Genomic DNA, 255,803 nt, shown 5'->3' with positions numbered 1-255,803 from the left:
CCACTTGTTTAAAGAAGGCTTCATTCAGCTCTTCCTCTCAGTCAGGTGGTTCGTAGAAGATGCCCACCATGACACCCTCTTTGTGGGCCTCCCCACTCTGATCCTGACACACAAGTTCCCAACATCCACTGCTACTCTTCTGCACAAAACACAACCCTCTCTCCTTGTTTTCCATGTACATCTTTGTCAAAGAGCCGTATCCATCCATCCATCACAACACTCCAGTCATGTGAACTATTCCACCATGCCTGCCATCCCAGCAAACCTTGATTAAAGCCCTTGGTACTAAGGTACTAATTAAATAAAAGTAGTGTTACATACATTAGGTGAAGCAAGGCACACAGATACTAAGAGGGCAAATTGCCCAGCACCAAGTGTTAGTGACAGAGCTGTGAAGACAAAATAGGAACCCAAACTCCTCATCTTACATGTTACCTTTTAGACTAAACAGCCTTTGATGATGCCCTAGAGGGCAAAATGAGAAGGAAAGCTTCTCATGGAGAACAGTCATGTGGGGCCAGATGCTCAACAGATCAAAATTGGTGAGCTCCACTGCTTTCAATGCAGCTATACCAATTTACATCAGTTGACGATGTGACCTATATAATGAAAACTAGCTTGAAGCAGCTAAGGAATATAACCTTGATTTATTCCAAATACATTGTATTTAACGCTGTCACTTGTCTTTTACATGCCAACATGCAAGCTCAGGAGACAGACACATTTGGATACTCTCAGCTGGGAATCATGTTCTTGCAATGCTCCTAGATGATGCACATACCATCTCTATTTGTGTTCACCCTTTCAGATGGCATGGTGCCCACAAAACAAGCTGATTAGCACTTGCCCTGGGCTATCAAGGCAAGGCAATGGTATGTTTAGACCAGCAAACTGCATAACAATATGTCATCTATTCTACAAGAAGCTTTGGCAGTATTTGCATCTTGTGCTTCATTGCATGTATGTGCCAAAAAGAAACTCAAAGACTTGCAAAAGAAAGACAGGCATGGGATTCACCAGACCTCCCGGTTGCCAAAACATGCTGTATAGCAGTAGGTGCCTCATTATAATCCCCAAGGACCATCTACCGGGTGTCAGATTGTATGTAACGTGAACACTACTGGTACATATATATATAGCCTTTTTTGTTCAGCCAGGCTCATAAGCAGAAAACGAACCACAAACAGTGTGTCTGGCACAGTTCAAGACAAGATCTGTACACTTGCCCAGAAAAGATGGCATCCAGCCTAAACAGAATAGCCCTGGGTGGTCACTAGCTGGTTGTGCAACATCTTTGCTGACGGGTCAAACTGTAGCAATACCTAGCAGATACAATGGATAATGGGCTAAGGACACCGAGTTTAGGACATTAGCTGGAGTGCATGCCAGGCCTCTAATGGCCTGGCACTCGTTAGCATTTGATTGTTACTGGAGACCTATACAACACGAAATGATGGTCTCACTCCAATTCCTGGTGAGCAAATGTCAGCACCATTATCACAGTAAGCATCCATCTTAGCGGTCTTACCAAAGAAGCCAAGGACTGAATGGGAAGAAAGGCTGATCTATGTCTCATTGTCAGTGGAGGGGACTTTCCAGGACAGAGCTGGGGTGAACTAGCAGGGTTCAGAACTGCTGCCTCTACAAGTCCTACTTAATTTCTTTAGCAGATGGGACAGGATGCAGAAAGAGGAGATACAGTGCAGGAAAGATGCACCAAAAGAGAGGGAATGCTGTCAGACAAAGGTAGAAAAGACAACTCTGCAGATAAGCAGAAAAACATCATGGCATGACATGGTAAGCGGATAGCGGAATAACACACTCAGATCATCAGAAACAGAAACTGCATTGTAAATACATAACTAAAGAGCACACTATAGCAAATTCAAGGAATGTTTACTAGATTTCACAGGTCTTTCTCTGCAGTTTACGTTTTGTTCACACACTAGGAACCAATAGCAGTGTTACAGGTAAACCCCTCAACCTTTCTGTGTCAATTAATCCAACAGCCTGACGCCGAGCTCTCAGCGCTCTGGAGTCTTCCACCAGTATCCTCCTATAGGAAACCCAAGAGCTTTTTGCATAGTTTGTAGAAATTCACAACCAAATGCTTTATCCTGACTAATTATTAATGACTATTATTTGCTTTATCGAAGTTTTATTTTCACAACAAACATACAAACCACTTGAACTAACTGTGTTCCAACCACTGTTTATGAGCGAGGCTTCCTTCTCTGAGATACTCCTTCGTTGTTCTGTATAACCTCACTGCACTTCTATTTCATTATACAAGTCTTTGGTCAATGCTAGAACCATAGCACAGACAGTAAGACTACAGAGTGACTCTCCTAAGGAGATTATGCAAAGTGTCACTTAGCATTAAATTTCTATTTGAAAATGGAAGGCGTTTTATTCTTAGTTATGCTAATGAAAATCAGAAAAGATACTTCATATTTCTAATATTAAAGTGGAGCCCTTAACTTTTCGAGAATCCTTAGTCATGCCCTTCTGCTATTACATATTCCTCATAAATTCATATTTACAATACTTTATGTTAACAACTTCTTTTATTTCTGAAAATAGAAATCTGTCTGAAATGCTTTTGCTTGGTTAGCAGTATCCAGATGCATTAAACTTCTATTACATAACAGGATTTGTACTTTATACTCAAGTTTTGAGGATAGAGATATTTAAAAGATTATGAAATATGCTTGTGGAAAAAAAAGAATGTTGGAACATATCCATCAATATTTCAGTATAAATTCATGAAGCACCAGAATTACACGGTGCAATTATCTTTCAGAATGTATAGCTCCTAGCACTGATCTTTACGTTTAACAGAAAAAATGGTTCAATACTTAGTAAACGAATGTTAATTAAGATGTTGGGAAAAATTCTGTCATAATTGAACAATGAAACTAATGCACCTTGTACATTTGTTTAAAAAGTCTCTGCCACTCTGACTGTATCAAGCATAAGTGGCCTTTTATGTGATATGCTTGCCAACATAAATCTTTATACAAAGTCTGATTCTTTCTGACCAAAGATCAGATTTGGACTCTCACAGCAAACATTGCCATACTGTATATGAAATCTGTTAAAAAGTCAGTGGTACTTAAGATGAGCTAGGCAACTGGAGTCTGGCTCCAAGAAAGCATTATATAAAAGGACTTGGATTTCTCTCAAGGGTTTTGGTTTTTTAAGAAAAAACAATTAGAGGCAATTCTGTTAATATGTCACAGAGTCAGTCATTTTTTGTTTGGCTTTTTTTCCCCTTATATTCAGCCTTTGCAGAAATAGTTCCAAGCTGCCTATCCATTGATCTACCTATTTTCCAAAGTGTTTGACAGATCAGTCTGGGGTTTGATCACATACCGTGTCAATACTAGGTCCATTTATGGCATGTATATTTAAGATGATAAACAGGGCAGGTTTTGCAATGGTAATGTGGGACGTAAGAAGAGCCCAAACAAAGAATCCCATTGACATAGCTGTGTTTCTGATCAGGCTCACTGTGAATTTGAAGACAGAATAAGAAGCAGGATGGCTACTCCCTTCCAGTAAATATGCAAAGTTCTCTTCTCACATACAATGGAAACAGTTTTACACTGATGTAGATCATGGTCCATGGATAATCAGCCCACTATTCACTTCCCCAGCTTTGCGGAAGCGTAATCAGGAAAGCATTATGAAGAAAAACCTGCCCTGCAGGGATAGACTTGCTTTAATAATGTTTATGACTTGTCCATATTGTATTTATGTCTGGAAGTTGATTTCTTGGGTTTTCCCACCCTTCCCCCACTGTCAGCCCCAAAGACAATTTGCAAGCTGAATCCTCCACCAGGATAAATGGGGGAAGCGCCAGTGACTGATGGACAGTACTCTCCTCTCTATATGCTCAAAATCACATCCAGAAATAATGCTCGATTTTATCTAACACACAGGTCAAAGCTCATCTTTTCCTGAAGCAACTGGTCCAAAAACAAGCCCACGCTTCACAAATTAACACGTTTGGACTGAAAGTGCAACACTTACTCTGGTCAGCTGCTGGCCTCTTGTCACACTTGTCTTGAAAACAGTCCAAATTCATGCCACAAACGGCAATAATAAAAGAAAATGATTGAAGACTTCCCCAGTATCTGCCAGGCTCACAATTTTTATTGAGCCTTACAAATGTGTCATCAATACTAGTTCCTTTAAAGCCATCAATCTCAGTCACCCAAATCCATCACAGGAAACAAATCCCAGAGAGGAACCAATCTGCAGAGCAATTGCAGAAAGACAGGCTGTGAGAAAACCCATACAGAAATTTGCTTTGTCTATGTACTCCCAGACACATTCTGCAGTCAGAAATCTGCTGGGTTTGCTTTTGCTGTGTTATTCCATTCTGATTTCACTGCTCGCTTTTGCAAAACCTGCCTCAAACTTCCCCATTTCCTGATGTGTTCAAAAGTCACCAAACACAGAAGCTTGATGTGGCTTGTGTGGCAGCTAAATTTGATGGCATTCAAATGCATGCACTGAAATGAAATTTCCAGGGAAGAAGGTATATAGCAATTGATAGGTTATAGGAATTTCTTGGGCTTTTTGTTACTTTTCACTGTTGTCAAAGTGCTTCGACTAACACTGCTATAAGCTATGAAAATTCCCAGGTACCACTAGTTTTGTGGGTGTATGTTTGCTTAGATCCAAAGCTGACTGTATCCAGGGATGGCTTAAGTCATCAGACACAAAACTTTTCAGACACATCCCCTACCCAAAGGGCTACTGGCCTCACCTGGACTCAGAAACAATCAACACTCCTGAAAATAGAGCACAGCCCATTTTAACACAAACACCCCAAAATGAGGCAAGGCCATCTTAACCATTTTTGGACCCAACCCATGTTGAAGCATGGGACTGTGTTTGGGCTCCCCAAACTCCAGGCTGCTCTGTGGCTCTTTCCAAGCCCCGGCCCAGGTGCCCGCTTGCACATAAACACCGTGGAGAGCAGGCAAATCTGATCCTGAGAGGCTGAGCCTAAGAGTCCACGGAACTGCACTGAGCAGAGCTGCAGAGGTCGCAACCAAAATGAGAAAGGCAGCTTTTGTTCATGGCCTTGGGGCACTGCCTGACTTCTGCAAGGAGATGGAGCAGCAGGAGACACTTGCAATGGGTCTGATGACTTCTTCTTGGCAGCAAGTGTGCGCATGCAACCAAAGGTAGGTGGAGGGGAGCATCTATGGCTCTTGTGCCTCACAGCTGCACTGGACTTAAATCTTTGTTCTGTTTTATAACACTAAGGTTCTTCTAAAAGACATAAAATAAACAATAAGTCATGTTTTCACCCTCCCGTGCACCGCTCGGCACCCATATTTGTCTACAAGAAAAGCCCCTGAAAGCCACAAGGTTTCTTTTTTATTTACCTCTTTTATCTTTGCTTATTTTCTATGAAGAAAAGTAACCCAACCTTGGCTTAGTATAAACCCATCCAGAAACAAAAACCCTCTTGAATTCCTCTTCATTATAAATGGATTGTCAATGTGTTAAATAAATCAGTGAAAATGGAAATCCAAAAATAAATAGCCATCCTGCTGTTGCTATGACAACTCAAATTTTTTACCTGGACAGAGATTTTATGTTTCACAGTTAGTAATCACTGAAAAGGAGGGTCACATTTTTTTAATCTTGGCACATTTCACCACCTACCCCCAACATAAAAAAAGGGATTATTTTTGGTTACTTTTTAGCGAATGAGGGAAGATCAAAGAGAAGAGCTATTTTTCATTCCAGACAGGAGAGACAAGATACACATATCATGTACAACAACATAGCTTATAACATCTACTCAGCCCAGAAAGGACACAGAGCACAAAACATTACAGTGGGATTTCAAAGGCTTTAATGTGGCCCTGCTCTGCAAAAAGCACAGCATGTATAGAGTAAGATTAACATAGCTTAAAACTATATTTTTGCTCATACGTTAAGGCAATTTTACTATGCTAAAAAGCAACAACGTCTCAGAACGTCAGCAGGAAGTAAATACTTTGCAACTTGTGCCACCCTTCATGCCAGTGAAATGTATGTCTAAATGACCCAGCAGTCAAGACTGCAAAGTTAATACGCTGCCTAGTCCTTAAAATGGCAGAAATCAAGCCAGTTCCCTCAAAGTCCATGGCTAGGGAAGGCCCAAAGCGCGGAAGAATCAGGGCCACACATTACAGTGGAATTAACTTCTGGGTTATATCTGCCATGTGTGATGGGAAGAAACACTCTCGTCCTCTGGGATGGTAAAGAGAGGGAAATTCAGCACAAAAGAGAGGAAAGAGACACTAAGGGGACAGCAGGTCTGACAGAGCTTCGAGCTGGTATCACCTTGGTATCCCTCAACCATCCCCCAAAAGTCATATAAAGGTCTTTTATTTCATTTTGCCTGCCGTAAATAGTCTACTTAGTACCTCCTCGTCTGGAGGCTGGTGGGTGGATTCACTACGGAACGGATCAGATCAGAGAACACCTTCATCTCTTGGCTAGTACACGTTTGCAAGCAAGCCTTTCCTTCACCCCAAGAGGTGAGAAGAAAAGCCAAGATCTCTAAAAATTTCAGAAATTCAAAACACAGTTAAAAAAAAACCTCTTGAAAATAGTGTCACTTCGGTATGTTTCCATTGGCCAATGTCTTTGTAAAACGTTTACAGTAATAAGATGAATTTCTAAAACAACATTGTCTTGACCAAAATATTTTTCTTCAGTTTGAAACTTTGTAACTTTTTTCCAAAAAAACATTTAGAATCCGGGGGTAAGGAGAAAGCAGCACAGAACCAAACTGCTTCTCGTGAAAAGTCTCCATAAACCAGCATTTTCCACAAAAAATACCTCTTGTCAGAAAATGTCTTGACCTGCCTTAAATGGAATTAATTAATCCCAGTCAAAATCTAGCCTAATGACAATAAAATGCTAAATACTCCCCAAATCAGACATAATATCCCCAGCAGTAAAGTGATAAATTCTCACAGAATCGTACACAACATATCTGGCCATGTTAGATATTTTTTACAATAAAATGCTGGCACAGTTTTGTTACCAATGTATGTTCCTACTAACCCAATTCTGCATCCAGCTACTCTTATTTTATATAGATACGTATACACACATACGCACACACACTGTGGTTGTGAAAGTGCTCTAAACAAATATGAGTGTTCGCATCCTGACTTGCCCGAAAAGCAAAGCAGACTGTTCAAGCAGCAGCCGGTGAAAGCAAGCATTGAATTCTACTCAGAGGCTCGTTTTCCTCTAAATGGGCCTCTCAGACTCAGTGACAACTCTTAGCTGCCTGAGAAAAAACACTGGAATAAGAAGAAGAAAAAAAAAAAAAAAAAAAGGAACCTATTTTCCAGTGCAAAGTAATCCCTGTTCCATTGCCATGGCACCAGACATCCGTCTCTTTCTTTCATTGACCAGACGAGGTCCTCCTCAGCCCCTAGTTTCTTTTAAAAAAAAAAAAAATTTTTTTTTGTTCATGCATGTGTGTGTGCCTGAATTTGTTTCCTTGGTAGGAAAAGGAGTCATTAAAGTATTAGTTTAGGTTGATTGATTCTTCGGAGACAGAAGAGCGTTCTGGGGCTTTGTAATCTCTGACATGATCTCAAAACAGAGGCTCTTCAGCATGATACAATATTGAAATAATAAAAGGAAGATGCAGCTTGCCCTTTGGAGAGCCAAACATCACAGTTTACAGGCTGGAAGTCGAATCTCTCCCCAAAACTTTGTGATTTCTTCAAGGTATAATGAACGTTAGTGAAATAAAGGAAAAGTATAATGTAATCTCTTTTTCTTTCAACTTTAGAGCAGTTTATACACATGGTATGATTCTGAAATGCCCTCCACCATGGCAGCAGCTGAGAACCGGGCTGTAGATTGCAGCAAAACATAAAAAGAGAAGAAAAGCAAAAAATAATAACTGAGTCAGTTTAAAATGAAGAAGACAAGAGGGGGGTGGGGGCGGAAATCTATGCTCAAAGACATACCAGCGCTGAAAAACATAAAAATACTGCAGAGGTTACCAAAACCACCTTAGCTCAGCCCCCGTATTTTCAGATACCCTCCTATCCTCTCCTACTTCCCCAGCTAAGGAAAGCCAAGTGATTTCCAGCTTCTTTGGGTGAACAGAGTAGTACAAAAGTGCTGGGTCATGACTCAGCATCTGTTGTTTTGTTTCAGTAGATTATTGTATTAGGTAAGTTTAAAAGACAGAGCTGATCGCATCTCAGTGGCTCTAGGAAGCTGCAGTTCGCCCTGTATGCGGGGGATGTTGCAGGTGCTTGGCTTTTTCAGGAATGATTCAGCACCTTGGCAGGATCAGGCTCTCTGGCGGCAAGAAAAGAAAACACGCATGCAACTGGGTGTGCTCTGTGTGCTGACTTTTCTTTAAGGGAAAGAGAACCTGTGCTTACTGATGGGTTTTGTAGGAAAAAACAAAAGAAAATTTCTCTCTCACACAGAAGAATACATCTTTGGCTGCAATTTATGTGGCTCTTTATTAACGAATAATTCTAAATAACTATCCCGTGTGCCTTCCCTCCAACAAGAGTCCTGACAAGACAGATAGCTCAGAGTTGCCTAATGCCACAGTTCACCTTTTTATTTCATAAAAAATCAATTTTCTGTGGCATCCACAGGCCAATGCAGGAGGAAGCAGAGAAAGGGAGCAAATGTATATGCAGCACACACACAGACTGCGCTGCTGACGGCGCACGCGCCAGCACACACACACACAAAATTGATTCCCTGTGGCTCCTGCAGTCTGATCAATTTTGCATTCAGTGCAGACCTAGAGTGAATTTATTACTCCTCGGAAACTTTCTAGCAGAAAGGGAGATGGATCCATTATGGCAGAGCCCAGGGTTTCAATCAGACATCTCCTGCAGTCCCCATGCAGTTTTTGACTCATCCCTTTCTACAGTGCTTCCCCTGAAGGTAAGAGGGCACCTGATTTAAGACCAGCAGGTTCAACATTAAGGGTCACACGAATGTCACTGGCATTATGGCATTTCCCAGAGGCACTATTTGGCATGGAGGCCCCATTATACTACATAGATTTCGATACTTAGATTGCAAGATACAGCAAGAGGAAAGGGAGAAGGAGAAACAGAGAGGTGAGGTGACTTAAAACACACTGATGACATCACCAGCAACAAAACCGAGACACTCTGAGTCCGAACCATTTACCGATCTGTAGCCCATACCCAATTCCTCCTACTCAAGGCCAAGAGGACCCTTTTCTTGGACACGTGGGACAAAGTTACCTTGCAACGTTCTGGATGCTTTGGCATTTACGCCTCTCAGAAATCATGTCCCACTCCAGAAAGGAAAATATGTCTCCCCCAGTTGACACAAGTGTGAAACTAACTTCTGTCTGACACTTCCATGTGTAACAGGAGCACACACAGAAAGCCAGAAGAAACCTTCTTCTATGACAGAGCTCCATTTCAGGGTCAGGATTTCTAGGGCCCTAGGAAACAGAGGATATTTTTGTATTCCAGGAGAATCTGGGCTCTAGGAAGATTCTCTGGCTGATTTTATACACAACAGTGGGTTCAACATCCATGTTCAATCTCTTTTGCCATGCACAACCAGGAATTACAGTAAACTGAGCCCAGGAGGGCTGAAAGAAGAGGAAAGACTGTTCATCTCATCACCCTCCCTGGAAAGGATCGGTAACAGCAAGGGAATGTAAGGGAACAGTAAGGGAAAGTAAGCTTCCTTAAGGTGGGGGGGGCATTACATGATCTCTCTTCACTTTTAGTTCTCTCTTTCAATTTAAACCCAGTTTGTCATTCAATACCTGCCCCAGAATATTCTCCTGCCTCCTTTAAAATGTCTGGGTAGAGGTTATGAACTCCAATGTGATTACTGCTGCAAAAAGGAAGAGGAGTACGATGGAGCAAGATGGCAGATGTTAGACAATTAGTCAGGAACATGTTTGTAGCTCAATTACCTTTATGATTAGACTCAGTTTCTGGAAGATGAAGCTTGGATAGGGATATAAAGCTGGCTGCTCACTCCTACCTCTGCTTTGAGCCAAACAAAATCTCGGTACCTACACCCAGAAAAATATTGCAATACTTCCAGCCCAGAAGTTTCAAACCTGATCTCCCATTTCTTTTTCTCACCCCCTCGTACTGTGATGGATTTGCTCTTAGCTAGCAAGACCGTCCATGCTGATCAAGCAGCTGATGTGAATTTTTTTGCCTGTTGTCTACTCATGCCTCACACAACTCCTCCTGAGGATGCTCTAGAATTGGCTCTAAATTGCCTTCTACCCATCATGATTTTTATCTAGACAAATAAAATTTAAAGCACTACCAAATCAGAATGGCAGCATTTCACACCTTGACTTCTCATAGGCACAAACGACGATGCCAGGTGCCAGACAGGGGAGAACTAGTCTCCCCCATTGTCAGTCCTGCAAGACGCACTAAAAACAGAACTGCACCAAAAATAGCTGAGCTGCATCCGGCTGCATGCAATTCAGCTCCTTTACGCAGCGCGCAAATTAACACCAGCAAATGAGGTACACCGGGGTGAATCTGACACACAGAGAAATTACATTCTGCTATATAATTCCAAAAAGGTGTTTCACCAGGATAATGAAAATGATACCCCTGCGAGCAGATTTGCCAAAGTCCTATTGTCTGTGCTAGTCTGCAACACTTTCCTCCCTAGCCATTTCCACAGACTACCAGAAGAGGGGGATCACATACAGCACTGACCAAAAGGTGAGTTAACCACCAGAATCAGTTTTCCTTTAACAGATTTCTTACTAATTTAATTTTGCCCTTTCCCCCTCCAATTCCCACTGGTGGCAGAAAAATAGGAAGAAAAAAAACCTCCTTTCCAAGAATCCCTGTGCCATGTGAACAAAGCTGCAGTCAGTGAGGTAAGGCGATAACATCATAATTTATTGTGGTTTTAGTAGGAAAAGGGTGGTTTTAAGTTAAACTACACAAAATTTAAAAAAAAAAAAAATATTTAGTTCCTAAGACAAAGTAATAATGGAACAAAAAGGAATAATAACAGAAAATAATGGGCCTCTGAGCAGCTTTTATAGACCTGATTCAGGTTCCACACATAAAGTTGCAATAAAGTAGTACAATGCTGACAAATAGAGCCTGGCTGCAGTAAGCTGGTGCAGAAATCAGACCTATTGATCTTTTTCTTCATTTTTTTGAGAGAAAAGGCAATCCAGCACACAGACAGAATTGAGCAGAAACTTTACCAGTACTACCTGAAGTGGAGGAGAACTCAGTCCCTGGATTGGCCCAGACTTCATGTACCCCACAAGCAGTGAAACTCTTAAAATATACTGTTAGAGCCAAAGAGAAATCCTAGAATTCGAGGAAAAATCTTGAACTCTAAAGCCATTAGTAGACAATGAAGAATTTATCAGCTTTTCCTGCCCCAGGTTGCAGTCTCATAAGCCATTTTTTAGGTAGTGGGTTGGCTGAAATGAGTTCTCACTCCCTCCCTGTTGTCCATCCCCTGACCCTACACCCATTTTCCCAACTCAGACATGCCAGGACACTGCGTAGTAGCCAGATCCCTGCTTTTTCAAACATCCCAAAATGCTCACTATAGCGGCATACCCGGCAAGGTACTCCAGTGCCCTAAAGGCACCTGAAGAATTGCAGTCATATTGACAGAGAGGGGTCTCACTTTGGTTTACAGTGATTTATCTTTTTTGATTTGAAGAGCAAGAATGCCTAATTTAGCAGATGCTGGCATAAGAGAGAAGTGGATCAGGCACCCAAATCCTGTAGACTGTCACACAAATCCCTGTCAGTCCATAACTTTTTCCCCATCCCTTCTAGCAGGTCGATGCAATGCATTACCATGCAGCAAATGAAAAAATTCTCTTTAGACATTGTGGGCCAGAGTCTCTACTGATGCAAACCAAAACTAAGGAGGGATGTACACTGATTTAGTCAAGGTGGGGGCAAGGTGCCTCCCAAAAAAACCTACCAAAAAATGAAATCTATTTTCACTGGCTTGCTTTCACAGAAGAAAGAAGCCAGCTTCAGATATAATCCAGCCAGACCCCTGGGGAAACGGAGAAAAAAGCAAAAGCAAACCAGGCTCCTTCTGGTGTTCACAGCAGCCACAGTACAGACTGGGGGTGGGGGGTAAGTCTGGCCTGGGAAGGGCTGGGACCCGGGACCCCAGGCTGGACCAGGCACACCCGCTAACCCCCGAACAATCGGATGAGCAATCTTTGTCAGGAACAAAAGACATCTGCTGAGTAAAACAGGAATTGACTCAGAACAAGGACAAAGCCAGACAGTATCACATGACACGCCAGTCTGTTCCAGCAAGATGCCAGGGTCAACGGCAACTAATGCACCCAATAAGTCAAGAGGAATCAATAATGCTAAATAACTCAGTGTCTTCTATACGAAGCAAATCAGTGCAAATGCAGTTAAAACAGGCTCTGCGCTCCGCACGCTGCAGACTGAAATCTGATTGAAGTCCGTCATGTGACACGTTGGCATTGGCAGTCTGAGGTTCCCACAGCTGCGGTAAAATGTCTTTTCAAGCTTGATACATGCATAAGGCAGGTTTGAATATGGATGCTTGTTACCCATCTTTTTTTAGAGACCTAAAATGGGAGGAGAGCAAGGAGACACTGGATTTTTAGAAACACACACATATTGCCCACGCAAAGAGGCTGTTTAATAACAAACCCCACTTCCAAACCACCCCCTCACCATTAGAAGTATATTCCAGCTTCTAAATACTGTCTGTGCATTTGTATGTGCATACTCATACATACTCATACAAGAAATACATGCCTACCCAAATCATGCATCAAAAACCAGCCAACAATACAGATGTTGCAAGCAGAAACGACTGTGCCACGAGGAAAGTCTGAGCCTAAAATTTGCAAGGGTCCTCATTCAAGTCCCTAAAATGCCATCATGCTCTGTTTAACTTTGGGTCAGGTCACTTAGCCCCCCTGTGCCTCAGTTTCCCATATGTAAGGCAGGACACCACCACTGCATTCCGCCTTTGGGATGCTATGAGAAGAATACATTAGCAAAATAGGACACACCCTGATATTACAGTAATATAGGCCAGGTGAGAACCTACATTTACTTGAGAAGAATTATTACATGGTTTAACCCAATTATTAACAAATCATTTACTCAAAGTTAACTACAACTCAAGAAAGTATCAAACTCATATTAGCTAATATTTCAACAGGTCCTTCTCTTTCTCCACGGCAGACTTGGCATGCAGATGATTTTGCACCATCATGATGCAAAATGGCTCACTTATTTCAACTTCTCGTTCTGAACTGACAGGTGATATCCTAACTATTGTCCTCAAAGATAACACTATGAACAAATATCCCCTCCTTACTTTGGATTCAAACTCAGATTATATCCCTTGGGAGCAAGCTCAGCATCTCGCTTAGTAACTTTTCTGACCACCTGTAATTCAGCACAACAATTCCATCACTGTATATTGAAAAAAATGAACACTGATTTTCCCTTAATAACTCTCACAAAGCTGTGGAAAGATTACATGCCCCTTGGAAATGTTCTGAAAACTCTAACATTTATTATATTTCACACTTTGGGATTTTTTTTTAACTAGATTTTCCTTCTAAAACCACTTGCTCCAGGTGAGAAAGTTTGCAAAGAATATAGTATTTACAAGTTTCATTTTCTACTTTTTAACACCTCGTCTTTTATTACTATAGACTACTATATGCATCTTTCCGTACATGTTCAACAGTTCAGTCCACCTTCCTGGAAATTCCTGGAACTATAACATGAATTTCGTTGTTAGATGGCACAGCGCTGTAGGGAAAACCACAATCCAAAATACACGAATGAATTCTAACCAATTCAAACCAAGAAATACAGGAAAGGGAGGCAATGCAGAGAGAGGCACTACTCGGCAATCCACATCTAAGAAAGTAACTGAATAGAAGGAATCTGAATCAAAGAGTAACAAAACAGCATCACACCACACATTACCACTTTCCCTGGCATCTCTCTCTCAATCATCTAAATGGTTCATTTAACCTGTTCCTAAGTGCCTCTGTGGAAGAAAACGCAAATTTTTATGCAAGTAAAAATGACTCATCACTTAAGCAGGAGGATCTTAACCCAAGTCAGCAAATCAGTTAAAAGTAAAATTGGTAACTTAGATAAGCTGCAAAGCCACGAGCAAAGATCAGTATACATCAAAGGGTGGCATAGAAAACACATCTTAAATATGTTAACGAGTGCCAGAAAGTCATGTCTTGGCCTGAAAGAGTATACAGTTCAACACAGAGGCCTGCTACCATCACAGCAACCAAATACAGAAAAACAGATTTCTGCAGCCAGCAGCAAAAAACCTCCTGTGGGAGACAGCATGCATACGACAGAGAACTGCCGTCAAGAGGACAAGGCAGGAAGTGTTGAGATTTCCCCCATTTGATTTCCTGCTTGCCCGTCAGTTCCACTCTCAAATATCACAAAGTATGGCTGGCCTTAGTCATTCATACACATTTCTCTACCCCACAAGCAACTGAAATTCAGGACTTTCAGGTAGAGAAAGGCAGATGAATGCTTCTCTACACTCCAGACATAATAAAGCACAAAACACTGCACAGAGGCTTTTGTAGAGCAGGAGAAGGAATTAGGAAAACTAATACCAAAGAGGCCCCAACGCTACTTTGAGCTCTGTAAAGCAGCTGGGTAAAGTATTTCAGGATGAACAGGACTAAGCACAGATATTATTGTTATTATTTATTATATAACATCCCATATTGCTGCATTTTCAATTCACCCACAACCACCTCCTGGAGCACTTACACTGTCACACTCTGTTCTTATGTTGCCCTAGTTTTCCAGCTTTCTTCTATCTAGGTAAATATAGAGGCCCCATCTCTGAAACAGCTGAGTACCTATTATATCCTGCTGTTTCCCCCTTACACTTATCCTATTATGCTATTACAGCTGGTGTAGGGTCGTGTGTTTTCTATTTTGTGACATAATATTGTGGGCCCAATTCCACCATCACTAATATGCTATATAATAAGGGTGAGACACACAGGAGTGCTGGTAAGAGCACTTCACGTAGCAGGAGTCAGGGCTACAAATGGTTAGACCGCTATCACTTGGCAGGAACCAGGATCTGCTCATTCCCACAGATACTGTTATGCCTTCCATTTATATACAAATTACCATTGTATATATAAAGACAGTACCAATGTAAAATAACAACCGTAGCAAAAACAGTCACCTCATATGTGCAAATAGAGACAACTTGGATGCATATCAGAATGAATAACCTCTCTCTCTCTCTCTGCCTTTTAAGCAGAGGAAAATATTATATCAGGACTTCTCTTCTTCTCAGCTCCTTTCACCTTCTGCAGCTGAAGGTACCTCAACCCTGACCAGCAAAATGGGAATTGAGCAGCGCCAGTGGTATATGGGTCTTTCCCTTCTCCCAGACTCTGTGCAAGGGAATTTTTGTGACCTTTTGTCCTTAAGGTCTCCAGTGATATTTTTGTTCTTGGAACGAAGTCAAAGTGACCCTCTGGGATGCTCTGCAGTGGTTACTGGGTCCAGCAGCAGTTTGTTGTGCCATTTTGAGTCAATGTCCATGAGGGTTTTGAGCCTACATACATTGGGCACCTGAGGCCAGGCTAAATTTCAGCCTACTGCCAGCCCAGTACACAGGATGCAGAACAGCTGATCAGGAGAAGCTCCAAGCCAGATTAAAAAGCATTGAAAAGAGACAGGATTCAGCAACTCGGAGTTCTCCACTAAAACAGCAATGCCATTTTCAAGCCCAAGCTGGTGTCTCCTCGACATCAGGTCACGTAGAACAAAAAAGTAACTCCCTGCTGCACATGGAATACCCAGAAGCAGCAGCTACAACAGCAAACGACAGAAAACCAAAAAAGGCTGTATACCTGTGAGCACAGGTACAACATACCACAGCGCAGTAGGACTGAGCGGAGACACAGGATCTGGTGACAGCAAAGGCTTTAGCCTTTCACCTCTGCCTGAACAAAATACAGCACAGGCAATGAGTATGACCTGTAAAATTACCACACAGTCCCTGTGACCCGTTCCATAAATATCCAGGGTTTATCATTGCTGTTACTACACATGTAGAAGATACCAAGCAAGACTGGGTGGTAATTCACTAAGCTTTACAAAGAGTAAAAAACTTTGAAAGCAATGGGAACTACATAGTTATTTTTAAGAACATAGTAAATTCCTAAATCTCTTCTTCAAAATGCTGCTTTCAGGGATTCGCCTATGGTCACAGAGAAAAGGCACTGCAGTGCTACCACACCCAGATCTCCGCTGCTTCAATTTCAAGCCTTGGCAACAAGAGCAAAGGTCCTGGACCAAGACTGACATCATGGACAAGGAATAATAAGCACATTTTTATCCTATTTAAAAATATAAAATGATTGCAAAATAGCGTAATTATTGATTAGTTAGGGCCTTTTGTCAAAATCTTCAGGTTTTTTAGTAAGGACTATAATGAGAATATAAATTAGATTATAAATATTATGTTGAATCCATATCTTCTGTTATGGTTATAGAAACCTGCTTATCAGAAAAAAAGAAGAGATATGCAAGTTGATGAAGAGCAAATTCTGCTTTTGGGTTCCTTCTCCTTCTCTGACTTTTAAAACAACCTGCTCTAATCTGTCTCCAGTGCCACTGAAATAGGGAAATAAATCAACGAGGCTAATTCTTAATTCTGAAGAATATGGAAGCTACTGAGCCAAAGGAGACCAGAAGAGCATTAGAAGAAACCATAAAGGGGAAGGAGGGACATTTGTGGTACTCAAGGGCTTTTGCTCAAATCGGCACCATCCCTGAGCTCAGAGGATTATCTGCACTGAGATCATTCTGTAAACTAAATAAAATAATAAGAAAGTCCTTCATAATTTCAGTTAAGTGCTAAGTGAATTAACCACCATCTGTCTGGACCAGACTAACTCAGGGAACAAGCTGAGGTATTCCTGTATCTCTTCCTGTGAATGGTCTTGAGGACTAAACTGAAATGTGGCTCAACTGTCTAGGAAAACTCAATAGGAAATGAATGCTGTTGACCTGACAATGACTTTCCTGGCATAGCTGAAATAGGCTCACTGAGTAACAGTGATGCAAAATGCAGTATCAGTTTACTGAGAAGTATTCCAAAGAGTCCAGTGCATTTTGAAATAGTGAGATTATCACGGGGAGTCACTTTGTCTACTGTACCATTTGGTGGCTGATTTCAGCCAGCAGCTTCTTGTTTAGAGGGGTGAAAACCCCACTGTAATTAAGTAGATATAGGATAATCCACATATTAGGAAGAGTTTGATCCAAAATCCATTGGAGCTCCCTGAAAGACTCGTACCAGCTTGTTGGCTGTTGAATCAGCTTCCATGAAGTTAAACCCTTCTCAGTGAAGACTCTTAAGAGGGAAACAGTTTTTTTAGTAAAGATTGCCTGGATTTGACAAAGATTTGACTGATGTAAAAGATGTTAAATCTCATGTTATCTTATTCAGAACAGTCCTATTGGCAGCAGTGACACATATGGAAAGTAGAGTCATTCCCCTCAATCACCCCATAAACCAGACTGCCAGCTGTGTTCAGCCACAATTTCAACCATGCCATCCTGGGTGAGGATCCAGCCCAACAGTTTTACGGTGTAATGCTGCTGAATTTTTGCCACAAACTATGCAATCCTATTGAAACATCACGGCTTAACAAATTGTACCTTACAGAGATCTTGACATCAATTTCCCATTCTTTACTGTTGGTTTGCACTTCTTGCCAGGGTCAGTCAATCTTTTACTAAAGCCAAAATCAGTTCCCAACAAACACACCAAGCTTTGGACTTCACTGAAATCCATCCAGAAGACATCAAGAACAGATTCGTAACTAACAGTAATTTCATAACTTGAGCATCTTGTGTTTTGTTCAACAGTGCATGTGGCAAGCACAGCCATGTAAACTGAAGAGCAAAATCTGCACTGCATTTTAACTGAAGGATTCAGTAATAGCACAGTGAAGAATGCATTTATATAGCTCCTGCTTGTTGAAAGAGCAGAGATTTTAAGCATACTTAGGCAAATGCCAGTTTGCACAGCTATCCCATCTCTTTTTGATTCTTTCTTTATTTTCCAATTCCCTACAACCTTCAGGGGGGGTGGTGTCACTGTGATCCACTTTCCATAATATCATACATTCCTTTACAACCACTCTAATACCTTTGCTTTATAGCCTGTAATGGAGAATCCCACTGAATTGAAATGATGTTACAATGAGAGACAAAGCAGTGAGAGATGAGAATTAGGTTTACTGTTTCTATTTCTCTTGTAATAAAACCAGTTAGCATCATAATCAATGCCCATCTTTATGGTGGATTAGTTCATGAAGACATCTAAAGTCACCTCTCCTCTTCTTATAGTCAGCCTGTAATGTCACAGACACAAAATTATATTAATAGGTCATAAGCTTGTTATGTACAAATGTGCAGCCTAGGGCTTTTTAGCTTGCTAGTTCATCATAGCTACCTTGTTTGGCTATCCTGGGACTGCACCCAGAACCTCCAAAGTTAAACCAACAATTCTTTACACCCTGAGCTGCAGGGTCAAAGTCTAAGAGCCAAGACAGATCCAGATCCTCTGAGATTTGGGCACTCAAGGGATGCAAAACACACACACTGATCAACAGACTATACCCTCCTCTGAACAATAGAGACTGGCCTGGGGCATCTCTGTTGAGCTTCCACTAATTATGATGACTACAGTGTTGGCCAGAACACACAAGTAATTACAGCTTGACCTAGAGTTGGGGGACTTCAAGTAAGTCTCCATTAGCAGCACCGTGCCACATATCTGAGCTAACTCCAAAAAGACCTATTATGCCTCTATATCTCAGCACTGCTCCAGGGACAGAGATCAGTTCAGGACCTGAAAAATATAATGCCGCATTAACCTGGCATAATTAGCCTCTGCATCAGCCAGGATGGTCCTGCTTTGAGCATCTGAACGAACCCGTCTGCAGTTTGTTCTCTGTACGTTACAGATACCCACTGAGTGGAATAGCCAGCTGGTGAGTGCAGGGGCCAGATCCAGTTCACGAGGCAGAAAATCTGGTCCCTGGGGAGGCTGGCTGATCAACAGGCCGGACAAACTAGTATTTCTGTGTGCCTGCTTAAGTGCGTGAAAGGGCAAGACACAGGTCAGCAGCACTTATTAAGCTGCTAATAAAACAGGACACACATCAGACACATACCAGTGGGTTACGCAAACACGTGTTTACAGAACTTGACTCACACGTAGTTTCAATGACTTCAACTGGACTGTACACACGAGCAGAGTAACACGTGTGCAGAAGTATCTGTAGGATTACGGACTAATTGTGTGCATAGCCAGGCCCCATATGATCTGTACATTAAGAGAAAGATTAGCATTTGATGTCTGTTTCAAATTGTAAGCAGCCCTGCTGCAATTAATCACAGCTTGGTTGATAAGGCATACTGCACTGAAATGACAACATGCATCCTGGGAAACTAACACTGTCATCTTTAGCTGCAATAAGTTTATTTTAAACCTCAGAACAATGAAGGTTTGTCACCGAGTCCCTTGTCTGATCTACTCTTCTGAATGCAGCTTTCTAAACAAGTAAGAAGCAGATGGCCCAAAAGATCATTTACCAAGGTTTAGATTTCTCTATCACATTCAGGAAGGAGGCTTCCAAAACAGGGATCTGTGTCCTTGGAAAAAAAATATTGCCTTAATGACTGAAACTATCAGGTTGATATATGGAACATAAACACTAAAGAACACCCATTCATCAGCACTCAAGGAAGAGAGTATATGCTACAAGATGCGTTACCTTTCTATACGTATTTAATTGCTGAACACTTACAACATGATTTTATTAACTACTGGATTAAACTATATACTGGATTAATTACTGCCTTTGAACTAATGCTGGCATTTCTTCAATTCTCTCTCTCCCCATTCAATTTTTCCTTTTATAGCATTTTACCTACTTTACCTACAATAGTTAAGTCCATCCTGGAAAGCATACAAAGCTATGTAACCATCCTAAATGATGTGAAATGACACATAAATGTTTGCTTTTTTCCCAACATTTTTTAAAACTTTATCAAAACTGAACTCTTTCTCCCTTTCTTTGCATGAAGATATTAAAAAAAAGTCTCTCCCAGGATTTAACTCACTAACCTATTATAGTTTTCAATAGAAAAATGTATTACTGCAAAACTCCTGATCAGCTTTTGCTTTAAATTAAGGTCTTAGTTCTTATCATGAGCTGATACCAAATCCACTGCTAAAAACTGGTAAATCATTTCTCCTTTCACTCAGTTTCTTCAGGTGTAAAAGAAAAAAAAAAAAGGCTATATTATAAGGACAGCTATTACAATGAAGAAATGTTCCGTGATCTAGACCTATTTCCTAAAGCCCATCTTTACGTCAGAAATGTGAGATTTGTGCAGCCAAATTCTCCCAGAAAGCTAAATCCAAACACTTTGCTCCAGAAAGCACAGGCCAATCATCAGAGTCACGTGATTTATACAACCAGTCGCAGCTCAAAAAAAAGGACAACATGACAGACGTAGCCTTTTTGTGAGACCCTTTCTTCTTCCCCATCACAGGCTTGTCATGTGTAGGCACCATGAGGAGTGTGCCACTATGTTGTGTGGAAAAAAAAGTAGTAGTCCCACCAGCCACAGAAGTACAGGCAGAAGGTACCTTCTGCAGCTCCAGCTATTGGGAATTTAGTAGGTATGGCTACGATAGATCACGTAAGAGAAAGACTGGGCAAGTTTCTTCCTGGAGGAGCCACAAACCTACAGCTTGTCCTATAGGATCTGTAACAGATTCTTTGAGACCTTTAATGTTTGGTAGATTATTTGTTCTACCAGCTATTAATATGTTGCCTGATAATTCAAAGAGGGAACACATGCAGTAACTAAAAAGAACAAACATCCCAATAAAAGATAAAATACGCAAATAGAAAAATGCATATTCATCAAATAAGCAGATAGGGGCAGTGTGACATTTGCACGCAAGGCAGATTTCAGGACCTTTAGATATGAGAATACTGTCCAAAAAGAAAAAAGAAATCAAATTAATCAGACATGTTACTCCACCCAAGGTTCTGACCCCTTCTTGGCTTGGCCTCAACCTATGATATTTCCCCAGCCCTGCCCCAGCCAGCCTCCCACAACAGAGCCCATGATAGCATCGGCCGGTCACCCATCTACCACGTCCATCAACCTGGAGCCTAATGACTGGCAGGCCTCCGCAACAATTTAGCCGAACCTCAGCTGGTGCAGCTGGAACATTACCCTCTACCCAGATCCAACGCCAGCATGCACTGGCAGTTGCTATTCGTCCGAATCACTGTCTCGTACCAGAGATGAGGCTGCTTCTGACGGATTTCCCTAACATCATGCACAGCAATAACAAGCTGCCAGTAGAAAAGGTGGCACTACGTACAAGTTCAGTGCTTACAGGTAAAAACTGTCTGCTTTTTTAACAGGCCACATTTCGGAAACCTGCTCCTTCCACTGGCTCAAGTTAACGGGTTTGGATAGTCATAATTTCCCAGCATCAGGCCACCTACATCCACCAAATCATAGGATAATTCAGGTTGGAAAGGACCTCAGGAGTTCTCTAGTCCAACATCAGGCTCAATGCAGGGTTAGCTCTGAGATCAAACCAAGTTACTCGGGGCTTTATCCAGTCCCTCATCCACCCTGTTGCTTTCAGCAAGACATAATCCTCCACTGGTAATCATCACCGCTGTTTGATTTCCATTGCCCACTGCATGTTGCTGAATCTTAATGCCAACTGGGCATTTTTCCGAGCTGCAGCTTGTACATGAATTAATTTTTTTTTACCACTTACCTATTACTTATACAGAATTCAAAATGTATAACAAGAATAAATGAAAACACTTGACATGATGTCCTAACTCAAGCAGTTTATCGGCTTATTTCACAACAAAACAACCAAATGAGAAAGTTAAATAAATGAGGGAAAAAGAACCATGGTTACAGTGAAAATATCATGCAGTTCATTTAGATATGTGCCCACTGTCTAGCTAATCTATCTACAGCCTTGACAAATATGCGGATATATTAGAAGAATAAATCATTTCATGTGGTCAATACTGAAGAACTGAGATTTTAGGAGGGATTTGCATGTTGAGAAGGTGATGACTTGGCAAAGACTGGAAGGATTTTCTATGCACAGCAGCAATATGAACCAGAGATGGATATCAAGGTAGCTATTATCAGCAGAATGGAGGGAGATATAACCAGAAACAAAGTCAGAGGTAAATTCTGTAGGAAGAACATGACTTACAACTGGTTTATTGCTCTCTCAGCATTTAAAGCTAAGGTTGGCAAATTCCTTAGGCATTTGGGGCCAGATCACACCTGTGTTCAGTGTCCTCTCAGCTGATTATACCTTCTCACTACACAGCATATTATGCAGTCTCTTAATCTCATTTCCTTATTGTTTTGCCAATTAATACAAGATGAAGCCAGACAAGACAATGAAAACCTGTGAAGGACAGGAAAACTATTAACAGTGCAGAGCTTGATTTTTGTTTTGATAAAAGCTTGAACAGGCCTCTGAACCTTACAGAAATGACTGCACATTCTGTAGCAACTGAAAAAAAATAGACCAGGACCTACAACGTGACAAGGGCCTTCCATTAGACTTCAACCCCTTCTCAAACCACGGACAAAAAATGTTGAAAAACCAAAGGAACAAGTGGCAGGTGGAAACACAATCTGTGTATTGCCCTTTTTAAACCTAGAACTCACACCGAGGTTAAGTCCTTCATCACAGTCAAAAGCAATGTAAAGAAACAAAATAATGCCCACAATTTTCAGCACATGCACAACACTGCCACACCGACTACCCTGGTTCAGAGAAATGTATTCACATAAATAAAAGTGGGAATTCCAGACACAGGTTGGAGAAAGCAACTGAGTAGACTTCAAGCGTATAAGTAAAATAGAAGTTATACTGCAAATAATTTTCCTACCAAAATCACCTTGTGGCAAAGCGATATCCTGCAAAGATGAAATGATGTTCTGAAATCTGAATTCAGACTGATATTTGAGCATACGAGGCACTTCTGACACAACATCAAAATATAGCAATTGCCCTGAGTTAGAAAGAAAGCAACTACTATTAAAAAATTCTTTTCTCTTTCTTGCCAATATTGTCACATGAAAGTTTTCTGTTGTGCTAAAATACTAATGGCTTTCAAAGTCCTGTTTTTGTTAAACTATGTCACGTATTTTGAATAAGGAAGAATGAAATCTGCCAGCACAAAACTGTCTCAGCCTCAGGGAAGACCAGACCAAGCAGGACAGAGTCCCTGACAGTTTTACACAAGAACTTCAATCTGCCTCACATCCTGCAGTTGAAGCAGATCTCCATCTGATGTTGAACACTGTGGCAGTTTTCATCAGATAAGGGTCTGTCCCCTTACACTCTCTGTATTCAGAATCTTTTCAACATAGTTAACCACAGATTTGCACTGATTTACTGAAAACCAACATAATCTTACCCATTAGTAGAATAATTGCCTGGCTAGTCTTTCACTCCACACTTCTCTCCCAGCTTCCCATGGCTAAATGAGTCCCTCCAAGCAGGCTTTTCCCAGTGGAAGATAATGTGTTCTTCCATGTCTTATTTCAGATGCTTCCACTTTAAACAGGGCTGCAACCATCCAATTTTCTACCTGTCAAGCTGAAATCACTTTGCTCCCATTGAATAATACCTAATTCTATAAACAAGCATATGGAAACCAGTGACAATCCCTGGGGAAGATGCTGCCCATGACATGCAAAGCCTACCTGGACACAAAATTCATTGCAATGGCTTGGTTCTGGTGGTTTGTAAAACTCAAAAGGCCAGCAAATGCAGTGGGTTACCTAATCAGTGATTTAAAGCAATATTGCTCTACATATGTGCATCTCAGGTGGTAACAGGATATGGATTTGGAATGTGTAAAGGGTTAATAATCCAATGGTTCAGCTTTTCCTGACATTACTTACTAGGGGTAGCTCTTCTTGCATTTTGGACTATATAAACCCGCCATATTCATAAGCGTGTAATGCCACACAGGGCAGTGGCAGGCTGTGAAAGAACACATTGGGGTACAAGAACCTGTCCTCTGATTCATTACAAAACTTTACTGACAAGATTTATATGTGTGAGAAGCAAGCAATTCTAAGGACTCACCAGTGAAGCTCCAACCAGGGGAAAACGATACTTGCCTGAACCTCAGTCCAGGATGGAGTCTCTGGAGAAGAGGCAGTAGGTGAGATCCTCTTCTTGTGTCTTGGGTAGGTCTTTCACGGAGACTTCTGGCCCTGACTCTTACCTTCAGAAGAATCCAGATGACCCTTTCTTTCTTGTTTATGAGCAATTCCCACTGAAGTCACCAATTTACTCCTATAAGGGGAAAAAAAAAAGGACAGAGAAATTTATTTCTATGCAGAGCAGGACTATAAGGGTCATGCTTCACTGAAATCCCACAGGGAAAAGTTAAATAGGTGCCTGGGTCTTGAGCTGACACTGTACACAGAGCACTTCAATGTCAGATTACAGAATGGATCTGGGGGGGGAGGCCTTTTTATTTTCTAATACTAAAAGCAACATGAACGCAAGTTGTCTTGATAAATAAGGAGATAAAATTAATTTTAAAAATTAAACACTGAGCAAAGTTTTCCCTTCGCTACCTGAAACAGTTCTCTCTTAATCCCAAGCCTGTAACAGTTCTCCAGTCAATCCCCTTGAATCACCCTTTTTGCAGCAAAACATATCTGCGGGGCCAAATGTTTCTGCTTTCACTGTGAATAAACTTCTTTTTCCTCCCAGGTAGACCTAGCATCTCAGCCACCAGCACCACATTCCCACTGACACTGTGGAATGTCCAGACATGCAAAATACCTCCCCAGTTCTTTGGAGAGGATAATATTTCCCTACCCAGACCTACCTAAAGAAAGCACATCAAGTTATTCAAATATTTATTCCTAGATTCTGGAAGGTCAGACCGATAACCACTTCTACAAGCGTGAGTCCAGAGTAATGACTGAAAGTCAGGATTTACACCCATGTGTTTGCAATCAGCATGAAGTCACTCAGTGGGCATCTATCATCAGAAGTGTAAAATGAGAGCTTTGCATGCATAAAGCACTGCAAGATAAGCCCACAGTCTCAAAAAGCAAAGAAATGAGCCAGGCCTGATTCTGATGCTGCATCAGTATTCAGCGGTGGTTTCAGTGGGACAGCTCGGTATTTACACTGGAGTAAGGAAAATCAGGATTAGGCACCATCTGTCTCAGAGAGTCAAGCGACCAGAATTGCTCTACACATTTGAATCCTCTTCCCCATTTCTTTAATCTCTTGCACATTCCAGGTTTTCCATTCAGCTCCAATGACAAAAGATTTTACAAGATGACAGTCCAGATTGAGAGAACAGAAATGACAACCTCTGACAAAAGAGATACCAAACTTTTATCAACGATAAGTGCTCCTTCCACACAGACAGTGGTCTGCAATGGTAAATATAAGGCAGATGTCGAATGGAAATTAAACATTGTGCTCCCAGGGTGGCCTCAGCTGCATTCAGAGTTTGATTTAAAACAAGGCCAGAGTTCTTTCATCATTTCTTCAAAAAGTTTCAATTCTAAAGATATTCCAAACAGACACATACTTGACCTAGAACTTGGCAATGCAAAACAATATATATGTGTTAAAAGAGCTAATATGGAGAATATAAGGCAAAGCAAGTTGTCTGTAGGACGGACTAAGAGAATTTGTTCATCAATTCACTTATATTTCAGCGTTCTGAGAGTTAAAAAGTGAATTTAGGTGAAATATCTTTTCCCATTTCTTTCAAAGTAAATTCACAACCAACACTTATCATTTGGGAAACTCAGACAACTAGATATTCTTAAACAAAACCAAAACAGGAGCCTAACTATTCAGCAGCTTACGGAGTATTTCTCTGCAAGCTTCTTTAAGACTTAAACCATATTTACATCTGTGAAAGCGCTCTGCCTGTTATTATTAGACATGATAAAATAGCACTAGACATTTGCAATGACTTAGACATTCAGACTCAAGAAGCACATATTTGAACGGTCTGTAGTGTTTTCTTTTTATAATTTCTGATAATATAATAGCTCAGTCAAAATAATGTAATAATAGACTTTTAAAAATGAAATCCCCAAAACTGCTAAATATACTGTACAGTAAGGAGAGTAAGTATAAATTTAAGGGTTGAAAAGATGCCCGTATTTACAAAACCAGTTAAAAGCATAAACCAAATTGCATTTGCTTCTCTTTTACTTTGTTAGATTTTTAAGACAAAAAAAATACCGATAGTGAAATTACTAGGTTATTTACAACTTGAATACGTAAATATGTTTGTACTCTTCTTGGAAGCCATATTTTAGAAACAGTTTCTTTTTCTAAACAATTTAATATCAAACGCAGTAAAACAAAAAACTTTTGAGGCCATGACTTTGTAACCTCCCTAAAGTTTTGAACACCAGAAAAGCTGGCCTGTTCACACAAGACAATCAAACACATACTTAAATGTCAAGTAAAGTCCTGTCTAATTTTTCCCCCCATGAAAGGAAGAAATTGTGACAAAATTTTACTTTTAGATGACCTGATAAACCAGCACTTTCTGGCACGAGCAGGACAGTCATTCCCCCTTCATTTCCCAGTACAAGATTCAATCACCTGAAACACAAACCTCATTCTACACTGAGGTATTTTCAAATAAAACCAAGTTGCAAACAGTCTCTCTGGCCTTTTAAAAAATAATTTTCCATTGCTTTAAAACATAAAATATAGATGGATGAATGAATGAATGGACAGCTAGAGAAATGCTTTCAGTCATGCTTCCTCCCCCCCCACCCTTAAAACTGAAAAGCATCAGTATCCAAATAGCAACAGGAAATTTTTACCTTGTGGCTAAATAGCTCACTGTTCACTTTGCAGCTGCCTCTATTTTTTGCTGGGCAAAACACCAATACAAAAGTCTTTCCTAAGAAACCAAGCTTTTGACATAAGGGCAGTGACAAACGCAAACCTACAAAGAATTTTTCCCCCGTCCCGTCGTTATAATTCCTAATTTTGTGGGATGTATTGCTGGGCTGTTTATCATAACAGTGTGCAATAAAAAGGACGACTAACTCTTGCAATTTTCTCCCTACTCCTCCCCTTGACAGGGGCCACTGATAGGGAAAGAGGCTCGGAAAAGCAGAGCAGTGAAAGGCTAAGAAACAATAGGCAACCATGGCTTTGACAATGCAGCCCTGAACCCTTTTTGCTCCCGCTGTGACACTTGCATTCAAGAGCAAGGGCGGCTGCCATCATAAGAATGGACAATGGCATGAGGAATACAAGGGAGAGGGGGGATAAAAAAAAAAAAGGAAATCAGATGAATTCAGAGCTAAGATGGCAGAGCTCTCACCTTTTCCGCTTTTTTCGAGTAATCTGGATGGAGACGTCCCGCAGAGAAGAGATAAAAAGGGTGTGCTGAACTGTTGGATGGTTCTGAAGACTTCTGCATTTGCAAACGCATTTTAGAACTATTTGTAGGGGTATATATGCTGCATGCCATCTCTCTGTCTCTGTCTCTCTCTCTCTCTCTGTGTCTCTCTCTCTTCTGTTTTATGTCCTGCTATCTCCATCACACACCTCTAATAGTATGAAGACTTTCTGCCCATGTAAGTAAGTGAGAGTGTGTGTTCCTTAATGTTTGAATCAAGACACACGTCTGCATGCATTTCTAATCTAAGGAGCCTATAGCAGTTACTACAACTATCAATTAGTCAGCAATAGCTTGAGATCCCCATGTGTCTGGGTGAACAAAGGTGAGAAACACATGCAAATAGTACTACAGCACCTGGGTCACGTACAGTAACTTAGCTAGCAACAAATAATTGCATCTGTTTCTGCCTTTTCGATGCTTCTTGCTCATTGTTATGTAAAGTTACAGGTTATTAATGTGAATAGTAACACAATTAGACATGGCATTGTATATTTTCATTTGAACGACACAATAAAAGGAAATTAAGCTTAACTAGATGGAAATAAATGGTGACTTAAAGGCTTTAAACTAAAAGATTCTCTGATCTGTAGCAGTGCTTCCATTTTTTGATCAATTGTTCCTGAGTTAAAGATGCAAATGATGTAGATGTATTTGGTCATTTCATATATATTAGATAAGAAACTGATTATTCCAGAGGAGACAGAGTGGATGTCTAATTTCCTGAAGTTAAGTCCATAAAGAGGGTAAGCTAAATCTGTTACTATTTTTTTTTAATTAAGCGACTGTTACTTTTAGGATAATTTTAAGGGTGTTTTTTCAGATGTTTTAGACTTAAGCCAAACAATTAAGAAGAAAGATACGGTACCTTTTACTCTCTCCTTCTTCTTAACCACAAAAAATGAGCCTTACCTTTAAAAACTGTCAGAGTCAAAATGGACTAAAAAAAAACCAACACCCTGAACAAAATCAAAAACAATAAAATGAAAAAGCTCCGAAATCCAGCACCACCCTGACTCCACCACAAGAAAAGACAGAGCTAGGTTGCTATCCATGAGCAGAGAGCATTTCAAAGGTGACAACACAGTCTGTGGACAATGTTATTTACACAGATTTGATAAGAGCGACTACGGCTCCAAACTGTAATTTAATTTGCAGAAATTATACCCCACGTTTCAAAGTGCACGGAACTCCAAAAATTAAGCAGTTTGACAGAAAGAGTTTGTTGCTGAGAAGGAAGCATTTTTTCCTCACTTACAATATGCTCACAGAGTCCTGCAAGGATGCACGCTGCATAACTCTCTATCGTTAGCTCTCTTTCTACTTATATCAGCTTCCATGGGAGGCTAATTAGTGACACCAAAGGAAAAATATTCTTCCCAATTTGGGGCTCCGAGAAACTGTCAAGTTTATTTAGCTTTAGACGGCATAAAGAAAAAAAATTAATCTTAAATTTAAAACAACAGAAATACCTCCTTAAAGAAATAACTCCCCAGCTCCCTCACCTTTTAAGAACAGGCTAGTGGCTAGAAGATTACAGCCGACCACTGCTAACAACATAGAAGGTGCTCATAATGAAGCAAGATTAAAGAAAAGCTGCAGTAAAACAATGTTTGCCCAGAGAAGCCCTGAGTGCAAGCGTCCCAGAGCTGACTGTACAGCGTAAAATAAAGCAATAATGGGCTTTAAAAGAAACGGTGCTAAATGGGTGTTGTGCTGACCCGCCATGCAGTTTCATTTCAAAACTTAGCTGTTGGGAATTGCAGGCGCTATGGAGACAGAAGATTTCCAATATGCCAAGCGCAGAGTTTATCGTAGGCTCTTTGCTCTCTGAAAGAAAGACACCGCATAGAGGACTAGCACAACACAGAGAGCAGTGGCCGGCTTTGCAACTCCACCAGAAACAACCACGCTTGCGGTCCCTTTGCCAGAGGTCCTATCAGGCAGACAAAAGCATAACAAAAACTACAAAATAATCTCGCCCTTCGCCGAACAATGAGACCTTAAAATATACGTACGGGAGGGTATTACATGCAGAATAGGCAGGGGGAGGGGCAGGGGGATGAGAACAACATTTCCCATCAATGCGTTTTATTTCTTAGTGTCTGAAAAGGCTGTTTCCCACTTTAATGTGAATTACTCATCGCTTTTATCGGGCCAGTCTGTTGCCTGCAAATGTACATCTCGGGTGAAAAGGGGCATTCGTTTAGGAGTTCAAACAGAAACTAATAGCTCGATACTTATCTGGGGTTGAAAAGTAGTTGAATAGAATAGTAAATACTGTAATCATTCCCGTGGCTATCTATCTACTAACACCACTTGGGCACGCAGGTCCGTCAGACAGTAAGGTAGCTAAGGGAGGAAGGCGGTTAAACCGGAGCTGGATATTTTTACTACTGTATTTTATGACCAATTCTTCTAGCTCCTAGTCCAAGTCCTGATACCATCGCTCCTTCAAACATACCACATTCCGATAAAATAAGTCAGCTATCTTTAAAAAAAACAACAGATGAATAGACACCACTAATCAGATGTAATGTAATCGAATGCTCTTCTTCATCTAATCTGTCTACTCCGTGTAATCTAGCTATTCTACCAGCTCCAGCATTTGTAATAGGCATGACACTGATTCAGATCTCATATAATGTTATTTCAGTATTTTATTCTTAAATGAGACTACAAGTTGGGTGGCTACTTTGCATTCAAAACTCTTCATCGACTTTGTGAACGGTATCACGTGTAAAGCAAAGCTGAACTGCACCTTTCTGCTACTTTTTAATTGTTACGTTTTGTAATGTTGTAGACCATTCTCAGCGCATGGCACAAATTTTTAAACAGACAAAAGAGCAACAGGAATTTAACAACAGAACTGCCCAGGATCAACAGCAAAAAATGAAAACCACAAAGCTATTTGATAAGAACTGCCTTCAGACACAAGCTGGAAAAAGATGAAATCTTGTCAGCATACAACACTGATATATTTTATGTTTTCTAAAATGCAGAATGATTTCCTTAAAAACAAGCATTTAAACAACGTCCACCTAGGTCTTCCCCAAAGAAAAAGAAAACCTTGTCTTATTTTACAGGAGAAGCAGGATTCACAGATTAATGGACAAATCGGTCTGCTAGGTAAATGACAGCAGTGGAAAGAACAAACAAACCTTCTCATACATACAAATATATTTGAATGTAATAAAATGTTGACAACAGTTATGTGATTAAAGCAATTGTTTTTTTCATTTAAGGCCTTACCATTGGAATAATTTAAAATTAAGTGAGAAACATCAGCCCCTTGGGTTTTGCAGAAGAGATTTAATTTGTAGAAATAGTTGTGGGTTTTTTTAAACGTAGCTATTTTCAACGTTGCAAGATAAAGCTCTCTTTTTTTTCTAATTTTATTTTAAGAATAGACCCCATTTAGGATTTCACATTGTAAATCTCCCTATGTCTGAATGCTGTTACAAGGTTTGACAATGAAAGAATAATTCATGTCAGACAAAAAGAGCCCTTCAATCAGCTTCATGCAGCTTTTCTCCTGCAGGGCTATGCCAAAACGAATGTGGAATCCTGAACTGAACCATCCATCACATTTCCCGAGTCTTTCAATTAATGACACTGCAATCAGATCGATGGCGTGTAATAAGAAAAGAGCTTTGCATTTCTATACCTATTAATTCGCTGAGTAACTCCAGTGGTAAAACGTGACCAGAAAGGGAAAAGAAAAGAAAATTTCATCCTCCTAGCAAGATTTTGGGGGATGTTTAAGCCACCCTGTACAAGCCTCGGTTCTACATTCCTGTCTTACCCCAAGTCCTGAGTGCTCAAGGCAAAAATCACATAGGCTTTTTTGCTTAAAAGCAGGACAGTCTCCCTTCCAGACAGGTATTTTCTCTTCTGCTGCTAAGCACACGGAGCACTAAGTGTTTTCTTGGTAGACGCTCTAGATTATAGAGAGGAGTCCATTTTTCTTCCAGGCTCAGACTGGTCAACCCCCACCAGAGTCTTCTTAGCCAGAAGTGTCCTCTATGCAATTTGAGCTATGGAGGAGCAGTCACTTACAGGGCAGGACTCTGCAGACTCGTTCTCCGGTGCGAAGGCAGTAATTAGCGACAAAATTTCCAGATCACAGAACATGCCAAGGATGGAGTTACCTCACGCAGTGATTAACCTCCAACAAAACGAGGTGGGGGAGAGAGCTGGGCAGGGGGTGAGGGCAGCCGGGACAAAAAAGTCTACCAGCAACCATGGGATGAAATTAGAGTGACCTCATGTCAGTGAACTGGCATAAGATTTTGGATCGATGACAAAAATTATCGAGGCTTTGCAGAATGGAGCTGCCAAGCACATTTCAATTCCCTTACTGCAAACATTGTGGGTATTGTTTGGAGAAGCCAAACGCTACAGGAAAGAGAAAACTGCAATTAACCAGAACATTGTGATTATTAAAAGGATTTAATTTGGAATTGTCTTTTCTTCTAAAAGGTAGCTTTTTGGTCTTAAAATGCCTGTCTTACAAAATACCCTCTCTCTGAGTATTACGCAGCCGCGCATTTCCTAAAAAGCTACTGAGTCTCTCCTTTCTGGGTCGCGCTGGGAAATAAGAGCTCAAACCAAAAGGCTTTACCACCTTGTGGCTGACGAGCAGCTTAGAAGGAAGGAGTGATTTGGAGGACCTCCCAGGAGACAGGGGTGGGTCACAGGCGATGAGAGACACATCTTGCCTACCGAAAGATCCCGTTGTGTTGCCTTGGACAGGAAACTGGACGTGAACTGCCACTGCCAACGTTAACCCCTTCCTCTGGATCAGATGAAGCCTTCAATCTCCAGCGCTGACACTTATTTCAGCAGCTTTGGCTTTACCTCAAAGGAAGGAAGCTGCAGCTGTGATAGGAGATGCACCCAGGTCAAAACCTACAAAAAGACCTTCTTTTGGGAGCAAGACTTTCAGTGAGGTTGTGTATTTTGGAAGTCTTTGGAAAGGGAAAAGAAATCTTTATGAGAGAAAACAAGAAACGGAACAACAGAAAACAAGGGAGGTTTTTAAGGTTCACTTCACCGATCCTTTCAAATATCAAAGAGTGCTTTTAAAGGACCATTTCTGGCTTTGCCTCTTAGCATCTTTTATGATCAAATTTCAGCAATTCCAAATTTCAGCAGCACCTCAAAAAAAAGCCTTGTTAATGCTGCATCTGAATGTACCCATGCATGCCACACATGGAGTCAGACACAGTCTGTAAGCTTGCGGGCCTAGGAGGGGAACCGAAAACACCATGGCAATAAGTGAAATGGGACAATGCCCATGAGCTGACTTGCAAAATAATTGCAACTAAAGCACAGTGAGAGATGCCCACTCACTGGCAGACAAACAATAAATAAATAAATCATGTAGAAGCAGAGACAATTCATTTACAAATAAAACATGAGAGTTGAATGCAGGCTAAAGAAACAGGAAAAAAGAAATCTAGGATGCGAAACCTGTAAAACTGAAAGGAACTTTAGGAAGCCAACTGCAAAATATTTATATTGCATATCACTGCTATCTTTCCCTCTCTCTATAGAGCACGTAAATGCACACAAACCATAGGTGTCTCAGGATCCCACCACATTTCAGAAGAGCAGGTTTCAGAGCGCAGTCGCAGCACACACACCTCAGTGACCTCCAAGGTACAACCAGCCACTCAGGTTAGAAGTCAGCCCAGATCACCTCTCCTGACTTACAGGACACGTTACATCGACAACAACCCCAACCAGGTTTTGTGCATATGTCAGCATCTATACACAGGGAGGTGTCTTTAAGCCCAGGGAGGTTGCAGGAGTTGGGGGGGATATTTCTGACATTAGACAAGATTCTCACAGTGAATACGTGACTGGAGATTTACAGCTCTGAGCAGTGCCCTGCACTGTCCAGTTGCAAAGCCCAGTATGTGCTCCACAGCTTAATAACGTACAAATGTCTTGTCTGCTAGTAGGTCAGGGAGAGAGGAGAAGGGGGTGCCGCCTCGAGCCATTATTTCAGCACTGGCTGCCTTCCAGGAACTAACAGAGCTTCAGAAGGCATGGGCAGGCTTGCTTACATCTGCTTCCCTCTGCTGTAGCTCCAGACAGACTTACACACTGATATTTTCTTTCTTCCTTTTTTTTTTTCTTTTCCTTTTAAATGGGTTTGGACAAGCTTGCGGTAGGTATTCTCAGGGTTCTTTTCCTCATCTCTCTCAAAGGAGCTTTGGGAGCAACCACTGCAAATGAATTTGATAAAGAGAAGGCTTCTATAATTGTTTGTCTTGTTCGGTGGATGGAGCAACGGCAGCATCTGGCTTTGTGGTAATGCATCTGTCTACAAAAGCTGTGGAGCCTCTGTTAGCCCATCAACAGAAAAAGTCAGCTACCTGTCTTGTTGCTGTACAGACAGGCAGACAAAAAAATCCACCTGGACTGCTCAAAGTCATGACCAAATCTAAGCTTTGGGAGTCAAACCTTGTCCCATGTGGTGGGAGGCATTTCTGGAAATTTAGCTACAGAAACACGGAGCTTCAGCTCCCAAGGTCCTGGGTTCAATCCCTACTGATCACAGCATTTAAATAGTCATTATGCAATTTCCTTCTTTCTACTGAAATAGTAACTAAAAAGACACCTTCACAATGCTCCTGGTGCTCTAGCACATGATTAATAGTACAATTAAATTTCAGCATTAAAACAATCAATTCAACAAGGACGCTGCTAGTCAGCCACCACCTATAAAAACTCCCCTGTGTCTCCTTATCTAGGAATCCTATCCTCAGCTTTCTCCAAATCCCCATTCAAACCATAGCACTGCAATCATTCCTTTCCATCAACATAAAAGTAGGTATATTTCAGTACCTGCATTTTACAAATAATTATCTGACAACAGAGTATTATTAAAAGGTAGGTAAGGAAATTAAAGGAAAACCTGAAGGTAAGTGAGATCATAGAATCAAAGAATGGTTTGGATTGGAAGGGACCTTGAAAGATCATCTAGGTGCTAAAATATTCTGAGGATGCGTATGGGATTACAAGGCTGGAAGAGGTCAGACATGGTTTAAATTCTCAAGTAAGGGTGGGGATTTCCAAAAGAGGCAGGAATGTATCTCAGGACAATTCTACATTTCCTAGGCACCTAAATGAGACAGGCACACGGTCCTTATGAAAGGACAGTGTGTTGCCCCTGGAATGAAAAAAGGTTGAGGAGCACTGGTTTAGGAGTCATAAAGATCAGGATGGGGTGGGGTGGAGGGTGATCCCAGCTTCACATCCCTCGTGATGCCATCGAATCAAAAAGAGCACTTTAGTTTTGTTCTGGGTTCTCCCCACGGACTGATCTCATCCTCAGATAAAACAATAGAATCACATACACAAATATTGGCAGTGCTTAGCCTTGTTTTTCACTGCAAGCCCAAAGGGCACGTGGCAGTGAAATTGCAAGCTCTTCTGAGCATGTCTAATCAGCTCTGCCTGCCAGATTTTCAATCTCTGGTGGCCAGTTCTGTTCCCAATTTATACAAAAATGCAGCTTCCAGTACGCATGGTGTTCTGAGGACAAGCTCCGGTCCTCAGGCCCATCTGAAAGAGGAGAACACACACGGAGGGAGTAGGCACAGAAAGGAGTTTATTAATTGGCCTCTCTTGATCTCCCTGCTGGGACCTCTACTTGAAGCCATGGGGCATGGTGAGAACAGCTCTCCAATGGATTTATTTTTCCACTGCGCCTCCTGGAGGTATAACCTTGGACGTATAGCACAGAAGGTGGAAGACTAAATCATACGAGGACTCCCAGCTGCTCTGCAAGTCAATGAAATTTGGAGACTGCTCCATAGCAGAGAGCAAAAAGAACCACCCTACACACTCCTCAGTCCCACCCAGCTCAGAAAGGAGCAGACAATAGTCCATCGTCACCCAAACAGAAGCAATTAGCTCTTGTTCCCTCATCAAGGGTGTTTCTCAGTCATTTAATTAACACCAATAATTCAGTAGTGCCAACTTGTTTTAAAAGAAGAACAAGCGAGCTTTTTTCCTTTTTTTTTCTTTCTAGAGTTGTGTAAGTGCCTACAGATGCTATAAAGATTTTCAGAAATATCCAATAAATGGGCTCTATTTAAAAACAAAACCAAGACAGACAAACAAAAAAACCAGTGGGCCTTCATCTGCATCTTTCAACAACTAAACAGCTTTTAAAATATCAACACTACATGTTTAGGGTTGACACTATACTCATATAACTTTTGATGTAAAAAATCAGTTGCCGAAACTCTTCACATAGTCTCCCTCTACAATGAAGGGCAAGACAGCACTTCCAATAGGCAATCCACTTCTTCCTAACACAGGATCTAAAATAGCTAACATCATTCGCTCTCTGGACATGCCCCCTTCTCTCCACTGGTCAGAAGGAGATCCTGACTGACCAGCATAGCCCTAACCTACTAATTTTAGACATTTAAAATTAGACAAGATTAATCCTCACCAAAGTGTCTAGCCCTTGAATGACTAACATGGGGATTTCCTACAGGGATGTAGCAGCCTAAAACTGATAAAACCCTTGAATATCCTATGTCATTTGAAAATAACACATTTCAAAAGCCCTAGCCAATATCTCAACTGTCCCACACAACTTTTTGACATACAGACTGATACGACTCATGCATTCCTCTATTATCTCAGGAGTGGAAACTTGTGAGAAAGAGGGTATGGACAATGTTACTTACGCTACTTAAGCAAACCTCTTCTTAATTTCAAGTGCCTAATCATTTTCTTGTGCCTGTTTCCTTGGTTCTCACCTTCTTATTGTTCTCCTACCTCTGCCACACTCGTATATGTACACACACACACACACATACACATATATATTTGGTCTTGACAGATATGGAGATAACTCTTACCAAAAGGAGCTTAATCTTAAATAATGCAAGATACAGAAAAGAAAAACAATCTATTTACGTTTCTGTGGGCTAAGAAATAAGTCTTATTCACTCAAAAGCTGAGAGGTGGGATAATTTGAGGTACTATCAGATGCTTATCAGATTTATGCCAATGGTTAGTGAGCCTTAACTGCAAACACAGACATATCAGTGTTCTTGTAAGTCAGCTGCTGCATGTTTTAAAGGGAAGTCACCTCTTCTCCAAGAGTACGTTAGTCACATGTAAACTGTTGAACCTGGATAAATAAAACTTTCCTGATGGTCACAGTAGTCACCTTATGGAAGACTTTATTACCCTTACATTAGCCTGTAAAATAACCATTATTACTGAACTCAAAACTAACCACTGGTGTTTCGACCCAGCAGCCTTCTGCAGCAGAATCATAGAATCATAGAATCATAGAATCATTTCGGTTGGAAAAGACCTTCGAGATCATCGAGTCTAACCATTAACCATGCCCCCTAAACCATGCCCTGGAGTACCCTGTCCACTCGCTTTTTGAATACCTCCAGGCATGGTGACTCAACCACTTCCCTGGGCAGCTCATTCCAATGTTTGACAACCCTCTCAGTAAAAAAATTTTTCCTAATATCTAACCTAAATCTCCCTTGCCTCAACTTGAGGCCATTTCCTCTTGTCCTATCTCCAGACACCTGACAGAAGAGACCAACACCCACCTCACTACAACCCCCTTTCAGGTAGTTGTAGAGAGCGATAAGGTCTCCCCTCAGCCGCCTCTTTTCTAGACTGAACAACCCCAGATCCCTCAGCTGCTCCTCATAAGACTTGTGCTCAAGGCCCCTCACCAACTTGGTTGCCCTTCTCTGGACACACTCCAGCAGCTCAATGTCTTTCCTGCAGTGAGGGGCCCAAAACTGAACACAGCACTCAAGGTGCGGCCTCACCAGTGCCGAGTACAGGGGAACAACCACCTCCCTGTTCCTGCTGGCCACACTGTTCCTGATACAGGCTAGGATGCGATTGGCCTTCTTGGCCACCTGGGCACACTGCTGTGTATTCAGCCGGCTGTCAACCAGCACCCCCAGGTCTTTCTCTGCCGGGCAGCTTTCCAGCCACTCTTCCCCAAGCCTGTAGCGCTGCATGGGGTTGCCGTGACCGAAGTGCAGGACCCGGCACTTGGCCTTGTTAAACTTCATACGATTGGCCTCAGCCCATCGACCTAGCCTGTCCAGATCTCTCTGTAGAGCCTCCCTACCCTCAAGCAGATTGAATACAACAGGCTGACCGTGCACTGTGAGTATGATTCATACCTTCAAAGGCAGAATATAAGGATTATATACTGCTTCGGCTCACTGGAGGATGTGCATAAGTTTAAATACCTGTGTATTAGAGTTCAAGAGAAACAGATTTTTGGTTCCCCCCGAAGTATTCTGAGACCAACCATATTTGGTCTGAAGTGGAGTTATCAAAACTTTATATTCTAGTGGAAACCTGATAAAACCAATATCTTCTAAACAGTTTTTAGCATCTAAACCCCTACACAGAAAAGATGACCCTACAGAACAAACACAGTGAGTCTGAACTCTTCAGTTTACCTTGAGATCTTACACAGATCTTACAGAGTCCAGAGGCCATCTACACTAGAGAAGTCTGATACAACTCCACTGTCTGTTTCCTGGACACTTTCAGCTATTTATACAAGCGCTAAAACTGGTTACTGGGCTATCGTACGATTTTCCAAGTTTTACAATCCAGTTTCTTTTAGGAATTCACCTTCAGAATGTGTGGTGAGAAGATGATACTGTAAAAACAGTGTTCCCGCTCTGTAACTTGTTACACCTATGAGCTTGCTCAGAGCTCAAAGAAAATGCCTGAAGAACCCCTTGTAAACCACGTTCAGCCTGGTATAAGTAGATGGTTTCATTAACAGTAGTAAGGTTTTGGCCCATTTTTTCAATTGAAAATCTGGTACAATGAAGCCTGCAGAACTGAAAAAACATATACAAACCGTGATCAGAGACATAGGTTTCTAAACCGTATTGAGGTTGCAAAAACAAATTGACATCAACATATGGGGAAAGTCTGAAGTTGCAGCAAACATTCACATATGTGAGAAACTTTGGCATGTAAGAGTCCCCATTAAATTCAAATATACAATACACAAGATTAAAGTTATTCAGAGGCATTAGTGTTTGCAAGATCAGACCCTGAGATTTCTCTGTGTAGTAACAGTTACTTTAGGTTTAATCTGTTATTGCATTAATATCTATAAAGAGCATACATAAATACAAATCAGATGGCAGCTGCAGTCTTACTGAAGAAAAATAAAAAGATTGGAGGTCTAGGGGGGAACTAAAATTTCCATGATGGCAATTTCCAATGCCACGTATTTTGGGATTATCATCCTGCTCAAACTGCAGCTATTTTTTTTCCATACACGATACACACATGTATATAGGAGAACGAAAAAGGCAAAGAAATTAATTCAAGAAAGAAGAGAAGGACAATACTGATGGGAAGAATTGCTTCAAAATGGACAGATTGCCCTTACACAGGAGCAAGTGATAGTATTAAGTATGGCAACCCCCCTCAGATTTCTGTGAAAAGCCTGATGTGCTCTACTTAACACTTAAGAAAATTCACTAGGGAATAATGACCTCTAATTTATTTTGGCTACAGTGATCTTCATCTGTGCTCCTGTTAATCTCACTCTGAAGATTTCAGGGTACTTTTTAACTAGGGACTGACTCATTCTCTAGCTGCCTAGTAGTTAATCTGCTCAGATATTTCCCCAAATAACCATCTGCTCTACCTTGTATTTGTTTCACTCTCTATCTTAGTTCTTGGTCTGTCCTGCTGGCTTATTCAGCACTCTTTAAATTTCTCCTCTGCCCTTATGTCTGGTTGCTTATGTTTTGGACAGACAATAGAGGTGATACAGGCCATTATTCATGAGAAGCTTCAAGTGTAACGTGAGAAACATCTCATCTCCTGACCCCTGTTAGCATAAGAATTGCTGATAAAATTCTGGACTGAAAGAGAAGAATCTTCTGGGAAAAATATAGGCAAAAGTTTCACTTGAGAGATGTGTTTTGTAACAAGATTCCAGATTAATTCTCTGCCTAAGGACCAGATCTAACTCCTAGTGCAGTTACTGGGAAGCTAGAGAGATAGTGCAGGCAAGACCTTACATGCTTGCAAAATTTTAAAGAGAAGGATATTCTTTACCACTCCTACAGCTCTGTGCTCTTGCATTTTTTTTTTTTTCATCCAAGGATCATGAAGTGATTTGCACACTTCAGTGAATTAAGACTCACAATGCTCCTGGAAAGTGTATAAACGTAGTTCTATTGATTCCACATCTGGATCACCTAAGTTAAAGATTGAAGAGATCTCCTTGGATCATGCATTTTCATGCATCATCAAGTTACCAAGTTTTAACCAGTTTCAACTGATTTTAACAGAGTTACATCTGAAAGAAGTTGGGGTGACGCACTGGAAAAATCACACATACTGAAAGCATAGTCTCTGACAAAGGATGATCAGACACTAAACTGAGGGTACATCTGATCATAGAAAGCAAATTTTGTTAACGGTAGAGCATATATCTGCAATTTAAAAGCAAAGGCAGGAACTGAACCACCCTACTGTCTGCTGATGTACCTATGGAAAACCCATAGATAGATAGGTAGACAGAGAGATGCATTTGTCCTGAAGCAACAAATGCCATGCCACAATATACCTACATAGCATACTGAGGGCCAAATTCTTTCTAACAAAAATTTTCAGAGCTTATTGACCTTATCCCCATTCATTCAATTTACACATCTATCAGTGGCCCCAGCAATTTTGTAACACATTTGCTACAGAACTCACCACTGTTAACACTGCCCATGTGAAGAAGAGCCTAACACAATATTGAACTGGAACTCCAGTGGAGTGGCATGCACCTTACCCAGAAGGGTATCAGATAGCACTGACAGGCAGACACATCCATGGGACAATTTTTGGTAGAAAGAAGTGCTATCCTGCTTGCTGAGACAGGATGAGACAAAGTGTTTAGGAAACCCATTCCATCCTGTGTACCCTGCAACTGGGATAAATGACGTGACTAAAGTTTTTCCACATCTAGCTTTAGTGATTCTAATCACAGTTACTTTTTCCTTTTCCTCGTTTGCTTGGAGACACTGTATCAACCCCAAGTAGCCTCACAAGCAAACTCTTGATGCTGTTTGTACTTCCACTGGGTATTATTTCACACCAAAACTGGCACAATTGGCATCAATGGGGTTGCCTTAGCAGAAGTAGAGCACTAGGCCTACCAACTTCATGTTATTTTTATGAGATATATAGACAAGATAATGGGTCATATCTCAAAGTGGCAGAGAGATGTCTAGTCTGTCAATTCACATCCTCAGCTTTAGCTCGTAGAACTGCACAAACCAAAACTGAGATGGTTTATGTGCTGATTCACCACATGATAACAGACTACAGGATTTGCACGTGAACCTCATTGAAGCTCTTTAGCTGAACACTTGTCACATCAGAGCACAACCCTTCAATCTGTTTCCGTCCTCCACAAATACTTAAAGGTTGATCATGCATCCAAACTCAACAGCGTTAAGACCTGGCAGAGATGTAATGGATGCAAATGAGTCAAAGCAACTTGCAACAGATGGTCCCACTTCGTCTAACTGGAGCCCAAAGGGTTTGTCATCCAGCCACAGAGCCATGCATGGGATTCAAAAGGCAGGTGCACTCCCAGGATAGCCTCTGTGCCTCCACTGCGCGATCCCAGAGATGAATCTGGGATGATTAGCTCAAATCTGAGGTGAACATGGGCCAGTAATAGAAGGGGATCACTACCCCTTTAAAGATTTTCAAATGCATTGGAGCCCAATTCTGACAAGCAATTTAACTGTTTAGCAGCACAAAGCTGTGAATAATAATTCACACATTTGAGAACCTACACAAAATCACCTCTGAAATGCACCAAGCTCTGCGATTTATAAAATGCAAGCACTACAATTTTAATATCATGTTGTACCAATACTATTTAAATAAATCTTACCATATTCATGAGGGGGAGGTGCAACTTTCACCCTTTTACAGTTGGGTGAAGTGAGATGCAGAGGTGCATAATCTGACCGAGGATATAAATCATGTCTGTATCAGCCACAGACCACAATAGTTCACAGATTTCAGGTGAGTTTTCAGTGCAATAGATCCTACTGGCTTTCACCCATGTACTTGATTCAGCACAAACTAAACCAATACTACTTTAAAGGAAAAGTATTCAATAAATGGCAAACAGCAAACCAAATGGGCAATTAATATTCTTGGATGGATTAAAGGAAAAACCTACATGTACATACCCAAACTATTCCAAAACAAAATCTAAACATACTGAGAAATGTTTATAGATGTTCAAACTGCTAATGGCATGCAAGAGGCTTATCTTTCAAATATCAAAGGTCAATGAAAAGGAATATGTGAATTTCCAAATGCTCCTTGCTTGGCTGATCCATCAGTATGATAACTAATACACACTTAAACTCCTCAATGTACTCCCTGAAATTAAAACAACCGGATAGCACAGAAAGAGCTTAAATAACCATTATCAATGGATTACAGATAAAAATCAAGAAATAATTTCAGAAAGATCACCCAACACAATCAAATGAAATAGCTTTGGAAACAGGTCAGGGAAGTGTGAGCTGGCAACCAATTACATTTTGTATGCAGAGGCAGTTCAGCCCCAGATTAAAAGTTTGACAAAGTTTGTCCAAGCTACGCTCCTCACTAATTGATGGGGAAAAAATCATCAGAAAACTCACAACTTTCTACTTACCAATAGTGTTCATGACAGAGTGGATGTTTGCTCGGAGATAGGGTTTGGGTAGAGGCTGCACCTTTTCTCTCCTTGTTTTGGGAAATCAGGAGTGGCTACTTAGCGGTCCCCACTACCTCCCAACCCACGCATGGCGCACACGCAGGCCAGGACACACACCCCTCCTTGACCCGTAACATGTCCCCAACAAATGACAGCACCGGAGGCAGGATTGCTGGGCATCCTTGTGTCAAGTATGGGCTAACAGGAGCTCAGGGTACCTGTACCATTGTGTTGCCTGCACAATCAGCACAGCCCACAGCACAGCAGTGGCACTCCTGACATAGGATGTTTTGACATACACGTTGAGTTAGGCAAGCTGACTACCCCTGCGTTAAAGCTTAAGGGAGAAAACAGAAAAAGCCTGGAATGCTTACATAGGTTTACAAGTCACCAGCAGTTTAAAGGCATTCAGGGTCCTAAAGATAGTGCTAGGAACCTCACTGAATCGTCTGCAACGCTGAAACACTAAATCCCCATTTATTTCAAGAGACACTAGACACCAAGCCTTTCCTTTGTTGTTTGCTTTTATCTTATTTTCCACCTATCCCTGTCATTATCAACTGAACACCTTTCAAATTCTGGCCCTTAAGCACTTTTGTTGTTTAAAATAGGAGTTGGAAGTCCAAGTTATTTACATGGTCTTATAAATACTACCCTGCTCTCAGCAAAATAAGAGGAAAGTCCTAGAAGACTATGGTACAGAAAAGAAATTCACAGTATGGGAGAAACGAAGGAAGGCCATCAAGGAATTAACGTGTTGCCTGCATGACAGCACTTTACAGGTTTCATGTGTGGAAATGCAGAAACACTTCCACTTTCCTTTATAAATGGTGTTATTTTTAGTATCATTCAGAGGTTCCAACTGAAATTAGGGCACCTCAATGCTACTGACACACTCCTGTCACTCTACAATCCAGGTCCTTAAGAAAAATATCAAACATTACTCATTCACCACAAAAACATGTAAGTTAGGAGCACTGGAAGAACAGTCTCACTAATTAGTTCAAGGGAAGGCATTTCAAAACAAGGCAATTGAAAGCATGGGTCAAGGTTAGCACTGAATTCACACACATGAAGTTTGAGAGAAAAATGCTTCTCTCTGGGCTTCTCTTCCTGTTAATCTTGTTTCGGTGCTGGCTGGCCTGGCTGCCTCTGGCACTCTCCTCTCTCCTGGGCGGAACCCTGCAGCTCTTTGATTTCCTTTCATATTTGCAGCTATGTCATTTCTGGCTGACCCTTCCCAAACCTCGGATGTTTGCTTCTTGGAGCTGCAGGAGCACTATGTATGCTTATCAAGAGACCAGCCTGGAGCAGGGCTAGTCTTAAGGCTTTGAGGGTCTTTAGCAACTTTTTGACAATTCTGAGAGGTTGGGGAAACCAGGAGGAAAGACAGGAGCCATTTTCCCCATAATTTTAGCCTTTATTTTGTTTTCCCCTGACATGCACCCAGAAAGATAACATCACATATTTTTCTGGCTGTAGTGCCATTACTGTCTTGGATAATGGGACAGTTACTCACAAACATCAGTTACTGGAAATCGTGTACAAAATTGTCCTGTCTCCACTTCCTGCTCTTCTCTCCCCCTCCACACAGAGTCTCTTCTAAAAAGAGCACAAATGACTATCATTAAAGATGAAGCTTGTGGGTTGTGAAGTTTTGGCTGCTTTAAAAATCAGACAGACCAAGTCAGCTCAGCCCAGCTTAAACTACAGAACCACGGGAGATGGCCAGGCCACCATGGGCTTTCACAGAGAGGAGCCCAAGCCGCACATCTGCACCACAGTTTGAAACCTTGGGTTTTCATTTGGGGTTGCTCAGACCTAGACTATACGGTTTAGCCACTTCTCCCACAGGAAATTTGACTCCTATATGGGTGTTGCATTTGGGGGTTTATGGGAGCTATCAGGACACATTTTGGTTACTGGGTGAGAAAGCCCTGATAATCAGTATTCCCACAGGATGTGTCTCATCCTTCCTGACTCCCAGCGCATCAGAAGTACCATCTTATCAGCTGCTCTTGAAGCGTTGCAGCAACCCACTCTGCTTGTGCCTGCGCAGGACTGGTCAACAGTACCACACAAAAACCTCAATGGGAAACACTATGAACACCAGAAGACAGGTCATGCACAGACCCTAGAAATGCCACCCATGAAAGCCTAGAACACCCTCATTTCATAAAAATGAAAGTTAAATGCCCTTTGTTAATGTTACTAAAGCTTACTCATTTAAACACGGCATCATCCATATTACACTCAGAAGCCTACCAATACAATGCAAAACCACCACTTTTAGGTGTTAGCTTCTTTGAAGGGGCTGGAGCAACATAAATTGGTCCTAAACATCTTGGATTTTCCGAGGAGAAATATTTCCATGAACAAATGAAGAAAACAGACTCCCAGGGCCCCTCATAAATTCTGGCACAGAAAGGCATGTGCTTCCATTGACTACATTTCAGAACAATATTTCCTGAGGCATTTCTGAATGGTATTGATTTACATGCAAAAGATTATGTCTGCAGCCATGCAAAAGGACTGGATGACAAAGGTGAAAGAACAATGCATCAAGAAACAAATGTAGACTTTTTTTCTTCAAGTTAATTAAAGGAAACTAGGTCTGATTCCCTTTGTTTGACACCAGTAGGATACCATTCACTGCTCAGGAGTTAATCCTGATTTACTGCAGCAAATCAGAGCGATACGCACTCAGCATATGAGCCATTCTAAGTTGCAATCAGACAGAGACTTCAGCACAATGCTCCCTACATCTGCAACAAACTCAGATCACATTTTACTAATCACCTACCTCTTTTCAATCCATTATGTTGACCATTAAGATAATCATATGAATTTGTAAGTCTGAGATGGGGAGCCATGTGAGCCTCCATGGTTGTGTTTCTATGGAAACAATTCCCCTGGCATCTTCGGTCCACATTCGGTATTCCTGTCTGACTGTTCATCTCATTCACACACTTAAAATCCCCATTTCCCAAACACTCATTTCAGGAGGGCTGCGTTTTCTTCTTTTTTCTATTCATCCATTGAGCTGGATATCACAGGGGTGATGAAGTATCTGGCAGGTCACTGTGCCCCACTCCTGACCCAGAGAAATCAGGATGAAGGCAACAAGGCAGCACAGTCTCCACAGGCCCTTCTAGCACTTTTGCTTTTTTGGTGCAACTGGCAGGACTGAAAATTAGTCCTAATTATGTTTTAGAGGTTTCGCCGCTTTCATCCCTCAGTGAAGATCATACATGAATTACAATGGAAACTGATGTCTGTAGCAACTTCCATCCAGAATCTACCGCACTCCCATCTCCTTCCTCTGCTCTCTGGCAGCTTCACCCATCTCATAAAAGCAATCACTTAAGTGAAAGGTGGCAGCTTCTGAACTCCATGCGCAGCCAAACCACACCGCACTTCAGCCCGGGGACAGGATAACTCCCCACCCACCTGGAACAAGGAGCACGCAAGGGAGCCAGAAATTAACTTCTCAGTTAAAATTTGGCCATAATGCTTCAATTAACACTCCATCCTTATGAGAAGTACCACATCCCAAGCAACAGGGCCTCCATCACTTCCCTTGTGAGACTATTTCACAGTACAATGGGCTTCACACTTAATTTTCCTAAGAGTCAGCCCACATTTTTAATTGCTCAGTCTCACTGTAATTCAATCCCCGTGGACCATCGGGAACAATTCGTTCCTTGTGTCTGCAGAGTGGCCACCATCTTGATCGACTCAGCAAGGACGGAACTAAGGGTTTCTAAGGTTTTCATGAAAACATGAGCTGCTATACCCTATTCCAACTAGCTACACTCACTAATTGGGGTATTTACAGACTGCTCCTCTGTGTAAGTGTTGCAGAGAAGGAGGCATGTCATATACATTCAGCAGTGGATTACACCTGCTGCTTCTTACTACCTCTCATGGCAATGTCCCTCCATTTTCTGGGACTATGTTAGACTTTTCTCTACTGACTTAAAAGCTCTCTATATTTCTGTAAGAGCAGGTGAAGAAAAAGGTAACAGAAGTGTCCTTTCAGTCCATCCTTTTGCCAATATTCAGCTAAAGCATTAAACAAAATTTTAAGCTTTCTGGTACCAGCTCTGCTCATTAGCACTCTTGTCCAGAACAGGCATCAGCAAAGGCAGAGGCACTATAGAAGGAAGATGTCCGAATATCTTCTGCATTTAACCACTCTGTATTCTGAATAGACCAGGAATTAACTTGCAGGAGTTAAAACACCAGTTGCCTCCCTAAACTACTGCTTCCACTCCTGCCGTTGCCAGTTTTAAAAAAGCACAAGCACCACATTTTTAGACAGTATAATTTGGCACAGATCCCTCAGCTCCATTGTTTTCACTGGCACTGTGGTAAGTTACACCAGATGAGGATATTGCTCTAAAAAGATTTTTGCTTTAAAACAAACACACAAACAAAAACAGGTTTAGACAAGACCAGGGATTTTGAAGCTGCGTTCCTGTCTCCAGAAACTTCCAATGACTTGCAGTAGTCTCTACTTCACCAAGCCACAAATTTGTAACGCCTTTAATCTTTCCATGTAAGTCAGTTCCTCTACTCCCTTAATGGTTTTTGTTGCTCTTCTCTGAATTCTGTCCAATTTACCACACAGTACAGACTACATTACATCTGAAAGGCCAGAAGTATGGTGTACAGAAGCTCATTTTCAAATTCTATGACCTCAATTCTTGGGAGGATTTCAGAGACCAGACACCAGGCTATAAATGAAGAATGTGTGCCCGTATAGCTCGGTAATTTAAATGCATTTTCTGTGAATAAATCTACTCGGTACTTTCTTGATCTGTACAATCTTCTGCCATAGGGGCCTAACATAAAAATACTTCAAAGGCTCTAACAAATTCCCTCAAGATGTGATCTTCAGCATTTCAAAAGCTGAAAGACATAGACAAGGTTTAAAGTGATCATGATATATTTTCAAGGTAACACTCTTCAGCAACTCCTGTTCACCGATTTCTTGAAAGTGAAATCATATCATCTCTCTCTATATATATCTTTTTAAATTATTGACAACCTTATGAGCAATGAGTGAATTTGACTTTTGGTTAGGGTTTACTATACTTCATTATCTTTAAATGAAGGACAGCAATGCTTCCTTGCTTCAAATACCTACTAGAGAGTTCCAAATGGAAATCCTCTAGCCACAGACCCTCACCACTTCCCTTGCCTCTTGCAGCACTAAGAAAGTTTAGATTTGGATTCAAGTTTCAGTCCCGATCTCTCTCCCCATGTTGAGCTGAAACAAGACCCTGCATAGTAACACTTCTGTGAAATATTATTTTTACGTTACACCTCAGTCCCATCTCTGATATTAATTACACAGTTTGAGCTTTAAGCCAAAAGATATTTTGAAACTGGTGCTTGGCTGAAACCAAGATTCCTCATGTCCTCCAAATAGTTTCATAACAAACTCTCCTAGACTGCAGCATATTTAATGAGAATGCAGATGATCAATTGCAGCCCGCCTTGCACGGTTAACTCAATCAACAAACTACTAATGACTCCAGCATGTTACAGCTTTTTTGGCTAATGAGAACCGTATTGACCAGATTTTTCCCTTTCTCCCAGGATCAAACGCCAATATGGAACGAGTTCTGGTACAACTGTAACATTAGCCTGCAAGCAAAACGCTGACCAGCAATAGCAGGACACAGCCTGAGCGTCATTAGGGAGCAAAAGATCTCCCAGACGTGGGCCAGCCTTCCCAAACGCTTCCACAGTATGTGTCTGTCTGGTGAAACCAAAGCCCTGAGAAACACAGAGCTGCAGCGCGAGTATGGAGCTTCCACCTTGGCGCACAGTGTTTCGAGACAGAAAAGCCTTTTGTTCTGGCACACTGGCTGCACCCGCTGCCTGTCCCACCACTCCTCCTCCTCCTCCTCACTGCATTCTGCTGCCATTGTGCTGCAGGATAATTTGTAGCAGCTGAGAAGTAAATACACTCTGCTTCCTCTTTCTTTCACTTTTGTGCTGCCTGTTGCTGCAATTTTCCTTCACCTCCATTTCTTCTTCCCTCCTCCTTCAAACAGACATCAATTGACCATTTTCTGTATGGAAATCTCACAGCTGATCACGCCCTAAGTGAAGAGCAGTATTTACTGCAGAGCCTGAGAACTGAGAAGGGAAACAGTTCAGCGGGTGTTATCTTGCCTGTTACCAACCACTGTTAAATAAAGATTTGCTCCCATGGAAAGCAATGGAAAGAATTCCAGTGACTTCAGTCATCTTTGGACCAGGGCTTTGTTTCCTTACAAAATAACCTTCAGTTTCCGGTACAGTCTGATTTCTAAAATGACCAATTTCTAAAATAGACTTTCCATTCTGTACCCTGGAGAAAATGCTGCAGTCTGACCAATTTCTCTCCATCAAGAGGAGATCTTGGTTCCATTTTTGTTTACGCCATCATTTTGCTGGGTGACAAGTCACTTCCTTTCCCCAGTCCTTCACTTCCCTCCACCAAACAGGGATAACACAGAATGCTGTGTCCTCTAGGAAGTAAAACTGCTGCAGAAAAAAACAGGTATTATTTTGCTTTTGATCATCTTCACGCAGCACCACCTGAAGCCATGCACTCTGCCATTCCTGGCTGCAACCAACCGAAGCAAAAAGTAAAAACATACCAGGTAAAAAGGGGAGAGAGGAGTAATTAGGACTTGTGAATCAACTGGAAAGCGTCAATTCTCCAAAGCTTCTTTTCAGACTAAGCTAATTTGCTAGTATCGTTTTGAACAAAAATCATGGAGAATGCACACAGTTCATCAATAGGCATTGTGTTCCTTCCTCTTTAAGAGGTGCTCCTACGCAAGTTCTCTCCACTTTAAAAGGCTTAAATATTAAATATCATTCAGCCAAGTCATAGTGGGGGTCCACGCTTGACTTCATTCCTCTCTTAACAATGTCCTCAGGCCAGCCGCCAGGAATTCAGACACTTAATAACTTCCCAGGGCTGAGAACTCTTCACCTCGGGCATGCTCTCCTCTTATCTACAGTGGGAAATGTTCCCATTCATTTCATAGTCCCCTCTGACCACAGCACTCCTTGCTTCACTGACTTTCTCCTGCATTATTTTTCAGGTTCCAACTTCCCAGCCTCACCTGTAGGTCCAGGCACACCCCTATTCTGGTAGCTTCCTACTCCACTTTGCCTTAGCTTTCACCCTACATCTAAACCCTTTGTCCCCTTCTCCTACCCTGACTTCCATGTCTTCTTCTGTACCACCATCCTCTCCCTTGCAAAGGCTGATCCACAGAACTCTATGACTCTGCTATGGTGACCAGTTCTGATAAAGGATCTTTTACTCAGCCTTCCATTTTTAACGCTAAAGGGCCTTGTTTCAAAGCGGTATTTCTAACAGTATGCCACCCTCTTCTCATACGCATTCAGCTTTGCAAGAGCAATTCCAGTGACTTGTGAGCAGAAGCTGGAGCTCCACATTCACAAGCAGGTTTCTACTCTTCCCTTAGAGCATGCTGGGAGGTCCTGCGCAAATACTGATCGTGCTTCTCTCCTCCAACGACTTCACGCTCCTTTCCATCCTCCTTTTTTTCCAAAGGACGCAAGGCAGCTAGCTAGAAATGGCCACAGGAAATGTGCTTTCACTGATTTACTCAGTTTTAATCTCCTTCCTCCCTTGCCCTGCACCATAAGTTTACGAAGAAAAATTCAGAATTGGGCCCAAAACTGTGTGATTTAACCCCATTCTTGTCCACTGCTAGCAGATAGGAGCCATTCCCTACCAGTATGGTTTAAGAAATGTCCATGTCATTCTAGGCTTTATTCTCCTGGGCATCAAGAAGCCAGTTCTTGAAATATATGACTGGCAACTCCTGGGAGTGGCTGCAGTCTAAAGTAAATTAAAGTTACAGTAAAAATAACTTTGCCACTGCTCTTTGTTTTCTTTTGTAAATGGAACAGGGCATTAGCACAGCCAGTTTTTGTAATACAGGACTCCTTCCTCAGATTGCTTTTAAGTTTATTAAGTTCCAGCTTCAGGAAGAAAATGGTAGCATTTGATTCACTGGTGCAGGGGAAGAAGGATGAAGTAAGCAATAAATCTAGTAACACTGGTGTTACTCCAGCTTACTGCAAGCCAGACCCAAGGAACACCCAGATTCCAGTCCAAGATTAGCACATGTATCAGATGTCCAGGGCAAGTCCTCTCCTTTCTCTGTGCCTCGGTTTCCCTGCTCAGAATAAGACGATGCTAACTGTGAAGCTGAATTCTGTTACATTTGGCAGAGACATAAAAATATAAAATCATGTACTCAAGCAAATCCATGGAGACAGTGTCATCAAGCAATCTACTTCTATATAAAGTATGTCTCTAGGATACATACAAAAGAACCAGCGTGAAGGCATTAGCATAGTCCTACAGTTATGACACTGTCTTAGCCCTCGAGGTATTTTGTTCTGTTACCAACTCTGCCACAGACTCCCTGTGTGAGCCTGGGCAAATCACCAAATCTTTCCCCATCTGTACAACAGAAAAACAATCCATCCTTCCTTGTTTTCTTCTTCTTCTCAGGGCTACTGGCATTACAAGCTCTTAGGGCCAGAAAGTGACTCCTTCTGGATATGCCTGCAAAACTGACCTGACAGAGCCTCACATTCAGCTGCTGCACTACCAATACAAATAATGGGCCACCAAGACGTGTAATATTGGCTAGACCCAGACTTACAGGCAGAAAAGGAAACTGCTTACCTAGAATGGATTACTTGTGACTTCTGAAGCAAATATGAGACAAATAATGAATTTTCTGCCTGTTTTTTTTGTCTTTTTCTTTTTGCCTTCAAAGAGTGGAGAGGAATGACTAGAAGGTTCTCTAGACAAATCAGTGAAACTAACACCCAACAAATGACCTTTCCTCAGTGTCTTATAAGTACCCGTCAACCTCAGGAGTGCCACCACAATTGAATGGTGAGATTTAAAGCCAGACTATTCATTAGAGAGCAAACTATTATTCTAGAGACTTAAATGAATTGGCTAGCAGCCAGCCTTCCTTACTGTTTAGGTACCACTAGTAAAATGGAAAGTGGCTGCTATTTGGTTGGCACAAAAGCACAGAAGAGAAAAAAGTCTTTTAAGAGGAACAAGAACCAGGCTGTTCAACTGACGATGGTCTGACATCCTCACAAGACGGCATGAAGGGTAAGCAGATACACAGCATAATCAGGGAACCATGAAAACAAGCAGAAGTCTGTAAACACCAGAGATAGCCTCTATTTTATGGCATCACTAACAATCAAGCAACTAAGCACTCTATAATGAATGCATTCATAACATAGAGAGGCTGGCAGGGTGTCTCAATAACTCCAATTTTCTTTTATACAGTAGATACTACCGACTTGCCATATGCAGTTCCGAATTAAAAGCCAAATTATTATCTCTGATATAGCCCACATTTGCATTAAATGCTAACATTTCCAAGTAGGAGTGACAAACCTCACCATTAATCATCTGTTTTGTATCAAGTCATATGTCACCTTTATCTCCCCAGAGCCCTTTTCTCAGGATAACCTTCTTCTCAAGTTCCCCTTCTAAAGCCGTTATTTATGATGACTAGGACAAAAATAAAGGGGACTAACACGAGCTCTGTTATACAACATCGCACATGTCTGTACAGTACAACCAGGAATAGCACCTCAGCTAGCAGCAAGCAAGCCAGCCTCTGAACAAGAAGAGCACAGCTGTATTGGTTCTTCACCATTCCCAAGTAATGCTGTTAGTACACCCAAACGATATTGAGACAGGGCTATTATTATCATATTACTACATAAGAAACAACCTACAGGAGTATCAGAATGGACAGAAAAATTGGGGCAGCAAGAGTAAGTAGCCTCACACCACACCTTTTTCCAATTCCCTATCCATGCTTTGCCGTTTCCCCATGGTTAGAGCAGCTAGAAACCCTTGAGATGGCAACGTTGAATTTTTGCTTACCCTGCTGAGGAACCCTAAGTTAGTTCGGGGTTACTCTACTCTGCAAATACACCAGAATCTTACGAGTTTACTTCTAGTCTCACCATGATGGCAACAATTAAAACTCTGTGCAAGTCAGTCTTCTATCAAAAAGTATCGAGCTACTTGGACAGACATAATTCTTAATATGTCTCTTAGTGCTTCTATGCACAACAGCGGCACATCATTTTCTTTTTGATTAAAGCTGGCTCTAATACTTGCTAAGAGCCCTCAGTGAAATATTTTAACACAAATAGTCTCCATAACTTCTGACAAATAGCTGGTTAAGATTTACCCTGCTATGGCTCAAGAAGTAGAAAGACCATTGTACTCGGCAAGAAGATGAGAAGTTATCTCATCAAGAGAGCATTTGTACAAGCTAATCTCCCTGTTTCGCTGGTGTCTGCGATGATGGTCAACTTGATCAGGTGCTGTGACTCTAACGGAAAGAAACAGTATGCAAAATCCTCAGGCACTTGGATGACTGTGACTGAAGCTCCACGCCTTCCAGAAAGTTTTCTTGGGTGAAATAACCTCCTTTTGCAGATGGCAAGGTTTGAAAGATGAAGGAGATCCCATTACTTCATCACTCTCTACAGACCTTACCCACGTCCTCAACACCACCACTACAAAAATCTGCTAAAATATGCCCAAGATGTTCTTGCTACTACACATACAAGTGGCTCAATTTGCATTTAAACATAAATACAGAGAGTTGCCTACCTTTCCATACCCATTTGTTTGCCAGTGACACACCAACTGCTGTAAGGCAGCTTGGTGTTTCTGCTGCCCTCCTCCTCTACCCCACACTGCAAGATTTTGCAGATCACAGAGCAAATAGCATGCTCTGTTCCTAATGTGTTTGAGAAGTGTGTGCTTCAGGTCCTGCCCTCCACATTTAAATCGGCTGGCTTTCCTGCATTTGGGTTGTGTTATCTCAGCATAGGTATTTTTCAGTTCAGTTGGCTGGGGAATAGGCACTTATGTTAATAAGGTCTCTGACACCTTCACCTTTGTTTTCCAAGAGGTTTCTGCTGCGTTCCTGCCACTCTTATTTACTCATCAGTCCGTTTGAAAACTTGCTGTTCTCCAGCACTTTAGCGGAAGCTTGTGGTTACTTGCGGTTTTCAAAAAGGAAGGGTGCATTTCAGATGACACACAGTAAAACAGTCTGACCATGTGTAAAAATAAGATTATACCGCACAGCCCATGGTTCCAAGTAGTCCAGCTTTGCCACAGATAAGGCAGTCTGAGGAGGCTTAGGATGCAAATTGAGCACTTTTTCTTCAAAAACTACCCAGCTGCTGAAGGTGCAAAAGGCAGAGTTTTAGGATAAGCTTTATGGTGCAATTTGTTTCCATGAAACTCCCCTTATGATGATTTAGCTGAGTGGATCCAGAATCTGTTACAGTAAAACAGGTGAAAGTAGATATGGAAAAAGATACTTCCATTCTTCAAAGGCAGAAAAACAATTTTTCATCTTTTCTGACTGGATACAGTTAAAGAAGATTACAGCTGGTATGATTGCTTTCGGCAGCCTAGTGTTTCACCTATAATTCTGTAAAAATATAACTAACCCTTCATATATTGACTATCAGGAATTTTCCCCCATGTGCTTTTTGTTCTTCTCAGTCCACTTTATATGGAAAATTTGCGATATTATAGATCTGCATATGAAGACTCCTTGGCCTATTTCATGATCAGACAGAACAGATTAAACAGAATAGAATACACAGTTCAAAACTGTGTCTGGTCATCTTAACTATGCAAGAGAGAGTGTGCCTTCAAAACAAACAGGGTAAGGAAAGGACAAAAAAGGAAAGATTGGGTCTCTTCCTTGTGTCCAAACAGCTGAGAGAGCACTTCAGTGGCCTGTTTGTCGAAAGATGCCGAACAGCAGCGACTCTGAAGGACTGCAACACACATTCAACACTTCCAAAAATGAGTCCATATTGTAGGACCACAAATGGGGAGGCAGCAAATCAATCTGCCTGATCTGTCCTCCAACAGGAGACAGCACCGCTTCTTGAGCTACCACAACATGATGCGCAACAGTACCACATTACAGAGCTGCCTTCTTTACACATGGACTTTGAAGCTGAGGGAAACATTTGTGCAGAAGCCCAACCTAGTGTGAACATGTTGACAAAGCTCAGAGGAAACAGCTATCCCGCATAGAGACTTTTTGCTCCCACCGCAACAAAGAGAGAGGAAAAAAATGCAGACTCTGAAAGCTGTTTGCCAATACTGCTGCTTTGTGTAACCGTAGCAGCTTTCAGAGAATTATCACTGCAAGCGCAGAAAGGTAAATTAACTCTCTCCTGTCTGTAACAGAAGTAAGAATATATAAAGTTCAACATTAGCCTTAAACATCACACCAGATGCAGCCTGTGCTTTAGGGAGTCCCTAAAGTACAGATTGCGAAGAGCTGGGAGGACACGTAAACCCCACTTTTACACAGTCTTTCCCTAAGCACCAGTGGTCACTCACCACTGCCAGCGACAAGGCACAAGGCAAGGACCCGGCGTAACAATCCTTACCTTATTGCTGCCATCACCACCACAATACAGCTGCACACCACATCCTAATGCACCACAAATAACAAATACGGATAGTCCTACTGAAAGGGAAGGGAAGGTCTCCAAGCATCTGAGCTGTACCAGGTCCCACACCAGTCCAGGCAGAGGGATCCCTGCTTTCTCCATCACCAGGGAAAAATCCTCCCCTTTCCTCAAAAGGCCTTTGTTCGCATGCAGAGCAACCTCAGCTTGGCCAGCTCACCAGAACCAACAGGAGCTCAAAACCACACGGTAGACACAGGCATTGCCTTGCAATTTTTGGTGGTGTGCTGTTGATGACAAAGATCTTGGCATATGATGGAAAAGCAAGGTTAATGCAGCTAAGCACAGAATAGGTCCTATGCAACTCCTTACTTGCCACTTTAAGTTTAACTTTCTCTGTTTACTTTTTAATTTAATGTATTCTTTTGATCTCTCTTTCTCTCCTTTCTCTTGTCTCCCTGAGTTTGCTGACACAGTAGAAGCATGACAAGCTCAGACAAGCTAACCTACTTTTTTCTTTTTCTCTTGTACATGTTAACGCTCTCACTCTTCCACCTAGCATATGAAAGCATATTGCAAGTATCATTATAATGATACTTCCAATCCCACTGTGAAGTAATTCCCCCAACTGACAGGTGAAGAAACTGAGACACACAGAGCTCTTAAATTACTTGCCCCTCAAACTTACAGAGGAAGCCAGCGACACAAGTGGAAATGAAACCCAACAGACTTCTGTTTTTCTTGGTCCCAATCTATATAAAATTATTATACCTCCACCCATCCCAGGTCTGTCAAATACCTCCATTTCTAAATACAGTAGTAATAGCAAAACTTCAGATATCCATTACACAGACTTACACATTTCTGCGATTTAATTGCAGCCAAGGAACACTCATCACTAGGTCCTGTGTGCCTTCAGTCCGTACTGCCACCTGTTAGCTCAGGTTCAAGGGGACCATGCTGCCTCTAAAGCTCAAGGTATGTGTTAATGGGAAGGGGCTACAGCTTACCTGCTTTCTGTAGACCAAAGCCTCTATACTGCATGGAACAGAGTTTGTTGGCACATCAAGCCATGTAATGTGCTCCATTTTTTCACTTTCAGCCTGAGCTTCCAAGTTGTCTGGACTTGGTTCCCTGTGTGTGCTCACGTTTGGTAGTTTCAGCTGGACTTGGACAGGTTCAAACCCACGCCTAACTGAATTTCATCATAACCACCGATATTGCTCAGCCAAGCTGTTTTTCCTCTACATATGGAATAATTCGGTGCTAAGCCATGAGCTCGATTTTACAGAGATTAGATTTCCAGTTATGACACTGACTAGGATTCAATATCCATCACTCCCTCCCGGGTACTGAATAATCTTCAGCATTTACAAACCTGAACTTTCAAAAGCAAGTACACCTTTAAAATTAGTCTAAAATCACTTGAATTCAGATATTGACACCTTTGGGGTTAATATTCTCAAAGATATTCTCTGCATCAAATCATGCCTTTTTTATTTTATGGAAGATTAAATTAGCACATTATCTTGGAGCTCAGTCTAAAAGGCAAAAAATCCAAATACTACAAGAAGTGAATGATAACATCAAAAGTGGACTTTGGACAAAGTATATCAAGTCTACACCAGAGCACTCAAAAAAACCAAACGATATTAATTTTTGAGGTAAGTTAGTTGAGCACCATTTAAATCCCTGTATAGACTTTTTACTTCACAATCAAAGTGGCTTTAATTAGGTTTCACTAAACTTACTTTGGAAGTGAAACAAGTTTAAATGAAAAGAAATCACTTTCACGATGAACAAGAGTGACCACAAAGGGGTTCAGTGCAATTTAACTAATGCATTTTATGTACGCATCATTAGTTTAACACGAATTAACTTCTGACTATTCCAGTGCAGACAAGCCCACAGTTCTTTACATCTACATGTGCAATAATACTCCCTTTGTCTTGTCAGTTTGAACAGCGAGCTCTCTGGAGCAATTATACTGAAGGTATAAGACATACTACACTTAGGCCAGGATCTCTTGGGATTCAGATGCATACAGCTCCTGTATGTAAGCAGTTAAGTAGCCTCTTTGGACTCCTCCTGTGAGTAAGTTACTCGCAAACATACCTGCAGCATTGAATACAACAAATGAAAACCTTAAGCCGCCTAGCATCACAAGCAACACATTCTCACATATGCACTACTTACACCCAAAAGTTTCATCCACAGTCTCTTACACCAAAACACCAGAGTGGATCTGTGCATGAGTATTTCAGTTCTAATGTTTAATTATCTTGAACACAGTGATATCCACATCACTCTAGAAAGAAATCAATTCTCCCTTTGTTGTGAGCTATAAATGCATGTATTCCATAATCAGCCTAACAGAACAGACATATGGGATTGTACATCTGGGACACATATGAGAGGCCTCCTCATATATAAAATTATTTTGCAAAGCATCTCTCTCAGGCCCAACTTTAGGTATTTTTCCTTTGTTTGCACACTGGAAAATTTGTCTGATGTTTTTTGTTTATAAGATATTAAATAATAAACACCCGGTTGCATTACTGGAATGCTTTTAACTTCTAAAATCTCCCACTACACCTTATACTTCTTACCTGCAGTATTTCTTTGACATACTAGTACTCTCTGTTTCTGCCATTAGCCCTGGGAGTCATTTCTCCCATCGCTGACATGAGGCTGCCTCTGGGGTTAAACTAGGCACACGAATACCTTTCTAGGACAGACAGTAAAGGATGAAAAATCACAAGACTTCTAGAACAGCAAGCAGACATGAAGCAAACATGAACTGGATTCAGACACGTTATCAGTGCTGATGGCTCTGAGGGGTTTCTAAAACCAAAGGAGGAGAATTCCTACTGCAAAGCAGCTCCTCAGGAAGGCACTGCCAACATCAGTGACTCAGAGAAGACAGCAAGCACAGTCCTACAGAAAACTCACAGCAGCAAGCAAAGCTGCAACACTGCCTGGTGACAGACTCCAAAATGATGGTGGCCCATCACAGGCCCATAGCAAACCAAAAAATCTAGTCACCTTCCCACCTAAGAGCCGATTTTCTTTTCCCCACTCCACCGGCAACAAAACAGTGTGGATCAGGCACCCTGGGCAATTCTTCATCTGCAAACAGGCAATAATAACATTTCACTTTTGCCACCTCCTGACTGCCATGCCTTCAGGGTCATGGATGCTTACTCAGTACATACAGCACTTAACACAATGAGGGGTTTAACTCAATTGAGGGTATTAGGCATTCTAATTATTATATTTTTCTTTTTTGGATTTCCAGACCTGTCCAGTGGGTACCATCCCACATGGCAGGGAGAAAATACAAATGAAATGAAAGGCCATAACAATGCTAAGATGAAACTGAGCCTCAGAAGAAGCCAAACTTGTCCACAGCAGAAACCTTCACCCTACCGCACAACACCCTCTGCAGTAAAAACTGAAGACCTCTGCCAAGACATGCATTTCATGAAGGGACAGGCACACAACAGTAACCAAGCTGCACACATTGATTTATACCTGATGCACAAAAGCATTTTGATGGTGGCGACACAAGAGTGGAGGAAATACTGAAATCTTAAGGTTTCCCTCCAAGCTGTAAACTACCCAATATTTTCCCATTTCAATTAAAAATGCAACCCTCATAGAAAAATTGGGGAAATAACATTTTGGGCAACTCTTCTCCAGTGATTTGCTACAACAAAAAACATGAGGCGGGTTCTAGCCAGAATTAGCCTCTGAATCTGTTACTGAGAGATAAATCAGACCTCAAGGCATTATGCTAAATCACAAGGGTGGCTGCTACCATGTTTCAGTTAAGCATTTGTATTTCTCCCTCTCTCTTTCAGGTTTTCCTTGGAGGCCCAAGAAATCATTTACAGGAGCACAGGGTCTTTTCTGTGTTGGAACTGCCTTTCTTTTCCTCCCTCCCTCTGTTTTAGGAGAGTGGCAATGCTATGAAAAGACCGGATCTTGTTTTACTTTATTGCTATTAGGGGCAAAGTAAAAAGAGTGAGACCTATAAACACAAAGATGCCAAGATACAGGGAGGCTACATGCTTGAATGCCCAGCCCTGGCTGCTTTGTTCCGTGAGTAATAACCAATATGTTGGTGGAGGTCATATATATACGTTTGCCCCAATGCAGAAAGTGGAGGTGCGAAAAGATACGCTTTATACCAACGGACCATTTAATTTCCTATGGCATAGCAACCCTTTGCCCCTTGCATAAATCATAAACCTTCTTTTTATTCACATTTCTCCTCTGAATTGATACCTCCTGTTCCACTTTTCCTCTCTACAGCAGTAGGTGCTACAGAAATGCTTCTGAGTGATTCACTGCAGAAAATGTTTGGGGGAATAAAAAAAAACATTTATGGCTGTGTGACACGGACCCACTTGGAACCCAAATCACATGGCAAGTAACGAGATTTAACTATGAACTTTGATTCAGGCCAGACCGGTTGAAGTTGCACTAAATTCAGTTATCCTGGGCTAATTTAGTGCTTTCTGCAACAGCAGCTCCCAGCAAATCACCTGGAAATCTCATACACTTCAACTCCAGAGCACTCTGCATTCCTCTGAAGCTTGACCTTCCCAGCTGGCCTCACTGCCCTGACCCACAGCAGTAACCCCAGGCCAGGTACTTCTGGGTCAACTGTTCTAAAGCATGAGCCCTAAATTTCCAAGGCAGGCAGTAACTTTGCTTTATGTGAAGCTCATGGTTTGATACAGCTCCTTAAAGCTGCCTCTCCTGTGCTGGAGAACTCAAACCTGAACACCAACTTCGGCCTGAATTGCAGAGTCCAACCAGTCAGTCCAGGAAATCATTCAATATCATCATCATCATCGTCGTCATCATCATCATCATCATCATCATCATCATCATCATCATCATATTGGAGACCCAGGGTTCACTGCTTTGTGCCTCCAGTTTCAGAGGACTCAGTGGCTACTGATCAAAAACCTAAGCAAGGTGGGAAGAGGGGATCTGTAAAACACCACACAATCTATCCCAGTGCTTGCACGCATCCCGAGGACACGGTACCAGTCCAACGAAGTCTTCCGAAAACGTTCTCCATAGCCCACTGCAGCACACGATGCTCAGCCTTTCTGTGGGGGAACTTGGAAACAACATGTTTGCTCTAGAGAAATCCTATGCTATTGATGAACTGCATGGGGCAGGAGGGAAAGACTTCAGCTACACACGCAGGTCATGAGAGCAAAACCCACTTATTTCAATAGAATAATGAAAGGGGCCAGGTGCTTAGGCTCACTATTTGTAGAGTTTAAACTTCTGTGCTTACACATCATTTAAGTTTCACATCACTGTCTATAAAACTGAGCAGGAAAGAATATGCAATACAATGTAAAATAAAATAAAATAAATTAAAAAATCCACCACGCCCCCCACCACTACGGTCCAAAATGAGTTTTCAGCACAAAAAACAAATTCTTTGTCCATCCACATTCCACAACACAAATTTCAATAGATTAAAGCAACAGTGCTCAGATCCAAGACACTTCTAGGCCATCAAGGTGAGACTTTTCATTCAGGCTCATAAACTAGGACGTCATTGTAAATGGTTTAGAAGCCTAGCAAAATTTTAATATACATGCCAGTATGTGTGACCAAAGGGATTACCCCAGAATGGCTCACCTGATTAGTTATACAAATGCCTGCCTTTTTTTTTTTTTCCTTTTAATCCAAGACCGTGCAGAATGCCAAATGGGAGAATGGAGCAGGGTATGTACTGGAATGTCTGAAGGCTACAGACTCGGGATTTATATTCCATGTTGAATTCATTGTTCTCTCTCCTACCCCCGCTGCCCTCTAAAAAATGCTGCAGCCATGACAGAAATAAATTAGCCTGAGGTACAGGTCACACCTTCAAGGGCAGTAAGCATTCTGGGTAAAATCAATAGAGAAGATGGGAGTCTCTAACAGCTGAAGCAGAAAGAATGACGCATTGATAGCTTTACATATACCCAAACAAAGGCACTTTGGCGAAACCCTAGTCCCTGCTGCCTTGTGAACACAAAGCTCATTTTTTCAACCACCTGAAGCCCAACAGCAACACAGAGGCAATTCAGAGAGGCACTCATTTCTTTGGAGAATTTGCATATTGATGCAGAAAATTCTGTTTGTTTGCATCTCTGCCCGGGAAGGAGATCCAGATGCTGAATTCCGGCCCAGGTTGCAACTCCCACAAACTTTTACAGAGACCAGAATATGCACTGAACTTCAGCTTAAATTTTGCAGCACTCTCCAACCTCTGAAGTGGCAGAAACTAAAGCCTCGAACAAAAAAACCCTGAACTTCGGTGAACACAGAAACGAGTCCAGGAGGCACCAACAGACACTAATCCATGTGTTGCATTCATTATTTTCACTTGTGATTTTAAAGCAATGGATAATATATTCAAAATCACTTACATCCATTGAGAACCTTAAACTCAGGCTTCAGTATTTATGAATCACAGTTCCTCTGAAATGAGGTGATATAAGATTTATAAGGATATGGGATGTCTGAAGATTCATGCAGAAGTCCAGTAGTTTTCACTAACGCCCCTATGGTGAGTTAAGTATTAACTCTCAGGGTGAGGCACATAACCTGTTCAGACACTTCATAGATCCCACGGGGTTCCTACCTGCATTTTCAGGTTCCTAAAAGCTTTAAAGCCTGATTTAAGCTCCCACAATACTTCTAAAAATAGGACTTTGACTCCTCAGTCCCGCAGGAGTTTTTGAAATTGCTACCCAGGAGGTTTCTCAATAGACAGAGCTAAAAGCTTTTCTCCTCTTCTGTCCCTCCCAGACTTCTCCAGAGACAACTTTGGCCCAAATACAGCAGGTTCTAAATCCAAATGAACCCTGATTTTGTGCAAAGCCAGCAAGAGAATGTCAAATATGTAACTTTCCCCTAGCCTCCTTGTTTGTTTGCTTTTTTAAAAACCCCCACAACATTAACACGTGTATTGTTCTTTGATCATTAGACTCATGCTTCCACCTATGGTGAAATATAGTGCAGTTTTGAACTATATTTGTACTTACATTTGTGGAGTCTGTGAACAATATCATAAATAGAATTGTTTTCATTTCCACTGCTACCTGTAAAAATAAATGGAGGAATTCACTATTAATACTAGTGCTGCACTAAAGGACTGTCTTTTGCTTACAGTCGCTGTCCTACATCTCAAACACGCAGCAACAATGTGGCAACACCTGCAGCATCTCTCTGCCTTGTCGGAAAAATTACAGTAAATTTAACACCCTGAGGAAAAGTGTTCCTCAGAAATCATCCACGTTTTGCTGCTTCTGCTCTGAAGGCCTTTGCATCTTTGGATGGCTCCTTGAACCCACCAGTGCACAGAGAAAAGAAAGAGATTGCTTTGCTTTGGTCAATGGAGAGGAGGAGACACTATGTAAGCTCTTCGGCAGAGCAGACCCCGGGCTCTTCAGCTGGCCCTACAGTAATCCTGGGCACTGACACTCTATACGTGGCTATGGCTGGCTCAGGAACAGACCTCGGCAAGAGGTGACTGAGGGGACAGGTTCAGATATGGTTCCTCCAGACTGGTGGAGCTGTGAAAACTCCACTAGTGAAAAGGTGTTACTTGTAGACATGCAGCCTCCACCAGAAATTATAGGTGAGGGAATCGGTTTTGCTATGAACTTATAAAGATGTTTTTAGCCAGACCATAGGCTTCCAGCTCCTGCATGGCTCATTCCCTGCAGCTGCTTTCACACGCTACTCTTGGGCACAGGGAAAGTGGGGAAAGAAAGGCACATTCAAGATCTTCCCAAGAATGACCAAGATCATCTACCTCAAAACAAACATTAGACAGAACAGCCTACCATGACTTGCCCTGCTGTTCCTTGGTTCTTCTCAAAGACAAAAGCACAGGGCGATAATTCACATTACTGTCTGCAATACTCTAAAATACCACCTGAAGTACCATTATCAGCTTTTGCCCTGCACTTCTATGCTCGACTTGAAAAAATACAGTTGCGCATTCTGACATGAAGCGCAAACTCTGCGCTTCCTCAAAAGAGATCCAATATCATCTAGTGCATCTTTCTCTAAAATAAATCATCCCTTATTTGTTTTATACTTCACTGCACTTAGCGATATGGGAAGTCCTGCCCGGTTTTGGAGAACATTCCAGTAATCACCAGCGTACATGAACAGATCACATTTAGCATCTGTAGGTCAAGAATGACCCATTAGAGAGATGCCCATTTGGGGTCTGGCTTTCTACACCAGTGCCGGATACCAGCTGGCTTGCTTTCCTGAGTGACTTAGCCAGGGTGTTTCAGACAGGTCTTGACATCCTGATACTCAAAATGCTCTGAGCAACCACCATCTTCAAAAAAGGCCTTAGTAGGATGTCTCTGTGTAAGTACTGAAACAAGGAAGCTGCCACAATTAACTGCTCCAGAAACCCGAGACCATTGTGCTTCTGCTCAGCACATCCCAGGACAGGAACAGACTCACAGCAAAGGTAACCTACTGCTCAAGGCGATACGGTATGTCCCATTCCTGCACCTCCTGCTTTCTCTATTCAGATTTCACCTCTGCCTATTGATTACGGCTGGTTTCAGAAGATATGTCTCCATTTCAAAGAGCAAGATCATACCCGGAACTCAGGGAGGAGAGACGCATTGTAAGTTTTTCCCCATTTAAATTGTCCAAAAAGCCAGGATTCAGCACACACACGAAAGATACACAGAAAACTATGCTACACACATTTGCAACAGCTTGCTCCACTCTGGAGGTAAATGAAACCTTAGAAAGACCTGGGCCTTTCCAGGAACTATGGAATTCCCCTCCCTTGTTTTAAAAATAAAGAAGGATTTAAATTCAACCAATGAACAGTAGTGGACTTGCCTTGGGAAAACCTGGGAAGATGAAGGATGAAAATAAAGATGGGCAAGAGGCTAAATAGTTTATTGGCCAAAATCTGGCTGATACTCATTTACTGGACTTCACTGTTATACATCACAGCTAGGGTTGTTAAGATCTGGGCTCCGTGGCCTAAGAGTTGTTTTCCACTTATAACTTCTGCAAGCCTACAAATTGCAAAATCTCAACCCTAGGAGGGGAAATTAAATAATCCAAAACCATTTCCTGTCCCTAATTATATTTTGCACGTGAAGTGGATTCACACAAAGCTGCTGGATTTGGATACCTGAAAATGAACAATAGCATGGAGGAGGCCATGTTGTTTGTGTCTGGAGAAGGACAATATTTTGCCTTTCCACTGTCACTAAAAGGATCTAAGCTAAATCTGCGGACCCAAGGTCCAGAAGTTAGTGTTCAAAACTCAAATCAGGTGTGCAGTTTTGCAGCCTGGGCTTATCACTTCTCTGAAAGTATGAGGCATTTTTCTTCTAAAAATATGCAAAGTACCTTACAAAAGACCCTCCCGGTCACCCTCCCCAATTCACAGCTAAGGAAATGGAGGTATTGCATGCGAAGAGGGGAGAGACTAGGCTGTGGGCACACCGAGTCTGTGTCCATCTGCAGCACAACCCTGACTGCCTCCATAATCCCCTGCAGGTTGCTAAATCAAAGAAGAGGAAAAACGCAAAGAAATTTTCCCAGCCTTCTCTCATCAAAACCTTCCTTGGATCTCAGGGGATAAATGTAAGGAAAGATCAGAGAGCGTCAGCTTTGGTCATTTGCAGATTCCTTCTGCTTGGCCTAGCTGCTCCCTGTCCCTCCGTGTACACGCAGCAGGTAATCCCGGTGGGAATCAACCGAGAGACCTAGCGTAACCCAGTCACTTCTACTTTTTCTCTACTCTCACCCTGTGCAAAGAAGAGATGCTGAGGTTTTTTTCTGCAGAGTTTTCAGCTGAGAGTGCTGAGAAGCAGCATAACCTATTGTAGCTTGTGAAGATATTATGCGCTTCTAATCCTGTAACTAGGAGTATGCATCACGACTAACCTGCTACCCCTTTTTCTTACTGAGACCCTTTGCGTGGGAAATCAAGTTCCAGTTTAAAATAACCAAATAATAAATATATCGCTTTTAAACACAAGGATTTTACATTTGCATGTATACTTATTTCTTCATTTATCTCAAGCTTGTAAAATGTATTTAATTCAAATATTGAAAGCTGTATATACTCTTCACACTTACAAAATTAAATGCTAACTTTTGATAAGCAATATAACCATTCTGAAGAACATCGGAGGACAAAATTTAACACCAGAAACTGCCAAATGTTTCTGACCTGCTTCAAACAATCATCAACTGCAGACAGTTTCTAATTATTTGAGTCCATTTCACTTCTTATTCAGTGGTCATTTTGTTTCTTGACCATTTGGCCTATGTTCAGAAAAATCTCCATTAGGCAGCACAGAGTCTCAAAAAAAATTATTCTCCTTCCCCTTTCTAAGGTTGGGAATATTTCAAAACCTCAAGAGAGAGGAGTTCTAAATAAGTCTTTAAAACCAAAAAGTAGGGAGCACTTAAAAATTTAAAAGCACAATAGTCTATTATATTAAAACATGTTGTTATCAAGTAAAATTGCTTTCTCTCACCCCTCTGCTAACAGTTTTGCAATTCATTTTCCAGAAAGAGCTGTGAGTGTATTAAAAGGCAAAACATCTATGCTCAGGCTGGAAATGATCACATGAACAAGCCACAAGATTTGCTTGATAACATACAGAGTTTATTATTCAAGAACGAGTCTCATTTTCAGCTCTAAGGGAGAGGGCGGGGAGAGAAGGGGGAACAGTCTTTTAAAACACACACACTGGAAGCAAAGGCTTGCATTTATAGGAACCACTAAAAAGAAGAAAGAAAAGAAAAAGTAAAGAAAACAAACCTCTATGCTACCAGCAACTCAGGTTTTCAAAAACTAAGCTCTGCTCTCACAAATCTCGTAACGATTTCACTTAAAACAAGTTTACCTTATCAGAGAGCCTGAACAATCAGCAAGCTGCTAAACTTTTCTAAAAGTTCAGCTCTGCTAAAGATGGGAAGGGACACAGGAGAGCAGAAAACAAAAGCATTAGTTAAAAGTCGAAAGCTGCTGGAAAAGTTAGTTTCTCTGCACCCCTCTTACTGACCTAAGAAGTCTTCATTTCACAGGTAGCAAAGTTTGTCTTCCTTCTCCACTGCAAGATTCACACTTGCATGCAGGCACATTGCATTACTGAGAATGCACTGATCGTCAAAAGAATATTGTTTCCAATCTTCGGTGACTAAGGAGGGAAAGAAAAATGCAGTCCAGCCAGGTACTGTTTCTTCGAGAAAAGTAAATCCGGCATTCTGGAATGAGTTCAAACATAGGGCTTGACAGGCAAAGGAGAAAAGCTTTTTCACTGAGCATGCTTAGTCCTGCACTGCCTGCACAGTTAATGAACATTACTTCCTTCCCAGTGGTTACTCCTAGTAGAAATCCACACCCCCTACTCTTTCAGAAGTCAGGAATGCAGCTGAAACCAAAGTCCAGAAAACATGCCCGACACCCAGACAAGGCCCCACAGATCAATAAACTCAGGTTGTGACCTGCAGGTCAGTTTGTCAAACAGGACATCAGGGTGAGTTTTTTCTACACTTGGTATAGTTTGCTTTATGCTTCAGCTAATGCTACTCACTCCCCAGAGAAAATAAAACTGCACTGGCTTTTAAAGAATGATTAAATGCTTCAATAACAGATGGGAATTCTCTTTCAAATCTTGTCTTTCCAAACTTGCTTTAAAGTGAGGAAAGAACGCTGCATGAAGAAGTTTTTCAGACAAAATTAGGTCATTAGATTCCTGAACAAAAGTTACTTGAATTTGTCATAGGTAAGGAGTATCTGGTGACAAAAAAGAAAAGGGGGGGGGGGGAAGCACCTTTTATTTGGTTAAGGCCTAATCCTGTTCCGTTTGCAATCACATGGAGTTTTGTCATTACCTTCAACGGGAATAGTGCTGGGGTTTTATATTACAAATGCTTTCAGGCAAGAGCTGTGTCTACTTCAGTGACCTGTACAGGACAGACTGGTTTTGGCACTTCAATTTGCAATTTACAATATTGCTGTGTCTGAGTGTTTGAACACTGTGCAGCAGAAATCCCCCTCCTCACAAAATTCACAAGAGTTGCTGAAGAAAAGCAATTCTACAAAATTGCATGTGTTATTTTTAAAGCTTTTCATTATATTTCAAGCTTCTCAGTTGCTTTCCAATTTTTCCTTGAGGTTACACTTAGCTCTCACATCTCAATTCTCCTCCACAATAGCACTAGAAATTTAGCCTTTTTGTAATGAAGTCTACGCTGGCGCCGACTGCCGTGTCACAGCCTTCATAAAAAACCCAAGTGTCGTAAGAATTATAATGAAATAACAAAAGCCATAATATTGTCAGAGTAAGGAGCGCTAATCAGAATTACAACTGGATGGGCCGTTATCACTCTAAGACCTCTAAGATAATGAGTATCGCTCTGCATTTTAAAATGGGTTAAAACTCAATCATGACCTCAGTGTCTGAGTAACTCCGAACTGCACAAGGCTGCATGCGGGTCCTGATTCGAACAGCACAGGCCATGACAGAGATTAAATCTCTGGATACCAAATGGCCCAGACCTTTAGACTATATACCCAATTTAGCTTGCAAATTTTAATAGTGTACATTGGGACTGTATTCACATGGATATGTTTCAGAACCACTGTGGGTCCTTTCCTCCTAAGTGCAACCAAGCGTTGGGTTTTTTTAAAAATACTTTCATTGCCCACACATCCCTGCTCTTCCTGGTTCCATTCAGGATCATAAAAGGAAAAGTCCCAAAACTGTATGACAAAAACAAGCCGTGCTGTATTTCTAGCATACTGAACTTGAAGAGATTTTGGAAATCCCCACAGAAAGTTTCCTGCCGATTTGGAGAAGCAGCCATGTTAGGCTAATTAAACCCGAATGCACTAACCAGAAGACTTTTCCCTTTGGTATGTTTCCATTTCATATCCCAAAGCTTTCCTTTGGTTAGGAAAGTCCCTACCAGGGGACTTTCCTAACAGGCAGCTAAATTGGAATTTTCTCTCTGGACCGTCTCTGAACCATCTCTCAGACACTTCTCTTGGTTCTGCCAAGAACTAAACCTATTAGGTGTTCATTAAGCCCGAGACATCAAAATCAGGTGGACAGTGCATCTTATTCATGACTAAAAGGAATTACCCTAAAGCTCTGAACTGATGAACCCAAGGCTTAAACACATGCTCGCTTAGCAAACAGTTGTGGTGATTTCAGACATCCTTGTCTCCCTCAGTTGTCCATTACCATTTCTGCAGCCTGGCTGGATGAACAGGGCACGTGCATACTTTGATGTGGCATCCAGGAGCTTGACTTGCCACCAGAAGTAGGAGCCAAACCAATGGACACAGCACTGAAGCACCTTAGGAGCATGCGTGTGTGCTTCATCGTCGTGGCACGACTCTGGGATAGTAACTTGCTAGAGAGACAGTAAGACGTGAACACCACAGCTGCCCACAAGATGAAGGAGTGTTTCGGCCCTCCCTGGCACTTACAAGAGAACTGCTGCATGAACTGCTTCAGATATTCAAGCTGTAACCACAGGCTGTCACCACAGATCTCCTCCCCATAACATTAGTGATAGAGCTACTGAGTACCTCAAGGCTGCTGTATGCTCAGCATCCATTTTCCTTGCGAGTACCACAGCGCTGAAGCCCTGGAAGCTAAAGGCACATTGCAAATATGCCGTCTGTGAGTCACAACGGAGGGAGCAGACTGCTGATTCCCTTCATGCCTAATTACCCATAAGCGGTTGGCACGATGATTTATTTAGCACAGCATTGGCCTAGGTTTCAGACGAGTCCTGTGTCCAAATGGAAAACACTCTACCTCCAGTTTTCTTCTTGAAAGAAAAATCATGTGGGGCATTCTAGTCCATAAAACTATTCTCTCCTGTGAATTATTTGAAAACTATATGGACCACTGTATGCCAAAGGTACAATGCCTGTACCACCAAGACGAGCTCAGCTACATATATTCTGTCCTGACACAGGATTACCGGTTTCTTTGAAGGAAACTGGGATCAGTCCTACCTGTAACCATTCAACTGGGACTGCAGGATGACACACCAGGTAACAGTCCAAACTGAATTTAAGTGGGAACGAGGTGCTTAAACACCCTTTAGGCTCTGCAGTTAGGGCCTTTAAAGAGCAAAGAGTTGGGCAGGATTGCAAAGGAGCAGAAAACAAGAGCCACGTCCTATTCCTAGAAGCTATTAGGTGACTCCCAGATGGACCATCAGCAACAGAGAGAGGAGAACACAGTCTCCTTCAGGCATCCATGAGTCAGGACAAGGACCGAGGAAAGCCTGGATAACTGAAAAGCCTATAGGGAACAGTACAAGCTTTGGACAGAGAAACTACTTGGGGTTTGGGATGCTGCCCACATATTCTGTTTAACCAGTAAGCTGTGCCCTAAGGCGCAGACCTGAAACAGACTTTGGTGTGGTATCAGTCCTTCTCGGGGTGAACGACAGAGCCCATCAACGCACATTCACCAAGACCCAATAGGGAACTATCGTTACTTCAGATGTTGCTACTTTTAATGAGAGCCAAATGGCTGCCCCTCCCAGAGCTAACAACTCCAGCTGGGACAGCTTTGCTTCTCTTTTCCCCCTAGGATGCATAAAATGCCTTTTTGCTCTCCTTCCTGACACCAGAAAAGCCTGGATTGCTTCCCACTGTACTGTGAGAGCTTGAAACTTGGCCATGCTATTTACAGCATCTTCTTTGCCTGGAGGAATTGGAGACACATCATGATTTTTCCACCGTATGCAAGCAGCAGGCACTGCTGCATGTGCCAGCACTACTATATGGCAAGCTCAGCCCTACCTGTCGATGCTTCCTCGTGGCCACTCGAAGCACTACAGTCAAAAAGAACAGGATTTCCCAAGGGATGCTTGCCTGCTGGCTCTCATCTTCACTGTTCTTGGTGTTCAGATGCATCCATCCCTCAATTCTTAGTGGGAAAGGACAAATTAAAGAAAGACTGTCAAGGGTGGGGCTCCATTTCTGGTCCTCTTAACTGTAATGTTAGCTTTTGGCTATAGAGAAGCTTTTCAAAAGGACTTAAGTGACTCAGAAGCCTCAAATCTATTGGTTTTCAGTGGGAGTTGGGCTCCCAGGTTCCTGCTGGAACGGCAGAAAAGCCAGTTTTGCCTGTGAGTGTCTGGAGAAACATCCAGTCCTTTCTGCTTCTCATTTAACAGCCCCGAGAGAGGCTCTGGGCATCGAGAGGCGGTCTGGCTGATGGGGTATAACTCAAGGGTGACTTTTAGAGCCTGTTGTGGTGGGTTGACCTTGGCCAGCTGCCAGACACCCACCCAACTGCTCTCTCACTCCCCTTCCCTCCTTAGAGGGACAGGGGGAGAAAATCAGATGAAAAAGCTCATGGGTTTCCAGAGGCTGCAGTCCTTCAGGATAAACCCGCTCCAGTGTGGGCTTCCTATCGGGAGACCCTGACCCGGCATGGGTCCCTCCCAGCTACTGCCCCGCAGGGGCCAGCTCTGGAGGAGACGCTGGCCAGCCCCTGTGAGCGGCGAGCTCTGCGCCGAGCTCTGCAGAGAAGCGGTCCTCTACAAGGCGGTGAGCCCAAGCCGTCGCACTGTGCAACAGCCACGAGGGAGGGACCGCGAAGGACAGCAGATCGGCCCAGCTCTGTAAACAGAGCAGCCGCGGGGTTGGCGTCGAGCGTGTATCACATAACGCAGCCACGCTGGAAATCTCCCAGAGCGCAAACCACAGAGACTCTGTTGGCAGAAGAAGCAGATGTGAGTTTCCAAAGATATGTTTTTCCTTTGCTTCCCATGTACTTCAGCAAAGCTTATTCCTACCTTGCGCTGAGAAAAATGGGACCCTGGGGACTTTATTCCTACAGCCACTTGGCTGGCAAGTGGGCAGCCCACACAGGTGGAAGAATTCGGCCTGGTTTTAGATAATGTACACAAACGTCCCCAAGAGATGTGCCTCCAGGAGATCACGTCACCGGACTAGAGGTACCAGATAATGGAGCGAAGGATGCTGAAGGAGGAAGCTTCAGAGCTGGTACCAGAGGCACAGCAGTCCATCTCAAAGGGAGGGTGATACAATACTGCCTTTTGGCCCTATCTTTCTGCTCAGGGTAGACACCATACCGTTTAACATCCATGTTACAGACGGGATTTTTGTGAAGGTACAATGAAAGCACAAATTTGACAAATTAATTCAAATTGGGACAAAATGCTAGCCGGCTTTGGGACTGTTACTGTTGGTAAAATATTAGGAAATTAAGACTATGTATCCTGCTAAAGATATACTTTGGTCAAACCCAAGTAGCTGGACTCAGAGGGAAGAAAATGAGTTAAACTGTATGATTGTATACAAAGATTGACCAAACTGTCTAAATATCTCTTCCAACTTTAGGATCTACTAAAATAAAGAAGGAGTTATTGCATTTATTTTTTGATGAAATACTAAATATGAGTAGCTGGCATGTTTTCCAGAATGCAGCAGGTAATCTAGACATATTACAAGTTAAACCACAAGAAAGTTTAACTTTGAAGATGGTACAAAGTACTTGTTTGGCTAGGACAGGAGGACAGACCAGTTATTGTGAAGCGTAGCAATTTCCAAGTCTATACTACTATGCCACTGGTCTTCCACACAACTTTGGGCAAGACGCTTTCACATCTCTGATTAAAAGTAATCAAAAGGAACTGGACATAATTATTACAAAGATGGCTATGATAAATCTGAGACAGCACTGACAAAAGGCTACAAATAATGCAGAAAAGATCCAGCCACGAAATTCCAGGGGATTCAAACTCAACTTTACATAAATATGCAAAGCAATTACACATCAAGAAAGAAAAAATTGGAGCAAAGCAAGCACACTCTCAAACCACTCAGCCATTGCTTTTGAAACTCCAAATGAACTGACTGCAGGCCTTTTTGCAGCAGAAACATTTTCAAGCAAGTGATTCAAGCTAAGGGTGAGGGTAGGGATGCTTTCAGAGAATTGTCTCCCAACAGAGCAGAATGCTACCTGCCAGAAATGACCCCACCACCACACATGTGGCTCAGCCTGCTACAAAGTGGTGTAGTTCTGCTAAGGTCAAAGTGACCGGCTCTAGTTGCACTAGCTGAGCCAACCTTGGTCAGCAGTCCATCATCTCGTGTTTCACAGGAATTAGAAGCTGTGGTTCACATTCGCTTGCTGACTTTTCTTTCGCATTTCTCAAAAATTTGGACTGTTTGTTTCCTCCTGACTGACCTATAATACTTTCCAATTTCATGACTAGATTAACTGATTTTTCAGAGTCTTGTTGTAGGATAATAAATGACAGCAAGCATTTCCTATGACAACCCATGGTTTTTTATTCCAGGCAAAATAAAGTTGAGGGAGGAGAAAAGACAAACTGCACGACAACAGCGTTGAGCTCAGGGAATTTAATTTTTCCCCTCTCACAGGAGAGAGCTGTCTCAAGGCTAAATGATCTGTGTGCATAGGTACATATGATAAATACTTGTAGAGGGATGTTGGTGAAGTGCAATTCTTCTGAAGGAGTTGAACTACACCATTTGTGCTACGTCTCTAATCTCAAAACAGCTAAACTTCAGTAAGACATGATACTTAAAAAGAGAAAAAAGGGGGGGGGGATCAAGATTTATTAGTAATTTCTGATATAAGGCAGAAAAAGTTTAGAGTTTTGCTTCTGATCAACTATAATTAAAAGCCATTATATCTTACTGAATGAGTTGGATGTGTCTTTGCCAGCATAAAAGGACTCACCATCTATCAATCCCTACAGGATTAATGAGTTTGCTGGTACCTAATCCCAGCAAAGCCATCACAGCACGGTGAATATCAGCATCTGAACATAAGAAAGTTAAGAGCAGATAATAACCACCAGGAGCATTGCAAGGTACAGGTCAGAATACACAACTTTTCAGACATCACAGTGGCATAGGAATGAGGCTGGACCCTAAGTCTAACTGTAGCTCCTACAAAACCCAGACAAGGTCAGCTGTTTGCTTTTCTGGTCTCCTTGATCATACAACCTTAGTAAAGATGGAAGATTTCTTTGAAAGGCAACTGCTACGTTCCTCCGATGGGCTCTTCCAACATAAATTAAACACCCTACTATGTGGCTAGCCAGAATTAGAACCTCAGTCTACCAGTTCCCACATGCAAACCTCCAGACTTAGCACTTCCCAGGCGCTTTCCAGGAGCTAGCAGCAAAAGCAAGTCCATAAACATCTCAGAGAAAAATGACAACTGTCTATATGCACAACAACAGAGCCAAGACGTTAAAAAAACAAGGCAATAATATCCATCTCCTTAATCATCTCCCTCAGCTAAAAGCTAGTACAGTCTGCCTTAAATTTCAGCTCCAAGTGCTTTTCACAGGATACGCATCATCCCCATGAATCAAATGGATCCATTTCATTTTTTCCACTTAAAGTCGCTGGTGAGTTCAACTTTGGCACTCCAACAAAAAAAGTCTTCATTGCCAGCACGCACAGTGCTTTGGAATCAGAGTGGGGTGAGAGGAGTGGAAAGTCATTTATAAAGCAAATTTTGCAGCACTGAGAGAATTGCTAAGCTTTACCTCTGGATTTTATATTGCATTTCTTTATGTAACATTGTGTTTAACTCATAACAGTCTGTAGGGGAGAGGGGGAGAAAGGTGACAGTTTAATTTTCTCACTTCATTTTTGAGATTTACAATAACAGAACCATAGAAATGTTTGATTTCTTTATGAGATTTTGCTGAAGTTTTCACATATCTAGGATTATAACAGCTTGCCTCTGGGGATGTCATTGCTTTGCTAAGGGTTCCCCAAGCACTTTGCAAAGGCATGGAACAATGTGAAAGTCAACAGACTTCCCCCAAGGAGCATCTATGATTTAGGGGGTCCCTAAGTCTTGTAGCTCTACAGCAGCCACCCAGCATCCCCATGAGGAAGGTGGTCCCAGATGGAGTATTTCAAGTGTGACCACCTTGATTTGAGGAACCTTGGTATAATGTAACAGTATTTTATTTTACAAGATTGACAAAGAGAAAGCATGATTCTTTATTATCCTATCTGAAAGAGCTCATGGAAAATGTCATTAAGACTGACACTATGAAAACTTCAATTTTGGATATAGTGACACTTTACTATCCAAATTTCTTTATCCAGAAATTCCCAAACAGCTTAGGCTTGGACCAATTGATTTTTAACTTTCACCTGAAAACATCTGCTGTTTTTTTTTCCTTTCCATCAAATACACATTCCCTCCCTTTTCAAGCCACTGCCCCATCGCTGATTTATTCCAAGAACTCTCCTTTCTTCTTAATATCTGTCTCATCCTTTCTTTGGCTGTTGGTAACTTGTCTTAGCTTATCCTGTTTAAGTAGTTTGCAGGGTTAAACTGAGTGTCATGGTATGTTTGTCTTATGTCCCATGAATTTAAAAGTACCCTGTCCTGCAAATGCTGTTGTTTATTTATGTGGCTATCATCACTGCTTTAACTGTGCGCTATACCACTGCACATAATACTTTTTCTTTTGATCAGCTGCTTTAGTGATTTAGTAGTTTTTAACATGTCTGGGTGAATTCACATATCTCCATATCACTACCGACCTTGAAGTAACTACCTCAGTAACTGCTAGGGAAGTGAAAGCCTTTCATTTGTTACAGAGGTAAATGCAATAAATACATACACATCTCTGTAAAGCTTTCATGCAAGCAGAATTTTGTCTTGTGTTTACTTGGAAACCACTTTAAAATGTACTTCTGCCATAAATACATAATTGTAAAAGAGTCAGCAGGACTAAAACTCTTGGTATTGAGTGCTACACCTAGTGGTAAGTGTTTGCAGGATTTGTAGCTTTTTTGACATTTAACAAGTAATTACACAAAAGCAACGTTTAGAGAAACAAGTCATAATACTAGGAGCAGGAGAGGAAAAAACATTCTAGAATGCTTCAGATACTTATGCAGGGGGCCTATTCTTGCATCAGCAGGCAAGAAATTTATGCAATTAAATTATAACCATTAATGAAACTCGCCCACAAATATAACCTATACATCAGAAGAAAAAGCCCAGCTACTTGAGATGCAATTTTAATATAACAAAGCAAGAGCAATAGATGGTGCTCAGCTATTCCTGTTCCATGGTACAAGGAGATGCTATAGTATACTTTCTTCTTTACCTGCCTACTGATGCATCAAAACACTTAAGGTACCTCAGATATAGCAACCATGTGAAAGAAAGAACAACTTTAAAAATACACGGCATTACACACCTGTGTGGTTTAAAACAGATTTCAATTATGAACTGCAGCAGAAATTCACAACTGCCAATAAAGGGTAAATGTACATTTTAAATGCAGTGCCTTTAAAGATAGACATTTATTGCATATATGTGCTTGAAAACGCGGTAGGCTTAATTCAGCAATACTTCTTTTTACTTTGCATTAAACAGCCATGGGACAAAACCAAGACAAAGTGCTTGGAGTAGGGACTGGCATCTGCATACCCCCTCACCAGGGGAGTGTCACAGCACTCGGCTCAAGAGTCACATTTCCTCTCAGTGGATTAGTGACCTTTAAAATCTCTTCTGCAGAGTGCAACACCTTCTGCAGGCAGGCAGAGCACTGAGTCAACTCAACCCAAAATGTCTCATTGCAAATAACTTCTAAAAAAAGAAAAAGAATTTCAGGAAAAAAATCTCTGTCTTCCTTCTTTATTAGTGGTTATCTTCCTTCTATTTGAAACTTCCAGGGGAAAATAATTGCCTCCTAAAGGAGCCTTCTTCAACCTGAATGCCCCTGTCTGTTTCATAAGATCAGTGCCCCTCTTGATGCAGACCTCTCAGGTACAACACAAGTTTTGCTCTTAAGTTGTACCTGCAATTTGCAGATCTCAGCCTGCTCCATAAGCCTCAGTTAAGAAAGTGTTCCGTAAACGCTTGCCATCTCCAGTTGGTTAATTAAAGCATGTGTAGGCTGAATGCTGCAATTCCTGGGGATGCTCAGACTGGCAGCCTGCCCCTCACCTGAGCTGGTGGAGGAGCATCAGGTGTTGAAATGTCACTGCTTGCAGCATGGCCTTTCTAAGTCAACCACCAGCACCTTTCAACCCTTTGCTGTTAACTGAAGCGGTTCAGCAGGGAGCTCATGAGTACTGGAGGACTGGGGTAGAGGAATACACGGACAGCTGGGAGCCTTCACTTCAAGACATCCCAAATACTTCCACTCCCACTCACAAATGAGAGTTTGCAGTTATGTGCCCAAGGTTATGCACCAAAATTAATGGAAGAGATGACACCATAAATCAGGAGTCCCAACATCTGACACCAGTCAGGCCCACAGACTCCGCATTGCATCATGTGCAGCAGCATGCACAGTCAAGATAGGACACATGGGAAGGGAAGAGGCAGAGAGTCTGAAGCTTCTTCTCTCCTTTCTCTATAGAAAGCAGAGTAGTGCTGGAGAACTCGGCAAGACAGACCCAGCACTGTTATATGGTTAGCACTGTTCGCTTGCCAGCTGGAAGGAGACACAAGTTTCAGGGGTCAAAACTCTTAAGTAATGCTCCAGTTTCCAGCTCGTGTCTCCCGAGATGCACAAATACCATCCAACTCACTGTGGACATCATTTCCTTTTTATGTTTCTCTATTTTCAAATTACTAAGTAATACAAATGCTTTTAACAGCCATTTCCACATGCTTGATGTACTCTACAGTTTCTAAAAAGATTTCCTAATAACCCAAGCTTATTTAAATCACTTATTGTTGGTGGTGTTAACATGCAGAAGTTAAGCAATTGATTAAAGAGGAAACAACTGTTTGGTGTCTGATATGAAACGAGCTTCCAAGTCTCAGAGTATCAAGTGAGTTCCTGTCCATATCAGAAAAGAAGTGAGCAGCAGGTTTTCTGTGGTCTCCACAGAGAGGCCATGGCTTGGGTAGACAGGGAGGATCACTTCTGGGTATCGGGCTCTTGTCAGTTTGCTGGGACTTTATGTCCTTTCCCTTTATGTTGTGCAGCTAGAGAACAGCTCCATTTATAAAGCTCCATGAATGAAGAGTTAATATATGATTGGGACATCTTTAAATACATAAGCATTTCTATATTAAGTAGTAAAGAGTTTAGCAGGTTGATTTGTTGCTTATAACCATTTCTGACATATACTATATGCTGCTATTATTCCTATTGCATAGCACCTGTTATACTACTGTGAGAGATACTACGCAAGTACAGAATTAAAAACAGATTAGAAGGTTTTGGAGCAAAGACTGCCAGTCATATTCACATGGCCTCATATCCACCTTCTGTTTAACATTACTTCTTGGCTGGCTTCAGGTGTTCAGAGGAACCTGTGCCAACAGAAGACACTAGCCTCAGGGACATGGGTGACTAGATAGGGCCTGTAGTCTAACCACAAGAAGAAGAGCAGAGAAGACAAAGACGATGACAACATATTTAACAAAGTGTAACTAGAATAGGGAACAGTCAGTCAAATGCTGCTTCTGAGGCCGGACCGTATCTTTGTAATGGGCAGTAGGGAAACACAGGCTCTGACCTTTCCAGTGCAGGGCCATTGCCACAGAGTGCAAGCACAGGTGTTCTTGTGTTGTGGCTCCTTCTTGCACCATTAAAAGCCTTTGAACCTGAAACACTCAGCAGAGGCCACTGCCACTTGAGTTACAGGCATAACTCCATTGGCTGCTAACCCATAATATGCCATTATTCCTAAACCTGACCAGCCATCAAAGGCAAATACACTTTTTCACTGCATCATTTTTTCTTATTGATAAAGAGATTAGAGATTTAACCCAACTTTTTTTCTTAATCTCACACTCACATGTATTTTGAGAATTAGAGGAAGGTTTAATGCCAATATTATCCTGACAGATCTCAGCCTAACTTCCAGGCATCCTATATATGAAAGAAGCCAGAAATCTTTTATGATACCACCACCAGAGACATTTAGACAGCTGACACTTTAACATCCTCAGGAATATACAATCATCGTCACTTCAGGCAGTCATGCTTTTCAGGCAATAAACTATGATTTGCCTTGTCCTTCACCTGCAACAGTAATTTAATCCACTTCACTCAATTTAGTGGCGGTCCTCTAAAAGGAAGAGCTGGGAACCCAGGTAATTAATTAAGAATAGAGCTTGAACTTGTACTGGAGATGGAAAGTAATCCTAAGTACTTATGCAATTTATTCAAAATTTAAAGTTTCTAAACTACATGTACTACAATGGTGGGGGAAAAGCAATCTTGTTACAAAAATGTTCCAGGACAGCAAACATTGTACGTATACACAATGCAGGTACAAATGTGTAACAAGATTATGAGATTAAGCACTCCAGAGTCAAAGACTTCACAAAGAGACGGTTACTCCCACAATATTAATTCAGCCATATTTTTATACCTTTATGTCTGATGTTAACATTACTGACAATTAATACACTAAGATTTGCATATCACAAGGCAAAGAGGAATGGGAAGCATTGTACAAATGACACATGGTTGATTTAAAATTGCTAGAGTAATGATAACTTTCAGTGATGTCCCTGACTCCCTTTTTTCCTTTGTCAAAAGGTGATATTTCTCTGAAATTTCAGGGGAACTCCAAGAACTTCGTTCAGTTGTAATGACTGAAGCGTGGAAGCAACGTGAATTTCAGGGCAAGCTGCATGATCACTCCAGATAAATTATATCAAAGCATGGGGCATATGGACAAGTTTCACATGGAGTTTTGAGGTTTGTCCAGTACCAACAGTTAACATTTCACAGCCAACCCATGCTAAGCAAAATGAGCCTTATAAGCTGAAACAGTGGAGGAAGCTGCTGAGATGTCATCTTGGGCAGGTCCATCCCTCCTCCCCCATTACAGAGTCCTACCACTCTGCCCTCACCCCAAATACTGACAATGCCTCGAGCTGAAGTGAATACTTGGGAGAAAAATCTGAACTGACTTGCAAATGGGTCTTTAAAAAGGAAATGCATTATCTCTCAGTTACAGTAGGTGACAAGGTGCCGGTGCTCATGAGTTCTGCAATGCATAGTCAGACCAGCTGGGGAAGAGAAAACAAGAGTATATTAACCCAAGCGAAGTGCTGCCACCCTGCTTACTGGGGCTACTGCTATAAGGACCTTTCAGTGGAAGACTGCAAATCATTAAGTGACCCCATATGCAGCACATCTGGGAAGGGTTAATTTAATGGCAAAAGGTGTGGTGATGGTAAGCTCTTCAGAGCAGCAGCCATTTCTAGGTACAGCTGTACATAACTGAACGGGGGCTTTTTGTGAGAAATTCCTTCTTGGCCCAAGAACTTCAAATAATACCTAAATATTTAGGGATACATTTGCACACAGTTACTCCCAGTTTTATACAGGGTGGCCATCCGAGTGTGCCACAGAACAGAGACACCTTGAGCTGGCCCCACACCAGCACAGGTCTGGCAGGGTAAAGGCAAACCCAGGGTTCAGCACAGGTATGGGGCCAGCTCTGGTCTGGAGCAAATAAACCCTTCTGGAACACAGGGAGCCCAACACAGGGACACTCGAGTGGCACCATATTCAGTCCCAGACTGGATCTGGTCAAGACAGTGGAAAATCTGAACTAATCGGCTCCCCTACACCTAACTTGCTTCCACATGCAGCCATTCATGTATTTCTGCTCTCCATCCTTTAGTAACCCTATTATCCACATTTTTGCATTGTCTGGAGTTTCAGTCGCCCCACTATTTTGGACAATGGAAAACAGACTGCACTATGGTACCTTTCTTGACATTTTAACACCCACGCCTTTTCCTTTCTCTTGATAGAAAGGGCAGAACAAAGTTCAAAAAATAAAATTAAATAAAAAGCATATCTTGGGTTCTGACCCTGAGCTCTGATCTGCTTGGGCAGTCCAACAGCCCAACTAGCTAAATGATCTGTCAGAGAAAAGAACTAAATACATGTATATATATTAAGCTTTTATTTAACAGTTAATTGATTAATATTTCTACAAACATATACACCTCTCTTTCCGAAGTTCTGTAAGTCAGCATATTTTTTCACCGCAGACTGTTATAGCCCCTTTTTTTCCTTCAAACTTTATTAAAAAGCCCCAAAAGTTCACATAATGTCTTGCTATTGTTTCTTTAAAGAGGAATTCTCCTCCCCGCCTCCTTCTTTCTCTGTATCTCTGAGGCACCACATGGCACAATAAGAGCCCTTTCATGTTCAAGACTCAGAGTCGTTGCTGTGGTAACTCACCCAGCCTCACCGAGTATCCAAATAAATAGCTAAAATTAAAAAATAAAATCAGAAACCCAGTGGGTCTGACTGCAATCTTATCTTTACCGTCATGGCTTCGAGGGACATTAAGAAGCAAAATAACAACCTTTTGCCCAGATTAGTCACCTAAAAGTGTCGATTATTTAAGACAGAAGGACATCTGTGCTGTTCCAACAAGTATTTGGCTGAGGCGGGAGCACAAAGACAGAGAAGACGCAATGCAGAGCACTAGTAGCCAGTGGCATAAAAATTACGGTGTGGAGTTTTTAACCACTTGCAGACAGATTTCTCTTCCCCTCCCGTGCTGCTCCCTCGCTCGTATAACAGCTTTGGGATAGACACTATAAGGAAAGCTTTTGAAGGATTTTATCTAACGGGCAATAAGCAGTACAAAGTGTCATTAACTGCTACCTTGCAGGAAATGCTGCTACAAAGAGAAACCCATGCTTTCCGTATGAGGGGAAAAAAAAAAAAAAAAAAAGGATTCCCCCCCCCCCTCCACGTGCTCAGACAAGCCACCGCTTGAGGCCCCCAAGTATCTGCTATTATCAGTTAAGTCACGTCTAGTGCCAGGCAAAAGGTCATTTCAGGTCATTCTGGAGATGAAAGGAAGGGGTAATGTATGTGAGAATGCCTGAACTGGCAAGCAAAGAGAAAAAAGGGCGAGGGGGTGAGAGAGAAAAAAGGGAGGAAGGAAAAAGGATGGGAGAAGAGGAAGAGAAGGATAGAAAGAGGGAGGGAGAAGATGAGAGGATGATATCAGACTAAAAAGGCATATTCTTATTGCCAGGAAACAAATAAAAGACCAAATCACAGCACCTCTGGTGACACACTCTATGAACTTGATTCCTCATCAAGTAAAAAGGCTGCCACATTTTCCGGGGTCATCTTTTTAATTCATTCCTTCAATGAGGTTTTTCTGGTTCTTTTTTTTTCTTTTTTTTTTTTTTTTTTAACCTTAACTGCTGAGAAAGGCAAATGCTTAAGGGAGAAAGGACTATCCATTGTCTGGGGTGTCTGCTTCAGCTTCCTTTGTCTGGGAATTATAAGAGAGAGGTAGAGGCTCCTTTTTTTTTTTTTTTTCTTTTTATGCATCTAAAAAAAAATCAATTTTGCATTTAGCGGTGAAAAATAAAATATCATGATGCTAGAGCAGACAGCCCAGCCTTTCTCCATTTGCCTTTTCTCACTTCTCCCCCTTCTACTTCTCTGCCCCCCTCCATAAGGTAGTAGTCGGATAAAATTTTCAGTCAAGCCCATCAGTCATTCCTGAATCCATTCCAAGGTTCCCCCTCCACCCTGACTCCTTCCACCTCCCCCTGCTCTCAACTCGAGCTATACTTGTCTAACAAATCATTTTTGTAGGACAAGCGACTGGCTCATGCAGAGATTGCACACATAACCCAGGCACTGTTGACAAACTGTCAGGGGAGGAAGAGCTTTAGTGGATTTTTTTTTTTCCCCTTTATTTGTAAAAACATTCCTGTTCTGGGATGCCCTCATCCTCTGTGCTCTCCTCCAGCCACTCCAACCTCAAGCTGACCACACTGATTTTGCCTGAAGCTTCAGTGGAGTGCAGACCGTGTTGGGAATTACATCACAAAATTATCCTTTTATCCATGTGTGGCAGCATGGTGGGATCCCTCCAGCGCACAGCAGCCTCACCCAGCCTCATAAAAACATCTTCTTTTGTGCCTTGTGCCTGAGAGTGGGTTTTCTGGCCACACATGCAAAAAGTGCTGCTGTTTGCCCCCTCCCCATCCCGCCATACCCACACAGATTTAGTGCTTCTTAAGGCTGGGAAGAAGGTAAAATTATCTGGGGAATGACTACAGTTTTCTTTGTTAGCAGCAGGATGCTCTGTTTATTGGGTTGGGGAGGGGACGACGGTTGTTAAGCTACCTGCGGGTTTTTGGGGGGGCCGCTGAGAGGCTGGGTGGACCGTAGCCAAATCAGCGGGTGACACAAAACTCTGCCCAGCTTCATGCTGGAGAAGGCTGTTGCCACCCCACACTGGCCATCTCCTCCGCTGCAAGTGCCAACGAGAGCCCCGTGGCAAACGCTCACCGCTGGCAGCAGCGGGGATGGCAGGCCATGCAGACTGGCCGCCAGCCTTCCGCAAAGAAAAGCATGGCTATTTTAAACAGCACAAGCTATTTAAAACCGTAGTGCTAAAATAGTTCTGGACATGCAGAAAAATGCCCAGGTGAAGCCTCAGGAAACTGCTGGTAATGGTGACATTCCCACACAAGGTATATTCAGAGGGCTTTTCTTGGTTATTGTTCTGGCAGACATTTGAACCAATCAATTAAAATTCATTTTAAGGTTTTGTAGTCAGAGTTCAAAGTCCTCTGAGATACCAAGTGACTTTGTGGATAGAGCTGTGGAAGACCAAGGTTTAAGTCCCATACCTAATTAATCGGGATGAATTAGGTTCACTCTCTCCTGCTGATGGTTCTTCATTGACAATAAATTACACTGTGCATTTTTTTTCATTCAGTCATGCTAAGTTTCTAGCAGACACACTATTCTTCCTCATTTGTCACTTTTATTATAGCACTATCTTAGACGCATAGTTGTAGACACTTAATCAATCCTGCTGAGCTGTTACATCTCTTTGCAACTTGCTGCAACTCTGAAGAAGATTCCTACATGATTCAGAGTCTTCACTAGAAAACCTTAGGACTCTTGCTTGTCTGTGTATTTTATAATGCTGAAAGTTAAGACATTTCATAGTGCCATTTGCCCCCTAAGAGCTCATTGCCAAACAAAAATCACTCCCTACTTTGCTTAGGTGTCAACTCCCCAAATACAGGGATGAAACAAATTCAAATGTCCCTTCTTCACAGAAAAGTCACTCCAAATCCAGAGATCTATTTCTCACATACTGACATTTCTCCAGCTGTGGCCCTCCAAAGGGTTAAAGCAATGGCGCATTTGTAGATGAAGACAACACTGCAGGTGTGAGTGCACTAATTGGATAACTGAACAATAATGAAAGCAAGAACAGGGGATGGTGGAAAGGGGTTTTTGCAGTAGACTGAACAATTGCAAGTGCAAGATTCTGTGAATGAAGATAAAACTACAATGAGTTTCAGTGGCTTGACGCTGCCCCACACCAAAGGCATGCAATTCCCACTGAGCTCAAGGAGAGTTACACCACCAGTGAGGCCGATTCCATACATCCCTCATTTGTTTGCCACATCTCTCTAGAAGTACACAGAGAGCAAATCTCCAGATCCGTATCAGGTTCTGCTGACAAGCACTACTTTGGGCTGTGAGCCCAAACCAACTCCAGATGAGAAGGGACCTGAATATTGGGGCTGTGATGGAACAGCACATGTAAAGTTTTCAGCCAAAGCCCAGGGGAAAAAAAAAAAAGTTTGTAGTTTGGCTCAGGTTTCAGTGCTAAGGAAACAAAAGTAAATATTATTAATTATTACAAGCAGGTAGGCAAAAATGCCAGCAGTGGAGGATAAAAATAAAATCCCCAACTATGGTTCAGTCCAGGTTCCTTCCCTGAAGCCTGGTTCTATTAATGCAAGAACCACAACAAGTGCAACGTAATTCAGCATGTGCATGGTAACCACCAATGGCCCTCTGAGCTTTCAGCAAGCTATAAAAGAGGCAGGCAAATGCAAAGCAAGAGCTAATGCTACAGCACCATCCCAACTTTAGGCACAAAAACGGAAGAGAATAATGATGATTTAGAACAAGAGGTTTCTTATTCTCAATACGAGGCACACCAGATTTGCTCACCAAGGGATTCAGTAGAGCCTCCAACAAAACTCTAAATGGGAAAACATCTGCCAAGGGACAATCTGGGCCTTGTGATCCTGAACTGGAGAGTGGGGATGGACTACAGAGCATCCCTTCTAACCCTATGATTATAAAGCAATTTTTAACTCCTCCATTCTGCAGAGGTGACCAACTTAGGCACAGACAGGTGATATCATGGGAGACACTGAGTCCTGAGAGAGGCTCTCATTATGAAATTACTGGGGTTTTTCCTCAGATGAGTATTAAATGGAGCAATGCAGACCTCACACAGTATTCATTTATTATAGCTAACAGGGAATGAATATCAGAGACTTTTAAAGTAGGAATAGCAAAGAACTTCCAGTGAAATTAAAAAATGTAAATGTATTTCTGATATCAGTTTCAGATTCCTTTCCCCCACCACTTCCTGAAAATTAGTGTATAAGCCTCTGCCACCAGATTTCCAAGATAGCTTCCTGTAATACGACTGGAGGCATATGCCATCACCACCTGAATATTACTTTGTTGTTAGGGACCAGCCATATGTTTCCTATTTAAAAAAATTACTTTATATCACAGGAAGCCACTTTTTCTAGCAACAATAGCAGAGGTTCTTGTAACAGTTTCACCCATAGAGGGAAAAATAATGACTAACCACCAACTATAGCAGCTTTATCAAAGTTGCAAGTGTAACCTGTTTTTAGAGTCTTCATATTCAACAAATCGTATGTTCTGATTAATTTATTCAGTGAAATGGTGCTATTGCAACAGCAGCCAGGAGAAATTAAAAGACTTCAGGATATGAACAACATGTTGGAATAACGTCAGCTTCCTCAGTCACTGTGCCTCCTGCCTGAAAGTAAAACTCAGCTTTACATAGGGACAGAAAACTTCAAATCTGACAGAACGTTTGGCTCTGACAAGGAGACACCTCTCAATCATGAAAACTGAGACCCAGTCTTGACATAGAGTTTCCAAAATCTTATTAAAGATAGTTTCTGATACTACACAAAACCGTAACGTGGAGTATCTGGAATGGAAGGCAGATGGGAGTTTGCCAAAATTATATTACATTTTTCATTTGAAAAGGAAACTTTCTTTCAAACAACATTATTTGCAATGACAGTGATTTTCCTCCTGAAAAACATCCTGAATACATTTCAATTTGACAGACCACTGCATCACTCCACACCTGAGACAGGAGGCTGGGGAGCATCATGGCAGAGGGAGCAAAGTGTCTCCCCTATGAAGAGGGACCAAGAAGCATTGCAATCACAGTTCATAAGACACCATGATGTCTTATTTCTGGAACCTAAATCATTTGGGTTTTTAACTACAATATTTAGTCTTTGATTTCTAGCAGGAACAAAAAAAATTTTTCTTCCTCAGAAGCTCTTCTGGAAAAGCTCCACATCCCATTCCTCCTTTGCCAGCTGGCCAAGCCTTCAGAAACATGGCACTAGGCAGCAGTTGCTTGTGGGTATTTATTTCCCTTAGATATTGAGGTAGACATTTGATGCGCCTCTTGACAGAAATTGAAAGTGTAAAAAGTTTTAAGAAAAAGTGACAGCGATAAGGAAAGCCTTCCAAAGATGGAGGGTTCAATATTTCAGTATTTTCAAGGTATTCTGATGGTGGCAGGTACATCTTCCATCTACTTTACCAGAAGAAAGGTATCTGAGTCTCAAACTCTACTTTGTGAGAAACAACTTTATTTCACTTTTCACTCAATTACAGCTGGGATTTTTCAATCGCCAATGTCAGAAAATTTCCAGTCAGACGCAGCCGAGTGTTAAAGCTGGTTCATCATCAAATTTAGGTTGTCACAACATGTATTTGAATTTAAGTTGAAATTCTCATGATATTTTTGGGAAAATGAAAATATATTACAAACTCTGCCTGGCTCTGAATATAAGCATTTTAGCTTTTATACCCCAATCTAAATTTCCTCCTGAGGAGTAAAAGTACTGCTCATCGTGTAAAACTCTGGCACACATGGTCTAACTTAGTCTCGCCACACCGTAATTCAAACTTGTCCCTCTGAAATTCCCACAAGTTCAGTCAGACACGAGATACCCTTCACTCAGAGCTCTTTGGCTGAGCTTCTCTCGAGATATTTTGATGATTCCAGTCCTAGACGAAACCACACAACTTCCAAATGTGTGAAAATTAGCAAACAAATACTTAGGGTTAAAAAAAAAATTTGTTATTATTATTTTTCTGCCAAGTACATATTTTGGACAAAGATTCTGGTTGGCTGCGGGTGTGTGTGAAGTGGTTCAAACTGCCATCTGCATTAGAGACAGTAATGGGATGTGATAGGAGCGCAGACACAACACGGCGAAGGCAGCTCTCCCTCACTCGCGCTATTGTCTTTCTGCCTCTGGGAGCTCTGCCTGCATCTGGCAGAAAAGTTGATCAACTTGGGGTAGCTAATCAGGCTGCTGCAATTTCCGGCCCTTTCTTTCCCAGATTCCTCAGATCAAAGTTCAAGTCCCAGAATTATTATTCCCCAAACGCTTAATGAGCTCCAACCGAGGGACACCAAAGGCAAAGCTAAAACATTGACCGTGCACTTCATTGAGTTTGGCCAATGTGGCTAAAAACAAGAGGGTGGGATCCATAGCATGCAAAATCGCAATATACAGATTTGTATTTTAATCCAACTAAGATTCCTACATGCGAGCAGGGATGGCAAAGGGCTTCAGTCACTTTGTAAAGAGACGTCTGCTTTCCTCATTGCTTTCCCCATATTAAAATTGTGCAAAGGTAGAATTGGCCTTGTCATCAATCAGTTCTAAAGAACTCTCTTTTGGGAGAACAGCAGAGCCCCACAAGCACAAAAGCTTCCTTGAAGACTAAAGTTCAGGATGTTGAAATGCAAAAGTCAGATTTTGCCAGGAGGCACGATTTCTGAAGCCAGATGATTCCACCTCAGATTAAGTTATTGAAGATCTTTGCATGCAGAAACATTTCTTTGTTCTGGCAAACACACCCTGAGTTTTCTATTCACAAACGTGACCCCTAGGAAAGCCAGCCAAGATTCTTCTGCGTTATCAGGTCAGAATGTTCAGGGCCCAATTATTTTAATAGTTACAAAAAAAAAAAAGCCCAACAATGGTTCAGTACGCCAGTGAGAACAGTATTCAGGGACTTAACAAGTCACTCTAACATCTGGCATGTTCTTTCAAGAAGACTAAACACATGGAGAGTCTTGCTGCAAAAGTCAATGGAAAGGAATGATAATTGCTCATTAGAATGCCTCCTCCACAGGTTATTTTTAACTTCCCCTACTCTTTCTAATCATGCTGAATGCATCAGATGATACTGAAAAGGGTCAGTGCATAGGTTTCTCCTCTCCAAAAACACACTTATAACAAAGCCTTTTCCTAAAGCTGAAGATTCACATGCTACACTGATGGCACCTGTTTTGGTTTGAGACTACAAGCAGGGGCCCAAACAAAACACTTCCAAAGCACCATGCCTTCAGCCAGCAATCCAGATTGCAAAGGCAAAGACACTGACTATAAAAATCAAGAGCTTTATTTTAATCTGTGATGAAGACAATCGTTTTCCCTCTCCCTCAGCTTTAAGAATGCTGTGCATGGGAAGAATCGGAGATGCCCAAATGCAAAGGCTTTAGAAGACAAGACATGGAGAACAAGGACAGAGTCCCAATATCAGGAGACCGGTGCCAACAAAGCAATAAAGCAGAAGCCACCAAGTGTCAAATGAAGCAAAACAGCTATTCATCTGCTTTTGAAGGAAGAAAAATTCTGACTGAATTTCCACAGTGTATTTCACCTCATGTTTTCAAGACTGGGGGCTGCAGGTTCCTTGCATTCTTAAAATCAGTGTTACCAGAGCATACCCATGACTACGCAGAGAAGAGACAGCAAACTGGTCAGGTCTGCCCACTGTTCTTGAAAGGATGGACTGTATTAGCCTAGCTTGGCAGGGACGCCTTTATATCCCTAGCTGTGTCTCCTCTGCCTTTCAGCCAGTGCAATGCAAAGACATCTCAGCTCAGCCCTGTCTAAATGAGTTCAGATCTTTTCGCTGAACCCATCACCATAGCATCTGAGCCTTTGTAAGTGACACAAAAACTATTTGCATGGGTCACCCCACTTCCTCTCAACCTAGTTACATAAAACTTTTTTTTTTTTTTAATGGGGGTTCAGCAGAGCATTAGGAAAAAGGGGAGATTCTTTGTGGTGTAACATCAAAGACTGCACACAAGGAATCTTGTTCTGAAGCCTCTCACCAGGAAAAGCCAAACGAATGAAAAGCTCACATCAGACAGTTAGAAGACAGCAAAGGCAACGGACCTAGAGGCACAAGGAAAGCTTAAATTCAACAGTTTATGGCCAAGACTCGGGAGGCTGTGTCCTTATTTAAGGCTTTTTAAAACAGCAAAAAGCTGTTTGAAGAGGAACTGAAGGACATGCTCATAATGGGCTGTAATTTGTTTGTTTATCTGTCTGTTTTTAATGAAGGAACCACAGAGCCTACTAGAGAATATTTGAGTTTCACCTCTGTCATTGTCCCAGCCATTCTCTAAAAGCGCTGTGACCACATCAAATAGCTGCCAGAGCTCCCTAGGAATGGGTCTTAAAAACATGTTTCAGAGCACTGAGCCCTGGGGGAAGGCAGTGACTGGACGCTCCTGGAATGCAAATCTTCTTTCAGCAACCAGACGCGACCCGGACAGTAGCTGTGCAAGCATCCCTCGCGCCTCCTGCACCAACCTGCCCCCGGACCACCCTGGAAGGATAAATTGCAGGCGGAGGAATTGAGATCAGGCATAGAGGGCTTTTCAGCCTTGATAACTGGAGCGAAGCTGCCAACAAGCAGGCCACCTGCGCGACAGCCGCGTACGCTGGGATGTCGGACACCCTCCGCTCCAGCTGGCCCGCGTCTGCCAAACCGCTTCACCTCCACCAAACAGCTGTCTGAGACTGCAAGGAAATGCTTGGGCCAAAAAAAAGGCAATGATTTGGAGGTGAAAGCCTGCAGCTCCCTGGACCAATTCAGACCTGAGCCATCTAGTGTCTGGTCCCAGGCCCCTGCCTCCGCAAAGGTGTGAAATCCAGACCGCACTCCTTTTGCAGCTTTCCTTTCGCACTTGTGGCAAATCCCCCTTCCTTCCAGGAACATACTCCTCACTAGCGCTGGGTTTTGCTGAACACAGAAGTAAGCCAGGCTGGCAAACTACCCAGAAGTGCCCGAGTCGAATTAACCCTCCCTTCTGGGCCAAGTTTTCCTCCAAGGCCATGCTGCCTTTTTGCAGCCAGATCCACAGTGCAACACTGACCTCCTGTGGCTGCTGCTCCTCAGCCACGACCCAGAGCAGCAAGCAGCAGGCTCTTCCCTTCTCCCCTGACCAGCTGATTTAGACTATCTGGGCAAAAGGGGCTGAAAAACTCCCTCTGTGCACATCCCTCTACTTGTGTTGTCTTCCATGTGTCTATCACCACAGAGAGGATGAAGGGAAGCTTGCCTTTACTCAACTCCTGGCATCAGTCCGAAAAGAAAACCTACCTTTAGGAGATAAAACTAGTCTCTGACAGCGGGACAGAGACCCGTATTCCCTACAAAATCCAGCTTGCACTGTGCAGGGCCCTTGTGAAGTCATCCACAAACAGATGAACTCCACCCATAGTTCAATGGCAACGTTAAAGTGATTTCTGTTTTTTCTCATCGCTGCCTAAATTGAAACAGAAATGGCATCTTGCCTGTGTCAGAAGGGGGTCTCGGGGAAGCCAGGATGTACAGTCATTCCCACAGATACCGCTGTTCTGAGCAATAGAGTGGGAAGGCAGCTTGTTCATGTTTTTATGGTTGTCACAGCTACCAGGTGTTGAAAAAACTTCTATAGTGTGTTTTCTCTTCCTGCAAGCTTATGCTCTTTTACCACAGGCAATATTAAAACTCCTTCTGGGACACAAATGCAGATGGTCCATGAGTTTCCACCTCAGAAATCATGCTGACCTGCTGTACAGCTCAGAGCTCACAGAAGCAAGGAATCCCACAGCAAATTCAAGTGCTTTTTAAAGGTCAACATGGTAAAGACTTCCAAAATCTAAGTCCTACTCAAAACATGTCTGGCCTACATTCACAGCATTACCTGCCTTAGTTTTGCAGGCAAGCTTGCTCCTGAAGAGCTCTCTTTTCTGGCTGGCACCACCGCGGAGCATGTTGGGAGCAGGGAGAGCCTCTCAGCAGCGGACTAATATCCTCATACGACAGTCCCAAGACACATGCCTCAAGTCCCCGAGAGCCCAAGATGAAAAGGGCTCTGGGATCACCTTGCAGGAGGAAGATGATAGCAGATCCCCCGGAGAATTTCTCCATTCAGGACTATGGTATGCCTGGCTACATAACTGAGCCATGCACAAGCAGGCAATGCTGGCCTCAGCCACACTCTTGGAGACCCTCTGGGATGCTCAGCAGCACCCAGACCTGTACTGTCTGACTCCCATGCTCACAGAGCCACACGCATGCTCCCAGGAACCACAGTTTGACTATCTCCAGAGCGTACTATCTCCAGGTATCAGCAGACGCCTTTTGTTGTTGCTGTACCTGCCTTGTTTCAAATATTTTAGGATCCTCTTTAAAACAGCCTAGCATTAGAAGGCTTTTATACCGAACAGCAGCAACACACCACTCAAAGACAAACAGCTGCCTCCTAGATGCAACGGGAAATCAGCAGGAATCACTGTGTCCCACAGAGCAAAATTGTGCCTGTTGGGTTGCTCTGGGTGACCCCGAAACCTGACAAGGTCCTCCAGATATGGCTTGGAAGCTGTACAAAGGGTACGCTCAGCTGATAGTGGTAACTTGCTATAGTGAAAGGATGCTTTCTCTGCCATGCCAACAGGAAGTGAGAGGGAACCAAGAACCGCTGCCCTTGCCAGAAGCTGTTAATCAGTTGGGTTTTGCCCCACACAGAGCAGTGGCTCCCGCTGAGCTGAGAATTACAAACCTACATTTTCATTCCCACCTGCCCCCAGCCTGCCCCTCATTTTGAACACTGGGTTGTAAATGATGCATAACCCTTCTGGGCCTTCTGCCTGGGCACAGAAACTTTCCCATATCGAGGGAATTAAAAACTAGGTTAAACATACTTGTCACTCCAGTGAGTTCCTTAAAGCAGATGCAAAAGACTTTTTTTGGTCACTTCTCATTAGAGTTTTGTGACAAGATTCCCTGCAAAGGCTGGAGGTGTTAGATCACAGCTGAAACACAGCAGAGAGGGGCTTGCAGTGGCCCATCCGGACAGCCACCTCCATGTGTTTAACACCCTCATTCTCCAACAGCTATCAGCCCTTCCAGAATTTATCAGGGTAAAGACAGAAAAGTCACGTAAAAGATGAAACTGACAGTATACCTGAGTGCACACATTCATTACCCTGAATGCTTGATCCTTAACTGAGCATCTTACAGTTTTATCACCCCTAAGGAAAGCTGGATAGCAATACTGATGTTTGGATATGAAGCATCCCAAAGTACAAAAGATCAGGCTACCACATGGGGCATCTTCTCTGCCAGCTCCACATTATTTAAAGACAAGGTGGAAGCTTACAGAAGATTCGTTTTTAAAGTCCTGTTATCAACACATGGTATACATGTCATTGATACACAATTAACTGCATGTGTGCAATAACGGAGACATTGGCAGAAGAAATGTACGTCTGAAGGAAAAGAAAAGCAAAGAGACATGCCGTGACATGTTATCATTAGGGAGTCATAATTTCCTTCCTGTAGTCATACAACAGCTGTCACTAACATCTTGAACACAGACCATGTATTAGAATACCATAGCAAATGCCTTTTCAGGCAAAAGAAAGAGAGGGCATGTTAACTGGGTGAATAGCAGGAAGAATATTTTGACAGCTTGAATGCATTAACCTCCCCGCAGAACGCCCACAACCTTTGCTAGAACTTGGCTTGGTAGATACCTTCCACATGCTGGGTGAGGAGCGAGGGACTCCAGCAGCTCTATCGCAGGCACACCCAGAGGCCTCAGCTGTCCAGGGGCCTGTTTCGGTAGGCAGGGGAGATGCGCTCGTCCATAGTCACCTCTGGGATCCATCTCTCCACCTCCACCCTCCCAGCTTTGCACTTTTAGCTTGGATTCAGAAGGGCCAAAGTGGATGTCTGAAATAGCGCGAGTGTCCTATCTTGTAGACAGGGAACAATAGCACAGGTTGACCTTACACAAGAGAATACATCCTCTAGCCTTGTCTTCAGGAGGAGGGAAGGCATTTTTCACCTTCTAGCTATGACTGTTAACCAACACAGAGGTCCCACCAAAGATGCTATAGTTGCCGTTTCAAAACAGAAGTAATTAGATTTCTTACGGTTTCTGCCTCAGCCTTGTAGCTTCTGAGAAAGCTACACACCACTGGTGATATGTCAGCCAACACATTTTAAGAAAACATTTTCTTCACGTGGATGAGGTCCTCCGCGATAGGGCCACGTTCAGGCACCTTGAATGTTTGCCATAAGTAGTTTATCTAAGGCAGACCAATTATTAAAGCTTTCAGTGCAGCTTTTCCAGGAGCGGTAGTTCTCATTACAATACAGGCTGCAACAACTTATCAATCTTGGGCAAAAGATAATTAATCAGCACCCAGAGCCATTTTTGCAAATACAAAGCCTGGTTGAAACAAACCAAAATAAGAGAGGGGGGAAGAAAAAAAAAAAAAAAACCATGACAGAGCTGTTGGCACTTGCCAACTCCTCTTGATTAAACTTATTTTCACCTCCAGGTGCATACACAGGATGAGTTTTGTTAATTAAACCTGCCAGTCAACTCATTATGCATTCAATTAAAAAAGCCTGATGCCTTGATTTTATGCAGCTGGCGGGCTGTGCGGTGACAGGCCGTGTTGTTACAGTGCATAAGTTCTAATAGGGAAGGGAGAAGAGACGCTCCAAAATATGGCTAAGTGCTATATTTGCTAATTGGATATCCTCTTGGTGTTTTGTCTTTTTTTTTTTTTTTTTTTTTTTTTGAGGCTATAACGGATGGGGTTGTTTATCAGACATACAGCCTGGCTGTGTAAAGTGAAAGTCGAGGAGGAGAGTGGAAGAGCATGTTCATCTCATTTGGAAACCCATATAGATGCTCAGAATATTCATGATAGACTCTGGCAAGGTTAAGAGATGAGGAGAGTGGCACCTAGATGCCATGGTGATGAATGCTGTGTAAATAGATTAGACAGAGGCCCTGAAGCTTCTATAAAATTGTGGGGGTTTAATTTAGATGAAAGATAGCCTTTATTCTTAAGGCATCACACTGAGAGTCAGCAGATCTGGATGCAGGCCCTGGCTCCGCTACAAACTCCTTGCATGACCTTGAATAAATCCGAGAGGACCATGCTTTAAAGGTATCTACGGTTATATCTTTCAAGTGGCAACCCTCAGCCACCTCTGTGTTCCTCACCTGTCCACAAGTAACTGAAGGCTATTGCTTCTGCTGTGCCTACCACTCTCTGAGCTATTTATATTCAACTTCCTAAGAACAGACGATATCTCTTGTTATACACTGCAAGAAAACCTGTTACAATGGATCTCCAATCTCAGATGACAGACAGAATGAAAACCTGTAACATTTGTGACAAAAGAATTTGTGGATGCATGCAACAGTTTTACAGTTACCTCACACTGACATTTCTAAGTCTGCTTCATGCTGGCCACAAATACGAGAAATGACCTACAACAGAGGTGACCCATCTGTCGTGCTCTGAGGCAGAGAATTAATTTCTTTTCCACTGTTTCTGTTGTTTTCTTCAAGTTTGCAGGCTTTCAATATAGCTGCCTGTACAGACAAGAGGTATACTACTCCAGTACTATGTTAATGTGTTAATGACATCTTTCCATCTCAGACCATGCTCCAGTTCTTGTGATAATCTGGGAAATTTATTTAATGCATATACCATCAATGGAAAGACCTTAGGACACTGGCAATAGCATTGATTTCCCCCCCCCCCCCTTTTTTTTTTTGTGCAGTGCTTTATAATTGTGACTTTTCACATCCTTACTGCAGCTCTTCAGTTTGTTACTGGGTATTTTGTGACTGATGACGAATGAACAAGATATTCTGTGGAGCCCTCCAAACTACACCTTTGCTCTAGAGCTCACTGTAAGTGTGAGGAACTGAACTTTGACCAAGGAGGTCCCTTGAGTCTTGTACGTTTTATCAGACCATGAAATGGAGAGGGGTTTATTGTTATTATTATTGTAACCTTCTTTGCTATCTGGTTGCATGCCCCCTGCAACTGCTGGAAGTAGTGGCCCAGATTCACAAGGATGTCTAAGGGCAAAAAAGATACACCAAATACTTGGTAAATCCCAACAGATCTCTCTAGTGACCATTGTCCACCAACATATGAGAACTGGTCCAAATCCAGAATGACTGCTCCAGACTCCAGCTAAATGCAAATCAAGTCAACCTCTCTTCCCTTGTGGATTTTTTTTTTTTTCTGTTAGCAGCTGTGTCCCTACCATCGAACTAGCAAGGCAATTTGTGGTTGGCAGTAGCTATTGCAGCTGGTCTGAATTTTTTATTACAACTTTCATTGAGAAATACTAGTTTGTCAGAACAACAACAAAAAAAGTTGTGAAGGATGTTGGGTCAGCTATCCTCTGTTGGGACCAAACCACAGGATGGCTCATAGTCTCAGAGAGACACTGACCTCTATCCAGCCAAATACCCTTGTGATTGAGTCTGTTATTTGGAAAATGCCATGCTTATGTTCGGATCTGTTTTCTGACCCAGACTTGGACTGGAGCCTCTCACATCCCAGGTGAGAACTTGGCTCACTGGGCCAGCAGCTGCTCTGCTCAAGGAGTCTCATTTCCCTATGAAAGTTTTCTAAAAATCTTGGTTTAGCCTCACATCTGGGCAGGAGAAAGTGATAAAACTTCAGGCTTTTTTAAGTAACCTGCCCTTCTTGAATTCCAGCCAACCATAGATGTTTATCACCTTTTCCAACAGATGATGGTTTGCAATTCCACCCACGTGTGAACAGTTTATTAACACATCCTAACACACAGAGACCAGCAGCTACTGCTAAACAGTCTTAAGACAGGACAAAATTTTCTGCCCCTCCTCAAACTTCCAGTACAGGAAAACAGTTAGGCTTGCATGGAAGATATCCCCCCAAAGAGTTATGGTTGTTTCATTCGAAGGCAGCCCAGATCAGATGCTGCATCTGGTTCTCCCAAGAGACACAATGCAGGCGAGCGTGTGTGTGCTGGCATGTAGATGGAGGGGAGACGATGCACATAAGATCAATAGCCCATCTAGTCCAAGTACCCTGTATGACAATGGTGCTAGGGAAGAGTATAGGAACAGGATATACACAGAGAGATCCTTCCACGCTTTGTCTTTCCAGCCTTGAACGCAGGCACTTCAGGGATTTTCTCAGACAGAGGTTACACCAGGTTAAAACTAAACTTGCCACCTCAAAGGAAATTCGAAGTGAATTTAAAATAAAAATAACAGATAGTCCAAGAGAAGTTGGGAAGCCTTTTTCCATCCCATCAGTGTAATTGCTGCTGTCCTCTATTCACATTCATTTGCAAGGATAAAATAGAAAAAGAAAATTACTGGTCTACGAGTAATTGCTTTCTTCCCCGACCTAGAAAATAATAATAGTTTGCATTTCTACAGCTCCTTCCACCCAGAGATCTCAAAGCACTTTGCAATCACTTATTAATCATTGCTTTCAGACCCCTGCAAGATAGGTAACCAAAGTACGAAGTACTTTGTACATGCCCGGAGATGCACAGAAAGCAAATGGCACAGTCACAAGCAAGCATAGAGGGATCTGACAGAGTCCCTCTCACCAAGCAATAAACTATATACCCAGTCGAATGGAAACAGCCCCACTCCCATTTACTCCACTGCCTGCTAACAGCACAATGGGAAGTGCATGTCCCCCCCTCGCCAGGCTGGAGCAGCTCAGGGCACAGTCCAAGCTCCAGCATCCGTGAGAAGGGTTTTGCAAGGGTGTTCCTCAGGTCCTTGTAAAACACAACAGTTCTCTCTGTGCTGCTCATCTCTCGCCTGATCTTGCTCTCCACTCTATAGACTAGAAAGCTGGATGCTGTGCAAGTTTTACGTCGCTTTTGCAATGAATGGGGACACTCTGGCTATATGTTCAGCATGCCTTCCCAATAATCAGCCTTTGGGCAACTGAAAATTGAGCACAGGATCTGAGAAGGGAAAGGCGGGACATTTCCAGGGTCTATGTATAAATTCATCTCATCCTCTAAAGACCTAACGTTGTTATTTTGGTTCCCTATTCCTGTAGGCAACAATTGAAAATACTACCCTTAGCACAGGTCATTGTCATCAAATTACTGCTTTCTAAAGATGAGGAGGCAGTGACTTAAGCAGCAAGGAAAGATTAACATAACCAGAACAAATTCAGAGGTACTACACTTTATAATGGTAAGTCCTCATTCCGCTAGCTCTTTCCTACTTGAAACACTGTTATTACCCTTATGGTGTATTGTGTCCAATACTTAACCAGATTGAAAGTATGCCTGAAAGAAGACTATCTGTTTTAGCATATTAGAGTAAATGAAATAATAATTGTTCCCTTACAACTCTGACTTTTTATCCAAGAACTGTAATAATATTTTACATGTATTAAATTAAGATTCAATCTCTGTAAGGTAGGAAATATTCCCACTTGGTGGAATCAAGAGACAAAAGAATCGGCCACTGTACATAATACTACAGCCTCTATGCACTCTGCTGGGTAGGAAATATGCCTGATTTGCAAGGGTTACTGAGTCATCAGCAGAGCAGAGAAGCTTTGAAAAGCACACAACTGAACTAGGAGCTTCGGTTCTGTTTTCAGAAGCGTCTCGAGACTTTGCAGTTCATGTTACTTTCCAGTGATAGCGGGGTCCTTCACACACTTTTCGAAGTGAAGCTGTACTCCTAACCCACAGCCACCCATAAGACAGTCACTACCCTCAAGCCTTGCACCACACTGATTATGCAGTTTCTTCCATCTAAAATCCTCTACCAATCCTCAAGCCAGATGGCCCTTTAGTACAAACTGACCTCTTTGGCCCAGGAGCTAAACATGTAAACAAAATTTCTTGCAAGATATATCCTTCTCTCTACTGAGGTCTGAGGATGATTTCTCCCTCCTGGCAGATGGCAGAGCTGCCATACAATTCACATCTTGGCACCGCTACAGGCTGGCCCTGCCAGGGGGATTCTGGAGCACAGGACCATTACGAGCTTCACAGAGAAGTTTGGAGGAAGTCAGTGACACAGAGGAAGATGGGGAGGAGCCTTCAGGTCTTGATGTCAGTTCCATAACGGTATTGCAAAATACCAACGTTGAGGTCAGATAGGGTATTTCAGACATTAAGCACAATTATGGCATCCCCAAGAAAGCAAGGACAATTTTGTGCCAGCATTTTAATACTTTGCCCTGGCTCCCGGTGAATTTGCTTAACAATTAAGAAAATTATTTTATTCTTATTTATTCTCATAAATGCCAAAATAGCCTCATCGCACACTGAAGAGTCCCCTTGCACCATTTAAAACTGCAACATGAAAAAGCCCTTAGCATTAGCTTTTTAAAGGAGGGACCTTCTCCACATGAGAAATAGCTGTTCTAGAAAAGGGACAAGGAAGGGGAAAGACCTCTCCAACCCATCACACGAGGGAGAACAACATGCAGCACTGATACAAAAAACAGGCTACAAAAGCTGCAGCCCAGGAAGAGCTACCTCATCCGAGCCACCTCCGGTCAACGTGACCAACTTGTCCTCTCCCCTTTCTGTCCCTCACTAGGATCTCCTGGGATTTACTATCTCCTCCTCGACAGGCCACATGCTTGCAGTAAGTAAACAGGACAGTCACGTCACATGTGACCTCTACCAAGGCCAAGGGAGCATCAAAGCTCAGCCACACTTCTGTCGCAGTTGGGCAGAGGTCAGCAACACAGAAAGGCTCGCACACACCCTGCTCGGTCAGTCAGTCACGCTCTTGGCCAAAAAACAGGGGTCTTGGCTTCGTGGTCCCAATTCTCATCTTCCCTGCAAGCAGGAGGGCAGGGAAAGACCCCTAATACACCTTCCATGTCTATGGTAAGTCCCTGTTTTCCTCCACCTTGCCTTGCCTTTCGCTCTGAGGCACAGCAAACACTTATTTCTTCAAAAGCAGAACACTTACAAAGGTGGTACACACCAGAGTGTCACCACCCTGGCAAGGTTACAGCCAGAGCCACCAAGCATTTGTCATTTGAACATTCCTGATTAAAAAATCCACCTGAGAGAACTCTGCCTCTGCAATGTGTTGGGTTTCAGATGACCACGTTTTATATTCTCTAAGTTTTGTTTTGTTCTTTCCCAGTTCTGAATGACCATCCTTTTAACCCCATACCATCACTTGCAAAATCTCGGCATTTTCCAAGCTGCTCTTTCTGTAACCTCATTCTGCAAAAAATGTGCCCTATTCACTCACCGCTTCCTTTCCATAACTAGTGCTTGAGCTATTTCTCTGTGTGAGAACTAACTCTCTCTGTGTATCTAACATGTACAAGTATTGCTCAAACAGCCAGAAGGCAAAACTAAAATCGAGGACTCAGAGCTGCATTAGAGAAGTTGAATGCTGGAATTAAAATACGACAAACTCCAGGCTCAATACATCGTGTACCCACTAGATGGGGCAAAGAGCTATTTTCTGTTAAAAAAAAAAAAAAAAAGCTCTCCAGGTGCTCCTTTCACTACAGTTTCACCTGGCCCATACGACTAGGGAGAAGGCCAGGGCAGAAAGAGCTCTGGGTGCTAAACTGCTTTTTTCACTTCTAAAACTGCTCCAGGCTGGAGCAGCCCAGCACCTTGGCTGCGCTCCCATATTCCCCAGTTATACACTGACCCGCCAGGCCTGAATTACTACAGCCAGGAATTAAATAACCCAGCCAAACCCTAGACTCTATGTCAAAGCTGTCACTTAGGAAAGGGATCCTCTGATGAGGCTAGTGTGCAGGGGCTCCTGTGCACCGCCGTGACGTTGCAGAGGGGGGAAGGACATGATCCTTTGAAGAAGTTTTGCCCATGACACAGAGCTGCCCCGACTGACAGCTCAGCGTATCGTCAGTGCCATGAACCCCACGCAAACCCTCAGCTCCACAGAAGCTGAATGTAGCCAGAGGAAACGAAAAGACCTTAACTCTTCCCCTGCCAAAAATTTCCCTCCTGCACAAAGGTTTTACATAGCTTAATGCACCAAACCATTTGCTAAGCTTGGACCATTGCCTTCATTTTAAGGCCCTGCTGCTTTGGTCATATGAGAGCCTTTTGTCTAGACAGTGTTGGTGTTAGGAAGTGTTTTAGGCTAGGCTCTGCATTCAGCTGCACTACGTGTGGAGTAACTCTGTTCACCCCCATGGACCTATACCAGCTTCAAACCGATGACCCTGAAAGGGTCAGGACATCTGCTTCACAAGCAATTGCTCTGGAAGCTGCATTTCTCCCTCTTCAGCATCACAACTATGTTCTGTATTTGCCTTTCACAGGATGAACATGATATTCTAGTCAGAGCGATTTCAGGTAGAGCATAGGAACAAATTATGTACGTTCACTAGTACTGCACTAACAAGCTGCCAAAGCAAGCAATCTTCTCCAGTTTTTATGCTTCTAGGATGCAGGAATTTACACACCGCAATGTTAGCAAACGACGCATCGACTTGGTGAGACCACAAACGCAGAGCATCCTGATCCAAAGCCCATTACAAATGAGTAAGAATTATGAAGAAGCTTCCACTGATCTACCATGGGCCATCCAGAAAGAAACTCAAGGGTGCTGACACGCTGGGAGGGTCCTTTCTCAAAACTTTCCCGGAAAACGCTTGGAGGATGAAGTTCAGGTATCAGGTAGGTTTTGCAGGCTGAAATCCCATTACACCAATTACACCGTAATTCCAAACCCCACCATCCCAGACCAGTAGCTTGTTCAGCACCCAGAAACCAAGGCTTTACAGGCACACTAATCCCATATCTCTCCTCCTAGCAATTCCTGCAACAATTGGTGTGGACATTAGACCCCAGGCTGTACATAACAAAATAATGTCAGGATTTGCTATAACCACATACTACAAATGAGCTTTCTAATCACCACAGTCTCCTCTCCAATCGAAAGGCCATCAACCCACACCCAGAATTCCCAGGCGATTAATGAAATTTTCCCACCTCAAAAGGCTTCTTTTCTTCTTTATGCTTTAATGAGACCACGTTACAAGAAACGAAATAAAACTTGGCGAAGCTCCACAAACAAAACCAAACAAAACCTCAGTTTGAGTTACTGCAAACTTCCACTCTCTGAAGCCAGGAAGATCTGATTCACCAAAACAGTTGCTGTGTCCCTGTAGCTCTTTTTATAGCACAGCGCCGGTCTCTGCTGGATGCCTGACTGCCCATTTCTTGTTATACCAAACACCTGTGCAAAACCTGGCACAAAAGTTAACTTTTTGCATCCTTCAACTTGCTTCATGCCTTCGCCCCCCTCCTGCAGTGACTCATGACTTCCAACAGACTTCCTGAAAACAACCCATTCGCACAGAAAAGCCTGGTTCGACACCAAAATGAAAGGAGTCAGCTCACTGTAATCCTGTACGTCTCACTATCAAAATGCAGCTGCTTCTGGTCAGAAGTATGCTAACAGGGATAAGTTTAAGGCAGGGAATAAGGAATCTTCAGTCCAAACTCAGTGGGGACTAATGAAGAGGCGGAATGCTAACTCCCAGAGTGAATCAGAGCATGTATGAATGAATGAATGAAGCCAGTTAATTTAGTTTGCCTTGCCTGTGGCTCAGACTGGCTTGGGTTTCTTATTTCTATGCTGAAAGCTCTCGTGTACCTCCAAGGATGGCAATTCATCGCTAACAAGCCGCAACCTTTTCTCCACCACTACCAAAGCACCTTGCAGTACTCTCAGAGGCAGCGCGTGGCTCATGATCCCACTCTAGCTAAATATACTAATGCAGTCCCATTAAAGGTCTCACGTCATGTCTGAAAACCTCATCTTCAGTCACGCACTTGGCCTGCAGATACTGTACCTCGATTCATTTTTTCCCCTCCTTGTTTTGTAATAAATAATTGCCAGGCTTCAAGGAGGAGGATAAATGGAAACAAGTCATTTGAGGCCTGCATTAAAAGCAAGTGCTCTCATCAATCTCTACCTGACCTGCTGGAAACTTCCTCTTCGGCCCTGCTCCAAATCAATAGCTGAGAGCAGCATGATGCATGCTAAACAGCATCAAGCAAACCTACTTTGCATGGGAAGAATAGAAAGCAAGCCCATACTTAAATGGCCTAGGGGAACTTTTGCCAAACAGGTAACTGCATCTCACCACAGAGACAGATAAATTTCAGCAGAGCAACTCCCAGTCTTTTGAAGACATGACTGGAAAGTATTTCTATACAATATGCAGTGTTAGAAGTCCCTTTCAGCATAGTTAAGTAAGGGAAGCTGATCCCGACTCATATGTCTGCCTTCCTTATGGTGTCAAATCCATAGCTGAGGGAGGAAGACAGGCATCTGTCTGTATATACTGTAAGGACGCCTGATCTTGTGCGCCCCATCTGCTATAAAACTGTATGTTTGGATTTGTCAGGCGTTTTTGATTTGTCAAAAAAATACCCAAATATTGTGCAGAATGCAGTAAAATCTTTCAGAAATAAAGGAGAACTTCCATATACACCACTGTAGCTCCCCCCTTCAAAATACCTCTGTGGGACTATCGGTGGTCTGAGACTTTAACCTCCGGCAAAGAGCTTAGGAACAGAAAAACCAGGAAAAAAGCCACTATTTGTCACACTGTAATTAAGCAGCTCCAACCTCCTCATTCATCCCAGTGAGAAATAATTTACTGGAGTCACTGTAGTTCCGGGGTTTTCACTACTACATGATTTTTCTTTACAGCAAAAAATAGAAAAATTATCTGGAACACAACTGCTGATAGAAAACCTCATCGCTTCATCTCTTGCCTGAAAAAAGTCAAGGTATACAATCACACTTGAGACTTAATAGCTCTGGGACCGGACCCTGATTTTGCCATTGTTTACAGGCTGGTTTAAACTCCACGGACTGGAGTGTGAAAGGACAGGCAGGACCTTGCCCTCTTGGGAGAAATCTCTGTTCCCTTACATGGACTTTTCTTTCATAAAAAAGTCAAAATGTCACTGTCCCAGGGCAACTCCTCTTCTTGTGACCTCAGCCATATGGTATACAAGCTGGCCAGAATTATCTCATGCTATATTCAGCGCACAAAAACAGGGCTCCCGCCTCAGGAAAAAAAAAATCAAATATGGCATCGGGAATTATTAAATTATTCCAGCAACTCTTAGGAAAGAAGAAAATCAAGGCAGGGTAAACAAAAGCTGCATTCACCAGCATTTGGGGGGACACCTTGGAGGAGTGCGAGGCTCTCTTGAGTGTCTTGCAAGCGCACAGCTCTGCAGGCACAGAGGAAATACATTATTATCAGCAAACACAAGAGGGAAGTGCAGCACCAAAATCCAGCCTGTTGCGGCAAAGAGCAACAGGCTTTCAGTCTCGGCTTAAATGTGCTCACATGCTGGGGCACAATGGCATAAAAGAGATGGGTCGTTTCATGGTAGAGCCTTTTCCCCCGTCCCCTTGTACTGATGCCTGGACCCATGAAGAATCTCATTTACTTTACATGGTTTCGAGGAGGCCATTTTAGTCAGCAACATTGCAAGCTCAGGCTGAGCACAAGCTGCATTGTAGCCACAGTCTCCCAACTGCTTAAGCAAACGTCATTTAAGGCCAAGGTTAAATTCAATTGGACTGCATAGTCTCTTGAAGGTACATTGGTAATTATCCATATTTTTGCTTGTCTAAATTCAACTATTTAATCATCAACTCTTTGACAGAATGCCTCTAAAAGAACAATGTTAATAGACCCTAGAGCAGGAATCTGAATTCAGCCACTTAGGACTTTGTGTTCAGTAGTTCAGAGGTTGATAGGGGAAATCCTACCAGATTTAATGGAGGTAATGAGCTTTCAGAGCATACTTTGAACACAACCACAACAATTCTCCATCTTAATGATGCTACAGAATGATTCAAAACCCCTTTGTCCAACAAAACCTTTTTTGCTGTCATTTTTAAGTTGTAAAAAGAATTAATGCAAGATCCCTTTGCATTTCCAGAAAACCCAAAGGACTGTACTCTATGAACTCCAGCAGCTCTCCCAAGACCCTTTCTCAGAGATGAAAGCCTCTCACGCTTCATTACCACGTTTTCACTGAAGTAGCACAACTGTCCAGGCAGAGAAATGAAGAGGAGACAGCTGATGAGTTTGCTGGGGCTGAAAACTCCTGAGCAGCCGCCACCAGTGGCTCTGGTCCATGTTCCTCAGCAGCCTCCGAGCTCTCCCCCGCCCTGGGCTCCTGATCTGGCCGCTCAGCCCTACTGCAATCGCACCTCCATTTCCTACTCTTTCCCGTTTCTGAGCAGGTCTATACTTCACTAGGTGTGCAGTGTCAGCCCCTGCATCAGGGACTATCTCCTCTATTAGGCAGCAGCTTGGAGCTGGGCTGTAATTACTCCGGGGTTGCTTTTAGCCCAACGTAACACCAAGGATTCCTGCAGGGCCACAGGCCATTTACACAGATCCGAGTGAAATAGGAATCCAGTTCAGAAGTAGGAAGCTCAAAGCATTCATCCAGACTTTGTGTTCTTTAAAATGAGATGTATACAGTGTGGAAATGTTCCCCGGAGTCAAACAGAATGAGAAACAGATGGGAAATTATTTGCAAACAGGAACTCTTTTCTTTCCTTGTTTGCTTGCCTTGTTTTGTTTACCCCTCAAAATCCTAACAAGAAACACAAGCAGGATAATAGGACTGCAAGCTACTTCATCCTAGCAGAGCTGGATAAACAAAACTACAAAGCCCTGACAAAGCAACACATTTATTTTTATGTGATGTGTTGAGTAAGGCATCTAGTCTTACCTTGGGCCCCAGTCCAGCAGACGCTGATGCATGGACTTAATTTCATTGCTGGGAGTACAATGAAGCTATGCTGAGCACTAAAGTTAAACATATGTGCACACTTCTGGGACTGTGGCCTTAACCAGTAAATCTTCATTATTCTTTTTGCGGATGACAAGAGCAAGGTTTATGCTAAGTATTATTAGTAGAGATTAGAGTTTTGACTGAGCATATTTAATTTGCTGCATCGTTCAGTCAGATAAAGACAGTAGCAGCTGAAATCAGAGCGCCATGTAAATTTATGCTCTAAGTATGAATGTAACATTTTAGTAGATGATTGCAAAGAGTTACACATGGAGCCACATACGGTGGAATTTAATTTAATTTACAGAAGAGCCTTTATCTTTTAGTCATTCATATAATGAAGATTTAAATAAGAAACAAATTGCAAAGACTTGCAGCTGAAGCAGGATGTTGGATGATGTTCATTCATATTGAAATTACATCTTTAAGGTCCTCTCAAACTACATAAATGTATCTATAATGGACATACACATACATGTAAAACAATCCTCCTCTGTAACAAAAAGATGTGCATTATTGAAGTGCTGTTTTCCAGATAAAATTCTTATCATAAACATTAAAAATTGGTCTCTCATGTTCCTAAGCATGTTCGATAACTACATTAGAAATATCTTTTTCAAATTTTGCTTATCTTTACCATTCCAGCTTTATTGCTGTGTTATTATTTCTATTTCAATGAACTTTGTGAAACTTGATTAATCATTTTCACTTTTGCTTGTAAGCACTTTCACTCTCTTCTCCATTCAAAGGCTGTTGCCATATCTAAAGAGAGGAAAGTTAAAAAGCAAAAACAACTAAAGAAATGAGAAAAGGAACAAAAGCAATCCTTAGTGTCACTCCACTGATTTTAGTTTGTTATTGCCTGTCTTTAAGACTAAACCAAATCACCAACCTTCATATCTCTTCAAACAAGTCTACAAAAGAGTTTGGAAGATTTCAAGTGACCATAAACACCCCCTTCCCTTCCTTTTCAATATTATGTCAAACAAATGCATTTTTCTTGGAGTAATCTGACAAGGGCCCCGTTAACGATGCAGGCATGCAGCTAAACAAATCACAACAAAAAATAGTAATTACAACAAAAGCGAAAGTCAAAAAGAAAGGCCTTTGCAGAAATGCTGCAGACTTTGTACAACCTCCTGCAGATCAGCATATTTTACTGTGTGTGGGAGTTGGGGAAATCCCAGCAGCTTTCTATTGTATCTCGTTATTTCTTGGCTCATTCCCAAGCAAATAAATAATCATCGTAATAAACTAGATTCATACAAGTGTAGCAGAGACAGACATGAAATCCAATAGATAAGATAGCCAATGCTCAAGATGTTTCTTGCACATGGGTTAGAAGTTGGGAGTCTTAATCTTTTGTTTGCTCAACTGTTCTTCCACTTACAGAGACCAGGATTACAGAGAGCAGACCATGGCAGGAACTAGCTAACCGTGCTTCTCAAGCCCAGCGTAAGTGCATTTCATACCGATATGCTAATTTACCGGCAGCTTCAGTTCCCTTTGAAAATCCCACCTATGTTACTGAACAGAGTCTGCAAGCGTTTTTCACAGCACGCTGTACACGCACTTTCCCCGGTCAGCTGCACTGCTGCAGCAAGCAAGTCTGCAAGGAGAAATTAAAAGGAAGATTTGCTGCATGCAACTGTTTGCCGAATATATGAAAGAACGCGGTGCTGCGCAGGTTAGGAGAGGGTGAACTCTGTCTTTGGAAAGTCTCAGCTACTCACTACTCCTACGTCTGTGGTTTGTTCGGTTTTTAACGACCCATGAAAGGCCGTTCTGCTAAGACTGCCAAATGAAGCTGCTGGCCCTCCCGGCAGGCAAGTTCTGCTCTCACATACCCGGAGTATCCTCACCCCACGGGGCCACCGAACTGCGAGAACTGGGCTCCAGAAGAGAAGAGCTGGCGCAGTAAATCATTTCCTAGGCACATCCAGAGAGAAAGCCAGGAGTCCTTCCTCACCCAGAATCCCCTGTTGCCTCCTAACCAAAAATAGCTCAAAGCATTTTAAAACACATATGTTATTTTATTTTTCTTTTACACTGAGAACTGGGCTTGAAAGTTAGGCAAGCTGCACTAGATGTCATCTGCCCTCTGCTCTCAGAATGAAATATCTGAAGGACACTTTGCCTCTGGGCTCGTACCTGATGGTCCTGCTCAGCTCCACAGCTCTATGCACAAATGAAAGGATTATGATGAAATTAAAGTGGATTTTGTTTGTAATGAGGAAAATACACTCCAAATTTGAAGGAAATCCAAGCTAGAAAAGCAAATTCTTCTGCGCCTGTGGCCAGCTTGGATCCTCCAGACCCAAGCCCCAGCTGCTCTCTAATGAAGCCAATAGTGCTGTGACCAGCCCTGGGCCCGAATCCACCCCCACACCTCCATGTCTGCAGCAGAGTTTGGAGTTACAGCCGCAAGGCAATAAAAGCTGGAGATGGATAAAAAATCCCTGCTCCTTAGGGAGTGCTCTGCAGCCCTAATGAATCCTCCCAGAGCCCAAATCTCATGGCAGAGGTTTGAGGTGAGGTAGATATGGTGAAGGGTGAGAAAGTCCTTTCACAGCCTTCTGGACAAAATACAGAATCCTGTTCTCCTATAAACCAGCTGCTCTTTCTATTTTTAAATACTCTGAAGGGACTCAAATATTGCGGTGATGAGAGAAGAGGAGGCTCATGTAAGTACCTAGGCAGATGGATGCTTAGCAAAGGAAGGAAACTATCCCTGCGGGACACAACCACAAATAAATGCTCATTCCAGCTCGACTATGGAAGCCCAAACAGGTAAAATAATCTGGACAAAGGTGTTTTAGGCTTTAAAACTAAGCTGCTCTCAGGAATGTTGTTCTTCCTCTTTCGCCAAGGCTCAGCAGTTGTTCCAAACATGGTCAGATGGGTGTTAGAAAACACAAAGCTCAAGCAGTCACAAAACACTGCCCACAGAGCAACGACCAACTACATTGGAAATGAGCTGAAGTTTGCTGAAGTTTCTTCGGTCTTAGCTTTGTAAAAACTCTGACTAATAATTTTGACTCAATTTTCATGCTGTTTTGAATCAAGTGTGAGGCAGCTGTTCATTTTTCTCAGTGATAAATCACCATTTCTTGACATTTGGAAACTCTGGAGACAATAAAAAAAACAAGGGGAAAAAGTGCTGAGGGTGGACTCAATTTTATTTTTAATTATTTAGCGCATTCAGATGCTCAGTCCCAAAGGCGTGTTGACACCACTTCAACATGCAGGCAAATAATCGAAGGATGGACTTGCCAAAGCAAGTGAAGGGGGAAAGCTGTAGCCCTCCTTCCCCCAGCTGCTGATGGGCCTGAAGTTGCCATGTGGAATATCTGTGTATGTAAAATGGCTTAAGTGTGCAAATCATTGCAAGATCAGGCTCAAAGTCTAGGAAACGGGGCAACATCGCCATTCAGTTGGTAATAATTCAAAAGCAGAGTCTTGAACAAGGACTTTCTGAAAGCATCTGACCCCTTTTTTAAGGGAGGGAAGTTAGGAAGGAGGAAAGCAAAAACCTGTTTCCTGCTGTTGTGCTGTTTATTGCAGAATATTTCCATTGTTAGAGAGTAAACCCCTTGCATGCGAATGCAAGGAGGTAGCATTAGGCTGGGAAGACGGCTAAATTTGTCTCAAATTCCATAGGATCCTGACCCCTTCCTATTGAAGCATACAGCAACACTCCCATTTGCTGTCCAGTGCCCCCCCCAATTAATTCTGTGTTGCATTGAAGGAAGTGATATAAATAATCCCCTAAGAACGCATTTTCCTGTAGGTAGAAGGGTAATATTTGAACTTTGGTCAGGAAAATAGCAGAAGAGCACGGAGAACACAGACAAGCCTGTTGCTGCAGGAACTCGCAAACTTGCCCGGCTTCAGGCACCCAGAAGCTGTTGCGCTGAAGTCGGGAAAATGATTAGCAGTAATAAGTTAAGCACACGTATAAATTTCTAGGACCAGGCCAGCAAAGGACAGGCCACGTGAAAAAAAAAACGAGAAAGGTTTTAGGTGAAAATCTGACAGCATTTTAAAATAAACTGCCTATCACAGATTTCATACAGGCACAATCCTTTCGTATATTTCAATTTTTGCACTAAAATTATTGTTAATTTGGGGGACTGAAACACAATTTTCTGGGCGCTTGCTTTTTAAAAAATTTGCTTTCTACTTTTATTTTCTTTCCTCTTCCTATATGATCACTAAGACAGCTTTCATTTTCAGCTTTCAATCAAAAAAAAAAGGTGGGAGGAAGCATTATTGCAAGGCACGTATTTAATTGTTGGGGGGAAAAGGACTCCTTCCCGACAAAAGGGTTTTAATGTAGAAAAGCACAGCCAGATCAAATGTAGAAGGACTCACTAAAGTTACAAGGACATGAGGCGGTTCTCTTAGAGGGCTTGAAAAAATCATTTCAAGCCAGTATGCAGCCAGTTTCCCTGATGGACTACGAATTCTACACTCAGCTAGCCTAGATGTGTAAGCATCCTATTTCTGTTCCTTCTTGTTTGTTGTAACATCTGCGATGCTTCCAGTGGACTTAGTTGCAGCAATTCATCCAGCCAACAAAACTTCAATAATATAACTTCTATAACGTGGAGGTTTTTTTAATTGATCATGTGAACAGCTAGAGGAAAGAGATCCTCATCTGGGCAAAGTCCCTGGAAGCTACTTCCATAGCAAATTACATTTTTATTGTTATTTCCTGATTGACTAATACAGCTGGAGGAAAAAAACCATGCATGAGTGAAGGATACTGAGTTAAGTCAAAACACAACAATCTTCACAGATTTCTGTTGGCTGCAAATCCCTGTATATTGATCACATTCTCCTGGGAATTGCCTGCAGTGCTTGTCTGGGAGGTGGGAGGGTGGGGTCAGTGCTAATTTGGGATTTTCATCTTCCCCTTTCACAAGTCCAGAACTAGCTGTATCTTTGTGGTGTTCCTAGCGTGGCTGGGTATGAGTTCATCGGTGACAAACACTTCTGGGGGCTCTGGCAATATTATGTTTCAGTGCAAATATTGTTATTAATAATCCTTAACTCTCCTCTTCTGTTAAAATGGAAGAGATTGGGTGCCTGATCCTGATTTCACAGTTGCAAAATGTCTAACACGGCTGAAATCCATGACTAAATGCTTCTTGGTTTTACCCACTGACTTTAATGAAGTTCTTGCCAATTAATAGTGGGGGTAAACGAAAGAACCAGTGCCTCAGCAACATCAAAGGCGTTAAAAGTGACTTCAAGAAATGAACAAGTAGTGCTTTGTGCAGTGTCCTTCTGGAGCTTTAATTTTCATGGTGCTTGTTAGTTCAGCCAGTGTGAGGATGACTTGCCGGCCTGTTGTCCCTGTGGGAACACAGACCCCAGTGTAGCACAGGAGCGCTGACGGCAGCATGTGGCTGTTTCTCATCACGCCTTTGGATAAAGCGGCAGAAAATAAACTGGCACGGGAAGGGAACGAGCGGATAGTTGGGAGGGGATTTTTTTTCCCTTCTCTTGCTTCATTGATACAACAAAATGGAAACGGGCTGTTTGCTTTCCCTAACGCGAACGCTAATAACTGCAGTGATAGATTTGTCATTGCCAACATTGCTTTCCTTCCCCACCATAAACTATTGTACGTTTTAAAAATACCTCTTACTGGTTTTTAGTTACTTGCAAGGTTGTAATTTCATGCTGTTCTCCATAGCCCTGCGAGCTGGGCCTGCTCCAGGAAGATGAGTAGCAGTATCTGCTTGTCTTTAAAAGTGAAGGGGAAAGAGGGGAGGCTGTGGGGTGTGCGGTGAAGGAGGGAAGAAGGAGACGTCGGAAAAAAGACAAAGGAGAAGGAGGATGCCTCTTCCCACATATAAACCCCTTGGTTTAAACCCCAAACACAACACCAAACTGCAGTCTGAACTGAAATACGACCGGGAAGAAAGCAGCAATGTTTGTCCCACCCAGCCCATAGGAACAGGCAGCTTTTGCGTGGGAGGGGAGCAGGGTTGAGGAGCAGAGCCCCGTGTCACAGTGGAGCTGACACTGCGAAGGGCAGTCCCTGCCCTGGAACTGTCATGCTCTGAGGTCGTGTATTCCAAGTGACGGCCTGGAGAGGGCTGAGAAGGATGCAGGAACACAAGATTGAGGTGGAAATTTTGGAGCGCAACTCTTTTTGCCTCTAACTCCATGCAGTTTAACCACTAGTGCCACCACATCAAAGCGGCATCAAGTGGCGGCCAGAGCCTCTTAAGTCCCAGTGTCGCGCAGCGCGAGTGCTCTCTCTCCTGCTCAGTTAGGCCAATATCGCGCAGAGCTCTTCCTCCAAAAAAAAAAAAAACAAAATTTAAAAAAAATTTAAAAAATCCAAAAAACCCAAAGCAAAATAATTTTTGCAAGCCAGCCTGCGTTCCTCCTATCTGCTCCAACAACCGGCCCTGCTCAGCGCATCCCCCCCGTCCCCGTCCCCGTCCCCGTGGCTCGGCCCCGCAGCAGCAGCTGCCCCCCCACCCCACCCCCGGGGCTGCCCCCACCCGCCCGGACGCGGCTTTAACCTCGGGGGCGGGGGGGGAGAAGAGGCCGGGCTGCGCGGGGCCGGCTTCTCCTCACCGCCCGCCCGATCCTCTGCCGAGTCGCCGGTGGCGGCGTGGGCTGCGCCGGGCGCGCACGTGTGGCGGCGGGGGTGGCCCGGGGAGGAGGAGGAGGAGGAGGAGGAGGAGGAGGAGGAGGAGGAGGAGGAGGAGGAGGAGGAAGGAGGGGAGGGGGGGGGCCGGGCCGGGCCGGGCGGGAGCGCTGAACGGCGGGCAGGGCTGGGCGCGGAGGAGGGCCCTGCCCCGGCCTCGGCCCCCGGCGGGGCGCTGGGCGCTTGCGGGTGTGTATGGCCCTGCGCGGGCGGCGATGGCTGCGTGGTGATGGCCCAGCGCGGGCAGCCCGCACCGCACGCCATGGCTGCCAAAGAGGAGCTGTACAGCAAAGTCATCCCCCGGCGGAACCGGCAGCACCGAGCGGGGACCATCAAACATGGCTCGTCGCTGGAGATCCTGCTGTCCATGGGCTTCCCCAAAGCCCGGGCGTAAGTCGCCGTGCGGCCCCTTTCCCCCTCCCCTTTTCGTTTTACGGCCGGCGAGAAGCGACGGGCGCCTTTCTGCTTCGCTGCTCCGGACCGGGCGGCGGGGGGATGCGCTGCCGGCAGCGGCCTGGGCGGCGGGGGGGGGGCGGGATGCGCTGCCGGCAGCGGCCCGGGGATGCTGTCCGGGATGCGCCCGGTCGCCTCTCCCGGCGGCCGCCGCAGCCAGGCGGGAGCGTTGCCCCGGCTCCCGGGGGTGTGAGGCGGGGGGGGGGGGGGGGGGCCGGCAGGTGCCGTCCCGGTCTGCCCCCCGCGTCCCGTCCCCGCCGCCCGCGGGAGCCGGGGTGCTGAAGGGGCCTCCGGAGCAGCCCGCCCGCCCCGCCCGGCAGGCATCGCCGGGAAGTTTGGGCTCGCCAGGGTGGCGATTTTTTTGCACCCCCAAGTGGAAACGGGAGCCCAGCGTTCCTACGCTTGGAAAATAAGAGAGTCCTTGGCGCAATTGCTTTGGCTAACTCGGTCACCCGGGAGATTTTCTTTAATCCGCGCACGAGTCTACCAAAAAGGAACGGAGCAGTACAAGAAAATTTCCGTAGTCCAAAGCGGTAGGTTTTTTCTTGCCCAGTTTAGCAATGCCCCGGTGTAATCTCCTTGCATGCGCTTATGCTTTAAATTAATTAGGCACCAACCTAATGATAACTTAATAATGACTCTCCCGGTTTTAAACGTAGTGACTCCTGAAGTGGGACCGTGCGCTTTAGGATGCAAATGAAGCCAGCGGGGATTTGGATGATTCCTTGATCTGCTTAAGTTTTCCTTTTGTCGTTGATACCAATCAGAAGTCAGTGGTTTTGCAGCCTGTCTTTGTGCAGTTTTTTTCTAAACATACGAAATACACACATGCAGTTTTAAGGACACGTGTCATCTGTGGATTCATGAGGTTGCTGTGGATCCACTAGCACATGCAGAAAATCTAATGCGTGTTTTCCGCTGTCCTACTTATGCTCCTGATGTCTGTCAGTGATCTATAGTTATCTATTGAAATCAACATACAGCATTTATATACAATGAATGCAAACAGAGGTAGTAGGAGTCTGGTGACTTACTTCATGCTCTGCTTTTGGAAAAACAGATGTGCATCTTTCAGTGTAGCTAGAGAAAAAAACAGCTTGATACTATGAATGAAACTAGTTATTACCTGTACAACAGTGCCATCAAGGCTGACAGTCAGCCCTGGTCTTACCTAACCGTTAGCTGAGGAGCTATGTCTGTAGTTCATATTCCTGCCCAAGAAAACACTAACATTTGACAGAAAAAGGACCCAAAGCTTCATCATACAAGACAGGGAAGGTTAAAGGCAGAGAGCAAGCCAGAGAAAGGGCTAAAACATCCCCAACTGCAAAGAGTACTTATTGCGAATATAACCAGCCAGATGGGTAAAACTGTCTTGATACTAAATTCAAGATACTGCAATATAACCCTGTTTGACAACTCAGCCATCTGCTGGGCGGGGGACCACTTTCCCAATCTGAAGTAGCGACTAGTGCCTCTATTCCAGTCCGCTGGAAATACTACAAATAATTCATCATTAAAATTCAGATAAGAAGCAAAACGGAAATAAAACCAGCAACTAAGTACTGCCACCAAGGGTACACTATGGAATGGCACACAGGTTGGGAAGCGTGAGAGATAGGACTGCATGGCAAAAGGACATTCCCTAAAGGTCACTGCTTCCCAGAAGCTGTTTTTTAACTCCCAAGCATATTACTCTGCAAGTGTGAATGAAAGACATTACCGAGTTGCCAAGGGGGTAAAAACACCCTGCCTCCCAAAGTCGGTATTGAGAAGTAGCCTTAGAACAAAGCCCTTTTGAGAGTCTTCTCCCAAAACTCTCCCAACCCCTGTTTTCTACCCCAAAGCCACAGTTACAGCAGGAGACAGAGAATTCAGTGAAACAGCAGATTTCAGATCTGTGCCTGTAGATCCTGCATACAAATACAAGCCAGGCTGATACTTAAAAGTGGTGACCATCTGTTTGCATGGCTTGTGCAAAACAAAGCTCCAAGTTGTCAGACTAGTCTGTCAGGCGTGTCACAAAATGCCTTTGCTGTTGGCATCAGTGGCCGCCTGGCTTCTTGTTAAAGCCAGGGGGATTGATTGGGGCAGGGGACAGAGAGGACTGTTGAAGCCAGGGTAAGAGACACAGGAGCTACCTGGAGGTCCCCAGAGTGCTGCTTTCAGATGTGGTATTGAGACAGTACCGAGGTCCTGGAGAGTACTCACATTGCCTAACTCTCAGCTTCTAATTCAGCTCGAGTAACTTCATGTACCTCACACCCGTACTAATGGACAGCTTTTGTCTCTTCAAAACTGAAATAGTTAATTATTTGATAGTACTTCTCCATGCTTACAGTTTATAACAGCAATAAGAGCTCAGATGGCCAGGATGATCCTGGGCTTGCGCTGCTGACAGGAGCCGAGGATTCTCATGTTCATTTTATTTTCCTGGTTCTGTGTTACTTTGGGCAAGCCGCTTCCACCCTGTGTATGCTAAAATAATCAAAGGTGAAAGACTAAATATGATTTCCAAGTATTACTGGATGGTTAGTATAGCCTAGCTCAGTTAAGGGTAGAAAATAGTATAAGCCAGGCTGAAACCAAGAGAGGATGTCACAGGCGTTTATGCTTTAGGTATCAAGTGCAAAACTGCCATGGATCTTTTGTTCAAATCAAGGCATTATTAAATAAGCCTTTATTTGTCAGTCCTGCATGTAGTTTATGGGGGACTGGGGATACAGGGTCCATCAAAGAAAGACAAACCCTTCCTTTCTGAACGAAGATAAATTGAGAGCAGGTATTGAAATTAACGGAGCTCCACCGATGTCGATGTCCCACAACACAGACTGAGACCCCGGAGGTTTTCCCCATTCCCCCACTAAAGTCCTTGTCGACACAGTTAGAACAACAGCTCTATCGTATGCTCCTGGACAGACGTCTGTCTGTCTCTTTTCCTCCTTCCTAGCAACAGCTTCAATGCAGCTGGGCTACTCTAAATTACATGGTGATGCAGTGATGTACAAAGCACCTTTGGATGCATTTACCTGTGGATGACAATTGCTCAAACCAATGTAGTATGTCATTGCTTTGGACTATTACTGTGAAGAGCTGTTCTATTTTGGTTTTTTTCGTCAGCACACAGTCATTATTTTTTTATTTTGCAATTAGCCCATTATATTACATACTGTCTAGTCACACAGGAGAAGGCTGTCCCTATCCCGAGTGGTTTCTGATTTAAACGAAGGAAGGCAAAGGTGATGTTATGATTGCCATTTTGCAATTTGGGCACTGAGGCAAGCATTTTACCCGGGGTCACACAAAAGTCTAACCAGATCCCTAGTGTCTCAAGACCCTGAACACAAGAACAGGCTTCCTCTAGAAAGAGATTTCACACAACTATTATTTCCCAGTTGCTCTGAAATATTGCACCTCATCTTGTTATGGATCTACTGTCAGTGGTTGCACCCACAGATCTAATCTGACTGCCAGCACCTCTCATTATTGTGTGATAATCCCTATATAGGTGTTGATAGTCTTCCTGAGAGTAAATAGCAGGGGAACCACAACGTAGTTTACAGACCATTGAAACCACAGGGGATCCCTTAAAACTGTTATGCATGTACAAGAAGTCAAAAAAATCTATGCGTAACATGCATCTCTGTAAAATGGTAAACACAGGAAAATTTAATGATGGACTGCAGTTTCTTTCAGGATGGAAGAAGGCCTTTGACCAAAATTAAATTATTGGAACTAATATAGGGATAAGCAGTTGAAATGCTCTAGCCTGTATGGTGCAGAAATCAGTGTGGCTCCAGAATCTGTAAAATTTCAGTGATTCACAGATATTAAAAGTTTCATGTCAGAATTTAAACTCCTCCAAAATATCCTCAAAACCAGAAAGTTAAAATTCTAGTATGAGAAACAAATCCTGCTTTCTTTGTTTTAATTCTGGGTGCACATATGTGCACGAATATATAAATATATAAAATTTAAAACGTTACTTGAGTTTCTGCATACAACTCTGAATTCAAGCCACAGCCCCGAGGTACTGTTTCAGAAGAGATACAGACCTAGAAAAGTGAAGATAATTCTCTGGCCTCTGTCATTACTCAAACTGGGTAAATCACTGTCCATAAACAGAACACTTAAATTACAGGCATCATGCTTTTTTGGTTGCCGTGCTCTGAGTGATAAGTATAAGAGATAAGTGCTGTTCTTGGTACAGGTGGCAAAGCTTTCCAAAACTAAACTGATGCTCCTTCCCATCATCTCAGCCTGAAAAAGGGGAACCTTCTTCTACAGACAGGTCCATAATGTTGGTTTAGTGCGTAATGCTGTGCTCCTGGGTGGATCTGCTGACGCTAGACATAATTGCAAATACTTCCCCCTCATAAAAATGGGATAGACAGAAATATTGTAGAGTTTACCATGAATCAACTTCACTGCTTCCCCTATGCTACGCATTTCCTCCTTCCTCCCTCCCACAAAAGACCACCTGGGTTTAACTCTGTGTTCATGGGCATGAAGAGGAGTTAATTCGCAAAGCTGTACCACATTTCCCCTGGTCCTGAATAGAACCAAGCCAGTCTGATTTTGATTTCGTTTCTCGGTAACTATGAGAATTTAGGACGATTAACAGTTTCATTATTCTCAAAGAAAAGAAGCTGAGATCCAGTTTACAAACAGTAAAATCTTCACTTGTGTTTTGAAAATGTTTTCTAGGCTGCTAAAACATGTTTTGCCTAGTAACAGATGTGGCAACATAGCAGTAGTTCAGCACAGAAAGGCTGCAATGTCTTTCATTCCTCTAGGGTTTGAGCTGGATTTGGGAAAATACTGCATGGAAAATAAGTGCTGCAGATAAACTTTTGATTTTGAAGTGGTTTCTGTTCCTTCATGGCCTTCCCTTCAGGGTACTAGTTTTCTGCAAATACTCTTGGCTGAAATTCATCTTACTGCAAAGGACCAGCCCGAAACATAGGCATCCCGTAAGTCCCACTTGAGCCCAAGCTTTAGAAGGGTTTTCATAATTCACAGTGACTTGTGTTGGCCCAGGGTGTGGAGGGAAACCCCATCCCAAGTGAAGAAGTTGACGCATAGAAATGTTTCTAGAAGCAACAGTTTAGGCGGCTACGTTGAAAGTGGATTTCCAAGCTTGTTAACAGCACTGGAGGAAATCTTCAGCTATTAGAATAGAAAATCCAGGTGCTGTAGCTGCAAGGGCTTAGGCAAAAGCTTCCCCTAATACTGTGTCTGTGCTTATCATTCAAGACAGCAAGTTTTGGGCTTGCCTAGAGCCGCTGGACCATGCAGTAGAGAAACCATCTAACCAAAATACTTCCATTTCCAGTACTGCATATCAGCCATCAGGCCGATGGATATTTTTAAGTAGGAGCTTCGTAGGAAGTGTTTGTGACCCGTTTACGCTCTCCAGATAGTGAAAGAGGAAGAAGTTGCTGGAGGTGCACCCTTTGGCAGATCACTTGGACAAGACCTGCTTTCCTGCTGTGACCCTCCCTTTCTATGTGCCTGTTTGAGCTTTTGTCAGAAGTTGAGAGGCATGCAGCTCTTTGCCCATGCCGGGGTTTAACGGATGAGATTCTGCATTGTAACTTGAGCAACAGTTTGAGCAATTCACTGGTCTAGTTCATGTATTGCAATTCCTAGGTTCAGCACTGAGGCCTCTGAACAATTTTGTACATCTGCCCTGGAAGGGATTCAACAGGTTTGCACTGCGCAGTGGAACATGGATACTGTGATTGAGTTAGCAGCTGCCAGGAGGGTGCACTGGAGAAAGGCTTGAGCAAACGTACATTTGGGACCGAGTCCTGCGGCTGCTCTGCATATGGATTTTTTTTCATTGGCTTTATTGCAGATTTCTGCTGTGGGACCGAGAGGTGATTGCTGCAAGTATTCAGACTGTTACATGCCAGCGGCTCCACTGTGTTTTGTGTGGGGAAGATCTCTATCAGACAGTTCCTTACTTTAAAGATCAAAAGTGATAAAACATAGAGGGCTCTTTATTTCCCCTGTGTAGTCTGGAAACTGAGGCACAGAGAAGTTTAGATATATACGTCAAACGTGTAGTTAGGCTGGCACTTGCACCTAACTCTGTAGAGTTTCAGTCTATTAGCGTAATCACAAGACTTAGATATCTGGTCTAAGTAGAACATCTATTTCCATGACATTGTATAAAATTTTCAAATGGAGAGAGACCTTCTCTTATCAGAGGCTGAAGAAGTCATTCCTGTGATAAGGTCACACTCTAAAATGATAATGGCAGGAGTAGCACTCCGTGTTACCTCAGTGATTCAAGATACTATATACATAACTGCCATTAATCATATCTGATAGTTGGGAGAAGTGGAACAATCAGATATTCAGGTCTGATATTGACAAAGAAAATGCTTCTGCCACAACATCAAGAAAATGGTTTAAGGACAGAGCATCCCTATACAAAGATTGCTCACAGTAGAGCCAAGGTCAGCAAGTCACTGCAATACTTGCTGCGTAAGTGCTAGCTGCCCAGAAGGCAAGCTTGCACATGTTCAGGGGAGGAAAAAAAAATACTAACACCTTTATAGTGCCTTCACACACCATGCTTCGTTGGGATCTCATATTTAAATGTCTGAGTAGCATCACCATGTGCAGCGAGTTCCCGGTTCGGTGGCAAGTCAGCCAGAAGACAGCAATCCCTGGATTTCCGAGATGTGTTTTTCAGGGCTATCTAACTTTGGCAAACACTGTAAGAGCTGTCAGAAAGTTTCCTGGTCCCTGAGTACTTAGTTCGTTTTGGTATTAAAATGACATGGTGACAAGAAAACATTTGCTTGTGCTTCTGTCTCCCTGATGATTTTTTTGTCTTGGAGCAAAGGTCCTGAACTTGATCCTACCCTCTAGACTAGGAAGGAGAGGAGCTTCAGAAAGTGCACCCCAGACCCCACATGTCACTGACAGAGCCTGAAAAATTACTTTGTGCCTTCTGTGTCAAAACCCCAAGCAGTTAATAACTTGATCCTTAGTATGCAATTCTCTTTCAAGCTACGTATCAGTTTGGAGTGATACAGATACCAGTGTTATCTTCTCCTTTTCTGTCCCTTTTTCTCTCTCGCTTCACAGACCTGATACTTCTGTCAGGGCCCAGTTTAAATTTACTGATGAGATTCTCAAGACAAAGTCTTGCTAGAGAAACTCATGATTTCAGATATCCAGCATGCAATATTTGAATGGAGCCTCGTTTGCATAAAATGCTGATTAGTCTTCCCCCTTGGAGGCTTGGTGACAGTGTTGGCCTGTTTCTGCAGAATTCTGCAGCACTTATAAAGCACTCTGGAAGTTTACTCCTAGATTACTGCTGCCACTTTGCTATGCAAGAGCCGATGCTCAAAGGGTGCTGCCAGCCCTCAGGACCTCCTGAACAAATACACTGACAGAAGTCAGGGGGGAATTCTGCTCTTTGAAAGATCATGAGCAAAAATTTCAAAAAAAAAAAAAATTGGTGCTTTTAAATGTCAAGTGCTAACCCTGCTGGCTCCTGATGAGTCTTGCGTTTTTAAGTCACCTTTGAAAGTGAATCTTAGGCTCCCAAGTCTTGCTCACACTTGAAAACGTTGCCCTAGGTTTTAACTGGCGCTCATAGTGGATTCACAGCATGTGTTCTGCAACTGCAAAAAGAATAGAGACATCCGTGTGTGTGTCTGTACTGCACCAGTCTAATTATCCTCAACAAGCAGAGTCATCAAAAGAGCTGTAGTTTAGCAGCTGACAGCGTTTTGGATTCCATCACCAAGACTCACTGCAGGCTTTGTGCATTACAATGGGGTGCACTGCGGCGCCTGTGTCTTACCCCCTATATAAACAGACCTGAAAAGAATAGGCCTCAGCTTTGCTTGGCATTATTCCGTCTCCAGCATATCCTATGCTGCCCGGTCGTGCACAAAGACTGAATCTAGAGAGCAGCATAAAGTGGAGGGGCAAAAAACAACAGCAAGAAATAATGGGATGGGTTGAGGGAATTGCTCAAGTCACCACAACAAAGCAGCTGACAACCTGCATAAACAGTGTTTTGGACATCTTGTACCTCTTGTCTATGTTCATAAGACACAGGTGCTGCCCTTTCAAATCTACTCTCCCAATACTTCTCCTGAAGCTTTGACAAGTCCCAGCAGCAAAAGGTGCTTTTTAAGGTACTCCCAAACACCCGCAACTCATGGTATGCAGCTAAGAGATGTCAGTCTCTCACACCTGGGGAGCAGGAGCCATTGCTCTTCCATTCCCTGAGAAGACTCAGCCTTCCCGTGTTTTACACGGGTTCCCAAAAGAATAAAGATCGGCATGGAGAGCAGAGTTGCACGTGCAGATATGGCGATATCCTGACAGGTATCATCAGGACCTGAGAGGTTTCTGTCCCCCACCAAGCAGCTGCATTAAATTTAAACAGAAAGCAAGCAACTATAAACTGGGACCTGGAATGAGTGACAGGAGGTGTGTTTGATGTCTTTGCTTTCCCCAGACACCAAATTCAAGTCCTTGAGACTGACTGAAGTCTCCTGTCATTGCCAGCACAAATACCTTGCAGGCCAGTCCCTGTCAGCAGGAGATTAGCATGAAAATGCTAGCGAAAGGTTATTCACGTGGCTGAGCAAACAGCAGCCCTGAGTAAACGTTGGGATATCTTCTGTGCTAGAAATGCAGAGGCATACCCAAAGATGGGTAACTCTGGTAAACACCCTGGCCTTCCATAGCCTGACATCGAAAGAAGTTTTAACTGTATTTCGCTCACACCCATCCCCCCCGCCCCCGCTATTATCAAACGCAAGTTAAGTGCCACTTTTTTCCCTTTTTTGTAGTATTAGCTAGGCTCTGCAGTTCGCGATAGCGCAGAATTAATCATTCGTGGTTGGTGACGGTGAAATAATCACCAGTGTAGAGATGGGTGTGTTTCAGAGAGATTTTTCATCTCCTGATTTGTAAAAATGACTATTTTCTTTCTCCTCTACCTAATGAAATATAGCAAGTTCTTACATGACGCAAATCTCATTAATGGCCTGACTCAGCAAAGCCCTTGAGCACATGCTTCTCTTGAATGGCTGAGATTAAGACATTCGATACATTTCTACCGAGCATGAAGGGCGATGCATTAAATGGCATTGGAAATACCTGAAATAGATAAAGTGGTACTGCTTTACTTCTAAGTGGTTCCTCATTTTATTGAGAGCGATTGAATCAGTTTCATGACGCAAATTTCAAGCCCCAAGTTCGTGCTGACGTGAAACACTAGTATTGTTTTTCCCTTGTATGGCACCAGTGAGTAGAAGCCTGATTTTTATGCACCACAATCCTGTTGTGCTGGGAGCTGTGCAAACAGAAAAGGAAAACATCATCCCTGCTGCAAGAGCCGGCAATCCAAATAGGAGCCAGAAAGAGCAAATGCCTGGAGAGGAGGGTAAGGAGAGGCCACACAAGGAAGCAGACAGTATCATCTCCTGCTGACAGGCAGTGATCCCATCATTGCCTCCAAAATCCTTTACTCCCAGTTGTTACTCATAGTTACAGCAAGTTAGATTGATGGGTGAAATTCACAGCTGCATGAGAATGGCAATGTTATGAACAGCTACTTTGAAATAAGTATCAGTTCCCATTTTACAGACAGAAAAATTTAAAATGAGACAATACATCAAGTCGCTTGATGCCAGAGAGGGCATCTTAATTAATATTTGCCATGCACTTGAGACAAAGGGCACTCCAGAATTGCAGGCTGTAAATGGTGTCAATGATGTCCTGCTCCCTTGTTCTACTATTATATTGAATTTATGCTTCACAATCAATATTTCTTTCTGAGACTAGCTGCCAAGTCCTAGCAAGTGTCAAATCACAATATATTACCCATGGATAAGTTGCAGTTAGTTCTCCCAGGCACTGTTCAAAGAAATCTCAAACTAAACAAGAATTGGATCTGGTTCATATTCACACTAGTCCGTGGGCAGTGCAAACAAACCTTGGAGTAAATGTAACTTACAGCTGCACCTTACAAGACACATTTATGTTCCCTTTACAGTCGCTTCGACCCCCTCCCGTAGCATAGCTGTATCATAAATGCATTCATGTTCTAAAGGGCAAAGCCTTCTGGTAGTGTATATCAGCCCAGCACCATTTACTTTGTTGGAACAACACTAATACAGGCCGGCTGAAGATCTCACCCAGAAATAACCCAACTTTCATTGCTTTCATTGCTCATTGATTTTTAGAGAAATTGGGTTTTTACACCATTCCAGTAATGCAAAGAGTCTGTGTATAAATAAGAATCAGTACCAAAGCCTCTGGGAGAAAAATAACAACCACAGGTGTTTCTTGCCTATTCGCAGCACATTTTTATGTTGGGGCCGCAGAGTCTTTTATAAAAAGAGTGACTCCAGCTCTGTGCCGCAGCACAGCTACCCGCCGCCCAGCTGCTCTGTGCTGGGGGAGCACCGGGGCCTCACAGCGCTTTCCAGAGCTGGTGCACGTAATAATGTTTTCTCGGGCAGCGTGGGTGCAGCTGCCTCCCCAGGTACCCTGATTATTTGGGTCTGAAACACATCAGCCAAGCGTAGCAGGCTGGGGAGAGGATGAGTCAGGATCGGTCCACAGAGACGCAAATCACGCACGCTCCCTGCAGCAGGCAGATAGCTTGTGCCGTGATGGCGCAGGACAGCTGATGCTGTTTCCTTCCAATATTACAGTGATTACAGGTTCACTGCTCCACAAACATCCATTGTCTATGCTGTTTAACCCCCTCGCTTCTCAGAGTTAGCCCTGATGTGCACAAGAGGCCTCCCGTGTGGGGTGAGTTGCACAACTGGGACCTCTTACACCAACCTGAAACCAGCTGTGTGGGGGTATTTTAAGTCTCACTGACCCGCTCCCCTGTGGTATTTCCTCTTTTCTCCCTAAGGTAGAATTTTCTCCTTGCAAATGGGAAGATCGGCCTTTAGAAGAATTCTCCATTTCATCATCCAGCTTCCCAAAGAAGCTCATCAGATACTAATCTGAGAGAGGATTTAAGTCCCTAAGAAGACCCTGACTTTGGGGGTCTTTCCGACTTCCACCACTTCCTGCCCCAAAGCTGCTGATCCTCATTGGGATCAAAGGATTTTAAGCCCTCAGGAATTCTAAGGGGGAGAATGGCGTGTTAGAAGTGCATGGTGTGATTGGGGGTTTGTTTGATTCCCATATGCCTACCAACATTTGACAGCCACCGTTCGTACAGCCTTTAACTCCTCTGAAAGTGCATCGCGCAGAGAGAAACTTCGGCTGGTGCTTCGCCCCTGTGATTTCAGCCTAGGCTGCGTCTTAGTGACTCGAGCACCCCAGAAACGTGTCTCGCCAGGCTTCTTGTGTGAGTCAGCCTAACCAAGGGCTCTGGGCAGCCTGCTGCGAATCTTTTCATGTTCTCCTAGGAAACTCCTGTGACCAGCTGCTGATTTCTTTGCTTGCGCTTGGTGTTTAGATAGGCCCATCTGCTGCAAAGTGAACTTTAAAAGGGTAGAGCCAAGGCCGCCCAGCTAAAATGTGACGACAGGCGGGAAAAAATGAATAGGTCTTTTAGGATGACGCAGAAACGGGCTGCGAGAGCCTGAGGCCAGATTGGCAGAACTACATTTGGAAGTAGGTACTGGGATCCTTTGGGCTTAGAGATCCCTTAGCATGGCAACAGGATTGCCATGTCTTAATGATCTTTCCTCCCTCCATTCGCACCCCCAGTCTCTGTTCCACCAGTCTGCATGACAAATGGAGATAAAATTCTCCTGTTGCTGTTGCTGCCACGGCCTCGTTTCAGCCGTAAGACTAAGAGCTTGCTGAGGTGTCATAGGATTTTCCTGGACGACAGCTTAAGAATTTTACATACTTGCTGTCACCAGCTTGTTCTAGGGGAGAAGGATGGCAGAGACATCATTTCAGTCCTTCCTGACAGCCGGTGGGGTTATGCAGATATGGGAAGGGATGAGGGCAGTGTATGCCAGAGCGTGCAACCTAACACACCGTCTCTTACTTCTGCGGGAGTGAGGGGCAGTGAAGAGGACACAGTCACCAGGGTCTGTTTATCATCCTTTCTGTCAGTGGAAAAACTTGTCAGATCTAACAGGAAGCTCAAGTGAGCAATGCAGCGAGAGCCGCTGCAGAGCAGCCCACCCAGCAGACCGGCTCCTGGCTTAGGAGAAGCATCTGCCTCGGTTCTTTGCACCACGGCCGGCTTCAAGGGCAAGGTGCTTCTTTCTTTCGGCCTCAGGTGCCCGTTGGTGGAGGAGTATAGTAACTCCCCGTCTCACAGGTGTTTTGGAGGATAAATACATTAAAGATTGGGAATATAAAGGTGCGAGCTTTGATAGTGATGGGGCATAGGGGTTGTATATGGACCACAAAAAGGGCATGATTCCCCCCCGGGATCACCAAAAGCCAAAAAAACCCCAAAAACCATTACTTAACAGCACACAGGAGAAAGTTGTATTGCTGGGTTTTGGGGTTTTTTTCCTTGCAAATGAGAGTTGATTAACCGAAAGAAATTTGCTATGAAACCTGAGTGCTTTGCTGTGTCTGGAAACCAAGCCCTTTTCAGAGGTCAAAAATGGATTACCTAAAATCAGCAACCACCTTGGAAAATCTTGGCTAACTGATGCTCAGTGTCTCTGCAAATTAAACACCTCCCAACAAGCATGAAAGCATTATAAGGTATTTGCCTGAGGGTTTAGATCTCGGTAATTTCGATTTGCCATCAGGCCATAAATAACACAAAAATGTACTCTTATGTGGCAATTAGATACTGTTCCAGGCATCTAGCTCAACTTTCCACCTACTAAATAGTATTTCAATTTTGCTGCAGCATATCCCCAAGTCTTACAGGACCTTTGATGTGACTTTCTTTACGGTAAGACATGAAATTTTGTGGTTTCATAGGTTGGGTGTAAGTAATGGTAAGGAAGGAATCCTTTTTCCATGCTGCTTTATCTTTCCCTTACTTGCAACACATCAGTTTTGAGTGTCAGGAACATGCAGTCGGTTTATTTGTGGAGCATCTTTCTAATCACAAAAGTATTTGAAGCAGTTGAACAATTTGGATGAGATTATGCAAATGGATTGAATGTTGTGACTAGATAATTGTCCCTTTGCTTCAAGGTATGCGTCAAAGCAGAGACAAGTTTTCGGTTGGAATGAAAATTCCTGAAAACTATGGCTTTTTTGTTATTGTTATCAGTGGTCGGTGCAAAAACAACTGGTGAATCCTAGACGCATCCCATCTACACCCTGCAAGGTCTGGGCAGAGTTGTTTCCACTGCTGAAGAGTAGTTTAAGGTATGCCTAGCATACAAACATCCCTGCAGCTTTTGCAGTTTAAGGCAAGTGGAGCTTTGCAGCAGCACGCTAGGCAGCGGGAATGTCATCCTTTGAACAGCACGCTCTGAAGAACCACACAGGTTTCCACAGGCTCCCCCGCCGGGCCCCATGTTCAAGGAGGAAACCGGGATGAAATTTAGGTGCCAATCTGGCAAAGGATTCAAATGTGTCGCTTGAGTTCAAACGCATGAATAATTCCATTGGTTTTAACTGAGATTACTCAGGCACGTAAATGCGTGGCTAGCTTGTGGCCTTTGAAACAATTTTGGTTTTAAATACTGTGGCGCAGGGTGGAGCTTTGCCGATAGTCCTTTGCTGCTGTTGTTACCATTAGCTAACTGCCATCCCACATTAGAAATGCTTGATTTGGTTATCTGGATTAGTGTCTCTAATTTCATTTCCTCTTGGGTGTTAATCAAGAAGGTTTTTTTCTCTGATGTGTATATGTGCATCCTGTTTGTTCTGAAATGTGCAATTCCATTATTTGGCTTTAATTATTGCTGTACCCGCTGCCCATGCTGTTGCCTGTGTCCCTGATCTACCTCTTGTAAAGGAACAGAGTTTCAAGCACAGACATTGCCCCATAGTAACTGTGAATGTTCTGCCACCCACTGCAATGTAAGGAAGGCAGAGAAATTTCCAGCGACTTTCTTTGCCATCAGCAGGGTGCTAAGTGTTATTGCTATTCCCATTTCACAGACATGGAAACTGCAAGTACAGAAGGATTAAGCTTCTGTTTTCAAAACTGGCTTTCAATTTTTCAGTTTTAAACATCTAAAAACAGGCATGTGTGAGTGCTCACACATCCAATCCCAGATGCATCACTCTCACCATCTTTGAAAATCCTTGCACAACTGAAATAGAAGCATTCAAAATCAGCACCTGCTTTTGACAAACAGAGTCTATGTAATTTGTCCAAAGCCAAATTACCGGTCCAACTTGCATATACTGCCTGGTATGACATGTCTAACATAATCTATGAATTCAATAGCTCTTTTCAAAGGTGATTAGGGGCTAGGTTTTCAAAAGTATTTAGGCACCTAGACACACAACAATTCCATCTTGTTTCCAACTATCTTTTTTAAAAGAAACCACAGGTACCGTCCTGCCCTGGTCCCCATGTGAAACCCATGACCAACCCAGGATGCGTTCAGCCAGCACCTCCTCCCGTTCATTCTCAGCAGTTTTCTCAGCACCATCTTGGCTGCTACCACATACCATTCTGCACTTCCCTGCCTGCCAGATCTTGCTGTACATCCGAAATGGCTCCACTCATACCTGTGGTGTAACATTGCATTAATGTGGCATATAAGTCGCAAGAAAAAGAGGCTTATATTCTACCTTATTCAGGTTAACCTTTCTTTTTCAGCACTAGTGCTTAAAATCTTCTAACCACGTGGAGGAGGGAAGGGGATCTAACATCTAACAGAAGAGCTTTCTTTAAAGATGTAGATTGCATTATAGGAAATGAGAAGCAATAATCAAAGGAAGTTCTTCATTCTCATTATCAGTTCTCACCGTCTTGTTTCTTGCAGTAGAGTACTTCTGTATATCGAGCACAGCCCCTCTCAATTCTCTTCATTAGAGATTGGAGCCTGCCTGCATCTCATCATCGCAACCTCTGCACAGCCACAATCACCTTCCCCAAGCCAGCATGGATTTTGCCTTTACTTTTAAACAACTAATTTTCAAGCCTAGCAAAAGACGCAGCTCCTTTCCCTCAAAAATCAATCGCTATCAAAGCTTTCTTTTGTCTAGCCTCATTCAGAGCATGCTGGCTTGAAGAGGAATCATTCCCTTGGATTCAGCAGCCTTTGAATCTGGTTGTAAGCATGGATTTTCCTCCCTCACTTATGTGCTAGTGATATCCAAGTCATCTATAAACCAGCTTCAGCCAGGAAATGTGATTAGCCTGGCCAGTGAGATTGGCGTGGCTTCAGCTGGTCAGAAGACCAGGCTGAGAAGAGAACATGTAAATGTTTGCACTAATTGGTGACAATGAATCTTCTATGCCGATGGCTGAATGGGATCTATTAAGACATGCAGAGAAGGACATTTAGGTTCCCATCAAGAAAGCCCTAAACACATGTTTACATGCCACTGATTTCAGTGAATGGGTCGGACTGAGGTAGAGAAATATTTTGCTCTCTCCCGCCCTGTGCAAGCTAAGCGTGGCGGGCAGCCTGTCAGAAGAGGAGTAGTTTTCCCACTTTGCATGTGTTCAAAATGGCTGCATAAAGCAAATGGCAGGAGGAAAACCAGCCCTCCGGGTTTCAGAGAGCAGCGTGCTTTACTGATACCGGTTGGAGTTTTCAGAAAGTGCTGAAGTAACTAGCGGGTTTGACTTTTAGGAGGTTTGTGAATCACTGTGAGCAGCCAGCTCTGTGCCATTTTCGCCCCACTGGGTTTTCACTGCCAGCTGACGTGTTTGCAGAGGTTTGTCTCTGTGAGCGACGTTTGGGGAAACAAGAAGAGCAGATGTGGAGAGGGCCGTAGCCATCCCAACCTCTCGTCCAGCCGCAGAACGTATCCCTCACCACCTTCCCTCCCTGCAGACGCTGTTCAGCATTAGTGTAAACACGTGGCAAACCTTTCCTCCCCATCGTGCTAACGCTTTCCAGGCATACTCCACCAGCAGCTTTTGCCAGGGCTATTGTGCGTATTTTTTCCCTTCTCAGGGTCTCTGCTTTTGCAGAATCTCCTGTTCCTATGATGTGAGGCTCACAGCAAAGCAGCATTGAACACGTCCCAGAAACACAGTCACTGGCTTTCTTTCCATCCCTTCCCTCTCCCAGGAGCGCGTCGGACAGAGCGCAGCACGCAACTGCCCTTGCTCTGGGCAGGAAACAAAGGTCAGAAATCCGGAGCTGTAAATCTGCCACCAGTGGCTATTTCTGTTTTTAGCTCTGGTTACAGAAATATGCTCTGGTGACAGGTGATTTCACTGGCCCACCTTAGGTGAAAAGAAATGTTGAAATACAGGATTTTCGTGTCTTCCTCTCCCCTCCTTTTCATGATGCATTCAAAAGACAGAAACAATAATTCTCCCTCCTGAACTCTGCAAGTTTTAAAACTGCTATGACTTTTTGTAAGTCATATTCTTCTGGTTTCTTGCCAAGGCCAGTGCAGCCCCGGGAGCACTTTTGACTTTCACCCATTTCCATAATCTTTACAAGCCATAACAGAAGCACAGAGTAGCTGGATGACAGTGGAGGCCCCTTCCTCCACCCAAGCACAGGTACTTGGGTTTGCTCCCTGCTCTGCCTCCCCTACCATCCTGGGGAACTTGTCATGACACAACACAGGGGCAGTTTGTCTTCTGGGTATTTCTGAATCTGGGCAGGAAAGGAAGGGGCTTCTTCCATCTCTACAATGCTTCTGCAACTATCTAGCTCACCCGAAACGTCTTAAGGCAATTGCATATCTATTCAAATACAACATATCTATAATGCTGAAAATCCCTGAGATTACTTAGGGCTAGTAGCTGTAAAAATACACCGCGATATACCTACTTACTATATATATACAGGCATATGCACACATTTATATACATATACACAAGCATATGTTCCTACAATATATACAATGAAGTATGCGGGATATGTACAGTTGAAGTTAGGCAGCAATTTGTGGCCAATGTGTGGTTTTCTTTTTTTTTTTTTTTACTCTACAATACAAACCAAACCATCAGAATAGCAGTAGAAACCAGGAGAGCTTGTTGGTTTGGAAGAGAATTTGGAGACTGACGACAAACACCACTTACAAAAGCTGAACGATACATCCCAACCAGTCAGCAAACTATTGCGGAGGGTCTGCAGTGTTAAGCGATTCAGACCACAAGCAAGTATGTGCAAGGGCTGGCACTAGAAACACAAACCTGTCCTACAACATATTTGTTCTGATGAGGTCTGTCTTCCTGACCACACTCATAGGAACTTGATGCCTGATTAATAAAATCTTAGGTTTGCACAACATATTACATTACTATTTCACCCATGCTTTGCAAGTTGTGGCCTGGATTAACAGCAAGCTATTGTCAAACAATATATACGACAGGGCTTAAAAAGAACAGGACACTCAGCACATCACCCTCAGACCCTTATTGAGATGAACAGTGCTTTGGGGAAAGTGGTGTGTATATATTGTCTTGCAAGGCCTCATTTTCTGTGGTTTCATCTAAAAGATGCACACCATTGCATGGTTGAACATATACAGGATGTGAGCCAGTGGTTTCAGGAAATGAATGGGCTTAATTCTGATTACGTTTGCACACTGATAAAGGAGCAGTCCAAATCCCCTGCTGCCAGTGGGGCTCTACCACGGTTATCACACCGAACTCAGCGATTAGTCCTGGCCTGCTACGATACAAGAGATGTCAGAAATCATTCGTCCAGGCTATAAAGAATAACAGCTTGCCCTTCCTCTAATGTGCACGCATAAAAATATAAGACTTGCACAGCCCGTTAGATGAAAGGTTCATTTAGCTTAATATGCCATTAAGCAGTTCTTCTGTTCTTAGTCTGTGCCAGTCAGCAACTTGGAAATTTCCTGAGCCAAACTTTGCATTTGGCCCAAAATGCTTGAAAGCCACCATTAAGCCAATCCTAATTTAGATTTCCTTTTCTTAATGCATTTATACTTCAACCTCCACAACACAATGGGCCAGTAATTTCCACCACTCAGTAATGCATTATCTTAAAAGTACTTTGAGTTTGTTTGCTTACGTTTTTAAGCACAAAAGATCTAGACTCTTTTAAGCTCAGATCTCGGGTTGCCTGAATAACCATCTAAATCAAGTCCAGAAGATGCCCAAGGCTCCTAAGCTTATATTGTAGGTAGCTCAGTTAAACACACCTAGTTATGTGAGAAGCATCCAGACCTGAGTTTAGCAAACAAGATTCAGCAGAGAGGGCTAAATTTTACTGGTAAAAAAAAGGCAAACATCTGCCTTCCCACTCTCCCCAAAGATACCTAAGCCCTTTATTCCTCAGCCACTCATGTGGGTGCTGCTTGTATATTTTTAAAATTGATAGACCTGGGAAAAAGCATGGATATGGCATGCCCTTAGCTCTTTTAAATGCATTTGACAAAACTTAGTTATTAATCTTGGTGTAAGTTTTGACAGCACAGAAAGTATTGGGTCAGATACATTTTATTCCTGGTCTTCAGTGGGTATTAACAAATCCATAGTTCATCTGGGCTGGGCATCTGCTTGCTGTAACTCCGTCAAGTACCACGCTGAGGCCACGAGCATATTGTGGAGAGATTTCAAAGACAATACTGCAAAGCCACTTGAAAATCAATGGGAGCACAGTTCTGACTTGTAATGAGATCATAGCGAATACAGTTTAGAAGAGTCCGATCTTACTGATTTTTGAAGGAAATGGAGAGAACCAAGGATGCAAGTTACTGCAAGAGTCCAGACAGAGATCAGTGGCTATTATTTAGCTGCATTCTCTCTTAATGGGAAGCAAAAAGGCATTCAGTAGAAGTGGGAAATCCCCCTTCTCCCTTTTAGATAAAAAAATGAGCTTAAAGTTTCAACGTGAGAATCTTGTCTCCTGCCTGCTGCTCAGTATTCCCCTATTCTCCAGTCTGCAATGAGGGCTGTGTAATACTTCAGTATTAAAGTATTCTGAACTCAGCCTAGGTTGAACACGCCAGAAATTAGTCAGCAAGAACAGGAGCAAGCCATTATCAGGCAAAGCAGTCATGTGTTTTTTCTCTGAGCCAGCTCTGGGATGAACAGAGTTATAAACCAGTTCACAGAATCACGTAAAAGTGTGATATAAGCAAATCCCAGTGCCTAATTCCTTTGATTCTTAGCTGAGCTTATCACTGGATGGATGATAACAGTTAATTGAACGTGTGGGGGAAATGATACAGCAGGAATAGTTGGAAGCAAAGTCTGCCCCTTTGGCCTGTGCAGTTTATCCAGAAGAAAGTACCCCCGTGTGAGCTTACATCTGCACAACCAAGAAACTGGAGGGACCCCAGAATTTGTCCTGCAGTTAACATGGTCTCCAATCTGAACAGGAGCCAAACTGTGAAATCGCTGGGATTCCTGCCATTCGATTTCCTTCAACCTGAATGGAAAGGTCACAGCCTCTACCTTTTAAAAGTGACTAAGACTAATAAACAGCTGGGCTACCTTTTGGTAGCAGAAGAAGGTGTCATTGTATCTGCTGCGTGGGTGGGGAAACTCCTTACTTCTATTCTGTGTCTCCTTTGACTATTCCTTCGTCCCGAACACTTGATAACAGAGCTTGCTCTAAAAGCTGTGGCTTGTCCCCTGAGCGGCAGGCAGTGTGTGCTGGGTGCGCAGGTGAGCACAGCGAAGGCCATGAAATCATGCTGTGACCACCAGTGACTTCATGCCAGCTGCACTTTTACCCCTCTTTCTTCAGAGCAGGTCGCTTTGATTGCAAGAGTGTATAGTTTGCAAGAAAAAGATGATCCTTAGCAAAACAGGAGAGGCCAAAAGGTTCAAGGACTATTGCAGGGCTACCGGGATAAGGACTCTACCCAGATGAGTTTGGGCGGAAGCACTTTGACAGTGAAGACTGAAATCTGCATGTGTAGCATGAATGAACCTTTATTCTGCAACCAAATGCACACCAGATGCTGGGATTAAAACTGAAACTTTTCCCTACAGTCCTAGGAAGGCAGAATAAAATCTAAACGTGGGCCACTTCAAAGCTCAGCAGCGTTTGAAAGCTACTTTGCTGTGATCTCTGGTGGTTCTGCTCTTAGCAGGTGCAGCGGTTGTAGTTGACAGGAGATTCAGCTGCTGACAGTATGGAAAAAGCTTCACACAAACCGGTCACTTTTCAGTTTTGGAGCGAAGCTGAGTCATGTGAATGACCAAGTATTGAGCAGTTTTACAACCACCGCCTCCCTCCCGCCACAATCACATATCCTGCACGTGTCTTAGACTGGGGGTGGGGGGGTGGGGCAGTGCCAAAGTCTGCAGGATTACAATTTGGGGAAATACTGAAAGGAGAGAATTAGTCCGTTGGCTTCGGTTACAGCCTGCAGCTAAAACTATAGATTACAGCATCACATCGTCCACTTTCTTGGATGTTTGTGCTGAGAGATGATAAATCTCAATATTTGCCATATAAAGCCCCTCTACCTATCGTTAAGAGCGATTCCACTGACACAATAGTCTTTTATGCAAGAGCCTCAGAGCATTTTACAGTACTGCATGGCAGGGGTGTCGGGGGTCCACCCTGGGCGGGCAGAGTGGGATGTCCTGTGTGAAAGCTGCTTTCCAGGCATAGGAGTTGCGCCCCCAAGACCCCGGCTGCTGCCTGTCTGTAAGAGTGCTACAAGCTCCTTGTTCAAGCTTTGCTTTCCATTCCTTGCAGCAACTTGAGCCATTACGGATTTACCTACTTGGTGGCTTGTCGGGCAGCTGAACACTCCCAGATACAGCCAAGGGCTGTGCTAGTTTATGTGAAAGGGGAATAACCAAAATGATAGTGCTACTGCAGAAATTACACTGCTTTGTGAAAGGAGAGCTTAGTAAAACAAGGGCTGAGACCTATGCAACACATCTGACCCACTCCCTCTTTGATGCTAGGAGGTCCCAAGGGTGATAAACTGTTTACTCCGTTCTCTGTCTTCTCTGTTTAAGCTGTGAGTACTTCAGGGCAGGGATTGTGTCTTACCCTTGGAACAAACAGCAGCCCTGGGCCTGAAGGAAGTTAAAGCATCTCTCTCAGCCTGCATATTTTAGCATGCCTGAGGAGCCTGGCTGTGAAAGCTCTGGGGAACAGCACACCAGGTTCAGCTCTTGAACTAACAGAATACATGAGATGGGAGAAAGCATAGTAAACAACTCTGGGTTATTACGTTTATTTGATAGGGGTTTGGGGGATGTAGGTGGTGTGATTTCTTTTTCCCAGTCACATCATAGTTTCTTGACTATTGGGTTGTGCCATGTTATAGTGAGAATTGATGGTTTGTTCCTGTGGAAATAGATGGAGCATTCGAAGAAACAACACCCTGTTAGTTATGAGCAGATTTAACACCCCTGCAAAGCTACCATCTGCCACCAAGAAAGGGAAATTAAAGCAAGATGCCTGAGATTCAGACAGCTGCCAGGGCTTGACTGCCTCCTTGCTTTCTGCTTTCCCTCTCAGCAGTGATTCGTTCTAGGTAAGCATCAGCAGAAAAGAAAGCTGACACATAGTTCAGGTGTTGTGCCATTAAAAGAGCATTTCTGTAACTTCTCGAAAATGAGAAACTGTTGGGTTTGTTTGGGGTTTTGTGTTTGTCATTGATAATTGTCAGCCTTGGGGCTATAATTAGCTTTTCTGTACCATGTATTTATACAGGGGAAAACGGTGCTTTAAAGATCATGATTTTCCTTCTGCTAACAAAATGGTTCTACCACATGCTGTTTGCTCTTTGCTGAGTCTTTCAGGGCTCAGATGAATGCAAAACTAGCAGTACGGTTCATCTCACCCCATCGATAGCACAGGAAGTGGTTCTCTGAGTATTTTGTAGACAACTACAAGAAGGAAGTACTCACCAAGGCAAGACCCCCCAAATGTCACACTCCAGGTCCAGACCAAAAGGCCGAGGGGAATTATATTCCTACGGGGACACCCACAATATACCCCAGCCTACAGACAAGGGCAGCACCTATTCCATAATGGTCTTAATCTAAGCATGGAAGCAGAAGAAGGGAGCAAGAACCAGGTGGTATTATATAAATCAGATGGATTCACTGCTGGCTGAAAGAAGAGACACTTTGGTCTCTATAAAGGCATGCAAAGGGACTGGTGTGAGCAGGGGCAGCGTTTGGGTAAAGGCGAGAGGGACTTCATACCACTTGAGGAACTTTGCACGAATTTATAAATAGCTGTGTGTTTAGACTGATTCTTTTTGGTGTTTCCATAGAGGGTTGCCAAACTCCAGCCGTAGCTGGAGGGTGAAGGACACATCTGTGGCACTGCACTGGGACGTTATCTGTGCTGTGGTATCTCTGGGGTGCGTCGTTGCACTGGAATGCAGCATCCTACCATGAGGGCACTGAGTTCTTTCAGGGGGATGGGGAAAACGATGCCAGAAGTAATAGTTTACGTCTTCTCCCTTTTCTGGGGGTGTACTGTCCCCTAGCAAGCACAGAAGTGACCAACCAAGCTTATTGGGTTTTTTGGTTCTCTTTCTCTCTTCCAAATCAGTCAACATGGTGTGGTAAAAAAGCAAGCACACCAGCACTTGGTTTCATCAGCTTTTCTGCCCATTTGCAAGGTTAGAATGACTAGGACCCCATAAAAAACCCCCACATTCAGGATTATTCCTATGCTGATAAAACCCAAATTAATTTCTACAAATGTACTGATATGCTCAACACATGAAAATCAGAATTTCCTGAAAGTAGCTGGACCAAACCATGACCATTATCAAGGCAATGGTCTTTACAGAAAAGGATGGACAATTCCAGAGACATGAACTATTCACCATTATTAATAAAATTCATAACATGACTCAGTCAGATGTTTTCATCTCTAATGAGCTTAGATAATTCTAACATTAAATTTTACTGTATATATTTCCTTTTTTTCTTTCTTTATAAATGATGTCCCCATCATTCTGCCACTAACATTCCTGCTTAACTTTTTGCCCTTAAGTCCCTGAATATATTATTATCTATGAAAAGTCAATTCTTGAGGCAACAAACAATAGGAGCAGAAGAAAGATTATATTCTTTTTCTTCTAACGTTCAGCAAGTGGGACAGGGGAATTAGCTTGTTCCTTGTTCTCTCACTGAATTACCGTGTTCTAAGTTTAGCTACTAAACCCATTTGTGCCGTGATTTTCTCTCTGTTAATAAGGCTAATGTCTACCTGAGACAGCAGTGTAGAGTTTAATCCACTGAGCGCTGTAAAGCATTCTGAAATTCTCAGAAAATAGGGTGCAGGAGTAATGCTTACCTGCAAATTATGGAAAATTCAAATTTATTACTAAGTGAAACACTGTCCTTTTAAGTCATTAAATATGTAACTGCAATACAGACACACTTAAATAAATTATTTAAAGTTATTTCTAGTTGTGTGTGGGAGGTGGGTGGGTGATGAAGTTGATACTTAGTGGTTAGAGCAGCCTTTAGCCTCTACATTTCTCCCCACTTCTGCACAAGCTTTGGTTTTTTGTCTTTTTAACTCCTCCGTCTCATACAGACAATTGAGCTGGCTTTGGTCACACTTTGGGGGGGGGGGGAGAGTTTGTTCTAATTCTACCGTTTTCTCAGGCCTATTTATGCACCTTGAAAATGTTGGTTTGCAACAACACAAAAGCAGCTTCACACTCTCCTGTCGGTGACCTGATGCAAGGCCAGGAAGGACTCCTCACACTTCAGAAGGCTTGTCAGACTCTTGGCTTCTGTGCTTTTTATTTAAGGATTAAAACATATCATTTCCATGGGATCCTAGTGGCTTTTCTCATGAAACTTCACCTGTCTACAACCAAAGCTCGAATATCATTCCTAAGCCTGAATTACAGCCCTGTGAATGTTCCTTAATGAACCCAAATTTCAATGCCAATTTCTCTCCCCATCTATCACACATATAATGGCTGCGGTACCCAGGTACAAATGTTCCCATTGCAGGAGATGGAGTAAATTACACAAACCTCAATACTGATTTCTCCAATTTGCCACACTTCTTTACCTTCTATTTTCTCTTACAAAAATTGTTGGGAATCAAAATTGTTAGGAAAATTTCTTAGCAGACAATTTGGCCTTTTTCTTTTAAACAAACAAAAAAAAGATTTGAGTTTTGCCACTGAATTTAGTACGAATAGGATTTAGTTTCAGAATCAGGCAAATAGGAATGCTAGAAGATGAAAAGCAATGATTCTCTGAAAAAAAATTATCAGAAAGGTTCCTACAGGATCAAAAAATACAGTTGCAGTTGACTGAGGACTGGATTGAGAAGGAACTACCCAGACTTACGCACTGAGAACAGATACATCACTGACATACACTTGAAAGCTAAATATATCATTCCTGTAAATGGCTCTTAATGTGTATTTGTTTGAGTTGCCTCCCTCAAACCTAAAATGAGCCTAGCATACATTTTCTGTCTTTCTCCACAATCTGCTAGTCCCCATACAGCGTGACCACAATGAGATTTTGTTGACTGGGTATAAAAAATGCTCACCATTTTAAAAACAATTTCTCGAGTTAATAAGAAGATCTGGCAAAGTCTCGAAAATGCCAGCGTTTTTAAGGAGCTCTAGCTTAGACACAGCAAATACAAATGAAGCCGCTTGACCTATCCTCACAGGCCTTTATATAGCATAGTACAAGGGAAGAAAATTCTGGTTCCTCACAACTAGTTGTTATGGTATTTGCATTAATAATGCATATGCTGGTAGAACCAAAAAGCCTCCTTCTGACATCAAGGTCACAAGCCAGTAAGCACTGTTCATACGTATACTGATGCCCTTTACTACAAAAAGCTCCACCTAAGTAACAGAGAGGTAACATCATGTGAATACGGAGAGGGAAAATGCAAGGAAAGATGGGGACTGTAGCTCAGGAAGAACTGCCCGCTTCATCATCCTATACCGAGATGGACTTTGCATGGCAGATGGGAGTGCAGGACTGCACCTTGTCTACCTATAGAGCTTCCTAGAAAGACAGAAACATTAGCCCTTGTAATGTACCATGTGTGTATAATGCTATTTATTTCCTTCTGCAAGTTACTGACCCCACACTGAGCTACATTTCAGCATGCACAGCATGGGCATTATAGATGAGCTCTGAATTATGAAGTCTTTCGGGGTGGGGTTCTCAGAGGAGGCTAAAGAAGTTAAGCAATTTAGATCTTTGCAAAGCAAGGTGATTTTCAAAACGAAAGTTGATTTGGGAAGCTCACACTTCAGGGTGCCTGTAAAAATCCCCGCCTAGGTGCTCCAGAATGCACAGGAAGAAAAAAATCATCAAAGACTTTGTTCTGCTGAAGTACCTACAGCAGAGAGCTATCGACAAAGCAAGGAAATTCAGAGAAAAGGTGCAGTGAATGAATGGAAGGAATAAAATGTACGTTGGTTGAGTGACAGGGATACAAATCTCATTCCCTTGCTGGAGCATCATGCACTGGGGAAGCGGTTGGTACTAACAAGCCCAGTGCTGTTACCAGTTAGTGGACACGCTCCCTTGATGTGACTGCCAAAGCTCTGTGCTCTGGCTCTGAGGACCCTGGCTTCAAATCCTGCTTTCGAACCATGCAAAAAAAATGTCCTTCCTTAAGCAGCCAGAAGGGAATGCAATTAAGGTTGCCTTGTGAAGTTCATAAAGGCTAATGCATGAAAACGAGCAAAGACAAATTGCGGCGGAATATTAGGAAGATTTCTAATTGTAAGGTCGGCTGGCCTCGTTCCTTGGAGCCTCTGAATACTGAGCTGAAGAAAGCAAATGAGACGATAGTACCGAGAACAATTCCGTGCTGTCTGGGAGATGGGCAGGATGAGTAATATGGAAACTCCTTCTCTACAATATAATGCACTTTTTCAGCCTTTCTCTAGAAATCCAGCCACAGTTTCTGGCACTTACTTATGAACCTGTGTCCTTCAGAAATGAAAATCTTCTTTTGTTTGTTTTTGCCAAGCTGTTTTCTCTCTCCTCACTGGATGTTTCCTTAGCATAGTTTAGGATGGGCTTTACCGATTCAGGAGAAACGAGTATCTCCTATCCTTAAACTCTCAGTCACTGCTGGAATTGGTCTCCAACTCATGTTAACATATTTGGCTCTTCTTTTTGGTTTGTTTTCAGAGTTTGCCTGTGACTTGAGCTTGAATTACAAAAATGCCACATGCACACACTGAAAAAACCCCCCTTGTTCTCAATGTTTCCTGCCATGAAGAGCCACATATTCTGCCTATTCTGGCCTTCTTTCCAAGCAGCTCTTGTAGGCTTGTGTGGTTCTTGTAGTTTAGTTCAAGGAGGGAAGCCTGGGAGACCATCACCCTGAATCTATCTCCAGTCTTCGCGCTGCTTAGGATCACCCACTAAGTTCTTGGGTTTTCCCTGTGCCTGTTTTCCAAACTGTAAAATGGGAATATCCCATTAATAACCCAGGCACTCTAGCAAAAACCAGCAAGCAGCAGGCTTTTTCATGAGAGTGTAACTGTGGGAATTCGCGTATTTGTCACAAATGTACAAGTGATTAAACTGTTGCAGGGTTCATGCCTCAGTGGGGAATGTGAGGTGAATATGAATATGCTTGTACATTTTTATTCTGTATCTCATATCTTCCAAGACCGCTGTGGGGCAGGGGGATGGACAAATAGTAGCATTATTCTGAAGTATGTGTGAGTATATGTCACACACTCATGTACAGGGAAAAAAATCATAAGATGGTGGTTAAGTAAGTCTTTGTGTAATTTTTATCTACTATTTTCCACTATGAGTCACCATAATTTACATGTTATCTAACATTGAGAGTCCCAAGTTTATGTTACTTTCTGTTCTATTCAATGCTCAGTGGGAGAAATTGACTTCTTGAGGCTTATCCAGCCTGCTTGGAAGAGGTCCTCTCGGCTGAAGGAGTTAATGGTTTGCTAGAATAACTGTCATCAGACAATTGTGTTATAAAGAGCAGCAGTTACCAAAATACATTTTAGCCTGCAGCATACAAGAACAATACAGCTATTGTACTGTAACCACAGAACTTGGCACACAGATAAGCTTGAAAGGGAATCATGTTTTGTTTATTACAGAAGTGATGGAATCCATTGAAAGGTTATTGTTTGACTCCTTTTGAAGCAAATTCCAGCCCCTTTGTGAAGGGTGTTTGCAATCTTTGGGTCAAAGGCAGAAGGGAGTTTATTCAGTGGTGTTACCTTTCTTCCACCGGAGATAGTCTGAAGGATAACAAAATCAGCCTGCCTCCAGGTGACCCTTCAGAAACCCCTACCAAACCGTAATTTCTATTACAAAGACAAGGAAAGGCTGAAACCTTCGGTAGAACAGTTTATCGAAATTTTCTATTTTCGTCAGAAAACCCGCTCCCTAAAAAGCTTGAAATCAGAACATTTTCAGCTCTTTTCAACAGTGACGAAAAATGCATGTTTCGTTTGCAAACATGTAGTTCTAAGACAGGAAAAAAGCTTATTTTCAGGCTACATAAAATGCTTAAGCCTCATGGAAATGGACAAGGTGTGAGACTGTCACTTATTTGGCTTTTACCCAGGATCACGTGTTCTGGTCTTAGTCAAGGTCCTCCATCGCTTGATCTGTAGCTCCCTAGTGTATTATATTGATGGTCTCAGTTACCATTTTACACATTGCTTTGGCCACAAGCAACCTAAGAGGCTGCCTGGGTCCTACAGCTGGTGCAGGAGGCAAAAGGCTTAAAACAAGCTCAGGGAAAAACTTTTCACGCAGCAAATAGCTGCAGTGTGGAAGTCACAGAGGTAGGGTGTTGTAAAGGGGGAAGGCGAACGTGGATTCGGAGATCATCTATCACAGTCATTCAGATGCACTTTTTAGCTCAAGAAATACTTAAACTGCCCGTTGCTGAATGCTGGGAAGGCACAAGGTATGGGCAGAGGAAGACAACTTCTATGCATTTGCTTTTATACTAGTTTTAAGTACTCACTGCTGGCCATGGAACAGGAAAAAATGGTCTGCATGGGCCTTTTATCAGATCTAATACAACACTTCTCAAGTATCACAAGGATCGAGTGTCAAATACTGCAATAAAAACAAAAAATCAACAGTGGATTAGAATGCTCACAGAGAAGGTTTCTTCAGCAAGTACAGACTTTTTTGCCTTTTCTGTATGAGTAATGTCTGAATTAATTCAAACCACCTTGATTTGAGAGAAGAGAGGAGGAAAATGATGGGGACTTCAATATAGTGAGTAGATTTTTAAATGGTAGTGGATTGCCCCAAAAAATGTTCTTGCAGGTCTCCCTACTAATGGGATGGAGGGATACATCCTCACATCCTCACCATAAACTGCCATATATTTTTAATTCCTGTGGGGAACCGCCACAAAGTTTGAGGGATGGAAGAATTGGAATTTCTGACCCTTTTTTCTCTCCATCTTGCACCTACTCCAATGGAGGACTCCAAAGCTTAAGGCTTATGACTAAGGACAGAAGCTCATGAGATTGGCTTAAAGACAGTGAGATTTAATAACCAGAACATTAAAACTTGAAAATGTTTTTTGTCATGGTCTCTAAGGTTTTAGGATACACTTAAGTTGTTTTCTTAAGCTTTTCTCCCCAGCCAGGAAGGATATGGATTGACTTTGCTTTTTCTAATGAAACTCATTGACTCTGAAATAATCACTTGATATTAGGATCTGTGCCATTAAAAAGAAAAAGGAAGTAAAAATTACAGGATTGAGGAATTCTAATAATACAAATATGAAAGGGCTTTTAAAATTCTTCAAAGGTTATTATGCGCTCAACACTGCTGATTTTTTAAAGTGCATGATTTCATTTGAGTCACTTCCCCTATAAATTACATACTTAAAAACCTGCTGATGTTGCCTCCAATACTTAGAAAAACATCCCATTTTAGACTTTTTTTCCATCTCCCACTGTATCTCAATTTTTTCGATAGATACTTTCAGGCAATTTTAATGTTTTTTTAACCTCAGGAGCAGCACAGATGAACTCAGTTAAAATTAGCTATCACGTACAATGCAGAGCCATCTTAAATCTTCAGTCCTTCTAGTTGTTTTTCAACAGAAGGTTTATTTTCTGTGATTTTAATTAACTTTGGACTTGGTATTACTAATTTTAAGCCAAGTTCAGTAGGGAGCAGTGGCATTTCATGTACTGTGGGATCTTACCCAAAATGCTTACACCTTTAATTAGAAATATTGAAGCCAAAGACATTCAGGCTTGGGTTTGTTCAGTTAAGCAGTGACATCCATATAAAGCAAAACAAAAGCAACCCAGGTTGACAAAAATACTGAGTGCCTGCTGATCCTCAGAGCTACAGATTTTAACAACACATTTGAAAATCAAGGCAGTTTTGTTTAGGTTCCTATTGAGATGCCTGACCTCAGTGATTGACATTTGAAATTTTTTGCCCAAATAATCAAAATTCACAGTGCCTTGTGCAGCCCCCAGTTTATAAAACCCTCCTCCATCTTACAGATGCTGAACCCAAATGCAGAGAAGCAGATCCCTCCCTCTGTGTAGCTGCATTGAACTGGAGCACACACATAAAACAATCCTTTCGCCCATCCTGAAAGAGTCAGACCAATTTATATAGATGTCCCAAAGGCTTCTGTAAGCCACTGGGATTTTCTTCTGTGGGCTTCAGCAGATTTTGGAAGAAATCTGTTGTAACCTAAAGAATAGCAGCAGCAGCCAGAGACCTCACTAACTCTATTTTGGGCACAGTATAAAATGCACCCAGAAATAGATAGATTTGCAAACATCAACCAGCAAAAGAGAACCAAATCCAGCACTCGATCTAGCTACTCAAGTCCCCTCAAGACTTTAATAGTCATGTTTCTCCCTGAGTTTTGCTTGGCCTTCCTTTTCTGCAATGAAGAAGCTGCTCCATTAGACAAAAAGCTACTTCTAATTTCTCTTCTACCCATAGTCCGTCCGTCCACCCATCCATCCACCAGGGTACCACAAGGAACTGCAATTTCATGACGCAGATGATGTGCAGCGGGAATTCATGAGATCTCATCAGTATTGATGAATTACCAAACAGTAGAGGTTCTGTATTCACCCCAGAGACAAAAATAGGGAAAACTCAGAGAAGTATAAATGTGTTTATATCCAGAACACTGTCCACAAAGAATACTTTGTACAGTTTTATTATTGGGGTTTTTTCCCAGAAGCATCAACAGTTCCTTAGGCGTGTAATTTGTAAGAGGCTAAAATCTAAATTATGCATCAAAAAGGGAGAAATGCAACTTCAGGGTAATAATGCATTTCAAAAACATCTTCAAATGTGTAGTTCAGAGCAGCAGGCTATAGCTGGAAACGAGTGCCCGGTCAGCAAAGGCAGCAGAGGAGTAGAAATGAGTCTTCCCCACATAAACAAAACTGGTAGAGATCTTTATTTTTAAATCTGGCAACAGCAGGGCTGTATCCTGGAATCCTGAATCTATTTGAAGGACTCATCTGATGGGGGTGATCCTTCAGAAACACACTGAACAAAATAGACAAGTCTTGCATGCAGGACAGCCAGGTTTGCAGTACTGAAATCTTCCTTCATACATGACTGGATATCCAAAAAGGACATTGCAAATCAACAATGCAGGAATTATCTGAAATTATATTTCAACCCAAAAAGAAAATAATCCCTTCTGTTTAACAGACACATCACTATAATATAGCCCAGGGCAGATGTTTGTGCAAATACGAGTCTTAACGCCATCACTTGGAAATCTCGGAGAACTCTGCAAGAATACGATCCCTTTTCGTCCTCCTTGAGCTCTTCTACACCAATATATAGCAGGGATATTAACTTTCTACTAAACTTCACTGAAACCTAGAGATGGGTGATCTTTTACTAGCAATTTCTATCAGGATTCTTACAAGAGGTATTTAGTTGAGGATGAAGAAACTGTGAGTCATACGTAGAAGCTGCTTGCATGGCTTAAGGTAAAAGATCCTCCCCCTCAGCTCTTTTGATAGCGTAGAGACCACACTATGAATAGTTTGTCTCTCACAGCTGACATTTTTTTTCTGTCTGTATGTACTAATTGGAAAGTATTGTACTGTTATTTTTGTGATGGTGCTCCTGAAAGATCCCGAGATACCGTCACACTGGCATCATGCGTTACAGGAGTTTACAGTGCCGAAGGGAATTTATAATCTAAATATACAGGAGAAAAGGATAGAATGCACCAACAAGAGACAGAGAACAGGCAGAGAAAAATAGAGGGCAGGCGTACTTTCACATAACCTTATGTGTCAGTAGGTGATGCCCATCTCTGGGCTAGTCATCTCTCTCTTTTTCCAGGCAATGGGTAGAAATGGGCACTTAGGGAGCGTGAGTCATCCAACCTATTTTAAATGTCTACCCTTGCCAAAAGTAAACATGCCCTACAAGTGCCTCCGTTGACTGTAAAGACAAGTCTAGATGCAGGTATCTCTACAGTATGAATAACTATTTAAAAGGAAGGATGCCACCACCACAAGATTCATTCACTTCACTGAAACTACCCACAAAGTGAGCAATTGCTGCCACCGTCGTTGGTTTAATGGAGCGAATCCTCCTCAACCTTTCCTTGAGGCAAAAGTCTGTCCTTAGGCTACTGCCATATCATGAGGCTTTTTAACTGTCCATATTTACTGCCACAAACAAACAGATTCAACCTGAAATTGAACTGGACAAAGGAAAAATGGAGAAATCTAGGCATAAGCTGATGAAGAGCCACCAGAACAGAATGATTCTCCTTCCATGTTGTCTTACTGTTTCCCACTAACAGCTGGCAATCAAAATATAAGCCAGATTCTGCTCCCGGCAACCCAGATGGAGTCACTCCAGATTTGCTGTGAATCCAGCACAGTTTCTGGGGATTCCTGCCAGGATAACTGAGAAGAGCACATCCTCTCCAGCTCCCTTCACACTGCACTGCGAGAGTAAAAGTGTGAAACACTTGTTTGGGAGGTGACAAAGCTGTGTGCTCTCAGGTGGCCACTTACACCCTCTTGGTAGACCAAAGAACCCCATTTTTGGGGGAGGGAGTGCTAGAAACAAAACAATAGCTCTGAGCTAGTACACCTCCCCCTACTCCCCTTCCCACAAACTACAGGAGAGATGACTTTGGACATGCAGTTTTTTCTCTCTCAGGCTTTAGTTTCTCGTCAGGGCTGTGTTGCAAATAAAGGCCTTGACTATCACAGTGAGCAAATTTTTATCCGTCACTGATATCAAGGGCTCCAGTTAGGGGTCAGGACCAGGTCTGGAGCTGGTCACAGATTTTTACCCTTCCTCTTTTAATAGAGTTTCTCATTTTCTTCTTGCGTCTAGGTTTACTGCTCCCAGGGAATGCAGTCACATTGAAATACTACCAGAATATGTGATCGTAATGTAAGGAGATACAACAATAATCACTGATTAAAAAGGAAGAATGAAAAGAGTAAGAGCTGGTGGCAGGATTGCTAAATGCTGATCAGTGCTGTAAGACAGCCTTTGATTTTTTTAATCAATTATACATTCCCTCATACTTTGTACTGCTGTTGATTTAATTGGACTCCTTATTTTTAGACAACCACAGCAAGAGGAAGATAGGGTACAGCTTTCAGAAGCTCAGCTCTAGCCTAATTCTGCCCCATTCAATACCACTGGGAGCAAAATTAGGCTAATGCTGAGCTCTTCTGAAAGCCTTGGTCTCAATGCAGTTTAGCACACTGCATGTTCATCTGTCTTGCAGGATGGAGTAAGTTCTATGCAGTTTAGTCTGTCCACACAGGAATCCATGCAGAACTGGGCTTAGCATCTGTAAACAACCCAGAACCTTAATGCAGGAAAGAATAAGTGCTGAGCAGCAGAAAATGGTGCCAAGGTCTGTCTCCTACCAACAGAATTTGCCCTGATACTCACTTCAGCCTCACTCTATGCAATTTATTTGCACCCTATATAGAAACATGTCTGCCAACGTGCTTTGCGGAGATAAAGCATTAAATGTTAAACTGCAGAAGGGGCAAAGAGGAATGCACTGAGAAAGGTCTGTTTTCAGCTGCAGCCCGAAATCCTGTATTGCCACAGATGAAAGGGACATGGGGAGACAGAGAAGACCCCTGCATGCACACACTAATTCCCATTTCATGGAACCTCCTTATCTGTGCTTCCCAAGGGTGGTTTGTGAAATTGTTGAGGGAGGTAGGAGCGGTGAGAGGCTAGCAGAAGCAGGTCTGTTCAGAGAACGGGGAAGGACTGAGGAAAGGTTACGTTATCTCACATGCCCGTATGCACATGGAACAGCAGCCACCAGTATTGGGAGCAGAGGAGCCCGCAGATCTGCAGCTGGATGGCCATTATCCTGCAATATTTGTTGACTTTCTCGAAGCCTCAGCACCTGTAGTTATGGGATCCCCCAGACACGTATGTCTTGTTGAAACACACATTCTGCTCTTTTGGCTTTCCCAGGATAGTAATTTCTGCGATGCTTTCCCAATATATCTGCAACTGTGGCAGTATAAAAGTGCTTGTGTTGATATAGTTTATGCCAACTTTATCCCCTTTCAGATCTGAACTCTGGTACAGTCCTGATCTCGCTTGGGCTTTAACTGTCTGCACAAAAGCCCTGCCTACCCTGATGAATCTACGGCAGAAAAATGTGTAGAGCATGCTGTAGCTGCCTTTGAACCCTCGCTGTCTTTGAACAACCAGCTCTGGGAATGCCAGAACTCACAAAGCCTTGTTTTGTGCACATGTCTTTCTGATGGTTGATGCTTTTCTTATGACTGCAGCATTTCTTAGGGCTTGCTTCTGTGAGGATCCTCTGATGTCTAATGACAAGTAAGCTCACCTCACAATCTTTTCCAGCTGGTGCACTCCTAAGGTTACTTCTGACTATCCAGGAACCTATTTTTACAGAAGCTGCAAGACATGAAATATCCTTGATAGCTCTACATCTCTGTCACACTGGGTTTAAATATACTAGTAGGTTCAGAAGTTATTGTGGAATGTTGGAGAGACCCGCAGACAGACACATGGACGCAGCACGGTCCTATAAACCTCAGCTCCTTTGAGAACCAGACTAAAGAAAGGCCTCACTGCAGAGAAGAGCTTCAAATGTGTTCCCAGGATACCCTCAACTCCTTCTACTTAAAATTTTGTATTTTCTCCTTTTGCCTTAATCTGAGGCTCTCTAAGCCTGTCTCCTGGTTTGGTGATGCCAAGCCTGCAGCTGACTCCGGCTGCGGATTGTAGGGCAGCAGCTCAAATGGGCAGTGACTCCTTGAATGCATTTGCATTCAGAAGGCAATACTGGACAGGGATAAAAGCAGGGTGCAGCTTTCTATTCCTGTGAAACACACTGGAATGAGTTTGTCTCTTGGAAGAATGGGATCCTGGACTCCAGAAGGGCTGTCCCATCTCTTACAGTGCACTTACATGCACGATTTACCATACGTGCCTTGCTATTAGCCTCTGAAATATACTGCAAAGAATTATTCTTAACTGATACCCAGTATTCTCCTTTCTTGACCACTTTTCACAACGCAGCTCTTAAATATTTACGAAGAAGGAATCCCATGGCAGTCTAGGTCCTCTACCATAATCACAGGAGCCTGCATAACAAAATAGTCTTTAAAAACTAAGGAGACTTTATAACCAATCCTTATCCACACTAAGCACCTGTCATTCATTTAATTTATAACTCTTTCTTATTTCATCTCCCAAGAGCCCACTCTGACAGGGCAGAGAGAGGGGGTCGTGCTGTAAGCACCGTTATTATTTTGCAGTACCAATGCTGCAAGGTGCTTTTCCTGGGTACCGCCGCTGACGTGCTGCACTTGCTAATGCTGCTGTTAGTGACAGCTGCCTGGCTAGCAAGAGCTGAAGTGCATCAGTGACGTACAGCACAGCACAGGCTGCCTCGTCAGTGTGATGGAAAGAAAGGCTGCAATATCATTACCATTCCTTCTGCATTTAAGAAAAAAAATTGCACTTCTTAGTATGCTTTCAAGATATCAGACACACACACAAAATAGATAAGGTGGGGATCAGTTGTAAAAGATTTGCATCGTGAATAATCTTAGAAATACACCCCCACACCAGTACTTACACTCTAGCGCGGGGGAGAGCTATGCTAGGGAAATGAGGTGATGCTAGTGTGTATGTGTGTCTGTCTGTCTAACAATACCTGCCTGAAAAGATCAATCTGGATAACAAGGTCTTCAAGGCAAGCATCCAAGACTTGGCCTCCTACACAACCCTGGCAATAGGATGAAATGTGCCTCCACATGGGAGATGCTTCTGGTAAAGTGCTAAAGCGAAGTGCTAGCTGCCTTTGGTGACTGGCAAAGGAAAAAATCGTGAGAAAAACCACTTCGTACACAGACAACACATCTCATCTGAGAATCCTTATGGTCAAAACTCTTAACTAAAGGGAAGACCCAAATCTCCCACCATTTAGGTACGTGAGCAATCACAAAACTTCAGTAGTCATATTGGCCAATCATATGAATAGAGGAGGCAGAAGACAGGCCAGGTTATGTCTCTGATCCTCATACACACACACTGCCAGCTTGTCTCAGGCAAAAGGAGTGAGGACTACCTCCTTACTTATTCCCAGTCCATTGCTCCCAGTACCTGACTACTTAGGTGTCAGAACTTAAAATGGTAATGGTGAGAGGAGGAGAAGGAAGGAGACATAACTAGACTGTGGGACCTACTTCACGTCGATTATTGATGTGAAAAACACAGAATAGGAGTCGAGCACCTTTATGGTCGGTGCTGTAAAGTTGGCAGGTTTTCAGCAGTGCTTAGCCCCTGGGAATTCCCATCCCTTGCAGATGGATGAAATTATGTGCTGAGCACTTTTTAAGACCTAACGCTGCTTGCATTTACTCAGATGGCTCAGATGAGACTGAAATGATTGGGGGAGAGACCCACTGAGCTGATGTTTTATGATCTATACCGTGGTTGTGCCCTACTGAGGTCTCTGAGCCCCATTGTGCCAGGTACTGGAAAGTGCTGCATCTGCAGAGAGTATTTTACACTGTTCAACAGACATCTTGGAGCATAGAAGGGTGAAGTTTATTCCTCCACAACCATGAGAACTAAGCATTGGAGTAACCAGTGCATCATGACACCCGCTAGATTTGGGAGCCCTTAATTGAAGGCTATGAACTGGGTCAAGGAGAATCCCACGGTGAGGGGATGGAGCGGGACCACGCGGGTGATGTGCTGTGCTGTGCTGAAGGTTGTGGCAGACCTTCGGTCAGGTATGCTGCTTTGGGATTTTTTTGTCAGGGGGTGGGAGTGTTAAGTACAGTCCGGTTCCGGCAAATACACATCCATTTGTTGCTCGCTAGCATCAAATCCCCAGGTTTTCAGTGAACTGAAAAAGATACTTTTATCATGGCAAACACTTGTTTTAAAATCCTTAGAAAATCTGCTAGAAGAAAGAATAGACCCGAAGCCTTGATTTGCAATAACCTTTCAGCATAGGCTTTGCAGAAGAGCAGTTGGCGTGTGCTTATGCCTCACTGAAGTCTCTAAGTACGTGCTTGAAGTTAAATATATGCATAAGTACTCTTTGGTGTAGGGATAATTACTAAATCCAGGTCTCATTAAGGTCTTCCTATTTTCTTTTTTGTAATTGACTTACATATTCTGCAAGAATGTGATCAGATACAGGAATAAAGACTATACAGTTAGAACTGACAGGCAATAAGAAAATCAGGAAAGCATGCAAGGAAATATTCCCAGTCTGGTAGAGTTTTCTCATTACATTCTTAGATCCTTCTTTATCTCATTGTTTCTCAGTTTATCACAATTCTTCATTTCCTGTTCCCTTTTAGATTTCAAACATACGTATTTTTAATGTGGCTTTTTTTTAACCCTTCCATAGTTAGCATTTAAACCTTTCAGAGACTCTTGGCTAGACCTCATGTACAAATTCCAGATTACTTAACTGGACACTACAAGGACATTTTTAATATATAATCTGGTATTAGAGTTTAAAGTCTGGCCAAGAGTTTATGACTTCTCATTGTTATTAATGTTATAACACTAAAATAACTGTACTTGCATTTTTATAGCTTCTGCCATTTGAGCTGGTAAAGGACAGATATTAACACACAATACTTCATTCCAATTCGGATACCCCACCTTACTTTAGTGTACAGGACTCTCAAAAGCATCCACATTTGCCTAAATTTCCTCCTCTTGCAACAAGAAGTAGAAGAGGCAAGCCAAAGCTGAGCTAACTTAAAAATCTCCACCAAAGTTTATGTTACAGCTTCATTTGGCTGCAGTTTTCCTCATGTCCTGGGCTGCGGGATTACTTTAGAGAGCTCACTACAACTAGCGAAGACTTGTATCAGCTGAGGACTACAGTGTGATCTAAAGAAGACCAAATACCATTACCCAAATTGAAATTCAGACCAGAGCTTGCTAACTAACTTTTTTTTTTTTCCCCTAATGGAAACTTTGACATTAGCTTTAGCTTACTGGTTTAACCACACACTTCAAAATCTCTGAGGCAAGAGGCTGAGACCTGTGTGCGATTTCTCACCCCAGGATGGAGCTTCTAGTACCATGGCACTCCCAACCCCAAGACTATTCGGGGGATGGTGTTTTAGCCTTGAGTCAGTGGCAAGTGTGCCTCATCATCTGCTGCATTAACCCTCCATTCTCCCATTCCCTACAGCACTTTGGGGTGCTTGCCCAGGCCTCCCATACCAATATTGACATAACTTGGTCCTATCTAGATGGCAAGAAACAGTAAGCGAGGAATACTTATTCGAAAAATTTTGAAGTATTTGTATTATTGAAAACAGCAAGGCTTAAAAAATTTCCTCAACAGAGCTGCCTAGAGCAGGAAGCTATTCTGAGTATCTTTTTGCCTTTAACCCAACTATCTCAGCACCCCACCCTTCTTCCTTCCACCTTCCTTAATTTCTAAGACTTCCTTCTTGTTGTTTTGAGTGAGTCTATTTTAGGTGTGCGATCATGGTTAGCTTCTTGCTAGGCATCTACTTCCCATTTTTTGTCCCTGGGGTTTGCCTTTTCAGCAAAGTTGTGAGTCCATTAGTACATACAACATGTAAGATTCCTCATGATAAACAGACTTTGCCCATACAGAAGAGAAAATAACTACTGGTGAAGAAAATAAGGTGTCAGAAGGAACACAGCTAGGCTCCTCCAAATGCAGGAAATAATGCAAAAACTGACTAGTGCAAAGGACACCAAATTAAGCTTGCCAAGTCCAGCTGTCAGCACATGGGTGTCTTAACGCTTCCATTTCTGCCAAACAGATATTCAGACTAACCACAAAATATCATTGCTTTGATATTAACCATCGCCTTTCCTCTTGGTAGAAAGTTATTCCATCTCACGCACTGACCAACTTTAATATTTAATTCCAGATAGGCCCATGAAGCCTTACTGTGGAGCCCACAGTGGGATTTACTTGTGATATATTCCCTTCCCTCTCCTAGACAGAAAGGGACTGAAACAGTGAATGGATTTGGCTATGCAGGCGTCAACCTGATGCTTCACCGTCTTTGAACAAAACTTTGGGGATGCTTGTTGTTTGCATGTAAGTGGACGGTATAGTCCAAATCTCATGGCTGTCAAGTCAGAGCAAGTTCAGACAAACATTCAAACTCTCCCTCTGAGGATATGCATGATACAAAGACCTGGACTCTAACCTAGAAGGAAGTTTGCATCACAAGTTTCATCACAAGATCCAAACTGACTAGCTCAATGCTTTGTTTTCAGTCTTTAGCTATACCATGTTGACGTTGGTCTATGTTATCTCTACCCGCTTCCTCTCTGTTGGGCTGGGAAAACTTCCCCTTAGCTCTGGGCTTTACTCTGTCTCTGGAGAACAAGTCAACTGTCCACTGGCAGTCAAGAGGAGCTAAAACCACAGAGCTCCTACTCATAGGAGCAGCACATCAAAATCTCCTCGCATTGCACTGAGAATTAGTCCCAGAAAACGAGGGCCTTGGTGGCCTGCAGGGTTCAAGTTCCTGGTACAGCCCAGTGTCACCAACTTCACAGAACAGCAGCTTTCTGGCAAATTGTGCAACTGCACCGCCCCCAAACTTCCTGTTTTGAAACCCCAAGAAGCTGGAAAATGTTAACACTGGCACTTTAAAGTGCTAGTTGTGGCTTTTTTTTTTTTTTCTTCTTCCTAAAGATCTACGTGATACTAAAAAAGTCTACATACAAAGGAGTAAAGTGGGGCTGCCTTAAGGAACTGGGGGCAGAAAAGCAAGCGCATGTCTCTCCAGGGAGCCCTGAGCCAGGCAGAGCATGGCACGTCAGAGCATCCATAGCAAAACCATCCCCTCTTCCATCACCTGTGCAACATCAGGTGGCTCACTGTCTCTCCACCTCCCATCGTGCCTTCTCCGAATTTAGGTGTTTGGGGTGCGCTCCGTCGCCGCGGCTATTGCTAAGTTTTTCGGCAGCAGGTCCTGGTGCTACCGGCTGGAGCTGTGCTGGGCACTGCAGACACCTGCTGAAACAGCGGTCGCCAAAAACGAGCTGTGCCACTCGGAGTAAGAGGCGAGGTGACAGATGGAGAGGCAGGTGCTCGTGAAGCGGCAGCGAGACGATCGCAATTCACGTGTCGAGCCGCGCTCGCCGGGCACCGCGTGCCGTAAGCAGCCACCTGGCCCAGCTTCCCGCTCCGGCAAGCCATGTTGGCAGATCCACGCTCTGCCTAAAACCCACCTGTGATGGGAAAAAGAGGTCCTAGCGATAAGAGGACCTTGATGCAGAAAACAGAGATATGGCAAATCTCTATTCCATTCCAGCTCATTTCTGTATAGGAAGAAGAGCAATTAGAAAGAAGAAAGCGTTGTGTTTGTCTTGAACGCTGCAAGAGAACTTATTTATTTCCAATCAGCATGACAACTGCTTCCTTTTCTGGCTATCACTGCAACTCCAGATGGTACATTTGAGCATACTGAAACCTCTAACTTGGCTTCTTGCAAAGACATTGTCTTCCTGGTTAGCTAAAAATGTATTAATAGTATTGGGATGAAAGCTCCTGCTCTCCTGCACTGCGCTATTTGAATAATGAAATCTTGGTCATTCTGCAGCATTCTGGCTAGTATTAAAATTAGGTGTTTGAAGGGGACAAGCCTCTGCTGAATGTGCTCCACTTATAACCACCTCCTCTTTAATTTTATTTGTATTATCTATACTTGACTATTTTGCTAATATTCAGAATTCTGTAAACCCTTTAACAGCAGCGGTTATTGCCTGTCTTCCTTAACCCTGTCACCCCTTTCCAGTGATTGCTCTGCATCAAAAGTTTGAACCTTTCTGAATCAGCCAGCTGAGGTGCTGCCAACTCTTACGGTTTTATTAGGGAATTGTGAGACATCATTTTCTTAAATCTCCAGCTTCAGGACTCCTGTTATTTTCAGAGACTGCTGCTCTTTGTTTGAGCAGCAGTACATTTCTAGATTCGCATATAGAGAGAAAAGCTTAAGGAAGGGAACTGGGAAGCCAGACAACAAATGTAATCCAAAACAAAAACTAAAAACAGTGTCATGACTGTAAGCAAAACTAAGGGGAGAATAAAAACACAGAGGACTTTTGATGGTGTGTGACCAATTCGAATCAGCCAAAATACCTGCGCCTCATTCCTCCTCCATCACGTGGGGACCTGGTGGAGTGGCTGGCAACTGCGAGCTCAGGACTTTGACATCTAAGCCCATGCCTCATAAAAAGCTGTACTGTTATTGTTCTAAAGAAAATAATATCCCGTTTCCTTTTTAAACTGTGTATCTCTTTAAAAATGTTAAGTGGCTGCTACATTCCTGCCTTTATCCCGGACACTTTTTATGAGTCTGTACTTCCCTCTTCTTTTGCTTTAACAAGCTGGCTGAGCAGAGGATTAGGGGAATGACTTCGTGCACATGTGCTAAAGAAGGGGGAACAAATCTGCCTTCAAAATCTTACATAACTTAAAAAAATAAACACATAAAACAGAGACACACGCCCAGGGCCTCACTGTTTGCACTGAAAAATCATCATCCATCATCATCATCATGTGGCCAGACTGCAGTTTGCCAGCTGGACTGTCCTCTGAAAAAATGAACATTTTAAATTATGGAAGCTAGAAATACATAGCAGTGTGTTTTCCAAAGTTACTTCTGGTGGCATTTCCCATTTCTCTCTCTTTCCTATTACCAGAGCTTGGTATTCAATAGCTGGGAGTGAGCAGCCACCCCTCGGGAAGAAGGAGGAAAGGAACTACTGAGCCCCTATCATGCTGTCAGGCACCTTCTATAAATATTTATGTGATCTACAGGATATAGCACAGTTTGAAATCTTGCAGTCTCCATAGCCACTGTGCAGTCAGACAGTTCCCCGTACTCCTCTGAAAGTTCCTGTATTTCAGGCAAGACCTGGATCTTTACATAGCTGTGATCTGCTTATAGCATTTGCTGACCTAAATTGGGGATGTTGTACCGAACGGCATGTTCCTAAGGGGATCTCAGCGTATAGCAATAAACTCGTGTTTTGTGGAGGATGTGGCTGCAATTAGAGTCACTCAGTTAAACGTGAGGAGAACTTTATGTCTACCATCATGCACGGAAAGCAACAGAAGGACAAGCTAAGGTAATGCTTGCAGGATTGAGCCAAAGCTCAGTGAAGGGAAGAAAAAGTAATTCTTCTGCCATGCACTTCTGTTAGAGTCATTTCTGTCTTGCAAAAACTCCCAATTTTTTTGGTTTTTTGCTTAACAAACTGCAGAAAAGGAACCTACCCAACCCCCTATCCTAAACAGGAACTCGATCCCTAGTGATACCTTCCTGTCCTGTTCCTATTTATAGAAGTAAGGTCACCCAAATAAGAACAGAAACAATATCATATGATTTTTGGTGGCCAAGTGAATTCTGCATATTGAGAATTCAGAGGAACACATTTGAATAACCCACATTGAAAACCATTTGGAAAGAACACCTCACTGTGGCCATTTTTGCATGTAGAACAACTAAGCAATTCATGAGACATGTGGTCAGTTATTTGGAATTTGGGTATCTTTCCCTACATCAAGTCAGTCATTAGATGGACAGAAATTTTTCTTGCAAAACTATTCTTCAATGTGCAATTGTTTATTGAAAGCCTAAAATAGACACATTTCCACTATTGTACTGTTAATGGTATAAACAACTGATGAAAATTGCAAAAATTAAGGAATCTGTAAAGGTCACCTGATGGGCAATTTGGAAACAAACACACAACACAAAGCTGGGAATTTTACTGTTTGCGAAGAATTTATAACTGCTTCCCTACACATATTGCTATACAGCAGGGTTTGAATTCAGGACCTCCCGTACCATGACTGAGTTTGACATGTAAGCTAAGGGGGCATTTAATTATTAGGCTTCTGACCTGTACCTGGACTGACAGACATACTCCAAACAGCAACTGCAGCCACATGTAGAAAAGGCCTATTTTTTTTTTTTCATTCCCTTGAGCCAGCCAGCGTTTTGGTTTCTATTCTTTTACCATGAACCAACACAGACTGAAAAAAGTGAAGTTTTAAATAGATATATATACCTATTTGAATATATGTTTACCTAAATACGTATTTTATACACACACACAAGCAAAAACTAAAATGCCTATTTTATAATCCTAAGAAAAATGTTCTATTTGACAACATTCTTCTTTCAGACTCATTTGGCATAAATTATGATCCATAATTCCTATCTTATCATGTCAGGCAGTCCTTCGAACTGAACCTAACGATGAGGAGAGCCAAGTACTTCCATCATGTTTAATGCAGTTTCCAAAAAACCTTTATTTACACAGCTAAGTATTTTATGGGCCAAAGATTCAGGGCTACTTGAAATTATGAATTCATCCCTCTGAGGGGTTTTGTTCATGGATAAGAAGTTTGTCTAGGCTTGAGGCACATAATGAAAGGGAAGATTTAGTCATTCCCTTTCTTTTACAGGCTGCCTCCATCCTTCCATTGCTCATTCACAAATCCCTCGGTGCCTCCATAGGCAGATAACTCGTAGGTGGATCTGAGGTAGAGGCTGCTGCTAGCACTTTCTACTGCCTCTGTGAGCAGCAACACGCAGCAGAGCAAGCTCCCTCTTACAAACAGAGAGGTCGGCTCTGCCGACGGCAGGGTTTGAATCTTTGCTTAGTATAGCAAAGGGAGAGCCAGTGGAAACGGGGAAGTTCGGTCCTAAGCAGCAGCCAGAGGGGCCAACTTACTATGAATTAGGCATTGCTTCTGGAGAACAAACAGGGTGTCTGGACCCAAGGGTTCAGACCAGCTGCATGACTCAGCCTTGGCCTGTTTGAACGTGTGAGGAAGAGAGGAGGCTGCCTGCAGCGGTCTCTGCTCTCTGTGTGCCTGAAGGGCCAGCTCCGAGGGCTTGAATGTCTCAGCCCCTGCAGCCCAGCCTGGCCGTGATGGAGGCTGGGAACCCTGCACGACCGCGGTGCACAAATACGTTCGTCTTCCCCGCCCCAGCACGGTGCCTTGCGTGTCGGCTGATCTCTGCTGTGGGCATCAATACCCCAAAGTTTGCATACCTTTTTAGTGATGAAATATAATGCAGGTGCAGATAAAGAAAGATCTCAAAATAGTTCACTCCTGTCCCTTGCTTTTGCGCTGTTTGCATTAACTTTCCCACATGGCAGTTCATTACCCCGTGCACTACGACACCATTGGCAGCCATACGCGCCCTCCTTTTTTAAACTGGACTAGAATAAGAAAGCTGAGCACTTACAGAGGAAGGATTTCTGTGTGGTTCTTCTGAGACTGAAGGTTCTCTTTATGGTTAATGCATCATTCCCCATTACAGTCATTTCCTCTGAAGTAAATGGGATTTTGCCATTATACTTTATGTTTATTGACATATATTTCCTAGCTGAATTGACATTCCCCTGTTGCCTTTTTTTTCTACCCTGAAATTGCAGGAAGCCAAAAATCCTTCAACAGTAATGAGTTAAGTTCTGTAGCATGCAGAGCGGTGTGCTGTCCCATTAAGTGGGCTGGGGTTAAAATGGGCACCATTTACACATTAATATGTATGCCAGGGCAGCAACAGTGGTTCTGCTGTAATGTTTCAGGCTAAGGGATCAACTGTTTAGCTGGGACGCTTCCTAGCAGTATTTTGATACCATTTAACCAGCGATTGAGTGGAGGAAGGCTTTCCTTGTGGCTTGATATTAAAGAGTGCCACAGGGAGGCCTTTGAGGTTGAAGAGTCAAAAACATCTGATTCTTTGTGGTGGCTAAAACACCTGCAGTGCTTTTGGAAGGCACTGCAATTAGGATCTTCTTTCCCCTTCCCTAAACTCTCCATCTCCAGACCTGCAGTTGGACATAGCATCTCCCTTGCTGCCTGTCCAAAATTGCTATTGCGCGTTGCTGTGCATTGTTAAATGGTTTCCCTGTACTTCATCTCAGAGGCAGCAGAAGTTAAGAGACGGAGGAATTGGGTGGCTTGAGGGACTAGTAATGCTGCACAAAGCTTTTCGCCTCCTATCTGAATCCAGGTGCAATTTTTGCATCACCAGAAATGGTTACTGTGTGATGCCGGTTCAGTAGATTCTGAAAAATAAGTTCTTTCCTGGCTTTTTTTTCTTTTCTGGTGCCTCTGCGTCACAAAACCACTTCGTACCACTAGCTACAATGCTACAGACAACACTTGCTACCCAGCATGAGTAAATCCGAGCACCTAAGCCATAGCTAGTCAGCTAATTAAGTGACCTGATTTTCCCAGGAGCAGAATATGTCTTCCAGCTCCCACTGCACTCAGCAGTTGTGAAAATCAGGCCACTTTTGTAAGTGGCCAAACATAGCTGTGACTAGTTTTGAGTACTCAACGTTTTAAAAGTTGATCCTGACAGGCAGGGCCTGGGAGCTGGAGCACCCGGAGGATGGGTCCTCTCCAGGTTCTGGCTGGTGGCTACAGAGTAGGGTGTTTGGGAGGGATGCAGTGCATGCCCTGTTTTGTGACTAACCAGAGGCTATCAGTCATCATCACCGTTCCCAGCACTAAATTTAAAACAAAAAGCCTCTCAGCTTCAGGTCCGGTGATAAAAATATACTTTGGCTTTTGTTTGCTTTATGCAGTATTTCCTCCTCGCACTGAAAATTAAATTGAAAAGGGAGTTTATTGTCCCCGTGGACGAGATAGGCACCTTTTGAAATCACACATGAACAAACGTGTGTGAGGCCCAGCCCAGTGTTTTCTAACGCCCTTTGGGGTCCCGGGAGCACAAAGGCAGAGGAGAAGGAGCTGCAGTCAATTCCAGCAGAGCTCTATTGTGCGATTTGTTCCAAGGAAACATCAATTAATTTAGCAAACGAGTCAACAAGGGTGGGTGGCAGAACCGTCTGTCCTCCTAGATTGTGTATGACTCCTTCAGAGATCTGCTCTGGGGTCTGGGGAGAGTAAATAACGAGTGAGAGCCAGCTTGTCTGCCCTCACTTTGCAACAGGAGAAACTGCTCATTTCAAAGCCAGAGCTTTACTGGGAGGGCTTTTTTAATTCACTGCCTCGGATGCAACACAGACAGACACACTTCAGTGGCAAGATCTATGGTTAGGAGAGTCACATTTTAATTGTGTTTTAAAGAGCATAAACAAGGCAGGCAAGAGGAGAGGTGAACTGAGCAAAGGCGACGTAGCAGAAAAGGATGATGAAACCAGTGTAGGATGATCCACGGCCGGCCAGCTGAGGCAGCTGCACATTGCTCTGCTCAAGGAGCAGCCTCCCTGAAAGGTTCCCAGCCTGTGCAAGGGGAGAGCTTTTTGCTCTTTGCTCTTGTCTGAACTACTTTTCAAAGCAAAGCAGTAGCTGTTTTGCATAGCGCATCTGAGCCAGACTAGGGAAAGGTCAGCAAGATAGAACAGACCAAACTGTGATGTTGACCGCGCAAGATGCATCCTTCCAGAAGGCAGGTGCTTGGACCAGCGCTCTGCTGATCTCAAATGAATGCTGGCAGATAAGGGCAGCAAAATGCTTCAGGAGGAAGTATTTTCATAATCACAGATTTGCAACACAGCCCTTTTTTGCAGCATTATCTTTCTGCCTTCCTCTTATTCTGAAAATGAAGAAAAATATGTATATTCAATGGGTGGGGAAGCCAAGGGCAGAGCTGAAACACAGCTGAGTCAACAACACATGTCTACGAGCTGGTGGGTAATGTTGCATATTCCCGCATGGTTATCAGAGTGCTTTTGAAAGTCATCGCTGCAGACAGAAAGGGCGACAGAAGCACAGTAAACGTCCTACCCAGCACTATGGGCAGAAACAAGAAATGCTGGATGGTCCCAGCTGCCCTAATCCTAGAGCCACGGGTTGGACCCTGGAGTCACGACCCTTTTCCCTCACTTGGACCTGCTTCCTATAACCAACCAGCAGCATCTACGCACAGCAGATAACACAGGGTTCATAGTACATTGATCTTGTCCCTTTGGTCAGGCATATTCCCTCTAGCTTAAAGACGTCAGCAAGTCTTTTGCACTACTATCAAGCTGTAACATACCATATTTAGTAAGATTAGGTTACGGCTCAAGGCCGGCCGGTGTAAACTAGAAGTTTTCCTGTCCTCAGTCAGATTTTCTGTCGCTAACAGCAGGCAGCTCTGAGACACAGCCTACAACCCACAGAGCAAAAGGGAGGCAGCTGCTTTGGCCGCATTAACAACAGGAGAATACAACCTTTGTCGGTCCCTGGGCTGTACCCCTGCTCGTGCTTCACACGCCAAATGCCAGCCAGTGGGGCTTTACCTTCGGCGGGAGCCGTGCCGATGCCTGAATGCATTCCCTGTTGTCTAACACTGGGAAAGACACCTCTGTCTACCAGTGCAGCGTGGTGGGTCTGTAAGATGTAGATCCTTTTCTGGCAGTGCCCATCGGTAGGATCCCTTCCCCTTTCCTGGCTTCAGGGGACAGCTGCCTGGAGACCCTACTCTCACCTTCAGCGAAGGCTTCTTGCTCTTCTGACCTTCCTCCAGCCACATCATTTTGCACGAGTGTGTGCTGGTTAATTAGATTAAACCAGCATCCCGCTCATTTTGGCCTCCTTCCTACCACACCTGTAGCACGTGTTTGAGAGCAATACTGCCCTTCTTCCCTTAAGTAGGAAGCTCTGAAATCTTCATGGGAAATTTGCCTCCTGACACCCGAGTGCCTGACTTCTGCCCCACCACCCTAATGTTTCTATCCTTTTCTTCATTCATAATTCTTGCTAAATATTTATGCCATTTGGATTCTGGGTGAATTCCTCATTTTGGCAGTCTCTAGTGTTACAACGCTGAGCTGATCCACAGCTGCATTTCAATGCTGATGTCAAGCATTTGGAAAACACACGTCTACAAGTTAAACAGCACTGCGCTGGTTTGTTCTGCAACTGGAAAACTTGCTGAACAGAAGACTTGAATCTTCCTAGCTGTAGCAAAAAGGAAGTAGGCATCCTGAAGGGAAATAAGCAAAAGAGCACTTTCAGCGTAGCAAGGACTGAAGGGAGCTAGCAAATTTTGGCAGGTTATTCTAACCAGAAAAACCTCTGGGTTTTGCCCCCTGGTGGCAGCTGAATTTTTTTTGTCTTCAGTGCTATTGCAATGTCTGCACTTCCAGACCCAAACCTTTTGATTTTCATGCTGAGCAAATGACCGGCAAAGAGATCATTAAATGCCAATGGCCCGTGCCTCACTATCCAGAAAAGCACCAGCCCAAGCAGGGAAAACCCAGAGGCCCATATCTTGTACTTTAAATATGTTGCATGACTTTGCCCCTCAAACTGTGTACAGTGATTTGACAGGCAGCACATCTGAAAGAAAGCCCCAGGGCTGAGAGAATCAGTCTGAAAAGCGTATTCCACAGGTTTCTAAACACACCGTTTCAGCCCTTCCCCAGCAAGGACCCAAGATCCAAGCAATAGATGTGGCTATAGCCATATAATCCAGCATCACTAAAATATTCTTTTTATTTTGTTCTCTCTTCAGACAAAAAGCACTGGCATCAACAGGTGGAAGAAGCGTTCAAGCAGCATGCGACTGGTTGGTATGAAGTAGTAAATGTTAAAAAGAGTAAAAGAAATGAGTGAATTTAATGTCTAAGATTTCAGCCATTAGAATGTGGCGTGTTTAAACAGGGGTGTTATCTGAAAAACACTAGCAAAATTATTGACGCATTATTTAAGTGCTGTAAATAAGCAATCCAGAAACAAGCCTTGTCTGAGAGAGTTTGTGATCTTGAGTAATAGCAAAAAAAGGTGAGAGAAAGGAACCACTACCCTCTCCACCCTAGCATCTAGACAGAAAACTGACAGCAGCCTTTTCAAAGATGTTTAGTGCTCTCCTCCCTGCATTTTGTACACTGAAAGGCAGAAAGGCAGAAGCAGCAACCCGGGCCAGATCTTCAGAGCCTCAGTCTGAAACTAAAACCAATTTTCTGTATTACTTAGTAGTGGTAATGGGCTGCAAGTGAGACAGTGCACCTCTCTGCCTGACCTGCTGGAGCTGATTTTTTCCATAAAGGGAGTGAGGACAGGGGAAGATGACTTTGCTGAAAAACTATGTGTCTTTATCTGTCAGCCTAACAGTTCTTTCTACCTCTCAGGCTGTTCTCCCATGTGGGTGACCCGTTCCTCGATGACACCCTGCCCCGGGAGTACGTCCTCTACCTGCGCCCCACCGGCCCCCTGGCTCAGAAGCTGTCCGAGTTCTGGCAGCAGTCAAAGCAGATCTGTGGGAAGAACAAAGCTCATAACATTTTTCCACATATTACCCTTTGCCAGTTCTTCATGGTAAACCAGAGCTCCTCTTTCCGTTGCCTTTATGCATGCATCCATGAGCAGCCCTTGCCAGGCTCAGACTGGAGACGTTACTTGCTTCATTCAGTCGCTGCAGAAGGGTTTGTGCTCAGGAGCTGGGGGGATTGTTACCAGAACGGCCTGATGCCTGGGCTTGTTGAGGAGGTAACTGGTTTTTAAGCAGGTTGTTTTCAGGGAAGAGCACCAGCAGAAGACCAAGTTCTCATTATCTCAAGTGATTGTTACCATGAGAATAGACAGGGGGGCGGGAGGTTAGGAAGGTTACCTGGGGATAGCTCATCCTGCTTTGACAAAAAGGGAGGGGCAGATGTTTTCTAAACATGCCTTTTTTCTACCAGCCTGTGCTTTTTCTCACTGCATTATAGCAAAAGTAGACCAGTCACGCCCGCCCACCCAAGCCTTTCCTTTCTCTACTGAGTGCACTACAGAGCTAAGCACAGGCGTAAGGAACGATTCTCCACCTAAGAAATGCTTGTCCCGTTTCCTTTGGCAGTGTGAGGACAGCAAGGTCGATGCTCTCACTGAAGCTCTGCAGGCCACCGTGATGCGGTGGAAATGCAAATTCCCTGCCCCTCTGCCTTTGGAGCTCTACACGTCCTCAAACTTCATTGGGCTTTTTGTCAAGGAAGAAAGTGCTGAGGTGCTCAAGAAGTTTGCTGCAGACTTTGCTGCAGAGGCTGCTTCTAAAGCAGGTGAGTGACTATGCTGGCAGCTACAAAGAGCTCACGGCTTGGTCAAGGCTTGGGTATTTTCAGAAACCAAAGTTTTGATGGCATGAAGAAATGAAGCTCAGGAAGCCAATACCTGATTTTTAAAAGTGGCCTGAAGGCTAAGAGCCCAAGAGGAACACCCCACCGGGTGCTTTGGGTTTCAGTGCTTTTTCAGTTGAAAGATCACCTCACACTTAGTCTCAAGTGTTATCTTCTGAAAGGGAAGTTGACATTTGGTGGTTCCTTAACCTTTCAGATAGACGCTCTCTCTGCAAGGCTGAGCATTTCCTGCTCCACTCGCTACCTCAAGCCGCTGCCACAAAACTTTCCTGAGCCATGTAAAGGCTGTGTTCGGTTTTTCGCTGCATTTCTGAGATAGAAACAGGGTTCTGTGAGAAGACCCCTGGCAACCTAGAAGGGAACCTTTTCAAATCTCAGTACCAACACATCTGGCTCCATTGCCTGGCCCTCTACTGCTTCTGGAGGGGAGAACCCATCAGGAGCTGGGAGGGGGGAGATAACCAGAGCACCCCGTGCTCTGACAGTCTCTGCTGCTGAACAGGCTTTCTGGTTGCCCTCCGATTTCCTCCAAACTTGGAAGTCAGAACAGCATTGGAGCACTATAATAGCTCCCTGACTAATCCTCCCACCCTCCGTCGCCCTGGTGCTCAGCCTGGACTAGTCACAACACAACCGGTTTAGTCCTTCATTATCACAGGCTTATCCTGGAGCTCAAGTGCATCAAGATATGGCAAATTCCAAGTCCCTGGGGTGTTTCCATGCTAGACAGGCACCCCATAACACCATACAGAACATCTACAAGTCTCTGCCCCTGGTTCAGAGGAAGAGATACAGACATGTCGTAGGTTCATCACACCTCTGAAATGCATTGCTTTCACCTGACAGGTACCTAGAACTTTTCTTCCCTTTAGAAGAGGGAGGAAACAGCTGTTATCTTTACAAATGCATGTTTTGGAAGGCAGCGACAGGCACAGAGACATTAGGCGGGTCCAAGGACTGCTGCAGCTGCATGAGAGCGGTACACAGCACAGACAGACATACCCTCCAAACCGACACAGTCAGAAGAGACAATTCTTACCCCAAAAACACTGACTCAGAAGAAAGAAGCGTCAATGGCTTCCAGCAAGCTTCTGCCCTTGCAACTGCTCCAATTCAGACCAAATTGGTTCTTTCTTAGGGGAAGCCGATTGCTGCATTGCAGTCCACAGCTTGGTCAGGTTATCACATTAAAGTCTCTGGGGCTTTTTCAGAGATGCAGAGCATATTTCTTCTTGCTGATCAAAAAAAGATGGATGAGCTTGCAAAGCTACCCCTGGCTGGCACTTGGAGCCAAGTCTCTGAATAGCTGCAATTTTGACTGAATAATCAGTCAAATTTAATTGCAATTTTTGGTTGAATAAGCAAGAATAAATTACATGCAAACAGTGTATCCTATGATTTCCACATCTACTGGAAGAGTCCCAATATTGCACATACTTTCACCTTTCTGCTTCCTGGAATCTCTTCCTAATACAGGTTCTTTTTCTGCAGGATCATTTTGAATCATTATCGTATCAATGTCTGTTTCCACAATTTTGGAATACCTCACCCTCAGTGGGCAAACTGGTAATCTGACGAACGTCCAGGGAAAAGATGTAATCAACTTGCATGAACCTGTAAATTCCATAGATTTGTAATTGCTACCATAGGAGATAGAACAAAGGAGGGAGAGTAAAAATTATGATTTTTAGCTTGCTTATTTTGGAGCTATCCTCAGCTGCTAATGAAAGAAAGGCTACCCCTTACCTAGAAAAGTGTCTTTTTTGGCAGAAGACTCAGTGGGTTCAAAATTACAATAATTGTTATCACACCATCCAGAAACCTGGCTTTTTCTGGATGCAAATGAATTTTGGCAGTTTGGCAAGGATGCCTTGTCTACCACCCTGGTGTGACTCAGGACTGAATCAGACCACAAATCTCTAATAATTTGATCCAAGGTCCAACATACATAAGGAACTCATGCTTGACTTCCCCAAAGCCTTTTCAGAAACTGGCCTACAATTTGTTCCACTTGAGCTATCTTTAAAAGTTTGGCTCCCAGCTCCTGTTCAGAGGCGATAGACACGTACACCTTCAAAAAGCTGCTAATCTCGGCAGTCCCTTGTTGTTAACTGACATTTTCTCGTTGCAGATGTTCACGTGGAGCCCCACAAGAAGCAGCTCCACGTGACACTGGCCTATCACTTCCAGACCAGCCACCTGCCCACGCTGGAGAAGTTAGCGCAGAACATCGATGTCAAGCTGGGCTGCGACTGGGTTGCCGCAATATTCTCCCGAGACATACGCTTCGTTAATCATGAGGTAAATTTTTGGAGCTTGTTTCAGTCCAAATAAAAAAAAAAAAAAAAAAAAGAGGACTTAGCTGAGGTGCAGGCTCTTTTAGCTGCATTTGCAGCTCAAGAGTGCTCACAAGCTGCCAGCTGAATGAGGACTCTCATGTGCCCTGCTGAGAGCTGTATGGATACCCAGCGCGGACTGTACAGACATCAAGGAATTTGCCTCAGGTCCCACAAGGACACCCAGAACATAGATCTCCCACATAGCACCAGTCATCTTAACCAGCAGACCATCTTGCCTTTTTTTGCTTTTTACTCATACTGTCCAGACTTGATATTTCACCCACTTCATTTCTTGCTTCTTGCAGTAACAACGTCCTGCTGGATTAATGAATTCTAACAATGACCCTCCTGTTAGCTCAACGTCAGCTGGTCTGATCTCTCAAGAACCAGGCCAGTGTCTTAACCTAACCACTATCCATACACCACAGAGTAAACAGATGCCAAAGCTTCTGGAGAGCTGAAGTCTCTCGTGCACAGCACTCTGACCCAGCCCAGGCCATGCTTCCCATGCGTGACAGCCTCCTTTCCTTTCCAAAGAGTCATCTTGTCCTTTAGAAGCTGCAAGCAGTCAACACTATCACTGATTGCAAAGGGAGTTGCTGATGAAAACCAGCTCACATCTTTGCATATCTAACTTCAGGCAGCCATGTGTGAAAGTTTTGGCCTTGTGGTATCAGGTGGCAGTGACTAGCTTCCATCTTCCTTTGAAGATATCACGAATCGTCCAGGAGGATTAGTGAGCAAACGGGCTGACACCATCAGGAGATCAGAGCTGCTCAGCAGATTATGGTTTTTCTTTGCATGATGCCGCTGCAGAAGTTAGGCTTGGCCAGGGACAATAACACGTTTGTTCTCCTTTTAAATGGAGGATTGCTGCAGCCATTTCCAAGGAAAGTTACTGATAGACATTTAATACGTGTGGATTCCTCGCGCTTCAGCAAAGAGAAGATTACAGAATTACACTCACTGATCTTTCCCCCACCTTTTAACTTAATCCTGTTCATGTTAGGAAATACAAAGAAAACAATGTGGCCACATCCCTGTATTGCTCACCACTTGTGCTTTTTGCTGTGCGTTCTCATGAACAGTTTTGAGAGCAGGGAGTCGCAGAGTCAAACCTGTTAGCTCCCTGACAGTGTCTGCCTTATCTTCAAAAGCAACAGCAACAAGGAGAACTGCTCTTTCAGATCAAGCACGAGTAGGTAAACCAAAAATGGTCACTAACTACTAGAACTGTGTAAATTCCAGGTCCCAATAAGAATTCAGTTCTGTTTTTAACAGGACGCTTAGATTTAAGCGCACGGTCATGTTTTTGCTCGCTCTAAAAAATCATCCCCCCGCTTTCCCTCCTGGTTATCAAAGACACGACTGGAATCAAAGAGGGAAGAAGGAGTAAATACCTAGAAAAGCTTTCCAACAGCAAAGAGTGGGAAGCGGCAGGCATTCCCTGAAGGTAAAGCTTTCCTGGATAAAGCACAAAGCGATGCATTACAAGGAGAGCTGTTCACACCTTGCTAAGGTTAAAGGTCTGGTATAGGAGTGCTCCTGCCTCACTCTGCTAAAGGTTCCCTTCCATTAACAATCCTTTTATTCATTTGTGCTTCTGTTTCTCCCCCAGACTCTGCAAGTGATCTATCCTTACACCCCCCAGAATGATGATGAACTGGAGCTGGTCCCAGGAGATTTTATTTTCATGTCCCCGGTGGAACAAACCAGTACAAGTGAGGGCTGGATTTATGGCATTTCCCTTGCAACTGGCTGTTCTGGGCTACTGCCTGAAAATTACATCACGAAGGCGGATGAATGTGGGACCTGGGTGTTTCATGGGTAGGTAAAGCTGCTCAGTCCATTTTCCCTCGCTGTAAAAAGGGGGCTCAGCAGCTGTGATTTCACCTGGGTAAGTGAAGAGTCTCCCAGGGCTGCTGAGAAGGTCACTTGGGGGAAGTGTACTGGTATACAAAGCCCCATCTCATAAGCAAAGGAAGAGCAGATGCTAACCCTGTGCATGGGATTAGAGGACGATGTGATTTATTTAGCTAAGATGTTACAGCAACTATTACTCATAGGATCGCTGCTGCTGGTGAATGGAGCCAGAGCAGATGGCTGCTGTAGAGCCACTGCTGCGTAGACACCTCGGTGGTGGGACTAGGATCAGGAAGGTTTAAATTTGAGCATTAATTTGGGAAGCGAGATTTTCTGTGTGTAATTCCCTGGGGAAAAGGACTTGGGATCAGCAATGTTCCTTAAGATACTTAGCAAGATTTTCAGAAGCGGTTAGTTGCCTGCCTGCCATTGGCTTCAATGAGAATGCAGACCTTGTCTTTTGAATAAGGTTATGCCTTATGCCTCTTGATTTTGATGGGAATTAGTTAAACAGCAATAAAAAACTAGTGCTTGAGGAGTGGGTCTGGGCACTCCTGCAAGGCTGCCTGCATCTCTAAGCACCCAAACACCTTTGACAAATCTGGAGTAGTTTGTAAGAGCACAAGACGACAAGGAGAGGGGAGAGGCACATTCCTGCCTGCTGCCCCTCTGCTAAGCACCGTGCAGGTACAGAAGTTTGGTTACAGTGACACCAGTGAGCAGGTTAGTTACAAAGGGAAGGGATGGAGATACAGAACACAACACAGACAGCTAGTATTTCAAATTTCAGTGGGCAAACATGACCTGTGGGGAGAGAGTCTGAGCAGAAAGGGAAAGCATTCGGTCACCCATGTCAGCACAGGACAGCCAGAGGAACTGACCTAACTTGGCACTTAATAGAAACTGATCCAACAACTCCTCAAATCAAGCAAAATGCAGGAAACAGAAAGAGCAAAAAGGGCAAGCAGTCGTCTTCTTTGCCTGTGGCTTTTCAGGATTAACACGTGCAACGTGATGAATGACAGACGGAGAGCAGGCACAGGGCAATCATAGCTTGCAGGCTGGCTTCCAGATGTGACTGCCACCAACCACTGCCCTTCCGTAAACCAGCCCTGGCTTAGTCCTGAGTCCTCCCCAACCCAGAAGTCCATCAGGCAGAGACAAGCATAGCAAGAGATCATTCATTTACCCCCTCATCACAACCATCTATTCTTTTCTTGCCTGCCCTCTGAGAAATGAACACCACTAATAAAGGGCTTTCATCCATATGTTAGCCAAACAGAACAAAGCTATCTATACTGAGTCTGTCACTATCAAACTCCAACTCATCTTTCATTATGAGGAAAGAAAAGACCTCAAGGAACCAGGGCTTAAAGAAATGAAAATCATGACACATGGGCAAAGTCAATCAGAGTGTTTGTATTAAGACAGGACTTAATCCAGACCCTCCAATCTGCAATCCAGGAAGACCATCCTTTCTTCCCCTAAAATTTGCCAACCAAAATGGACTCAGGTCCACATACACTGCAGCAGCCTGCTCTAGTGGATTCTGCTTTTTTTCCTTACAGTGCCTGGAAGTTTTCAGGCCTAGGGAGTAGCATGGGAAAGAATTATTATTGCGGCAGCAACTAAAAGGAAAGCCAAATGTTTTGTAAGTGCAGCACCTCTGCCTCCAGGCAAGCAAAGAAAGGAAATGCCCCTTCCCTGATTACTGCTGAAGACTATAAATCATGAATTGGAGCACGCAATATGGAGCATTTATCAAAAACATTATTACATACCCGGAAACAGTCTCATTTTACACAATGGCTTCCCGCAGGGAATATTAGGTTATGGAATGTCACGTGGTCAAAACAATACAGCAAGCTAAGGACAACCTGAGCCCCACTGCCATCTAGGCCACAGTATTCATGGTAGGATCCCTGTGGTAGGAGAAGAACGGCACACAGATATCTTTAAGCATGGCAGTACTCACCGGGACTGCAGAACTGCCGCGGTGCAGGAGATGGGACCCAGCTCATGGTGTTGGGACCGAGACTGCTGTTGGCAAGCGATGCTGTGATCCTGGGGGCTGGTTTGTGCTGCCTTTGTGTACACAGCCTGTTTCATCCCTGCAGAGGGTGAAAAAGAAAGAAATAACAACCATGGAGCTTAACTTTCCCTCCTAGTCACAAGAGACTGCATTCTTCAAGTGAAAATCATGATTATTGAGATCATCACGAAAATACAGCTCACTCTGGGCTGCAGCACCCTGCTTATACCACACAAGAGATATGACAGGCAAAATGCTATTCTGGGATACTTGATCAAATCTTTAATACAGCAAAATGAGATTGCTAGTTCCTGCACATTTCACCTGAAAAAGGTTTCCCTGTTGCACTGCTCAAGTGAGGCAGAACCTGAACTGTGGCCTTTGCAGGACACGGGTTTTGTGGCTGATATCCAAATAGTGCCACAAGAGCTCTGCCCGGCACACAGACCTTCCTGGCTAGCACTGTACAAATGTACAACAAAAAGATGTCCCTGCCCCATAGTAAGGTCTGTACCTCAGCTGCAGACCGACAGGCTGCCACACTAAGAAGACAAGCTTGGTGATCTGTTTAATAGGGGATAAGAGACTTTGCCTTCAAGGCAGAGTTACTGCCCATGAAACCAGGTTGTGTCTTGAGAGACTCCAGGTCTGAATCCTTTCCCTGTCTACTAAAAATAGGAATGGTATCAATTCTATTCTGCAAACCCCAAGGATTTTCTGTACACCTAAACTACATTTCTTTGTTGGCTGTGGCACATCCCTGCATGATTTCTTCTCATGCCAAGGACTGGACCTGCTGGTAACAATGAGGAGAAACATTCAATCTCTGATCAGTGCTATAGGTTGGAAAATAATTGAAGACAAATTACTTCAGCATCCCACACAATGCAACCCAGATCCTAAGTCTGTATAACCCATTCTTGCCATCTCCTCAGTAAGGGTATGTGAGTAAAAAATAACCTTTCTGAAACAAGCGCTGGATTCTCCTTAGGGGAGGAACTGGTTGTGTTTGTATCAATGTCAGGAGATCTGTTCTGACTGAGCCTAGGAGAGGACCTGGCCATAGGTATGTTAAAAACAAAATACTTTTCCCCCCTGTATGGTATCAAGGTGGAAATCCTCTCCTGATAGCAGCAGAAGCTACTGCTGAGCTGAAACTACTTGGAATGAATCCAAACTACAGATCCAGTATTAAAGATACGTATATGTATATCCACCTTAAAAGCTCCCCAGCAAACTGTTTGAAGGGTATTTTCTAAGTTGCCTTTCATGCCTGAAAATTAGTGGGCTACCAAGCCAAAACAAGAAACTCTTCACCCTCAGCACACGGAGCCCAGAGGAAGTGGGAAGCGCAGCAAAGGTACAAGAATTTACTTGCCCCACAGAAGCCACAAAAACCGAGCATTCAAGACCATGGGGCTCTCCGCCTATGCATGTAAAGCCATACAGCAGAAGTAAGTGTGCTATCTTTGTATCTGTGGACCCAGCACCGCCCAAAAGCTAAAACTTCTGATGGTTCCCTGCACTGCTTTTCCGTTACCAGCAAAGCCAGAAATAGTCACCTCCTCTGCCCCAAAATGGATAGAAGTGCTGTAGATAGTACACCGCAGTCTATTTCAGCTCCTCATGAGATGCCAAAGCTACTCCTTGCCCCTTTAATAAGCCTGAGAAATCAGGCTTGGCACAAGTACCAGGGGAGGAAAAACAGCCCTAATTTTTCAAGCTATATTTGGGCCTAAGTAGGGTTTTTTCCACTCTTCCTCCCATTCTGCAACAATGGCTGGTTCATTTTCCCCAGGGATCCCTCTCCTCTAGATAATGATGAGTGATGCGGCAGAGTAGTCTTTCCTACACAGAGCTGAGGACCAGCGCTTGTGTGCCATGACACAGAGACCCTTCCTCCATCCTCTGCTGCAAGCATCTCTGTTCTTGAAGGGGCCTTTCCTGACTGGGAAGACATTGCCTCCAGGGACACAGCAGTATCACTGACAGAGCAGTGAAAGCAAGGCATCATCCAGAAGACAGTAGATGTTGTTGTCTGCCTTCAGTCGCTGTTTGCCAAGCAGAGGAACCACAAGCCTTTGGGAAAAGCTTCCAAACAATGACCTATGCTTAGAAGATGACTAAGCTGAAATAGCTTCAGCAGTTTCTGTTTTCCAGCAACAAGGAGATACCACTGAAGACAGGCTAGTGGCTCTCCTCCAGACGCAGCAAGATAGTATGCCTTTGCCTCATCATCATTCGTAGCAAATCCTGGCATCTATAAGTAGATGGTAAAGCATTCATGGCCTTTTAATAAGAGCTTAGAGAGAAAGAAAGTCTCAGAAATTGTGCAGCAGCTCCTGGGGGTAAAGGGAAGAGGGGCAACCAAACAAATCCAGTGAGGATGTATCTGTGCTAGCTGCACCCGCACTCCAAGCTGAACGCTTAATGCAATGATAAATGTCTGTTTGTGCTCCCTGCTCAGGGCTTAGCCAACCTGGGCTTGGCACACGCTAATGCACTCAGGCAGCTTTTGGATCAGAGTTGGCCTTACCCTGCCAGCTGGAAGTGTGGCCCGAGTGTACTTCTGCCTGCAATACATCACATGCATATATTCTGAGGAGGAGGGTTAGACATGATTTCTCACCACAGCACCCGATAATATTTCCCTCAGCTTATCCACAAAGCTCTCCTGCCTACAGTTAACTCTTCTTCAGGATCCACCACCCCTGTTGCACCTCGGAGTCGTGCCATGCCTAACTCAGAGGTATTTGCTGCCCTGACCTCTACCTGCATTTGGGCAAATGAGCATTTGGTTCCTTGGAGCAAGCCCAACCCTTGTTGGGAACTCACCATGACTAAAATAAATACATTTATAAGAATCTGTAAACTGAGAAGGTCAGGTCTGAAAGAGTAAGAGCAGGAGGCTGGAGAGGTTATCTGCTGCCCAAGGGCTGTGTCCACGGTGGCTGTTGCAAGGCTGCTGCCTCACGCTGTTGGACAGGGATCAACAGTGCTGTCCCTGGCACGGCTGGTTCCCACGTCCCGCTCCCCTTGCCTGCCAGTGCTTCTCTGCATGGCATCTTCACCTGACTGAATAAGCGAGTACCTCAGTCTCATCCTTGCACCCTAACTCCACCAGATAAGGGACCAACATCAGGACCAACAGTGTGGTATTTTCTCCTTCTTTAAACTGGTGCAAAACATATGATCTCGCAGATCTGTTCTTTACAAAAATGCAGATGACCTATTTTTGTTCCATTGGTAGAGGCGCTTGGTGTTATTTTAACAGCTATGAAACCCCTCTGAGATTTTATCCTAACTAGGTGCTAGTCAGGAAGTAACTTCTGCCATATTTAAGGCACTGAAAAGCAACTATTTCAGTCGAGGTAAATGACCATAAACATTATCTGACAACGTTTTTTTTTTAACAACTAAGCAAACGTAACCCACACAATGTAACCAAATCAGCCGAGGGTCACTGCAGCTTCTGTAACTGCCTGTCAGAGTTTACTCCCGAGGGTCTTGGTCAAAGTCCTTGAACGTCTGGACATGAGAGCTTTATTCAGAGGGACCATCATTAGATAAGCCCCTTGAGGGAGAATGGGATCTATTATATCCCTTTGGCTACACTTCACAAGAAGCACTGGTGAGAATAAATTCCCACTGTAGACGGGAAATGGAATAGGCAGAACTGAAAAATGTAGAAACAACAACCCAGACCGAGCGTGCCATGTCCCTGCCAGGGGATACAAGCTATATTGTGCACAGGAACCCCGAGAACTGCCCAGTATGAGAGGCAGGGCTGTGCTCCAGCTTTCTGCTGAAGCAATAGCTTATGCTACAAAGGTGAGTGAAAACTCCCTGTAGCCATTAGCTTCCAAACTTTGGTCCACAAGACCACGGTAAGTAATGTGCAGCTGGTCCCCAGATGATGTTAGTGAGCATCCTGTGGCTGTGAGGAAGGTCTTGGCATTTTCCATGAGAATATTTGAGGGCTGACAGAGCCTCACAGACCAAAGTTTGGGAACTGTTGTTCTGTGAAACTGTTTCTAAGGAAACAGCCCGTTGAGATGGGAATTGTCTCTTCATATGTGTACATCACCTAGCAAGGTGCTCTCTAGGCAGCACTAAAATACAAATACTAATGTAATAACATGACAACAGTAATTATCATCAATTCCTGAAGACTACGGCAATGTCCTTACTACAGCCAGAGTGCACAAAGTCCAAAGCATTCCTAAAGCCAACATCTTTCTATTTTTGGCAGGTCCTACTCAATTCTGAATACTACGTCTTCCCCGTCCCTTCAAGCCTTCCCTGATGGAGTTCTGGAAAGAAGACAGCAGGAAGACCAAGGACCCGGGGACGCGGGGCCACTCACTATCATCTGCCAGAACGTGCAGGTAAGGACCCACACACACGCATAAACCACACACAGTTTTAGTGGCAAGTTTCCAGCAACTGGGTTTTCCCCAACAAGTTATCCTCTGGTCTCTTTTCACTGCCTGTATCAGAAGTAACAAGTTAAAGTTCTCTACAGGCTTTTGAGTGACACAACCACAGGCACAGAAGACATCACTGTTCCCAAACCTGCTCTTAGCCTGAGGTGGCAGGGCCCCATCCTCTGCTCACTTTAGCAGTTTTATAGCTGCATAAATTTACCAACTTCAGAAGAGTTTCCTGTACCCGCATTTGCAGTAGGGTGAAGCAAGAGGTGCCTGGTCCTGACTCCCATTAGTAAATCAGATCTCAGAAAAACCCTTGCACTTTGATGAAGGTCAAACATCCTGTAATTTTTCTTCCAGCCCCTGAGAATAACCAGCCAGCCAGGGCCTCAGAAACGCTGCCTGTTTGTCTGCAGACATGGGGAAAGGATGGATGTTGTTTTTGGGAAGTACTGGTTGTCACAGTGTTTTGATGCCAAAGGTGAGTCGGCTCCCATGGGTCTCTCAGGCTCTACTTTTAGATGAAGGAAGGAGAGTGGCAACTGCCTGGAGCAAAGCTTAGATGGAAGCTGTGGTTTCCTAACACAGAAGTGTTGCTTTGAGCAGTTAGAAGTGGCAGACCATCTCAGTGCAGAGCTCTGCGATGGTAGGGCTGCAGTCAGAAGCAGAAACACAAGCCAGGGAGTAAATACTACATTTGCTAATATTTGGGAAACTATTGCAGGAAAGATTACATTAAAGTAATGTCACCAAAGAGCATTTTCATTTGGAAATGAAGTCATGATGTAAGTAGTCAGTGTCCAGTGCAAACCACTACTACCATTAGGAAAATCTTTTGCACAGCTGGCTCTCGGTCCTAAATGAAAGTAACACCATCACAGGTACAGTTCAGACTGCCTTTTGGGGCATAAACTGGAGTTTGCCACCCAGTAATATGCTTGAGTTTCAGACTATAGCTAACAGGCTATAACTTCAGGCTCTGTTGGCATTACAGCTGATTGGAAATTCGTCCAAAAAGTCTTTTTTCTATTCAAAAAATGCCAATATCTTGTAGTCAAAATTGTTGGATTAAAATTGTTGTGTAAAGGATGATTTTACAACTACCTTCTTTCTAAATTACATTTGAAGAGCTCTGACATTTTAGCCTCCTGTAAAAGTGTAACATTTGAGGTTTCTTTTGTTGTGGGATAGAAATTATTTCCCTTTGGGGAAATCTGTCCTAAAGATAACTTTAAAAACATTAGCAACATTCTCTGCTGATTTTGAACTGATACAGCTGCTTAACTTAATTTTATCAAATTCCTGACAGTTTTACAGGAGAAAAACTGCTTGACAGCCAGGTCTAGGCAGCGCCTGCAAGGTACGGACGTTGTGGTGAAAGAGGGTAGAAATAGGCATGATGCTGCCTGCCTCTCTCTAATTGAATAACTCCAGCAACTGCTTCTAACCTTTCCCTCACAGGAAGGTATATGCGTAGTAACCTGAACATGCCTCACAGCTTACCTCAAAGAAGCGGCGGTTTCAGGGATTATGAAAAAGATGCGCCAATCACCGTGCTGGGCTGTACGCAGGCAAGGCTTGTTGGTAAGTTGTCCTCGGCAGACAAGAGCTTGCCCAGGAAGCTTTGTTATCTTCCTCCCACACACCCAGCCAGAGAAAGAGAAAGCGCAAGGCAGAAAAAAAATGAATTGGGTGCCCTGAACTAACGGGATTTAGACGTTTCGAGAACTTTTGCAAAGTCCCTTCACCTTCCCCAGGAAGCCCCCTCTTTCAAAGGAAACCTTGTCTCCTTCAGCCTGCTGCAGCTGAAGAAAAGACAAGCACAAAATCTAGGACATGGTATGAAATCAGAGCCATCAGCAGTGCGGTTGCAGAGCATTCGCTACCGCCCTATAAATGTGCCACACTGGAAGACACTGTTATTACCAATGTTGGTGCAGCAGTGTGACAGTCACCTCATGCAAAATATGCTTTTTCCTTTACTTTGACAATCTTAAATTTTGACCTGCAGTTTGCTACACCAATGTACTTTTATCAGCCTGTCTGGCTTTATGTTTATGTGGCAAAAACACAGTCCGAATTATTTCCAGTGTGCTCCCCACCCCCCCACCCTTGTCCCTGACTTCTAAGCCTATTGGTTTTTGTATAGACAGAAAATTATTTGGTAGTCAAAGAGCACATATTGAGCATTGTGATTAGGGGAGCCCAGCCCCTTAAAGACATGAGCTTCAGAGAGCAGTACATAGCATTTTCTTAAATTCAAATCCTTTAGAGTACTTCGTGTTGGTCACATTCAAACTAGGGCAGCTAAAATTATACTTGCTTTTTAAACAAAAATAAATCACTGTACAACAGCAGGATGCTCAGACTCTCAGCCACATGGCATTCAGGGTTCGCAATATGCACATAACAGAAGGTGAATCTGGGAGCAATCACAGCACACTTTGCTGGTATCATTAAATGGGTCCGAGTACGCAACTGCATACGTGACCCAGATGCCATCAACCTGCCAGCGCGGCTGCGGCATGCCAGCCATCTGCAGGCAACCGCTCCCTGCTGCAGCGGCACAGACTCGACCTTGACAATTGCTGGAGCCGTAATTCCTCTGATGACTAAAGCAAATGAGCAGCTTCCCAGTGACGGAGGGCTGTTAGATGTGCCGCTCCTTCTAAATTACCCCACTTCTCTCAAGAGATTTATAGATCGGTTTGACATGATTACAGCCATCATTAAACATACGAAGCCAAGGTTAATAACCCTTCTTGCTCCCACTTCTTTGTCCTGCCTCTTCAAATATAACAAAAATATAATTCTTTGTTACTACAAGTCTGTGCAATGCTGAGCAGATTCCTGTTCTCATTTGGTTCCCTTAGGCATTGCACGAATATTAATAACCCTAATAGTGGAGTTGATTCTTATCTCATTTTCAGTGATCTTCCACCTGTGTAATGAAATGGTAATTTATACTAGCGAAGAATCGAGCCAATTGAATTAAGTTGGGTTTGAGTTAAGTTGAATCATTCTGATTTATGGCTTATAAATGAAATGAAATTAAATTTAAGCTCTCTACAATTTTTCTCAGCACACTGTTTGCTTTTTGGCTAAATCTAAGAGAAGCAGAAATGGAGCAAAAGCTGCTGTGATTTCTTTGCATACTGGTTAAGTACCTAGATGCACATGGAGCAACACACACAGAAAAATGTATCCCGGTTCCACAGCTGTGCACATCACAGTGCCCAACACACCGCTGAAATAAAATACGATGGGTACACATATTTCCCAAAACACAAGCAGTGCAGCTGGGAAGCTGCTTTAGCTCCTTGCTGGGTGGCAGATACCCTGCATGCTGCTGTTACTATTACAATGCCATTTGCCTGGTTTTATTCATGAGTGTTGAAACTTGCTTGCAGGTGAAGCCTTGCTAGAAACTAACACCATTGTAGACTACATCTACAGCTCCCCATCCCTACGGTGTGTACAGACAGCACACAATATCCTGAAAGGTAAGAACTCAACAAGCAGGAAAGGCTGCATTCTCCTTACTTTCTGGGAAAAACACTGCCAACCAGATAAAAGGGACCTTGGCATGGGAGACCTAAGTAAATGGTAATTCAGGGTAAGAATTATTTCCATGGGAGCATACTTTACATTAGCACAACACTGTCCATAAGGAGCCCTTTTCTAATTGCACGGTGTGACAAGTGCTTAGGCAAGCGATGTGCTGGCCCTAACACCAGCTGCCGGTCAGGGTTGGGTTTATTGCCCCCTCCTGCAGAAGCCAGATGTGTGTTCAGGATGGATGGACACGTCCAGCTCCGCATGCCCTGTGCCCTTGCCTGCTCACGCTCCTGCAGGTGCCCGTTGCTGCATGCTCCCACGGCAATTGCTACCACCAAGGAACTTGCTACCCCCAGTAAGAATAATTTACTGCAGAAACTGGGAAGGGAAATAGTGACAGAGGCATGAGATGCCCTGGCATTGGAAACAGTCAAAAACCAGCTCCAGAATACAGTCACGGCTAGATTCAGTATAATGCATGTAGCTGCGAGCCAGAGGTTTACATTCCCTGGCATATCATATGCCAAGTACATACATTAAATACTTCATCTTTCATACCTACTATTAATCAACTGACTATGTAGAGAGAAAAAAAAAAATCATTTACAATCAGACTACAGTATTAAAGCTGCAAAGTCTTGCTGCCTTCCTCCCCAGCTACTTTCTCCCTTTTCCAGGTATGCAACAAGAGAACAACCTGAAAATTCGAATAGAGCCGGGCTTGTTTGAATGGACCAAGTGGGTCTCTGGGAACACACTACCTGCCTGGATACCCCCCATGGATTTAGCTGCAGCTACTCTAAGCGTTGATACAACCTACAGGTAGCAGAAAGGGGGGTGAGAGGGCCTTGCATCGCTTTTTGGCTTTGTTTTTGAAGAGTAACACTCTGCTGAGTTTTTAAATTTAGGCAGTGACCGGAATTGCTGCTGAGGCTCCTAGAATAAACTTGGAGCAGGCTTGAGGCTGCTGTGTTGAACATGACCTGAGAATGACTTATCATAAACCAAATCTCCCATATCAGTGGCAAGGTCCAGCTATATTGCTGATCACGGAGGTCCTCTTTCCATTACTCCTTTCATCCAGTGCATCTTTCAGGTGTCCGGGAAGCCCTCAAAGTATTTTTGTTTGTTTTAACCCTTTTCCTAAAACTTAGGAGTTTGGGCTCAGCTAACAGAACTAGTTTTGCTGACTGAGTTCCCTGACTATCATGTTCATAGACTGAACTGGATCGTGGGCTCCTTCACATGTGCCCTTCCCTTCCCCGGAGGAAAAAGATTGTCTGTCTCTCTGTTATGATTAGCACGATGATGGATCTTAATTGTATATTTTGCAACACCCTGGGGAACGTGTTTACATCTGTCAGGAATTCAGTGTCTCCTGTGACATCAAAATTCAGAGGTTTTCTATCAAAGAGCTAAACCCTAAGCATTTCTCAGGTCTCAGCAGTTACATCTGAAGCATTTATAGTGGAAAAAATCACAGGTTTCTGACTCAGGTTTTCATGGTATTCAACCCAAAAACAGTTGGTGAAAGCAAACAAAGGAAACGTCTGGTTAAAAAACATTTGAATGGCAAATGGATAAGCACCACTGATCTTTCCTCTCACTTTGCAGAAAAAGGAAACGCAAAGATAATTCACTTGGCTTTCAGGGGCCCTGCACAGATCAGTCCTGGTGCCTGGTTAGGCTCCATATCCCCAACTCATGCCCTTGCTGCCAGCCTCTGCTGCTTTCCTTTCCCGGTATCATTGCCAACAAACACTGTGGTGCTGCTGGGAGCGACCTGCAGCCTGAGTCTGGAGGGAAACTCAAGACTCTCTCCTCTGCCTCCCCAGTGAAGCATCGCAGCCATGGTGCCCTCCAGCCTAACACACAAATGCTTTTTACTGTAAGCTGCAGGGAGAAAGGCTAAATAAAACCCAACAGAAATAGTCATGTGGCAAAGAATAGACAAGATGATCTGTTCGGGCTTCCTACTCTCAAATTTATGATTCATTTATACAAGCCAGACTCAAAGAGCTCCCACAAAGAAGGAAACTCTAGAAAGGTCACACAGTTCCAGTCCTCCACTGCACCTCACTGCTGAAATATCTGTATTGCTATGACTTCTTGCAGAGACTAGCACTTTCTGTCTTAGTGTGAGCCTGACCACTAGCTGAGCAACCTCAGATAAAAACAAAACATTTATAATGTACACACATAGTATACATACACAGGAGTTCCACCTACATGGCCTTGGTGAAAAATATTTTGTGGCTGGGCTTTTGTGGTTTATGGTATCACCAGAAACACTGGTGTCTCCCTGTGTCCCAGTGTACCCGTGTGTTTAAGAACCCTCAAGCGGAATATGCAGTTGAAACGTTAAAAAGAAAAAGAAGAAGGAAAACGTAAAGAAAAAAAATTATTTTTTTCATACCTAATTATACCATAAACCACTTGCGTTGCGTTCTTCCAGCCTGCAGCTAAAATTCCAACACTGAGGGTATCTAAATAGAAGCCCTTACACTGTATTTATCCCTGAAAGGGTATCGCATGGCTAACACTCGGCAGAGCAGCTGGACCACAGGAGAGTCTCTGCTTCAGAAATCACATACCTTCTGGGAAGACCATAACAAATATTCTCAGCACAAGAAAAGAGCCTGCTCTTGTGTGGTCAGCTGGTTAGGTGGGGGACTGGGAGACAGCCCGCTGTCTCCTCTCACGAGGGCAATTCCTGTAGGTGTATCAGATCACTGGATGGAGGGAAAAGTTAGGTCTTTTCCTTGCACCACAGCACAAAAATACAGCCTTCTGCTTCCTATCCTTTGCTCCTCTGTGCACATCAACCTACTCCAGCTGATAACAATTGGCCAGAGTCCCACCAGGCAATTCACTGAAATGCCCTGGCCCAGAACGGAGCCAGCTAATTCCAGGCATTTCCCCGCAATGCAGCTTTACAGATGGCCAAAGCAGCAGTTTGCCTCTGCCCTTCACCATTGAAGCACGAGCGATGAAGAGAGCCAGCATCTGCCTTTTCCACACTCCACGTGCTGCATGCCATTGCAAAAGTAACACAAGTATAATCAGCATGTCATATGCTGCCTCCGCTAACTGGTCCACATTAGAGGAAGCAGTTGTCATTTTTTCCCAGCTAACTGAAATATCTTAATGCAGGAATGGTAAACGTCTCAGTCTTGAAGTTTAAAAATCATCATAGTGGTCCTGACACAAGACACAGTTCTGGGGATTTGGGGAATTAGAAGAGTTAAAGAAACAGATACTTTCAGATGAATCATAACTCGCACTTAAAACGTCATCGCTTCACTCAATTTACTGTACTTGTTTTTCTGCTTACAGACCTCATATTCCTGTCAGCAAGTTAGTGGTTTCCGAATCTTATGATACATACATAAGTAGAAGCTACCAAGTAACAAAAGAAATCATCAGTGAATGTAAAGGCAAAGGTGAGTGCTGCAGAGGGGGTGAAAAACAAGACAGGCTGGGGTGTGAATGCTGATATTGCTGACCAGTCTTTCCCTGTTCAAGAAGATGAATCCCCATATCTGAGTCTCTCATCCCCTCTCCCAGAGACATTGGAAACTCCAGGTTCAACTCTATGTGTCAGAACTATGAGTTCGGATACGCTCAGCTTAGGAGAAAGGTCCATAGACTTAAGTAGGAGAAGTATTTTAGGGATCTATGCCCAGTGCAACCTACCTGTTTCTCAAAGGAATAAATAAGCCATTTGCACTCTGCTGTCTGTTACCAACATCAGATGGGGCATCTTCCATCCTCTATCTGAGCTACTCTTCTGAAATATATTACCCATAAAGACTGTAGAACATTTCTCCAAACACAATATTGAAATAAAAAACCCTCTAGCTTCTATTTTTCATTCACAGTAAAGGAACAGGGTGTTTCTAAGTTCTGGTGATTTCAGTAATTTCATTTCACTGATCCATCTCTGTATTCTAAACTTTAATAGTTTGCCCACAAACCTCGACAGCACAGTGTGACATTGGTTATAAAGGATCTTGGAAATGGAAATCTAAAGCTATTGCTGTGGAAAACCAGCAACTGAAATTAAAGTGCTTGTTTTAATCAGAATTAATTTTGGGGTAGAAGAAAAGTATTTGCTTCACAAGGCAGCTGAAATCTCGCTGAATTCTTGTTTTCTTCAGAAAGCCGTTTTAAAACTAAGTAGCACTGAGTTAACCATTATCCTGAAAATTGAGAAATGCTCTAAATATGTTATTAAACCATTCTTTTTCCCCCATATACATATAGTTTGATGTGTTGTTGCATGATAAACTGAACCCATTTTGAACATTTTAAATGTTCTGCTTGATCGTGGGCAGCGGTCCCTAAAGCTGGCTTCATCTCCCTCCTCAGCCTGCGTTTCTCACTTTATTTCAGGAAATAACATCCTGATCGTGGCACACGCGTCCTCCCTGGAGGCTTGTACCTGCCAGCTCCAAGGGCTGTCGCCGCAGAACTCCAAGGACTTTGTACAGATGGTCCGAAAGGTAATTACCAGCAAGGAGTAAAGCTCGCTGTCTTTACAAAGAGAAAAGAAATATGCAATCTGCTTAACCAGGCAGAGGACGCTTTGTTCCTCTCCTCTGATCGTTCCGCCCATTACTGAGTTTCATCCATTTCAGAAGTCAGGAGAGTAAAGCAGATTGGTTTAAGAGGCTTATCTTAACGTGTCACTTCTATAACAGATAGCATGGGATCAGACGCCCACCTACAAATGGGCTTGCAGTGACTCCGCTTTACGCTTTACCCGGGGCCGTACAGAGACTCCCACAGTGCCCTCCAGTGCTGAAACCACCCTAACCACAGTTAACAGGGCACTTCTGCCCTACAGCACTTCCCCTTCTCACTTCACTCTAAAGAGCTTTTAACGGTCAGGGAAAAGGCCTGAAAATTACAACGGGGTCTTCTGCCTTCATTGCTTTACTCCTGCCCTGGCTAAGGAGATGGCATTGTGCACTGCCAGCCTTGCAGACACTCGCTGGGATATTCATAGCTGATACTAGATCTGAGGACACCCGAGCCAGAGTAGCATCCATATTTCTCCTTCACAGCTGTGCTGGCCTTCAGGGTTTAGGACCGTGTCAGCCAACAGGACATCTTTGGCTTGAACTGGCCCATATTTAAACTACGTTACAAGGATATAATCTGTCTTTCCCAGTGTTTTGCACATACAATGGTGCGTAAAGTCTGGCTGTCACACCTGAGTCCTACAGTCATCTTCTGAAAACGGGCTTTGGGGAGAGGCGGAGAGAGAGAAGAGAGTGAAATGCTTCGGTAGCACAGCAGGACTCAACCCTTCGGGGAGCTCCCTCCTTGCACAGCTCCATCCCTGCTCATTGCCTTTATTTCCATCTCTCTTCACACAGATTCCATACTTGGGGTTTTGTTCATGCGAAGAACTGGGAGATACAGGCGTTTGGCAGCTTACGGACCCCCCCATCCTCCCTCTCACACACGGACCAACTGGAGGCTTTAACTGGAGGGAAACCTTACTACAAGAATAGGCAAAGCTACATGAGCAAGGAAAACCCATGGCCTTTCTAAGCGTTGGAGAATGTCTCTTCTTTCTTGTGTTTATTGGCAGTGGAAAAATAGTCATAATATGTTCAGTGGATCACACAAACAGCTGTTCTAGCATATCTCTCACACAGCCACAGTCATGCAAAAATTCTCATGTACAACTTGGCAAATACAAAAGGGAGTGATTTGAGGGAAAAAATATTAAAATACAGATCGAAGCTCTTGCACAGCAGGTATCTCTGTTTAGTCAGTAGCTCGTATATTTTCCTACCTTGAATGGAGCTCTGATAACACCAGTAACTTTCACTGCCTTCTGCACCACATTAGAAACAACTAGCACTGTGTAAAAGTCAAGCATTCAGGATGCTGGAGGTTTTTTCACTACTATTTTTGCAAAGCATTAGCAGGCTTGTTCAGGACCACGTGTTGAGACCCCCCTCACTCACAACCCCCAAATTCTCAGCACCTTCCATAAAGCGTATCACCACCAGCTGGAAATGAGAGTCCAGCATTGCCTCTGCAGGCAGCATCAGATTATTCCTCTCCTCTGTTTGAGCACTGTGTTAGGTGTTGGTGTTGGGCATACCATGGATGCAAAGATCGATTGACGCCGATCCACGTCAGAAGAAAATTCTGAATTTCACGTCAGTTACAGATGAAGTTTGCACATCAAAAGGCAGCACCATTGTGAACAAAGACTGGGAGCAGTTTATTTTAGGTGAAGATGAAATAAGCCTTTTCCAACCAAACCTGAAGGATTTAGAATGTTGGGGGGTTTTTTCCCTTTATTTAGGTTATTGAAATTCACCCTTGTGCACAGACCCAGCCTAAAGTGCTTGTGTCACTTAAATTCCCTTCAGAAGACCTTGGAAAAGGGGTTTCCCTTTTATACTGAGATTTTGTGCTGGTCATTTACACACTGGTGGCTTTCTGTCCCTTGTGAGCTTTTCTGTCAGCCCTGGTGAGATTCTGCAGTAAGCAGCTTTCTTCAGGAGGTAATGACAAAATCAAAAAGATGCTGAAATTCAGCCTCCGCTGCATGCTTTGCTTCCTTTTCCTTAATTCCTAAGTGCCATCTGTCATAAAGACAAAGCAGAGCTGAAAAAAACAGCACGCTTAAATTTAGGAGCGACATGCTTTGGCCTATTAAGATGCTATTTATCCAGTGGGGGAAGGGTTAGGATTTTGAGAGAAGGGGAAGAGAAGGGTTTCCATCTGTAGCTAAAAATCTTTGACATCACAAGAAGTGTCCTCAGTGCAACAGCCTGCAAGATGCCAATACCAGCCACTTCACAGCAGAATGCAAAATACACCACAGTGGGTAGTTTACAGTATAAGCTGGCTTCAGAGCAGATTTCTTTTAGATTAATATTAGCTTAAGTCATCAGCTTTGGGTCAAAAAGTTCCTGCAGACATTTGGGTCTTGTCAGTGTAGGCTCACTTTCAGAAGGTACTTTGAAACGTGCTTAAATGGGATGAAGGAGAATTAGGCATACTCCTGTCTTGGTTTGGGCCGTAAGTCTGTGTATTCCCATAAATAGCATCAAAGGCAAGTTCAGAAGTACCAGGGAAGAAATTCTGGCATCCTAGGTATCCCTCTTCTGTCCAGCTTTTCCTCCGCAGAAAGTGTTAGTGTCCTCATTTGAAATGCTTGTATGGCACAGCTGGCCAACTTCGACAAAGGCTTATTATTCGTAGCAAGATCAAAGTTTGTTTTGTGTTGGTTTCTTTTAAACTATCAAGCCTTCGGCAGGACAGGTCTCACCTTCAGTAGGATATGACTGAGCTGCACTTTCAGCAGTCAGAACAAATAAGGAGTGATAAACTGCAATCCTCTCTTCCTAAATGAGGCAAAACACTCAGCAATTGCAATGTAACAAATCTTAAGGGGTTTTAGCTCAGCTTTGTCTCTGGGTTTTAATGAGCTTGGCCAGGGAGAATACACCAGATTCTGTACATATTTTGAGTCAGCAGAGTGCTCATCCTGTGCAATATGTACATTGTCACGATCCATAACAATAATCCATTATTTATACATTTATGACTATGTAATACACAGTAGGCCATTCATAAGTGCATTATTATACCGGGGATGTATACTGAAAAGTCAGGGAGGTAACTTATGACATGACAGAAGAAACTGCTCCTGTGCAGTTATCCTGCTGTCGCTTTAGTTTTTAACTGTAATTTAAACTATTTTTGGCTGTGTACAGACATTCTGAAGAGCATTTCTGGCTTGTTTTCCTCCATGCTTACTCACTGCAAATTTGCAAAGAGTTTAAAACTAAATAGATGACAATCACACCAAAACTAATTTGGTTACTGATGCATGTGTAATTCTCCGGACTGCTTTTTGTTTCACGCTATGGGCCAGCAAGATGTAATTTGAGGCAACAAATATGCCTGTACAAAACAGTGGATGCTGCTCCGGTCCTACTGCAGTTAAGTGACGTTACAAGGACTTTATTTAGACAGAAGCATGAAACAGAGAGAGAACAAAACCTGAATGCACAATTTGAATATTGTACTAGCTGATCTTTGCATATAGTAAGAAACATAGAAAAGAATGTTCTGTTTGAGAAGGTAGATGTTAAAATACTCTCTTCTTAAAAAAAAAAAAAAGTATATTTTTGGATGTTTGGGAAAGTATTTTGACAATTTTAGTCTTATCTCAAATTAGATTTTTCAGGTGTCAAGAATCTCAGAAAGAAAAATCTTATTTTCTTCTAGCATTTTGATTTCTCATAGGGGTTTTGTGTTAACTAGTCTCATGTTGATAAGGGGGGGGGGAAGAAAAAAAAAAAAGATGTTCCTTTTAAATTTTTTAATTGACATGTTAAGAATACAAAACAATTGCTGCTTCACTTTCACTCCATTGCTGCTCATTAACGTGTATTTAATGTCACTTCAGTGTTTTGTCCCAGAAGAACGTTAGACTTCATCTATCTAAAGTGCATGCAAGTCTTTTCCTTGCCTTCACTGTGAGCTGCATCAGATCCCAAGAGTTTAATTAGGGTATAGGAGGGAAAAAGCAGTTCTCTCTCTTCCCAATTAAGGAATAAAGCTGGAAATCTGCCAAGAGTAAGTTGTTCATCCAGTATTTTCATAAACTGCAACTTAAGGGTTGGGCTAGAAACATACAAGAATCAAAGTGCAGAATCAAATTCTAGCACAGCGGCAGCTGACGGGATAACACTCGGCACCAGAAGGTCAAAACCAGGGTATTTGAAAAAGTTCACGTTTTGATCAAGAGTTCACCCTTATCACTGGACTTTGTATCTCCCTCTGCTGAAGTGGATGGGAGGGGGCTGCAGCATGCCCCAACCCCAAGGCTTGAGCTCTGCCTGGGGATACCTTTCTAGTTTAGTGCAGGTGCCAGGTCTATAGTTTCACGCATTTCCTTTACATTTAGTGCAGTGGCAGCTACAGCCAAATCCTTAAGCCCTCTGAGCATGGAACCAGGTTCTCCGTGAGTGTAAATCGACACTGTATACTCAAATCAACAGAACTTTGCTTGTTTATGCAAACTGAGGATCCAGGCCATAACTTCAGAAAAAACGTATTTCCCTTTTCACTCAGACTGAACAGTTTCAGAAAGAAGTCAGCTGATGGTAGGAGCCTCCTTCTCTCCTCTGGTGTTAGCTTCTAGTGTCAATGTTACTATAAAAGTGATAATTTACATCACCAAATAAGCGGTGGTTTACAAGAATTCTGCAGGAATTCTCTTTAGTGAAGGCTACGCCAGTAGTAATTCTGCAAAACAAAAGTGGTAGAAGGGATGCTAGCGTGCAATTTCCCAGAGTACGATTTTGTATCCGCAGCCCTGAGCCCCCCAGGTAGCAATAGCTCAGGGATGTGGGTACTGTCATCTTTGACGGTGCGCTGACTGCGGCTCTTGGGGGGAAAAAAAAGCCAGAGGATGGGGAGTGGGTTGCATACAGCACTGTGACAAACTCAGCCTCTCTACTTAGCTCCTGCATACTGCAGGAGGATGTGAGGGGTTGTAAACTTTTCCCTCTGGGTCCCGTGGGTCCTTACAAAGGCCTGATCCAGAGCCCTGGGAAACAAAGAGGAAGATTTCTCATGATTTCCTCAGGCTTGGGATAAATCCACGCAAAGCCTGGTCCTACCACAGGCTGCTCCCCCCCGCCTGCCACTGGCTTAATGAGGAATTTGGAGGGCTCGTATCTGTGTGGGGTTGAGCCCTTCCAGTCCTGATTTAAGAAATGCATGCAGAAGTAGGGTGAGATTTCATGTCTGATTATATTCATGTTCATTTCAAAAAGAGGGATGCTAGATAGTTGAGTTAGGCTGTAGTCGACTAACCCTCATTTAAACCCAGAGCTGGAAATTAGTTTGCGATGCTTCACAACTTAAAATGTATTGAAATTCTGTATGAAAACTATTGTTTAGAAAGGGAACCTTAATAGGTTTGGTTTGTGGTTTGATATGTTTTGTTTTGTTTTTAAAAAAGAGCCTAAGCATAGAGGAAATTATCTGAACTTTAAAAATACACGTGAAATTATGGTGGTAGCAGACATGCTTAAAATGGTGAATGAATGAACAACAACAAAAAATAATTAAGCAGTAAATGTGATTGGTTGCATACACTCTAAATCGCTACTTACTTCTCACCACTTCCTCAAATACTTGTTCCCTGGGGAATATTCATGAACCATACGTGCTACATAACAGACAATACACAGCCAGTTCCTTTCTATTACTTCCCATGAAAATGTATTTTCTGAAGTTTCTCTCTGTGGACATCTCTTAAAACTTGATGTTATCAATGGATACTTTTTTTTTTTTTTTTCATTTTAAACCTGTTGTATCATTCTGTTTATTATGTTTTTTAGTGTGAGCAGATTGTATTTATTTGAGAAAAATGTTTGCTGTTTAAAAAAACCAATAATTGTATTGCCAAAAATAGCTGTAATTACCTGTGACATCTGTATTTTTTTATTTGGGGGGGGTGGTTTGGTTGTTTTTAAATCTCAGTTTCAAGTGCTAACAACTGTTAAAACAACCACTGCATTTTAATTTGCTTATGACATTAAATGGATTTCTTGGAAGTCAGACAAAAATGTCTCGCAGATGATTTAATAAAGATGCCACGCACCCACACCTTGCCCTTCCTATTTAGGTTTTCCTCTCAAGCATGTTGGACTTTGCCAGAGTGAATATTCTGACACAGACCTTCAATGAAGTGCCTGATTAGAGGGGCCGGTGCATTGTTGGGCCCTGTTCTGTTTAATATCTTTATTGATGATTTGGATGAGGGGATCGAGTGCACCCTCAGCAAGTTTGCAGACGACACCAAGTTGGGAGGCAGGGTCGATCTGCTTGAGGGTAGGGAGGCTCTACAAAGAGATCTGGACAGGCTGGATCAATGGGCTGAGGCCAATCGTATGAAGTTCAACAAGGCCCAGTGCCGGGTCCTGCACTTCGGTCACGGCAACCCCATGCAGCGCTACAGGCTTGGGGAAGAGTGGCTGGAAAGCTGCCCGGCAGAGAAAGACCTGGGGGTGCTGGTTGACAGCCGGCTGAATACACAGCAGTGTGCCCAGGTGGCCAAGAAGGCCAATCGCATCCTGGCCTGTATCAGGAACAGTGTGGCCAGCAGGAGCAGGGAGGTGGTTGTTCCCCTGTACTCGGCACTGGTGAGGCCGCACCTCGAGTACTGTGTTCAGTTTTGGGCCCCTCACTACAGGAAAGACATTGAGCTGCTGGAGTGTGTCCAGAGAAGGGCAACCAAGTGGTGAGGGGCCTGGAGCACAAGTCTTATGAGGAGCGGCTGAGGGATCTGGGGTTGTTCAGTCTAGAAAAGAGGCGGCTGAGGGGAGACCTTATCGCTCTCTACAACTACCTGAAAGGGGGTTGTAGTGAGGTGGGTGTTGGTCTCTTCTGTCAGGTGTCTGGAGATAGGACAAGAGGAAATGGCCTCAAGTTGAGGCAAGGGAGATTTAGGTTAGATATTAGGAAAAAGTTTTTTACTGAGAGGGTTGTCAGACATTGGAATGGGCTGCCCAGGGAAGTGGTTGAGTCACCATCCCTGGAGGTATTCAAAAAGCGAGTGGACAGGGTACTCCAGGGCATGGTTTAGGGGGCATGGTTAGTGGTTGGACTTGATGATCTTGAAGGTCTTTTCCAACCGAAATGATTCTATGATTCTATGACTGCTGGGGTGCACCTGAGCAACGTTTTCAGTGGCTCCAGCAAGATGGAGGTAGGAAAAACACCTGCACTGGGCATATGCCTAGAGAGCAGCTGTACTGGGACCTTGAAATAAAAAGGGAGTCAGGGCTGTTTCTCAGTTTGGGTTGCAATGCTGCCCTCACCGCATCCTATTTTGGGGTGCAAACCTCAGAAGCATCAAGGAGAAAGGGGAATTTGAGCTACGTTTTTCTTCCCTCCACTGAAGATGAAGTTCATTTATTTGACAGCAGATGGCACAAAACCATCTCAAGTCTGGTTTTCGATCTACTGCACAGGGACGCAGTTTTCCCACTGGGTCGGAGGCAGGTGGCTTCAGTATCTCTACTGCTGGATGGCTTTTTTCCCCAGATTTATTTTACTGTCGGGTTTAGGTGTGTGGAACTGGAAGCACAACTTTTAAACCAAAGCAATGCTTACCTTTGCAACACATACCTTCTTTCTTGATCTGGATTTTTTAATCCAGCAGTAGTTTTATCAGCCAGTGAGACTCTTTCCTTTCAAACCAACTATCTACATTAAACTTTATGGCCTACAGCTCTGTTTTCCAGTAAAACTGATTATATTACAATTAACATAAAAGACATAGCTTTTATCAATCAGATAGACACTAATAGAATGATGTACTTCCATGCACCTGAAAGTTTAATGGAAACGGGTTCCAATAAATTAGAAGCGAAATGCATAATGTATTTATAATTAACCACTTTGTCCAGTTCACTCAAACCCATGTCCTGCAAATGCACAGTTTTTAAACCATATTTCTTACCTATTAAAGTCAGCTCATTTTGACAATATTAGTCATTTGCACCAAACGTTGGGGAGTTGCAGAGAAATGCCAGAAGAGGATCTGCCAAAGCCTTTTTGGAAATCAGCACACGTGGCTACACCACAAAAAGAGGCTCTGCCTACAACAGGCTTGGATAAATCTTGTGATGTTACTAGACATCGCACACCAGGAGACACAAAAAGGTTTGCTATGCTCCAGATAGCTCCTGAAATAATCAGACCCTCAAGGGGACACGGGAAACCCAGATTCTGCCACCGGTCCTCTGGGATGTAGTCATCCCTCTGCCCCGTGCTTCAGTGCTCAGCGAACCTTTCACAACCACCTCACCAATACTCTTCATTCCCCGGAGAGCCACAAACCACACGCAGCAAATTACCTTTCTCTCGTTATTTGATTTGCCAGGATCCCTGCAAGCAGAGCAAAGCAAACCTCCCGTGCATGTGGCGGTACGCGATGCAGAGTGACCCAAGACTGTTTTTCCAGGGATTTAAACCGCACAGCTGGGTTTTCAAGCAACCTTGCCAGTTACTGCACTACGGTGGTGTCCGCCAAACAAGCTCTGCCTTCCTGGGTGCCTCCCACCTTGAGGAATTAAATCCTGCACACAGCGCACCCGTAGCATCACTGCAGCAGGGGTCCCCAGCAGGGTTACCCCCGGCCCGCGTTTCTCTCAACCTTTACCCTCTTCCCCCCGCCATGTACACCTCTCCCCCGCACAGACGCTGAGCGAGAGCGAGCTGGAGGGGGTGCAAGGTGAAGTGCCCCCAGTCCTGTCACCCACCAGTTTCATTTTAGGGACCTGTGAGGTCACCGATTTCTCAGCAGTCGCCAACACGTAGGAAATGTGAGATGGGGCGGGGGAGAAGAGAGTGGAACAGCTGAAAGAAGGAAAGGAGGCAGAGACCCCAGCAGTGACGAAGTCACGGTAAATCTGCTCCCCCCGTGCTGAAAAGGGACCTGCTGCGCAGCGGCCGCGGCAGAGAGAGGAAGCCAGCACAGACCGCCTGCACCCACACCGCAACATGACTTTCACCAGGGTGCTACACGTCGCGGCTCTGTTCCTGATGCAAGGTAAGCGATACGCGTCGTCTTAACACGATCTCCCTTTTGCAAGCAGTCCAGCTTGGAGAGCTCCATTTCCAGTTTCAGCACACCACGCGCAAGGCAGCTTTGCTGTTGTTTTCTTGTTGACAATGCCGCGTTGTCACCCAATTTCCAGAGCACGCTGGTGCTGGATTCCAGCTGACTCCTAAACCCAGGATCGAGGAGACCAATTCACCTCCTAGCAGCTGGTGGCATGCTTGAGATGGCAAAGCACTGGGGAATCTAAAGATTCTCCCTTAAATTTGGACAGCGGATCACTGCTTACTTTCCATGGCTTGGATATCTGTGTATGCCTTTGTTCACATATTGTGTAAAGAAAGGCTAATATAAGAAGTCAGAATAGTTTAGAAAGCACTTGCAAAGTACTTTGAAAATGAAAAGCACTTTAAACGCTCAATCTCCTTACTCCTACTACTAGAGGATGTAGCCTATACTTACTTTGCTAATCTCCTGTCTTTCATACACAGGAGAGTGTGAGAGATGCATATTTGACCACGTCAAATAGGGAAAGATTTAAGTAAGGAAAGCAGCAAGACAGCTATCTACAGCTCAGAATTCTTGCAGGCTTCACTCCTGACCTTTGCAGGAGGACTGCACGCACGAGCCTGGTGCTGGCCGAAGCAATAGTCCCTCTCCCTTCTTAACAAATGCTGGAGCAGAAACCGTAGCAGTGCTATTGCTGACACTTCGCTAATGCTCTCGCACACAAGGGTATTGTTAACAGAGGCCACGTGAAACCTCAGTGTCTAAACAGCAACAAAGCATTCTGTAATACCGTATGCTTAGGATATTTTATTACCATTGATTGTGTTTAACAGAAGCCAGGCCTTAAGGAGCTGTCGGTTATATTCTAGCTGAACCAGCACTTGCAGTGCCCTTTAGACTTGCTCCAAATCAGCAGCTTCCACTCTGAGCACACAATCCCTCTTCCCCCAGTATTGTTACAGACTCCTGCATGCTGAATTTTTACCTGCTGACAACCGCTAGCTGCTCTTGGCCATCAGAATTAATTCAGACTCCCAGTCACAGGTCGGCAGCCACAGGTCAAAAATAACTCATTAAACAGGATGCCTCTATAGGCTACAGTTTTAAAGATAACTCTGAAATGATGCATTGAGTGCATATCACCGCAACAAGTTCTCTGTGCACTTTCTGATGGCTAAAATAATAGTAACCAGAGGCACGAACCATTCTGTTCAGTTGCATCCTGCAATTTCTAGCAAGAAATTGTTGCCCTTTCTTGCCAAGAAGGTGGATATATCACTGTACTTGATGCCAGACTGATTTTTCCCAGTAGCTGGGGCACCTGGGATCCACACAGTACAAGAACCACAGTCCTCTGGAGCTGGCACGGCAGCATCTCCCATGCCCCAGTGACTGTACTGTGGTGGGCTGCAGTGGCTTGAAGACCACAGCCATGTCAAACTGCCCCCCATACGAGGAAGGAAATTTGACCTGTGAGTCATGGTCTGAATGAAGCCATGGTCTCTCATGGAAATTACGTCTATGCTCTGTTCTGGGGGCTGCTTTTTTCTCTTTTAGAAAAGCAAGCAACACCCCCACCTTTCCTTGCTCAGTCTTGCTGCTTTCACCTCAAAAGGTGTGACTTGAAAGACCCCACAGTGCTGTTAGCGACAGGAAACCGTCGCTACAAAAAAACGCAGAAGGGCCCCGTGGAAAACCACAGACAAGGCCCTCTCTGCTACCTTAACAGCATACACCTCCCGACACAGGTCTTCACAAGTGGAACCTGTGCAAGGAGGTTTTCCTTTTCTACTGCTTCTCTGCAAATGACCCCCGTGTGGCACAAGCCCTGAAAAACCAGCTGAGACACTAACCCTAGGAAATGGAGGTGGAATCAAGAGGAAATATAAGCCAAAGGCACTGATGTGCCATATGTGATGGTAAATCAGCTACGGCCACTCAAAGTTCAACAGGGCCTCACCAGCGCACAGTGATTCAGTCGAACCTGTGGTGTCTCCTGGCAGTAAGGATAGACAGCAGATCTGTATTGCAGAGTTTCTCCTTAGCTAAAGCAGCATACATCATACTTACAAATTTGGAAGTAAAAATATTGAGATATTACAAGGAAACCTCTTCTACAAGCTTATAGACTCCAAAAATTAGATAGTGAAGAAAGAGAAAAGATCTATGGTGTATTTGCTATTTGTGAAGTCCCAAGCTACAACACTGACCATTTTCCTGGGCCACATCTGGCCCATGCAATGTCGGGTGTGCTCAACTCAAGGGTAAGGCATGGCAACAGATCCCCAGGGGAAACTGCTGTCTTACAGGGAGACAAGTCCTTCCTCTGATTTTAGTGGTAAAAAGATCAGGTCCAGCAAGAATGCCCTACGATACCTTCATTTCTGGTATATTTTAAAACGTTTTTAAGAAAATGAAAAGCTTTCCTGAAGCCCAGAAAGATTCGTTTCCCCAAACTGCAGTGCTTATGTATGCAGTAGGAACTTGCAGCAGACAGCTACCTGGAAAATAAAATCAAAACACACAAAACGGGAATGAAAAATAAAACCCTCTTACTGCCTATTTACCTAACTGACCCAGGCACTGCTCTTAGTAATTTCTCCAGGACATGCTTTTTTCTGAGGAAGCCAATTCATTCCAGGTCATCAAATATTTTCACAAAGTGTATTAAATATCTTAGAATGTCTGGAGAGAAAAACACACTTTACTGCCCATCTGTAAAATGAACTGGGAGGAGAGAAAATGAAATTTCATTTTAGTAACCTGTGCCATGCCAGGTTTGTGGATCCTATCTTTGAAAGAAGTTTCAAAGCCAGTTCAAAGCAGTTCCAGCATTACAATTTCTGAATAAAAAACCCTCATTTTTCAGAGGCGCTGATCATTCACTGCTCAGTCATACAGTCTTGCAAATCAGGTTCAACAGCTCCAGAATGGAACATGGAATAATGAAAATTAATGTTTGTGCTAACATACAGGGAGAATGTGCATTAAAGGGGTCTGCTATCAATTCTTCATTGACTCATGTAGAATAATGTTTAATAACTAAACCTGGTTGTGCTAGCAGGTGAAGACCACAAACCTTTGGTACAAGTCTTACCCAGTGACTGTGATGACCTATCTAATGACTGTGATTTATTTATAATGGTGCAATCATATTGGCAAGTTTCCTAATGTAGAAAAACCTTTACGCCCTTGAAAAAAGGAAAGTTGACATATTACTCTGTGTGAAACATCGTTGCTTTACTTCATGTCACATTTTAATACTTGTTTTTTCCCTTTATCTCTGGCAGGGGATTTTCCAGGAGCTGGCAGTGAAACCATAACTCTAAAGGAAGGAGAGGACCTAAATCTCCGCTGCACCCTCAGCAGCGACAACAGTTCAGCCCGGCAGTGGTTAAACCCTCAGGGGTTTGCCATTTTTCTAAACACCCAGCGGGGTAAGTGTGAAAACTGAATGCAGCACTTTCCACGGGGGGCTGGAGGGTCACCCAGAAGTGGGCTTTCCTGGCTCCCACCCATGGCCAGTCTGACTCACCTGCTACCCAACTGCTCGAGATGGTTTTACATAGAGCCCCTTTCTGGCAGGAAGCTGACAAAATGGAAACCTCCACAAGAGTGGTCTGGCACTAGAGCTTTTAGCAATGAACTGTAGTTACCACCAGCACCAAGAGATTACCACAAAAAACCTACTCTTGCCTTACAAGAGAGACAGGAGCGGACTGAAAGCGTGGGTACTCTTCCTCTCATCGGCAAATTCGATGTGCATCAAGAGGAAATTTTTAGAAAACAAGCAGTGATTTCCAATATGTGCTGACAAAACCAAAGTTACAATTACCGTGTTCCTTTCCACTCCCTACAACTCATGTCTCTCTGTCCTTATCTCTCCTCCTGTTGGCCCAAATTCGACAGCTCTACAAGATGAGGACTGCCTTGGTCTTCCCCATTTGTACAGTACCTAGTCAGCATCTCTGCTTGTTAAAGCCTTTAGGCTTTAATGATAATAATGACTGGGATTTAGCCAAATGACATTGGGTACCCAGCTCCCATTGAAACTGCCCAAGAACTGAGCGTCCTCTTCGGTTGCTCTGGCAATCCCAGCCACCAGGTCTTGCCACCTGCATCAAACCAGCCTACTAATATTTCCTGCAAGTATTGCCAATATTTCTAAATGGAAAATGTAATGAGTAACTGTTGCTCCTATTTACTCAGTTACAAGAGCAAGTGGGATGAGTGTTCATTAGCAATTTTAAATGACTCACACATGTATGTATTTTCTTGTGGAATCCAGGATCCCAAGTTCAGTAGTCTCAGTATAATGCATATGAACCATTAGAATCAAATGGGATCAAACAAACCTCAGTGCTGAGCCACTGACAGCTAATCAATATGGGAAACAGGGCTACTGCAACCTGCCCTGTGCTGCTTTGACATCCAGGCTTCCAAAAACCACAGCAGGCTATGGCAGGAGTTCCCCTCTCCTGTTGTAGTCTCTTAGTCTGATCATGCACCCAAGAACTGCAAGACCTAGGAGGAAAATGCCTCTCCATCAGTTATCTCTATTTTTTACATATATCTATGTTCTCAGTATTTTACACTGTAGAGGTAGGCAAGAGCAGCAATAATTCCTTCATTTATGCAAGTTCTCTATGGCCCTGGCTACAGCCACAAACACCCTCTTTCTATGCAAACAATTTTGGACTGAGACACTTTATTCTGCCCATGTCCAGTTTTAAACATCTCCACCTTTTAACGGCTCTAGCCCTTTTGATGCTTGAAGTTTTGCTGAGTTGACACAGCAATTTAATAAGGTTAGGGAAAGAACATATCCACTAGTCTCTATAAGAGCAGACCCTAACCCGAGTGAACAAAACAGTATCTGTCTTAAATCACCTGAGGATTCAACCCATAGTTTCCACATCCCACGATTCCCCCTTCAGTAAGACGCGTGATATAACACCCACAAGGACTAGAATTTGCAAAGTATTTGGATCCTTGATAAGTCAGACACACTGAATATTTTCCTTCTGCAATACAAAAGAAAACAGTCCACATTTAGAGAGAAACCAAACTTTACAGCACCCATGGACATTTTCATTTATTCTGAATCACCACTGTGAATCTCAGTCACATTGCTTCTCCAGTAAACCACTTCATGAATCAGTTCCCTCCAGTCTCATAGCTAAAAATATGACAAGCTAGATACAAGTCTTATATCATGGTGTTTTAAAGATCCTTTAATAATTAATCACTTCATAAATTATAGTACTGCTGTGATTTTCTCCCAATTCTGTATTTTGGAAGACCTAAGCTAAAAAACTTAAAAATAAAAAGATAGGTTTTGAGGTCTTTTTCTCCCTAATGACTGGTAGACAGCCCCAGTTTCAGTTCAATTTAAGGGCAGAAAGTTACACTTTCTATCCTGCGACTGTGGGAAAAGTCCATGTGACTTGTTGGTCTGATCCCAAGGACTCCCATGAGTCATCCAGCAGGAGGAATGAAGCAAAGACTAGAAGTTGAGAAAGAGAGAAAGGGAACTGTACAGCAGAGTACAGATATCCTAGGAGACGGTCTCATTAAAATCAAGGTAATTAGACAAGGGTGGGAGAAGCAAAACAGGCAATCAATAAGCAGTTAATAAAGAGGTGTGTGCTGACCATAGTGTTCATTTATATATCAAAAAACCCACCCAAAGAGGAGAAGTGATTTTTTCAAGGCCAAACAAAGGCCTGGGGAATGGGGAAGAGAAAGGTCCTCAGTTCGTGAATCTATGCTGTATATTCAAAGATCATACTACTTTTCTTGACCATGTATCATGTCCTCACACCCCAATGTTTGCTTGTATTAATCCATCTAGGCACTTAAAGAACCCAAATTGCTATAATACCTGGGAACACAGGAATAAGACCCCCTGAAAATAAAAGCAAGAAAAAACATGTTGTTTTACCTGCTGACAGCACACATCCCCCCTTCTTCAATTTACTACTGCCTCTGTACTAGCGCAGCACCAGATAGGAATGTTTTGTGCTAGAACTGCTCCCTTACATCAAGTGCTGATGAATTAGAAAAATACAATAAAGAAAATGATCCTCATTCATTACTGCTTTGATTATCTGTCTTCCTCTTATGTACCAACACGCATAGCATGCTACGTTTTATTTTCCTTACAGCTTTAAGAGATCAGAGGTACCAACTTATCCGTTATTCAAAGGATGAATTATCCATCCAACTGTCTAACGTAACAGTACACGATGAAGGCGATTATAAATGCTTCTACTACGGCATCCCGTTCAAAAGCAAGAACAAGACTGTCAAGGTATTAGGTAAGTTCCTTCACCTACTGTGTTCCAGAGGAGCAGAACAACAAAGCGAGCTCCTCAACTGCAGACCTGCGTTTCTGCCTGCAGTTGTATGGTGCTTAACACAACATAAGCCTCGTCTTAGCTCAGTCCCCCCAAATAATGCTATGTATGCAGCCATTCATAAAACTGAGTAGAAAGATGTACTATAACTGATTCTAAATCTTACTGCTGCAGCTACTCCTTCTAATCCAGTACTGGAAGTATCCCGAGACACAGAAAGAAGCATCACACTGTCTTGCTATACCCAAGGATCTAAACCACAGCCCCAGATTACCTGGCTGTTGGACAATGGGATAGAGCTCCCTGGTAAGTGCTAAAGGACCAGGGATTGATTACTAACAATTTCTTCTTATCAGCCTTGGGCACATGTAAAAATAGTGGAGGATGAAACACCTTCTGCAACACATCAGCTGGGGCTGCCACTCATCCTCCACTCATTTAGTACAACTTGGACCCCGTGGTGCAGGTTTGGAGAAAAATCAGCACTAAATTCCAGTATTTGTGCAAGGGAGAGGGCTCATTTGCTTTGCTCACGTTCAGGGCAGACCACCACCACTTGGCACCAAAATCCCTTGAGAGTCTGCAGGGAAATTCCGCTGAAATAAAATGAAACCAAAACTGTGGAGGCACAATTTTCAAAGCCCCAGTATAAAGTCAGTTAACAAATCCATTATAACTATTTCCATATTGTAAACAGTAGACAGATTTTCCTCAGCTTTGCTGAGCAGCTCACAGGCACACCAGCAGCATTTCTCTCTCATTAATGTCTTCAGAGCCAGGCAGCTCACTAGCAGGAGCAAGAAGAGAGCTCAGGAAACACAGCCCACACCACCCTGCAACGCTCCCAGCAGTGAGAGGTCTGCACGCATCTGGGTGGACACACATGAGGAGGAACAGAGCCACCACATAGCTCAGTTTAATTTGTGTATGATATAAACAGCTGCTTTTGAAGGCCATGTTCTAATAATAACTACCTTACTAGCTGTAACTGTAGGACGGTGGAGAGGAAATGCACATCTGTATCACAGTGTGAGGAAAATACCCATAGATGAAAATGCATTTTCCTTCACGTATCAACAAGCTCTTACTTGTATTTTGCATCATCAAGCAACATATTCAAAGCTTAGACTGTAATCTTCCTCCCCCCAGCCCCAAGATGGCTTTTTTAACTAAGAGCTCTAGAAAACAAGTGAGAAGTGTGCTGGCCTGAATATAGCTAGAACTCAAGACTAAAGAAAAATATCCAGGCTGCCAGATACACAGGGATTAATGCATCAGCATAAAGCCCTATGCTTAAAGGAATTGCACTCAGAGGAAGCAGCATAGCTGGTAAGTGAGGGACATGAAAGCCAGGGAAGGGAGCTATCTGCAATTGCAGGGGGAAAGGTGCTCTGGAGCAGCACATACGTCTTGGAAAAGCAGGTTCTAAAATCCTGCATGTGTTTGGGAAGAGCTGGGCTCTGTGTGTGACTATAAGGGCTTGGGAGAATACCAGCTGTGAAGATTATGAAGAGCTCAGGGAAGTAGTATGTCACCTCTAAGTTTTTATATACATTTTTCCCAGTGTTCTTCTAAAACAAGGGGTTTCCTTAAACTTGAAACAACCTCATTTCTGGCCTGATAAAGTACATCATTTGTAGCATCACAACACGCAACTCAGACACTAAACACCTCCCACGACACATAAAGCCAACCATGCATTTCTCCACTGATTTTAGCAAAAACCTATACTTACCTTGATCTCCTCCTTGCCTCTGTAGCACTAACCCAGTCAGCCATTAGAGCAAGCCATCCCAGGGAGAACTACCTAACCTTCCACCTCCCGCCCCACAGGCACCTGGAATGTAATTAAGCAGCACAGGGCCTGTGCTGTGTCTGGGTGGTTGATTTCATCTGTGGCTGGCTTTCAGAGGAAGGAATATTTGCATGAAGAGGTGCTGATTTCACCATGCAGCCTGCTTATGGCCGACACGAATTAGAGAAAGGAAAAAATAACTGCCCTAATTCACTGTTTCTCAAACTTTCTGCATGTGTCTTTCCTTTTTTTTTGTGGATGACAGTCTTTGAGGAACACTCCTTCCTCCCCCTTCCATTCTCAGCTTTAATCACTTACTGCAAATATTTATACTAATCAGAAAATAGCTAATACATCTTAATTACTGGCAACACCTCAGTTCCACCAGGGCTCAGCAGGGGCAAACCAGTTGTAATTACTGAGCTGTTGCTGACAAAGATTATTTCCTTCCTAGCAAAAACACTCTGAAATCCTTTTGAGCTCTTACATGACCCTGCTGGGGATGGAAGAGAGGGTTGAGAAATACTGGTCTATATGATACAGCAAGTTATCTGTAAAGGCTAATTTGGAAACAAGGAATTTCCTTCATTTAAGACATAAGGGTGTTACCAAGGGTAACAGATCAAGAGAAAGCATCAGTTTGCTTCCAGAGAACCTCTACATTATACACAGACAGTAGAAATTATTGTGTCCCCATGGGCATTTAAAGTAAACATCTGAAAAAACTTTCCTCTCCACCAGAGCTATTCAAACGTGTCTCTTTGTGTCACATGAAATACATCTTTATTTTTCCGTATCGTATAAATGAGTAGAAGTCAGTATTACCTGGAGGACTAGGAACTACATCAGACAAGTTACATGGTGCTCTCTAATTCATTATGGCAAGGCAATTAATCTTTGTGTTTAACTTTGCCCAGCTGCAAAAGGGGAAGAGTCAAACCTGCACTATATGGATGATGGAGGACTTGCACAAGATTTCATAGAGTTATATACATGTTTATTTATTACAATGTAAGCATTGCACATCCATATTTATTGTGCATATTTATCAATATGCACAAATATTGCACAACTTCTTTTTATGTTTGGGGTAACAAATCCACAGCTATTAAGACACAAATTCAATGCCCTTGAATATCACATAGCAGAATCAGAACTTTTCTAGATCTCAGTCGTGCTGCAAAACAGCAGGTCCTTGCCTTGAGGCTCCCCCCTGCGGGCCGTGCGTGGCTGTGGCAAAGCAATTTATTCTATTCAGTAAGGAGCAAAAGTGCTGGTGGGTGTTTGGACATTTCGCCACGGTCCTGCAGGGTGCTGCAGGGGAATTTCCCCACATGAGTCATGAAACCGAGCAGAGGCTTTGGGTTGAGCGCAGGAGGTGGAGCAAGGTCTGCACTTAACTGCCAAGGAAGAAAACATGACCTTGCTGCCTTTGGGCTCCCATGTAATCCATTTACACAATGAACCACTTGTGCACAGTTATCAGGTGCTGCTTTAGCAGAGCAAAGTAATGCAGATTGCACCTGGAAGGTTTTTCATTAAATTGCTCTTGACTAGAAAGCACTTAAATGTTTTCTTCCAATGGGTGTATAGGTGATACTAAGCACAAGTTAGAAGCTGATGGGAAGAAATGGACCACAACCAGCATGCTGACAGTCCTCGCCTATGGGCCCAATTCAACAGCCAGCTGCATCGTTCACCACCAAGCACTAAGGGAAGAGAAGCTGATGGCATCTTTCCGGTTTGAGGACCTCCCTAGGACGGGTACCACAGGCTCCTTCAGCAGAGGCTCTCCCATTTTACCACTCTGAAGTGGCAAAAGTTATGCAGATACATACGCAAAGCTGAAGACTGTAGCCTATTGCCCCATCTGTGGGATCTATTTTTAAATGAGAGGGCTACCTGGGGCAAAAGACCAACTCCAAACTAAGATTTTGGGGCTTCTTCCTGCTTCTTAACTACCTTAAAATTCATTAAACATTAAGCCACAGCAGCCCAGGCAGGTCAGTTCTCCAATGCTGCTGCTAGGATTCAGGTGATGTTTGTCCTAAAGTTTTAAAGATAACTCAAAGTTTATGTTCTCAAAAAGCTGTGAGCTTCCTGTATCTCCTGCATATTAGACACATGCACCTGGAAAGCTAGCAGGGTGTAAATATTGTAAATTAACACTGAAGCTGCTTGTCTAATAATTCTCAGTTTGCCTTCTGCCTATTTATTCATCTTTGGGATGGATCTAATTATTCTTACTTCATTCTTCCTTATATTGCTTGATTCAACAAATGCTTATAAAGTGCTCTGAAAGTTGTACTGTTGTCGGGTTTTTTCAGCGACAAAACCAAATCCTGCACCAGCTTCGCTAGAGGTGGACATGCGTGTCTCTGAGAATGAGCAATCTACAGGTAGGCATTAATTGCTTGGCCTCTTTTTAATTAATGCACAGGTCAGATAAACATGGCATCTATTCCCAGTTGCCATCAGCACTGAGGGACATTTTGCACAGCCTTCAGAACCACTTTGGTTTTTTCCCCAGTGACCGCAGCAGTGTCAGACCTGAACAGCAGCACGGCCTCCGCTCCAAGCTACTCACAGCATACCGGTAAGTGTTTCACTTTCATTTTTTTCCTCATTTCTTAGCGGTAAATATATTCAGAGGACAGGGAAGCTGAAGGTGGGAGGGTAGGACTCTAAGTACAACTTCTGATCAGATAGAGCACCCAAACAGTCGGGAGCATGGCATGTCCAGGGCAGGTTTCATTCTTCAAGGATCAGTTCAACGGCAAAGTGTGTCTTCCGATTTTTGTCTTGTGTTTGGGGGGTGGTGGGTTCCTTCAGGATCCAAAAAAACAACCATCCCTTCTGCAGTACCAGAGGATCCAGTAGTTACCAGCTCAGCGCCAACACCAACCCAGCAAAACCTCCAACCAGACACCGCATCTACTTGTAAGTTTGGTCTTAGTCACACGCATTTACGAAACCAGGACAGAAATGCTACCGAGAACAGCATTACCTTCCACGTTACAAACAAGCGCCTGCCATTAAACCGCCAGCGTTTCTTGCTTGTGCGGGGAGCCCTCAGTTTTACAGCCATGAAAGCAGGCAAAGCCTCTCTGGCTAGCTGCAGAAGAACATGAGCATCAGCAGGAGCAGGAGCAGCAGCAGCAGCTCTGGCAGCAGGTGAGCCCAGGCTGGGACCTCTCCGGCCAGTTGCAGTAGGTGGCACTGTGCAACAAGGGTTACCTGGGCATGCAGCAGGCTGCAGGCTCCAGCTGCTGAAGGCAGGAGCTGTTTCCAGCAGAAGAATTGAGAGCTCCGCTGCCCAAATCGGTTGGCCAAAACTGACCAAGGTGGGCGCAGGCGTGACAGGCCCTGCAGTGAAAAAAAATCAGTCGGCTGGTTTAGAAATACATGAAGTCTTTGCTTATATCTGTTTAAAAGCGCTACATTGGTGATTACAAACGTCACAGAACGGCTACATCCCGATAAACAATTCCTATGTACGCTGATAAACGTACATGGAGAGGGAGCCTGAATCTTTTAACAGGACTTTCACCAGGTGTGCTTACATACCTGATAAGGAAGGACATCTCTTATGAATGTAAAGTTTTGGTAGGCACAGCACGCATTATCATTTTGGTTTTACAAATCAAAGGAGATATTCTCTGTGTACGTAAGAAAGCCAGAGCTCACCTCTCTGTTTGCGCAGGGTCCAAAGTAATGCCAGCTGCAGCAGGAAAGGAAGAATTGGCTGGTTCGTCAAGTTATCGTGTCCCCAATGGTACAACCTTACATCATCAGACATGGGTGGTGGTGGCAAAGGACAGGGATTCTCACAATGGGTGACTGCACCACTGTGAGCTATGAAGACAGTAAAAGAGTAGTCAGGGATATGAATACCAAAAAAAAAATATACCTGCTTTAAGGAAAAGGATACATGCTCATTCCTGGGTTTGCAAGCAAGAGAAGCAAACTGATGGACAGGGAAAGCCCCAAAATGACCAAAGATTCGAAGCTCAGCTTTGTTTTAATTTGGCTGTAAATGGGAACCATTGAGTTCAAGAATGTGTATGAGATTCTCAGGATTTTCTGTTCATAAAGCTTAGGTGGTCTTCAGTTTAAAATGAAATACAGTGTTAAGGAAGCGAGCACAGAGCTTTAACTCAAGGGCTCTAGAAGTCCCTTCCCATTGCAGTACCAGGTGCCCTGGACTTCAAAGCTGCTGGGAAAATATGCATTTCTTAAGTATCCCTTTGCCCTTCAGAGAAATACTGTTCTTTCCATTCCTACAGGGACTGAAACAGCATTCAATGGCAATGTCACAGAAGAGGAACTTTCCAGGACAGAAGCCTCACTACCAAGTGAAAACGTAACTGTGATTTCCATCATCACCTTCGGTACGAACTCTTTCACGACAGCTTCCAAACACGCAACGAGCTTTCTTACACCGAGCTGGTTCTCTCTGACCATGTATCCACCTCCAAACCTTTTGTCAGTACACTAGGGTAATGCTGGCTTCCAATCTTGGGGAGGGACCACAGAAACACAACCATTTTTATCATCTAGAAAAAAGGTAAATTTTACTGTTTGTTGTGCCAGAGCACGAGTCCACTGATTTCAATCAGTTTTTCTTGTTCATACAAGAAGAAAAAATTTGACCTCACGTCCTAAACTTAAGTCCAATAAGGTGACTTCTGGTCTCCCACATGTTCATCTGGCCTTGTCCAGGATATATCATTCTTAATTACCAGAGACACACGGGAAGCTATTTAACAACACAAACATACACCTGCCTCTTTTACAGAGCAAGGTCTGAAATCTGAAGGCATCAAAAAGAAGCAGAATAATCTCTTGCTGCCGATCTTGGTGGCTGCTCTGATTTTCGTGCTGCTCGTCATAGTCCTGCTTTTTATGAGGAAGCTGAAAAAAGCTCATGGAGTGTGGAAGAGAGGTGGGTGATGGCCCTGTCAGAGCAACTGCTGATGCTGCTTTATTCAGAGGGGCTGGAGAGCTGAGGAGCCTGTTAAGCGGAGACAAGACATGGTTCCTCCAGCCACCAATAAAACATCCTTCTCCCATAGATAGAGACTGTGACTTGTTCCAAATGACTGTTGAAGAGTCCCTGTAACTGACGGCCTCAGGCCATGCTTCAGCTGACACGAGGTGCCATGAAAGCCAACGAAATTGTTGTCCTATGCATCTCTCTTAGATGATCAGGATGATTGGATCCCCATTTTATAACTAGTCTCTCAGGATTTTTACGCTCAAGGCAGAGAGTGACAAAGAGTCATGGAAAAATCTCACCATCTTAACTACATTTGTTTTCTGCACAGAAAATGATGTTTCAGAGCAGACACTGGAGATTTATAAATCCAAATCTAATGAAGACAGTCCGAGCCATGTGAAGAATGGAAACGGTAAAAAGCTTTAACCAACATAAACTAATTAGAGCATTGCTACTGACCACAGCCAGAGCAGATTGCAGTCAATCTTGCTATACAGAAATATTTGCAAATTGCATGTTTTAAACCTGAATATTCTAAACCCGAACTTTTCATACCTGGAGGTCCACCACAGAGATTATAGCTTCAGCAAGAGTGATGCAGAACCGTACAAAATGAAAATCATTGCTTTTTATTTTATAGGTTAGACTGGATAATCACAATGGGTTTATCTAGTTTCTAAATATAATCTACTGAAACACTATTAAAAACAATATGCGTGGTATGTACCAGGAGTACTACTATTGCTAAACTGTCTTGAATGGCTCTTATCTGATTTCACCACCAACAAAACATTAGTGCTTTATCAGTCCTGTCCCCAGCCAGTGACTACAGACCGAGGCAGGTCTGTCAGCCTCCTCAGCTGGGGTATTTCTGCTCCACACTTGGACTTTTTTCTAAACAAAGGCAGCTTTCACAGGTGAATAAGCCCACATAGCAAAAATGAGGGAACTTTGCCAACATTTTTCAACACAAGTTTATTGCAGCATCTAAACTGCATTAAAAGAGAAAGTGGCTTGTAATTATTGTCAAGATATTTTCCAAACTTTCCTTCTTTTTCAAATATTTTAAAATAAATATTTAAATCATGCAGGTACACACACACACCCTTTACAAAATCAGTAATAAATGTGTGTTTATCTTTCAGTTGTCAGTCAGAAGTCCAACATGCAATATGTAACAGAAGGATATGTGGAAACAACGCAGAAGAATCCAACAGACAAAAACATTGCAATAAGTGAGAAACTGTTTGGATATGGAAAGGAAACAGATGTATAGCAATGGCAAATCTATACAATGTGCAGAAACGCCACTGCTTCCTGATACTTATATTACAGTGTTCAGATATCAATATGATTTCAAGGAGCAGAAGTACAAGCAGCTACCCTCAATCCAAAAGCCAACTGGGACTGCTTTTCTTTAAACAGTGGGACAGGTAGATGGGACCGGTGCTCCCAGAAACCTATTAGCAATGACGAGACTGATCTACCTGTAATCCTCAGAGGATTTAATTAACCACTGCCAGAGACAGAGCTCATCGATCCCGTCTCAGGTGCTATCAGCAACTAGGATCCCGGCAAGGGAACACGCAGGGTATGAAGATATTCACGCAATGCTTCGCCCACCTCCTCCGCAAGCACGGGACCACGCAGGAAACCCTGGGAGCTGCAAACCAGCTGGGACTTGTATTATCTCCTTCTGACCCCAAACCTGGGCATCCAGCTGCATTTCACCAAGCAGGAAAGCATCCTGACATCCAAAGTGTTAAAAAGAAAGAAGGCCGTTCCCCCCCTCGCTAGGACTTCTGCCTCGGTTTGTCACCTCTACCATGGCATGACAGCTCTCTGCTGTGCGAGACTGCATCCGCTCCGGTCTGCGAGGGGCTCTGAAACCCAAACATGCCGAGAACGTGGAAGTCCTGCCAACTAAGGGGCTGGCAAACGCGGAGAGGATGCGTGATGTTACCCACGGGACTCCCCAAACCCAGGGACCAAGCCACTTGCCTGCCAGCAGGCAAAGCGAGGAGGATGGCCGAGACTTCCCACCTGCAGAGCCCCAGCACGCCATCACCGGGACCCGCTTCTGCTGCAGGAAAAAAAACCACTGAATTCCTAAAATAAAGGCCATTTACGTTACAACAGAAAGCTGTACTTATTTTCCTCACTAGATGATCATTATTTCTCACTAGAAGTAAGGGGAAAAAAATGCAGAAAACCGTTTCTGAACACCGCTAGGAAGAAATAGTTCCATTTTTAGGTGGAAAGTGGCTTCGCCCTGCAGTCCCTCGCCCAGCCCGGGCGCTACCACGCTCCCCGCGGAGGGGGGGGGGGGGCGGGAGAGGAGGCGGACGCGCTCCCCCCCCGCCACCCTCGCGCCTTGGTAGGTGCGGCGCGGCGTCCGCCAGTGCAGCCATGGCGACGGCGGGCCGCCGGCGTGGGGCGGCGGGTCGGGGCTGGGGCTGAGGCCTTGGGGCAGAGCTGAGGCCTGTGAGGGTGAGGGGGGGATCTGTGAAGGTGAGAGGGGGCCTGTGAGGGGCTTTGGGGGCGAGGGGACACGCACGCCTGGCCTGGCTTTTCTCAGGGGGGCTGAAGGCCTGCCTTCAGGCCGGAGAGAGGGTCCTGGGACAGGAGTTAAGGGCAAGGCCTCGCCTCCCTCGGTGGACGCACTGCGGAGGCTGACCGGGGGTTGCTGACGGAGAGGCGGTTTCCAGCAAAAGGTTCCTTGCCGGTGCCAGGCTTTCCTCTCTGGGCTGCAGGGTAAGGCCTGCAGGAGGGTAAATTCGCGTGTGACAGGCAGTGCTAACAAACCCTGAGAAATGAGAAATTATGTTTTGCATTTCCATATCTAAACAGTCACCCACGTACTAAAAAAACTCACGATGTGCCTTTAAACGGACTGGTCACACTGTATGCGCTGTAACTGACTAATGTACATGTCTTCACAAAACACTGCCTTTTTCCTTCCTCCCAGATGCTTGTATCTGGTGGTGCAAACGACTTATGAACATTTAAATCCAATCAAAGGAAAAGAAACTCTCTTCCTAATTTAAGAAGCGTTCCAGTTCTTTTCACTCTATTCTTCTCCGTTACACACACTTTCTTGCTGATAGCCTACACGTCAAGATGGTATAAGTTGAATAAAGAGAACATACACAATTTCTTTTACCTCTCAAAAGTTAACATAAAATTTTGTTGCTTTGTCTTAGCTTCATTTTCTTTTTCATAAGCTGTTTATACATTATTAGCTTTGTTACCACTAATAGTTTAAGGTAGATTTCATAGCAGTAAGTCATGCATTTGCTGTATCATGACCTTGATATTAACTGCTTAAAGGAAAAGATGAGAGTAAAGAATTGTTTTAACTATAGAAGGTCAAATTTTGAGCCTAAGCCAATAATACTGCCACAGTTCTAGCTTTTAACAAATACAATCATTATTATACAGTGAACAACCTTTTTACGTTTACTCTCGTGTTTTCCAAATACAGGGCTGGTGTATACACCCTCAGTGCAAAACACAGAATGAATTCTTCAGATATGAAGTATATTTCAGTTTCTTCTCCACCCACTTGCAACATGAATAAAACCCATGTTCCTCAAAACGTACTCATGCAACCAGATTTCCACCCTGCAAATTGGAAAAGGCCATCTGTAAGCGAAGGGGACTTTCCCTCAAGTCTGCACGACTCCCAAGAGTCAGACTCTGAAAGCCTTGTTCAGGAGAGACGGTATCAGTTAGAACTCCAGCAGCGGATTCGTGAAAATGAAGAGCTGGTAGGACTGTGTTCTGATGAGTTGGAGAATGACAGCTTAGAAGATAGCTTGGAGGAGATGAGTTTAAAAGAACAAGAAGGAGCTGAGTATGACACAAATCGATATACAAATGGAATACAAAAGAATGATGGTAATGGAAGGTAAGGCACAGGATTTTAGTAAATGAGTAGAATAGTTCTGACACTTTAAAACCTTACATTCCTCAGAATATACATGACATCTTCAATACCAACTTATATTGCCAAAGTGCTATTAAGAGCAGCTACGGACTTGGTTACACACCAAGATGTACTGTTTCATCTTGCCCACATTCGTAATTATTATACCCATTTCTCCAACACAGCCTCAACTGTTTATTATGTTGGCTGAAACACCAGTGTAGGAGGATAAGAAGGAAAAGAAAACATCCCTCTCAGACCCATACAGGTTCCCCGTGTACTGGCTCTAGACACTGCATACAGAGGCGAATGCTGCATGCCTGTTTAGTTGCCTCTAAAACAGGCAGGCAAGAAGGGAGGAAGTGGCGAACAGATACATGTTAACCCCTACTCTTGAACATTGCTGGGTAAGCTAATGGGGGAGCATTTAACGACAGTTTCTTCTGGTCTATTAAATGGCCTATTAAATGTAGATCCCCTCTTATTCCTGTCTACCTGATCCAGAACTGCAGTCAGTGGAAGGAGTCTAATGACTGTAATGGGCTGTAGATCAGGCACTACAATATTTAGCAGTACGTGCTGGCTACCATCTCAAATAGGCAGCCATTGCCATGTAACTGGCATTACCTTCAGATGGTGCAGCAGCTCTGAGATCATGGGCTAGAGGGTTTCTGGAGCTGGGCTGTGAAAGAGGACCAGAGAGAAAACAAGAACCAGTACCAACACATCCTCTTTTTGTTTCTTACCGAAAGACCTGCGCTGAGCAAACAGGCTACTTCCTGTAAGAAAACTTAGAGGCAAAATTGATGGGTTGAATCAATGCAGTTTTGTCCTTATAGCCGTATAAATATAGAATTAAAATTTCCAGGGTTACTGTCACCTTTAAACATTCTTTAGAAAGCGTTAACTTGGTACCTAAAATAAAATTTAATTTGCTGTCATATACATAAAGGTTTAACACTGCATAAATTGGGAATAATTCTCAAGTTTAAAGGGATTAAATTAAACCTGAAGTAATAATAATGTGCAGTTTCAATTTAATTGTCTACTTAAAATAAAATGGCAAACAAATGAAGGCTAAATTATTAACAGCATGCTTTTATTCACCTCCTCAACAGGCAAAATGGCCAGTTATTGAATATTTTATTGTGAGTGCAAATGATGTTAATTGTACTAGAAACATGCTCTAATTTTTAGTAATTTTTTTGACTGAATACTATGCTGAATGTGAGGCTCTTCATTAAATGGAAATTTGATTTTATTTTGTTTGAACTTAGCCTAGTAAGTACTCAAATGCAGTCCATTAACCGGAGCAAATATCACAGCATATACATATGAACCCCCCTCTCTACATCCATTACTAACCTCGGAATTTGAAGAGGAAACGCTGCATCTGTTGTCTACATACAACACTTTTGTTGATGAGTACAGAGTCCATCTAACCTTTATATCAAGTTGGGGGGAGGAATAAAAGGTGCACTTTTTGTCTGCAGATGATTAGAGATGAAGGAGCTCTTCACACTCATTTTGTTCCCGTGCAGTGACCTGGCCTGCATAATACAATTGAGCTGCTGTGCACACATTTCAGCACAATAGAACTCTTTAGCATTATACTCTGTTATTTGAATCATTGCAATTATATCACATATTTCTGTACTCATTTCAAAATATGGTCACCTATTTCCATTTGCCTGTGGTGTATGACAACTAGGAATAATAATGTTTTCACCAGTGTAAATCATCTAATCTCTAGTACACAGGATACCACGGCACGAATGCTTACCTGAAATGAAAAGCATTGCTAGAGAAACAGATTATTTTATTATTAGGAGCCACTTGAAATATAGGCATAGGCATGTAACTAATTTAGAAAGGATGAATAAATGATTTATGGAAATGTTAATATAATTAACTATGCCACAGTTTGGAGAATCCAGCAGATCAGTATGTTTCTTTTAATAGGGGCTGAAGAGTCAACCAGGTTTCAGTGCCTATAAATGTCACTCTGAAAGGCTCACCATTTGTCAGTGCCCAAGAAACCAGGACTATGCTGCAGGTCCAGTTAAGAAAAAACAGCGTTAAAAGCTTTTTTTCTCCCACGCTCCTTACTCCTGCCACTGCTTGGACGTCTCCTGGAAGCCAATTTGTATGCATTTGGCTCCTGCAGTTGGTTTTCCTCCTGTTGGATCAGACCATAAACCATAAACAGAATCAATTGTGGGTTTTTTAAGGCAGACCATCTTTGTTTGCTTTATGACAAATGTAGTTCAGAGCAATGATTTGGACACTTGTTAAAAAAAACCAAGCCCACAAACCTTTCTGATTTATGTTTTTCTACACTTATCTCAATTACAGCCTGTTTTTTAATGAGAAGTTGCTTTAAGTCTTTTATAGACAGTTTTTTATTGAAACATCATGATGTTTCATAGGAATGAGAAGAGAGAATAAAAATACAGAGCTGTAGGCTGTTCTTGCTTAGACAGCCTCAAACTGACGTTTGCGAGAGTGATTTTACTTAAAAGATATCACTTTTATTTCACACAGCAGAGTCTTTGAAGAATGAGCAACACTACTGTCTTTCGTAAGCTACATCACTTTAAAGGAAGCAACAGAAGCAGTACAATGTATCATTTCATCTTTTAGTTGATTCTACTAGTACTTATGTTTTCTATGCTAAATTTAGGATAAAGATTGTATTCTACTGTGATCTGAATGTTAGGCCAATTTATCATTCACTGATAATGAAAATTAAAAATGAAGAGGAGGTCCTGCCTAAGTTTTCTACTAAAAAAAAGCTTGATAAAACTGTTCTGATCCCAATCCTACAAACGGCCATACCGTATTCACTGAAATAATTCAGCTGACATAAATAATTTTGTGTTTCCTTTTTTAAATAGGAAACAACAGTCTGTGGACAAATATTTCAGCCTAAGATACAATCCTAATTGGAAGAACACAAAAGAGGTAGCAGAATTTTGTGAGGCAGAAAAAGCATGCCAAGTTGCTGGAGGAAGCAGTGTGGACTTTTCACAAGATTCATTTTATCTCCATTCCAATGCCTCCCCAGAAGAAAAGAATCAACAGGAGGCAAAGTCACAAGATTCATTCTCGGAGTTTGGTACAGAATTACTAAGATGTCATGAACCAAATGTGATGGTCGGCAACGAACCTTTTAGGCTGCATACCAAAAGGAAGGAATCTGCAGACGGCTGTCATTTCAAAGCTAGTCCCAGTACATATGGCAGTGCTTTTTCTCTTCAGATTCAAGAACATCGACCACAAAGAGCAAAAAAAGACTTTGTCAAAAAAAATAAACGGACTTTAGGATTACATTCAGAGAAGATAAATTCCTATCTTCAATTACACAGTAAAAAGCAAGAAGTACTTCATCAAGAGCCGGTAGGTAACTTTTACATGTTTTCTAATCGGTATAAACTGAGGACTGTCTAGTGTTAAAATGGAATAGCTGCATGATCAGGTTTGCAGAGGAGGTAAGTAGATATACAATCTATCATACAACTGGTAACTTCAGATTTCCAGTGAGAATCTTGTTCATCCTTTATGGAATAATTGACAAGTCCTCAGTGACTCACAACCCCAGTGATGGCCTTGTTACAAGCCTAGTTAAGCTACGTATATTCTTGTCCGTGAAGCATGTCACAGAGGTGATCTCTCACTAGTTTTTAATCTTGATGCTAAAGAAATGCTGGCTTCCTTCATAGGGGATCTACATTGCACCTTATCAGTAGTTCTTTTTTTGCTGCCTCTGATTTTTCTCTGCTTGGCCAACATGAATTTGGTAACAATCATCTCTGCAAATAGCATATTCCAAATTTTGCTCAATGCAGCAAATGCAAATTGCTTCTAATAGCAGAACACTCACAATTTTTTAACTGCAGTGGGAAACCCTGATGTCACCATTTGGCTTAAAAAGCTGTATTAGTGTTTTTCCACTACATTGATCTTAACAAAAAAGTGTACGTGAAGTTACAGTTGAGTTTAAGAACCAGAAGACACATTGTGGTCACACTGCTTTCAAAGGCCATGCACGCTCATGCTTATCACTGTCATTTAGGGCCACACATGCAGGAATATCCAAGAAATATGTGTTAGATTTGCGTGGTAAGACAACCCTTTCCCCCTACTTGCTTTCTCAGCCAGACTAAACCTTATATTTGAAATCAGTCAGCAGATAACAGTCATGTACAGTACTTGGATTTGAAGAGCCTAGCTTTCTTATGATTGACTGCGAAATGTCAGACAACTTATATTAAGGATTAAGTGGAAATGTAATTACAGTTCCTAATGAACGATTATACACAAGTTTGTTGCTTTTACTTGCTACTTATTATGAATAATGGGAAGGTGGGAATCGTTGAATCACTCCACGAGTTGTAGCATAGAAAATTCTTAACTTGCAAAACTACAGAGACTTTCTGCTTCACGTGACACATTTTCCAAGGCTAATGAACAGTTGACACAACATTAGAGGGCATCTGCTGACTACATTACAATGAGTGTAATGGTGGACAAGCTTTTTTCTAGCAGAGCTATTAAGAGCACTTGTTTTTTTCAGTTATAATTTGGTTGATGGTAAAAATAATTAGTGTAGATTGCTACTAATTAAAGCTGTGTTGATATGATTATGTTTACTATTTGGGGAATTCTGAAAATGTTTCATATGTAAGTATTGGAGCCAGGGATCAGGACTTCATTGTGTAGACACTATTGAAAGATACATTATAGAAAAAAAAATCTGTTAAAATCAGGACTATGTTGTAAGACTACCTTGCTGAAGTAGCCATGGGGACAGCAGAGCCATGACATAGCAGGAGCCAGGCAGCATGCATGTAGCAAGGTGTGTTTCTTTCTTTGACAAGTTGATACAGCCGCAACAGCATCACCACCTACTGTCAGCTACCTTTGTATTTGCTGTGGATAGGCATAGGAAGAAGTACTTACCTCTCTTGTTCTTAATCGGGACATCCATTGCTCCGTCTCTTTGGAGGGGGTGAAAGAATGCCTGACAGAAGCATCTTGTTGACCAGAGCTGGCCCATGAGCCAACTTTGGTCACCTCACCTGGAAAACTGTATCAAAAGTGCAAAACCACCAAGTATGCAAAGAATCAAACAAGCCACATGTCTTCTGCTGGAGCGATCAAACATGTTCTGAACACTGTTTTTTCCTAAACTGGATTATTTTGAGGATGTTAAAGCTGGTTTTATTGATATGATCACTGTTGGCTATCAGGTACTGTGGTAATGAAATAGTGTTTACACTGAAGTAAGTACTTTGCATACAGGTTTTTTCAACTGACATAACATTAGGTAAAATATTTGCAGCCTCGTTCTTGCAAGATTTACAGCGGTTATCTCAGTGCATACAGACAGCAGGCTGTATGTACCAAAACATACCATAAATGTGTGTTGATCTGTATATTTACTAATTTATATTGCATTTTATAAAGCATCAAGTTCTTTGCAGTGTTGCCTGATTCTTTAAGAACCTGATGATGAATTTCTTTTTGAGAGAGAGAGAGAGAGAGAATGTAGTGGCCCAGTCTAGCTCAGCTGTACTCAATATGAGTTGCTTTCCTACCTACAAGCCCCTTACTTCAAAGCAAGGAACATAATGTACAATTTTTTAATGGCTCTAGACCAAGGCACTCAGACTCTCTGTGCACTGCGCCTTACCTCAGTGTAAACACCTAATCAAGATTGCCTGCGCTTCAACAATAGCAGCCAAATGCAATTCGAGAACCACAAGCCTTTGAAGTCCTCACTGCAAAGGCGGGTTTTCTAGTCTGGGATAATGACATGCCATGATTGCTGTCTTTGTTGTATCTTTTCAGTAGAGAAGCAATTATAGGCCTCAATTTAACAGAATAGGCATTACACAGCTTATGATTCTCAAAATGCAATTTCATTTGATCATTTTCTCAATTTGATTGGTATTAATAGAATAGTTCACAAAAAATGCTGGCAGAGGTTGTGTCCTGTTCCTCTTTCAAAGAGATAATGTAGAAGTATGCTTTACCTGCCCAGTAAACTATCAATACAGTGAGTCAGTTGGTTCCACCAAAAACATCTTACTGACTGCAAAGCTGTATCTATCCACAGTTCAGGAAACTTGTGTGGTAACTTAATTTGTGAACTTTTCTAGTCACAACTAATAGAATCTGCATTGCCATTTGGGGCAATGAGATCACCTGAAAACTCAGCAATAAACCCTACCTACCTTTTCCTAGTAGTCCTAATCTCTCACCCCCAAAGATAAGAGGCCCAGCTCCCCAGAAGGATTTAACACTTCCTTCACACTGATTGCACCGTTATGTTTTTCAGTTAATAATTCTCTTGGTCACAAATATCTTCTCAGTGCAAGTTCTCCTGTGTTAGCCAGTGTCACTCTGCAGTGGTGCATAGGTACTTCTACCACAAGCATGAGTCCAGCACATAGTTAGCTGTAGTCTCTTTACAGTGAGACTGCCTAACTGCACGCTTAATTGAGGTCACGCCTGCTGTAGTACTTAGCAGGATAGTTTGGGACAACACAAGTATAAATAAAAAGAAAGCATGGTTTTTCCTGACATTTTATAGATTGGAAAAAAAAGTTAGATGCTTTCAAGAAAAATTTTCATTATTGCTATATTTATGAGGGTATCGCTTCGCTTCGAAATCTGTAGTGCCAGCAGCCACCCTCAAAAAATTGCTTAAATTTGATTTCCAGCCATCATGCTACCACGACTGCGGCCACGTGAAGATGTTCTTGTTTGTGGGCTTGGTGTTTTGCACAAGCTGTTTGATATTGTTGCCAGGCTATGTGTATTAGTTGTTTTATTTCTGCAGCTACTCCTTGTACTATTCTGCCAACATTACTATGTTTTGCCATCTTTTTCTGCATGACTCTGTTGTTCAAGATCTGCTATGGTGTGTGTCATCCATCAATATCGTGGTACACTGGCTGATTGCTTGGACAATGATGATTGTCTAGTTGCTTTTCTGTTATTAGGTACATCCACTGGCTCTCATATAAATGGACAAGCCCAGACATTTGAGAGTTATAAGTAGGTTTCTGTGCTGCATACTACCTGCAATTTTCTTTTCCTCTCTTCTTCTTAAAAGTAGAAGGAATACTCCCTACTACCACACCACTGTTAATTGGTTTTCTGCTTCCTTTTTCATTTGCTCTTTTAGCCGTCTGTTTTCTTGTTATCTGTTGTGAAATGCCTAACTTTAGCATTTTAGCTTTAATAGGAGGCAAATTATTTCTCATTCTTTCCCCAAGACTTTTAAATGCTTTCATCAGGTTGGGCTGTGGCCGTAAACATTCTTGGTTTTTAGGTTACAGATCCTAAAACTGTTGATGAAGAACCAGTCCAGAGTGTGCTACCATTCCAGATTGTGAAAATGGAGCCTGAAGACAAATGGTACCTGAAAGCGCAGCAGCTCAAGGTTCCTTTTTGATAGAACATGACAATTGAAATATATATGTAAAAGCATTGAAGTTTGAATATTTAAAGCTGTAATCTCATTACTTTTAAAGTACCAATTACTGGCAATAAATCCTTAGATATATATCAGTGGATAATCACCAAAATTTAATGCATATGCTGCTTTATATACTGAATGATTTTAAATCAAAATAGATCCCAAATCCCCAAAAATTCTGAGCTCAAAAAATCTTATCTAGTTAGGACATTATTTGATTGATAATAATGTAAAAGCACAAACTAGTACATGGTCGTGTTTGATGGTTCATGAGGATTCTGAGCTAGAACTTAACTACTGTTGCATTACTTGTCACCTAAAATCCCTGTGAACATCAAGGGATTACCATAAAACAGAAAATGTTACAAGAAGAAAAAGTCGCACTGACCTCCTCCATACACGAGTCTATAGATCTGTTTTATGCTGGCCTTTCAAACCAATGCAATGGGATAGTCTTTGGAGCAATAAAAGAGACCAGGTTATCATCACTGATGAAAAACCAAGAACTTCAGAACCAGAACTTCAAGCCAACTGAAATTATTACTGGCAAACCTAGTTACTCTCTTTGTATTACAAGTATTTGAAGTAATTCAGGCAGACTGCTTAAATTCCCTGCTGTTTACTTATGACTGGAAGCTGCATTTCTGTAAAGGACAAACAAGATTTTATGCTGCTGTTCATTGTGAGAGATGTGCTTTATATATGGAATTTCAGAATGAAGGAGGTGTTTTACAGGACTGCTCATTCCATTTAAATAGGACAACATTGGCCTGGTCCCAGTTTGGCAGCAGTTCATGATTTCCACCAGTGGCACAGTATGCCAGAACATTAATCATTACAGCAGAGGTCGAGCTAACAAATCATCATCTTGGCACCAGGAGTCAGGATTCCCCAGTGATACAGCTTTCGCCAAAACATTCTGCTCTGTATGTGGATTTAATACCTACCATTAAGTAGTTATTCTGAGTGCATATGCTATGTAGTGATTGCAAGTGTTGCTAACAAAAGAACCCTAGAGAGACAGGAGGATGAAATGGAGGATTTTAGTGCTGACAAAGATTAAATGGACTGAGAATGGATTTATATATTCCTTGGAAGGACAGCCATGTCTTTCCTCAAAATGGGCAACACCTGATGCTGTAATTGGAAAGCGATAAATCTTAAATAAACTCCAGATTTAGAGTATGTCACTTTAGCTCAAGACAGTAGTCCTGGTGTGCTTAAATTCTTAAATTGTTTCTTACCATTGGATAATATTTTGCAGGATACAGGACAGGGAGGAGTGCTTGATTTAGAAATGAAATCATTTAAATCATTGACATCAGTCTGTTTCTACTGTGGGCCAGTCTAATAGTGTGTACATAGCCATCTTTTCCTGAAATTTAGTACAGTTTACTTTCATTAGAGGATAAAAACCAAGAACTGATTTGATTTTTGAAACCAGGTGGTTGACGGTAAGCTACCACTTGTCTACAGGATTAGAAACAAGTAGTCCTGTGTATTTAAGGGCACCTATTTTTGCACCTCAGATAAAACTCCCTCATTCCATATTTACCACAGCATCATTTCTTAGATATGGTCTGCATCTGTAAGGAACCATTTTTATAGTGTTCTGCTTCAGAATTTGTCCCAGGCCATTAAGCAAAGTTTTGATGCAGTAATCTGCATTGTCTGTGCAGCACCTGAATAGCATCTGTGCTTCTGATCTTGACTAGAGGTTCCTACATATTTTAATTTTAGATTAAGTCTGGCCAGGCCATCACTTAGTCTAGCCATGACCATAATTTACTGAGTCAGGGTTAGATAGAAGCAGCTCAGAGTGATTTGGATGGGTCTAATCCAACTTGTGCAAACTGGCCTAACTCATCATCAGTATGTTAAAGAACTGTTATAGCTGTGAAGGACCAATACCATACCTAGGTCTCTTTAAGGCCCCTTCTATGAGGACATGTTTTGTTCAAAAACCCCAAACCCGAAGCCTTACAAATGCCATAAAGACAGACTGTTCTCCACACCATACTAGACTTCAGGTCACAGATGCTTTTCCTTTTACACTTCACTCTCTGCTAAGAGCTTACTTTTAAAACTAATTTCCATCATGATACTCATTCAGCTGTATAAAACATTGCTATAACCCTTTTCTAGTTGTGAGTGTACATGAAACAGGGGTGACTGGCTCCATACATCCCTGATTTTTAAAGGGACAGATGATTATGCACTCCAGCCTGTTCAGGCCTGTTCAAGGTACCACATCAACACGTTTGAATTTCAGTACATGTTCAGAACTGAGTTTCATTGTAACCTGCACAGCTGTTTAAGGGCTGTCTGAAATAAGAATGTTGTCCTGAATTAGAATCATAGAACATGATGTAATCTAGTCAAAACATCAGTTAATCAGTTAATTTGTAGAATTCTAAGAAATAGCTACATGAAAGGCATTGTGACAGGCAAACTTACCCATACACTTGTCTATTGTTGATCTTAATGAACATATAAAATAGCAATCACTGAAATTCACCCCACTTTTGATAATTTGTTTTAGGATCACCAAAATAAGTCCTCCCAGAGAAACAAAATAAAATCCAACCAGAGTCTGAAAGGGAGAGCTTTCCCAAGGAATGATAGCCAACAACCACCAGGAAGACCAGCAGAACCAAAGTCTTGGCACCACAGGCACCACCAAATATCAGAATTTCAGACTGTTCCCCTGCAGGCAGTGGAGCAAGACAGCAGCAGCACACTGCAGAAATGGCTGTATCCAAGTCCTTCTGTTGGCCCTGACACTAATACAGCAGCAAATTCAGATACTTGCTTAAGTAATTTCCCAAATTCAATACATTTTGTTAATCAGGATTTTACCACATCTACCTATCCTTTTCATCCAACATTACATAAATTTAACCCAGCAGAAGTTGTATCTCCAGCATATACCAACAAAGAGAATAAGAAATACCAGTATGATTCTCCAAATGGACTTCCACATGACCAGCAACATTTATACAACCATGTCACTGTGCAGCTTTTTGCAAGAGATAACAGTACCAATGGTCAAGCACATCCACATCAGAGGAATATTTCATCTACTTTTAATGTGAATTTTCAAGAATTGGTGAAGGATCAAGGATCACTTCAGGATTGCAAAAGACACATTTATGCGGATAAAAGGTATGAGAACTCTGCAATCAGTAGTTTATGGTAAGGATATAAGTGTTGAAACACTATCATAACACTGTGATGCCCAGAATAAATAGACATAGACAAGAAAATGTTTTAAAGTCCAAAATACAAAATTATTTTGCTACAAACCTGCCACTAGAGACTACTACTGACTTAAGATTCATTTAACTATTGATTTTTAAATATGGTATTGGAAAAGGACAGTTCTGTACTCCAGGCTCTCTTGCACATAGAATTTTCCACAACTGAAAGTTTCCTTCTGAAAGGCTAGAAGGTGAAGTTTAAAAAATACATAGCAAAGACAACTGTGCATAAACTAAGTCTACTGCTAGCTGCATAGGGTTATAGCAAAACTTGCCTTGCGGGGTGAATATCCGGAGTCATTCCAGTGCCAGCTCTGGCTCGCTACACATGGGGAAGGGCATGAAAATCCTTAGTTATGTAGAATTTCACCTGCCTTGATAAAAATGAAGGGTTTATTTCACATGGACAACTAATTCTTTCAGTACTCAGCAAGCCTGATCCAAAGCTATTTAAAGGCAGTTTTCATTGGCTTAAGCTAGCTTTGCATCAGGCTGAAAGTTTCCCCATCTATAATTTTTCCATGGACAGTTTCCATACATTTGGGTGCAAGCAAAGTCAGTCATTGTGAAATACCCGTCTTTCTATCTTCATGTTCTGAGTATATTCTGTGAGCAAGGATCATCCCACGTACAGATTGCTTGTTGGGCTATCTGCTGTATACAAATAAAGATTCTTATTTTTCCCCCTCTTTCTTTTTTGAGGCCTTCTCAATCTTCTGTTCACAGTTCACCAACAGCCCCTTGTACAACCTCCCAATTTACACAAACGACGGAGCGACATCACCAAGAAATCACTCGTTTGACAGAAGCTCACTTAGCTGACAAGCACTTGTTCAGCCTACTTCCACCTATAATCCCACAGGTAGAAGGTGGTTCAGAGGTAGATCCAGAGAGCGGTGAAGGAAATCAAGTGAAAATAAGCCGAAGCAACTCAGAAGGATATCTCATGCAAATGGAAAAGCAAAACCAGCCTAAAGTCAGCAAGAAGGTAAGCAAATAGATGTAGATTGGATGGTTTTACATTTCTATTTCCCCCTCTGATTAATATTTTTTTCCTTAATAATCCAAAGATCTTAACCAAAAAAAAAAAAAAGGAATGGGAACCGAGAAATATTTTATTGTTACAGAGAGCACACTGACACACACTGACTTGCCCAGAGCATTAAAAACCAAGCAACAAAGCTGGAAACAGACACTAAAATCATTCTAGTCTAAAGAGCAAGGTGGTTCACCACCACCTCTCCCTATGTCACTTTCAGTCTTGATTAGCTCTAAGAACACACAGAGCAGTGTTTGTCCTTTAGTTATCCAGTGATAAAATGATTTAGGATAAAGCTATTTGTATAAAGCAGCAGGTAGCCAGGGCTCAGATCTGAGCAAACCATTATCCTGGTCATGCTCATTTGCTATCCAACTCAAATCTCTTGGTTTCCAAGGGAATCAAACTGAACAATAACAAACTTAGAGGATTTGTAAAGCTAACGGCATAAACATTATTACAAGTCTCCTGATGATCCCATTTTGGTCCTTATTAAAACTTGGTCCTTTTTGTCTTTTCTGTGTGTCCAGTTTCATACTGTAACCAGTTAACACAGATGCAGTGGAACAGCATAGAGATATCCCTGTGTGTCCATGACAAATGTTTAAGAAGTTAGCTCCAAGTCTCAGAGCAGACAAAGTAAGCTGGAATAATTACTCATGTGTTTCATCTAGAAGGCAGTTTGTGTATTCCTGCTTGAATGCCTCTAAGAAGAATTAGCTGGATTATGATAGTAACTGAAGGGCAGATTTCCTTCCCTTTCTGTTCCCCTAAGTTCAAACCATTGTTTCTTTCCTGTATTTTCAGTAGCTTTCTCACGCTTCATATGTGAGGAATGCCACAGAGAATAAGACTGTTTATGTCTCACAGAAAAATCCAGCTTTTCCTAGTAAACAGATGCAGTCATACTCATCGCATGAAGTGAGAAAACCCTGATTTTGTTGCAGACAGCTAAATTATTAACTCTTCATAGCACCTTAAATTAAAAGTTAGGTGTAAGTATATCACAAAAGAATAGGGATAAATGACACAAAGAAACATCAAATAGAAAATTCAGTGCATAGAATTAGTTTCTCTGCAGTTGAGTTTAACTTGAACACACCCTTCGAAGAAATGCACATTTTATTTGCATATAGAAATTTCTTGGTGTTTCTGCATTACTCTGTGACTGAAATTACTATAGAGCCCATCATAATGAGTTTCCACTGACAAGTTTTAAAACATAGTCCACTTCTAAAAATTAATCTAGTGTTCTTGAAAGAGATTAGAAAGATTCTGGAAGTATTGGGGTCTTTGTAGTAATGTCATGAAGTACTGAAATGGCATCACCCATGACTCACCTTCTGCCTTCCCTATGCACTTGTAAAGCTTTTGCTGTGCTGCAAGGCATGTATTTTTGAACTGTCTGTGAACAATTTTCCATTGCAGTTTTGAGAACAAGGAAAGGTTACTGTTACTAATAACATTTGCCTAATTTTTTTACCACCAAAATCAGGTACTTTTATCTGCTTCTCTTGTAACAGTTTCTTTGGAGTTTCATATTAATAACAGTCAAATGGGTCTCTATAAGCTGTTGAAAAATAAAGCTCACAAAAGATCATTTTTTACTAAGAAAGTATTGCTTTGTGATTTGGATGATTGGCAATTACCCACCTAGATTCAAAGGAAATACAGTGTAATTTGACTTGTGCAATTAACTCAATCTTTTTGGTCACTTACAATCCTTAAAATGAGACATGCCAGAGGTAAGACTGAGACTGCAAGTTGAATCCTGCTCTTATCTTGGGCATCCGCTACAAGACTTGCTTTAATTATGCTCTCCGTGAAATCATATAAAGGAAAACCTGTTACTGCTGTTTGTTTTTCAGCCATGTAGCTCAAAAGCCTACATAAATCTGAATGTGAAGCTTGGAGGCCTTGGACCTGACTATGAAGCAATCAAAGAGAAAGTAAGCAGTCCTTATTATATGATCTGCTTTTCAGTTGTGCAAAGTGAACTTAGGCAGGGGAGAATGGCAAAGAAATCACTGCTGAGAAGCAACTTAGGTTTGTCTGGTACTTTACGTCCTTGACTCCAAGTCTAGCTTGAGATCCTGAGGGGAGATTCAAACAGAAGGAAAGACAACTGTATTGTGGATAATTTTAACCCTCTAATTTTGTAGTTCCAGAAACAGGGAGTAGTTCACAGAATTCAATAGGGCTAATTGCACATCAGTAAATTATACAGTCATGTGACTGAGTTGCATTGTCATTCCTGTTGTAGAAGGTTTGCCTAACCTTCGAAGTGGAAGTAAAAGAAGAAGTTGTGTAAACACAAGAAGAAAATAGCTGATTGTGCGTTACCCTATTGAAATGGAGACAGATCGTTCAGAAGAAGTATCTGAACAACTGGTATAGTTTGACCTGTTCTCTGCTGATAATGAGGGTCTGGTAGCAGCTGTATATCTAAGGTACTGCAAACTCCATCCTGCATGCTTTGAGACCCTATTAATCTGACAACAGGTGCTTTATATGGCATTCTTTATAGAAACATTGTAGGACAGCAGGAAGGAAAAATGATAACATGATCATCCCTTTGGAGTCATTGAGAAGCCCCTGTATTTTCTTCCTCCTTGCCATAAATGAAACAGATTAGAGATCTGAAATTGGAATGGACAGAGTGGTGCATAGCTCAGACCTCTGTGCGTTTTTAACACCATCATAACACTTCTGGAACCTGGCATGCCACTGGGATATCATTGCATTGAAAGGAAATAATTGACATTGGCTGATAACAGGGGCAAGGTAGAGCATACTGCTGAATTTGAGCATAGTGAATTGCTGGAAATATAAAGACACAGAATATCAGTTAAGTAAATGAAGCATGTCATTCAGGGCTTTAAAAGTAAGTATAGAGGTTTTAAAAGTCATTGCAAAAGCTGACAGAAATGAGCACAGCCCTTTTAGAACTGAACAGATATATTGAAACATTCAGAATAAAGATGCACCTGTTGCATTTCTGTTGAGCTCTATCCTCGATACGGTCCAAGAAAAAGCTCTTAAAAATGAAGAGTGACTAAAAAAGCTGTGCCATTTATCAGGATTTCCCGTTGTGCTCTGCTGAGGAATGATCAATAGCGTAGCCAGGTTAAACAGCAACAGATGTGTAAATGGAAGACTCGGGTGGAAAAAGTGTTTCATTGCTGGATCCACTGAGACATTTAATTAACCATAGACTTCTTTCCTTTTGTCAGAAAGAGAAGTTAAAGCAACAAAAGGAATATGCAAAGCAAATTAAGGAACACAATATGAAAAGCATTGCTTCTGTTCAGAGGTTACCTACAAAACCCCAGGTCATATCTTCAGTGTCAAGACAGAAGGTAAGAACAGAGTCCCTTTAAAACGCACACAGGGAGGGATTTTGGACTTTGCACAAAGAAGAAGAAAAGCATAAATTTAACTTACAGTAGGCTAGAATAGTTTGTCCACTTTGATTTTCCTTTTAACAACTCTAAGGACTTCTACTCTCATGGGGTACTGGCAAGTGCTCATCTGTGCATCTATTCTGTTATGGCTGTAGATGTATGCCAAGAGTTGCTGATTTCTTTGCCAACAGCAGTCTTCAGTCCATCCATCTGCCTTGCTCTTCATGAGAGCGTACCAAGTGGAAACAGAGCAGTACTCCATCCAAGCTACCAGCGCTCAACTTGGCTTAAACAGCTAGTGATGTTTTCCTGGGGAAAGTGTGGGGATAAAGGAGAGTGGGACCCTCCTAGGAGCTTTACCCCATGCAGCACATGCTCTGCTTCACGTCAGTGGTAGAGGCCACACTGCTGCAGAGTGCACTCTTCTAATGGACCACAGATATCCTCTTTTTAGTCTATTTTCCACCTGCCTGTCAGTCTCACTCACAAACTCTTTTCACTTCAGTTGCATAGCTACAGTAATTGGTCTTATTTTTCAAGCCCACACAACATCACTTTAGCCTTCACTGGCCTTCAAAAATAGCCCAAATGAGCAATGACTGACTACATGACAGTGGCATACATAAACAAACAAAGGGAGCACCTTTTCCCTATTGCAGGAAGTGATAAAGCTCTGGAAATAGCATGTATTTTACCCAATCAGTTCTGCAGGAGCTCACCTGCCTGGTGCTGAAAGCACGCTAACAGGTATTTCTCCAAGGTGACGAATGCGAACTGCATGCTTCAGGAAATAAGTTTTGGAGTTTAATATCAGTTGAATTCCTCAGTTACTTGCATTTATTTCCAAACCTCACATAAACCACAAAGACAAGAAACAGTATTCTTGGATGTCAAAAGGGCTTTGGATTCCTTCAGAAGACTTCCCAGACACTCTTTCACCGAGAACGTGAGATAATGCAACTTCCACTTGAGACATAACAGGTGTTTCCAAATACATGTGACTGAAACACAGACACCAGAAAATGTCCCAGGTTAAACCAGGGCTTTCTCAGTTTCAGGTTTTCTGCAATACTGTTTCCATTCCCTCTGCAAGACAGCCTTCCAGATTCCATACATCATTCCATACTATCTGACACTCTTGCAGGTATCTGCTTTGTACTCCTCTTTCAGCACGGCCCTGCTCAGCTTCAGTGAGACATGTCAGATCTAGAACAACAGCTTGAGTACTCCTGGTTTTCTTTTTAATTTTGATAGTTAAGCTTATCATGCAGTAGAACGTAAGCCCGGTTAAACAGAACTTACATACTTCTTGTTGCACAATATAGCCTTTACCTATGTCTCACATTCACACATCAAGTTTACCTATATACTGCTACAGAAATACATACTGGGAAAAGCGCATGATAAAAGGAAACACTCTGCCAGTGTGGGAAGTACAGTCCTTCAAGATATGCTGTCCCTGTCAGTATTCCATTACTGCCCTCCTTTCCCTCAGCTTCACGGTATAGTTGTTCAGCATACATGCACTCAGAGTGTCTGAAGTAGAAAAGAATTGGAATGGTGGTTTATTTCATGCTGCTGTTCATATTCTGAGTATAGTATGTGTGGGTCCTGCGCAGACTGCGTGTTACTGGTAAAGAAATTTCCAGTCACAATAGAATATGCATGGTTATAACAGAACTCTGGGAACTCTGTGAGAGGCAATTCTTTGTTTCACTCTGAAACAGTTATGTGTTAAGGGTTGGCATGTCTAATACCATCCTCACTTGTTCAGAAATCTTTTCCTGTTCAGAACTGTGTTAGCTTTGAAATTAACCAAAAAGGAATTTGGCAAGGGATTATTTTAAATCAGGTTCCAGAGAATTTAAAACAATTACCAAGACTTCATTTCAAAACTTGTTTTAACTTTTTAGGCCTTTCAATACATCAATTCCTTAGAATTTCTCATAGGAGCACTCAGTTTCTGTCCATGTCATATTAGCTTGCAGAACTCCCTGCTATAAGATATGACTGAGGACAAGAGCTTAATGAGACTGAAAAAAAAAAAATGTTTGTAAACTTAATAGACTCGTGTTGCTTTTTCTTTTTAAAGAAAAAACACTGCTTCAGTATTTAAGGTGGCCTCCAGTGGTAAGTGTCAGAAAGCAAATCTCCTTGAGGTGGGTAATTTTGCCCACTGCAGAGGTTTCTTGCAGTCACCACTGAAGCATCTAGTATTGAACACTGTCAGAAACAAGATCAGGAATTAGCAGAACTATTAATTTGACTCAACAGAGAAACACCTAAATTTTCTTGGAAATATTGGTCAGGTTTTCTCGTAATCAGTTACCCCAATTTTCATGTTTTTAGGCTCTGGAATATGCTAAGACGATTCCTAGACCAAAGACTTTCACGGCAAGACAATCAGATGAAGAGGTGAAAGAGGAACGAGTTCTGCCACAGACTTTAAATGGCGACAGTTTACCTCAAATTGCATCCTTGGAAACTTTGCAAAATAGACACGAGATGGAGAAGCAAGTTGTAGCTGCTTTCAGAACCCTTCATATCTTATAAGTATTTTGAAATTATTAGGGATATCTTCAAGGCAAAAATGTCTGAACTCTTTAATTATGAGCTATGACCATCACATCTTGATTTATGATTCCATAAAGTGGCTTAAGTTTAATCATTGTTAAATTTTAGAATCAGTTCTATTATGCCTAATTTTAAAAAATGTAAACAGTTGCATATGTAGCATTTTAAATATGGTCATCTCTGTTGTTATTTTTCTTAGAAATCAACTGATCTAGCAGTTGCATCTTTCAGACTAATCAGCTGTTGGGCTTGCCACAGCTGGATCATTTTTAGACATGTCAAACATATGGGCATATCTACAAAACACTAAAAATAAACATCAGTTTCATTTGATGATCTTAATACCAGCAATGTTTCTCTTTTTGAAGTGCAGAGGAGATTTTGGCAGACTGTCCAGAAATAAAGCCAATAATAATCCATTGCTGGTAAGAAAGAGAATAAAAACGTGCACCAAACATAGCAGTTGGTAATGATACAATACTAATTACTCAAATGTTACTCTGTTATCTGTTAGTGAATAGTTGTCACATCGAGACCAAAATTTTGAAGCTTCATCTGGGACAAGGTAATTCAAAACAACTACTGGCTGATCATGCAGACAATCTGGTATTAGCCAGAAGCAGTTGGAAAATATATTGAGTAACTAAGGATAATTGAGAGCTACATGTTTGAGAGGAAACAGCTTTTAACAGATTAAATCTATAAATGTAAAAACAAACAGATGGGTTTCTTACGATGGTTCCGTTTCTTTAACTTAGTAAATTATGAATTAAGTCAACATATGAAATGTGATTAGAACCCACAGCAAGGGAATTTTGAAGAAAACACACTAAATTCTCTTAGAAAATAGGCTAGTTAAAAGGAAAAAACCCAGCAACCTTGTGATTATGTGTAATTACTTTATCCAATTTATTAGGTCCCCTTCTGTATGGGAAGGGAGAGAAAATTAGTCTTTGGGCAAGAAAAAGGGTTTGAGTCTCCTTGAAGGAGGCTAACAATGGAAAGGTAAGGTGGGGAATAAAAGAGATAATGTCTTTGAAATGGCTTTCTCTTTTTCTAGATGCACCTTTTCTTGAAGGTAAAGATAGAAATGTGTAAGACTTAAAACATTTCTGGGTTAACATTTCATTGGCTGGATGTCTCACAGGAAAGATAATTTTCCAGTAGGTGTACAGTGACGTCAAAGCATTGGAGGTATGACATATATTGCTGGAAAAGTCCTTTACCTTTCATTTTTGAGAGTCCTGGGTGAGTTTGACCTAGATCCTACAGTCCTCAGGATACCTCAGTCCTCCTGAAAGTGGGTTAGTTGCTGAAATACGCCCTGCAGGATCTGCAGGATCTCCAGTCAGGCTCCCAACCTAATATGGGAAAAAATTGATGGCCATACTGCATCTCTCCATCATGGAAAAAGGACATGTTCCTTTCTTTAAAGCCATCCTGACCCGCCTGAGAGACAGGAAGCTCTCCACCCTGCCAGTTGCTTCCCACCACCCATGCCGAATTAGACTTTTAGACTTCTCCAGCGGAAGTTTGTGACATACATAATCTTTGGGGGAAGCTTGGTGGATGAAGCGTCTTCCAATGTGGGGAATGTGGGTCAGGTTGCAGGGGAAGTGTTTTGCATATCAAAGTGCAGCAGCAGACATCTTCAAATGTCCACTGCAACTTCTGGAACAGGAGCATCCTTTCTGCCTCAGCCTCCTTTCTCCTCACCTTTGGGAACTGCATTTGCCCCCTCTGTAGAATGTGCATGCCTGCAGCATGATCCATCAAGCTAGGTTGGGTGAATGTTTCCATGCTCTGCCAGTTGCTGCTTTGCATTTATTTTTAAACCAAATGGTAGCACTTTGAAGCATTTCTGATTAGGGAACCTCAACTTGTTGTTTCTGCTTAAAAGTGATAATCCCCCCTTAATACAAACCTCAAGTACCTATTTTAATGAAACCTTCAGATGAATATCAAAGAGCTATTTACTCGTATCTAATATTTTAATTAGATTATATTCTCAATTTAACCCATTAAACCCCCTTTGATGATCTCCGTGTTTAGTGTTTAGCCCCAGATGCTGGAGGTAATGAATATTGGACCTTTGATTTAATGAGAACTTCTGCCTTTCCAGCCTGACTCCCTTTGTATCCCCCTTTTTTATTTTCTGAGCTATAGAATTCAGTTAATTGAAGAAGTCTCTTACCACCACACATTAAGGAACCTAAATTAGCATCCCTTTTCTGATTAGAAAATGCAAGCAGACATTTTCTCTTTGATCTGAGGATTGAGTTGAAGTAGGCAACAGTCCCCTGAAAATGAGCTGATGGCCTTATTATTTGGCTGACATGCAGATGCGTCCATGTGGTGCAAAATGCTTAATGTCTTAATTGATCACCTTCCTCCCTATCTGTTATCCTACTACCTTTTTGAGCTCCCATAAATTAGGGTGATCGTTCTGGGTGGGTGGTGTGTTTCGTTTGTTTTTTTTTTTTACTAAAACAATGAACTTTTAGGAAACATTTAAATACTAAACCCATGCTAAACTAGAAGCCATGTATGCTTACCTGATGCTGCATCTGGGGGGAGGGGGATAGATTTTTTTTAAAAACACCGATCGTGATCATCTCACAAACCATTTGGAAAGGACTGGTTTTTTCATTTTTTTCTTCCAGAAAAAGACATTATTTGCAGCATATGTGGAAAGAAAATCTTTTGATCTACCTCAATACTAATGCAAATTTTTCCTGCACCTAACAGGGTGGCATAAAAAGGGACTATGCAAGTAAATGATGAGCATCCATCTGCTTAAAAGCAAAGGCCAAAACTTAATGTCTTTCAAATTATGAAGGCAAGGAATTTAAATAAGAAATAGGTCTTGGATTTTGCATTAAATATTCAGGGAGAGATTGAGCTGGAGTAGAACCTGCCTGCCATAGTCCCATGGTTCCAGCAAAGCTATCACAGAGCACAGTGTTACTTATCCAGGGGCACAGGCTGCCTTCACAGGGGCAGAAATGTGTTTGTGTACACCACCCAATAGAACTTCTCAGCATTTACTTGGAGGGCCCTTTCTAGTGCCACCATTTCTTAGATTCAGGAAGTGTAGAAGCTGAGACCACCTTCGGTGGTCAAAGACTTGGAGTCAGTTCTGCTTAGGAGCAATGCTGCTGCAATAACATCACCATCACATTTCTTTCGAAGATAACTGAAGTCGGCTTCCCACCACCATCTCACAAAAGGTGTGAACAGCTGGCTCATCGGCTGCTGACTCTGACAAAAACATACTGTTTTATCAGTTAAAAACATTAAATAAGCAGAGCCTAAAAGCCATGTTCCGTCATTACATCTCTAAAGACAAACTGTCAAAGATGAGGATTGTAAACCAGATGAGGTTATGTCTTAACTCCTGTAGTCACTGAATACTTCAAGTAGGCATGGACAAGCTATAATGTCCAAACAGCCCACAAGCCAAGCATTTGATCATTATCATCTCCGGTTAGGGATCAATTCTACAGTAAATTATAATAGCACGAAGAATATGCCTTTTTTTTTTTTTTTTTTTTGCATGGTGCCCAAACCTAAGTGCTCTCTGCGCAAGAATAAGCAGGCATGTGAAGAAAGGACCAACTCTGGTGACTGCCTGTGTGGTGTGAGAAAGAGCTGTAGATGCACAAAATCGCAGTGATAGGTAAAGGCAGTGAATCTCCACTGGTGACAGCTGCAAGGGTGAGTTAAAGCAGCCTGCCTTACAGAAGAGCCTGCTTTGAACAGAAGTGATACTGAGCCAAAAACCTGGATGGAGCAGATGCTAAAGAAGCATCCAGCAGCTCAGCAAGAGCTTTGCATAATCGTTGAGTGCAGAGTGTGCAGCTGCAGGTAATACCACAGGGCTAGTTTCCTGTGTGTCGTAGGAGCACTTAAGGGTTTGTTCCAGCAGTCAGAGCAAAACCAACAAGATACACAACACTGGAGAATATTGAGTCTTTACTTTAGGAAAGAAAGTTGAGTGGTCTCAGCTATAGCTGAACAAAGTGAGTCACAAAATTTGGTCAGCTTGCCTTTGCTCTTGGCATTTCAGAAACCTGTATCATAGAGTTACCTCATTATCGTGAGTTAAAACCAACTTCTTCCTTGAAAGACTATCTGTACCGTAACAGGTAGAAAAGGCACTGCAGTCCGCTGTGGGATCACCTTCACTAAAGCATACACTTTACACCCACCTGCCTTTAGCACCAAGTGCAATGTATTGCTACCACTGCATGAATACTATGTCAGTAACTGTAGCCACCCCAAGGCACTTCCAGCAATGGAGCTAGAAGTGTTTCATCCAAGCTTATTATGCTATAGAAACAAGATAAATCCAAGGCAGAAATAAGCCACTTTTTAAGCCAAGTAAGACCATCCGAGCAGGGGGTTGCAGTTAATTAGGGTGATGCTGTTTGTTACAGTGACTAGAAGAGAGGAAGAAGAAAGTCATCAGCTCAGGAGGCTACAACACTCAGGAGTTCGCAGTGCTGTAGTCAAGCCTCCTCTCTACATTCACCTGCCCCTCCTTGGCTCCTCAGTGTGGTCCATGCCTGCAGAAACTTCACTTCAGAAAACCAATGGAAAAAATTGCACTAAGTCCATCAGCCAGCAGAGAGAAACAGTGAGCGGAAGTTGTAGAAAGAATTTTACATAGCGCACACAATGCCTGGATCACTTGCTGGGCCTGGCCGTAGGTTATTTACACCTTCAGCAAGCGACAGCCCATGGTACTTTCAGGGTCAACACTACACATGTGTTTAATAGCAAGACTTTGCAAATGATTCACCCTATAACTGCCCATACAGCCTGCATATCTGATCTGCTTTTACATAGCTCTGGCCACAGAAGGAAAAAACTTGGGTTGGAACTGCTTTCCAGTCCAATGAAAGGTAAAAATGTTAAGGGCAGCAGACAGGAAAATGCTCAAAATCAAAACAGAAAGCAAAGGTTGATGAAAGGATTTTATAGACCTTTTTTTTTCAATTTTCTTTAATGAAAACAACAATAAACATTAACCACTTAGGTGCTAAAATAAATTAACAGGAAACAATTTCATTAAAAAAAAAATCGCAGAAGGATTTTAATGAAAATCAATACTTCAGTGGATTTCTTGAAAAATAAGAAATCCACCAAGATTTCCTATTTCCAGCAATTATTTCCTGCAAGCCATTTCCACCCCAGCATTTCCCAAACAAACATGTAATTATTTAGAAAAAAAAAAAAGAGTGCACCAGCTCTAAACAATATCTCCCCTACTCCTCAAGCTTCTTAGGGAGAGCAGCAAAGGGAGAGGCAGGAAAAAGCCAGCAGTTGCCACCGAATAAGTCAGGACCCGGAAATAAAAACTCTTTTTATTTATTTTAAGAGAAAAATCTCTGAAATAAACAAACAAAATGCCTCCCCAGCCCTTCCTTCTTCCCAGGACCCTCTCTACTCTCCAAACACATGATAACCTCTTCCCAAAAGCTTACCCAGACTGTCTAGAAACGACGGCCTCCTGCCACCAGCCTGGCAGGCATTGCTTCCCAGCCTGGAAGGAGCTGGCTGGTAGGAAAGGGGATGTCTCAGGTAGTGACTATTTCCTTCCTCCGTCTCAGTCTCAGGGGTTTTTGCCCTCGTTTGCACCAAACTTTCTGGGATAAGCAGCCTGTTCCCAAAGCCTTCTCCTGTTACCTGCAAGGCTCAGCACACACCACTGCAGTGTCCGAACCGGGATGGGGACTTCCCTGGGGTTGGGTGGTTCACAGTCTGCCTGTATTTGTCACTGAGGTTGCTAGTGATCAGTGGCTTTGGTTTTAAACATGATTGTCATTTTAAATGTTAGCCAAGGTGCCTAGAACCATAGAGAGGTGAAGGTAAGTGGGTGTTTGTGGATTTTATTTTATTGGTCACCATAAATACTTTGTGAAGAAGAAAGTTCCTGTAGTGGCAGGGGAGAGGCAGCAGAGACTTGAGAGTTATTTGACTCATATTCTGACCCTTCCTCATAGACCTGGCATGTCCTAAGTGTGATAATGCTGGTGGCAGAAAGGGCTCTTTGTCACACCTCTGTGCCCCAGAGAAACCACGGCACCTTGCTGCTAAAGGGACCCCACGAACGTGGCCCTGCCCAGGGGACCGAGGTGAGGATACCTGTGGGTTTTGGCTGCCCCCACCTTACTTGCCGTCACCTGCAGCGCTGTCTGAGTTATGACACATTAAAAGTCCTGTGTGGCAGAGCCTGTTCCTTGGACATACTCCCAAGTGCCTGCACCTGAATCCCAGGACCCTTCTGTCCCTCGAGAACCACTGTCAGACTACAAGTATTGCCAGCCCACGGGTGTGCAAATGCCCCAGGCCCTGCTACTGCAAGATGAGCACTAATTTTGGGGGTGTTTGGTGCACCAGGAACGTACTTGGTTACCCAGCATCTGATCACAGTCCCTGATCTGTTTTGGGAGGGCAGAGCCTGGCAGTGCCCACTGGCTGACACCACCGTTTTCTTGGCATCCACTGGATGCCTTGCAAAAGAGCAGTGTAAATGCACAGAGGGGGAAAAAGTTGCTTTTGCATGCCTGTGCCCAAAAACTTCCATCACTTGTGCATCGCATCTTCTACTTTTACTTTCTCCTGCCTTTTTCCTTTGTGTTCTTTCCAGCTCACAGTGTTTTTACACACCTTTGTCTTTAGCAATAATAATGAGAGAACGAACAATTCTTTGCACAAGTAAAAGCAATTACACACAAATGTAAAGAAACAAGATTTTTAATATCCCTCTTCATTCAGGTGCAATTTTTTCTAACGATTACATGTTCTCTCTCACTAAACTAAAGGCATTTCTCTTGTGTTTCTCTAAATACTTTGCTGCCCAGTCCTGTTACCAAAGGCAAGTAAGTGACTGGTGTGAAGTCACTGACCCCCACAGCAGAGCCCGACTGGCCAGGCCAGCTCCGAGACGGGTGTCCGTACTGTACCGCACCGCACACTGCTCTGCACAGTGCCCAGCCCCGGGAACAGCAGTGGTAGACACGGTCAGAAAAAAATTATCATGTAAATATCACAGTAGAGCTTCTCTTTTATATCACTTTTAATAGTTCCCAACGAAACGCACACTCAGGGGGAGGCTGACAATCAGCACAGAGCAAAACGAACAAAATACTTGGGCAACTGAGTACGGACGCAGACGAATGACGGCATTGAACTGAAAGGTTTTCGAGACGGTTTCCATCACCTCCCTGCCTACGGCCAGGTAGGTGCTGAGAGAAGGGAAGAGCCACGGAGCTGGGAGAAGCGTTGCCAGCCAGCGATGTGGCAACGTGAAATAACCTGCTATACCCAGCGCTTGGCTTGCCGCAGCGTTTCAAATCACACCAAGGCTTGAGGAGAAAATCGGTTGGGTTTACCTTCTGAATTATAATTTTTAGGGAGGTGGGTGGCATTTTAGCAAAATTTGTTGATGCAAATGATTGTCCTGGAAGTGTTTATAAACACTATGTAAAAGACAACTAGCCATTTTCTGGACAGGTGGTTGGTATTGCGTATTTCCCCCCCTCCTCAATGTGTGATCTTTATTATTTTACGTGTAAAAAACATAGAGGGAAACCCACGAAAAGGAAGCAAACATACACATTTCAATCATCTATATTTTATATATTAAACAGGGACATATTTTCCCTCACAAAACCACATGTCCCGTAATCCGAAATGCCCTGAAAGTGCTAATGACACCAGACAACCAAATTAACTTCCCGTTAACCAAAAAAAAAAAAAATTAAGAAAAAAAAAATTTTAAAAACCTAACGAGACACCGACCTGCAGACAACATCTGAGCAAGCACAGCCTCTCCTCCAGGTTTTTACCGAGGAAAGCCCCAGCCCACCCCTGGAGATGCGGAGGGTTCGCTGCGCTCCCAGCGCATTTGCCAGCCAGCAGTTCACCCCAGAGAAAAAAAAAAAAAATTAAAAAATCTTAATTTACCTGGAAATTAAAACCATTTCCCTGGCAGGAAGATAAAGGCAAAGTGAGCACGGACAGTGACTGCTCTATCTGACTGCAACACGGAGCTCAGAGAGGAGTTGGGGCAGATGCAGGCGAGGGGGGGGGGGGCCGGGGGGAACAGGAACCAAACGTGGGACCAGCTCTGGGGCTCTTTGAGAGGAAAAGAAAAGTATCCGGAAGGTGATTCACACCTGGAAGCCGTGAAGGAATCAGGCTGCCCACGCAGGTGGTTCTCCAAGCTGTAGAAAATCTCTTTTGCTCGCTGGGATTGCGTTCGCTCTGAGCAGCCCTGGCTGGATCGAATTATTTGTGATGCCCCCCCCCCCCCTTCCCTTCCCCATATCGGAATTAAGTAAAAGGTAATTTTAGTCTTACCTCTTTCTTTGGAGGGCGTTTCTACGATTCTTTTTGAGTCTATACGTGTCTTGGAAGCTCTGCCCGGGATCAAACCCCACCGACCGCACTAGGGAGGGAGAGGGCGAGCACCAGCCCAGCTCGCCGGTGCATTTTTGAGGGGGGGGGTGAGGCGTGCCCTGCCTGCCGCCCTCCGCAAAGACAACGTGCCGGCACCAGGTATACATTTAATTTAAAATCGAGGCAAGTTCGAGGAACGGAGAAAAGTCCGATATTTCGAAGGGGAAGGGGAAACCTAAAGGCAACTCGCCTGGTTTTGCTCTCCCTTAGCAGGTTTGCAGGCAAAGCTCAGGCGTGGGGTGATGCTGGGGCGGGGGGGAGTGGCGGGAAGCCGGCGGTACCGCGGAGCCCCCTCCGGGGCATCGCTGCCTTCGCCCCGGGCCCACCAGCCCGCCGGGGAGGGGGGCCCCCCTGCATCAACACCTCCTTCGAAAAACGTGACACACCCCCCCCCCGCCTTCGCCCTGGGCTCCGGCATTACTCAAGGCTGGGGAGGTAGGGGCGACTTGGGGGGCCGGGGCTGGAGGCAAAGCCGCCCCGGAGAGGCAGGTGAGCCCGGATCGGGCCCCGGTGCTCCTAAAGGCGGTGGGGGCCGGCGCAGAGGTCCCCCTCCTCCAGGACATCCACCTCGTCCTCGGGGTCCTGGAGTAGGAAAGGGCCGGGGGGGGCCTTGCGGGGCTCGGCGCCGGCCGCCTCGGGGAGCTCGGGTTCGGGGGAGCTCTGCTCCTGGTTCTCCTCGCCGGTCGGGTGCTTGGGGTCGTCCTGGGTTTTCCGCAGCTGCTTTTTGTGCTTCATCCGTCGGTTCTGGAACCAGGTTTTTACCTGGGGAGAGCAGGAGGGAGGGGAAAAAAAAACAAACAAAAACCCCAAACGAACAAACAAACAACAAAAAACAACCAAAAAAATCCCCCCCAAACCACACACACACACAAAAAAAAAAGAAGGAAAATTAAAAAGCGAAGCTGGGGATGCTGCTTGGGCTAAAGGGTAGGGACAGGTGCCAGACCTCTTCCCGGCGGGGTGGTGCCGGTCCCCGCCGCTCCGGTACCTGGGTCTCGGAGAGGCTGAGGGCCGTGGCCAGCTCCACCCGCTCGGGTGTGGAGAGGTAGCGTTGGATCTCAAACCTCTTCTCCAAGCCGGAGAGTTGAGAGTCGGAGAAAACGGTGCGGGCTTTGCGGCGGCGGCAATGCTTCCCGGGCAGCTCGGCGTGAGCGTGGTGCTGGAAGAGGGCTGGCACCGGCACTCCTGGGGGGGACACACACACACGGAGGAGACCCGGGCTGCGGGCGGGCAGGGAGCCGGGGCCGGAGCTGCCCGGGGGGGTTCTGCCCTCTGCAGCCCCCGGATTGGGCTGCAGTCGCTCGCAGGTGGGCTCTCCCGCTGCCTCTTTTTTTTTTTTTTTTTTTTCGTTTATTTCGTTTTTAAGGTCGGTTTATTGGTTTGGTTTGGGGGGGTTCTTGTTGCTCTGAAAACACGGGGCTTTGCAAAGCGTTTCGCCTCTGCTGAACCTGCCCCAGCAAGGCAAAGGCAGCCCGGCAGCGCTCGCAGCCTTCCCACCACCCTCCCGGCAATTAAACCTCAACGAAATGGACGCGGAAAAGAAACCGGGGAGCCCTGGAAAAGGCTGGAAGAAGCAGGCAGGTGGAGAGAGGTCTTCCACGCCCCCCCCCCCCCCCCCCCCCCCGGTGCACAACTCGGGCTGCCCGGTGAGAAACTTTGGAGGAGGTTTTTTCTTCCAGAGCAAAAAACGGGCCCGGGAAGGGCTGAGCGCGGATCCCTGCGCTGGCAGAGCCCCAGACTCCGGCCGGGTGAGGGGAGCCTCTCCCAGCTCCGGGAAGAGGAGCCGGCACAGCCGCAGCGGTGCTGCTGGAGGTGGGAAAACGAAGCCCGGTCACCTTCTGGAGGGACAACGCAAGGAAAAAAAGAGATGTTATCGGTCCAAAAATAAAAGTAATTTTTTTTAAAAATAAAAATTAAAGGCAAAGAGAGGGAGAGGGAAACCCTCAAGCTCTCGGGCAACAGAGTGAATGACAAGCTGGAGCGCGGCGGGCTCCTTCCCCGAAAAACGAAGCCGGCGCTGCCCGGGGCTCCCCGAAGCCGGGGCCGGGCCGGGGGCTGCGGCCGGCGGGGCTCGGGCAGCCGGGGCTGCCCCACGGCGAAGGACGCTCCGGGGGCGGCTGGCTGCTCCTGTCCCGGTCTGGTGGGGGACGACGACGACGACACAGCCACGATTTCGATGAAGGATGCAGAAAGGTGCCCCGCCGCCCCAGAAAGGTTTGGTTTTCACTGCCGGAGCTTGGCCCGTCCGCTGCTTGGCTCTTGTCCCCCCCACCCCGTGTCCCCACCTCGAAGCCAACCCGGTCAGAAACTCGGCAGGTTCCTCCTGCGAAAGGGGCTGCGCTTACTTACCCGAAGTGGTGAGGAAGTAAGGGTGGTGGTGATGGTCCGGCTTGTGCAGGGCAGGGTGCGGGTGAGGTGCCAGGAGGGTCGGGGTGGGCATCAGGGGGTACCCATAGTCCAAGAGGGGGACGCGGGAGGCCAAGGAGCCGGGGAAGTGCTCGGGGGGCACCTCCCGCAAGGGTTTGGGCTTGTGCAGCAGAATATCCTCGATGAAGAAGGAGGTGGGCCTGGGCGCGGAGACGGGGTGCACGGGCGAGGTGAAGTTGAGGTTCATTTCGGGTTCCCCCGCCCCCGGGGGCAGCGGGGAAGGGAGCGAGCCGGGCTGAGCGCCGGCTGCCGGAGGAGAGAAGGGCGGCCGGCTGCACCTCCCGGGGCCGAAGACAATAAATAAAACTAATGATAAGAAACAAATAACAATTGAAAAAAAAATCCGGAGCAAATATAAATAATAAAAATTAAAAAAACCCAAACCAAAACAAAAAAACCAAACGAAACCCACAACACTATTCCCCCAGCCAGAAATAAACTGAAAGAGCCAGGGGATGCGAGGCGGGTGGGTTTGGGCTGTGCGGGGAGATGCGCGCCTTTGAGGCGCAGTGGGAAGGGGGTTCTCCAGCGAGCCAATAGCGATCGGGCGGGCGGGGGGTTGGGGGGGGGAACGGGCCCGCCGGGCCACCCAAACCACCGCCGCGGCGCGGAGGGGGCGCGGAGCCGCGCAGCCCCCCCCCCCGCGCAGCGCGGCCGCACCTCAGCCCCGGTCCCAGTGGTGGGGTTGGGGCGTTTTCCCAAATATGAGTGTTCCCCCCCCTTTTTTTTTAAGCAAAAACTTGGGGGGGGGGGTATTGGCGCTTTCCCGACCTGTCCCACGCTCCGCTCCTAACTTATCCCCCCGCAGGCAGCTTGTGCCTTTCCTCTCAGGTTATTACCCCGTTGGGGTTTTGTTCCCATCCGTTCCCCGCTCAGTGTTGTGCTAACACTTTTTTTTTTTTTTGTCTTTCCTCTGTTTGTCTTTTTTTTTTTTTTTTTTCCCTAATCTGTAACATTCATTTCCCCGGAGTCAATTTGCTGAAATGGGGGTGATATACCGCATCGTAGCCGAGATAATTTCGGTTCGCATCTCAGAAAATTGCTCTAATTATTGATGTTAAACTCAGGGAAATTAAAAGAAGGCACTTCTCCTTCATCTCCTGATTTTAAGCTCTAATTTGTTGAAATCGAGTTGTCATCACAATTCCAATCACTACCGTTAATAGTAAAAGTGTTCTAATAGAGCCAGAATTCGCGCAACCCATGCTATTAGATAATTAAGAAAGATGTTAGAAAGGCAAGTGCTAATCCTTGGGCACACGGACAGCATTTCCATCTGATCCAGCAGGTAGAACAAATTAATTACCAGAATCAATTAGTCCTAAAAGTACAGTTCTCAGGGAAGTGTAAGCCATGTCTTCCATATGGATGAGCTGGTAAATGGTAAATAGAGGAGGAAAAACCTTTAAAAGAATAGAAACGGCAATCGTCCGGTTTTAATGAGCCTGGAACTCGGAGCGCCCGAGTTTTCCAGCGGTGCCGTCTATTCTACACATGTAGTGCCCAGGCGCGGGCAGGCACCCCTGCGCTCATCCTGCACGCAAGGGACGTATCTATCTATCTATATACACACAGATATATACATCCGTGCCCGCACAGTATGGATGCGGGTGCACTGCTGCACCGAGGCAGGAGCGCTTCGGGAGGGGCAGGGCTGCCGGCAAAACCTCCCTCTTTTTCTCCAGGGAAAAGAAAGAAAGAAAAAAGAAAAGAAAAGAAATTAAAAGAAAAAAATCTGTTGCAGCGTCCCCTCCTGAAACGCCCATTTCGGCATCAGCCCGGGGTTTTAAAAAATACAACAGGCTAACAACTTTCTCCGAGGAACAAATGAGTAAGCAAATGAATTAACAGTGATGAAACAGGTCTAATGCCCAACTTGTTAATGGAGGGAGCGCAGCCAGGGGGTGTAAGCCGCTTGACTGGCCATTTCATCAGCTGCAATTGCTTCTCCAGGAGGGCTGGGGCTTTGCTCATCAGTGGGGTGTATATACATATATTTAAAGCAGATCTGAAAGATTAAAGATGTGTTACTTCAGCCAGATTGGGTCACAGCTTTAGGACTCAGGCAAGAGTTTGCTTGCCTGACAGCCACATCGAGAGGGGCTGCTTTTCAGAGTCCCTTTTATTTAGGGTACAGCTGCGGAGGGGGGAATGGGGCCGCTGGCTTGGTGTTACCTTGCAGCAACAGCAGCAAAACCCGGCCCCGAAGTGGGCAGTGGCACTTCAGGCACCACAGCCTCTCCCTGGTATTAATTCAAGGGCAAGAAGCAGAGGTGATACCCCCCCCCCCGTCTGTGGAGAAGTCCCCTGAAAGGAAGGTAACCCCCATGAAGGGGAGACCTCTGCACTGCAGTCCTCACACCCAGGGATTTTTTTAAATTTAACATTTCATGGCTTTTTGCTGCAGGTATCTGGTGCTGGGTGCTTCCCACTGTCGGCAGGGTGGCCTCTTTGCCCTACAAGCCTCTTACCTATTTTTCCCCTTTTGGCCCTCTTCTGCAGGTCCCCAGGGTGATGGGGACCCAGCAGTTTGGATCTCACTCTGGCACCCCCAAACACTCCCAGCCCCAGCTGCACCTTCAGCCCTCCCCAAGGACCAGCCCCTGGATCACACATTAGCCCTTTTTTCTGGCTGGCCAGACCCACGTACACAAGCAGATATTCCGGTGTATTTTTGCATACACACACAATTCCATTTGCTGCCAAATTCATGGGTGAGTCGAGTCTCCAGAGAAACCCTCTGTGGCCTCCTCTCAACAGTGCAGGGTCCCCTGTTGAGGTGGTCCCACAGCTTTTCCCCAGATTTGGCAGAAACTGCCCCAAACCTGGGCAGAAGCTGAGCTCTCACTGGGCTGAGGGGCACATCTAGGAGGGAAAATGAGAAGGACTGGAGTCAGTGCAAGGTAGGGAAGAGTAGCAAGTCTGGCTGTTTTACTCACTGTGTGTTTCCCTTCCCATGGTGGGGGACCAGAATTGCCCCTCAATGCTGCACTCTTGCATCCTCCCCCAAACACCTTGCGGGATGGCGTAATGTCTCAGCCTGGAACCCGAAACGATTCAGACCTCCTCCAGAGGCAGTCTGTGCACCCAGGTAGCCACACTACTGTGGAGTTCGTTAGTTGCTTCTTCAATAAAATAAAATGATTTCTGCAGGCTCAAAGAGCTTTATGAACTTTGCTGGTAGCAATGCACGCATATCCCCCCCATATATGTATATACACACACAGAGCCCTTTCGTGATTTAATAACATACATAATACACATGTGCTTTGCTTACATAAACACCAGTTGTCATTACTTGCACACTTAAGATCATTTGAAGGTATTATGGGGAAATTTCACTCAGGAAAACAGAAATTTATTAGACTTAAAACCTAGGGGGTCATTTAAAATGTCAGTGCAGCTACACTGATGTTAGTAGCTTTATTTCAGTGTGTTGCATTAGGGATAAATTTGGTGCGGTTTAAAAATACATGCACTTACCTTCCCGCAGCTCTTGAAGAGGTAAGGTAGCTTGGGAGCCCAGCCTTTTCATGCCTTTCAAGATAAATCCACTCAAAAAGAAAGGGTTAAATTAAAAACAGACAGCCTTGATATGATCAAAATGGGAGCCTGGCTGCAGGAAAGAGGTCTGAAGAGCTTCGTTTGAGTAGCCACACGCGTAACATAGAGAGAGGTCTTTTGAACACAAAGCATGGCTTAATGGAGAATGTTCCATGCATGATGTTTCAGGCAAAACCGTTCCCCACCCCAAAGGAGGGGGGTGCCTCTGCCCGGAGGCTCACTGGGTGCTGCTGGTGAGAGGGAAAAACACTTCTGTCTTTCACTGTAGCTTCTTTGCCCATCTACATTCCATCTGCCTTTGCCTACATCTACCCTTTCTCTGCAGGTCTCTGAAACCCATCTCGCCTGGCGCCCAACCCTGCCTCCTACCACTCTGCAAACTCATCGGAGAAAATCGTGACTCCCAGGAGCCCAGCGATACCGTGTTCATGATGAGAGAGATTTTTTTAATTCATCTTAATTGATGTGACATAAGAGTGCAGTTAAAGGCAGTGGTGGGAAGCCCCTTCAGTACTACATTAGGTCTGCACTAGGGGTTTTTACTGGCATTTCAGCATGGCCAGAGATAATATTTTAGTGTTGGCACCCCTCTAGTATGCCTTGACACCAGCTCAAGTTCGAGGAGGGCTCAGTGGATGGACTTTGAGGTTAAGCTCTGCCTAAGACAACAGGGCCTGGCAGGTTGACTCAGGACGGATAATGCAAATGACAGGGCTGGGAGAGGCTGGGAGGGGAAAGAAAGTGTCAGAGAAGAGTTTACTTCCTAACCGGGGTTGATGGCAGCACCAGGAGAAGATCCAGCCAAGTCTTCCAAGGCTCATAACTCTGCCACCCCTTGGTCTTCGCTGCCTCGAAAATATGTCGTCCTGCAGCCCACAGACTGGCACTCTCCTTCATTTGTAGCTGAGATGAAGAGAAGACAGAATGAGAAATAGACAAGTAATCAGCCTGTTGATTTTATTCCAAGACAATGAATGCTCAGGTTAAAAGCTGGGTCTGTGTTATTCTGACAGAATCACTGAATCTACCCACAAACATCACAGTAATTTCAGGGCCACAGGTTCTAGGTAAAAAAGCACGGGGGAGGATGGAAGAACACTTCTGGTTAGGGAGCTGCATTAAGAAGTGATTGAGACAGGAAGGTACTTTTGAGGCTTGTATCACTGCTAATAATGGCAAGAATTTGGGGGATAAAAAGAGATATGGCATCAATGACAGGCGAAATAAAATTTAGAGAGTAAAAGCTTAAACTGTAGCTTCCTCACACTGCTCCCCCAAACCCAACTGTCCATGCATGGGCCAGGAGTTTCATTCCTAAATCCAGAATTTTATCTCTGTACTGAAAATTTACCTCATTAGCTGATATTCCTGAGCATTTTCTGAAGGCAGCGTACTTACAAAAAGAGAATGAAAGTATTAACATCGCAGGTTTGGTCTAAACACTTTCCCTAAAATAGCGACTCTTATTAACTAAGACCTAGGATCTTTTTAATTATCTAATATTTGTCCTCAACTGTTCCAAAACACAGTAAGATTATTCCTTCTTTCTTTCTTTCTTTTTTTTTTTTTTGGAATGAGTCAGAAATTGGGAGGGAGGCTTAGAAGTTTCCCTGGGACCTGCTTTCAATTAGTCTTCTCTTCATTTGGTTACGTATCAATTCCTCCTCCTCATGTGACCAACCCATGGGCATTGCTTACTCCCTCGAGGCGAAGGTGATTATTTCACCCAAGACCATCTGTACTTTGGGATCTCGGCTAATCCTTTGCTCTCAAAAAATCCATTCTTGCTGCCGTAGTCACTGCTTTGCTGTTGCCTTTAGCACATTAATGCTTATTCGTTTTCTTTCATTCCAGCTGTGTAACAATCATCTGCACAACTCAACATTTTCATTCACTTTTTTGCGCCAATGATTCAGAACCTCCCTTGTTTCCCCAATATCATGATGTATGAACCTCGTATGTCCTTGCTTTTAACCTTCGGGGCAGGATAATCCTCCTTTTCCCTTTCTTATGCATTCAACCTTTATTTTACTCCCATTGTTTTCCTACTGTTCTTTGTGTTTTCCTTCTGATTATTTGTCATACTCTTTCTGTAGCTCCAGGTTCCTCATGAAAACCTCGTATGCCTTTTCTACTTAGAGGAATGCTTTGAATATATGATCCCTGAGTCTGATCTCAGGCTGGCATAAGTCAGGAGGAACTTACATGAAAACCAATGGAGCGTATAAATCTAAATGACGCAAATACTTTGATTATTTTCAATTCCTCTCTTTACTTTCCAACTTTAAAGTGTCTCATTTTGAAGCCTTAAAAATAAAAAGCACACTGGTGATGCACTCCAAGGTCAGAGGAAGCTATTATGACCACCCAGTCTGATCTCTTCAATCATATGAGCCAGAGTTTCATCCAGTAACTCCTGTATCAAACTCAGAAAAACCATCCAACCTAGGTAGCCTGTGGAATAAGAATAACAGTTTTCTAACTCTTTAAATTGTGTTTGATACATCACAATGTACACCTAGGAAATACATGTTTATACATAGGGTGAATGAGCAGCTTTCTCTTATCTCTAGGTCTCTAGCAAGCCTCTCCATTCTTCTGTATTTATATTTTGACTAGCTCTATTGAAAATCTGTGATTATTTACAAACTCTACACTAAGCTTTTGTAAATATGGTTCAGCCTTCAGGTAGAAGGTCAGCCTCTACTGGAGAGTAGATTATAGATCACTTCGGACAAGCCTCAACATACTGACTTAGTTTCTCCTCCTAGTTTAAATACACAAATTGTTATATCATCTTATGCTGAGACAGAAGATGTACACCAATGTCACGTCTTAGATACCTCTCTCACACCACGTGTGGCACATGCAGAGTGATGGCCACAAACTGATGCTGTCTTAGCCGATCATTTTGTTAAAAGGAAAGGAATAATTCTTTATTGAAAGATAATTAAACCTTTTTCTTTCATGTTTGTTCCAAACAGATTGCAAAACTAGTTGGACCTAGTTTACAAAAATGATAACCTTTTTGATGATCAAAGGAAGAGATTGGTTCCATTACTTGGATTAGTCAGAGTTATCCATGCTGTGGCCTTCAGAATAAAGGGAAAAATGTACTTTACAAAGATCTGAGTAACACGCTTTACTCAAAACATTTTTGTATTATATTGCTTCTTGACTGTTTCAGCTCACTCTGTATCTGTGCACTTTATTTTAAGCACTCCAGAAGTGGATGACGGGTCTGGGGGAAAAAGATAGAATCTAGTCAGCATCTCACAAATGCATCTTCAAATAATGCTTTAAAACTGGAAATTACAATCTGAAATGGTATTCCGTACATTTCCAAGGATGAGGTATTCAAATGGCGATGATGTAATATAATGTTGACTAATATTAAAAACACTTTCTCACATCTGTCAGTATTATTTTTAAATGGAAATATTAAAATGCTCTAGGTCATCTGAAACAAGTAATGATGCAGGTGGGTGCCTCATAATAAATTAGTAAGGTAATATTTGCATGATTTTTCCACACTGCAAAAAATAAAGTCAATTTATTTAGTTCCGCAATATTTGATTCAGTCCAGCTATTTCTTGCTCTTTCTGATATTTTATTTTAATATGATTTCCTGCTAAAAAAAAAAAAAGGCTTGTAGATCCCTCTCTAACTCTCCTCTTTCCCCTTACCATGGTAAGGTTTTAACAGAGCAGCCAGTTTCAGTCAAATTAGTTGGACAATTAGCAGTCTCAAACATACACTTTCCCAAAATGTTTCATAAATAAGTGGCTGAACAGAAGGCAGTAACTTCATTATTGCAGTGCGAGTCTGAACTGCATGGCTGGAGGAACCGCACAGGCTCTCGGTCACCAACCCCTCGCTCCCCCAAAACCCGACTGCCTCTTTTGGGTCTGGTGTAGCAAAAGCAAAAGCACCGAAGTTAGCTCCCAGGAGGATGCTGCGGGGATCATTAACAGTTTCAGCAGCAGATGAGAGAAATACAGCTGACTAAAAAGCTGACCGTGGTTTCTAATGTTAAAAGAAATCAGGGATCCTCTTCCAGCCATTGCCTATTCAGGCAATAAGACAGTGCTACAGGATTACCTTTAATTATTCATTAAAGTCTGTAGGTGCTTCTAGGGGGAATGGTAACTTTCTGACAAACATAACTGGACTACGGGATCAGTTTTGCATCTTGTATGCATGCTAAAGAATTTTGTATATGGGCTAAACACTGTCTGGATAACAAAAAGACTTATATGTTACAAGTTTTTCAAGGCTTGCCCAATTTGAAGAAAAATCATTACATACAGAGTTTGGTGTTTCTTTTAGAACAGGAGAAGCACGATGGAAAACTGCACAGACTTAGAAACATGCTATGTTTTCTTGCTTATGGGACACACCAATTTGATTTTTTTTTTTTTTGGTCTTGATTAAGCTTCCACTCAGCTAGTATTTTAATAATGAGTTATGGGGTTTCCTAGCTCATAAAGATGTTATCTGCTCTTCAAAGCTAATGTTAGAAACAAAGCAGTGTAATCACCAGGTTCACCAATGCAAAGAAAGTATTTGTTCTCTGCCAAAATCTGCTTTTGTTTTCTTTTGACTTTGGGGGGATCAAGACTGGGCATTCAACAGCCTACAGCCGTCTTTGCAAATTAGTTTGCCATTTGTTATTATACATGGAAAATTAAACCTAGAAGTCCAACAGGTCAAGAGCCATAAGCTTGAATGGAGGAAAACAGCAGCACAATTATGGGAAACAACATATCATACAAAACATCCTCAAAGCTAAGGGGGTATTTTAGAATATTATAAGCTTGTGCACCTTTCTAACAGCGTCCCAAATAAGAGGTGTGTGCGTGCACCCTTGTGTGTCTGTTCGTCTGTGCGTTTCCGTCCAACTGAGATCAGTCCTTGAGTCTCAAAATAAGTACAAAAAGGAGAATTTTCCAGTTTGTATCCTCTAGCAAATGCAATTTCCCTCCCAACACACATTAAATTCATTTAGCCTAGTGCATTTTTAATAGACATTATTCATCTATTACCTTAATGAGCTTGTGGTGAAAGCATATTGCCTCCCAATTTTAACAAAAGCGGTCTAATATTGCTGCAGCTTTTTCCCCTTTTGCCTTCTAAGGCAGCAGCATGGAGGGGGGAAGAAAAAAGCTATAGAGACAGATAAGGTTTTTATTCTGTGTCACAACACTACATTAAGAATAAAACCTTCCACTTAAACACTTAAATGAAAACATCGAGAAACTAATTTACCATTTGTAACCACATGATTTAAGTAGGAGCAGCTTTAATTTTCTTCCCATTTTCCTCATATTCAATGTGAGCCCACATTAGATTTCACTGGCTCAAATCACAACACTTAAAGCCACTTTCATTTTCTTTTTGATTAAATAATTGAAATTCCTGTCACTGCCTGCACTTTACTAGCACACAAATTTTATGTGTAAAGATAAATAACTCTTTCTTTCTCCCTTCCCTGGCTGTAGGCTTTTTTTTTTGCCTTTTTTTCAGTTTAATCTTAAAAGCAGACAAGGTTTAGTTTATTGATGGTTCCATAAAATGGATCAGTACTCCATTCACCTATTTCATGGAATTATACCGCTCCCATTAAGTGATTGTTTGGAGAAATTATGGAAAGCCATCTTCTCTAATTTAGCTGTTATCATTGTAAGGTTACTGCTATCCAATCCTAAAAGGACAGGAAGCGTAGTTACTTGTGTGCTGTTCCCTCTCCCACACGCACATCCATTAATGTCTGAAGCCTTGATTTTTATTTAAGTATTTGTTTCAATTAGGGTAACAAGTTTTATTAATGCTCCCTAATAAGTCACTCTGACAAGATTCAAGACACTTTCCATTGCAGCTTGGGGAATGGCCCAATCAATATGCAGCATCAATTGGCACTGCCTGTAACGAGCAGTGGACGCAAAGGCGGCTTCTAGCTCAAGGGAGAAACACCTGCAAGACTGACCCACCTTGGCCGCTTCTAGCACATCTTGCAGGGCTGTAGCAAAACCCATTTCCATTTCTTTTCACCTTAAGCTGCGGGAGAGAATTAGCACCCTTTAAAACACATCTCTGATGGACCCTACCTACCAGTAAGCACGCTGGATAGGCTGGTGGCAGCTTGCTGTCTTCGTCCCACCGGGTCTTGGGCCATGAGGGTGGACAGTTGTCACATCCCCAGGGGACAGGGAGGGTCGAGGTGGTCGAGCAAGGCAGTTTCACGAACGCTGGGCTTCATTATCGTTTCTGGCTTAGACTTTGGAGCCAGCGCCTCTGCACAAGCTGCTTTGGTCTGGGTCCTCCAAAGGATGGAGGGGTCTAACTCTGATTAACAGGATTTAGATTGGCATACCTTGGCATCTCTGTGCTTCAGTTCCTTATATATGAAACATACATATATATCTCATGGGTGCCGTGTACTTTCCAGCATCAGCCTCACGATTTAACTCAACACTCTGTTATGGCTACTAACTGCAGGAGATCTGACACAAAATAATACGTGTTGCCTGAAGACCACAGCAAAAGACCTACAAAAGACATTTAAGTGAATTTAGAGAGACTCTGGAGCCCCCGTTCCTTCCCCTACCTAAATGACAGAGGCTCGTATAAAGCTTCATGTGTCCCCACTTTGCAGGCCCATGGAAGCAAACAGAGGAGACGGAACACGGCTGGATCCACACTGGGCCCTGCTGTTTTAATCTGCTTGCCTAAGGCATCAGGTTCCTCTGGTCAGGAGGTATTGCAGGGTCATGAAGGATGCAGGAGAGGAGCGAGGCTATTGCCGCGGTGAGGGATAGGGGATACAGAGATAGATCGATAAGGAACTGGACTTCCATGAACACCCAGCTTCCATAAGAAACACACATTATGTTTCCCAGCAAGAACCATTTTGCCATTGCATTGCTGTGAGTTCTTTCCTAATCTGACACTTTGATTTTTCCTAGGCGATGCTTACAAAGTGTAGAGGCCCTTACAGCATCATGCAGGAGAAGTAGCTACCAGGAGGGGTCATGAGGTGCAGGAAGATTTCTTCCTCTTCTGCAGCAGCACGAATAAGAAGGGCAACGTGTGTTGCCTCTAGAGTGAGCTTTTCGCTGATGTGAAATAATACAGAGCATGGACAGACGTGGCCTGAAATGGCAACGGGCAATGTAGATGTACCGGTATCACCCAGCCGAGCACAACATGAGCTCTCGGAGCCACAGCCACCACCAAGGACAAGGGTGTCTCTGCAGCGGTTGTAAATGAAGACAGGAATTAGAGTGTGAGTCTAAATCAAGCCAGATTATAAATCTGGCAATGATTAGGGTAATAAAACTGGCCACTATTCCAGCCATGCTAATAGCTTTGTACTAAGTAGGACCGGCAGCCAGCTCAAGAGCTCCCCTAGTCCATCTCCCTGCCCCAAACATGCCCCGCACTTCCCACCTGGAAGGGGATGGCTCTGACAGCCTAGCTGCTGAATTCCGCTCCGATTCCTGCTGCCATAAATACCATGATCTTTCGATGCTCTATATCAGCAATGCCAACCTAATCAGAAGTTTCATTCCTCAGCACACAGCAACACCCTCCTATTTTCTTAGAAGGAAAAGTCAGGATATTTTTACAATAGCAAAATAGCAATATCTTACTGCTGACCTCATACCCCCACCAAAGCAGTGATGGCTTTGAATTTTGTATAGATTTCTTTGGGAAAAGGTTTGCTTCAAAAGTTGTCCAGGTTTTCTAACTGTATCTCCTGAGCTAGTGAAAGACGCTGCCTTTTGCTGCCAGCCTGGCCAAGCTTGTCTCATACACCATCAGGAAAAATGATAAAGGTGACTTTCATTTTCATATAACAAGTCAGCCCATCCCACACAATTTAGAAGCCTGCCTAACAGGGTTGAATATGCATTTTCAAATGGGCAAAAAAAAAAAAAAAAACCCAAACAAAAACAAACTTTCAGAGGAAAATTTGCCACCAGCATTTCCAAGCAAGCTGGGTCCAGAAGTTAGGGACCTTTCTGTGAGTAAGGCAATGCAATAGGTCAGCCACAGCTTTTAATTCTAAAAGGAGGTCCAAGAAACAGAAGAAAAACATCTTTGTGATCGTCCCTCCCTTTCCCTCTAACTATTCACCCTAGAGGACATTGTTAACATATAATAACTGGGCATGTCAGAATCAATTAGGCAACTCATAATAAAGCAGATGCTGCTATTGTGAGGATGATGCAGTGAAAGTATGGGTATAGGAAGGCCCTCAGCGCAGTCCGGGCTAAGCAGATATGATGCTAATTGAATTCTTGCTGGCAATTTTTCACCCCTAAATGAACAAGAAAGAGAGGAATCTTAGAGTCTCATCTGTTTAGCTTGTGAACAGGAAAATGTTTTCAAGCCCAGTAAATGAGCAACCTAATCCACAGGGATATTAGCAGGAGGGGTTTCTTTAAAAAAAGCAATGCCCCCAAACCCTGATATGCTGAATATGAGTTGTGCCCTGTTCCCACAACACCAGCAGGGATCAGGGAGTTGGTAATTTTATTTAACCTTAAGGAAACCGAGCATTTCTGCAGTTTTTCCTTGCCCAGATGCTGGAGATCCCACACGAGGCAGCGAAAGGGCTTTTCACGCTGCCATCAGCACACCAGTCTACTACTTGCACCAAGGCACTTTCAGAGCTTTAAGGAACCTCTGATGGCACAAATACTTCACATATGAACAGAAGAAGGACTTAATTAGACCCTGGGCACCTGAATTAAAAACTACTCCTCTCCATGCCCCTTTACTGCTAAACCCACACCCAGAAACCTGCCTCTTAAAACTTGCCGATTCTCTCCCTTTTTCCTTTGTAAGGCTGCTCAGAAGAGGGAAGCTCAGCTTCAAGCCCTGGTGTTTAAACCCACTCAGATGTCCCTGAAGCAGCCTCTGACCACCGAGGAGGTGGACGTACCTGCCGGGCAGGAAAGTTGGGGTGCACAGGGACCCCAGGCTCTCCTCGACAGTGCTCAGCCTCCCCCAAGCCCAGAAAAGAGAAACAAGACCTTTCCCTGGAGGTTTAGATGCCGGTTTGCGAGTTGAGCTTCACTGAACTGAAGGTGAGGACTCCCACATTTTTACCTGGACTGAAACCTAAATTCCAGGGTTAAACCTGCTGGGTGTTATTTTTTGGCTAACAGCTGTGCTTTTTATTACTACTGGCACAAAAGAAGTGATTTCTCCACCTCATAGTTATCAATGAGCAATTAAGTCTCTTCTAGTAACCCTATGCCGAGAAGGCCTTTAAATCAAAATATTTTCCATTTGATTTTTTTAGCTGCTAAAGGAAGATCAGGAAAAATAGGCTAATTGCAGCTATCCTAATTAAGCTCCTGCAATAACCCATAATTACACCCATATTTATTACCTTTGTGCTGGACACTTTAACCTGTTGTGGTTTGTAATTAGCATGTCTGCGTTGGGGGGCTGTAAGCTAACATCTCTCGCCCAGTCCAGCTAGAGTTTTGATTGCAAGTGTGGAAACAAACTCTGTTTGTGAAACTGTAATTGCGGTAATTTACAAGGCTTTCGTATTAGCAGCAAACCTAGGTTAGAGAGCTGGGATGGGTTTTAGCACACTAGGTGACTCTAAGTGTATTTTATTAAAGAGACATTGCGGCATTACGCTGAGCAGCACGAACATGGCTTTTTTGGAGGAGAGGGAGGAGGCAGAGTTTGATCTCCCTCAGATCAATACCTGGGCTTCTGGCTGACCCGCTCTCAGAGCCTTAGCAAGTCACTGCTTGTATTTAGGGGTGAAAAATCTCCTCGTGCCTCAGTTTCCCCACCCATAGAAAGGAGATAGCCGTTGTTTTAGGGGTTCAGGGGTCACCCACACAGCATTCCTGCTTCACCCCACTTTACCCCATCTCCACAGCCTGGCAGCCCCTCAGCTTTCCAGTTATCTGCAGCAAGGGTGAGCCCTCACTACACTGACAGCAAGCTGCCACCCTGCCAGGTGAGCCCAGAAAAGCACAACCTGACCAGAGGGAAGGAAAAATAGGATGCTTACAGCTCCTCCGGGATGCCCCACTCTCCGTGCAGCAGCCGACAGGTCTCTCCTCGCTCCCGATGTACGCAGCAAGCATTTGCCTTCATCCTCAGACTGGGAATGTGCAGGATGCCTCAGGAAAGGTGGGCACAGCCCAAGCAAACCCACATACTCATTCCTATCCTCAGAGGCAACAGAGGGTGGTTAAGGTGTGTAGCTGGACGCGGGCACACGTTTCAGAGCAGGGCTAGTTCCAGTTTTTCCAAGTTGTACCCGGGTTTTAATCTCCTTTTGCCTTAAAGCAGTACCAGGCTAAGGAGAGCAGAGCTCAGGCACTGCTGTGTGTCTGCTTGCAGCTCCCTGGAGCTGACAACACGTTATTTCAGCTTTTTTTTTTTCTGTAACGAGGGAGTAATAAAAAGAAAATCAACGCCTCACATCCACGCACTAACCCAGAATGATATTTGGGTGGAAAAAAACTAGCGCCAAACACCCCCAAAAATGCTGAGGAAAGGCTGAAATCCAGCCAGAGCAAACTGCATGAAATACCAGCCCCCGTTTTGAGGAGAGGGTGGATGTTGTGTTCACTGTCGGGCTGTTCTATGCGGAGGGGCTGATGTACAAGCTGCAAGTGCTCACGGTGCCCCGAATGGAAACACTTTCCCTTGGTCGAGCGCTCCTACTCTAATGGAGACACAAATGGGTTTGCAGGGAAAAAAGCACCCCTTACAGAAGCAGGACTGGTATTTGCTAAATTCAAACCATGCTGACTGCGAGGGAGAAAAATCTCTTTCTCTCTGGTGCCTGAAGGACTCGCCAGCCCAGAGGAGCTGCTGGTTTTTTGGGGCAAAAAAAAAGCGGTTGCCAGCAGGTATCTGGAGGTCCCCAGCTCAGCTCTGCAGAAACACCCTGCCCTGGTGCCTGTCTCTGCAAGAATCCCAAGGGCTCAAAGGGCCCTGAGGTGTAAAACTGCAAAGTAGGAGGGGTTGTGGCTAAAATGTTAGTATTTCACAGGCCCAGAGAGCTGTGGTTACAGGAATTACTTGATTTCTCAGGGTGCTGCAAGTCTTGAACCTGAGGGGAAAACTGCCTCTACCCAGACGAAGGCTCCCAGACTAAAAACCACTGAGGCTCCCTTGCTGCCTCAAAACACCCAACAAGGTAGGCTTTGATTTCTGAATCCTTTATTACGACCCTTTTCTTTCTCCCCTCCATCAGTTGCTTTTCCTCCCTGGGTGGTCGGGTAATTTCTGTGGCCTTTCTGCCTTATGTTAAGGGATACGCTTTGGGGTCTGGGTCCCTTTTTCAGAATATGGGGCAGGGTGGGATGACTGCCTATAAAACCATCCAGCTCGCACGTGCAAAATATTTGTGGCTTTCTGGATGGATAAACTCTCCCCTGACAGACTTTGGGAGCTAAAATACAATGAGGGGACACATATGTACTCTGCGCACTGCAAAACCAATGCTATTCTGCCTGCCACACCTTACCCAGCTGAAAAAATATAAAGTGTCCATAGTCTGTATGCACAGTGAGATAGCAAATGTCTTCAAATAACAAATTGCTGTCTTCTAATAAAAGCGCACTCATCTCAATTAAATTGGGGGGAGGGGGTCAGTCCTTTGAGGACAAAGTTCTAGATAAGCCCCACAATCAAAGCCACAGAGACTTCAGCAGAAACCAGTCAGTGCCACAATGTATTAGTTGTGAAGAAGTTTATTGTAAGACACAAAAAAAAGTAAAGAAAAACAAGGAGCGTGATCTTTGCACTAAACAACACTGCCTTTATGGAAATAGTCAGAGGAAGGAAAGAAGAAATTTGTTAAATCATGCCATTTTACTGTTCTGAAATAAAGGGCACCCAGCACTGCCCACGCTTATGAGACCATTCAGAGCTGATTTATCGCTTGAGACCACAGAGACAAAATCAAGCCATTACAACCTTTTAAAAGCTTTCTTGCAACAAACTAAAAATATCCATTGCTGGCAGATGCAAGCTGTCGATAAGGAATTTAAGAACTCAGTATGAAGAGTGGAAAGAGTGCAAAGTCTTGATAAACATCTCAAATTGGGTCTTACTCAGTGGGAAACAAGTAGTTTATAGTGGTAATTGTAAAGGGCATTTTACATTGAATCAATTAAATGAAAATCTTTTAAACCCTTTTTAAAAAGAGACCTTTTTAAGTTAACAGGTGATTTTAATTGGAACCATGGGACTTGCATCACAGGAGGTAGGTTGGGTTTTTTTGTTGAGATTTTTTTTTTTTGGAAGCATTCAATATAGGGGAAAATCGATACACTTCCATCAGCATTTGAACTCCTAGAGTCTTGCAAGTTGAATAGTGAAACTAAGCAAGAATTACAGTTTGCTCTGGTTTTGCGAGGCTTTTTCTAATAATTAAATATGTCTCCATCATAACTCCTTAATTGTGAAAGGTGCAGGAGAATTTATCAAGACTGAGTTACCTTAGGATAATTGCTTTTAGTCAGAATCCTCTGCCATAACCTACTATAAAACAGCATACTTTTTTTGAGACAATTTACCTTTAGAGAAGATGTCAAACATCCCAGCTGACAAAATCAAAAGCAGTAATTGCATGTAAGCAGCATTTTACTTAAATTCCTTTTCTTACTTCTTCACAACTATGAAGGATGCTCTGCAGTATTACCAGCAGCAGGCAATGCCTGCGAGCCTGAGAGACTAATGCCACGAGCAAAAAACCTTCCCTCAAAAGCAAATGATACTTTCTGCAATTGCCTTTTAGAGCTGGTGAATTCCTTCCCTTCCCATTGCTCTCTACTCCTTCAAATCTAGCACTATCTGCCCTGCAAAGCCGCAAGGTGTGATCCAGAAACACCAGCTACCTACCTGGGAGGAGGCTGGGGAAAACCAGGGGAAGGAATAACACACGCTCCCCGGGTAAAGACTTGGAACTGGTTCCCTCCATGGAGTCCCGGAGACAGACATTAACTGGGTTAACCTGTGGATCCTTTCTTCCTTGCGAATAAACTTCAGCCTTCGAGTCTCATCTCCTAAAAGTCAGAGGGAAACGTCTAGTTTATCTAATCCCAATAGGGGCAGCTGAGGTCCAGGGGCAGGCAGGGAGCTCCTGGAGGGGGAGGAAGGTTTGCAGACCTGCAGGGAGGGTAAAACAGGGGCGTATTGCAGAAAAGGCAGCAACTGCATCACACAACCTACCTGTGGATCCTTCACAGCCAGTTAAACGAAAGCTCATTCCTTCAACAAAAGCAACTAAGTCTTTGACGGTGCTCCCTTTTGCTAGCTTTAAACAGCTACTGCCCATGAATTTAAACATGTCCATTAGAGACCAACAGAGGAACCAGTACCGGAGCTGGAGGCTGCTCAGTGGAGAAAGCCAATGCAGTACACAGCCAGAGAGCTCCTCTTGTAGCTGGGGAAGGAGCTGGCAGAGAAAACTCTCGTCCCGTAATGACTTCCACTGGCCAGGCAGACGCTCGGGGCAGGGGGGGAAGTATGGGTTTGCTCCCCGGCTTTGGGTGGAAGAAAAACGTCAAAGGGGAACTGAGAAGTTCCCCAGGGGAATAGACAGAAGGAGCGAGCAAGGGCAGCCCAGCTTGCCCAGCAGATCTGGCCACCTTCACACAGCAGGAGTGTCAGCAGCTCCTGGGATTTTACTGTGATCTTCGCAAGAGACAGTGTGCATTCCTTAAAGCAACCCTGGAGTTACATCCTGATGTTATCTCAAATAAAAATGTGCAAGTCTCTAAAAGAAGCATTCAGGCCTCCTGGGTGTGGAAAAAAGCCTGGAGAAATGGCCTGGCTGAATGCTAGGAGGAGTTCAAGAAGGCACAGCAGCAGGGATGGGGCATCCCAGTATCTTCCCTGCGGTTCCACCCTTCCCTCCCTCCCTGAACTGTAGGATTAAGAAAAGAGGCCAGCAAGGTTGAAGGCATTAGGCATTGCCATGAGTTTCTTCACTTTATAGAAGCGCTCAGGTCACAGGAAACATGAAAGCCCCCCCAAGTGTCAAACTAGCACATATCAGCTGCCTGTTTGACCGACCGTCAGCGGTGGCTTTGTAGCCCTCCTGCCCTTCCCTAACCCCACAGTGACTTTCTTGCACTTGCACACATAGTATTCCCAAACCGGTGGGTGACTGAGTGGCTCCAGAAAGCCGGCAAATGCCTTCCACATCGCGGCAGGACAGGTGGGGAAACTGAGGCACGGCCGGTGAATCACTGCACGGAGGGGAGCAGGCAGCAATCCAGCCTCCACATCTTCGGCGTCGCGCCCACCCTTCCTCCGTGGAATTGATGTGCTTCTGCTGTGCACTAAGTGATTAGTCTGTGGCTTCACTGAGTGTAAAGTTATGGAGCGAGAGATCCAATCACAGGCACAACTCCAGTTGTGCTACAGGCCTATTTGAAAGGGTAAGTGTTCTGCATTTTTTTTCATGCCTACAACAATCTAGACAAATAGGCTTTTAAATTAAGCAGTGATTTGGAATATAAGTGAGTGCATTTAAGCTGCTAAGAGATGGAAAGATCCTAATGGCTGAAATATTTGTCATATCACAAATAAACTGGCTGTATCGGGAGCTACTAATATAACTAATTTTTACCAAATCCTTCACTGCTCTGTGATAGAAAATGAGGTCAGCATAGGTTCAGGCAACATAAAATGAGCAGCTGCCAGAAGGCAGCACAGAATACTGATAAAGGACTCTGCAGAAACTGTACTGCCTGCCCACAGAAAAAAGGAATCAGTTTGTTCAAATTAAGATATAGCTTTTCCAGAGCATCCAGGGTTTTAATGAAAAGGTGCCAACGAATACAGACTTTCAATGGATCTGGAATACAAATGCATACCGAGATACTTCCTCAAAGCCTCCCTATCGCCCTAGACCTGGGTTCACCCGTTTTTTCCACATTTTAATCAGGAGGTCTGTGTGACTTTTGAAAGGCACTGGAGTGTGAGAGAGGGCAGGAGTGTGCCCCGGTGCAGCCGATGAGAGTCCCTGGGATTTCTACAGTTCCTGTGATTCCTATGGGGCTTTCCAGTTAGAGGAATTAAACCCTGACTTAATCTGCCATTCACAAGGAGGAAAAGGGAAATGAAGAGAAATTCGGAGGACTTGGCCCACTTTAATAGAAAAAACAACCCCAAAGCCCAGAGAAGTGTCAGGAAGAGCTCTTGCACCTCTAGAGGTTCAGGAACCAAGAGCAGCCCCCCAAAATCACCTTGTTTCTTCCATGCCCCCGTGCAATCCTGTTACACCAGTAGAAGGTGCTCTGAGCTGCCGTGTTGAGGGTAACACACCCGGGGAAGAGAGGCAAATTCTCAGTGTCAGAGACGCAGCAACAGACTGTGTTTTGCCTACTGTGCTTTTAAGGCTGCCTCAAACATTTGGGATCAAGTGGGATGCAGTCATACTGTGGTTATATGTGAAAAACAACATAATTGTTTTCATTCTCATAAAAAAATCAAGAACACTTTGGAAGGGGAATTTCCTCCCTCCTTTAAAGGCATGAACAGCCTGTCTTTGAATAAGAGGAGGGTTTGGGTTGTAATAATTGGCCCTTTTCATCCTTAAACCCCAAATGAGTGAAAAAAGGTGCAAATAACTCCATTGGTCAAGTGGTAAACTGAGGCACCGGGAAACTGAGGCACAAAATGTCTTCCATAAGGGAAGAGACCGAGTGTCTTCTCCACCATGGCAGTCTGGGAGTGACTCCACCGTGGCAAAAAACAGGTCAGAGAGGGGACCAGGACATCCAGTTATTATTTGGAATGACCTGTTAACACAGGCTCATTCACACATAAGCCCATCTCCCTGTGCCACAAGAGAGGCTGGCGTCGCTGAGAGCGACTCTCCGGGGATCAATACGCAGAGAGCCTTGGCAGGGGAACAGCCACCACTTGGGAGCATCGGACAATTTAAGAAAAATAAGATCAACATGGATTAGCAATAAACCGTAAAGCTCGCTGCATTTCCTAAATGGAATGGTGGAAGGGTTCATATTTGATAACCATTAAATGGTTTAATGAAATAATTATAACCCAGACTCCTGAGCCCGGCCACAATCAATAACTATGAGCTCTAAGCAACAGCATGATCCAAGTTCTGCCATTTTCACAGTGCTCCCCAGCAGGCAGAGTGTGCGACTATAGATGCGATTGACAGTGAAGTTGCATTAAAACATCCCCATCAAGGGCAATAATAGATTAAAGGCTACTGAGGCGCTGCAGTTGGCTGGTCAATATGCTTTATTTTCTGCATCACCCCCAATTTTGCCACCCTCCCGCATACTATTAGTGGGAGTCGATTTGCTGTCAATGACTAGCCCTGGCAAAAGATGCATTAATGCATGCTCACAAAAGCAGTGCGCATGGCATTATCACTTCACTCACTTTCAAATTACAGCCTAATGCTGTCTCCAGGCAGCTTGTGACACGTTAGCACTATGTGCGATTTGTTGGTATCGGGCTAAATATTTCATGTCTAAAGATTTCATCAGAGATTTGATGACAGAAATAAACTACCACCCAGTGGGAAATCATTCCGAATAATAGAATTAGGCATTGTTGGAGAATCGACAGAAAAGGGATGACGATGTGGGATAGTGGAAGAATCAACAGAAAAGGGATGATGATGTGGGATAGTGGAAGAATCGACAGAAAAGGGATGATGATGTGGGATAGTGGAAGAAGAGCAGAAAAAGCATGAGGGGAGAAGGAGGGCTGAGCAGCAGGCTGCTGAGTACCCATTTGTCTGCTAACTAAAGGCACCGTTACTAATAAATCCAGTGACGGGGCAGAGACTACAAGTCAGGTGATTGTCTGTACCTTGCTCCCAGATACCAGGCTTAGGTGCTCTGTTGCTGCTTTTAAATGTCAAAGAACCCCCCACGATACACAAAATGCAGGTGGATGTGCCCAGAGGTTTCCTTTATTCTCTGCCGAAGCTCATAAACCAGCCCGTAACGTGTACGCCTCTGCATCCCTCTGCCACAGGCTGTACTGTCCTTTAGAGCTAGTGGAAAGGGCCTTGAAAACTGAAGGCAGGAATTGCTCTGAGGATGAGGGGGGCACGCAGCGGCAGAGCAGCCCGCCCCACCGCAGGGCTCCAGGCTGACCCCCAGAAAGCACAGTGGGGGCAGGAATTTGGGGGGACCCCGTGAGCTTGCCCATGGCCGCGGCTCAGGCACGGCTCTGCATGGGGAGCGTGGGTTACGCAGCCCTTGAGCATTGCAGGACCCGGAGGGTCAACACCCGAGCGGCCGGTCCCCCACCCCACGCGTCGGACAGCCCAGACGGCCGCTGCCGGACACTCACAAGGCCGGAGACCTCGACCCCGCTTCCCAACCTGGCACCCCGAAGGAGCTGGGCAGCCCTGGCTTTGCAGCCCGGCCGCTAGTGAAAGCCTTTATTTGACGCTGTCTTGGGTGTGCAGCTCAAAGGCAGCAAACCTATTAATCCTTGCTTTTTCAAGGCCCCAGGACCTCTGCATTGACTACCTCCTCCAGCAAGCGGTCCTATCTTTCAGCCTGAACAAAACAGCCACAGAGTCAATCGTGTGATGAAAAAACAGGCACTTGACCAGAGAGAGGAGACAAGTACTGAGGCTTAGCAGCGAGCAGGCTGCTTGGTCTCCTGGTTTAGCTGCATTTTGCCTTGACAGCAAGCCCTTCTGTAATGGCAATTTCAAATCACGGTTTTGATTCATGCCCTTTCCTTACAACCAGCTGTTGCTAGCCACCACTGAACACCCAGCTCTCACTTTTCCTGAGCTGTTTTTA

At 43.4% G+C, this 255,803-nt stretch overlaps 4 protein-coding genes and 1 long non-coding RNA gene across 7 annotated transcripts; 3 read left to right on the top strand and 2 right to left on the bottom strand.

Moving 5' to 3' along the window:
• Positions 1-24,332: 24,332 nt before the first annotated feature.
• On the bottom strand, positions 24,333-66,231 carry LOC128141573 (uncharacterized). Its single transcript, XR_008235118.1, has 3 exons — positions 66,065-66,231; positions 62,036-62,092; positions 24,333-24,510 (listed from the first exon to the last, which is right to left on the bottom strand). It is a non-coding gene; the product is annotated as an uncharacterized LOC128141573 (long non-coding RNA).
• A 44,646-nt stretch (positions 66,232-110,877) lies between these two features.
• UBASH3B (ubiquitin associated and SH3 domain containing B) lies at positions 110,878-185,718 on the top strand. Of its 2 annotated transcripts, none has more exons than XM_052786461.1 (14): positions 110,878-111,180; positions 159,235-159,288; positions 159,851-160,037; positions 160,558-160,756; positions 162,966-163,135; positions 164,792-165,000; positions 171,321-171,456; positions 171,859-171,979; positions 172,960-173,082; positions 174,909-175,001; positions 175,734-175,878; positions 178,393-178,499; positions 179,452-179,561; positions 180,441-185,718. In XM_052786461.1, the coding sequence occupies exons 1-14, from the start codon at positions 111,020-111,022 to the stop codon at positions 180,576-180,578; spliced, it is 1,953 nt and encodes a 650-aa protein (XP_052642421.1). In that variant the 5' UTR covers positions 110,878-111,019; the 3' UTR covers positions 180,579-185,718. The 2 variants fall into 2 exon arrangements, with proteins under 2 accessions (XP_052642421.1, XP_052642422.1); XM_052786462.1 differs by having other exon boundaries at positions 110,879-111,180; positions 159,235-159,292.
• A 2,881-nt stretch (positions 185,719-188,599) lies between these two features.
• CRTAM (cytotoxic and regulatory T cell molecule) lies at positions 188,600-203,613 on the top strand. The gene is made up of 13 exons (XM_052786464.1): positions 188,600-188,668; positions 191,977-192,123; positions 194,854-195,006; positions 195,220-195,351; positions 198,434-198,604; positions 199,168-199,239; positions 199,371-199,436; positions 199,673-199,780; positions 200,544-200,615; positions 201,127-201,231; positions 201,639-201,785; positions 202,168-202,251; positions 202,985-203,613. The coding sequence occupies exons 1-13, from the start codon at positions 188,620-188,622 to the stop codon at positions 203,113-203,115; spliced, it is 1,437 nt and encodes a 478-aa protein (XP_052642424.1). The 5' UTR covers positions 188,600-188,619; the 3' UTR covers positions 203,116-203,613.
• Positions 203,614-204,245: 632 nt separating this feature from the next.
• JHY (junctional cadherin complex regulator) lies at positions 204,246-223,875 on the top strand. Of its 2 annotated transcripts, none has more exons than XM_052786460.1 (9): positions 204,246-204,329; positions 205,324-205,749; positions 208,665-209,166; positions 213,110-213,220; positions 216,276-216,421; positions 217,219-217,504; positions 219,424-219,504; positions 220,789-220,914; positions 223,309-223,875. In XM_052786460.1, exons 2-9 carry the CDS (start codon positions 205,358-205,360, stop codon positions 223,510-223,512), a joined length of 1,848 nt encoding a protein of 615 aa, XP_052642420.1. In that variant the 5' UTR covers positions 204,246-204,329; positions 205,324-205,357; the 3' UTR covers positions 223,513-223,875. The 2 variants fall into 2 exon arrangements, with proteins under 2 accessions (XP_052642420.1, XP_052642418.1); XM_052786458.1 differs by having other exon boundaries at positions 215,799-216,421; positions 217,243-217,504.
• Positions 223,876-232,518: 8,643 nt separating this feature from the next.
• On the bottom strand, positions 232,519-234,616 carry BSX (brain specific homeobox). Its single transcript, XM_052786466.1, has 3 exons — positions 234,352-234,616; positions 232,991-233,187; positions 232,519-232,764 (listed from the first exon to the last, which is right to left on the bottom strand). The coding sequence occupies exons 1-3, from the start codon at positions 234,614-234,616 to the stop codon at positions 232,519-232,521; spliced, it is 708 nt and encodes a 235-aa protein (XP_052642426.1).
• Between the last annotated feature and the right edge of the window lie 21,187 nt (positions 234,617-255,803).

The sequence above is a fragment of the Harpia harpyja genome, chromosome 4 (assembly GCF_026419915.1).
Source record: "Harpia harpyja isolate bHarHar1 chromosome 4, bHarHar1 primary haplotype, whole genome shotgun sequence".
NCBI lineage: Eukaryota > Metazoa > Chordata > Aves > Accipitriformes > Accipitridae > Harpia > Harpia harpyja.
This window is presented reverse-complemented; position numbering and strand designations above follow the sequence as displayed.

Excerpts from the sequence above, each read along its gene's own strand:
- UBASH3B (XM_052786461.1), top strand. The coding sequence starts at position 111,020 with ATGGCCCAGCGCGGGCAGCCCGCACCGCACGCCATGGCTGCCAAAGAG. Across the intron at positions 173,083-174,908 it reads TACGCAGGCAAGGCTTGTTG|GTGAAGCCTTGCTAGAAACT; the intron begins GTAAGTTGTCCT and ends ACTTGCTTGCAG. Across the intron at positions 178,500-179,451 it reads CAGTGAATGTAAAGGCAAAG|GAAATAACATCCTGATCGTG; the intron begins GTGAGTGCTGCA and ends ACTTTATTTCAG.
- CRTAM (XM_052786464.1), top strand. The coding sequence starts at position 188,620 with ATGACTTTCACCAGGGTGCTACACGTCGCGGCTCTGTTCCTGATGCAA. Across the intron at positions 198,605-199,167 it reads TGAGGACCTCCCTAGGACGG|CGACAAAACCAAATCCTGCA; the intron begins GTACCACAGGCT and ends GGGTTTTTTCAG. Across the intron at positions 199,781-200,543 it reads ACCAGACACCGCATCTACTT|GGTCCAAAGTAATGCCAGCT; the intron begins GTAAGTTTGGTC and ends CTGTTTGCGCAG.
- JHY (XM_052786458.1), top strand. The coding sequence starts at position 205,358 with ATGAATTCTTCAGATATGAAGTATATTTCAGTTTCTTCTCCACCCACT. Across the intron at positions 209,167-213,109 it reads AAGTACTTCATCAAGAGCCG|GTTACAGATCCTAAAACTGT; the intron begins GTAGGTAACTTT and ends CTTGGTTTTTAG. Across the intron at positions 216,422-217,242 it reads CACATTTATGCGGATAAAAG|TTCACCAACAGCCCCTTGTA; the intron begins GTATGAGAACTC and ends TTCTGTTCACAG.
- BSX (XM_052786466.1), bottom strand. The coding sequence starts at position 234,616 with ATGAACCTCAACTTCACCTCGCCCGTGCACCCCGTCTCCGCGCCCAGG. Across the intron at positions 233,188-234,351 it reads TTACTTCCTCACCACTTCGG|GAGTGCCGGTGCCAGCCCTC; the intron begins GTAAGTAAGCGC and ends TGTCCCCCCCAG. Across the intron at positions 232,765-232,990 it reads TCAGCCTCTCCGAGACCCAG|GTAAAAACCTGGTTCCAGAA; the intron begins GTACCGGAGCGG and ends TGCTCTCCCCAG.